This window comes from Engraulis encrasicolus, chromosome 13 (assembly GCF_034702125.1).
Source record: "Engraulis encrasicolus isolate BLACKSEA-1 chromosome 13, IST_EnEncr_1.0, whole genome shotgun sequence".
In the NCBI taxonomy this organism is placed as follows: Eukaryota; Metazoa; Chordata; class Actinopteri; order Clupeiformes; family Engraulidae; genus Engraulis; species Engraulis encrasicolus.
Window position 1 is genome coordinate 14966216 of NC_085869.1, and position 288358 is coordinate 15254573.

Below are 288358 nucleotides of genomic sequence, written 5' to 3' on the forward strand. Positions count from 1 at the left end.
GGTGGGTGGGAAGGTGCCTTCTCCTGGAATCTGCACCCATGGTGTCTGTGTCATTCCCTGCAGGGTGATGATCACCTCTCTCTCTCTCTCTCTCTCTCTCTCTCTCTCTCTCTCTCTCTCTCTCTCTCTCTCTCTCTCTCCCCAGAGAATCCCCAGAGTCGTGCTCTCACCTTCACCCCTCACCAACTCGCTCCAGTCACTTTCCTTTTTTTTGTCTTAACCTACCAGAGATTAACACCCCGGAGCTGATTATCAAGGCAGTGCGAGAGCGTGTCTCAGCAGGGCACCTCAAACAGACGAGTCCCACTGAGGTTGTCCACGGTGACAGACGAGGGTATATAAACAACACAAAACAAAACAGTCGTTTGTTACATTCTTCGAAGTGGAGATGGGTGGGGGGCAGGGGCAGGGGCAGGGGGCTGGGGGACAGGAGGGGGTTGTTGGGGGGCTAGAGGCTGCAGAGGGAGGAGAGGGCTTGGCATTCTGGCCCACCCAGAGACGCATTTATCACCAGTTTCCCCCCGATGAACTCTGCTTGACTTTTGGTCACCATGGCCTTTTTCATGACGTTTCGGTCACCATGGTGTCACTTGGTCTGAATTTTTTGGACAAGAATTTTGCTTCTTTAACTGAAAAAAAAATACACAAATATTCACATTAATAAATACCCAGCCACAGTCTTATTTACGGGAAGAGAACGTTTTTTGAGAAGTTTGTACTGTATGGGTGAAAGTACAATGCCCATGCAGCTCATTTTTTTATTCCGGTCGTAAAAAAGCAGAAGTACTAATGAAAAGGTAGAGCTAGAGGGATAGGCGGCGGATAAATACCTCACAGATTACGCAGCCAGGTTTTTAAGACCTCGAGTAAAAATCGGTTGTGCGTGGCTCCGAGTGGGGAAATGATTTGCACCTAGTGGGAAATGTTAGCTATACAGGGAGCTCAGAGGAGCTCTGGGTCCCTGCACATGAGCAGGGCCGGGCTGGGGGAGAAATAGGGCCCGGGCACTTTTGGCTTAAAGGGGCCCCCTCATAATTAGCGGCACAGAACTGACTCACCAATGGGCCCCGCACCCTTGTGGGCCCCTATTTTCAGAGATGGTTTTTTTCATCTCTGTAAATATAGGGGCCCACAAGGGTACAGGGCCCACCGGGAAATGCTCGCTATGCCAGATGGCCAGTCCAGCCGTGCACATGACTCACTGCTGAGTTATCTGCCATGGATGGGATGGGATGGGATGGGAGGGATGGGGGATGGGGGAGTCCTGCTTGCAGAATATGTTGGACGGGCCCAGGGCGGGCTGGGACGGGCGGCACGGGAGAGTTTTGTTTACTTTGCAGCTCCAGAGTGTAGCTAAGGGGGCTCCATGCAGGAGGGAGGGAGGGAGGGAAGGGGAAATGTATACGAGAGGGAGAGAGAAAGAGAAAGAGAAAGAAACATGACTTTTTTTTTTTACTTGTTGTGGTACCGCAGTCCGCAAACGCTGAAACGGAACACAGAGGTGAGGTCAGAGGTCAGGCCTCTACAGATATGGTCGTTTGGAGGAGGTGGTGGTGGGGGTTGAACGAAGCAATAAAACCCAGCAGCAAGAAAACATCTGTCTTTTCTCTTTCAACTCTGTCAGCTTTAAATGTCGTCATTGCATCACGGATGAAAGATATCTTGAAACATTCAGTGCAGGGGTAGTTTCTTACATATGCATACAGGGTACTGTCATCTATACAATAATTATGAAGGAAAGACGAGTAGAGAAAATGGTTATTTTCAGTTTGAAGCTGTATAATCAACTTGAGTTTAACAAACACCATGTATTTCGCAAAGATAACATCAGTATTTGACATCATGATGGTTACATTTTACTATTTTACTCTTTCCTTGATGTGCATGCAAGTAATGAAGCACAGAGAGAGAGAGAGAGAGAGAGAGAGAGAGAGAGAGAGAGAGAGAGAGAGAGAGAGAGAGAGAGAGAGAGAGAGAGAGAGAGAGAGAGAAAGAGAGAAAGAGGGAGACAGATTTCAGCACAACATCTTGAATGAGTTCATAAGGACACATACTAGCTCACACTGTGTACTCTATCCAGAATATGATGATGAATGAGGTATGCAGTGCACTCTGCTGCTGCATCAGAGAGCAAAGCATGCAAGAGAGTGAGCTGCACATTTGTCTTCAGTACACAAGCGAGCATATGTTTCTCAGGGTTAAACCAGTGGGTGGATCTCATCTTGATGCTGTTCCATTTATGCCTTACAGGCAAGCGCTGATGCTGTCAAAGATTTTGGCAATTGGCACAGGTTTCACTTGGCAACTTGAAAGGGCAACACTGCTTGAACACGAACAACGGCTCCGGTTTATTTTATCAAGCTGATCTGACAGCCTGCCTACCAGGGAGACACTGTCAAGGAGGCATAGAAACGAGATACTGTTGTTTGTCCACTGGAGAGACTTGTGACATATTTGTGTAGAGAACACCTGAGGGGGCCCCATTTCCAGATCTATATTTTTGAGGGGGGGGAGTAGGGGTTCTGAGCAGTGTTGCCAGATTGGGCGGTTACCTGCCCAATTGGGCTGCTTGGGATGGCCGTCTGTGGGTGAAAATGGGAAAACTCGTCCATTTGCCGTTTTTTTTCTGCAGTTCTATGCCCACAGAAGTCAATGCAATTTGATGAAATTGGGCGGAACTTAGCGTCTCTTAGCATTTTTTTGGGGGGTGGGATTTGATCAGACTCATCTGGCAAAACTGGTTCTGAGTTGGTCCTCTTTTGAAAAGTCACTGCAGAGTCACAGCAATGCTATTGTGTTTCCTTTTGTTTTTCTTTTGTTTCCTCTTCTCTGTTTGGATGCTGCTTCATCTCACTCATTTTGCCCAGAGGCTCATCTTGTCACCACGCTAGGCAGGCAGCTGCTTGGGGCCGCAAAGCCTCTAGATGGTGAATTCATCGCAGCAAATATATTAGTGCCGATTTCGTTTAAAAGGTTCATTTCTTTTGACTTTTCACTTGGGGTCCCATGCAGCTGACTTTAGAAGCGCAGCAGTCAGAAATTATGCCTCTGCATATTTACAACCAGCGTTGGAGGTTGCAGACAGTGTTGATTCAAGACTTAACGAGTCAAATTCAGCACTCTTCTAGCTGGCTCTACTCCCCAAGTGCTGAACCACCACTGCCAAGCTGTATGCACTCTGTGGAAAGAGCTGCCAGAGAAGGTGGGAGAGAACAGGAGAAGGGGAGAGGGTGGGTGGGGTTTGGTGGGGGGAGCGCAAGCGATGGCACCAGAATACAGCACACGTATACTGTTTCAGTGGCTTTTCATCTCAGAGAGATTGTGCAAACCTGTTGCAGCAAGGCACCGTTTGACGCTGTCTTGACCTTCCTGGCTCTTCCATCAGTGTATTCCCTTCAGTGTTCTTGCAGTCGCCTCTCTCTCCCCCTCTCTCCCTCTCTCTCTCTTTCTCTCTCTCTCTCTCAAACGCTCGCTCAACCCAACGTGCCAGAAGCATGTCTCTACAAAGACAGTTAATGCATTCAAAAATGTGTTGATTTAAAGTGGTGCTTCTTTGCCTCTTTTCTTTATGCAGCTGATTGATGGATAATGGGAGAGAGACAGAGAGAAAAGAACGCGCACAGAGGGAGAGAGAGAGAGAGAGAGAGAGAGAGAGAGAGAGAGAGAGAGAGAGAGAGAGAGAGAGAGAGAGAGAGAGAGAGAGAGAGAGAGAGAGAGAGAAGGGGAGAGACAGCCCCAAGCAGCCTATCTTGCAAATAACTTGTGAGTGAGTAATGACAGTCAGGCATAGGATTATTTATACAGCCCGGCTCGGTCACTGTTCATACAAGTTTTACTTGTTGGCTGTTCCGTACCCCCCCCTCCTCTCTCTCTCTCTCTCTCTCTCTCTCTCTCTCTCTCTCTCTCTCTCTCCGAGGCTGCAGGGATCATTTCTTGGTCGTCATCGTTTGCTGTGGCAGTAGAGCAAGCACAGTTATATGTTCCTCTCTCTCTCTCTCTCTCTCTCTCTCTCACACACACACACACACACACACACACACACACACACACACACACACACACACACACACAAACACAAACACACACACACACACACACACACACACACACACACACACACACACACACACACATACACACACTCGCCCCCCTCTCTCTTTCTTCAAGGCTGTAGGGATCATTTATTGGTCGTCATCTTCCTCTGTGGCAGTAGAGCAAGCACAGTTATATGTGCTTAATTTACCATGGTTGCACACAGGCCCGGTTCTAGTCTATTTGGTGCCCTAGTCAAGCACCTGTCTTTCCTCAGCTGTAAACCTGATGTCATCCATCTGATTGAGCACTGCTGATCTAGTACCAACATGTGACCCGAGTGCCCATGAATAGCCATTGTCATTGTAAAGTTTAATGGAGTATGCCACTATTTTGGGGCTTAATACAGTTAAAATCGTTGGCCAGGGTTTATATAGGTGGTAAAGTGTCTTATTTTTCATGTAAGCCGTTGTCTTGTTTTAAGACAAGTTAAAAGAGGGAGCATGTCGCTAAGCTAGTGAAAGTCAATGGATCCGTGTAGTATGTAGCAATGCTACATGGATGCATTGACTTTCACTAGCTTAGCGACATACTCCCTCTTTTAACTTGTCTTAAAGCAAGACAACGCTTCACATGAAAAATAAGACACTTTACCACCTTTATAAACCCCAGCCAACGATTTTAACTGTATTAAGCCCCAAAATAGTGGCATACCCCTTTAATGCTTTATTTCGCTCATTATTGTAGATGTAGATGTATCTGTCAACACTGGTCATGTTAAGACTGTCTACCTTAACTGACAGAGTATGTTTTCTGCACATGGTCTATCCCAACACACAGAATGTCTTTTTGCACAATTACCTTTTTACATTTTTTACATTTTTTACATATTACTTTTTCACATTCTCTATCTTTACTATTTTTATTTTTATTTTCCCCTCCCTGACTATTCCTGTGTTATTTGTGTCTTGAAATGTCCATGTGGGCATTCGTTTATTTGTGTATTTATGTAACCTACTGGATACCTGAATTTCCCCCTGGGGATTAATAGTTACTCTACTCTACTCTACTCTACTCTACTCTAATTCTATGGAAATTAGCGCCCCCAAGACATTTGGTGCCCTAGGCGGCTGCCTTGTTTGCCTATGCCTAGTGCCGGCCCTGGTTGCACAATTGTTACAACTCTTTCCCTTTCGGTAATGTTCATGATGTTCCCAGCTTTGATTTTGTTTGGAACTCCTGACAGCGGAATATTGGCGAGCTCTGGAATTGTTTTAGGATTCTGACATTGGACTTCGAATGTCCGTCATTGTAAGCAGCAGTCCTGTCTCGTTTGAGAGAGAGAAAACACTTCAGTCTTATCTCCAAAAGGCATAAATATATACAGCCAGGAATAATATCTGAAGGTTGAGGACGTCCACATGGTTCCAGTTCCCCGTTCATACTGCCTCTGCGTCGTCCACATGCAGTGTTGCCAGATGAGGCTGATGATTTCCAGCCCAAAAAATGCTCAAAACCCGCCTAGAAGCACAAAATCCCGCCCAATTCTATTGATCTCTATGGCAAAAATTGGGCGGGTTTTTCTGCTAAATGCCATTTTTACCCGTACACGGCCATCCTAAGCAGCCCAATTGGGCAGGAAACAGCCCAATCTGGCAACACTGTCCACATGTGCCCTTTGGATCCTTCATGAGTGTTTTATACTGCTCTCCAAATATTCCCTGTACATCCTGTAGCAGTATTTCACAATGCTTGTCTCTTAACATAATACAAAAGATCCATAAGATTTCCCTTTGCGTTGAGGTATTTTTTTGTCCTTGACCAGTAATGGATTGAATTTCAAAGGGGGTCCACTGTGAGTAGATGATGAGCCATTGATGCTGCTCACATTTTTTCCCCTCTGCCGAGCAGCAAAGCAGAGGAGTATTTTCCCCCTCTGCTCTTAATCACTGGTGACTACGCAAGCCTCCCTCCCCTGCATGCGGGCAGACCAGGCTCCCTTACGGCCGCAGACGGACTTGAGTCACTCTGGGATGTAGTGCAGTGCAGGGGGGGTTGGCTGACGTGGGAGCTGGTGGGGTTGCAGAGGAGGCATTGGGATGGAGTGTATTGTAGTGCAAGGGGGAGGCTGATGTGGGATCTGGGAGGTGTGTGTGTGTTGGGGTGGGGGGGGTTTGACATACTGAGGGGAAATGGAGATGGAGCATGGGGTTTATGCATTTGGATGGAGTGTAGTGCAGTGTGTGTGTGTGTGTGGGTGGGGGTGGGTGACTGACATGGATGCTAGAAGCAGGAAGCAGTGGAGGGTGGTGAGGGTGGGAGCAGGGTGTGTTTTGGGGGGGCGGTGGGTACTTCCGCCAAAGGATTGGCTCCACTACTGTAGTCAGGCCGTGCTTCTCTGTGGAGTGCCTGGAGCAGTAGAATTTTGATCGCAACGCCGCCCCCCCCACCCCCCAGAAAACAGCCAATAATCGAATACGCCCCCACGGGGGAGGACGCTCGTGACAATGACGTACACATCTGCGCCAGAGCCATTGGTGCTATGTTGTTGTTGAGTAACTGCCAGCGATTGGGTGAGAGGTGTCCAATAATTTCAAACCATGACTGAGTGCAATCTTCCTGCTTCCTACAATCGCTTCAGAGCAAACAAATGCCAGACCATGAATACGAAATGAAATGGTAGTATTACGGGATGGTCAGGACCAGGCTATACAGAGGAGGCATTGGGATGGAGTGTAGGGCTGGGGGGTGGGAGAGGTGGGTGGGTGACACGACACGGGGATGGAATGTAGTGCAGTGTGCATATGTGTACAGTGGGGGACGGGATGGAGTGTCGAGCAGGGTAAGGGGTGGCGGACGATGAATGGGCAGGGAGCAATGGGTGCAGTGGCTCATTCTTTTGAAACTCAGTTGTCAGTAGACCAGAGTTCATTCTCCCGACATCCGTTGTAAATGCGTTCCATTGGAAAAGTTGGGGACAATACAAATGTCTGAAAACATTCATGTTTAACTAACTCGGAGTACACCGAACGTCTCCCAGTTTGTGTGTTTGGAACTCCGATCTGAGTACCCGTTGGTTCTATTGTACTTTCCCGAGGCGGTGGTCGTTGGGGTTTCCGACTACAGAGTTTCAAAAGAATGAGCCATAATGGCCCGTGTACATCAGGCGCTACCTACGCGACCCAGGTAGCTGGGGTAGTTGAAGAAGTTTCGCCATGAGTTCGTTTTATTCGCTCTGGACGCTGCACTGACATGTTTGATTCAGCTAATCACATAACGGCTCTGTCTTGACAGCCTGGGACATTCCTCGATATGAACATTCCAATTGTTTTTTGCCGAACCGCGTCATAGCGAATTCGCTTAAGATTAGCTTGAGTTTAATCGTCAAAATTCGCCCTGGTCGCTCAAGAAGATTCGCTCCTGGCGAATTCGCTCTGGTAGCTTTATTCGCCTTCCCTCCATAGAGAAACAATGACTTCCGCTGTGCAGGTCGCTTAGTTCGCCTTCGATGTACACGGGGCATAATAAGGGCCAGAAGCTGTGGTGTAGTTCAGGGGGTGGCTGAGGTAGACTGGGACAGGGAAAGGGAGCACTGCTGGGGTAGAGGGTATAGGGGCTACACTGGAGGCCTTGGGATGGTGTGTGGATGCAGGGGATGGCTGATGGGTGAGTAGGGAGCAGTAGGGGAATGGAGATGGGGCATACTGGGGTCCGGAGGGTACAGTAGGGGAATGGAGATGGGGCATACTGGGGTCCGGAGGGTACAGTAGGGGAATGGAGATGGGGGTGGGGGGTGGGAGGGTACAGTAGGGGAATGGAGATGGGGCATACTGGGGTCCGGAGGGTACAGTAGGGGAATGGAGATGGGGCATACTGGGGTCCGGAGGGTACAGTAGGGGAATGGAGATGGGGCATACTGGGGTCCGGAGGGTACAGTAGGGGAATGGAGATGGGGCATACTGGGGTCCGGAGGGTACAGTAGGGGAATGGAGATGGGGCATACTGGGGTCCGGAGGGTGGATGAGGAGGGAGCTGGGATGAAGGAGGAGCGAGTGTTCTGTGGTGAGCTCAGGGGCGGAGCACTGGTATTGGGACAGGGGGTGCGGGAGATGTGTCAGAGACGTTGGGCCCACGAAATATCGTAGAATGGGGCCCCTACAAGATGTTTGGCAATCGAAAGCCACTGGCGGGAGGCCCCCCTGAGTGGTGAGGCCGGGGGTTCCTGGCCCCCCCTCTGCTCCGCCCCTGGGTGAGCTGCTTTAGTCATGGCCTGGAGTTGGAGGAGGGATGTGGGAGCATGGGGAGGGAGGGAGGGAGCAGGAGGAGGAGGACTGGGAGGGAGAGGGAGCCAGTGGCAGTTAGGACTGCTGTGGTGAGCTGCTGTAGTCATGGCCTGGAGTTGGGAGTTACGCGGAGGAGGGATATGGGAGGACGGGGAGAGTGTGGGGGCTGCTGTGGTGGGTGAGCTGGGAGCACACGGGTGGGAGCACGGGAGCAGGAGGAGGAGAGGGAGGGAGAGGGAGATGGAGAGGAAGAGGGATGTGGTGCTGCTGTAGTCAGGGTCTGGACTTGGGAGTTTGGTGAAGGAGGGATGTGGGTGGACGGGGAGGGTGTCAGCTGTATAGGGGAGGAGGGTGGAAGGGAGCAGGGGGAGGAAGATGGGGGTTGATATCGTGAGCTGCTGTACTGGGGGCCTGGGCTTCGAGGGAGGGTTGTATTGCGGGGAAGGGGTGGCGGGGAGGGTGAGGGAACAGAGAGTATAGGGGAAAGGGATGTAATGATGTGGTGGTGTGGGGGCCATGCAGGGATCGAGGCCCGGTGCTGAGTTAGCGGTGCTGAGCTGAGCTGAGCTGAGCGGAGCTGAGGGGCCAAGAGAGAGACGGGACGGGAGAGTTTAGTCAAGAAAGGGAAATGCTATGGCGATGATGAATGGATGCCGATGACCTCAGCTCCGAGATCTGTTTGCCACATTGGGCCGTAGACGTGGGGGCTAATTAAACTGTTTCCTGGAAGGAATGGGGCTTCGGTGAGCAGTAGAGGGGTCTTGGAGGGAGGGGGTAAGGAGGGGAGAGGGAAGGGATGGGGAGGGCCTAGTGAGCTAATGGGTGCAGGGTTGCCATATGAGACTGATGATTTCCAGTCCCAAAAAATGTTCAAAACCCACCAGGAAGTACTAAACTCTGCCCAGTTTGAACTAAATACTATTGATTTCTACGGGCATAACTTTGCCATAACTTTGCAGAAATGACCCTTTTTACCCATTTTAGCCCGCAGACAGCCATCCTAATTAGGCCCAGCCCAATTGGGCGGCCGCGGGAAAACAGCACAATCTGGCAACAGTGAAAGGGTGGTGCTTGAAAATGTAGTCACTGCACATATGTTTTTCACATCAGAAAAAAAGGTTAAAGAGGAGGAGCCGGTCTCATTTGTATGTATGGAAATGAAACAGTTGGACCGCTGCTTTTATCCGGGACGCTATTTGGTCGGGGTCGTTTTCATTTTCTGAGACACATGAGAGCCTGGCAGCATGTTGTTGTAAGCCGAGCTGCCTAAAACCCACTGTTAAATAACATCACAAAGAGGGTCGTTGCTCAACTCAACAGAGAGGATTGTGCAAAAAGCTTGTAATGGATTACAGTTGTTGTGTGTGGTGGAAAAAAAAACCTGAGATACTTAATGCAAACCACATTCAAACTCAAATCCTTCTATTCCTTTATTTGTGGCTCAGACAGACTGCAGTCATGTCCAGTACATCAAACAGCACCAAACCGCAAATTATTGCAACACATCAGTGGGAGGGCTTCAGTTGCAAGCATACTTTTCATAAATAACAAAAACCCTTGTTGTGAAGATACTTAAGACATGATTTGGTGTATGAGGCTTCGTGACTTCTTTGACTTGATTACTTACATACTTACATTACTTTAAGGCCCTGTGTTATGTCATAGTAGTGTAGTACTATGGTAGTTAACTTTTTTTAAAGTTTTTTTTAAACTTTATTCATGATAGTACAGTGCAGATGGAGACAGGAAGTCAGTTGGGAGGGAGAAGACTCGGCAAAGGACCTGGGCCGGGAATTGAACCCGGGTCCGCCGCAGAGCAAACGAGTGCCCCACCAATTTGCCACGGTAGGGCCTATGGTAATTAACTTCTGGATGACTATTACAGCGTTCCGCTGGTGGAACTCTGTGCAATATGGGGCTATATATCATGTGTTGCATAATTCCAATCACTGTCACAGGATGAGAGATTTCCACTAAAGTTGACTTTATTGGCTGCCTTTTGGAGCTCGTGCAATTTCCTATCCTTCTTTTCCCCAAGAGCAGATATAAGACAATGATGACACACATCTCCTTGATTGACGCTATAGCACTATTGACATGACTGACTGACCGCTCCTTGACAAAGACCACTTTACCTCGCTAATGTTTCATCGAGGGTAATTTCTCTGCCGAGCTCTGGGCAAGCCTTCACTCACTTTTCCTGGCGCGGAGTCGGGGTGGGTAAGAGCAGTGTTGAAAGCTGCCCAGGCATTGGGTTACAGAGTGGAGTGGAGCAGAGCAGACTGGGGGTGCTGATACGGTCAGGTGAGTCATCGCTCATCATGCTCTGCTCTCCCCACAGAAAGGTGAGTGGGCATACACACACACATATGGTGTACACCCCACGCACTCACACAGCGCACACACCTTCACACACACACACACACACACACACACACACACACACACACACACACACACACACACACACACACACACACACACACACACACACACACGGTGTACTACACACCACGCACCACACGGTGTACACAACTTTACACACATACACACACGTATATGCACGCATGCACACACACGCACACACACACACACACACACACACACACACACACACACACACACACACACACACACACACACACACACACACACACACACACACACACACACACAGATACACATCGTGTACACATCTTCAGATACACACACATGCTTTAAACACAGTGCGCATACACACCCACCTACAAACACACAAGCGGACGCATGCACACATGCATGCACGTACACACAGACACACAAATGCAGTGATGTACGTACACCACAAACACACACACAGAGTACTCACTTTACCACACGATGTACAGGCTGGCCAGCCAGAGGATGCACTCTGTGCGGGGGTGGAAGACGGAAGAGGGACGAGGGATGCCTCCTGTGGCTCCTTAATGGAGTGAGTGAGGGAAGGACATTTTTTTTGTGAGGAATATTTTTGTGGGGGCCGTCTGCCATGATCATCTTGTAAAGAGGTAAAGCTATTCACCAGCACAGCGGCTATAGGGAGTCGCCAATAGATGTTGCCTGAGATGTTGCATGTACATATATGTACATTATGTATGTCCATGAAAACCAGGACAAATAGACTGAAAAACGTCTTTTACCAAGCGGCCATTACTGCACTAAATTCTGTTTCCAAAGCATAGTTTTTATATCTATAAGCACTTTTTTCGTCTTAAAAAAAAAACAAAACAAGGATTGCTCAATTTCGCTGTACGTGTTACAATGACAAATAAAAACATATTCTGATATACCTGACCTGGCATATCATTGCTGTGAGGGACAAGGAAGGGTTCAAAAGAGCTGACCATGATGGCACTTCATAGCAACAGAGATGCTTTATTCATCTCAAAGGAAATGGTATACTTCTCTTCACTGTCTTTTCTCAACCCGATGTGAAATGTGATCCTTGAGACATGACGGGTGTCTAAAAGAGAATGCAAACAGAGGCAAAGTTCAGCAAGGTCTGCTATATATCTGTTTTAGCAAACCACAGATTATGTTTGAGGTTTCAGTTTTTTTGCCGCACATTTAAGGTAATCCAAGAGGTGCATTTTGGTCTCAGACACAAACTCATCTAAGTGCTTTGTTTAACATTAAAACTGGCACGCTGGCAGGCATGTGATGCGTGGACGTAGACCACGGGCCGGTCCGCTGAGAGCGCTGGAAAATGTCTGGGGGTCCGATGACTCATCGTTTTTAAAACTCTGGGCTCTCAGGAAAGATGGAGAGAGAGAGAGAGAGGGAGAGAGAGAGAGAGAGAGAGAGAGAGAGAGAGAGAGAGAGAGAGAGAGGAGCGCACAGCGCGGTGGCCAAAGAAAACCGACCTGAGTTCACGGTCCAAAATTACAGGCTCTGGCTACCGGTACACCATTTTTTCCCTCCCTTTTTTAGGTGAGTTTTCCCAGCATAGTTTGTGTCCACTCATTCTCTAGACGGACAGGGTCGATGCCAAAGGAAACAGAGGGCAGCAAAGAGTGACCACGGCTAAGCTATCCTGTGGCAAAGCGTTCCTCCTCCGATGGCGATGCTCTCCTTCTGGACGTCGCGTTGCCATCATCACTAAGCCACAGGTTCTGCCGAAATGGATACAATCATGATAATAAAAAAACTTTTTTTTCCTGAAGCAGTGGTTCCCAACTAGGGACACATGTAGCACCAGTCATACACAAGCACATTGCAGGGAGTATGATGAATCATATAATGATAACAAATACAGTATATGGAATATACTACACTGGGATACATGATCTATAGCATGCCAAAGAGGCTTAGGGGGTACGCACAGAGCCAAATTAACGCACAGGCTAGATATGGCTGCAGCCTAGGGGCCCCCACCTGCCAGGGGGGTCCTGATTGGACAAAGTGGGGTAAAAAAAAAAAACAGTAATTGTAGAATTGTGACGAGATGCAGAATTGAAAAGCTAGTCTGCTGTTGAGTTTGAGTTTTCAATTATATTATTATGACGCCATATACTTAATTTTAATGCAGAATTTGTCTTTTGCTGGGGCCTAATAGCAACCTTTAAAGTCTAAGCGCCCCATGCCATTTTAATCCGGCCCTCGGTACGCAAGGCAAAAAGGTCTTGATACACTGTTCTTCACAGTATGGCTGTTCTGCAAATGGACTCTGAAGAGATCCAGCCATGTCCTATTATTGTAGACTTTTTAAAACGGTGCCCAAAGGAAACATTTTTCACAATGATGGGGTCTCTTGTGGAAGAGTCGTGTCATATCCGCCCAATTGACTTCCAGACAAAAACAGTGGGGATGCCAGAGCATGTCAACGTGCATTGACAAGGAGAGGAAGCAAGATTAAAATAAAAATAAACAAAAACCCCTCTCTATTGTCGCCACTGTATCTAAAAAGTGGATGATTTTTTTTTTCTAACAATGGCCCGCTGTATTATTTGTTATAAGAGCCAAACAGGAATTATTTGCTCTTAACACCGCATGTCTTGCACAGAAATCATTTTAACCATGTCAGTAAATACCGCATTTCATTTTTTGCATCATGTTCATTGCTTTACATGGTATATGGTACTGGATTTATGTACATATAATAAATGTACTTAAATTTATATGATCAGTGTGGTAAACCACCCATTTCAGTGTCCAGTGACAGAAAATAGTTCCTCATTTGCACTTGAGTGTCCACAATAATAGAACCACATAAATTATTCCAAACTATTCTAAACTCTCTAAATAACCAGTAACCAGAGCTCATAGTAATCTGAAATACAAACAGGGGTTTCAGCCATTGTAGGGCAAACTTCTGTAGACTTTACTTTGGTCCCGTCATCATGCCTTTCTCTGTATCCTTCCCCCAGCCATGTAAACAGGCCTGCGGACGTGTTTACACAGGAGACGGGTCTTTATAGCGTCTGTCCAATAAAAAGCAAGGACCTGTCAGGGCAGAATGAAGGCCTTGATATATGGATGACATCTGACAAAATAAATCCTTGGATAGGTGTCTGGACTAATAGGCACCTATTCTCTCTCCGAGTAAAACAAACAAAGAATAAAAGAAGCATTTTTTCAAAAGGTGTTGTTTACGGAAGGCTGTCTTTCAGAGAAGCATTTCAGATAATTCCTGTGTATTGTTTTTTTTTTTAACATCAGCCGTCGGATCAGCCATCATAATTTGCCGTACATAACATTCAGTTATGGATGGTAGTACACTTTATTTGTTGACTAACAATGTTTGACAAAGCGCTGGGGTTTGCCAAGACATCCTGTGGTTTGACGTCTGTCACCACGGTTGGTTGGACGAACCCAGCAACAGGCCTCAGGGGGTAACCGACCGAACGAGCTCCTCACTGGCTTTCCGAAGAAGCAGCAGACCCCTCAGGTTGAGTTCTGCTGTGCTGTGCCGTGGAGTCAGTAACAGAACAATTGCACACCGGGCCCCAGGGCAAAACACTGATAGGGGTCCCCATACCCCCACCACCAATATGGGAGGGCCCAAGGGCACATGTCCTGTTTGCCCTCCCCCACCCCCCGCCCCTACAGCTCCGCCCCTGTGTGGAGTCAACTACTGATGTTGTTTACGCTGCTGGGGCTCGATGCTGCGGTCCGTCTGCTGCCCAAGTCTCGTGCTCATTGCGGATTACACTCCTCCCCCTCCACCCCACCCTCCATCTTCTCCGACTGGAACATTTTGAGACTTCTAGTGATGTGGTTTTCCGCGGCTATTGTTCCAAGACTTCTTCAGTGTTTGAAGAGATCTTTCGTAGAAAGGCTCAATTACACTGTGGTCTTTATGCAGAGTTTATCTGTGAATTGGAAGGTAGACTTTCTTCATGTGTAATGACTTGTTTCTCTCTTTCTCTCTCTCTCTCTCTCTTTCTCTGTTTAAGCCTGCGAGCAGCTGCTCAACTCTCACTCCCCCCCATCTCCCTGTTTGGTCTGTGTTGAGGGGGGAAAAAGACACTCTCCTGATGGAGACTTAATGTCTGTAACACCACAGCTATAAACTAAGGCGTGTTGTAAGTAACTCTGCAGACATTTTTCCACGTTTTTTGACTTTTGTTGTTGTTATTTTGTGTTGCTTTACTATTCCACCAGCCTTCTGTATGATGGAACAGCAAACAAAAATGGATTGTTTGTTTGTTTTGCGTATCCCTGTATTTACTCTGCCCGAAAACACTGAGAAAATGTTTATCACAGAAGGTTGCGATAAAGTTTACAGCTCCAACTCCATGTTTTTCAGCATCTGACTTTGTCCTCACCATTTTTTTGTATGAAGGAGGTTGGCCTTGGACTCAGGAGCTGTTTTTGAGAATACACATGCACACGTGCAGCAGGAGCCTAGCCTTGGAGGTCTCTCACTACATCTGCACAGTCAATTATGCCGCGTCAAGTCAACACTTAGACTTAGAGCAATGTTTCTCAAACTGTTTTGAACAAACGCCCCATAAGCCTTCCAACGCCCCCTTGACCTCATCATAAGACTGCCAATGCCCCCCTCCCCCTTTGTGTTAATAAATAAAATGGACTAATGCCCCACAATGGCAATTAAGCACCTCCCCCTCTTAGATGTCTTCTCAATGCCCCTCGAGGGCTCCCTAACGCCCCCTGGAGGACCGCAGAGCCCCCGCTGAGAAACACTAACTTAGTCGAATTTAACGCTCACAGTACTGGTCCTACTACTCAATAAATTGTGGAGTTAACACTGCACAATATGGTGTATGATGAGGCTCAGCTCTTTGGAAATAAAGGATTATGATTTTCATTATAAGAACATGTATATTATTAGGGGGGAAAAAACAAGAAAAATATGTACATTGGTTGGAATGGACCCTGTTCGGTCACACACCCTGGTGAGTATCGTAGGACCAACACGTTGGTCATTTTCCTAATGCATCAGCCCATTAATTAAGAACCTCTCGACTGTTTTAAATCCACTTGAGAGCTTGCACCTGGGACCTTTTGATTTGTTGCAATGGTTGGAATCGATAGCATCTTGCATGACATTCAAACCAATCCAAATTTGAATGGCTATACATGGGTTCCCTGTGTTTGTAAACACAATGTTAAGAGGAGGGAAAAGACACTGGCAGCCAACCACGTGAGCTAATTTTTTGACCGACAGCTGTTTCCAACAATCAGAGGTTGAGTTGTGCGCAGATAGGTTTGCGCAGTCAGGTTAAAACAAGCATTTCGAACCCATGTATTCTTCAGCCCTAATTCAACAATCCAACACTCAACATTGTCTCTCTGAATGTTGGATCAACACTGAACATTTTTAGTGTGTTGGAGATTAGAGTGTGTTCATAGCAGGGGTGGGGAACCGTTTTCATTCGAGGGCCACTTAAAATTGTATTAAGTCAAGGGCTGTTCTACGAACACAAACCAGGACTTCCCCCTGCACTTTAGGCCTTTATTGAAGGTGGCTACCTTAACAAAAGAGCCCACCTTCACTGGACCCCCTGAAAAAAACGTAATTGTATTGCAAATGTAATTTCACATATTTCATGTGAAACTGCATAACATTGAAATTATATCGGCTGCCAGATAAGACGACCTCAGGTTCCCCACCCCTGGTTTGTAGTGTGTTAGGGCAGCCATGGTGTAGGAACTAGGGAGTTGCCCTGTAGATCACAGGGTTGCAGGTTCAATCCTCACCCTTACCACCACTCCCTTTCTCCCTCCATGGTTGAAGTGCCCCTTGAGCAAGGCACTTATTCCCACACTGCTCCAGGGACCGTAACCAATACCCTGTGAATAACTAAGTTAGTTTGGATATTAAAAAAAAACGTCAGCTAAATGTCATGCAATGTAATTAGAAAGACATCTACAATGGTGGGAATGGGTCGTGTCACAGAAGACATTCAAACTAACCCAAATATGGAAGTCTATATTTAGCTAAGCAGAAGAAGCTGAACTGAACAGAAGAATTCCGCTGTAGGCTACAATGGGCGCATTTCACAAGATAACAAAGGCACACTGTGATGCGCCCCACACTCGACGCATTCTGTGGGTTTGACTCTTTTTTTTCTGACACTTCCTGCCATGCAAAGTCCTATGAGAGACTCTACGACCCCAATGAGATTTCTCAAAAAGATAACTCAAAGTATAATGGACGTTTAGGAATTAACCCAGACCAGCTAAATCAAAGTAAGCCGTGGACTTCGTCAGTGAAGAGCTAAATGCTTTGTGTTACTAGGACAGTAAAACCATAAGACCCCTCATTTAGGAGATTTACCACACACTCTAGGTTTACACGTCCAGGTGTGACTCAATGTCTCCCTGCACTTAACGCTCACTGGGTTATTTAAACTGCACAATTTAGTCACAGAAGTCTTTGAAAGTAAGTAAGTAAACAAAGTTAGTAAAAAAAAAGTTAATACCCCGATGGAAAGGGTTAAGTTTACAAGAAACGCATATGTGGTGACCTTTCTATTAGCGTGTACCGCTGGCTCTCACATTGGTTTAGCATCATGTACACCTTGCCTTGTCTTGTCCAGTGATACTTTAAGATTTTTTTTATTTCGGAAATCATTTGTTTTGCTGTGTGTCTCAGCCCCTCCTCCTCCACCAAGGGCTCGCTAGCTGTCAAGCTGCAGTGTGCACAATCTCCTTATTTTGAAGAAAACTAACCGATTAAATGAAAAAAGTGGCCCATGGGTCATCCAGAGTTGTCAAAAGTAAGGGTAGAAGTGAATTCTTGGTGTAAGTACAACACTACCACATGCCATCACATAGTACACCAGTTATTCCACTATACCCAATGAGGCAGATAGACTGCTGTTACTGAAAAAACACAAAAACCTAAAACAGAAAATCTGCCACAAAGTTCATCCAACTAACACAGAATCAGCTGTTGGTCTACACAGTAACTGTAGATCAGCTATTCTGTTAGTTATACTTAAAAGTGGAAGGGTTTGTTTTTTCTTTTAATTTTGACATCTCTAACGTCATCTGAATCAACCATCTGATTGGACGCAGTCCTGTCCAGCAGTGGACAGAGGGCTATGCCTTCACGGGCTCGGAACCTCTCGAGACAGCTGACGACACTGCTCACGTGACAACCGAGTTCTGGACTTTGGCGCATGAACGACACAGGTCCCGGAACAATTGGGAATCATGACTGTTTTGTTTTGGTCCTCTTTTCTTTTTTTCACCTCCACTTGAGCCTCCACATCCACGACATATAATTTTAGCTTCAGTAGGCTAAATTAAACAGTCAGAGACCAGCATTACTGACATGTGCATCTGCAATTGAATGACATTAACTGGTGTTGTTGATAGTGATTACAAGATGATATTTTAGCATTTATGATACTGTTTACATGCCAGTTGCATGCATGGGCGCCATGTTGATGATGCGTGTGTCGTCACACAAAACATTAACTTGTTATATACTTCCGCCTGAGATCAACCTCGAGAATTATCGATCTGACATTGCGTCACCAAATGTTCACGCCCACTTTCCCCGAGTTTTAGGTCGGCTTTCTTGGGAATCTCAACATTTTGAACGAGCCATTTGACAGGCAGGTGACCCCGCCTCTGAGCTCTTTCTGTGAATAGGTTTGCCAGACGTGCTGTCTACATCTACAGCATCACAGGCATAGAGCCAGGCCAATCTAATAACATCAGCCAGGCCAAACTGATAACAACTTTTTGAAAGTAAGAGTTAACTTACACACACACACACACACACACACACACACACACACACACACACACACACACACACACACACACACACACACACACACACACACACACACACACACACACACACACATGTTGACACAGTTGCTGCTACTTCATGCCTGTTACTTGAATGACTGTACTGGAAAACTAGCTACCAACTAGTTGTAAATACTGCACATTACAAATTGCTTACTTTATATTTATTATTATTCAAATGCTTCTATCACCATACCAGAATCGTCACAATGGGACATAGGCCTAACTGGAATGCAAAACACTACCTCTTTTTAATATATGTTCTATGTATGTCTGCTGTTGCTCAGTCTTGCACTTTATATGTCTGTATGGGTATTGTACAGGTACTCTGGGTGTAACGTATGTAGGCTATACTGTCTATGTCTAATTGTCTAGTTCCACACCTAGAGTATAGAGTCTATGTCTGTCTGCATGGGAAAATAAGAAAAGTAATTTCAATTATTTGTATGACCAGCGCATGTAAAGAAATTGACAATAAAACTGACTTGACTTGACTTGACTTGACTTAACTGTACACTGGACATTCTGTGGTACATACCGTAGCGTAGTAGACAACATGTATTGAGGGGCTTCATTTTGTGGTTAAAAAAAATATTATGTGACATCTACGCTGTCGCCGTAGTTCACCCATACCTGCACCTTCACCAACAGCCGCCCTTTGAAATTGGGGCCCACACCACGCACGGCCCCAGGGGTTGCTAAACAGCCGCAGCTTGATAACTAGCAAGCCCATGGTGGAGGGGGAGTGTCTGAGACACGCTGCAAAACAAATGACTTCCGTCTCTCTTTGCACTCTTGCCCTGGTGGTCTCGTAGCAGTGTTAATTTCGTCAACCATGACTATGACTAAAATATTTCGTCAAAGCCCTTTTTTGATTTTCGTCATTTAGACTAAGACTAAGACTAAATTGGGAAGGCAATGACTAAAATATGACTAAGACTAAAATTGATTTTCGTCATTGTGACTAAGACTAAGACTTAAGTTTAAAACTGCTGACTAAATTAACACTGGTGTCATATAAAATGGAGAAAAAGAGAACCAGTGTGTGAAGACGTTTCATTCTGCACAGTGTGATATATGTTAAAAAGAGAAGCAGTGTGCGGAGAAGGTTTATGCTGTACAGTCAATGATATATGTTAAAAAGAGAAGCCGTGTGTGGAGAAGTTCTATTATGTACAGTGTTGACTAAAATGACTAAAATGACAAAAAATTGACTAAGACTAAAATTGATTTTCGTCATTTAGACAAAAATTAAGACTAAATTGGGAAGGCAATGACTAAAATATGACTAAGACTAAAATTGATTTTCGTCATTGTGACTAAGACTAAGACTAAATAAAAAAAAGCTGACAAAATTAACACTGTCTCGTAGCAGCAGACACTCATGAGTAGTGTTTCTCAACGGGGGCTCTACAGACCCCCAGGGGACGTTGGGGAGACCTTGAGGGGCGTTGAGAGGGATACATTTGAAGGGGGGCGGTCGTGCATAGTGGCCATTTGGGAGCATTAGTCAATTTTACTATTTTAATACAAAGGGGGGCATTGTCAGGTTTAAGATGAGGTCCAGGGGGCGTTTGCTCAACAAAAAAAGTTGAGAACTGCTGCTGTTGAGACTAGAGCCCTTTAATCTCCTGAGACCCCCAGTTCCGAGTTCAGCATGGCCCCGCCCTGGGGGCTACACACCATGCCATCTCACATTCTAGCCCAGACAGTGTTTACATCCCAGAGGACAGATGACATAGGCCAGCTGAAGCGCAGAGGGAAACACGTAGTAGCCTACATGTATAGGGCTGGTCCAGAAAAAAAAGCCCTGATCTCATACAGTAACGCTGCCTTGCCTGTATTACATTACATTACATTACATTGCATTGCATTTGGCGGACGCTTTATAACCAAAGCGACTTTCAAAAGAGGACATAATCATAGCCACCATCACAAGCAAATATAAAGTGCCTGTATGCTTTGTATTTACCCTCGGGTTGTATACGGCTGATTATGTCTCAATTTTTAAGTTGCTTTGGATAAAAATGTCTGCTAAATGTAATGTAATCCAATAATGTAATGAACGTGTGCCACCAGTAGATTACCTTTGGATTTGGAATTCAGAAAGTTGCTTGCTGTATGATACCACAACTTGTTCACATTTGGTTGGTTTGTGGAGAATAGGAAAACTGTGCTTATGGGAAGGATTGTGGTTTAAAAGACAAGATTCTTAGTCTGACCTTTCTACAAACTAAAGTCAATTGTTCAACAGTACACATATGTTTTTCCTGTAATGTGACTTACTCGTCCCATTTGGCTCATTTGGTTTTTCTTTTCTAAAACTTGGCAGCCCTTTAGTGTAAGTCATGTCACCAGGGACCCTGTAACCTTGGAAACTTGGATTAATATACTCCAGCATGAGCACTTTTCATGCGATACACAATCCAAATATATAATAACAAGTAGGCTAAAGGCAGCAAAGCAACTCTGATTTATTGTTATGACAGAATAAACTACTATAGCAAATGTATTATTTGTATGTTTACTGCTACGGGTCTGTTTTGTCAATGCACTATAGTAAAATAAAGCTGATACAAGTCACTTATGTGGTGCTATTACCAAAATGGGCAGAATAAAAACAAGTATTTCATCAGACAAATGAAGTACCTATATGGAAAGTTGTAAGTAGAACCCAGCTCTAATTCTCTTTCTTCACAAACTCAAGTCATGTCCCTTCCGTGGTTACTTTTTGACTTTACATTTGTGGCACAACAGCGCCACCCGCTGGCTCTCTTGTGTACTGCACATAGAGTAACCTAACCAATGTAGGGGTTGGTGGGGGACGTGGGACGGTGTCAAGTTTATGTTTAAAATTGTATTTCCGTAGCAATAATACAACGCTCGAGCCCTGTCATTAAATTAACCCAAATGTAGAAGGAAATAAGGTTCTCAAACTGTTTGGTAATATTTTGTTAGACTTGTGTTTATCACATTTGTGAAATGCATAAAATACACCGATCGGTCATAATATTTTTGAGCAATTTTTCACACCGTGTAGAACCAACTTAAGAAAAATCTGTTTTGCAGTATTTCTTGAATCCGATTATGCTTGGAGATGGAGAGTGGGGCTTTCTTGCTGGAATCTTTCGCAACAGCTGCTGTCAAACATGGCCACATGGAGAGAGGAGAGGTTGCAGAGGAAATCTCAAGGATTCTTGTGGGTGGTCATCGGGCTGGGGCCAAATGGAGGGCTGCCCAGGTCTCTCAAAACCCTGACAGGGGTGTCGGAGTTCAGGCCTTCAGGCCTTCAGGCCTTGGCTCACTTACTTCTAAATTCAGCCGGTGAAGCTTGTAAACAACAGGCCTGAGAACAGTGACACTGCTATTACGGAACTAGTGAGAAGTACACTTTGTAACTGACTTTACTTTAGTTTCCGGCAATGTCGCACATACTAAATTTGCTAAAGAACATTTTTTTTGCACCATTCAGTTTTGGACGGGTGCGCTGGTAGTAACTACTTATAAGTTCATGGTTCAAAGTAGTAACCAGAAGTCAATAACCATTAGGCCTACAAATGCATTTTATTAACTCACAACATTTCAGACCTTCAGACCTTATTCAGGTGAGTTTCCCCAGAATAATGTTGGATCTGCTGGTCTTCTGTGGAAAATTATGTCAAATCTGACCCCTAGGGTATTTGGCCTTTGCTCAGATTTCAGCAGCACCATTTGCTCATGCAGTCAACCATGATAAATCAGCACTGACGTAAATATAATGGCCACGTTGCAATAAATGCAGGTGCAGAGCTGTAGGGTTCACGGTCTCCATGAACTTCTTAAGCTCTCTACTGCAATCCAAGAATACATTTCTCAAAAGCGTTGTTGTTAGCCAGTTAGCAACTTCTGTAGTTGCCAATGGGAAATTGCACTGCAAACAACAAAGTGGCTAATGTAATGAGCAAATATGGTTTCGAGAAATGCACCCCAGACTCCATAGCACTGAAACCCCTAAACAAACAACGAAAATGAATGATGAGATGAAAGATGGGATATTCCCATGAGTGTGCATATTCAGGCAGGGACTTGAATAGGGTTTAAGGATGAGTATGATCTAAATAAATACAGCTGCTGGCAAATGTTCTCAGAGAAAAAGAGCATGGCATAAAGATGACCATTAAAAAATGTTGAAAGCAGAAAGCACACTCACAATTTAAGTGTGTGTGTGTGTGTGTGTGTGTGTGTGTGTGTGTGTGTGTGTGTGTGTGTGTGTGTGTGTGTGTGCAAGCAATGAGAGAGAGAGAGAGAGAGAGAGAGAGAGAGAGAGAGAGAGAGAGAGAGAGAGAGAGAGAGAGAGAGAGAGAGAGAGATATGAATAGAATAGATGCCAGGCTTTATGCTATTGGAGATTATGTTGTACTGTTATGACATTGCTATTATACAGCCAATTGAAATCATTTAAATACAGCTGTTGGAACTGAACTTTATAATCTACACATTGTGTGTGTGTGTGTGTGTGTGTGTGTGTGTGTGTGTGTGTGTGTGTGTGTGTGTGTGTGTGTGTGAATTGATGTCTCTTTTTTTGTAATTTGGGGACTAAGAGGAATGTTTTGTGAGGTGGATGAGGATGACAAGTTTGTGTTGAGGTTGTGATAGGGAACAGTTCTTTGTCTTTTTTTTCTCCTTGGCAACAATGATGTACTGACGGCTCTGTAATAATTTGACACTTGGTCCAATAAAGGACTTTTTAAACCTCTTCGGATGCTAGAGAAAATGAGAAAAAATACAAAGAGGCCCAAATAAGTTGTACAACGAAAAGTGGTATTCTGGTTGTGAATCTGTGCAATTATGACATTGGCAACAACAAAAAAAGAACAAAACAAAACTAGAGTGTTCTCATTCGAATAGCTGTTATAGCTCATCATGTCCATAGACGTTGTACTCTTTCACAGACAGCGCTCCATCTTTGTCCTTATCGTCCCTGCGCAACACGTCCTTGGCCACTCCATCATAGAAGATCTCCTCTTTAGTCTTGCCTGTGTTCTTCAAATCTTGTGACTTCAGGTAGGCTTTGATCTGCAGCAATAAACAAGAAAGGGAAAAAAACAAACATATTACATGTGTATAGGGATGCGGTCCATGTACTTTTTCGTTCATTCATAATTCCATTTTGGAATGAAACAAAATCAAAATCATCTTGTTTTGTTTAGGTGTAAAGCAATACAAGCAGCAATGGCTGTATTTTCTCTTCTGAATGTGTTACTTCATACCATAATAGCATTATAAAAAAATGACAACATTTTTGATCGTTTTTCAATTTGTGATATTTGGCTATTCATTTATTGAATTTCATTTGACTGACCCCTCCCCCTCTGTTTACCCGGAAGGAAAGTTTGCCGCATCAGAAAAGGTCTAGCTACCAAACGACACACAGAACAGTAGCTGGAGCCAGAGACACAACAGAAAAATAATAGAATGATGAAAAACATTTTTGCGATGTACAGGCTAGTAGGCCTATGCGCAGCACGCGTGATGGTTAGGCCTGTATTGGAGCATGCGTCCGCCTTATAAAATAGAGATGAAGTTCCCTTTATGTTATGGACTCAACTTTATAGCCTAAATAAAGGCTAAAGTCTCTGGAATCAATAACCTATTATACCCTTTCACATGTAGTAATATGCATTAGGGAGCAAACGGTCCAAAGCAGTGTTCTCACGCAAACTGTTGCGTATTCTGGCAAGTGTAATGAGCTGAAGCGCGCACTCTCCATACCAAGTTTTACGCATGTTGAATACACATTTCGCTTTGGTGTATTTGGAACATTAGTGATATTGTTGGAAAGCAATATGTCCGGATAGATAGCCTACACCTAAAGGCTTGAGATGAACTGTGAAACTGATGCTGATCGTAAGAACTGTCAATGTTCTCGATGACAGTTGGTCTACCCCTTCCCATCGAAGATATCTGTCCCAGTCGCACAGCTGCACTTCTGTTGGATTAGGACGCTATAATAGGCTATATGGCCAAATACAATCAAGTGTTAAGACCAGGCCTAAGCACATGAAATGTTGTTTCGAAAGTTAAATTGGTTGATAAGTTTAAGTAAAAAAAATAGACAGTAAATCATTCTTCTACCCCCCTCTAGGACGCCCTACTCAATGGTGGTGACGCGTATGCACATGCTTGTGGCGCTTGCTTGATATGGATAGCCTACGCAACCATCTCATGACACAAATTCCTCGCACAGTCATCACAGATCGACCACATCGTTGAAGTGTAGCAACGTTCTGTATATTGCATCAACAATGCCTGCAAAGTCCGTTTGCCTCCAAAGAAACCATGTAATGAAGGCTAAACCAGCCTTCCAGGATTTACTCTCAGGTCACCCGAATTCTGAATAAACAAAAGACGCAATTCAGAAGGACGTTTTTCTTTATTGCTTTTCTCTCTTTTCTAAGATTCAGCATTTCATTTTCAGTACCTACAAAATAGCAAAATATGGCGTTTGGTTCTATTTCATAAGTGATGTTCAAGCGTAAATCATCATAAACGAGTCCTTATTCCTTTCTCGTGTGATATCCAAAATAGAATAGTGAATGAACGAAAATATACACGGACCGGATGCAAACGATTAATCGATTAATCGACTTTAACCAATCAATGCATTAATCGATTAAAGAACATTAATCGCAATTAATCGACAATTTAACTGGCAAGAGACCCAGGTGAAATGGGCATGTGAAGAGTGTGTGTGAAGAGGGGTGTGAATACTGGGAATATTTAAATCACCTTTGGATTAAATAGTTGAAATAGAATTAATGTAAATGTGGTATTTTATCTCAGTTTTTAAATAACATTTTTAGATTTAGTGTTTTTTTTCCCGAGAAACATTGTGATTTCGGTGGGGAAACGGCGCTTATCAATTAATCGTAAGTCAATCGATAAGACTATGAACTAATGATTAATGAATTAATCGATAATTTGCATCCCTACATGTGTACATTACATATCACATGCCTGAGCGAACCTAATGATGCACAGAGGTCAAACGCGTTGTTCGCTCTGAATAAACGGGCATAAAGACAAGAAAGTGTGCGATAAACTTCTTTCCTTTGATGTATTGAGCACTCCTGCGATTACCAGCACCTCGAAGCTGTGCATGGATCTTTGAACGGTTGCATATTAGCCTACATGTGCATTAAATTAATGCTTGTATACTATCTACTAAGAAAAGTACTGATGAACTGATTCGCAAAATATTTTGCCATCACAGGTCATTAATAAAAAGCCTAAAAATACAGCCTAGGTATATACTCCTCACTCGGTATTCATATGTTGAGCTACAATCTATGGTTGTGAATAATATATTGTATGGAATATCTATGTAATAAAAACCTGGGTCAGCAATCTACACTATTGCTGATATAATGTTAACCATTATGCATCGATTACCTCCTCTTCTGTGAGGGTCTTGTCTTGGTCGAGGTCCATTTCCCTGAAGGCCTCCAAGCTGCGTGGGCCTCGAGACACAGAGAAGAGCTCCACTTCGAAGATGACAGTTGCATTAGGTGGCACAGGAGCTGCCCAAGAAACAAAAGAGATTACATGTGAGTAAATACTGTATGTACATAGTAATAACGGCCGGCCATACTATGTATGAAACTAGGACATGTGCATTCTAATCAAAATCCTGTCTCTAACTCAAAGCAGTATCCTGTGAAGACTGTTAGGACACCATAATGCCAATTTGGGAAGACAGAGTGAGAAGAAACTGAGCACCACAAGAAAAAAAATCGCTATGCTTGGCATGCTACTGCTTGACTATGGATCGCTGTTGATAAACCATTATACATCTTATAAATAAAGCTTTAGAGAAAAGCAAAAAAGTAGGCTATCCCTGCACATGAATGTGTGAAGGTTTATGATGGGTTAACACAGGAGCAACATGCCTCGTCATGCACAAGCTCACCACGTGTCTTGAAATACTCCAGCAAGAGATGTTCGGTAGAAGAAGTAGTAGAGGTGTCTGTGTAGGCCTGCAGGATGAGACGCTCCAGAGACGTGCGTGCAGCATGCATGCCATGCCCCGTGCCCTCCGCTTGGACTCCTCTTTCCCAAATCCCAATGCACGGTGGGGGTATTCTCATGCAGATAGCCATGCGCTAAACTTATGCAGTGTGAAGTACTCTACCTTTTCCTTTAGCCCCAAATGCTAATGAGGGTGGAACTGTGAGTTTTCGCTTCTCCCCGGGGCACATCCCCAGCACTCCAGCGTCAAGGCCCTTTAATACTTGCCCAACACCCACGACAAACCACTGAGGATTCCCATCCTTTATTGACCGGCTGAAAAGTAACGCAAGTAAGTGAGTTAAGTGGATGCTTGGAACGGGATGTTCACTAGCCTACAGCGCCCGTGCACTAGTCACCGTACCGTATATGGTCAAAATCACAAACAATAAGGTGACACGATACAATTTCCCTACTAATAAAAAGTTTGCATACCTGCAGTAAAACTTTGATCCGTCTGAGGCAAGGTATCCATCGTAGTGTGCGTTTACCAAATCTCCCTTTCCACATTTCTGCATACAGTTCTCTGGCATGTACAAAACTTCCGTTTTCACCTCATCGTCTACATCTGCTGCTACCGCGAAATAGCGGTGCACAGATTCGAGATACAGTGCAAGGAAAAGGTAAGTAAATAAACCAGAAGTCATGATGCGCTGTTTGTGTGCGTGCGTGGCAGGGCTTGACAGACAGATGACGCGTCAGCAGCAGCGCCAGCCCAGCCCACACCAGGCGTCTTCCGCTTTCCTAAAAGTTTTCCTCCACCTCTTCCTCGTTCAGGGCAGGCTGTGCAATACTCACATACTCTGTGCAATAGCCTGCACATCCAAGTGCATGGATCCAAGTCCAAATATCACAGTCTAGGCTACTTCTTCAGTAAAAAAAAAAACTCCACAGTTAAGCATTTTCGTATAATAATGGTAACAACACTAATAGCAATAATACTACTACTAATAATAATACTAACAATAATACAATTATAATAACAAATCAACAGCAATAATAACAATAATAGTCATGTTAAACTGTGATGTAGCCTACCACCTAGTAGCCCACTCTGTGTAGTAGCCTACCATAGTAGGATATTTACTAAGCCTACAGTAAAATGTGTTAAGTAGGCCTATTTCTTTCCCTGGGTGACTACCTGATCAGAGAGTAGTCGTAAATGCGTAGTGGTGCGGGGAGGAATAAACATGGCACTTTCCTTAATTAAATTTCTCAGCAACATTTGTATCTGTTGTTTGGTAGCATTAAGCAAAGTCCATAGATATTGATTGATTGACATTGATTGACATATTCATTGGCATTCTTAAGTTGAATTGGTTAAGATATTGATTACATGGCTAAACCACACACACACACACACACACACACACACACACACACACACACACACACACACACACACACACACACACACACACACACAGTAATCGGATAGATTAGACACAAAGCAGGCTCCACATTCAACAATGACATGGCAACAGTTTATTGCACCAAGCACAGTCCTTGAAACAAGTGTGGTGCTCGGTTTTCACAGTATTTCAGCAAAAAGCAAGCACTCTCTCTCTCTCTCTCTCTCTCTCTCTCTCTCTCTCTCTCTCTCTCTCTCTCTCTCTCTCTCACACACACACACACACACACACACACACACACACACACACACACACACACACACACACACACACACACACACACACACACACACACACACACACGTGTTCTGTATGATTAATGTGTGGTTAATGCTTTGCAGCAATACAGCATGCTATTGTAGCTATTGAGAGGGTGAGGTAGCCATTCTGCAGGGTGTAGCTTATTTTCTCTTGTAGAACTGGACAGCAAATGTGCCTTTCCTGTTGTCGCATGTGCTTGACAATGAATTAGTGGAGGTTTGGTTTATAAGGTCTCCTTTGGTTTTGGTAGCACCTGTGGGTAAAGAAATTTCTGGTCAGAAATACTATGTAACGGAGGCTAACTAGCACAGAGTTGGCGTGGAACGTTGGTAAACCTCCCTCCGATAGCCTCATACAGTCTCGTGCCGTTGGGCCGAGAGACTAGTCTCTTGGCCCAGCGGTATCGTACTGTGTCTCCCATTGCCGAACCGTTGTAGTTGACAAGGTCGCACGTTCGATCCCCGAGGGGGGTGAACAGGTGCAAGATGACCTCCGCCACATATAGCATTGGTCAAGATGTACAGTAGGCCTATGTGTTGATCAGAATACCCATCATGCATACTAGCCACCTACAAAAAAAGTTATCGTCAAAGTCTACCTTCAAAAGAATCAGTGAACAATGGCCAGGCATAGGGGACGAGGGTAGGGTTTAGGGCTGCACAATATATCGAAAATGTATAAAAAATTGCGATATCAAGAGTGGCGATATGTATATTATCGATATCAAGTAAAAATGTTCGGTGCTGTCCAATCGCTAGCTGAATGTCAACAAATGCATGAGAAGCCTGCCACGACCAAAGCCATGCCCCCCACACAGGCCGACAAATTAGTGACAAGAAAAACACTCGGCTGTATTTCTAAATATCGTTAACATATTGTTGTCGAGGTATTGGATGCCGTTATCGGATATCAAATGTTTTTCTGATATCGTGCAGCCCTAGTAGGGTTATCTCAGGGTTATTTATTCAGAGGCATATCTTTAAAATATTACATGTTCTGGCTTAACTCTGAATACATAAAAAAAACAAGTCTTGTCATCACATTTCGGAGGATTGATGTTAACAAAAGAAGGGCTTACCCGAATGGTTTTCCATTTAGAATCGCTGAAGATGAATAATGTCCGGAGGTCCCTCCTCAAGACCATAGCGTTCTCTGACTGTAAATCTGACATTTCCTTTTCATCCGCTGCAATATAAATTTGCTGGAGGGACAAAAGCAAATACACAAGATATGGATTGTCATTCACTGTTGCTGAAAAAAGTGTGGTCATCGTTTGCCAACATTAGATGAATTGCTTTGAAAGGGGGAAAAAAACAGAAACATTTTTTTTTGGAACGGTATGTTCCTATTAACATATTGATTGTTGTTTGGCATCTATATTAGTGCACAGACAGTACTGAGTAGAGTTCGTACAGATACAACTCCTGTAGACTGTGGCAGTTGTGGAAATGGCTGCTCCGATGTGTGGACCCCGGAGCAGTTACACGGTGCATCAATCCCATCCACACCCTGATCCCCTTCGGGCCCAGGTATCCATTGTACTGAAAAGCACAATTTGGCATAACATGAACTGTATACGGTATATACGTATGCATAGATGTCTTTCATTATTCTACACTGTAATTGCGTTGTAGTCTACATTGTAATTGTACAACCATTGTATATTTACTTGCATTGACTTTGGACAACATTGAGTGCGTTTATATGCAGTTCAGTATCCCGAATATGAGGCATATCCAGGTTATGATCATATTCGGGATAAGGTGTTTATATGAGCACAGAACGTTATATCCCGGTCTAAATTCTTGGCCGTTATAGAGTTCTCTTCAAATGCGTGTAGCCTGGATACCAGCAACAGCGTTCTATGGGAAGTCCCTGTATTCGGGAGAAGGTGTGTACATGCGTCAGTATCCCGGGTTCTTTCGGAATACTCCACCTAGCATATCCCGATTTCTCAGTATCCCGAATAAGGGCTTATTCGGGATACTGAAGTGTTTATATGCTCAAACACAAATTCGGGATACTTAATATCCCGATCATATTCGGGATACTGAACTGCATGTATACGCACTCAATGTCAAGTGTCAGCGAACTGAACACTGATAGGATCAGTAAGGGGCAAAATATAATCCAGTGCCACATATTCCACATCACCTTATTTTACCTGTCCAAGTCAACCAGGTGATCATTCAACCAGCCAATCACCTGGCTGAATTGGACAGGTAAAACGGGTAAAAGTCATTGGGCAGTATGTGGAACTATTTTGTAACTATTGAATCCCTTTTGCCCATCACTGGGTATAGTAAATAAGCAAGTAAGTTTAATTTATATAGCACATTTAAAAAGCAAGTACTGACCAAAGTGCTGTATTATGTCAAACTAAAATACTAAAATTAAACAATTAAAATGGGATTAAAAGCAAGACAAAGTCAAACAGCAAGAATAAAACACATACGATACAGAAGGCATTCCACAGTGAAATAAAAAGGCAAGATAGAAGAATATGTATTAAATAAAAAAGAAGAAAAAGAGAATAAAAGGTGAAACTAAGAAGCAGAGTCCAATGTGTAGAAGTGTGTTTTGAGTCTGGATTTAAAAGTAAGTGTGGTTATGGGGGCATGAGGGGTTGTATGATGTACTGCACCTCTTCCTGGTTCTCCATGGAGCCCCATCATCCCCGGTCTGCCCACGATGCCAGTGTGTCCATGCCTGCCAGGGGGCCCTTGGTCACCTTTAATACCCTGGGGCACACATTCAAATGTTCACTTGAGGAGAGACCTGGATCGTACAGATGCTTGAAGTTTAACCACTAATTTGATGCAAACACAATACTGATATTTCAATGTTAACAACACCTTCAGAGTCAAATGTTTAGTTTCGTTAGGAGTGCCAACCCCAGATTCAGAAAGTTAAGAACATGGCCATACGTAGGCCTATACGTATTTCCACCAAACGCTGATGACTTCACTGTGTAGCATACAGTGAGTCCAATAAGTATTTGATCCCTTGCTGATTTTGTTGGTTTGCCTATTAACAAATACATGATCAGTCAATAAATGTTATGATAATATGTATTCTAATATGGAGAGACAGAATATCAAAAAGAAAATCCAGAAATTAATTTAAGAGAATATATATTAATTTATTTCCATTTCATCGAGCGAAATAAGTATTTGATCCCCTGCCAACTGATTACAGTTCCGGGCCCACAGACCAGATGGGCACTTCCGATCAACTTGTCATCTGAATGAAAGACACCTGTACATACTAACATGCATAAAAGACACATTGAATCAGCAGAATCAGTCCATAGTATGAGTGAATCAGTCACACTCCAACCTCACCATCATGGGGAAAGACCAAAGAGCGGTCAAACGATATCAGGGACAAGATTTTAGACCTGAACAAAGATTAAATGGGCTGCAAAGCCACAAGAAAGAGACTGGGTATTAATGACCTAGCTATTGATGCATTTCTTCCAAAATGTGAGGAATACGAAATGACTATCCATCAGCCTGTCTGGGGTTCTATACAAGATTTGACCTTTTGTAGGGATTATATAACCATGACAACAGAAAAGAAAGCACCCTAGACCTGTACGGGATGAACTAGGCAATGATATCAAAGCTACTGGGACCAAAATCACTGAGAAAACTACTGGTAGAATGTAATGCCACAGGGGTTTAAAATCCTGTAGTGCACACATGGTACCTCTACTTCAGAAGGAACCTGTGCAGTCCCACCTGAGGTTTGCCAACGGACATCAGACTGGTTTAGGATATGATAAGGAGGTGCTGTAGTCAGATGAAACCAAAATCAAGCTGTTTGGCATTAACACAATTCAATGTGTTTTGAGAAAGAGTACTGCTGTCTATGATCCCAAGAACACCCTCCTCACCATCATGCATGAAAGTGGTATCATTATGGTTTGAGGGTGATTGTCTGGCCAAGGCACAGGACAACTTCACATCGTCAACAAATGTATGGAGGGAGACATGTAATGTGCAATCCTGAGTGCAAACGTCCTTCCCTCCATCACTACACTGAAGGGTGGGCCATTTTTGGATATCCCAACATGACAATAATACACAACATACAATCAAAGCAACGAAGGAGTGGCTCAATAAGAAGCATATTAAAGTCGTGAAGTGGCCTAGACAGTCCCCAAATATTAACCCTATAGTAATTCCATGGAGAGAACTGAACCTCCCATTTGCCAAGCTACAGCCACAAACTATTAATGTTTTGGAGATAATCTGCAAAGAAAAATGGGCAAAAATATTTTCTACTATATGCACAAACATTGTCATCAACTAAAAGAAGCATCTGACCTCAGTGCTAGACAACTAGGGCTTTGCCACAAAGCGCTTTATCTTCTTTAGCTAGAGGGGTCAAATACTTATTAGCCTAAATTAAATACAAATAAATTACAATATATTATTTTAAGTTATTTTCTGGAATTTCTTTTTGATATTCTGTCTCTCCATGTTTGAATACATATTATCATAAATTTATAGACTGATCATGTCTTTATTATTGGGCAAACGGGCAAAATCAGCAAGGGATCAAATACATATTGGACTCACTGTAGCTACCAGTCTTGAGTGTTCATTTTGGTCAGTGGTGTTATTTGCTGATCATATCACATTTATTGCAGGGTTTTTATTATTTTATTAAATCTGAATGGACAACTCTGTGTTTTAATATAAAAAGAAACTGGCCATAATCATACATGATCATCGTGCTATAGGGAAGAAGCCGACAAACAAATGAATTGTGCGTTGGCATTGACATTAATAATAATCACATATGAGCTTAACTGTTCGACCTCGTTTCCCAGCAACTCCCCTTGGTCCGTTCAGGCCTTGTAATCCAGTGTATCCTTTCAGCCCCATGTCACCCTGTGATGGGAAATATCAATTGTTACTTTACTTTATTATTACTATAAATGTATTATTGTACTTTATAATATACTTTATGAATTTATATGGGGGGAGGGGGGGCGTGGGTGGCGTCCAAGAACTTTTGACTACTAGCCTACTTTTGGCTACTACAAGTACTAGGCCTATACTTGAAACTACGCAGTGTTGTTGCTCCACCCACAATCTTGTTGCCTTCAATGACAATGACAATGGCAAAAAATGTCTAACACATTTGTTATGTTCCTCGTTAAGAGGGACTTCTTGACTGTTAACTCTCTGTATCGCTCTCATTCAGACTTCTGTCAAGAGCAAGATAGGTGTGTGCCAGAAGTTTCACAAAGTAAGTATTTCCACATACAAAGCAGACACCCCCACACTGTTCTCATACACAGTTGAAACTCAGTCATGATGTACAATGTGTGCAGCAGGCGTCTGCTTTGTAACACTGACCTAAACTTTTTCTGACAGTAGGGGGAGGCACAACATCAAAGTGGTGTGCCTCATAAAACATTATACTATACTATATATTTTAACATCTCTGTGGTTTGGCACACTGACAGTATCCACTCACAGTATCAGGAACTTATTGCCAAGTTGCAACAGTGTTCATATTTAGTTAAAAAAAAAAAAAAAAAACCACTCTCGGGTGTAATTCCTGCAGTTTCAGCCTTCAGCGTCTTTCTTTCTTTCTTTCTTTCTTTCTTTCTTTCTTTCTTTTTCACTAAATATGAACTCTGCTATTTTCTCGCACCCGAAGACATTGTAAGAAATAGTTGGGAGTTGAGCGCACTTTCTAAAAAAAAAAGGTGCAACAGTGTCTCAGGCTTTGCTGATGGATCTAATGTTTACCTTGTGCCCTTTGCCTCCTTTTCTCCCAGTGTTACCCTGTGGACAAACAGACGAATATGACGGAAATGTAACAAACAGAAATACGCACATACTGTGTGGATGGATGACAAATAACCCTATACATTTACAACCATATAGTACATATATTTTAAAGGTAATTTTCAGTGGTTCACTTGCCTTTTGACCAGGCATGCCTCGGTCACTCTTCCATCCCTTCTCTCCCTGTTTGGGATTGCATGTCATAACATAAAATGTTTAACTTAAAGCCGCAAGCTAAACATTCAACACCTTAAGGGATACGTAGGTAATCCTTGCCTTGGAGCCTGGTCGTCCTCTTCTTCCCTTAAAAAACAAACAAAAACAAAAAACAAAAAACATTGAAAAAAAAAAGGAAAACCAGAGAGTGAAGTATTATAGGGTAATTATTAACCCATTTAAGCCTGCATAATGCCTAAGCCCTTATAAATATCTCAGCCTCCTAAGCATAAAAACATTTTGCTTTTAAAAGCTAGCTACGTGCATTTAAAAGCTGGGATCCTCATCTAGCATTAGAATGTGTTCATTCAGCGCTAACATTCCCACATTTTTTATTAAAAACCTAAAATCTCAAGAGCCTGAATGCAGCGTCCATGCAGCTCCAGGAGCCTATAGGTCAAACAGCGTATACGCAGCATCAGGCTAAAATGGGTTACTTGATGACCACACCCGACCCCTGTGTGGCATACTACTTACCTCCTCTCTTCCAGGCTCTCCATCCTCCCCTGACATGCCGATCCACCCCCTCTCCCCCTCGTCTCCCTGAATGGTGAGGATAAAATTGTATGCGCTGATAAAAAAAGGGCGTAGAAAAGACATAGACTTCTCTTACCATTAATTATTTTTCAAAGACCATTGAAGGGATGAGTTCTTGACCTTAGTCTGTGGTGAATAGTGAAATTACAGCACAGTGAAATTAGCTACACATGTTACTGTATACAAGATGTACATATTAGTTTACCTTCACTCCCTGTGGCCCAATATGACCAGGGAAACCTGCATACCCCGGTGGTCCCATCTCCCCTGTTACCCCCTGGCACAGAACATTTACAAGCATTGTCATTCATAAACATTTTTAAATGCTCAAATGTGTCTTGTTTGTTATTTTTTTTGGTATCAATTTAATTAATTACAATTTGACTTGACTTTTCATTTAAAGAAACCTTTTCATTTACCTTCTCTCCCCTTCGTCCTTTGCTTCCCTGTCATAATGATTGAAAATGGTAAGTTGATATGTTTTAAGAATATTAATTTTAACCCTATTGATTCTAAGAGCTTTTTTTTTCTAGTATCCCCTACCTTTTCACCCGGCAATCCTGTTATTTCCTCAGTTATATCAATCTGAAAAAAGGCATAAATTAAACCAATTTCCAAATTAATTTGTTAACAAAAAATCTAAATGTCAAAGTGTGTCACCAAATAATCATGTTTTATGCCTGAATGAAATGAGTGAAATGTATAATCACCGTCAGTAAAGACACAAGTGATTCTGGAGGAAACGGTGGTGGTGGTGGTGGAGGCAAATTGAAGGAGGAGCCAGAATCTGATATCCTGCCTCTGCAGTTGTAGTCTGAGTAGAGTCACAGAGTAAGTCATTACTCCACTAACTGACTTTCACAGCCGCACACAATTAACCAGGTTGCTGACGGCATTGAACATACCAAACGATATACTGGTGTTCTGGGAGAAAGAGAAGCTGTGGAAACATATTTGTAGCCCCACGTCTCATTTTTTCTTTCTAATTTCTCCTTTCTATTTCTTTCTTTCTTTCTTTCTTTCTTTCTTTCTCTCTGATAGTAATTTACGGCAAGCATGAGAGCAGTGTGAGGCCGCTGGCGTTTTGCTGACAAAGATAGTTTGGACCAGCCAGCTTCTACACACTTTATTGCTTTCGTTGGCAGGCTGAGTCTGTGCAACAGTTTTAAGTGATTAGAATGGATGGAAGAGGCTAAGCCTCCCGGTCTTCACCATCACTCTGCATTATATTATTTTTCGTACTCATAACATAGCTGACATCATCATCCTACATGTATATACAACAACCTAATATAAAACAAGTTCCCCATGCAAGCAAATAACAAAAATGACAAAAAATATACATGTGTGCATTCTGCATGTGAAACAGAAACCATTTTTACCTACCAAAAGCCGATATCTTATCTGTGATACTCAATGTGCACACTATGGCAATCTGAGGCAGAAGATGGACCAAATTACCCATATTGTGACATCTATATCTGTGTGGATGAGATGACGACAAATCAGTGCACAGATTACAAAGAATATCAAAGGTAATGTCCTTCACAAACTACAGTATTTTCACACATTCTTAGCAGAGTAAATGCTCAAGCCCAAATCTACAGTATTTTCACCTTTTTTTTTTTTGTTGGTTCCTAAAATGATCCATAATATTATCACCTACCTGCCTGAAGATGTGTGCTCCTCTCCTCGCTACAGAGAGAGATGCGGTCTGATCTGATCTGGTCTGGTCTGGGAGTGAGAGTGAGAGTGGGTCCTCCACACAGTCAGTCGATGTAAGAGCATGAGCTCGCCAGCAGGAACCACTTAGCCCTATGCTATCTCACTAATGACAGAACTGCAAACTAGGCAAACCAGCAAAGAGGTCTGCCAGAGAGCCTATGCCAGGTTATGGCAAGGGTAAAAAAAACCTTCAACCTTGCTAAGTGGTGATATTTAATCAAGCTATTGAAGTAAAGCCTTGGCAGTGCTTTGAGAAAAAAATATTTTATATAAAATAAATATATATATTAAAATCATGGGCTGTCTGACTCCAGATAACCATGACATAAGCTTCATGTGAGCCTGAAGAGAATCAGTAATGTTCACAAACAAGATTGAAAATGTACTATACAAAATTAATTTAAAAAAAAATGTTCACAACACTAAATCCAAACATTGCTTTGGTCTTGTTTGATTTATGTAATTGTACTTTCTAATATTGTGAAAGCCGAGGTTGAGAAATGATGTTGCTATTCTTGTAGACTGGTGGAGAATGTGGTGAAGTCTGTCATTTAAATTGTATAATGATTTAATAACTTGTGCTGGTTGTAGAAAGCTGCAACGCTGTATAAACAGTGTAGTTGTGAATAAAATAAGACACAGGCATCAGGAATATTATGGTGCTGCAATCATGCTTTATTAAATCAGTAATCATAAAACTCAAGGAGGTTGAATATATTAAGTACTACATAAATAAGTTCAATCAAAGTGCAGGGTATTACGTACATGTTTCAATTCATGTTTTCTTTAAGCACAGCAGATGGTGTCACTGTGGCACACTTGCTTATTTGTTCACCCTGACTACTGACAATGTGAGGTACTAATACTAACACACACTAACACAAAACACACAAAATTACCTAGCAATCCTCCAAGAGGTGGCACTGATTCTGCAAAGAAGCACCTGAATTGAATTTAAAAAAAATGAAATGGCCAGGTGATGTTACTTTCTTTGAAAATCCAATTCAGACGGTCCCATGCCAGAATCCGTGCACATTAAAAAAAAAAAGCCCAGAGTGTAGGCCGCTTACACTCTGAGCATGTCATTAAAATGGTGGTATGACATAATCAGTCTGAACACAAGGCGTAGTTGTCCTGCTTACATGAGGGTAATATGCAAACAGCACTCAAGGTCTTATGATCATAGATTTTTTTTTAAAATCATATGTGTGTTGATATATCAAATGCACGGATGAACAGTGCATCGTATTGTGTCTTGTTTTCGTTAAACGTCAACAGGGAGCCTCTCTACCTGTTGAGGCAATCTTAAGACTTCAACTTATTGTTGAGGCACATAGTTTCGTTTCTAGCTTTTCAGGGTATTCGTTTCATGCGAGACTTTCTCCTGATAAACATTCAGTTCCTTAGTTTCAGTTATTGTCATAAATAACAATGCATACATTTTCCATAACCGGTAAATTCGGCTATATACATTATGTACATGTCACAGAAAAATGGTTCAAAAATCCTAGTCATAATTATCCAATATGGCACATTTTATAACAACTTTAGACTTTAGTCTAGTGTGGCATAAATTAATGTCAAGTTTGGTATAAAAATAGTTCATATTTACAAGAGCAGAAATCCAGGTCTTTATCAAGTAATGAGTATTTCAACCCATCAAATAAATAAAAAGGCACTGAATAAGAAAGGAAATGGGACAGGGGTAGAATTTCTATTATGATTTTTCTTTTTTTTTATACATAGATCAAATGTTGATATTGACTGCTGCAGTGTCAGATCCAGGCTTCTTAAAACAGTGAGGGTGTTTAACTCCAGCATCTTTCTCCTTCACACAACGAGTGTAGTGAGATCGTGAGTGGTCTCAGTTTGGAAACTTTTTTTATACCCCTTCTCACTGGACAGTGATCCCTAGACGGGACAACTCGATGAAAGGTGCAGGCTCTCCAGAGAAATCACAAGGGAGTGTCGACATCTTTCCTTTTCCGATGCGGAAATCATCCAGGAGAGCCTCAAGTGTTTGTTGCACACCTAGACATCATGAATGGCAAGGGGGGTAAAACACAGAAACAATAGTAAGGCATCTACAGTTAACTTTTCCAAGTATAATTCTGTTAGTATCTTTCGGGAAGCAGGCGGTTTGGTTGGCGTCAGTGCTTGAAGTGGTGGGGAACTCAGGAGAACCCAGTTCCCCTTCCTCATAATTTTCATCATTAGTGTTCCGTCAGAACTTATCTCGTGCGCCGCATTTTACAAGTTAAAAACAAGTTTTTCAAAATGCGTGCAGGCAATAGACCTACAAAAACGTGACTTGTACTGATTTGGTACTGACGAGACTGTTGGAGTAGGGTTCCTGCACCTCTTTTTTCCACTTCAAGCACTGGTTGGCGTGTGAGTTTTGTTTTGTTGGTTTGCTTTGACAGCCTCACCTTTACTGGTGGGTGATGGACCCCTCCGTGTGTGAGTGAGTTGCGGACATTTCCGCTACACTGCTGGAGCTCACGACAGAGCTGCTGCTCATAACACTGCTGGAGCTCATCATAGAGCTAGCGCTCATGGCAACCATTGTTTCAGAAGTCATGGATGACATGCTAGCGGACATGCTTTCAAATTTAACTTTGGACATGCTGGAACTGCTGACGCTGGACGACTCCTGCATGGACGAAGAAGCCATTTGGACGGCCATGGCAGACATGCTGCCCTGCAAGCTCTCGGAAGCAATGGCTTGCTCCATTACAACCATTTTGGCGGGTTCCTCAACCAGAGCTGTGAAGTGAGCGAAGAAGCATCACAGTACAGTAAAGCAACACAGATGCCTGGGCTGTTGAGCTGTGAGTACTGATTTGCTGTCTGTTGTTTTAACTTCAGACCTTTACATACTGTCAATGGGCATATGACATAGTGTACATCCACATGTTTTAACATTACGTTAGAAGAAAGGATATGTAGCACCATATGGTAATGTAATATTGAAATTACATTTTTGAAGTTGAAACTTTGTGAGTAGTGAGTTGAGTTGGGTTGAGAGTTGATGAGTGAGAAAGGCGTTTTGTGAGTAGAGATGGGGTTGAATGTTGATGAGTCAGAGACATGATGCTTGAGTAGACACAGTATATGCAAGTACATTAACCTTACAGCTTTTGTCTGCATGAAGCAGCTGCATCACAAGTTTTTTTGTAAAAAAAAAACCAAAACCAAACTTGGAATAGCATGTTTCTGCTGTGGTTGAGTTAGTTCTGCAATGGTGGCACAGGTGACTTACCGAGAACATTTAAAGATGCTGTGATGGAGCACTGTCCATGCTCGTTCTTAGCCTTGACAGTGTATTTACCGCTGTCTGATACAGTGGCCTCCATAATCTCCAGAGTGTACACATTCTTTGAACGGCTCAGTTTCATGTTTGATGATACAGCAATCTGAGGATGGGAGAGAAAGGGTGTTATTAAACATATGCAGTACGATTGGGTATGATATTGGATGAATTCACAGTATAATATTGTGAAAACAAAAATGTCACAAATCACTACCAGGACTTACCAGAACATTGTCTTTGAGCCACTCAATGTCAGGAGTGGGATCTCCTGAAATTTCGCATTTGAATGTTACATTTTGTCCTGCGTTGACATTCTGGGATTTTGGCTGGCTGAGGAATGATGGTGCATTGGATTTCTTCTCGCTGATTGATGTGTCAAATTGACACTTCACAGCCCCCTGTTCCGTCTTGGCCTCGCATGTGATGATTCCCTGGTCCTGCTGAGAAATGCTCTTGATTGTCAAAGTGTGGTCATTTCCTGATACTCCATACCTATAGCTCTCTGAATTGGTGATTTCCACTCCATTCAGGATCCATTTGACATCCGAGGCTCCTGCGATATTTGCCTTCAGTGTGACTGACTGACCCAAGGTCATGGACATTTGAGTGTGAGATGCTTTTACTTCTGTGAAAGACTGGACTTCTTCATGGACAATTTCCCTTTTTGTGATCTGCTCAACAACTTCTCCCTTGGTCTCAAAGGTGGAGACAATTTCTCGTTCAGCCTTCACCTTGTCTGATGCTGTGAACAGACACAAAATATGGCATTGATATTTAAAAAGATCAGCCTCAAAGCCGTTTGTGTACAATCATGTTACACAGTTTGAGTACAATCGTGAAAAACGTATAATAAGGAACAAAATATAGTACCTTGAATTGTGACAGTGCAGCTTGAGGAGGATGAGCCAGAAGCATTGGTGGCTGTACATTTGTACATTCCACTATCAGAAGCTTCAGACTCATAGATCTCTAGATGAACTGATCCATGCTCCTCAAAGACTTCATATCTTCCACCATGGGAAAGAGCCTGGAATGATAATTGAATGTAAGTTATACTATTTCTGAAAGCAGTTTCAAGACAAGATATTCAGACAAAAAATTATGTCAATAGTGAATGTAAAATTTTTACCTTTCCGTCTTTTGTCCAAGAGATGGTGGGCTTCGGCTCTCCAGACACCTTTGCAGTCAGTTTCACAATGGAGTCTGAAGATGTTGTGATGTCTGCCAGACCCATAGTGAAGGAAGGCTTGTCCTTGGGAGTTGGTGACCTGGGAGATCTTGGAGATGTTGGTGATTTCACTCTCGGGGGTGACTTGATTCCAGGTTCAGGTGACTTCATTCTCCTTGGAGACTTGGCTCCATCTGGTGATTTCACACGTGGGGGTGAGACTGGTGACTTCATTCTGGGAGGTGAGGCAATAGCCGCCTCCTCAGCTCCTGGTTTGCGAATGGTGAGGCTGAACTCAGATTCCTGTCTGCCTTCAGAGTTTTCAACTACAAGTTTGTAGATGCCCTCATCAGAGAGCTCAACTGAGGAGATCTCAAATGTTGACTTGTACTGCATGGTGGTGACAAAGTGACGGTGTGAAGTCACAATAGTTTGTCCTTCACGGAGCCAAGTCACACTGGGTGCTGGTTCACCATCAACATCACATGAGAATCTGGCAGTTTCTCCCTCAGACACTGTTAGTGAGAGGGGCTTGATGAGAATTGTTGCAGGAAGAGTTGATTTCACTTTCTCAACAACTGTCTCCTGAACTGCTGTCTCCTCAACAACCATCTCCTTTACTGATCTCTCTTCAACAACAGTAACCGTGTCTACCCTTTCAGTCACTGAAGCTGTCACTTCAGTTTTGGAAGACATATGATAAACATCGGTTGCAGTCATTTCTGGGAGAATGTGAGAAGGAGCCTCCTCCTCTTGGCGGCGAGAGGCAAATGTGCTGAATCCGCCCTCAACCACCTCAAGAGTGGCATAATCTGAGGTCTCTCCCCTGGTATTCTTGCAGACAACACGGTAGGTACCGCAATCCTCTGTCTGACAGTCCATAATTTGGAGGGTAAGAACTCCGCTCATATTGGTCATACGGTACTTCCTGCTCTCTTTGATCTCCTGTCCATTGTGGAGCCATTTGATCTCAGCCTCAGGCTTGGACTGAATGCTCAGAGTGAATTTAGTGTTCTCTCCGAATGGCACACGATGAGAGCGCATTCTTATTGTAATGCGTGGGACATGGTCAAGGCTGAATGGTGCCTGTGTGAGAACTTCGACTTTCCTGTCAGATCTAAGTGCCCTCTTCTTTGCCTCATACCTAGACATGTAGTCAACCTTTTGTGACAAGTCAATGGAATCAACTTTGTCTTTGGAGGTAACACTGTATGCCTTCTCAGGGGCAGGTGCTGGCTTCTCTGGGGCAGGTGATGACTTTCTGGGCTCAGACACAGCTGCATGTGCCTTACGAGGTTTAACTGGAGATACCGGTCTTGGAACATAAGTCATACCACCCTCAGGCATTGGCATTGGGGCAGAGGTAGTGGTTCTCTCCTTCTTTGTTATTTTGGTTTTCTCCTCAAACTCCATACGTTTCAACTGACTCTTGTATGAGGAAAGTCTTGTTGTGGTTTTGGAAGAGCTGAGCAGCTCTTCTTCCTCCTTTTCTTCATATGCCTTCATCTGTTTGGGAGGTCTGTAGGTGGCCTTGTCATGGCGCTGGCGGAGGTCAATGTAGCTCGGGCCAGCTTCATGTTTGGATGGAATACGATAGGAGTCATATGTTGGGACCTCCTCTCCCTCTTCACCTTCCTCATATGCCCCTCTCTTTGGCGATGGATGACGAAGGGCAGCAAGTTCGAATCGCACAGGGCTCAAACTTGGTGGGGAAGCGGAGTATCCCAGCTCCAGTTCATCTTCAAGGCGAAGCCTCTCTTCCTCTGTTACCTTCATGGACAGATAGTCTTTGACTGGCAGCAGGAGTTCCTCATCAGAGAAATCACCAAGAGACCTCCTCCTGATTCTGTAGTAATTCTCCACTTCTGGGGAAGGTGTACGGTGGCGCGCTGGTCTTACAATTTCAAGATCATCTTGTGAAACTGGAAGGCGCCACTTTGGCTTATACTGGGTCTTGATTCTAGGAAGTGGCACTTCATAGAATTGCTCCCACCTTGAAAGGCGGATGCGTTTGAGTCTCTTCTGTGGAATCTTGTCCATTGGTTCAGGGAACTCATACTGGTCACGAAGTTTCTTATACCATTTCATGTCAGAGAATGGCACAAAGTGCTTGATTTCCATATCCTCCTCCAGGACCAATGGGTCGTGCTCACGAGGTTGTGGAACATCATAAGGCATTCTCAGCCTCTTCTCTTCTGCTCTCTTTTTGCGCTCTTCTTTCTCCCTGGCTGCTTCTTCCTCAGACTTACCCTTCTTGGGCACCACTGCTGGTTTGAACATGGCAGCAGCCTCCCTAACAGCCTGCTGTGCCAGTGGAGTAAGAGGAGTGACATCACCTCCAGCAAGAATCATTTGCAATCTTGCTTTCTTGTTGATGTCATCAAAATCAGTAGCTGCTTTCTTCTTTTTCTTGTCCTCCTCACCCTGGAAGTCTTTCTTGACATGTGTGACGCGTGCAACCTTCAGCGTAGCCTGGCAACTTGCAGAACCAGCAGAGTTTGTGGCAGTGACTCTGTAAGTTCCGGAATCTTCAGGGAGAGTGCCTCTAACATGGAGGATGAAGTAGTCCAAGCCCTCATGCACGACCTCGATCTGTGGACCGAATGCCAAGAGTTGGCCGTCCTTCTCCCATTTCAGCTCTGGTTTTCCTGAAACTCTCACTTCAAAGCGTGCGCTCTGGCCTTCCCTGCACTCAACATTAGCAAGCAGGCGTTTGAACATAGGCCTCAAAGTGTTGTCAGAAGGAGGAGGACGAGGATTTATAGTCAGGCGGGCTTTGCAAGAGTCCTCACCATGTCTGTTACGAGCCACCACACTGTACTCAGCATCGTCATCAGCATCAACGCTCAAAATGATAAGCTGATAAAGACCCTTATCAGTAATGAATTTGTACTTCTTGTCATCACAGCCAGGCAAGAGTTTCTGTCCAGTCTTCAACCAAATAATACGTGGTTCTGGATGTACAGTGACAGTGACAGCCAGACGAACATCCTCGCCAACATAAGCTGTGCGGTTCATCAAAGGCAATGTGAACTCAGGTGGTCTCTGGAGCATTCTTGCGGTGTCCACTCTACGTTTCACCTTTTTCACAACTCGTGAAGTGTAGAATTCACGGTGTTTTCTAACTCCGTTGACAAAGAGCTCACCATAGGAGGAATCCTCACCATACTCATTGACAACCTTGCACCTGTAGCATCCATCGTCTGCTCTCTTTACTCCCTTGATGGTAATAGTTGCCACTCCCTCTTCATCATCATAGGTGATTTCATACTTGGCACCCTCTTCAAGCTGTCTCACACCGCAGTACCAAGTTACCTCTGTGGAACTGTCAAAGTTGCTGATCAGGCAAGTGAACTTAATATCCTCACCTTCATTAGAGACAACGTGTCTAATGGGTCCTGCACAAGGGCCATGATCAAATGGTGCGATCTTGACTTTAGCCATGGTCGCACCTCTCTGACCTCTAATGGCTCCACCAGAGGCAACACGAGCTGCAGAAACAACTGTGCTCCACTCCTTTCTGACCATGGTCTGGTAGTATCTCTTATGTCTTGAGATCTTGATCATCTTAGAGCTTAATTGTTCAGTCTCCATTGTCATCCATGGGTGTTCCAGAGCTTGCGCAGCACTCATACGGTGTTTGCGGTCCTTGGTAAGCAGCCTGTCAATGAAATCTAATGCCTCGACACTGACTTCCTTGAAGCTCTCATCATCAAACATGTATTCAGCATTTGAAATGCTGTCAATCATTTGCTGGTTGGTTTCAGCTGAGAAGGGATTGAGTCCACTGATAAGCACATAGGCCAATACACCAATTGCCCACATGTCTGTAACAGTGCTCACCATTTCATTCTGGTGGATTTCAGGTGCAGCATATTCTGCTGTAGTGAACTGAACTTTAGTTTGGTCTCCAGGTGTAAGTTTTCTAGCCTGTCCTATCTCAATGATTTTGATGTTTGTGCTTTTCCTTGTGGTATACACAATGGTTTCTGGTCTGATGTCAAAGTGGCCATAATCCTTGCTGTGCACGAACTCAAGGGCTTCACATACCTGCCTGAGATAATTAACAATCACTCTCTCATTGAGCTCAAAGTCTGCTGTACCAAGACGCTCAAATATGTCCACACCAGAGATGAAGTCATAGATCATGACCAATTCCTCAGCACTGTCAAATGACTCATGGAGATTCAAGAAGTTCTTGTGTTTGAAAATGTTGAGTGCTGCCATTTCTTTCTTGACATAGGCCTGTTCTGCACCCCTTACTTTAATAAACTTAGCCATGAAGGTCTTTTCAGAGCTGATCTCGACGCAACGGTGGACAATACCAAACTGCCCACGTCCAAGCTCTTCTGCAATCATGTACTTGGTGTGCACATTCTTGGCATCAGAATGAGCAGCTTTGGCCCTAGAAACAGTCTGAGAGTCATCAACCTCTTCATCATAGTTAAGCATTCTTGATTTGTCCTCCTTGGTCACTACAGGTCCAGATGGTTCAGATGGTGAACTTGTGCCAAATTTGTTCTCTGCAATGACACGGAACTGGTAGCTTGTTCTTCCGAAGAGATTAGTAACGGTGTAATGGGTGTCGCGTGATTGTGCCACACGAATCCATCTCTCAGCAGTGGTGGCACATTTCTCTACAATGTAGTTGGTCACTCTGCTTCCACCATCACTGGCAGGTGCAACCCAGCCCAGGGTGACTGAATCTCTTGAGACATCACTTGCTTTGATGCCACGTGGAGGATCAGGCACATCAGCAACATCAAGCTCAACAGTTTGTTGGTCAATGCCAAATCTGTTCTTTGCACAGACCACATAGAAGCCGGCATCTTTCCTTTCCACACCGTTGGGGAAGACAAGGGATGTAAATGACCTTGTTACAATAACTTGGTAGTATCCATCATTGTCAATGAGATCTTGTCCCTTCTGCCATGTGATGACTGGATCAGGTTTGCCAGTGAATGGAATCTTGATGTTAACTACTTCGCCACGAAGGGCAGGGATTGCTTCTTTATCCTTCAGATTCTTTGGCAGATTGATCTTTGCAGGGACTGTAAAAACAAAGAAAACACAGTTAGTACTCATTGCATTACTAATTCAAAAGTATGATCTAAAAATATTGTTTATAATATTATTTTGTGAACCTACTTTCAACATCCAGGGAGACAGTTGCACAGATAGATCCACCCTGGTTTGTTGCCCTGATCTGATATACAGTGGAGTCTTCGTCATCTGCTGCTGTGATGACAAGCTGGTAATAGCCACCCTTGAACTCCTGCACTTTGAGCTTCTTGCCATCAGACTGGATCTCCTTGCCACGTCTGAACCATTTCACCACAGGCTTCGGTTGTCCTGTAATCTTGCAGACAAGTGTTGCGTTGCTCTTGTATCTGACACTCATGTTCCTGAGCTCCTCTTTGAAGGCAGGCGCACGAACATCAACAGCAGTCGTGGGGATTATTGTTGGAGACTCTGCACTCCATTCACTTACTCCTCCAAGATTTTCGCATTTGACACGGAAGTCATACTCAACGCCTTCTGTGAGACCCTTGACAGAGAATACGGTCTGGTGAATTTCATCGGATGTCACAGAGACCCATTCACCCGTCTTCTTATCTCGTTTCTCCAGGTAGTAGGTCTTGATCTTGGAACCTCCATCACTAAGAGGTGGTCTCCAAGATACAACACAAGAGTTCTTGGTTTCACTAGTGACAGCCACATTCTGTGGAGCACCAGGCTTTTCTGTAATACAAAGACATACAGTATATGTAAATAATCGTACATACATCTTTATTTTTCAATGAACACTGTTGTGGTTAAGCTAGTATCTGAGTTAACATACCAAGCTGACTCTGGATAAGAATTGGATTTGGCGTTTCCAGGGCATCGCTGTTGCCGTATCTGTTCTGGGCAGACACACGGAAGTGATAGCCAGCATTTTCAACCAGATTGGGAATGCGACAGGATGTTCCAGTGATAGATGATGACACCAGCTGCCACTCATCACCTTCCTTGTCCTCACGCCTCTCAACAATGTAGTTTGTGATCATTGAGCCGCCATCATCTTTTGGTGGTTTCCAGCTGATGATCACAGAGTTCTTCAACAGAGCCTCAAGCTTGATAGGACCTTCTGGCATGGCAGGTTTGTCTGAAAAGAGAACATAATATATTGACATATATTAATAAATCATTATGTTAATCAAGCAATTCAGCATTTTGTAGTTAATATGGTCGAGATGACAAAGGGCAAAATAGTAATTACCATAAATTTCAACTTGGAATGTAGTGTCGGCACTGCCAAAGTGATTGCTGATACGAATTCTGTATCTTCCTCCATTCACTCTGCGCTGAACATTCTTGAGAACTAAGTGAGTGTAATGCTCTGTGTTCTCAATGACAACATTCTCAGATGGCTCGATTTGTTTAGCACCAAAGAGCCACATGATCTTTGGCTCAGGACGTCCAATGTAGACAGCGTGGATCCTCAAGGTGGTGCCACGTTCGGCAAAGTACTTATCCTTCAGAAGATAATCAGGATGGAATCGAGGAGCGGCCTCCAAAACAAGGGCGCCAGTGGTTTCACATTCACCGGCCTCATTAATGGCTTTGCATGTGTACTCGCCCTCATCCTCCTGTTGGTCTGTGGTAATTACCAGTTGGTGGTTGCGTCCGTCAGAACTCATCTGGAACTTTCCATTCTCCTTGAGTTCCTTTCCAAATCTGAACCATTTGATTTGTGGGAGAGGGCGCCCAATAATCTGGCACTTCATGGTTACTGTTTGTCCAAGTTTGCATGTTTCCTCATCCATTTCCTTCCTAAGGCCTGGTGCAGTTCCAGCTGGCAGGAAAGAAATAATTGAATGTTATGCATCTCTATATCTGTAGTTTTTTTGAAACTGTAATTATGAAACTATGATGCTAATTCCATCTTGTAAACTTACATGCAAGTTTGGTTCTGATTCCTGTGGCTGTTCTGCGAGGCCTGCTCATTCCAGTTGCATTCTCAGCAAACACACGGAACTCGTACTCGTTACCCTCTTGCAGGGCAGGTATGGTGAATTCTTTGTCCTTAATGCGCTGCTTGTTGGATTTCTTCCAGGTGCTTTCAATAGACTTTCTATACTCAACCCAATAACCAAGAATCTCCTTGCCACCATCACATTCTGGAGCACCCCATTGAATGGTGATGTAATTATTGGTAACAGTCTTGACATCAATCTCACCTGGTTGGCTTGGCTTATCTAAAGAAAAAAATAAGTTTAAACCAAAAATTAGAAGAACTCCAATGATACAATGAAATCACTTCATATTGCTGATTGTGAATAGCCTGGTTCTCACTGACGGTGCTACACAAACTTCCGTCTGGTACACTGCCGTTTACATGCCAGTCTCAATTCAGAAAATAACCGGAGCATTTATTGCTTAAATATCAATGGCAGCTCGCATTGATGATTCACAGGACAGATTATATACTATATTGACTCTTTGGAGTTGAACAGAAAACATTTTTGGAGGAATTTGTTGGTGGTGAGTAGCAATATGCAGCATTTATTTTGTGACTCGAGAACAGCATGTTAACTGCAGTGCTACCAGACGGTAGTTTGTGTACACAAATGCACCGTCTGTGACAACCAGGCTAGATTGTGAAGAGGAGTGCTAGCTTACCGAATGGATCTTTGCACATCACAACATCTGAAGCAGGTCCAGGTTCACTCTGACCAATGCTGTTTTCAGCAACTACTCTGAACTGGTATTCAGCATCAGCAGTAAGACCAGTCAGGGTGTACATAGTAGAAGTGATCAACTTCTCATGACGCTCCCATTTTTCAGATGAGGAAAGCTTGTACTCAACATAGTATCCTGTGATTGCTGAGCCACCATCTCTAGGTTTAGTCCAAGCCAACCCAACTGAGCTCTTTGTGATGTCCATAATTTCTGGTGGATGAGTCCAGGTTTCAGGTACCACTGTTGATAAAGGACAAAAAAGAAAGCAATGTTGTTGAGTTTGTTTTCATTACTGACAACATAAACTGACAAAATAGACACTTTTTTAAAAACGTGTGTACTTACAGATAGGTGTCTTTGGAACAACAGGATCTTCGGACTTGAGAGATCCACTGATACCAAATTGATTTTCAGCTGTCACCTTGAAGTGGTACTCAGCTCCTTCCCTCAGTCCTTTGACCACCAGATGTGTGTCAACCACCCTGGAGTCCACTGTGTACCAGGCTGTCTTGGGAAGCTCTCGTCTCTCCACAATATAGCCACGGATGTCAGAGCCACCATCGTCTTTAGGTTTCTTCCAGCCTACTTTGACAGACTGTGCCTGAATTTCATCAAATGTAAGAGGACCTTCTGGTGCACTAGGACGACCAATCACTTTAACCTTGATGCGCAGGACCTTCTTACCACACTTGTTCTGGATGACAAGCTCATACAAACCAGAGTCACCTCTGTCTGCTTCTTTAATGACAAGCTCAGATACATCTGCATCAGACACAAACATGGCCCTTTCGGAGATATCACCACCATCCTTTGTCCACTTGCACGTAGGACTAGGTTTACCCTTGATAGGCACGGTGAGTTTAAGCACTCCACCTTGTCTGACAACATACAGCTCCTTGTATTTAGACTCAAGGTCATAGCTTGGAGCCTCTGAAATGAAAACAATGATTGGAATGATCAGCCCAATGTTCATTGCATCAACTGAAATATACAGCAGGTATCACTGTTGTAAAATAATTAAAAAATATATTAAGACAATATACTATATAACAAGGCAATAAACGGGTAACAACTATCTCACCTTGCATTTCTGTTATGGTGACTGTTCCTGGAACTTCAGCTCCCTCTCCTGGTCCACCAGCATTGCAAGCTAGGACACGGAACTTGAATTCCTCTCCAGCAGGCATCTGGGTCAGTGTGTACTCGCAGATCATTGATGGGGTTGTGTTGCACTTGGTCCAGGTTACTGAACCAGCCTTCTGCATTTCAATCAAATAGCCAGTGACCTTGGAGCCACCCTCCTCATCTGGAGGACTCCAGGCCAGAGACACTGAGGTCTTGGTTGTGTCTGTGATTCTTGGGTTCTGAGGTGCACCAGGTGGATCTGTTGGAGGAATGTGTACCTTTCTTAGCCATCACAGATTTTAACAATCTATCACTCAACTGTGGTATCATTCACTTTTCGCTTGACAAGTAGTACATCACTTACCAACAGGATCAGTTGCCACAGCACGTGGGGAGAGCAGACTTGGCTTGCCAACCCCTCTGGCATTGATGGCAATCACTCTATGCTCATACTCGAGACCCTCAATCAGGCCGGTGGATCTGTATCTGGTCATGGTCACAGGGTTCTTATTAGCACGCACCCATCTGTCAGATCTGACCTCTTTGCGCTCAATGATGTAGCCAGACACAGGAGCTCCGCCGTCCTCATCTGGTTCGTGCCAGGCAATGGTCATACCGTCACGAGAAGCATCGAACACAGTTGGTCTACCAGGTGGTCCAGGAATAGCTGTTACAAGATAAGAATCTTAGTTTAGTTTCCACACAGATGAATGCGTGACTTCAAATGTCTGATACATATGTTGAAACAACTCTTACTTGTTGAGCTCTTGCACAACGCAATCTCAGACTGCAAAAAGTCTCCAGTGCCGTAGCGGTTCACTGCTGCAGCGCGGAACACATATTCATCTCCTTCTGTCAGATTCTCAAACTTGAAGAGTGGTCTGCTGACAGAATCGCTGACAGGCACCCATCCAGGGCGATGAGCCTCACGCTGTTCAACAACATAGCCACTGACTGGGGCTCCCCCATCTCTAATAGGAGGATTCCAACTGATCAAGACAGAGGTAGCATCGATCTCCTCAAACTTGATGGGTCCTTGAGGCTCATCAGGTTTGGCTGTGTGGGGGGGAAATTGAGGGGGAAAATAATGTTACTGATATTATCATCTGACATTCTTCAAGTGAGAAAAGATGGAAGCATTATGGTAGATTCATTACATTAAATTGTCTTACATAGAACAGTTGCTTTGATTGTTTCTTGAATGGATCCATGAGAGTTGGTAACTTCAATCATGTAGTCTCCAGAATCATCAATGGTGGTGTCAAGTACAGTGAGGCTGGAGGACTTTCCTGTGCTCTTAATCTTCACACGGTCAGTTACCTTCAACTTGGTGTGATTAAAGTACCATGCACACTTTGGAGGAGGTCTGCCAATGAGTGGCAAGTTAATCTCAAGAGGTTTACCAGCAAGAACGCTGACAGACTTCTGAGGAAGTTCTGAGAAGTCGACCTCGGGCTCAACTGTGAATAGAAATGTTTAAGTAGTTATTTAATAAATAAATAATCCATAAAATCAATTAGTACAGTATAAATGTATACATTTTGGAATAACAATAAAAAATAAGAGTAAAGATAAAAAGAAAAGATAGCATACCAATTTGTTCTTGAACAGTTACAGCTGTCACCAGTTCTTTTGGCTCACTGGCTCCTCTGCTGTTCACAGCCTTGACTCTGAAGAAGAACTGATCATTTGTATTCAGAGAAGTCATAGTGAACTCAAAGTCACTGGTCTTCATGGTGGCAACCTTCATCCACTTGTCTGTTCCGAATTTGCAAGCCTCAACGATGTATGACACAAGTCTGCTTCCTCCATCGTGTTCTGGTTTCTCCCATCCAATTGTTACAGTGGTCTTGGTAACATCAAGAACATCAAGTTTATGTGGAGGCATTGGCACTTCACATGCCGTAACAAGATCACCTGTCTCGCTAGCCTCGCCAACACCATAAATGTTTTCTGGCAAGACTCTGAAGTAATAAAGCATTCCTTCAATCAATCCATCAATCTTGTAGGAGGTCTTGCTGCATTTAGACGTAACGGTCTTGTAAGCTCTCATTGACGCCTCTCTTCTCTCAATAACGTAATTATTGACAGGGGCACCACCATCAACAGTTGGAGCATCCCATGAGATGACAGCATACTCAGATGACAGTTCCTTGATTGTAACAGGACCTGGTGGTCCAGGAGTGTCTACAACAAGAAGGGAAAATTATGTTATGGACTGACCACAATCATATGTGCTAACATACTATACATTACTCATACTGTATATAGACATATACAGTACAGTACTGTATATAAAAGACTTGAGAAATCAATATGGAAAAATGTGGAGATCAGTCCTTACCATAAATCTTGACAAGGATAGCAGCTTCCTTTTTGCCAGCAGAGTTCTCAGCAGTAATTGTGTACTTTCCAGCATCATAGCGGTGCACCTTATCAATGATCAGAGAGGCAGTGTTTCTCGTAATTTCAATGAAACCACGGGTATGAAGATCTGTGCCAGGTTTGCTCCATTCAACGGTTGGCGTAGGTCTGCCAGTAACATGAACCACAAGGCGCAAACAACCTCCTGCCCTCAAGCAGACTGTCTTGGTGAGTTCCTCTGGAATCTCCAGGTCAGGAGTTTCTGAAGGGTAAACAATTTAAGTTAAATCATGTGAAGCAAAGCACAAAATAAACACGTAGTCTTCTGTAACATTGAAGCTGGACATTGATAAATGTCAGATCTTATATCAACTTATCTGATTACCTATTTAACACCCAGACAGTAACTGCAACTTTACATTTGAGCATGTCTACGCCTGCAACTTAATACAAAACTTACCAATTCTTTCAACAGGCTCTGTTGCAGCACAGCAATCACTAAATTCTCCCTCTCCATTGATATTGACAGCAGCAACTCTGAAGTAGTACTTCTTGCCAGTAACAAGACCAGTCACTGTGTACTCTGTGTTTCTTATGGTCTTTTCATGTGTTTTTTCCCAGACCTCTTCATCCTCAGCTCCATCCTCTTGCATTTCCACAACATATCCCATAATTTCAGCACCACCATCATCCACTGGACTTGTCCAAGCCAGACTGATGCTATCAGCATGGGTGTCAGTAATACGTGGAATAGAGGGCTCTCCAGGTTCACCTGTGTAACAGATCGATGTGCAAGTTTAGATTTTTGCATTTGCAAGTTAAGTGAAGTTTTTCTGCATTTAATATTCTGCATACAGTAACTTGGGTGTATACTTACATGTTGCTACTCTGCATTTAGCATACATGGAGATATCACTTGGCTCGCTCTCACCAGCAGCATTTATAGCTGTCACACGGAATTGGTAAATATTTCCTGTTGTTAGGCCAGAAATCTTGTAAGTTGTGTCCAAGAGGACAGAGTCTCTGTTGACCTTGATCCATCTAATGCTCTTCTTTTCCCGGCTCTCAATGAGGTAAGTTGTTACTGGACTTCCACCATCACTTTCTGGCTTCATCCATTCAATGGTAGCGAAGTCCGGTCCAACAACCAGAAGCTCAGGTGGTGAAGGAGATGAGGGCACAGCTACAATTACAAGAGAGATTAGGAGGGTCAGTAGGATTAAAAACTTTACACAAAATGTTCTGTAGATATAATGTTATATGTTTGATATAATGTTATTAAGAGAGAACAACACTCACTGAAGTAGTTCTTAGCAACAATGACGTTGGACTCCACTTTCACGCCTTCTCCAAACTTGTTCACGCCTCTGACACGGAACTTGTATTCACCGTTCTTGAACATTCTGGTAATATCGCATGTCAGACCCTTGCACTCTGCATCCATGACCACCCAGTTGAGCCTATTCATGTCCCTCCTCTCAACGACATAGTGAGAAACAGCATCACCACCATCCTCAATGGGGGGTTGCCAAGACAGGGTGCATTTATCCTCTGTAATATTGGTGATGGCAATGTCAACTGGGGGCCCAGGAGTGTCTATGAACAGAAAATGAAAACAGAAAGTGGTTACATCAGAGGTTATATTGCTATGCAAGGCTATACTTTTATTACTTTGGTATCATGTCAATATACAAGATACGTACCAAGTACTTTGACGTTGACCTCAGCATGCTTAATTCCACTGGCATTCTTCACTGTCAGAGTGTATTTGCCGGTGTCATTGCGGTCACAGAACTTGATGATTGCCAAGGCACGGGTAGCAGAGTACTGCAAGGCATACTTCTCACAGAGCTCCAGCTCTTTTCCTCCCTTGTCCCAGCAAACCTTTGGTTCAGGCCTGCCTCCAACAGCAGCATCAAGAACCAGGTCTGAGCCAGCTCTGACTGTCACAGTGTCCACCTGAAGTTTGCTGTCAAGCTCTGCCCTTGGAGGACCTGAGACAGAATAGACAGCAATTACAAATACAGTAGAAATAATTTAAATAAATTAGAATTCTACCATGAAGGAGATATCCCAAGGTGGTAAATCACTTACTGTAGCCTGCTTTGCATGCCACAGCTCCTGTTGTTTCAGATCCTGCACTGTGTACACAATTGGCATTCTTGGCAATAACTCGGAATTCATACACCTCACCCTCACCAAGAGCAGTAACCCTGAAGGTATTCTCTGTGATGTTGGTGTAATTGCACTTGAGCCAACGACCTTCACCAGTGGGGGAGTATGGCTTACGCTCAACAATGTAGCCTGTGATTGGACTTCCACCATCGTACAATGGTGTAGACCATTTCAGAGCTACCGATGATCTGGTTATATCTGTTACCTCTGGTTTGCCAGGAGGATCTAGTCAAGGTATAAAAAATGAGTTAGAGTTCATGAACTTATACAAAATGTGAGACACATCATCTAATTAATTTCAAAACTGCAGATGTTGCACTTACCAACTGGATTCTGGGCAGTGGCCCTCTTTGAAGCGTCACTAGCCTTGCTGAGTCCAGCACTGTTCATAGCATATACTCTGAACTGGTACTCAAGGCCTTCACAAAGGTCTTCAATTTTGTAATCACACTCAAAGCATGGGATCTTGTTCTCTCTGACCCAAAGGATGGTGTTACGTTCTTTCCTCTCGATCCAGTATCCTGTCACCTTGCTACCACCATCATGGTATGGCTCCTCCCAGCGAATGCTCATCATTGTAGCAGAAACACCAAAGACCTCTGGTCTTGTGGGTGGACCAGGTGGCACTAAGCAGGACAAAAAAGAAACTTAGTCATATAGTAACGACATGATCATGTATATGTTGTATTACACTTGCTGTGTTGTGTATTTTCTTTTCATTTTGACTTACCAAATGGATGCTCTGCAACAATGGTCTCAGATTCAGAGGATTTGCTCACACCAAATCTGTTCTCGGCACAGACACGGAAGGTGTACTGCATGTACTTGGTCAGGTTGTAAACGTGTAGGGTAGTGCGTTTCACACTGGAATTAATAAGGACCCAAGCTGTGGATCCGGATTCACGCTTTTCAACAATGTAGTTGGTAATTTCAGTGCCACCATCATCCTCAGGTTCTTGCCATGTAAGCACACACGATTCAGCAGTGATTGAGGAAACCTCAACTGGTCCATCGGGTGCACTAGGTCTGCCAATGACGTTGACATTAATGGTGAAGGTCTTTGATCCAGCAGCATTCTCAAGGGTAAGGAAGTATTTACCTGTGTCACCTCTCATGCTCTCCTTTACGGTTATGGTGGCCCTGTTAGCCGTTTTTACAATCGCTACCCTGTCTGTTGCTTTCAACCTCATTTCCTCCAATTTCCAGGAGGCCTTTGGAGCTGGCCTTCCACTGATTGGGACATCAATTACAAAGGTTTGACCTCCTTTGCATGTAATAAGCTGATTCTCAATACCACTGAGATCTGCAGCAGGTTCAACGAGAGGCTCTTTGATAACAACAGGGGCAAACAATTCTTTCGGTGGACTGAAACCTGCGTCATTCTTTGCCATGACACGGAATTCAAATTCTGAGCCCTTTGACAATTTATCAACAGTCAGGCTTAGAGACTTTGCTGATCCACAAACCATCCATTTGTCTGTATCCTTTGCTTTACCCTCAACAGTATAGCTGGTCACACGGCTGCCGCCATCATGTTCTGGCTTAGTCCAGCTAAGAGTAATAGATGTGTCTGTGGTGTCAACGACACTGAACTTCTTTGGAGCTGAGGGCGCTGCGTTGGCACTAACTGGATCTGGGATTTCATAGGGTTCTCCAAGGCCAAACTGATTCTCTGCCATAACTCTGAAGAAGTAAGGGACATTTTCCAGGAGCTCAGAAACACTCAGCTTAGTTTCGAAGCATTTTCCTGCTGCCTCTGTCCAAGTGCGGCGTGAAGCTTCCCGCTTCTCAACAATGTAGTGATGAATGCGTGCACCGCCATCATTAAGAGGGGCCTCCCATGCCAATGAAAGACCTCCTTTCAAAATCTCTGTATATCTTACATTCACTGGTGGTGCAGGTGTATCCATGACCTTAACGGTGAATGTAATGGACTTAGAACCACTGCTGTTCTCTAGTGTGGCAGTGTATTTTCCTGAGTCATTTCTTGTGCACTTCTCCAGTGTCAATGATGACGTGCCTTCAGTTGAAATAATTTCTGACAAGACTCCTAGTTCACCATCCTCCTTAACCCATGTCACAGCAGGAGCTGGTTTACCCCTGAAAGCAATGGCAAGGACGACAGATGCACCGCTCTTAATAATATGAGTCTGCTTAAAGCTTGCATCGATAAATATTTCTGGTTCCAGGAGTCTTTCAATAGCTTGGGTTGGCTCAGGAATCTCACAGGTCAATCCTTTTCCAACGCTGTTCTGAGCACTGACTCTGAACCTGTAGTCAATGCCACTTTCCAACCCAGTTGCAACGTACTTTGTAGCCGTGCACAGATCTTCGTTGACTCTTGTCCAGCCCTCCTCTTCTTCTTCTTCTTCTTCTTCTTCTTCACCCTCTTCCTCTCCCTCCGCTACTTCTGCTGCTGCTTTGGCTGCGCCTGTGTTCATCTCAATAATATAACCTTGGATTTCCATTCCACCATCCCATGGGGGCTTGGTCCATTCCAAGCTGACGGATGTGCTAGTGGAATCAAAGACATTGATAATGGAAGGAGCATCTGGGGTCTCTGTAGGTTCGGCACATTTAATTGCCATGGATGTGTTGCTAGGCGCTCCAACACCAGCCTCATTCACAGCCATCACATGGAACTCATACTCAACGTCTTCCGTCAGATTAGGACAACGGAGTGCACAGTCAGTGACAGGTTTCTTTGTGAAGACCTTTGTCCAGCGTCCTCCCTTCTTTTCACGCCTCTCAACAATGTAATGTTTCACTGGGCTTCCTCCATCATTAGTGGGAGGAGTCCAGCCAATTGTTATACTTTCTCCATCCACTGCTGTGGCATCTGGCGTACCAGGAGAATCAGGATAAGCTGTGTGATGGAGAAAACAACATATTTTACTGTCTGCATTTACTTACTTGAATGACACATATACACTACATTAAGTTAAATGTTGTCATGAATCAATAAATACAGTAAAAATCCACTTACTGTACTGCATCTGTGCAATAACAGGCACAGAGTCCACAGATCTACCAACACCAATCTTGTTGGCTGCTGAAACTCTGAATTGGTACTCATTGGTTTTGATCAGTTTTGTAGCGTCGAATGTACACTCAGTACACTCATCTGTGACAAGAGTCCATGAAATTTTAGATGTTTCACGCCTTTCAATAATATAGTGTGTGATATCAGAGCAGCCATCATTCTCAGGAGGTTCCCAAGACAGAGTGACTTTGCCCTCTGAGATGTTGGAGAAGGTGATGGGTCCAACTGGCTCTCCAGGCGTGTCTATATAACAAAGCAACATATGTCAGTCAGTCAGACAATCAATCAGATAGAAGCAACAAAGCAATGCTACATCAATTTATTTAACTCCATGGACAATGTGATTAATGTATTACATGTACCGGTAACATGTCTTTTCACAATAAAGTGGGTTTCATCCTAATTGTAAAGCATAATAATGAAATGTGTGTATAGCACATACCGAAGACCTGGACATTAATGTTCTCCTTCTTTGTTCCAGAGTGGTTTCTGGCTTCCACTGTATACAGGCCGCGATGGCTACGATCAGCGTCTCTGACAAAGATGGTACTTGATCCAGGGGCTGAGAGGATGTCCATCAGTCTCTTGGTGATTTCCACCCCATCTTTGTACCATGTAACTTTAGGTGTTGGGCGTCCAGTAATGTTAGCCTTGATCCTGATGTGATCACCAGCTTTCACGGCAACACCCTCAAAGAGCTCCTGGCTAAGTTCAATGTTTGGAGCAACTGCAAAGTAGATGATCCATGTAAATACATTTGTGCTTACAGAACATCTATGGTGTCAAATAGAGTAAATTATAGAGAATACATAGTATAACATAGTGTACTTACAGGCCTCATCCCTGACCACAATGTAGCCAGAAGAATTAGAAGGTGGGCTTACAGTTCCAATAGCATTTCGGGCAATAACTCTGAATTCATAACGTTCATTGCAGGCAAGTCCTTCAACAGTGAACTCGCAATCTGGAACATCTGAGAAATTGCACTTGAACCAACGGCCTTGTCCTTGTCTCTTCTCAACATTGTAGGCAACCACTTTGCTTCCTCCATCATGTTTGGGTGGATCCCACTTCAGAGCAACTGAGTTGCTGGTAATATCAGTGTAGTCTGGTTGGCCTGGAGGATCTGTCATTGGTGAACAGTAAATCATTGTTTTACACGTTCACAGTATACCACATTAGTTTTAACTACAGCACTTGAAATAAATGAACATAATGAAATGCATGTATGCAGTCATGTATTTTAATGTGAATTTGAGGTAAACTTACCAACTGGAGAAACAGCAGTGTTGAGATTGCTGACATCACTCGTGCGGCTATGCCCAGCATCATTCTGAGCATAGACTCTGAATTGGTACTGCAGACCCTCAATGAGTTCAATGACTCTAAATTCTGTATTCTTCACAAGAATTGTGTTGACCTTCTGCCACATAATACTGTTCTTCTCTTTCTTTTCAACATGGTAGCCAAGGACTGGGCAGCCTCCATCATACACTGGTTTCTCCCACTGGAGAGTCATGCCATCATTGGTGATATTGTACACAATGGGTTGGCCAGGTGGACCTGGTGGTCTGAATTCATGCTTGGCAATGACAGTTTGTGACAAAAGAGGTTCACTGACACCATACCTATTCTCAGCACATACTCTGAATTGGTACTGTACACCCTTGATGAGGTTTGGAACCTTGAATCGTGTTCCCAATACAGTTGAGCAAGCCATCTTCCAGTCATTCTGGGCCGTGTCACGCTTCTCTACACAATAGCATGTAACCTCTCCACCACCATCATCGTTGGGCTCTTCCCAAGATATACAGATGTGTTCTGCACGGACTTCATCCAAAAGAATGGGTCCAACAGGTCTTGATGGTGGTCCTAGAGTGATGACATGAATGTGGAATGAACTCCTCTTAAAGCCATTGTCAAGAGTGAGAGTGTATTTGCCACCATTTTCTTTAGTGACATTCTTGATCATTAGGGTTACTTTGGTTAATGTTCTCTTGAAGCGAATCTGTTCACTTTCCTTCAGTGGCAGATTGTCCTTCAACCACTCAACTCTGGGACGTGGTTTACCCTTGTATGGCAGTTCAATGTGGACATTATGTCCGAGGCGCACACTAATTTGTCCAGTTGGATATTCCTCTAGATTTGCCTCTGGGGCAATGATGTAATCCTTCACCACAATAGGCCCAACCTCAATGTATTCACTGTTGCCCTTCTCATTTTTAGAGCAAACCCTGAAGAACATTTCGGAGAGTTCCTTCAGTCCTTTAATTTCATGTTCAAGGTGTTTGCTGGTACCAGCACCTGCCCATTCTTCTTGGTCCTTAGCTCTCTTTTCAAGAATGTAATCACTAATAATGCTACCACCATCATAATCAGGCTTACTCCATTGTAGAGTGACAGAGGTCTTGGAGGAGTCTTTCATGCAAAGCTCCTTCACTGGTCCAGGAGTTTCAGTGGCTTTCACTGGCTCTGCGGTCTCACAAGGATCACCAATGCCATGCTCATTCTCAGCCAGGACACGGAAGTAGAATGAGGTCTTCTCTGAGACTTCCTCAATTGTGTAAGTTAACTCTTTGCATTTGCTTGTTACAGCGGAGTATGCCCGTTTGGAGGAATCCCTCTTTTCAACAATGTAGTTGGTGATTTCAGCACCGCCATCCAACAGAGGTGGTTCCCAAGTGAGAGTCACTTTTCCGCGCGTGACCTCTTTGATTGTCAGGTTTGTACAGGCTGATGGTGTGTCCTGAACTTTAACAGACAACATGAGAGATTTGGGCTCACCAACACCATTGCTAATCTTCACAATGTATTTGCCAGTGTCTTTTCTTGTGACTTCACGAATCACTATAGATGACGCAGACTCTGTGGTGTGAATTTGATAGCTTGGATCTTTGTCAATGTTTACGTCTTCTTTCATCCAGGAAGCACTTGGAGAAGGTCTACCCTTAAGAGGTACAACAATTTCCACATCCTTTCCGGCTTTCACAGTGTAGTGAGTTCTCATGGCTACATCTGGATCAACCATGGCTTCCTCTGAAAATATAGAACATATAAAGTATGTTACAAAATAATTATTGATTTCTTAATGTCATGTTGAAAAAATGTCTTTCAGTGCCATGAGAAGCGCTATACAAAACATAGGCATTATTATTATTACTATTATTACTATAGGCAGAATAAAATGTGTCAACATACCAAGAATATCCTTGGCTTGAACTGGCTCCTTCATTGTTATTGGATCTCCACGTCCAGCACAGTTGACTCCAGATACACGGAAGTAGTAATCGGTGTCTGGTTTAAGGCCAGATGCCACATACTCGGTTGTTCTCACTTCACCCTTTTGACTAATAACAGTCCATTCATATTCGTCTTCTTCTTCTTCTTCTTCTTCTTCTTCTTCTCCTTCTTCTTCTTCTTCCACTTCCTTTTCTCCTCCCTCCTTCTCTATTCCTCCAATCCTCATCTCAACAACATAGCTGAGAATTTCACTTCCTCCATCAAACTCTGGTTTGGTCCAACCAAGAGTAATGGATGAACTGGTAGAGTCAACAACCTTAAGCTTGGAAGGTTCGAATGGTGTTTCTGAAAGGCAGAAATAAGTTAATAAATACTTGCAAAACAAACATCTTTCATTTGGTTGACAATTGTGGGAGGGTGTGAAACTTACCAACTGGATCAGCTGCCTTGTAGAAGTCAGAGACCTCAGAGAATGGACCTTCACCAGCTTTGTTAATCGCACAAACACGATATTGATATTCATTGTTTTCTGTGAGATGGTAAACCTTGAGTGAAGTTTCAGTAATTGGGTCTTTGAAGATCCTCTTCCAACGAAGGCTCTTTTTGTTTCTTCTCTCAATGAGATATCCTGATACTTTACTGCCACCATCAATACCTGGCTTTTCCCATACAACCTGCATGGATGTCTTGGATGTTTCAGTAACCTCTGGTGTAGAAGGCTGTCCAGGGGTAACTGAAAAAAGAGGAACTCATTTTACTGACTGCCATCATTTACATGCAACTGTGCAAATTACTTGCTGAATAAGTTCATTCTTACCGAAGGCATTCTTGGCAACAACGGCTTCTGATTCCAGAGTCTCACCAAGGCCAAACTTGTTAACACCACGGACACGGAAGACATACTCTGCACCTCTGATCAGTTTTCCAACAGAGACAGTGCAGTCACGCAGCTCTTCTGAAATGGTTGCCCAGACAACGCGGCTTGTTTCTCTTCTCTCAGCAATATAATGGGTAACTTCAGCTCCACCATTGTCAGCGACTGGCTCCCATGCAATTGTGATTTTGTCAGCTGTGACAGACTTGAAGTCAATGTTTCCAGTTGGTGGACCTGGTTTATCTGTTAAAGGAAGACAACAATGTTAAAGCTTTAGTCATTGCACTTATATACTGTACAGACCCAGGTGAAAAAGTGGTTCAATTTAGTACAATAAAAGCACGACTGAAGTGTACTTAGCATGTTAAAAGCGCACTCACACTTTTTGTGCTAAGAAAAAGTATGTTTACAATATGCTTATTTAAAGTGTACTTAAAATTAGATGTAATTAAGTTGCTCTCAAAGAAAGTACACTTTGCGAACCATACATAAAGTGCACTTAGAAGATGTTTGGCTAAAGTGTATTTAGAGGAATATACTAATAGTGTTCTAATAGTGAACTTACTAAAAGTGTATTTTTTTATAACATATTGCAATTGCACTTTTTTTAAGTGCACTTTGATTATACTTCACCCAAGTGACTTCGAAGTGTGATTTTCTATAGTGCGCTTTAAAGTAAATCACTTTAACATATTGGAAGTATACTTTTTCTAAGTGCACCATGATTGTGCTTCATCCAAATATATTCAAAGTGTGCTTACACAAAGTGCATTTACCCATCATGCATCATCATGCATGTACCATCATGCAATGCACTTCTTGGAGCTAAATTTCTCAAACAGAAATCCATTTACCTCTAAGGAATATCTTTGGTTTGCATGAAAATATTACTCATTGTTATATTCTGCATTTATTGTAGGAGTTTTAACATTTTAAAGTGGTACACAAAAAATGGCCATGTTCCCACCGTCATTATGATGGTCACGTATATGTTCTGGTATATATAGACTCACACTTCCCATGATATCATGGTGAGAGGTAAGTTGGAACTAGTTGTTCAAACAAAGAATCAAGGGTCACCATTGGTGATCAATTCAAATGATCAACTACAGGGAGGTGGAACAAAAATGAAATAAAGTGAAATGTGTATCTGAAATCTCTGTAACAATGCAATGATTGTAAATGTCAGTCGTGTTAGGCATGTATACTATATCACTACTGTGACATGTGGCTATGTGTAATGTACAAGCTCTGAGAACCAGCATGGATTGTAGTATTACATGTATATTATTCGTTGTACTTGGGAGTGTACTGTAAATATACTTCAAGCATACCTGTTATATATTTACAATACTTAATATGATATACTTTTTACATACTTAAAATGTTCCAATGTAGTCCAAAGAAGCATGAAGTTAATATACTTTTATTGTACTTCTAGTAACAATAAAATGTTATAGAAGTGTACTCGAGCACACTATTAATGCCATACGAATGCATGAAAAGCGTGTTTGGAGCATACTTTCAAAAGTATGCTTGTATTGCACTTAAAGTTGTCCAAAAGCGGTGCCAATTTAGCATCCTCAGTGTGCTGCAAGTGTGCTGAAGTACTGCTTTAGTAGTGCTTCAGCGCACTAATAGTGCAATGAAGCGCACTTTAAATCGCCGAAAATAGTACACTTTGTACTAAGTACGGTCAAAAAAAGTACACTTTAAGTATATGGGTTTTTCACCTGGGTATACACAACAATGCAGATACAATACAGGGATAATTCCATGTGCTTCCATTTTGTCTTCTGGTGCATTGATGGGAGACAGACAGGACATTTTAACAGGAGAGAAGACAAAAGAGCAGCGCAGATGCTATACTTTTCTTCTTTTAATTAAGTGCAAAACATAGGGTCCCATTGGGTCATACTGAACATTTAATTAAAAGACAAAAAGAATTGTACCGGTGCTACTCCAGTGTCTTCTCTTCAGTTAATGCAGATATAGTAGAAATACTTAAAATAATAATACTTACCAAGAATCTGAATTCTAACTTGTGCAGTTGCTGTGCCCTGCACATTCTTGATGTTAATTTCATATGTTCCTGTGTTTAGACGTGTTGCATCCTTGATAAGAACAGCTGATGAGTCAGTGGAGTTTTCAATTGAAAGCATAGAAGTTTGGACTAACTCCTTGCCATCCTTGAGCCACTCAATTGTTGGCAAAGGCTTAGCAAATATTCCAACTTTAATCTTGACAGAGACACCAGCTTTGTACTGCACGACATCCAGATACTCTGGTGGAAGGTCAATGACTGGGGCACCTTTAGAAAAACAAAATTTAGTTTTACACACTGTGATTGTACACTGTAATTAGCATAGATCATGCCCTCATTTGTAAGTGTCTGCTAAATGTAACATAATGAGAGAGTAATGACTGGTAAAGTACTGTATGTTAACAGGTTTAGCACAGCTTACCACTTATATCGACACAGGTTGCTGGTCCAGCAACGAGTGATGGGTTACTGACAGAGCCAATTGCATTCTTGGCAAACACTCTGAATTCATAGGCTTCACCAATAGACAAGCCAGACACGGTAAACTTCTTATCAATAATATTGGTGAAGTTAGCCTTTGTCCATCTGCCATTGGGTGCGTCTCTCCTCTCAACCATGTAGCCAGTGATCTTGCTGCCCCCATCATAGGGGGGCTTCTGCCAGACGAGGGTGACGGAGTTCTTTGTGATCTCAGTGACTTTAACATTTGCAGGAGGTTCTGAAATGCAATATAAGATTTATATTTCAGTTAGATACAGTTAATCACAAATAATGAATCCTAATACAGAATGAATTACCTGTGGTGGAAATAAAGTGTGAAAAATGAGAAAGGGGAAAAGTTTTCCAACTTACCACATGCATCAATTGCAAGCATCTCCTCGGATGTTTTGCTTATTTTTCCAATACCAGCAGCATTTTCCGCTGCTACCTTAAATTCATAGATCATGCCAGGGCAGATATTTGTAATGCGGATCTGGTTAGCAGCCACAGCTGTCTTGTTGACCTTCTGCCACAGGATGCTGCTTCTCTCTTTCATCTGGACATGGTAACCAATCACTGGGTTTCCACCATCTGAAACTGGCTCGTGCCAGCACACAGTGATAGTCTCCCTTGAGATGAACCCAGCCCATGGTGTTGACGGTGGTCCAGGGAAGGCTAAAAGAGAAAAGGACATTCATTTACGTTATGTAGTTGCACAAAAAAAGAACACAGCTATGGTAATGGTAAGTGCGCCTTTATATGTGTTGTTTGGAGTAGAAACTGTAAGTTACTGTGTTATGATATTATGTAATGTCAATATGTACTATAGATCTACTTACTGTATGGAAGTTTCACAGTGACTGACTGTGAGTCGATGTGGTCACTGATTCCAAAGCGATTTTCTGCCTTGATTCTGAACTGGTATTCCTCCCCCTTTGTCAGTTTGGCTACTTTTATGGAGGGTCGAGCCACCTGAGAAGACACTTCTGTCCAAGCAGGTGTACTGGTTTCCCTCCTTAGCACAACATAGTTGGTCACTGGGCTGCCACCCTCATATACAGGTGGAAGCCATTTCAGGCACACAGTTGATTCACCAACTTCACCAATTTCCACTGGGCCGGTCGGTGGGCCAGGTCTATCCAGAACCAAAATGTTCACATGCATCTTGGTTGTTCCGCTGGAATTTGAGGCTGTGATGTCATATCTGCCAGCATCGGTTGCAATGCTTTCCTTCAGATTGATCAGAAGGCTTTCAGGTGTGACCTCAAAACTGAACCTTTTTCCAGTCTTGGCGGCAACATTGTTTCTTGCCATCGTAACCTTTGGCATTGGCTTTCCAGTCAGAGGCAATTCAAACTTCAAGTTGGATCCTGCTCTTACATAAACAGTGTTCTTCGGGTAGTTCTTCATGTCAAACTCTGGTGCCTCTGAAGAATAGAAAGCAAGACAGGAATTTAACAAAATATATAATGTCACATTTAAGGACCATATTGATCGTGAGCATAATTTAAGTCCTTTTTTTATAGTAACTACTTTGGTACAATTACATTTTAAAACTTACCAAGTTGATCTTTCACCATGACAGGAATGATCATTTCTTTGAAGTCACCAACTCCAGCATGGTTTTCTCCTGCAACTCTGAAGAGGTATTCAGCACCTTCTTTTAAGCCTTTAATTGTATGTGCAAGTGTGGGCACTGATGTGCATTTCACCCATTTAGTTTGTCCTTTCTCAACTGCTTCAATGAGATATTTGGTCACTCTGCTGCCTCCATCGTGTTCAGGTCTTGACCATGCCAGGGAGACGCTGTCCTTGGTCACACCAGATACACCCAACTTCGCAGGTGCACTTGGTTTTTCAGTAATCTTTGTTCCATCTCTCAATTCTCCAGGAACACCCAGGCCATATTCATTTTCTCCAATAACTCTGAAGTAATAAACTGCACCCTCCTGTAAGTCCTCAACAGTGTAGGACATCTCATGGCAACTGCTTGTAACACAGACCCATGCCTTTTTGCTAGCTTCACGTTTTTCAACATGGTATGCCTTAACAGGGTCTCCTCCATCATTTTCTGGAGCCTCCCATGCAATAGTAGCAGAATCTTTTGTGACATTCATTGCCTTGACATGCACTGGCGGTCCGGGAGAGTCAAGAACTTTGACATTCATTGGCAGTGTAGCCGTTCCAATTCCATTGTCAATTGTAACAACATACTGTCCGGAGTCATTTCTTGTTGCATTCTCAATTGTGAGAGAGCTGCTGATGACAGATGTCTCCACACTAGCTCTGACCTTAAGATCAACCTCCTCCTTAGCCCAAACTGCCGATGGAGCTGGTCTTCCCCTAAATGGTGCTGTAAGAGTGAATGCATGGCCATGTGTAACAATGAGCACCTTGCGTGTGTCTGCTTCAACATCAAACACTGGCTCCTCGACTCTTTCTTTAGCTACTGTTGGCTCAGAGCTTTCAGATGGGTCACTTTCACCAACTTTGTTAATAGCTTTGACTGCAAACTCGTACTCTGCATCAGTCTCAAGACTGGAGACAGTGAATTCAGTGTTCATGGTCAAGGGAATAGCCACTGTCCATTCCTCATCTGCTGTCTTCTTGTACTCTACGCTGTATCCAAGGATTGGAGCTCCGCCATCGTCCTGTGGCTTTCTCCATGTAATCGTGATAGAAGTCTTACTGTATTCGACAACCTTGGGTTTGCCTGGTGCTTCTGGAATGTCTGGTTCTTCTTCTGCTCTGGCAGGTGCTGATGCATCACTAGTAGGACTAGCTCCGGCTGCATTTTCAGCATAAACACGGAATTCATATTCACCACCTCTGCGGAGTTTAGACACTACTGCTGTCTCCTCTGTGATAAGTTTTCTATTATAACGAACCCAACGATTGCCTGATTTCTCACGCCTTTCAATTACATATCCAGTTATTTCAGTGCCTCCATCACTAACAGGTTTTACCCAGGTCAGTGTCATCTGGTCACTTTGAATTTCAGTGACCTCAACACTTGATGGTGCAGTTGGTGGTGTAAATGGATCAGATGCTTTAATAGGATCAGACTGAAGTGGTTCACCAAGTCCAAATTTGTTGACAGCCAAAACTCTGAACATGTACTCGTTGTCCTGAAGGAGCTTTGTGACCTTCCAATAAGTCTTTTTAACTTCTCCATGCACAAGAGTCCATGCAAGGCGGCTCGTTTCTCGTCTTTCAACTACATAGTGTGTAATTTCTGCACCACCTTCTTCTTGAGGAGGTCCCCATGCCAATGTGCATTCCTCTGCAGTGATGCCAGTGATAGCCAGGGGACCAGCAGATGGGCCTGGTTTGTCAAGAATTGAAACATTGAAGGGCATTGTGACTGTTCCGCCAATATTCTGCAATGTGAGAAGATACTGACCAGAATCAGCTCTTACACAATCCTTCACAGTTATAGAGGTAGCGTCGTCTGTAGCAAGGATTTGAATTCTGGCTCTTGGCTCAATTTCATGACCATCTTTGGTCCATGATGCGACTGGAAGAGGTCGACCAGCAATTTCAGCATTGATTCTCAAGGTCTCTCCAGCTTTGATTGCGACAAGATCTCTGAACTTAACATCAACCATTATACGTGGTGGCTCCACATCATCCTGGACTGTAATTGGTCCTGTGTTGTAGGATGGCTGACTAAATGAACCAACAGCATTCTTTGCAGTAACACGGAAGTCATACTGCTGACCTGTTGTGAGACCTGTGGCATCATAGTAGGTCTCTACCACATTGGTGAAGTTGCATCTCATCCAACGGCCATCAGGAAGATCCTTGCGCTCAATGATGTATCCTGTTACTTTGGCTCCACCATCATACTCAGGCTTTGTCCAGGAGAGTGAAACAGCTGTTCTTGTGATGCTGAGAACAGTAGGCTGACCGGGAGGATCACATGGATCCCTTGCAGCTACAGGCTCACAGACTTTGCTGACCTTTCCAATTCCAGCAATATTTTCAGCAAAGACACGGAATTCATAAAGTGTGCCACCCTCAATACCAGTGACTTTGTATTCTGTGTCCTTGATGAGGCTCCTGTTCATTTTTGTCCACAAAATGCTACTTCGTTCCTTTCTCTCCAAATGGTACCCAATTACAGTGCTTCCACCATCATTGACTGGCTCATTCCAGGTAACGATCATGTGAGCCTTCGAAGCATATGCAACTACTGGAGTAGAGGGAGGTCCAGGTGCTTTACACATGTACTGTGCTGTGATTGCAGGAGAATCTTTGCCGGGACTCTTTCCATAACGATTAACAGCATAGATCCTAAACTGGTACTCAGCACCCCGAGTCAAGCCAGTGGCTTTGACACATTGTCTTGCCACATTAGTAGAAACTATCTTCCACTCTTGTGAGTTGGTGTCTCTCTTCTCAACAATATAGTTGCTGATAGAGCACCCACCGTCATATTCTGGTGGGCCCCATGACAAACTAATACTGTCATTGGTGACAGCATCAGATTTTACAGCAGTGGGTGCCGATGGTTTATCCAGAACAATGATATTCATGCCAAATGATTTGGTACCTGCAGTATTTGCGAGAGTGATTTCATACTTTCCTACATGCTCAATAGAGGCTTCTTTGATGACAATCTTTGTTGATGTCTTGGTGTTCAGAATTGTGGTGGAGGTTGTTCCTTTCAGAGGAAGGTTGTCTTTCTTCCATGAAACGACAGGCTTAGGTCTACCTCTGATTGGAATCTCAACTGTGAGATCCTTTCCAGCCAGAACAGAGTGAGTGTTAAAGAGCATGCTGACTGAGGGCTCAATCTCAATGTCTTTAGCTGAAACGGGAACTCCAAGCTCTTTTGGCTCACTCTTACCCTTTTCATTCAGAGCAATAACTCTAAATGAATATGTTTCATTTGGTGTCAAGTTGTTCACAGTTGCTTCCAAGCCTACCTTGACTGTTGTTGCAACTCCCCATTTATCAGTACCCTTTGGCAACATCTCAACATTGTACATTAGAATTTTGCTGCCTCCATCATGTGCAGGCTTATCCCATGCTAGAGTTGCACTTGTTTTGGTGACATCAACCAGGGTTAATTTTCCTGGAGCCATTGGGGGTTGAGCAACCTTCACTGGATTTTTTGTTTCTGCCATAACACCCATACCAAACTCATTCAAGGCACAAACACGGAAGTAGAAAATACCACCTTCTGGCAGTTCGTCAATCTTGAGTGAATTCTGGGTGCAGTTGCTTGAGACTGTTGTGTAGGCTTTGCGCACAGATTCTCGCTTTTCTATAATGTAGTATGTTATTTTAGATCCACCATCTGTCAGAGGAGCCTCCCAGTGAAGAGTGACAGAGTCTTTCTTGACATCCTTCACTTCAAAGTTCTGAGGAGCACTTGGAGTATCCAAAATCCTCACATTGACAAAGGCAGATTTAGTGCCAGAGGCATTCTCAAGGTTCAAGATATATTTTCCACTATCAAATCTGTTTACACTGTCAATAACCAGCATTGTGTATGAGCTTGTGGATTCAATCTGTGCACGGTCAGTCAGGGTAGCCCCTTCTTTTTCCCATGTAACAGAAGGCGTAGGTCTTCCTCTAATAGTTACAAATAAGCGAAGTGATCCACCAGCATGGACAGACACAACTTTCCTAAGTTCAGCATCCAATTCAATCTCTGGGGCCTCAACCTTTTCTGTAGTAACAACTGGGCCATGGAAATCAGCTGGCTCTCCAACTCCTTCACCGTTAAAGGCACAAACACGGAAGTCATACTGTCCATTTTCCTTCAGATTTCCCACTGTTAGCTTTGTTGTCTGAATGCCAGCTGGAGGTGTGCAGGCGGTCCACACTTCTTCTTCTTCTTCAACTTCTTCTTCTTCACCTTCTTTTGGTTCAACAACTTCTTTTGGTTCAACAACTTCTTTCATTTCAACAACTTCTTTCATTTCAACAATATATCCCTTGATGTAGGCGCCACCATCAGTGGCAGGTTTAGCCCAGGAGAGGGACACTGTCGATTTTGAGTAATCTGTAACTCTGGGATGCAGTGGTGGGCTAGGTGGGGTTATATCATTAATGGCTCTGCAGAAATGTGATAGGTCACTTAATTCTCCCACACCGGCTTCATTTTCTGCAGCAACACGGAACTCATAGAAGTGACCATCTTGAAGTCCTTTCACTCTGTAGAAAACATCTGTCACCTTCTTGCGGTTACATTTTGTCCATCGTACACCATCTTTGTCACGTTTTTCAATGTGATAGCATTCAATTTGTGCACCTCCATCAGATTCTGGTGCAGTCCATGTGAGCAGCATAGAGTCCTTTGTGATTTCACTTGCCTCAGGTGCAGAGGGGGCACTGGGTGGCTTGTAAGGATCACGTGCAACAATGGGGTCAGACACAAGAGGTTCCCCTTTACCGTGTTTGTTGACAGCCCTGACTCTGAAGATGTATTCATCACCTGGTAGAAGCTTGGTCACATGGTAACTGACACCTTCGACATGTTCCTCTACCAAGCTCCAAGATAATCTGCTAGTTTCTCTCTTTTCTACAATATAATGAGATATATTTGATCCACCATCAAGAGCAGGCTCTGCCCAGAACAGTTTGCATGAATTATGCATTATTCCAGTGATACGCAGTGGCCCAGCAGGTGCACTAGGATTGTCAAGAACCTTTACAGTAATTGGTATTACTTTAGTTCCACCCTTGTTTGTGAGCGTGAGATCATAGTGTCCACTATCAAGTTTTGTGCAGTCCTTGATTGTTATGGATGCAGATTTCTCTGTAGTTTTCCTTTCAATTCTGAGTGCCACTTCCATCTCTTTTCCTTCTTTCAACCAATTAACAGTTGGCACTGGTTTGCCATGAATGTCTGCATCAAGGACCAAATTTTCTCCAGCATCAACAACAATGACATCCTTGTATTTTGGATCCATTGAGACAGATGGGGGCTCAATTTCATCGGTTGCTGTGATTGCACCACTGCTGTCAGATGCCATACTGACAACTCCAGCTGCATTTCTTGCAATTACTCTGAATTCATATTGGTTGTCCTGTGTCAAGCCAGTAATGTTAAATTCAGTCTCAATAATATTGGTGAAGTTCACTCTCATCCAGTGTCCTTCAGGCAATTCTCTCTTTTCCACAACATATCCAGTAACCTTGCTGCCACCATCATACAGTGGTTTTGTCCACTGAATGGTTATATGATCCTTTGAGATCGCAATGGCCTCTGGAGTACCTGGAGGATCGCATGGGTCACGGGCAACAAAGCTCTCAGAGACTTTGCTCGATCTACCAATACCAATAATATTTTCAGCAAACACCCTGTATTCATACCCGATGCCCTCTTCTAGATTTGTGATCTTGAACTCTTGGTCTTTAATGAGTGTCTTATTCAGTTTATTCCACATAATGCTACTTCTTTCTTTACTTTCAAGGTGGTAACCTACAACCGGGCTTCCACCATCATTGACTGGCTCATTCCATTCAATGATCATCTGCTCTTTAGTGGCAGATTTCACAGAAGGAGTACCAGGTGGTCCAGGGACTTTGTAAGGATACTGTACAACTATGGCTTTAGAGTCCAGAGGAGATCCCTTTCCATATCTGTTTTCAGCACAAATCCTAAACTGATACTCAGCACCCTTTTTCAGCTTAGTTACCTTCATTGTGGTTCTTGCCATATTGTTTGAAACACCTTGCCAGGTAGTTGTGGTTGTGTCTCTCTTCTCAATAATGTAATGCTTGATCTGGCAACCGCCTGTATACTCGGGGGGCTCCCATGAAAGTATGAGGGAGCTGTTAGTCACCTCAGCCACTTTCACAGGTCCTCCAGGGCTTCCAGGCTTGTCAAGTATTACGAGTCCAATTTCCTCTGTTGCTTTACCAGCTGTATTTGTGGCTGTTACAGCATACTTTCCTAGGTCCTCTTTGCAGGCCTCAGTAATTGAAAGTGTAGTTGATGTAAGTGTGTTTTCAATGCTCAGTCTGCTAGATATTTTCACACCTTGTCCATCCTTTGCCCAGCTTACCCTTGGTTTAGGACGACCAAATACTGCAACTACCAATTTAAAGTCTGTACCAGCTTTCACATTGTAAGTGTTAAACATGGACTTCAAACTTGGCTCAATATTCATATCATTAGCAGTCACTGAAGTTGTAAGTGGTGTTGGCTCGCCTTTGCCCTTCTCGTTGTAGGCCAAAACCCTGAAATTATATTCCTGACCTGTTGAGAGTCCCTGGACAGTTCCTTCACAGGCACCTCCTTTGATTGTCGTTGCAACTCCCCATTTTTCTGTGCCTTTCGGTAGCATTTCAATTATGTACCCAGTGATTCTGCTTCCACCGTCATGCTCTGGTTTCCCCCATGCCAAAGAGGCACTAACTTTGGTGACATCGGTCAAGAAGACCTTTCCAACTGCCCACGGCACCTCAGAGGCCTTTGAAGCAGTCTTTGTCTCCACAGGTACACCAATTCCATATTCATTTTCAGCCATAACTCTGAAGTAATACATTGCACCCTCTGTAAGATTTTCCACTTTGAAGGTTGTTTTGGTGCATTTTGCTGAAACACCTGCATATGCTTTACGAGTAGATTCCCGCTTTTCAACGACATAATGTTTAATCCTTGCACCGCCATCAACAAGTGGAGGTTCCCAGCTCAGTACAACTGATTCCCTCTTGATTTCAGAGACTTGGAGGTTCTGAGGAGCACTTGGGATGTCCAGGACCTTTACAGTAACAAACTCAGACACAGTGCCACTACTATTTGTAAGTGTCAGTGTATATTTTCCAGAGTCTCTTCTGTCACAAGAATCAACTGTGACCTGGGTGTGGTTCAGACCTTTCTCTACAACTGCCCTCTCACTTAGGTCTTCTTCATCTTTAGTCCACTTAATTTCTGGTGTCGGCCTTCCCTTGAAAGGTACATTGATTTTCACCGATCCACCAGCACGGACAACAATTCCCTTTCTTAGCTCAGAATCAAGTAGGATTTCAGGAGCTTCGAGTCTTTCATGAGGTCTGACAGCCCCAGGAACTTCAGCAGCTTCACCAACACCCAGTTTGTTGATTGCACATACTCTTATCTTATATTCTTGGTCAACAAGCTTGGTGATTACAAATTTGTTGACTCTCAATCCATGTGGTGGTGTGACCATTGTCCATTCCTCTTCCTTAGCTTCAGCCTCGGGTTCAGCCTTAGCTTCAGCCTCGGGTTCAGTCTTAGCTTCAGCCTCAGGTTCAGCCACAGCTTCAGCCACAGTAACAGCTTCAGCCTCAGCTTTGCATATCTCAACAATGTAGCCCTGAATTGCAGCGCCCCCATCAGTGAGTGGTTTTCCCCAAGCAATAGTGAGTGAACTGCTCGTTGAGTCAATGACATGAGCATGTGTTGGTGGGCCAGGTTTATACTTTGGATCACAAGCCTTGTAGTATGAAGTTGGCAGACTTGGCTCTCCTACTCCAGCTGCATTTTCTGCTGCCAATCTGAATTCATACTCGTGATCATCAGTGAGTCCTGTCACTCTGAAGCACAGATCTGTCACCTTACACCTGTTACACTTTGTCCATTTGACACCTAATCTATCTTTCTTCTCAATGATGTAGCTGGTAATTTCACTTCCACCATCACTTTCTGGAGCAGTCCAGGAAAGAGTCATGCCATCCTTTGCTATGTTAGTTACATCCACAATATGAGGTGTACCAGGGGGCACAAATGGATCTTTCATGATCACAGATGCTGAATTAAGTGGTTCACCTGAACCGTAACAGTTGACTGCTTTGACACGGAACATGTACTCATTGTTTTCAAGAAGCTTAGTAATTTTGTATACAGTTGTTGTACAGTCAGTTGAGACAACTGTCCAAGCAAGGCGGCTAGTTTCTCGTCTCTCAATGATGTAATGAGTTATTGGGTTTCCACCATCATGAGCTGGTGCCTTCCAAGCTAGAGTCAGTCGATCAGATGCAAGACCTGTGATATGAAGAGGCCCTTCACATTGTCCTGGTTTGTCCAGTACCTTCACTGTGAATGTAACGGTTTGAGAACCACCTGGATTTGTCAGCTGAAGAATGTATTCTCCACTATCCTGTCTGGCAGCGTCTTTCACAACTATCATTGCTGTGGTTTCTGTATTCTTCACATCACATCTTATGGTATTTTCCACTGTTTTCTCACCCCTAAGCCACTGAATGGTGGGAGCTGGCTTTCCATGAACATCAGCATCAAGTTTAAACGTTTCTCCAGCATCAACCACAAGAGTTTTAGTGAACTGAGGATCAATTGAGAATTTAGGTGGTTCAACTTCATCCAGGGCAGTAATGGCTCCACTGTTGTACGATGGTTTGCTGAACGTACCAACTGCATTCTTTGCTATTACTCTGAAGTCATATTTCTCTCCCTCAGTTAACCCAGTGATTGTAAAGTTAGTTTCAATAATGTTTGTAAAGTTAACTTTTACCCAGCGTCCATCTGGGAGATCACGCTTTTCAACAACGTAACCAGTTATCACACTGCCTCCATCATATTCAGGCTTTGTCCATGCAATTGATATTGTGTTATTGCTAATACGGGTTGCCTCTGGCATGCCAGGTGGGTCACACTGATCACGGGCCACATATCCCTCAGAGAGCTTGCTGCATCTACCAATGCCAACAATGTTTTCAGCATAGACTCTGAACTCATACTCAATACCTTCTTCCAGTGGACTTGTTTTAAATGAAGTGTCTTGAATGAGTGTTTTATTGACTTTGGTCCAGAGAATGCTGTTTCTTTCTTTGCGTTCAATGTGATAACCAAGAACAGCACTACCTCCATCAGATACAGGCATATTCCACTCAACAATCATGTGGTCCTTTGACAAATGTGAGACAAATGGCGTACCAGGTGGACCTGGTTCTTTGTAAGGATACTGAGCTACCACTGCCTTTGATTCCAAAGCATAACTCTTGCCATAACGATTCTGAGCAATAATCCTGAACTGATATTCAGATCCAGTTTTGAGCCTAGGTACTTTAATAGATGTCCTCGCAACTGATACAGCAACATTGTCCCATGTGGCTGTGGTTGTGTCTCTCTTTTGCACAATATAGTTTGAAACAGAGCAACCTCCAGTGAACTTGGGTGGATCCCAAGATAGTGTTACACTTTGTGTGGTTACTTCATCAAACCTAACAGGTCCTGTTGGTGGACCCGGTTTGTCAAGAGCAATTACTTCAAGAGTTGCTTCTTTTTGTCCAGCAGTGTTGGAGACTTTAATAGTGTACATGCCACCATCCTCTCTTGCTGCTTCCTTAATGCTAAGAGTTGTGCAGCCTGCTGTGTTGATGATGTTTACTCTTGAGGTTACTTTCATGCTCTCGCCATCCTTTGTCCAAGATACTTTTGGATTAGGTCGTCCAGAAATAGGAATATCAACATTCAGGTCTTTGCCAACCAGAACTTTATAGCTATTGAATACAGGCTTGACATCAGGTTCAAATACAAGGTCCTCAGCTTGAACAGCAACAGCAAGTGTTCGTGGGTCACTCTTTCCTTTTTCATTGCAAGCCACGACTCTGAATAGGTATTCATCTCCTGGATTCAGATTTTTGACAGTAGCCTCCAAGGCCTTCACATTAGCACAACCAGACCACTTGTCTGGATTTGCTTTAAGTGCCATTTCAACTACATATTGTGTAACTCTGCTGCCACCGTCATGCACTGGTCTGTCCCATCCAAGTGAGACACTTGTCTTGGTCACATCAACAACATTAATTTTACCAGGCATTTGTGGAACTTCTGAAATCTTCAGAGGGTCTAGAGTTTCAACAGGTACACCGACACCATGTTCATTTTCAGCCATAACTCTGAAGTAGTAGCAACATCCTTCTTGGAGAGGCTCAATTTTATAGGACAGTTGGTGGCAGTTTGTGGCAACAGCCGCATAAGTTTTTCTTGTACTTTCACGCTTCTCAATGACATAGTTTTTAATTTTCACACCACCATCCAAAAGTGGGGGATCCCATGCAAGAGTTATGGATTCCTTTGTAATTTTCTTGATCTTCATATTTGCCGGTGCCCCAGGGGTATCCAGTACTCTCACAAGAATAATAGCAGAGCTTGTGCCAATAGAATTCTCAGCAGTGACACTGTACTTTCCACTGTCAGATCTGTTAACTTTGTCAATTACAAGGGAAGTGTATGTGCTTGCGATTTCCACCTGAGCTGTTTCTTTCAATGGAGCCTCATCTTTCTGCCATGTAACAGCTGGAGTGGGGCGTCCTTTGATTGGAATGAACAATCTGAGTGATGTTCCAGCTTTGATGTTCATAATCTTTCTATACTCTGCATCAATATCAAGATCTGGTTCTTCTGTCTTGTCTTCAGGTACTATTGGCTCAGGAACATCTGCTTGTTCACCAACACCAACCTTATTGATTGCACAAATTCGGAATCTGTATGCTTGTTTTTCTTTCAGATTTACAACAGTGAATTTTCTACCCTTCACTCCAATTGGAGGTGTGCACATGATCCACTCTACTGGCTTTTCTTCAGCCTTTTCAGCAGGTGTCTCTTCGCCTTCGGCAGGTTTCTCAGGAGATTTCTCGACAACTTCCTCGACAACTTCTTCGGTTGTTTCGGGCTCCACTGTGACTTCACATGCCTCTACAATGTAACCCTGAATTTCACAACCACCATCATAGATAGGCTGGCTCCATGCAAGATTGACAGAGGAACTGGTCATATCAGTTACTCTAGGATTACTTGGAGGACCAGGTTTGAAAATAGGGTCCACTGCCTTAAAGAACACAGAAGGAGCGCTTGGCTCACCAACACCAACACCATTTTCGGCAGCAACTCTGAATTCATAGCTGTGACTTTCAAGAAGTCCAGTGACACGGAAGGTAAGATCTGTAACAGTTGAACGGTTGCATCTAGTCCATCTAACTCCTTCTTTGTCATGTTTCTCAATTATGTATCCCTTGAGAGGAGAACCACCATCACTTCCTGGTGCTTCCCAGGTTATTACCATAGAGTCCTTCTTGATATTTGAAATTTCAATTCTACTTGGTGCATCAGGAGTTAAATATGGATCTCTGATTATTACAGCACTTGAAAGAAGAGGCTCACTCACACCAAATGAGTTAACTGACATCACTCTGAAAACATACTCGTTTCCTTCAAGTAGTTTTGTAATTTTCAGGGAAGTGTCTGTTGCCTTAGCTTCAACAACAGTCCAAATAAGTCGGCTTGTTTCTCTTCTCTCAACAACATAGTGTGAGATTGCACTTCCACCATCTACAAGTGGTGCTTTCCATGTGAGGCAACAACGGTCACACATGACACCTGAGACAACAATTGGGCCTTCCGCAGGACCGGGTTTGTCCAGCACAGAGACATTAATATTAAATGATTTCTCACCACCTGCATTTCGAAGCAAGAGGGTGTATTGGCCTCCATCAGAAAGCTTGGCATCCTTTACAGAAATGAAAGCTTTAGTTTCTGTGTTCTTAATTTCCCTGTATATGGTATTTCCAAGTTCTACCTCTCCCCTCATCCAGTGAATAGATGGTGATGGTTTACCATGGACATCTGCATCAATTTTAAAGGAATCACCTGCCTTTACCACAACAGTCTGGGTGTACTCTGGGTCTATGCTGAGGCGTGGTGGCTCAATTTCATCCTTTGCAGTGATGGGTCCAGTGCTGTATGAAGGAGGACTGAAAACTCCAGCAGCATTTCGTGCAATAACACGGAACTCATATTGTTGATCCTCCACCAGTCCAGTGTTAACATATTCAGTTTCAATAACATTCGTAAAGTTAGCCTTCAACCAACGTCCTTCTGGCAATTCTTTCTTCTCAACAATGTAACCAGTAACCTTGCTGCCGCCATCATATTCTGGTTTAGTCCAGACGATTTTCACAGTCTCTTTTGTAATTTTAACTGCCTCTGGCTGACCAGGGGGATCACATGGGTCTCTGGCAATGCAACCCTCTGAAACCTTGCTGACCTTTCCAATGCCAACAATGTTCTCTGCATAAACTCTGTATTCATATTCCATGCCTGCTTCAAGGCCAGTTGTCTTGTATGATGTGTCCGTGATGATGGACTTGTTGAGCTTAATCCAGAGAATACTATTTCTTTCCTTTCTTTCAAGGTGATATCCAATAACTGAGCTGCCGCCATCATTGACAGGTTCATTCCAAACAACAACCATAGTATCTCTAGTTGCTGCCTGAACAGATGGTGTACCAGGGTTTCCTGGAGCTTTGTATGGATACTGAGCAACAACACATTCGGAGAGGAGTGGGGCACTCTTTCCATATCTGTTCTCAGCAGTTACTCTGAACTGGTATTCTGTTCCCGTCTTTAACCTTGCAGCTTTGACCTTTAATCTTGCCAGGTTCATTGCAACAACAAGCCAGTTTTGTGTGGCTGTTTCTCTTTTCTCAACCATATAGTTATTGACAGTGCAACCACCATCATATTCTGGAACACCCCAGGAGATTGTTACACTATCAGAGGTAACATCCTGGATTTTCACTGGGCCAGATGGTGGGCCAGGTCTGTCAAGAACAACTACTCCAATGTCTGCTGTTGTCTCACCAGCTGTGTTTGTAAGTTTGATATTGTACTGGCCAACATCCTCACGGCAAGCCTCTGTAATTGAGAGGTTCAGCATTGTTTCGGTGGCAGAGTAGTTCACCCTGCTGGTTCGTTTCATAGGAACTCCATCCTTAATCCATGAAATTGCTGCCTTAGGACGAGCAATATATGGCACATCAATGGTCAAGTCTTCTCCCGCGAGAACACTGAATGTAGTAAATTGCAGTTTTGCAGATGGAGCGATCACAAGGTCTTTAGCAATAACTGGTACACCAATAACACGAGGGTCGCTACATCCTTTCTCATTCTTTGCTGACACACGGAACATGTATTCATCACCAGGGTTAAGGTTTTTAATGACAGCCTCACAGGTTTGAGCAACTGCTATTTGTCCCCATTTGTCATTACCTTTGCATTGCATCTCAACAATATAAGCACCCACTCTGCTTCCACCATCATGTTCAGGCTTTTCCCATGACAGAGTAACAGTAGTCTTTGTTACATCCACAAGTGTGATCTTTCCAGGTGGAAGTGGCTTTTCAGACACTTTAATTGATTCTGGAGTCTCAACTGGCAGACCAATGCCATATTCATTTTCTGCCAAGACTCTGAAATAGTAGTTACATCCCTCTTGCAGTTGGTCTAGGGTCCATGATGTTTTGTGACAGTTAGCATTAACAGTAGCATATGCCTTTCTTGTTGCTTCACGTTTTTCAACAACATAATTCTTGACCTTTGTACCACCATCATTGAGTGGAGGTTCCCATTCAAGTGTCACAGATTCCTTTGTCACATTGGCAATTTTAAGATTTGATGGTGCTCCTGGTGTATCAAGAATCTTGACTTTCACTGTGACTGTTTTTGACCCTGAACCATTTTCAACAGTTAAATTGTAATTACCACTATCGAATCGGTTGACATTTCCAACAATTAGAGAGGTGAAAGACTCAGTGCTCTCAATTGTGGCTCTTTCAAGAGACTCTTCATTGTCTCTTGTCCATGTAGCTGTAGGTGCTGGCCGTCCTCTGATGGGCACAAAGAGTCTAAGTGTGCAGCAGGCTCTAAGAGTGACGGTTGTGCGAAGCTCAGCATCTAAATCACACTCAGGTGGAATTAACCTGTCTTCTGCTTTGGGGGGGCCGGGGACAGCGGCAGCTTCTCCAATTCCTTCACTATTCATTGCAGAAATATTAATCTTTAACTCTTCATTTTCTTTCAAGTTTGTTAACGTGAAGGATGTTCCCACAAGTCCATCTGGGGGAGATACAACAGCCCACTCTTCTTCCTCTAGACTGGCAGGGCATGTTTCTATTAGATATCCAGTGATTGCAGAACCACCATCATAAACTGGCTTATTCCAAGCAATTGTAATAGAGGACTTTGTTGTGTCCAAAACCCTTGGGTTTCCAGGAGGTCCAGGCTCATACAGAGTATCAGTGGCCTTATTGAATGGACTTGAGGCACTAGGTAGACTAATGCCTGCAGCATTTGTAGCAAAGATTCTGAACTCATACTCGTGTGTGTTGACAAGTCCTGTAACCCTGAACTGTAACTCAGTCACAGGTCGCTTGTTGCATTTGACCCACCGCAGACCGATTTTATCTCTTCTTTCAACGCTGTAGCTTGTTATTGGACTGCCTCCATCGCTCTTTGGTGCAGCCCAGAACAGTACCATTGAATCTTTGGTAATTACTGATATTTCAGGAGTTCCTGGAGCATCTGGTGGAACATATGGGTTGTCTGCAATGACTGGAGCAGAGTCAAGAGGTTCTCCAACTCCATACTTGTTCACTGCCATGACCCTGAAAATGTATTCATTTCCTTTCAATAATTTGGTTACTTTGAATGTGGTTTCCTTTAAGTCAGAAGCAGCATGTGTCCAAGCAAGCCTGCTTGACTCGCGTTTCTCGACAACATAATGGTCAATATCAGCTCCTCCGTCATCTGTGGGTGGAGTCCACGTTACGACACAGTTGTCAGCTGTCACATCCGAAACAGCAAGGGGTCCTCCAGGTGGACCTGGCCTATCCAGAACTTTAACTTTGAAAATGTGCGTGGCAAATCCACCAACATTGCTGGCAGTCAGAACAAACTCGCCACCATCTGTTCTGACAGAGTCTTTGTTTATCAGTGCTGTTGTGAGGTCAGTCATTCTAATGTCCAGTTTGGAAGATCTTTCAATGTCTTTCTCATCTTTAGTCCATCTCATGGATGGTAATGGCTGACCTGAAACATCGGCATCCAGTTTGAAGTTTTCTCCAGCTCTCACGCAAAGAAGGCTCTTGAAGATAGCATCAGTCATGATTCTCGGTTCCTCTACATCATCTGTGCAGACAATGGGATCTGATATTTCAGAAGGCTCACTGACAGCACCAGCTGCATTTCTTGCAGATACACGGAATTCATAAGAGGCATCCTGTGTCAGTCCACTGACAGTGAAGGTTGTTTCAATGATATTTGTGAAATTAGCTCTCATCCAGCGGCCATTTGGTAGGTCTCTCTTTTCCACTGTGTATCCTACTATCTTGAATCCACCATCATACTCGGGCTTTGTCCACTGAATTGTAATAACATTCTTGGATATATAGATTGGAACTGGCTGACCTGGTGGGTCCACAGGGTCAAGTGCCAGCATGGCTTCGGAGGCGTGGCTTGGCTTTCCGATACCGGCCAAATTTTCAGCCATTACACGGAATTCATATGCAGTGCCATCTTCCAATCCACTTGATTTGAACAAGTTTCCTTTAACCAAAGCTTTGCTTATTTTGTGCCACACAATACCACTTCTTGACTTCCTTTCAACATGGTACCCAAGGACTTCACTTCCTCCATCATTGACAGGTTCATTCCATCCAATTGTCATTGTGTCTTTGGTAAACGCAACAACCTTAGGAGTTCCTGGTGGTCCAGGCACCTTGAATGGATATGCTGCCACAACTGCCTCTGATGTAATTGGGGGTCCAACACCATATCTGTTTTTGGCTTTGACACGGAACTGATATTCTGTGCCGGTTTTCAAACGGGCGGCTTTGAATGTTGTTCTGATGATTGAATTGGACAACTCTTCCCAAGTCTGTTGTGTTGTGTCCCTGATTTCCACAATATAATTATTAATTGGTACTCCACCATCATCTTCTGGTGAATCCCAAGAAAATTCAATGAATGTGAGGGAAATCTTTTCCAACTTGATTGGTCCCTTTGGCGGCCCTGGAATATCTTCGACCTTGATTCTAAAGGTCTCTGACACAACACCAGCTATGTTCTTTCCTGTAACAGTGTATGGTCCACTGTCCCCTCTGACACATTCATTGACGCTCAAGATAGTAGATACAGCTGTATTTTCAACATTTAATCTCTGAGTCTGCTTTAGGGCTTGATCATCTTTCTGCCATGAAACTGTAGGTTTGGGACGTCCGAAGATTGGTATCTCCACTTTAATGTCATCTCCAGCCTTGGCGACAATCAACTTCTGACAGATGCCACGCAGATCAAATTCTGGTCCTGAAGTCTGTTCCTTAACAACAACAGGTTTACTTTGGCGCGGTTTACTGCGACCAGAGCTGTTTGCTGCCATGACACGGAATACATATTCTTCATTTTCATTCAGATTTTTCACTGTGTAATCAAAGGTCTTTACTGCTGTCACATGTGCCCATTGATCACCTCCTTTCTTCTGCGCTTCAATAACATATCCTGTTATCCTGCTTCCTCCATCGTGCTTTGGTTTGGTCCATGCCAAAGTCACAGAACTCTTTGTGACATCTGTGACCGCAACCGTTTGTGGAGGGGAGGGTGCCTGGGATGCTCTGACTGGATCAAGAGTCTCAACAGCTTCACCAATGCCATATTCATTCTCAGCAGAGACTCTGAAGTAATATTCACATCCTTCTCCCAGGTCTGAGATTTTGACAGTGCATTCCTCACAATTTGCAACTGCGGTTGCGTATGCTTTGCGAGTAGACTCTCGTTTCTCAATTACATAATTTGTGATTTTGGAACCTCCATCAATTAGAGGCATTTCCCATTTAAGTGTAATGCTTTCTTTGTCAATGGCTGTAGGTGTCAGGTTAATAGGAGGCCCTGGTGAATCTAAGACCCTAACATTCACATGAGCTGTCTTCTTTCCAGCCTCATTCTCCAAAGTCAATTCATATCTTCCAGCATCACGCCGATTGCAGTCAGGGATTACCAGAAGTGTGTAAGAGTCTGTGACATCAATGATGGCTCTGTGTTTAACGGAGGCTTCATCTTTTGTCCAAGTAACTGTAGGGGTCGGTCTGCCTTTAATTGGAACAAATATGCGGATAGACGTTCCAGCCCTCCGAACAAGTGTTCTTCTCAGTTCTACATCAAGCTCCAGGTCTGGAATTTCTTGGCGCTCGAGAACTTCAATGAGTTCTTCAATTTGTGTGGGCTCTCCTACCCCGACGACATTTGTTGCACTCACTCTGAAGTGATACTTTGCACCAGCTTCCAGGTTTGGAACAACAAATTCTGAAATCCTGAGGACACCTTCAGTTGTGGCCTTTACCCATTCTTCTGCTCCCTCTTTTCTATGCTCAACTATGTATCCAATTATGTCACGTCCACCATCATCAAGTGGTTTGCCCCAGCGCAATTCAGCAGTGGTCTTTGTGGTGTCACTGACTCTTGGATTCACAGGTGGCCCTGGAACATCTGTTATCACAAGAAATACAATTTTAATTATAACAAATGCATAATAAATAGATATGTACTGAAAGACAAATGGTTATGGACAAGCAAGATAAATGTTACTCCTATGATAACTACTTTAAAAAAATCTTACCACAAACACCCTTGGTCATAACAGGTACAGAGGGTTCACTTGGCTCTCCAAGGCCGGCCTGATTCTCAGCTGTGACACGGAATTCATATTCAACTTCCTCGGCCAGGCCTTGAATTTCAAGAGTAAGGTCAGTTACAGTCTTAGCCTTAGTTGCCCTGATCCAACGAGCACCCTTCTTTTCTTTCTTCTCCACAAGGTAGCCTATGATATCACTTCCGCCATCATTAGCTGGTCTCTTCCAGTTAATTGTTACATCAGTTCCACTCACACTTTCAATTTCTGGCTTCAAAGGTGGACCAGGAGGACCTAGAAAAAAAGTTCAACATTAGTACACTGTGATTGTAAAATACCAAACTGTGGTGTATTGTTATTTCAAATGAGTATTGTGTTGTATATAACTGTCATGAGTCTATGGATTGCTCACCAAAGGCATCAACGATCTTAACAGGCCCAGAGTGTGAGGGGTCTCCAGCACCGGTTTGATTCACAGCTTTGACACGGAAGATGTATTCATTGCCTTGGACGAGTTTTGTGGCAACATAATGAGTTTCAAGGACATTTTCTGCCAGAATGGTCCAGAGGAGACGGCTTGTTTCCCTCTTTTCTATGTTGTAATACTTAATTGCAGATCCACCATCTTCTGTTGGTGCAGTCCAGGTTAAGGTGACTTTCTCTGAGGAAACTCCACTGTCTTTGACAGGTCCAGGGGGTCCAGGAACATCCAATACCGTTACCTTAACATTCTCCTCCTTAACACCAAATGCATTGCTTGCAGCTATGGTGTACTCCCCAGAGTCACTTCTGCTTGCATATTTAAGGGAGAGAGTAGATGATGTTTTAGTAGACTCAATCTGGCATATATCAGACAGCTTGAAGACCTTTCCTCCTTTAGACCAAGAAGAGGTTGGAGTGGGTTTGCCCTGGATACTTGTGGCAGTTATTACAATGGTGTCACCAGCCTTCACAGTAAGCCCTTCCAACATAGTAGAGTCAATGATGATGGTTGGTGAAGCTGTTAATAAATAAAAACATGGCAACATTACAGATGTGATGTGAAGTGAAATGAAAAACAACATTGTGTATGTAAAGTAATATTAATTCAAACACACAAACTCATATATATGAACTTGTATACATGTATATATAGACAGAGATAGTTGATTCAATTACCATATTCATCTGAACACACGATGGTGTCTGTTTGCTCAGATGGTGGGCTGATTGCTCCTGCAGAGTTCTTTGCGCGTATTCTGAATTCATACTTGCATCCCTCTTGCAACTCTTTAACAGTGTATGCAGTGTCAACTACATTCATAGTATTGGCCTTCACCCACACTTTGGAAGGCAGGTCCCGTCTCTCAACAATGTACCCAGTGAGTCTGTGTCCACCATCGGACTCTGGCTCAGTCCACTGAAGTGTAACAGTACTCCTAGAAATGCTGATGACGTCAGGTTTACCAGGAGGATCTAGACACCAAAAGCAACATAATAGTGTTAACAATGTTAACATATAAATTGATATCTTAAACAAAACTAAAACATCTACAATGTCTTAACGTACCGATTGGATCCAAGGCAACCATTGGTTCGGTTGGTGCACTAGGTCGGCCAGTTCCAGCCAGATTACAGGCCATTACGCGGAATTCATACTCCAGACCCTCTGTGAAGCCGGTCACCTTGAAATCTCTCATTTTTATCTCGGATTGGTTGGCTCTCTTCCATAACATGCTGTTTCTCTCCTTGAATTCAATATGGTAGCCTAAGATGACATTAGGTTTTTGGAAGTTAATATAAAACATTGCTTGACAAATGCGTCACCTGAATTTCATATTTAAAGTGCCGCCATTGTGACAAAAACATACCAGTGATGGGAGAGCCACCAGTCTTTCTAGGATCAGACCAAGCCAGGTAAGCACAATCATGACGCATAGCCATGACCTGAGGAGGAGGTGGTGCATCAGGAACATCTAGAGAAGAAGCATCATATGTTAAATATTTGACAAACATGTTATGTGTTTTCATAATACAGGGATACGTCACTATTATTTCAAACTACTTACTGAATGGATGCTTGGCCACTAATGGGTCCGACTTAAGACCCTCACTAACTCCAAGCTTGTTTTCTGCGCTCACTCTGAAGATGTATTCAGTTCCCTCATGAAGTCCAGTCACTCTGAACATGGGCTCGTCAATATTTGAGGCAACAGTAACCCACATGTTTGTGACAGAATCTCTCTTTTCCAGGATGTAGTTAGTGATTGGAGAGCCACCATCATCCTTGGGTGCAATCCACTTCAAAGTCGCACCATCAGCTGTGACCTCTTTGAACTTAATAGGTCCACCTGGAACCCCTGGTTTGCCTACCACTCTGATGAAAATGGTTGACTCTTTTGATCCAAAGCTGTTTCTCAGAGTGATAGTGTACTTGGAGGCATCACTTCTCTGACAGTCACGGATGAGCAGCGTGGTATTCACTAATGTGGATTCAGCACTGACCCTTCCTGTGTCAGTGATAGCTTCATCCTCACCCTTTACCCATTTTACTGTTGGGGGAGGTTTGCCAATAATGGGGATCTTCAGACGGACCATGCTTCCCTCCTTAGCAATATAGCATAGGTTGGGCAGCTCGCGCAAGTCACAGGTAGGTGGAACTAAAACAGAAGATTTTAAATGAATGGTCAGGTTATATATACGCTTATTAGTTCCATTAATGTTTGTGTAGAGTCAAAGGTTAGCCATTACAAACTCACCAATAGTGTCCTTTGCCACAAATTCCAGTTCCTTTTCTGGGCCATCTCCGGAATCATTTGTAGCCTTAACTCTGAACTTGTACTCTTTGCCCTCAATAAGGTCTTTGCCACTGTACTGCATATTCTTTGACCTCATGAGCTCCTTCCATTTGTCCTCACCATTGAGAACCTCAACAACGTATGCAATAATGCGACTGCCTCCATCACTCATTGGCTTCTTCCAAGTAAGAGTGCATGAATCTCTTGTTACTAAAATAGTCTTAAAGTCCAGAACTGCTCCAGGTTGTTCTGAAAAAGATACATTGTTTTGTTAGCGCTAGCCAAGAATTGCAAACACTTACTTGACTTTGTTTTAATTGAACTTTCAAATTTTTTTATTATTTTTTATTAATTTGTGAAAATGCAAACGTAGCTTACCAGAGGCTCTCACAGCATCAGCAGTCTCACATGCTTCTCCAACACCCAATTCATTCACTGCCTTGACTCTGAAGCTATATGATCTGCCTGCCTCTAAACCATCCACTTTGAATGATGTCTTGTCGACCTCACTTGCAACCAGTGACCAGGCCTTTCTTTCTGCATCACGTTTTTCAATAATGTAACTTAATACAGGGCTTCCACCATCAATTAGGGGCTCGTCCCAGAGAATGGATGCACTATCTTTTGTGGTCTCCTTGACCATAAGATTAAGAGGTGGTCCTGGGGTGTCTGCGAAGGAGAAGGAAATATCCTTGAATTCCTTAGTATTCATTACAATTTCAAGAGCAGCACACACCACATTTACCTGATAGACCTTGGGACTTACCTAGAACCTTCACAACAACTGTGTACATCTTCATTCCACTGGTGCTTTCAAGGTTCAGAATGTATTTGCCTGCATCATATCTGTTCACTTTTTCAACAACCACCATGGTGTCAGTCTCTGTTGACTTGATTACGATTCCTGCTCTGTCCTTTATGTTGGTGTTCATCTTAGCCCAAATAACTTTAGGAGCGGGGCGGCCCTTGATTGTGGCATGAAGTTTCATGACAGAACCGGCCTTCAGCACCAGTACCTCCTTCAGCTCTGCATCAAGCACTGCTTCGGGAGCAACTGTAGTGGAAACAAGAGTGGTGTGATAATTGGTTGAAAAGAAATAAAATCCAAAGGGTCTACTTTTGTGAAAGTTAATAGAACAGTATTACAATACATACCCAAAATATCTTTCACAATAGGCTTGTCTGCGAGCTCTGCTGGCTCACTGAAACCGACTTTGTTAACAGCTGTCACACGCACTTGGTACTGTGAACCGGTCAAGAGTCCGCTGATAACATAATGGGTGTCCTGGAGATTCTTGGGGACATTGCATCTAATCCAGTCTTTTATGTCTGTTCTCTTGCACTCTACAAGGTAACCTAAGATTGGTGCCCCGCCATCGGTTGCTGGGACTGTCCAGGACAGGCTAATAGTGCTCTGTGTTGTGTCTGTTGCCACTGGTGAAACAGGAGGACCAGGGGGGACTGGAGGGGAAAATATATATAAAAGCAAGTTAACATTTGATACCATAACGTTTCGATATTTTACTGCCATGTGAGTGCATTGGCTTGAGTACTTACAGATAGGATCTACTGCCAAGACACCAACAGATGCTTCACTGGGTTTGCCGGGACCAGCTATGTTGACAGCTATGACTCTGTACTCATATTCAACTCCCTCAGTGATACCACCAACCTCGAGGGTGCGCTCTGTGATTGGCTTTCTGTTAAGTTTCGACCAGTTCATCTGTTTGGTTTCTTTTCTCTCAACCAAGAACCCAGTGATAGGAGATCTTCCATCATCTTCAGGTTCTTTCCAGCTCACAGTCATCTTTTCTTTTGTTACGTTAGTGATCACTGGAGGATCGCAAGGTCCTGGAGCAGCTGTAGATACATCAATAAAGTTTATCAGTAGGGATTCATGAATTATCACCAATTACAGATACCAAAGACAAAATTGCTGTATATGCAAATATAACTTACTGTATGGATATCTGGCAACCACCGGATCTGAGATAATAGGATCTCCAGCCCCAAATCTGTTTGCAGCACGGACACGGAACTGATACTCACGTCCCTCAATCAGTTTCAGTGCTGTGCATTCAGTGACTGTTGCAGCTATTTTAGATGAGACCTGGGCCCATTCAGCTCTGCTGGTTTCACGCTTATCAACAATGTAGTTAGTGATAGGTGCCCCACCATCTGCCTTGGGAGGTTCCCAGCTCAGTTTGATGCTTTCTGCACCCACTGTGTCATACTTCACGGAAACTGGTGGTCCAGGAACGTCTGCAGATGACAAGGTTATGTTGTAACTTGCAGCACAGCATAATGCACATGTGTACAGAGAAGTACAAGTGTTGGAGTACTGTTATAATTCACCTTTCGCAAAATCTCCCCCCCTAGTTATTGTTGCTACGTCCGTCAAAAACTTAGAATCAGGCACACGTTTTGGCTGCGTTTCATAGGCAATGGGTGCACACTTATTGTGTGCACACGCTGACTACTAGAAGCTACAGTATATTCAACTTTGAAGTTCAACAACTTGATGATGGCGATGTAAATGTCTGTAACCAGGCCATTTTTATAGTGCTTGGTGTAAACTGGGACATTGCAGGGGTCCGCCAAGACCTTTGACGGGCTTTGGGCACACTGCACTGCACTGCACTTGGGCAGTCACACTGGGCGTCTCTCTTATGTTCACTAATGGTTTTAGTTGACAGTTCATGTCTTCATAACAAGCTTGGAAAAAGCGCAGCCCCATTTCAGTGTAACTTTTTTGTTTGTTTTGCTGTCATACACAACGCATACACACAGACACACACCGTGAAGGAGAGAGGGTGGGGGCTGCTCCCTGGGCTGTGCATTTGGTGCATATGACTTAGCCTATTTAACAACGCAAGTAGTAGTTTCCCAATAAAAATTGAATCATACTGCCATGAATCCAATGCTATAATGTCATACAATATTGTCCTTAAATCTGAGCGATGCATTGATTTTTTTGTTTAGGGTACGTTTTCTGCCAGCTAAATGCAAGGGGGAAGGGGGCTATATTAGCAAACAAGACGATTGCACAGTTAGCCTGCTCCTTTTAAATATGACCACCTAGGGCTAATAGCCCTCCGCATGGCTTAATCCATTCCTGTTGTAAGTCCACTTGAGGTTTTGGCTTCGGAAAAGTGAAAGAACGAGGTCCCTATCAACTTCAGATGGTGTCGGACTTTACTGTGCCATAGGCACACGTTTTATGTCTCCCTGAAATCGCAAGTTTTTGATGGACCTCCGTCAAATTCTATACTCCGTTGCTGAGCTCGGATTGGTTGGCGGCCGTTTGTGGTAGGGGTTTTGCGAAAGGCTAATTTATACATACACACAATTATTACACTCACCAAGGACAGTAACTGTGATTTCCTCTGTCTTGGTACCACTTGCATTTTCAGCAAGGATGGCGTACACTCCCGTTTGCAGTTTACTCACTGAAGTCATTTCCACACCAAAAAGATTGCGTGCCTGTGTAAGCTTCAGATCCAAGCTTGGTTTCAAGGCTTCACCATCCTTAGTCCATGAAACCTTTGGTAGCGGTTTACCAAAGACTTCGGCTTCAAGACGGACATTTCTTCCAGCCTTAACTGGCTGCATCTTTTTCATCTGAATTTGGAGCTCTATTCTTGGAGGTACTGTGATTGGGGGGGAAAGAGTAGCATTTAAAGAAGAGTACTTTGGTCACATTCTTACTCACAGTACAATAGAAATGTGTTGTTCTTACCATTCTCAGTAGATACAAGGATGGGTTCAGACATCTCTGATGGTCTGCTTATATTCACAGCTGTTTTTGCAGTAACCCTGAAGTGGTATGTGACATCCTCATCCAGTCCTGTAACCCTGTACTCCTCTCTTGGTGCCTGTTGGCTGCTGGTGTTGCAGCGCACCCAGGTCTTTCCAGGCAATCTCATGGCTTCAACATAGTAGCCAATAATCTTGCTTCCACCATCATGCTTTGGCTTGGTCCAGACCAATGTAACAGTATTCTTGGTGATATCAAGAGGTTCTGGTTTGCCTGGTGAATCTGTGAGCAGCAAATACAGTATTTAGAGTGGCTGTTTCCAATATTGGCATGATTGGTAACACAGATATAATAAAATTAAAACCGCCACTTACCAACAGGTGTTCTGGCCGTGACAAAGTCAGACTTTTTGCTTGGTTTGCCTTGTCCAGCACGATTCATAGCAGACACCCTGAAGTTATATTCTAGGCCTTCAATGAGACCAGCACAGGGGTACTCTGTTGTGCGAACAACAGAGTCATTAGCCTTAACCCAAAGCAGGCTGTTCCTCTCTTTGCGTTCAATGTAGTAGCCAGTAATTGGGCTGCCACCATCAGTCTCTGGTACATCCCAAGCCACAAACATACAATCCTTGTTGATTTTGGTGATACGGCAGTTCAGAGGTTCACTAGGCACACCTAAAAAAGACAAACATGTCAGCAATTTACAGGGGGAAAAATCCTATATTTTCTTCCAGACAGTTATTGTTGCCTCCGCCAAGGAGGTTATGTTTTCGGTCGCATTGGTTTGTCTGTCTGTTTGCTTGCCTATTTGTCTGTTTGTATGTCTGTTTGTTTACCAGCAGGATAACTCAAAAAACTTATGAACTGATTTGGCTGAAACTTTGTGGAGTTGTTGGAAATGACCAAAGATACAAGTGATTATTTTGGTGATGATCCGGAACCAGGATTTAAAAAAAAAAGATTCTTCACCATTGCTAGCTTACAAATCTAGACAAATCTTGACTGCAAATTGAATTGCGGGACAGGGAGAACTCCACAAAAAGAAGGCAGGAACACTTAAAATAAAAATAGGGTGTAACATAGTCAAATGTTTTAACAAACAGCTTCCTTGGCGGAGGTCTGTGCTATCTGAGTGCATTTCTAGTTTTAAATGATTTACTTACTGAAGGGGAACTTGGCAATCACTCTGTCTGATGTAAGAGGATCAGAGACACCGAAGCGATTTTCAGCACGGGCACGGAAAACATACTCCCTGCCAGGGATAAGCTTGCCAAGTCTGCAGCCAGTCTTGTTGACGCCAGAATCTGCTGTAACCCAGTCACCTCTGCTGAGGTCACACTTCTCAACCACATAGTTTGTGATTTTGCTTCCACCATCCTCTAGAGGTGCATTCCAGGCCAATGTACAGGCATCAGCATCAATGTCACTGACCTCAAATGGAGGCTCAGGTGGTCCAGGAATATCTGAGTAAGAAACATAAATGTGTGACTGAATGTTATTGAAGAAGTTTTAAGTAATCCTTAGCGCTGCACACATTACAAACTATTTTCATTATCAGAATATTACACACACTAAAAGCAGTTTACAAATAGCCCTATCTTAAAGATGGATATAGTGGCTACTAACCCAAGATGACTATTTTGACGGTTTGTTCCACTTTGGCACAGCTGTTTTCTGCAACAAGGGTGTACTCTCCACTGTCTGTTCGGGAGACATCCTTGATGATCAGCACACAAACGTTCTGAGATTTGTGGACAGCAAGACGGCTAGATGACACAACGGCCTCCTCCCCACGTCTCCATTTGTATTCTGGTGCTGGCTTGCCAGAGACGACAGCTTCAACTCTCAGTTTGGCTCCAGCCTTGGCAGTAAGTTTGTCAGCCATGACAATCTTGGGCTCCACTGAACAAATCCAGAGGAAAACACATATTTAATTTTCCAAATACAGCATACACTTAATGTCACACGTATTTAAAGCAAAAAACCAAGAGAACTTACTCTTTAGTTCCTTGACCTCATATGCCTCTCTTGTCTCTGTTGGGAGACTGCAACCCATGATGTTTCTGGCAGCAACACGGAACCTGTAGAACTTGCCCAGCTTAAGCCCAGACACATTGATGCTGAGGGTCTTGACAGTGGTGTACGCCATCCAAGGCAACTCCTTTGGCTTGCCGTCCTCATCTTCTTCCTCTTCTTCAGCCTCCGGTTCTGATGCAGATGGTGCAGCCTCCGGTGCTGGCTCAGGGGCTGGAGCTGCCTCACCCTCAGCTGGTGCTCCCTCTGCTTGATCTTTAGCTTCAGCTTCACCTTCAGGGGCAGCAGGGGCTTCGCCCTCAGCCGGTTTAGGCTTTCTTGGTGGTTTAACCTCCAGGTACTCAATCACATACCCGTCGATCTTTGCCCCTCCATCGCACATTGGCTTCACCCAACCAATAGTTGCACTGTTTTTGGTAACTTCCAGAACGTCAATCTTCTCTGGTGGGTCTGGCTTGCCTTGAGAAAATAAGGATAAAGATGTTATAGTTATGGGGGATTATATTATAACAGTGATTGGCATAGGCATTTTTTGCACATTTAGTATTCTGTTCGTATATTACAGGGGAATTGTGGACTGTGGTTACGTGGTTCTGGGTAATACTTACTGACTGGATTGGATGCCAGGTAGGACTGTGCAGATATTTTTGGGACACCAGGTCCATACTCATTGACAGCTGTCACTCTGAAGTAATACTCTGTGCCTGGTGAGAGGTTGCCAACCTTCAGGCTTGCCTTCTCTCTGTCCACATTGCTGTTAACCATAGCCCAGGTCTTCTTATCAATAGGACGCTTCTCCACAATGTAATGCAACACTTCACTGCCGCCATCATTTTCGGGAGGATCCCATTTAAGCTTAACAGAATTAATTGTGACATCTGTGCCCTCAATATCCAAAACAGGTCCAGGGGTATCTATGATAAGGAACACAAGTACAATTTAAAGATGAAATTTAATTGCAGTTAATAGTAAATGCACATTATGTTATACATATGTATATGATGTTATTTATTGCAAAGTCAAATTTTCTTACCCAGGACTTTGACATTCACGAACAAAGCCTTCTCTCCAGCAGCACTGCTTACTTTCAGTGAGTACTTTCCTGTGTCATCTCTATTAGTTTCAGAGATAACAAGGAATGTCATGGAGTCAATGATATCCACGCGACCTTTTCTGGCAACATTGTCAATACCCATCCTCCTCCACAAGACTGTAGGCGGAGGTCTGCCTCTGACTGTGGCCACAAGTCTGATCGGGCATCCAGCTCTGATAGTCAGGCCCTTCTTCAGATCAGCATCCAAGTCAATCTCGGGAGTTTCTGTGAGCGGATATTAAAAAAGTGTTTAAAACATTTTAATACATTTTGGACCATCTACTGTAAATAACAAGAAATAGATTAAAAAAACGTACCAAGAATTTCCTTGGGGACAACCGCTCCCTCAAGATTGGTAGCTGGACCCAAACCAATCTGGTTCTGGCAGGAGACACGGAATTCATATTGAAGCCTGGCATCCAGGCTCGACACTGTGAATTCAGTCACAATCAACTGGGCAGCAACATTGCACCTCCTCCAGCCTTCATCCTTCTTGGCACCCCTCACTCTCGTTTCAACTACATAGCCAATAATGGGTGCTCCACCATCATCAGTGGGCTTGGACCATCCAAGTGAAATGGATGATTGTGTGCTGTCTGTCACCTTCAAGTTACCAACAGGGCCAGGGGGACCTGCAAAGAACAAAAACATCATTTCAGTGTAATGTACGCTTTACAGATAATGTACGTTAATGTATGCATTACAGATAAGAAGCTAGAGCTCATGACTGATATACATACCAAGAGCATCCCTTGCAACAAGAGATCTGGATGGTTTGCTTGCATTGCCAACTCCAATTTCATTTATGGCCTTGACTCTGAACTGGTACTCGTGGAGGGGCAACAGGTTGCCAGCAGTCACTGACAATGCAGTTGTATCTTTTGCAACTGGTACCCATCGCACGGTATGTTGTTCCCTCCTCTCCAGGATGTATCCCGTGATTGGTTTGCCGCCATCATCCTTTGGAGCGCACCACGTAACTGTCATCTCATTCTTCGTTATTTTGCTCACCTCTGGTGCATCTGGTGCGCCAGGCCTGTTGAACTGTGTCCTTGCAATAATGGGATCAGTTGCAACTGCAGGACCTGCTCCCATTTTGTTTTCTGCACGCACTCTGAAAATGTACTCACTTCCTTCATTGAGACGAGTGACTTTAGCAGAGTTGGTGATAACAGCGGATGAATAGACAGACCAAACGGTCCTCTGTGTATCACACTTCTCAACAATGTAATTGTAAATCTCACAACCACCGTCATCCTCTGGAACATCCCAAGTCAATGTGCATCTATCCACAGAAATTCCAGACACCTTGAGGTCTCTGACCTCGCCAGGCTTGTCAAGAACATTCAATACTGCAGTGGCACTTGCAGAGCCACCCGAATTAGTAGCAGTGATGACAAACTTTCCAGTGTCAGTACGTCTTGAGTTTGTAAGAAGGAAATTGGAGAAGTTAGCTCCGCCTTCAATTTGAATCCTGGGGCTCCTGTGCAAATCAATAGTGGAGTCCTCCTTGGTCCACCTGCTGTCAGGGGCTGGCGTTCCCTTGACTTCAGCCTCAATAGCAATAGAGTCACCGGCTTTAACACTGAGGGCACCATCGACCTTCAGCTTCACGCTTGGTTCAACAATAATTTCTTTGATGAGTGTTTCTGGAGTATACACCCAGTCACTCTCACCTGCCTCGTTCTTAGTTTGAACTCTGAATTCATATATGATATTTTCAACGCACCTATCAGCCATGAAGAATGTGTCCTTGATGGCACCTCTGTGCGCTCTGTCCCAAGCATCTGAATCTTTGGGCTTCTTTTCCACATGGTATCCAAGGTTTTTGCTGCCACCATCATTATCTGGCTTCTTCCATTTGAGGAACGCAAATGTTTTACCAACTTCTGCAACCTGCAGGTTTTCTGGTGGACCTGGCCTGTCAACAGGATCTTTGGCAAGGACTGGATTTTTAGTCTCAGTTGGTGGTCCAGCACCGATCTTATTTACAGCTCTGACTCTGAAGAAGTACTCGCAGCCTTCTGTGAGAGGAGCCTTCATAAGACGTTTTGTGCAGTCATTTGAGACCAAGCCCCAGTTTCTCTGGGAAGGCTGGCGAGACTCAATTATGTAATGTGTGATTTCAGTGCCTCCATTGTCTTCTGGGTTCTCCCAAGACACCATACAGGAAGTTCTAGTGATGTATGCGACTTTAATGTTCTGACATGCTGTAGGAGCGTCTAGCACATTGACGATAATAGTGGCCTGTGCATTGCCACTGCTGTTCTTAGCTTGGATGGCATATTTGCCATAATCTCCTCTGACAGCATCTGTAATGACTAACTCTGCCAAGGGTAGGCTGGTGTTAATGTCAATGCGCTTCTCTCCAATGCCAATTACCTTTGCATCCCTTGTCCAGATTATGTCTGGGTCAGGTCTACCCTTAACACGGGTAACCAGGCTGATAATCTGTCCAGCTCTGACAGTCAAATTGTCACGGCAAGACACATCAACAACAACCTCAGGAGGCACAAGGATATCCTTGGCAATCAACGCCTGAGAAAGCTCTCTTGGTTCACCTTCTCCAATCTTGTTCGCTGCTCTGATGCGGAACTTGTACTCCATGCCCTCAGCAAGACCTGGGCATCTGAATGCGCATATGGGAATCAAGTCTTTGTTGACTCTGTCCCACTGAGCACTGCTTGTTTTCTGAATCTCAACAATGTATCCCAGGACTGGGCTGCCACCATCTCTTGAGGGTTTGGTCCAGACGAGGTCAGCATATGACTTGCTCCAATCTTTGAGTTTGGGGTTTGTGGGAGGGCCAGGGCGACCGAGAGGTCTTTTAGCCTTCATGGTATCAGATGGGAGGGAAGGCCCGCTCACCCCAGCAACGTTCTCAGCAAAGACTCTGAACTCATAGCTGTTGCCTTCAAAGAGGCCAGATGTTCTGTACCTCAGATCCAGAACAGGGGTCTTGTTGACTCTGATCCATTTACCTGTGAGTTCCCTGCGCTCAACAACGTAGCCACTGATTGGGCTGCCGCCATCAGAGTCAGGTGCTTCCCAGGTCAATGTCACAGCATTCTCAGTGATGTCAGAGCAAGTTGGTTGGCCTGGAGCACTCGGAGGGTCAAACATGTGTTTGGCTATTGTTGGTGGGCTTTCCAGTCCAGCACCAATGCCAATCCTGTTCTCTGCACGAATGCGCACAATGTACTCGCGGCCCTTCTCAAGGCGAGGAACCTTGGCTTTCAGGGCCATGCTTCCAGAGCTGACAACTGACCATGGTTCCCATGGCTTCTTGACATCCTTCTTCTCAACGACGTAGCTCGTCAAAGGAGTTCCTCCATCGTCTTTTGGTGCACGCCAACTGATGACCATATGGTCAGGAGTAACCTCAAGGATTGAAATTGGGCCTATGGGTGGACCAGGAACGTCAAGTACGGTTGCATGCACAGCAACTGATTTACTTCCTGCTGGATTTGATACATTGAGAATGTACTCTCCACTATCTGTACGGACAGTGTCAGTAATGCTAAGAACAGTTGTTGCTAACGCAGTGTCAACTATGTATTTTCCCTCAGTCTTCAGTTCATTTCCATCACTTGTCCACTTGGCGGTGGGAGTTGGGATTCCTTTCATGACTGCTGGGAAGACAAGTGTGCTGCCTGCTTTGACCACGAGACCCTCAATAAGCTTCACATCAATTTCAATTGCAGGTGGCACTGAAAAAGGTCAAACACAAACACAACATAGTCAGGTGAGATACTAAGTTAGAAAAGTATGTAACAAACACAAATTGTGCTTTATGACACATGACTGATATGGATAACATAATGGTATAAATAGTTTTTGTATGTTGTATCTTACCAAGTTTTTCTTGACAGGTTACCGGAACACTGGTGTCTGGTTGGCTAATGCCAATGGCATTCTTTGCCATGACTCTGAATCTGTAGGTCTTGCCCTCTTCCAAACCAGTCACGTGGCTCTTTGCATCACTAACTGTCTTGAAGGGAACCCAGTCAGTCTTGCCGTCCTCTTGGTGTTCAACAATAAAACCTGTGACCTCGCTTCCACCAGTGCGCTCAGGCCACTCCCACTGAAGCCAAACCTCAGTCTTGTCAACATCAGTATGATGCAAGTTCTTGGGTGGACCAGGTGGATCTACAAATGGTTGTTTGAGGATGATCACAAGTAACATACAGTTATTGCAATGTTACAATGTTGTTAAATAATACAGTAGACAGTGCAGATTCATCACATAATTTGTATTATACTCACACAGAGGATCAAGAGCCTTGATAGGTTGCTTGGTTTCAACAAATGCACTTCTGCCAAACTGGTTCTCAGCAGCGACCCTGAACAAATACTGAATGCCCTCCATCAGATACAAGGCCATGAGGCTAAGTTTCTTGCAGGAGGCATTGACAGGGACCCATGAGTCAGATGCAACATCCTTCTTTTGGACGACATAGTGAGCGATCACTGCTCCACCAGTGTCCTCTGGAGCCTTCCACTGAAGATAGGCAGACTCGCTTGTGACCTCAGAAATTGTCAGGTTGGTAGGAGGATCAGGTATTTCTGTGTGACGGAGAAATAAGAAATATTGTTGACGTTGGTTACTCAACACTACGCACAACACAACACATCACATACAGTAGCCTGTGCTTTAAGAATATATTTATACATACTCAGAGTGAGGACAGTGCAAGTGGCAGTCTTCTTGCCGGCTGCATTTTCCACAGTGATGCTGTAGTCACCACTGTCAGCACGGACACACTTGGGGATTTCACACTTGGTTCCACTTTCTGTGGTTCCAACAATGCACTTGGCTGGGAGATCCTCGCCATTCTTCTTCCATGTAATGGTTGGAACAGGCATGCCCTTGACTACAGCACTGAGCAAGATGTCAGTGCCCACCATGGCAAGATGGTCACGAGACATGTTGCCATCCAGATACAACTCTGGTTCCTCTGTGGAGGCAAAAGGAATATGCTGGTTGTATTAATCTGTGACATACTACAATGTTTCATAACTAATTTCAAAGACATATCAAGGATTAACTAACCAAGTCTGTCGTGGACTTTAACATCTTGTTTGATGAGTGCAGGCTCGGAGGCTCCAGCTACATTCACAGACATGATCCTGAATCTGTATTCTTCTCCATCAACAAGATTTTGCACAACATAGTTTGTGTCCGGGCAGTCTTCAGGTTTCTCGTTGGCCTTTACCCATTCAACAGCACCAGGCTTCTGATATTCCACAAGGTAACCAAGGAGTTTGCCTTTGCCATCATGACGAGGCACACGCCATCTCAGACTCACTGTATCCTTGGTCTTGTCAATAGCCTCTGGCAGGACTGGAGGACTTGGAAGGACTATTAAAAAATATTGTGTCATTTTAGAATGGCTCACTGTCTATCACTGCAGTTAAAATACAACATTTTTTTAAACATACATACCAACTGGATCTTTAGCCAGAATTGGCTGGGTTGGTGGACTTGGGTCACCGATGCCAATCTCATTCTCAGCTGTGACACGGAATTCATACTGGCAGCCCTCAATAAGATCCATTATCCTGAACTGGGTGTTTGGATAGATAAGCTCCTTTGTGGCACGACTCCATCTCTTTGCAGATGGCTCCTTCTTCTCAAGGATGTACCTGGTAATAGGTTTTCCACCATCACGTGGCCTGGACCAAAGTACCAGGACTGAGTCATGGTACACTTCCCTTAAAATGGGTACGTCAGGTGCCTCAGGCACTCCTAAAAAGATGGCAGGGATGTGTCAAAATCTGTCATGATTAGCTAAAATACATTTTGTTCAATAGTATAATTCCATTCAAAGAGTTAATCAATTTATTACGCACTGTAACGGTCTTTGGCTCTCATCTCCTCAGACTCAAGTGGGTCACTGATGCCGTACATGTTTTCAGCAGAGATTCTCAGGATGTATTCACGTCCCTCCTCCAGTTTGGGGATTTTGCAGAAGGTCTTTGTTGTGGCAGATGTAACTGTAGTCCACATGTCTCTGTTGGTGTCTCTCTTCTCAACAACATAGTTGGAAATTTCAGAGCCACCATCATCAAGAGGAGGCTTCCATGAGATGACCATATGGTCCCTGTGAACCTCATCAAAGATGACTGGACCCACTGGAGGCAATGGGCGGTCTGTAAAGAAGTAATTGAATTTGAAGTTGAATTACATGGAAATGGCACAAAATAAACATTTTTTCCATGACACTATCTTGGAGAAAATGCCAAGTAAATACCAACTGCAATAATTGTTTGACCACTTACCAACAACGGTGACATTGCAAACGCCTTTACGGGCTCCGGTGCAGTTCTCCACAGTCACACAGTACCTGCCACTGTGTTCACGCTTAGCCTTCATGAGACCAAGGCACATGGTGGTCAGAGTATTCTTAAATTTGACATGATCATCAGCCTTCAGCTCCTCGTCATCTCTCGTCCAGGTGACAGATGGAGCAGGCTTTCCAGTGTAACGACCCTGAAGAGCAAAGCTCTCACCAACGCGGATGATAATCTTATCGCGGAAATCAAGCTCAATGGTTGGGGGCTCTAAAAAATCACAACAAAACACAACCAGTAGTGTTAGTACTTCGATGCTACATATACCCTGGAAAATTTTGATTTAGGAAGAAGTAAAGGAAGACAGTCTTACCAAGTTCATCCTTGCATGTGACTGCTTTAGAGCTGAATGATGGTTTGCCAGCACCAACTTCATTCACTGCGCTGACACGGAATTCATATGTGTCACCCTCCCGTAGGCCATCATATGTGTACCTTCGGTCCAATAGTTTCTCTTTGGTTAGTCTGACGAACTTGTCTTTGCCAATCATTCGGACCTCCAAGATGTAGGAAATAACTTCAGAACCACCGTCATTCTGTGGTGGACACCAAGTGACACTGATGTGATCTTTGGTGACGGCTGTCACTTGAAGGTCCTCTGGGCGGTCTGGAACAGCTGTTTGAAAAGTGAATAAATATAAAGATGATCAGAGAGAATTCCATATACCAAAATTCTAAAATATTCCAATTCAGCTGGGGTGCATTTCTCAAAAGAGAAGTTGTTAGCCTGTTAGCTTTTCCAATGGGAAAATGCATTGAATGTAGTAATAATGTACTAATGTAGCAACTTTGGTTTCGAGAAATGCACCCCAGGTTTGGAGCCATCAAATGTGTATGATATTCTAACTATATGATAATGTTTTTTTATTACAGGACTAACTACATTATCACAGACTTACTTATTGGTTCCTTGACAATTATTTCACTAGTAGTTTCAGCAAATGGACCAACTCCAATAGCATTTTCAGCAGCAACTCGGAAGAAGTAGGCCTTTCCGCAGATCAGGTTATTAGCCACAGCACTGTGTCTGGCAAGGGAATAAGAGACGCTGGTCCAAGCCTTGCGCTCAGCTTCACGTTTCTCAATCACATAGTTGGTGATGGCAGAGCCACCATCATTCTCTGGGAATCCCCAGTTCAGCTTGCATGAGTCAGCTGTGAGATTATCAGCTGTGAATGGAATACCAACCAGGCCAGGGACATCTGGGGATACAAAGCAAGCATTTAATAAAATGTACAATGAGATATACATATACGATTTGTTGCTGACAGATTTGTACATGTAACACAGATATACTTTAAAGTTACTCACCCAGAACATCAACCAGGATGGCTCTCTTCACCTCACCACCTTCATTTTGCACCGTGATGGAGTAGGTGCCCTGGTGCTTCCTTTCACATGGTTTGATTACCAGGGAGGAGCTGATGGAAGTGGTCTCAACAACGGCTTCCACTGGCAGAGCACCATCATTCCTGTTCCATGTTACTGTGGGTGGAGGCTGACCAGTGACATAGGCCAAGATACGGATGACACCTCCCGCATGAACAACCATTCTCTCCTTCACTGATAAGTCAAGTTCGAGTCCAGGAGCAACTGTTGGGTGAAATACATCATTAGTGATATGACGGTTGAAAGTTATTTGTCATTGTGCTTTATGCACCATTGTTACACTATGTACATACTTGTCCTGTCCTTAAGAGCCAGGGCCTCAGGAATCTCGCCAGGCTCTCCAAGTCCGGCAATGTTAAATGCCACAACTCTGAATTTGTAAGTGGCTTCCTTCAGTCCAGTGATAACAAATCTAGTTCCTCTCACTTCCTTTTCTTTGGCCTTGTAATGAAAAGAGAATCATTAATGCAAAATATGTAGCAATCACGTCAATATAGGTAACATGAAGCACAAATGAAAACTGCAGCTAGTGTAGAAAAAAAACAATTGTAGAAAACTAGTACCTTCACCCATGCCTCAGTTCCATCCTCTTTGTACTCAACCCAGTAACCCAGGATCTTTGATCCACCATCCTTCAGAGGTGGAATCCATTCCAAGTCCACAGTAGATTTGGTCCAGTCAACAACCTTGGGGGTTGGAGGACCAGGAGGAGCTGGGAAGGAAATTACAAATGAAAGTGAATTAATCCGAAGCTTAAATACTCTTCAACACATTTACTTGCACTTACAGTGTACTACAGTAGAGAAACCTACCAACAGGATCACGAGCAAAGGTCGGGTCAGTAGGAACACTTGCTGGTCCCATTCCAGCCGCATTAATGGCTGTCACACGGAAGAGGTACTCAGATCCCTCAATGAGATCAGTCACAGTGTGCGAAATACCAAGAGGCATCGGTTTGATGGGATCACGAGTGACTCTGACCCAGCGCTTAGAGGTGGTCTCCTTGCGCTCAAGCCAGTAGCCTGTGATAGGGGAGCCTCCATCAGACTCTGGCTCCTCCCAGTTCACTGTCATTGAGTCCATTCCAACACTTGATAGGGTTGGCTTCTCACACTGCCCAGGGGGCACTTATGAAGGGAAACAACAACAAAAACACATTAGCATCATTGGGAGTTATGACTAACAGTACTGTACTGCAGTATGTAGCCATCAGATGACTACAAAGTTCGGTTTGCCAGTCATCTTTGCTAATACTTACAGGAAATATTTCTTGCTTTTTCTGGTTCACTGTCCAGTGGGTCACCAACTCCATATTTGTTCTGTGCCCGGACACGGAAAATGTATTCATGTCCCTCCATTAGCCCCTCCACAGTCCAGATGCGCTCCTTGGGCTCACTGGTGACAGGGATCCACGTCTGGCGATTTGATACGCGCCTCTCAATCACATAGTTGGTGATCTTTGAGCCACCATCATCTTTTGGAGGCAGCCAAGACAGGGTGATCTGTTCAGCCTTGACATCCTCAAATTTGATGGGTGCAGATGGGACCCCGGGACGTCCTAAAAAACAGCAATTGTTTTTTTGTGATTAACCTTTTATTCGATTTTTAGAAAACACAAGAACAAAAAAAACAAAAACAAAAAAAAACTGTCAAGATAAGGGAGTAGAAGAAAAAAAGGGGGGAGATCACTCAATAGGGCAGTAGCAAAAGAAAATTGTACAAGGAGGGTTGTAACATAATTGAAGAGTCTCCAAAAAGCTCAGACAGTTAAAAAGAAGCAATTTGTTAACATTTTCAACCGTCATGGTGCTCTATGACATTTTTTAAACTTTCAGCTTACACTTTAAAACAAAACATGAAGAGTTTTAGGGAAGACTTACCAAGGACATTGAGTCTCATCTCTTTGGAGGCCTTGCCCATACTGTTAGTGGCTACAATGGTGTACAGTCCAGTGTCTTCCCTCTTGCCTTTCTGGATAAGAAGGGTACAGCTTTCGTCTGTCACAATCTTGTTGACGTGCTCATCATACTCCACCTCAACCTTAGCATCGGATTTGTGAGCTGGAGCCTTGAACCAAGTAAGGGTGGGGAAAGGACACCCTCTGATTTTAGCCACAATGCTAACGTCATTTCCTTGTTCAACCTCAAGAAATTCTTCAAGGATAATGGATGGTGCCTCTGAAATAGAAGATGGAAGAGAGAAATGTCAACACAGACAACAATGGGATTGTTTACATGTGTTTTGACACAAATCATGTTGACGCAAATTTTAGGTGTTGGGGTATACAAACTTGTCTGGTCTTTAACAATGATGGGCCCTGCAGTGGAGGATGGTCTGCTAGCTCCAACTTCGTTCCAAGCCTTGATACGGAACTCATACTCTCCGCCATCCACAAGATCTTCAACTCTGAATGTAAGTTCTTCAATGTCACGCCTGTTGACTTGTCTCCAGGCTCCTGACGGGTCCGTATCACATGTATCCCACCAGAGCTTTTCGACACTGTAGTGAGTGACAGGTGCACCTCCATCGTTTCTGGGTGGCTTCCAGGTCAGTAGGACTGTGCCTTTGTGCACCTCTCTTATTTTAACCCTTGTGGGAGGATCAGGAGGATCTGTAGACAGTAGTGAGTACAACTTATTTTTTAAAAGACACCCCTGTGAAAATGTTATTCTAACAGTGTTATTCTGAATCAGAAGTGCTACTTACGAATTGGATCCCTGGCTTTGGTGCTTTCAGGGGTCTCATAGAATGGTCCGAAACCAATACGGTTCTCTGCCTTAATTCTGAACAGGTAGTCTTGTCTATTGCTGAGATCTTGAACAACACAAGACTGGCTGGTACATGCTGTGTTGACCTTGGTCCAGGCTTTGCCATCCACGGTTTTCCTCTCAATCCAGTAGCTCTTGATTCTGTCTCCTCCGTCATTCTCTGGTGGTTTCCAGGACAGCTTGCATGTCCCACGGGTGATATCAGTTATCTTAAGATCTCTGATTATGCCTGGCAGATCTGTCAAAAGAAGAGGATCAACAGTTATCTTAAAACATTTGAATATGATCACATACAGTACTTTAAAACATACATACACATCACATAGATTACATCAGAAATGTAAACTGTCTGTACTTACCGAGGACAGCCACGCGGACCTTCACATTCTTATGTCCAGCAGCATTTTCAGCGGAGATGATGTACCGTCCTGTATGTACCTGTTTACTCTCTGGGATAATTATGACTGATGTGTTTTCACCATCATAAGCCTGTGAACGCAAGTGCATTAAGTAACATTATTATTTGGTATGGCACTGTACGCTAATCAACTGAAGAGAATGCCATAGATTACCGGTCTGTTGCTGTAGAGAGATAACCTAGGTGTCTGTTTACCTCTGCATCCACTGGAAGTGTATGTGCATTCTTCTGCTCAGTCTCAGAAGCACCCTCATATGTCCATGTCCACTTAGGCTGGGGGCGTCCATTGATAGTGGCTGGAATTTTGATGCCGGTTTCACCAGCACGGAGGGACACAAGCTCTTGTACGTCGACATTCACTGTAATAGTAGGCTCCACTAAAAGGACAAAAAACAATCATTAAGTAGTTATTATGCACACATAATGACAGTAGCATAATTTCTCCGTAAATGTGATTACACTCAGTAAGAGACATACACAGGATATCCTGCACCATGGTTTCAGCGCTTCTTTGACTTGGCTCTGATTCGCCTGCACCATTCACTGCAATGACTCTGAAGCGACACTTCCTATTCTCCTTCAGATCTGGAACTGTGAACCTAGGCAGTGGAATCAGCTTGTCTGGCTGATTGGCTCTCTTCCACTCCAGGTCACCCTCCTCCTGGTATTCAACAATGTATCCCTTGACGGGACTTCCGCCATCTTTGTCTGGTGGGTTCCAGGTGAGAGTAACGCTGTTCTTTGTCTTGTCCTCGACCTCTGGTGCACCAGGTGGACCAGGGGGCTCTGTAAATGAACAAGAATTTGTGTTCAAGTGGCACTTAATATAACAACCAATTATCTGTGCTTGGGATGAGAAATATTAGACACACATACAAAAAAAGTATAGCTAAGGTTCTTACGCTTAGCATCTTGGGCGATTCTGCTGTCAGATGCCTCACTGGGGGGTCCAACACCAGCAGCATTGACAGCCATCACACGGAACTGGTACTCTGAACCTTCATTAAGTTTGAGGATAGTGTGCTGCAGTCCCTTAACAGCTGGCTTTGTGACGGGAGCTCTGTTCACACGACCCCAGTACACAGCGCCCCTCTCTCTCTTCTCTAGCCAGTAGCCCTGAATGGTAGATCCACCATTATCTGTAGGAGGATTCCAGGTAAGGGTCATGGTTGTAGCAGTGGCTGCAATAATCTTGGGGTTCCTAGGAGGTCCAGGAAGGCCGAATGGATCCTTAAGCTCGACCTTGTCAGATTCACAGCCATCACTGATTCCAAATTTGTTCTCAGCCATGATTCTAAATTGGTAGGTACCATAGGGATTCATCTTGTACACCTAAAAGGGGACAGAAGTGGTATATTAGAGGACCATATGACTTGGCATATATTTTCCACTGTGAAAGAAAAATTGTCCAAAACTTACTCCGAATCTCCTGTCAACAACGCAGGAAGTCAGCTGCTCCCACTCAGTCTTCTTCTTACTGGCATCTCTCCTTTCAATTATGTAGTTCACGATATCACTTCCACCATTGTCATCTGGAGCACTCCAGGTGAGGTAGCAGGATTCAGATTTAATGTCAGAAATAACAATATCCCTTGGTGGTGCAGGGCGATCTGCGGAGGAAAAAGAAAAAGACATAATACTACAACAAAGGAAACAGAACAAATTACAATGACTTATTTAATGACTTAGTTTTAAATATACAAATAAAAGTCTTACCCAAGACCTCCACTTTGATTTTGGGTTCAGCTTTTCCGTGGCAGTTTCTTGCTGTCAATGTGAACGCACCATGATCTGCTCTGACAGTCTTAGGGATGCTAATTTTGGTGCGGATTGTTGTTCTGTTAACTTCTTCATCTTCAATTGTAATTTCTTCTGGGAGCTTGTCCTTCGCAGGGAAAACGACTCCATCCTTGGACCATTCAAAGGTTGGCAGTGGCAGACCCACAATTTCAGCTGGGATCTCAATTGCTGCTCCCACCCTGACAGTGATGGAATCTCTCTTGAAATACTTGAGCCATGTGACAGTTGGGGCAACTGGTGAAAACACAGACATACATAAGTCATTACTAGTAAATGTATATCCTCTTCTTCTGAAGAACTTATATTGAAAACTGTTGTCTAATGTGTCACCAGCAAACTCTTTCAAACATGTAACGTTAAAGGGATGAACTCACCCTCATCGTCCTTGATGGCGGCAGTGATGGGCCTTGAGGGCTCACCCTCTCCAACCTCATTTACAGCCTTGACACGGAACTGGAATGTGGCATTCTCATTCAGATTCTCTAGGGTAATGGTGCAGTCCTTGCAGATTGAACGATGGGCAGGGTCGAATTCATCAGAGTCAGACCTCATCTTCTCAACAAGGTAGCCCAGGAGGGGACTACCTCCATCAGTGCGAGGAGGCTCCCAGGCCAGAGTAATGGTTGTCTTGCTTCTCTCAGTAAAGTGCAGTTTCTCTGGGGCAGAGGGTACACCTGAAGAACAATATTGAGCCATGGTTATAGTATGTGCTTAATCATGCAATGGTAAGACAACCTTTTGCGAATGTTTTAATAATGAATTTCGTCCTTTACCCAGTGGATCAGCAGCAAGAATAGGACCCAGTTCAACTGGTGCTCCAAGGCCATACTTGTTTCTTGCTGTAACTTGGAACTTGTATTCGTCTCCAGAGAGAAGACCAACAATGTCACATTTGCAAGCAGCTACCTCCAAGGGCTGTCTATATATGTGCATGTTGGCATCCTTTCTCTCCACAACGTATCCCATGATATCGCTACCGCCGTTGTCGATTGGATCGGACCATGCCAAGGAAATAACCCTCTTGTTAACTTGAGTTGTCTTAAGATCAACAACAGGTCCAGGTACATCTGAATGGAAAAGAGAAAATTGGTATGATGAACATACAGAAAATGAATACGTCACAAAATTTCAGTTTTGTAATCATCACAAATGAGATCAGATCATACCCATAACATCCACTTTAAGAGATGCAGACTTGGATCCGCTAGCGTTCTTTCCAGTGATCTGGTAGGTGCCATAGTCCGTTCTCACAGCATGCTTGATGAAAACAACACTGCTCAGGATATTCTTTCCCTCAGTCTCAATGACAACGCGTTCCTTATCGGGTTCCTTGTCATCCTTGGTCCATGTGATCTCTGGCTGAGGTCTACCCTTAACAGTTGCTGGCAGCCTCAGGCTCTCACCAGCCTTGATGATGACGCCATTCCTCACAGCAATATCGAAGTCAACCACTGGAGCCACTGCAATGTTCAAAACAATTGAGTGATGAGTCTGAGCATGAGAAAGTATTTATCAAAGGGACATGAAGATGGTCGATGCAAAATACAGAAAACTGCAACAATAAGGTGACAGTTGCTTTCTTGTAAGTCTTAACTTCAATATTGTGAATCTTTGATTTCTCACTTTGATTTTCAGCTACATTGCACAAGTTAAAATATACCAACCCTATGTTTTTGTCCATCTGTTAAAGCACACAGGACCACATAATTTTACTGTATGAAATTATCTATACAAAAACAGTTATTACCTTCAGGTTCCTTCACCAGGACCTGCTCTGTCACTCCAGGTGGTCCATTGCCAGCGTCATTGACCGCGAAGACACGGATGATAATATCAGTGCCCTCTGTCAGTCCAGTTAGGGTGTACTTGCACTCCTTGCACCTGAACTCTGTGCAGCGGACCCAGTCCTTCTCGCCAACCACACAGCGTTCAACATGGTAGCCAAGGATGTCGCCACCACCGTTGTACAGTGGAGGTTTCCAGACTATGTCAACAGTTGTGTTGGTGGTGTCAACGATTCTTGGAACAGGAGGTCCAGGCAACACTGAAACAAGGTTAAGTTTGCATTAAAGAATAGTGTTAAATATAATGCATTACATGATAATAAAATATTTTTGTTAACGTATATTTCAAACAAAAGGAAACAAGCTTAAACTTACGGATTGCGTCCATTGCAATTGTAGGATCAGTCGGTGGACTGAACTCGCCAGGACCAGCGAGATTCTCAGCACAAACTCTGAAAATGTATGTTAGGCCTTCCATGAGTCCCTGTGCCTTGGTGGACAGAGAGTTAAGGAGAACATGGTTCACCCTGTTCCAGTATTTGCCATTGATTTCTCGTCTCTCCACCCAGTAGCCCAGGATGGGGCTGCCATTATCTTTAGGCTCATGCCATGAGAGAGCAACGGTGCTTGCAGTAACTTCCAAAATTCTTGGCACATTTGGTGCATCAGGTGGATCTGTATAGTAAGATATACATTTTGTAAATTTCAGAAAAGATAGGGAAAAATATCATACATGTACATTAAAAAATAAAGAAACATTGCCGAAAAAACCCATCAAACAGTGTCTTACCAAACTGGTTCTTAGCAATGAGTGGCTCTGTGATATATGGAGGTCCACATCCAAACTTGTTCTCTGCAGTTATACGGAAAATGTATTCTTTCCCTTCAATGAGTTTTGTCACTGGGCAACTGAGTCCCTTCAGGGTTGATGTGACGGTAACCCATCCAATCTCCTCATTCTTGTTGTCTTTCTTCTCCACAATGTAATTCAGAATCTCACTGCCACCATCATCCAGAGGAGGCTCCCACTTGAGTCCCACAGAGTTGCTCCTGATCTCTTCAAATTCAAGGTTAACGATTCTACCGGGTTTATCTGCAGATAAAAACACAAAAAAATGTCAAACCTGTGTGCAATACTGAAAAGAAAGAAGAATAGGTGTTGTGAACTTTTTTTCAAAATACTGTTCACTTACCTTGGACATTGACATCACAAGATGCTTTGGCGACGCCATGAGGATTCTCAACCACAATGGTGTACTTTCCATAGTCCTTACGAACTGAGTCACGCACCATCAGTGCATTTTCACCTCTCTTGCTCTGGTCGAAAGACAGACGCTCGGTCAGAGGAGGTCCGAAGTCTTCAGGCTCGGGCTCTTGCTCCTGCTTGCCCTTCTTCTTCTTCTTCTTTATGACAGGAATAAGAGGTTGCTTCTTGACAGGAATTTGCTTCACATTCTCATCATTTCTCAGCCATGTCACAGTTGGGTAAGGGGAACCCGAGATGAAGGCATCTATTCTGAACTCCTCACCCTTCTTGAGAGCAAGACCAGCGACGACACGAGGATGCAGAGTGACTTTGGGTGGATCTGAAATTTGACAGGGGCATGGTTTCCATTAATTCCTTTATGACTCTCACCAATCAAAATGACATTTTACAGAAGAAAATTCGGTAAGACTTTATAATAATGGATGCATAAAAGGCATTATAAAGACTTAGTAAATAATTAACTAATGATAAACAAAACATTAACAAATGTTTGTATTATTTACAAAATTGCAATAATGCTTTATGAAGTATCTGCAAATTACATGTTCAAGATTTTGCAAACCTTTCAACAGAGTATTTTTTATTCATTTACAACTAAAAAGTAAATGTTTGATAAATAAATATATTAACATAACATTTACTACTCATTTACAAACATTTACTACTCATTTACAAACATTTGTTAATATTATGTTCATAAATGGTTAATTATTTACTAAGTCTTTCTTGTCTATCATGCTTTTTTGCATCCATTATTATAAAGTGTTACGGAAAATTCCTATATTCTAAAGATATCAGTAATATTTCTTACCAACAGGGTCCGCTGCCTTAGTCATGGGAGTACTGCGAGATGGATCGCTCTGGCCAGCTGCATTTTCAGCACGCACGCGGAACATATATTCCATGCCCTCCGTCAGACCCTTGACAGTGTAGGTGAGGCCTGGCTCCAGAGTATCAGAGCATGGCTCGTACTTACTACCGTCCTTCTCCATCTTCTCCACAATGTAGCCCTTAATCGGCAGACCACCATCGTTTTCTGGTGCGTTCCAAGTGACAGTGATGGACTGAGAAGTTGGATTGACAGCCTGGACATTGAATGGTGGGTCTGGGCGCTCTGTAATATTTGAGTACATACTAGTAAGTACAACAAAGACATTTGAGCAGTATACTTTTTAGTGAATACAGTTTGATTTGCTTTCACCAAATATGGAACTTTCACTTACGCTTCTGGTCCTGGGTGCAAACTGGGTTGCGAAGTTCAATGTACTCTCCAGCGCCGACCTTGTTGACCGCCTTGACACGGAAGTAGTATTCTGCGTTCACGAAAAGATCCTTGACTTTGAATTCAACAACATTCTCGCCGAACATCACAGGCATGAATGTCTTCTTTGATGCCTCTCTTCTCTCCAGGACGTAGTGGACGATGGGAGAGCCACCGTCATTCTCTGGAGGCTCCCATGTGATCTTGCAGGAGTTCTTGGTGACTTCACAGGAATCAATGTTCTTGCACTGTCCGGGCAGGCCTGCGCATTTGTGCAAATCATACTGTGACTTTTCTCATCTCCACCAACAATGATACACTTAAATTTGCTGTGTTCTGATGTCATTAACTTACCAATCACTTTAACTTTGACGGTGCCAGTGATAGAGCCGAGAGGGTTTTCCAGTTTGACAGTGTAGACTCCAGCATCGGCGTGCACAACTTTGGGAACAAGCTCCAAATACACACTTTTCATCTCACAGGTCAAGGTCATCCTGTCATCGGTCTTCAGCTCAGTCTCATCCTTCTTCCAAACCATAGTTGGCTTGGGGATTGCTCTGTATGGAAGCTTAAGGTGCATTTTCTCACCCTCAACAAGAACCAATTCTTCAGCCTCAACCTCCATTGTTGGTGCACCTTGTATAGCAGATTCAAAAAAAAAGCATGGTAAGAAAAAAGAAACAGGTTAACAATCAATTGCACAACTCAAGTGCTTGCTCAAATACATTCTTTACAAACAAATTGACACTTACAATCGGGATCCTTGGCAAAGACCTTGTCAGAAATTTCAGAAGGATCACTGACACCATGGACATTGATGGCACGAACTCTGAGCACGTATTGCTTTTCTGGAATAATGCCGTCCTCTGCCTTGTATTGCAGCTCCTTGATTGGACGAGTGTTGATTCTCAACCACTTCTCAGTGCCAGCCTCTGCAATCTCAACATGGTAACCAGTGACACGACTTCCTCCATCCTTCAGTGGTGGCTTCCACTCGATATTGATATGCTCTCTGCTTGCGTCAAGAATTTTGACCTCAATCGGAGGTGAAGGTGGGCCTTTAAAAAAAAGAAAATGACAATGATGATTGACACAATATTTGAAATGCATCTACAAAGTCAATGGGTGATAGGTGTTGGTTGATTTTACAATGCGCCATTGAGAAAACGTACTTGTTGGGTCTTCAATCGTCATGAACTGAGTTGGTTCACATGGGCTGCCAACACCAGCCTCATTCTCAGCACGGACTTGGAACTGCACCTCACTTCCCTCATCGACATCAGTAGCCTTGTACTTGCACTCGGCTCCAGCAGTCTTTCCAACTTTAACCCAGCGTGATCCCAACTTTTCTTTCTTTTCAATGACATACCTAGAGAAGAACATGAGACATTATTTCTGTTTCCTGAAAACAAAGTGTGACGAATAACAGCTTGAGGTGAACAGCATGCATCACCAGAAACAACTGTATGCCTGATTTATTCACATACTTTGTAATTGGTCTACCACCATCACTCTTGGGAGGCTCCCACTTCAAGTCAACGTGTCTCTTTGACACCTCAACCACAGTCAGAGCGTAAGGAGGTCCAGGAGTAGCTGAATGTGAAATGCAAAACTTGTTACAAAATGTTCATTTCGGTAACACTTTTATTTTATATTCCCAATGTGCCTTTTTAGTGAATTTACATGCATCAACATCATATTTATCAACATTGTAGTTGTATTATCACAATCATGACCCAACTTACTAAAGGTGTCCTTTGCCAGCACAGAATCCTCAAGCTCACAGAAGTCACTCTGGCCTATAGCGTTCTCAGCTGCCACACGGAACACATACAATGAGCCTTCATTCAGAGGAGTGACAGTGTATGTGCATTCCTTCACAGTGGTGTCCACAGTTTGCCAGGTCTTGCGCCTGACATCTCTCTTCTCAACAACGTAGTTGGTGATTGGAGAGCCACCGTCAGAGTCTGGTTCCATCCACTTCAGGTCAGCTGAGAGCTTAGTGATGTTGGTGACCTCAATCCAGCGTGGAGGTGATGGAGGGACTGTTAAAACAGGTTAAACAATGTTATATTGTTGCTTAGTCAATACTCTACTTCTATCATTACATGTGATTAAAGATTGTGTGATACAAAGTTCACTCACAAAGTCTCTCCTTGATGACAATTGGATCGCTTGGCTCACTAGGTTCACTCTGGCCAGCGACATTAACAGCCTTTACTCTGAATTGATACTCCTGATTCGCCATGAGTCCCCTCAGACAGAACTCTGTGGTGGGCACGTCCTCGGCTCCTTGAATCCAGTCCTCGGTTCCTGTCTTTTTGAATTCAATGATGTAACCCTCGATCTTAGCACCTCCATCATGTTCAGGCCTTGTCCAGTGAAGGGTGACATTGGTCTTACCAATATCTTTCATAACTGGCTTGCCAGGAGCCCATGGTGCATCTAGATGTGGGAGGAACGTGATAGTGCATTTTATTAAGATGTCTTGGCATGAAAGCTATTAATCTTTACTTTACTTTTTTTCAAAAGAAAAAAAGCATACCAATGGGATCCTTAATCAGGATTGGATCTGTCTCAGTGCTTGGCTTTCCTGGTCCAGCAAGATTTTCAGCCAGGACACGGAACTTGTACTTCTTCTTGGTTGGCAGTCCCTTAACCCTAAAATATAAATGGTCATCATGTCATTTAGTTTAAAGACATTCTGAGGTATTTTACATTTTTGTTGCCATAAAAACCAAGACTGTGGAACTTGTAATGACATATTTGTTATAGTTATTACTAGGGCTGTCACTTAATTGATTACTCTGCAAATTACTGTGTTGTAAAAAATTAACACACCATGGCTGTGTTCGCTATTTTCCAGAAGTTGTGCTACCACAGCCAAAATCGTGTGAAAAATAACTAGACATGCTCATTTTGTTAAAAACATTTCCCACCAAAATCATGTGAATAATAAGTAGCCATGTGCTCCTTTTGTTTACAAAGTTTGCTAAGTAGAGAATAGAGTCGGATTGAACTGCTGCTGTAGTTTGCAATGCTGTAAAATGCAAATTCTGCTGTCTGATAATACATTTACTACGTTGTGAAGAAATCTATGGTGAGGAGAAATCCTGTGTGTGTGTGTGTGTGTGTGTGTGTGTGTGTGTGTGTGTGTGTGTGTGTGTGTGTGTGTGTGTGTGTGTGTGTGTGTGTGTGTGTGTGTGTGTGTGTGTGTGTGTGCGTGAGTGCGAGAGAGAGATTAAATGTGATGTAAAAGATTAATTATTTAGTTTGATTGCCTAACAACACTAGTTATTACCTGAATGTGGTGTCCTTGATTGGCAACTTGTTGCATCTAATCCATTTGTCAGTCTCTGGGTCAAACTTCTCCACCCAGTAACCAGTGATGGGGCTACCGCCATCCTCATCAGGCTCAAACCATGTCAGAGTCACAGCATCTCTTGCAATATCAGAGGGTGTCACCCTAGTTGGTGCACCAGGAGAATCTGAAGGAGAATAAAAAACAATATTTGTAGTAGTAACACTATAAAATCACATTGTTATGTCAGGCTTTGACTGTCAAGCTCAATTGGCCAATGTTGGGACATAGAAAACTACTTTCCAATTCTGGTGTACATACAGTGTATTTACATACCAAATGCATATTTGGCCACAATGGGCACATGTTCAGCTGGGGGTCCAATGCCATACTGGTTCTCAGCAGACACCCTGAAGACGTACTCCTTCATAGCGGTAAGTTTCATTGCGTTGAAAGTGGTTGCTTTGATGGTGGCGGACAGTTTCTTCCACTCCTCTTTGTCTGTGGGTCTCAGCTCCACAATGTAGTTAGTGATTGGAGAGCCACCATCGTCCCTAGGTGGATTCCAGGCCAGGGCGCAAGAGTGGTTGGTGATGTCGGAGATGTCAAAAGCAGCTGGTGGGCCAGGTTTGTCTGTGTATCGTAGGTAGAGTACAATAAACCAATATATTAAAACCCCAATGTAATGTAGCATCATACTAGTCATTCCATTATTACTCTATTACTTAGTGTTGTCAGCAATAATCGATTCGGCGATGCAATGCAATGCGGGGCATGGACGATCCAATTGAATGCGGGAAGTTCCAGAATCGATGCGGCAATTTTTTTTAAGTTTCAATTACTTCCGTGGATATTTCGGGAACAAATTAATGTTAAATTAAATAAAAGCACTTCAAAGCATTGAAAACTGCAAGACTGATACAGAAAACAGCCAATAAATTATTGCTCAGTATCTGACTACTTGTATTGCCTCATCATGACTGATGAAACATTTGCTTTGCTTTCAGTAGAAATGTAATGCATTGCAATTCATTGTAGAATTTAATCGAATCGAATCGAATCGAATAGAATCGAATCGCTACCTCCCGAATCGTAATTGAATCGAATCGTGAGGACAGTGCCAAGGCACACCACTACTATTACTTTCAATGCATTGTATGTATTTAAAAAAAGAAAAACAAATACAATTTGATGAACACTAAATAAAAGAGTGCATGTGATATAAAATACACGTTGGTGATTTGTAAATCATTACACAGAAGCAATAGAAAAGCACGTACCAAGAATGTTAACATCAATTGTTGCAGTGGCACGACCGCAGGCGTTCACTGCCTCGATGATGTAGGTGGCGGTGTCAGTTCTGGTTGTCTTGGCAATACCCAGTGTGGAATGTCCAGGCTTGGTATCAATTGTAATCCTGTCATCAGCTTTCAGGACAAGGTCAGCCTTGGTCCATTTGACCTTAGGGTCTGGCTTGCCAAGCACATCAGCAGGAAGCTCAATCTTGGTTCCTGCCTTTGCCGTCAGACCAGCCAGAAGCTTAACATCCAGCTGAATCTCAGGTGGTTCTGTTGAGTGAAACAAAGGAGTCAGTGATCTTGATGACACCACATACAGTACTGTGCAATGAAAACAGTTTGCTTCTTAAGAGGGTGAAGTAAAGTCGAGTGAATAAAATAAAACCTTTTGGATCAACAGCCTGGATTTCATCTGTGGCACGGCAAGGTCTGCTGGCTCCCAGCTTGTTCACAGCTCTCACACGGTAAGCATACCACTGTCCTTCAATAAGGCCGGTTACTTGATACCTATTACAAAATTATGTGGTGAGTTCAAAGCGATATCACAACACAACCCTGTGCTCTATTCAACCCGTCATCCCTCGATGGGCAATGATATGATGATATGAAGGACACAATTTGTGCTTAATACTCACTTCAGCTCAGCGATGGGTTCAGGGACGCAGGCTTCCCACTTGTCAGTTCCACGCTGGCACTTGTCCACAATGTAGCCCTTGAGTGGGGCACCACCGTCGTATCTTGGTGGCTCCCAGGTGAGGAAAATGCCCTTGGCACTCTTGTCTCTCCATTTCAGGTGCTCAGGTGGATCAGGAACAGCTGAAATTCAATCAAACATGAGAAAAGGTCAGTCTCGTCATCCGCCAAAAGATTATTTAAGATAATCTAAAATGGCTCGGTGACGCCATGACTATGATGGCCGAAACGTACTGGCTGGTGAGGAAACATTGACTGGATCATCAATGTAGGCTGGTTCTCCAGGTCCACACTTGTTGATAGCAGTGACGCTGAACAAGTACTCTTTGCCCTCAATGACATCAGTCACAGTGTACTCCAGATCCTGCACTCCAGAGATGACCTGCACACAGAGAGCAAAAAAAGTTAGCACACACTTCATTGAAAAGGCATACACATACTTCAAATATAATTTGGCTGTACTAACTTACATTTTTGGGTAGCAACAACAACTGATGACAGCGGTTTCTACCATAATTCTGCGTTTAATGTTTGGCATGTTCAAAATCTAGCCTGAGCAGAATTCAGTGGTGACCGTCTTCCAACTCCGATCACTTAATTTCAGGTCACTTCAGTATTTCTTTTATTGTTTGTTATTCTTTTACCCTGTTGTGCTAATTTCGATTCAAATCTGAGTTCTGACTTTACCCATGCAGTAACTGATCAGTTAGGTCATTACTCTGGAAATGGTTAAATATCTTTGGGCAGAAAGTGGAAAGGGGAAGAGGTCAGGGCGAGTTTGTAATCAGAATGTCGCAAAATTAAAAATGCATCTCTCCCATGCAGACATTTCGGGACATGCGTCATTACAATGTTGTTTATGATAATTTGACTCTGTATTCATTTTCTTTACTGGTTAAAAGTTTAAGCATACACACTCTGTTTGGAGAGGATGCCCATTGACGACTTGAATAGTGGAGAAATAATTAACAATCATCACGTATAAGTTAGGGGACAGGTGGAATTAGACCCCTTGGCTATAGAACATCAGGGGGCAATGGTTTTGTGTCCATGATTTCTTTAGAGAGCAACAGCAAAGCCAGCACAAAAACTAACCTTAACCCAGGTCTTTCTGGATGTTTCACGTTTCTCAATCTGGTAGCCAATGACAGGGCTGCCTCCATCATGTTCAGGAGCCTCCCATGAGAGGTGCACATGATGTCTGGTGACCTCAGGGACCTTGAAGTCTCTTGGGGCACTTGGAGATGCTGCACATCAAAACATAAAACAAATTCACATATTTTTTTTACAATAACTAGTTAATCTGAGTGAATGGGGAACAATGTGAGAAATATGAACAAAGGGAGGTGACCTACCAATGACATTGACGTCAATCTCTCCTGACACGGAAGTGACATCATTCTCAAGGTGCAAAGTGTATGTTCCTTTGTCTGGGCGAACGCTTGGAGTGACGACCAGTTCAGTGTAGTTCTGCTTAGTTGTCATGGTAACACGATCATCTCCGTGCTTCAGCTCCTTATCACCAAAGTGCCATTTTGGTTTGGGTGTAGGGTAGCCAGTGATGGGCACGCGGATGGTGAGAGGGTGAGGAACCATAACCTCGAGGCCATCTCTGAAGCCACTGAGATCCATGGTTGGTCCAACTGAGAAACCATATAAAAAAAAGGCATTAGCAAATGTTTCATGCTCACCATTTTAGTGCTTTAGAAACTTACTGTTAGTACAAAGCTAACAAATTACATCATTATTACTGTCCATCACCTGCATACAATGTACCCATGTACTTTTGTAGTTCAGTAGTGAAAGACTTACTGTGTGGGTCATCTGCCATGAGAGGTCCCAAGGTGTTAGCAGGGTCAGAAACACCGGCGGCATTCTCTGCAAATACTCTGTAGAGATACTTCTGTCCAAACTTCAGTCCAGAAACCTGTGCAGAAAGTGGGTAATAGGGGGTTTGTTTTCTTAAAGCAAATCAGAATCACAAATCATTAAGAAAAACTAAAAATGCACTCAGAGTGCAGACCTGTTTGATAGCTGTTTGATAGAATATGTTACATTGTTACACGCTAATTTTTTCAGAGTTAGAAAACTGGAATGTCAAATTCGCCCTATCCCGCAATGGTGAAAAATCGTTTCTTCCTTCCTAGTTTCAACAACTCCCAACAACAAAATTACAGCAAAATACATTCATAACTTTTTGAGTTATCCTGCTGACAGACAGACAGACAAACAAACCAACGCTACCGAAAACATAATCTTCTTGGCAGAGGTAATAACTAAGAATTACGCAGGAGGTAATACTAAGTAACTCAGTATTAGGTTATGCGTTAGATTATGTACCTTGTAGCAAAGGTCCTGGCAGAGTCTGGCGTTGCATCTCAGCCATTTGTCTGAACCCTCCTCAGACTTTTCAACGATGTAGCCGGTGATCATGCTACCTCCGTTGGATAAGGGGGTTTCCCATTCCAACTGAACTGAGTTCTTCATTTGATGACTGTAGTTGAAGTTCTGTGGTGGACTTGGCCTCTCTGTAATGACACAGATTTTTTAGACATTATTGTGAAATGTCACCTATACGTTAGTATTTCATCTCAATTCAGGCTTTGACATGTGAGAGCTACAGTTAATTTTAACAGGACCAGGAAGAAAATCACAATAGTAAGTTTTCTAATAGCTGCACACACTTGAGTGTAATTATGTGCATGTACAATGCATGCATGTAATAGTAGCATAATGCAATGTAAACTGACCAATGGGGTCCATGATCTTCACTGGATCGGTGGCACCACTTGGCTGGCCAACACCAGCCTTGTTCTCTGCTCTGACGCGGAAGATGTATTCCTTGTACTCCACAACATCAGTAAGCGTTGCACTGCGGTCAGAAGCCTTGGTCACCATGGCTGCTTCCCACTTCACAGATGTCCTGTCGCGTTGCTCAATGACGTAGTTGGTGATCTCAGATCCTCCATCAGAGAGAGGAGGTTCCCAGGATACGGTGGCCCCATACCTGTTAACATTTCCAACGGCAACGTTCTGGGGTGCATCGGGAACATCTGAAACACAATGATTTTGAAATGGTGAGTATTATTTTCATCGTGCAATCCAGCATGGGTTAAGATTAGGCTGGCTTAGGTTGGATTCAGACTTTGGCCCCAAAAAACTGTATCTTACCAAACATGTTCTTTGCCTGAACTGCTTTGTCTGTAGCAACAGTCTCTCCAGGTCCAACTCTGTTGCGAGCACAGACACGGAAGAGATAGAAGTTGTCCCTGTTCAGTCCACCAACGCAATACTCGAGAGAGTCTGCGCGGTCGGTGGCCACCGTCCAAGTCTTGCGCTTCACATCACGTCTCTCCACAACATAGGCAATGATCTTGCTGCCACCATCATTCTCAGGCTCATCCCAAGCAAGGCTGACCTCACCATCAGAGGTGTCAACCACATGCAGGTTCTTAACAGGTCCAGGGACATCTGGAGAGAAAAATCGTCCATTAAAGGAGGTGAACATCTGTTGGTACCTTAGCCAGTAAGATCATATTTTGTAGTACATTTTCGCATAGAAGTGTTCCAGAATACAGTTACAACTGTCTCAAAATACAGTTACACTCACCAATGACATCCAAATTGATGAAAGCCTCTCCCTTTCCATGTTTGTTCTTAATTGTGATCTTGTAACGACCCTGGTCTGCCTTCCTGGGATCCTTCAGTCTGTAATCAGTTCTCTCTGCAGAGGTGTCAACATTCTGGAATGGCAAGCTGGAGCCATCGAAGACCCATTCAGCCTCAGCACGGGGATAGGCAGTGTAGGGGACAGACATGACGAAAGGCTTTCCAGCGTCAGTCACCAGGTTCTGATCAGTAGTCTTGATTTTTGGCACAGCTGTTGAATCATAGAATAGTAGAACATGTTAATAGTCTGTATTGTAATAATGGGTGTGAAGAACTTCTATCAACCTGTTGAAGGTGGGTGATGCACTAAAACAAGGGAAATAATGCAATGGATAAAACAGATTGGGGAACAAGTCCATTTATACACACCTGCCAGCTCAAGCTTGGCTCTGGCATCCTTGTCTTTGGCGACAACCCTGTACTCTCCCTGGTCACGAGGCCTGATCTCGCAGACCTGGAGTCTGTGAACTTTGCCCTCGCTCAGCATCTGGTATTTGTCGCCCTGGACGATGATCATGTTGTTCCTCATCCATTTCACCTCGACCCTGTCCTTGTTCAGTTCGGCCTCAAACACAATATCAGAGCCAGGAGGCTCGAACACATCCTGAGGTGGCTTGACGATCTCCACAGGGGTCTCTGTTGAACAATACAAATGTATAAAGTGTTTTTGAACTTCACATTCACACATTTTGACAGAAGATTAAGTGACAGCTTTAAGGTCAAGGTGTTGATGCCTCTGTGTTTAAATGTGTAAAACTCAATAAAACAATTGAAATACATAAAATGTTCTTCTCTTACCTTCAACAAAGAGTCTTGCCCTGGTTCTTCTGTCCTCCACACCACAGGCGTATTCACATTCATCATCGGGTCTGCAGTTCTTGATGTAAAGAGTGCAGGTTCTTCCTTCCCTCTCAAATTTATACCTGACAAAATTGAAATAACTTGTTAATACATAATTTCTGTTGTATTGCTTTGCCTGATCTTCTATAAACAGATGAAGCATACTAACAGTAATGACTATATCATAGGGAATGGTTAGACCAATTGCCTTACCTTTTTCCTTGACGGATCTCTCTGCCATCTCTGTACCACTTGACGTTTGCCTTCTCTTTGGACAACTTGCACACGAACATGGCCTCCTCGAACTCAGTGACAGTCTGGTCCTTGAGCGGTCCGGTGAAGTCAGTGGGTGCCTCGCTGATGATCAGTTCGGCTGTTGACTTATCATTTCCAGCCACGACTGTGTATTCACCCTCATCGTCCATGATGCACTCCTTGATGGTGAGCGTGTGCTTCCTGCTGTCCACCCTGTACTGGATACGCTTGCTGAAGGTGATCTCCTGACCAGCCTTCATCCATTTCACGGTCACATTTGGCTTGTTCACCTTGCAGCTGAAGGTGACAGGCTTCTTCTCCTGTGTCTCGTAGTCCTCAAGAGGCTCAATGATTTTGAGTTGCTCCTCTGTGGGAATAGAATGAAATGGAGAAGGTGATTATAAAGATAGCCTTCTTTTACTGTGTATAATATAAAATTGAATTTCACACCATGCTATTTATTCTTACAGAATACAAATGACATTTTTACCTTCTACGGAGACTTTGCATTTGCTCTCGGCATGCTCGCCACGATTGTTGGACAGCATAACTGTGTACTCAGCTTCATCGGCCTTCTCAGCATCCTTGATTCTCAGGGAGAAAACTGTGTCCCTGGAACCCATGATGTACTTGCCGCTCTCAAAGATGGTCTCGTTATTGCGCAGCCATTTTGCCTTGGCACCCTCAGAGTTGACCTCACAGTTGAGAGAGATCTCCATTCCCTCCTTCATTGGGGTGTCCCTGAGAGGTGTGATGATTCTGAGTTTTTCTGTGAGGAGATAGAAAGTAGCATTTTGCTGTGTTAAGGCTGCATTAGTTGTTTCTTTATATTATTATTATTATTATTATTATTATTATTATTATCATCATTATTATTATTATTATCATCATTATTATTATTAATCGGATCAATGCATAAATACTTACCAAGCACAGTCAGGTCAGCTGATGCCTTGACAGTTCCAATCATAACTTTGTAGGCTCCCTCATCCTGACGATCACAGTTCATGATGATGAGCTTCCTTCTCTTGCCATCGGTGACAAAGCTGTACTTGTCACCACTGTGAAGTTCCTGGTCACCTCTGAACCATTTCACCTCATATGTGTCCTTGGAGACGGAGCATACAAACTCTGCCTTCTCACCTTCAACCACTTCCTTGGGCTGTGGCTTGGAGATAAACTCAGCAGCCAGTTCTGGGAAAAACGGAAATTTACAGAGGCTTTGTCAATATTCCCACAAAAGTGGGAAAGAGCAATAACTATACTTCTCAAAATAATGAAGTGAACAGCAGTGCAACACGATACAGCTCCAAGTCAATCACAATTTTGTGTAATCATCCCGTTAAATAATACTCCACTGCCATTACTGTAATACAGGTTTTCAACTGGAACATTAAACTATTTCATATCAGTTATGTAATATTTCAGTCCCCATTTACTTCTGAGTAGTATATTGTAAGGAAATTAATGCTATAACCTCCTAAAATAAACCCTACACTACTCTTTCCTAACTCTATGAATGTGTGCATCAGATGTGGTAGTCAGGCCTCCCATTCGGATGGCGCCCTTTCTGTCTCTTGCCAAGTGCCTCTTAAAGGGACACAAGGTAGGATTAAAAGGTCCTACTGTCCTTACTGTCCTGAGTAAGTTGATGCTTAATTGAGTCATTAGTAAGTGAATTGTGACTCTCCAAACCACTTTCTCTGTCCGCTGTCAGAACTCCCCACATGTAACTTTTGGCTGACAGAGCCGAATGAGCGCCACAGGAAAAGGCTTCTCATAACAAAAACTGACTTTTACATGCTGCTGGAGACATATTCACATTAGCATTGTACTGTTGGTACTCTGGGATGAAAAAACATTCAGGGATGCATTTTTTCCCTGATTGTTTAAATTTTGAGAGAGGCATTCCACGGGCACCACTCAAACTCACAATCACTGCAGAGGGCGACTTTAAAGGCCCAGAGCCCCAAAAGGTAGTCAGTGCCCCTGTGTGGTAAGGATGTGTTAGTGTGCGGTCTATTTCCAAATGCATCTAACTACCTGCCTCTCAACAATATACAGTATACGGTATAGTAGTACAGTGCTCAATTGAAGCACTGTACTACTATACACTGTTTTAAGATAGATAGATAGATAGATAGATAGATAGATAGATAGATAGATAGATAGATAGATAGATAGATAGATAGATAGATAGATAGATAGATAGATAGATAGATAGATAGATAGATAGATAGATAGATAGATAGATAGATAAAAACACTTACCAACAAGCTTCAGGTTGGCTGATGTTTTGGCATTGGGAAGTCTGCAGTTGTACTCTCCGCCGTCATCCATGCGCAGATCTTGAATAATGAGGATCCTCTTGCGGCCGTCCACGACCTGCTCGTATCTGCCACCTTCTGGCACCTCGTCGTCACCCTTATACCAGGAGACCTCGGCGCTGGCCTTGGACACTTCGCAAATCAATTTCACGCTGTCTGTCTCAGATCCTTCAACGTTGCTGAGATTCTTTGTGAATCTAGCCTCCTCCTCTGTTGGGAAGCAAATCGCAATGGCATAAGTTTATATGTTATTGAAGTTTTAGTACTATTTAAGTATTAATGTGCAAATTCACAAGACAGTATAACTAAGTTCAACCCACCGATAACAGTCAGCATTCCAGATGACTTGGAGGTTCTTGCGTCACATTCATATTCAGCTTCATCATCAAACACAGACTTGTGGATAATAAGAGTGCGCTTTACACCCTTGGCAATTATTTCATATTTCTTGCTCTTTCTGATCTCATTGCCGTCCTTGAACCAGCGCACCTAAAACCAAGAACATTTCAATTGAGACACAGAGATGCGTTTTGTTAAAGGTAAAGATTTTGACTGTAGAAAAATGTTAACACATGTGATTAAGTGGTAACACCTCAGAATAATGGTCCATTAAAAACTTTGATACAGCTTTATTAACATTTAGTAATGAAGTATTAATAAAAAAAATATTTACAAATGTTTTTGAAAGAGTAAGAAACAATTTGGCTGCACAGTAGATTGGGAATCCAGTCCTCCTGGATGAATTGAATGTTGAATGAGTTGAATTTGCCTGTCGGACATTTCTATAAACAGTGGTTTCATCTGTTTTGCCCTTTGGAGGACAAACTTCTGATGTGTTCACCCTTTTTTTGAGGGTCTTTTTGGCTTTATTTATGATAGTATAGTGAAGATGGTGACAAGAAGCGAGTTTGGGAGAGAGAGATGGGGAAGGACTGGCAAAGGACCCAGGCCGGGAATCGAGCCCAGGTCGGCTGCATAGTGGAGGAGTGCCCTACTGCTAGGCCATGGTAGGGCCATGTGTTAACCCTTTTTATTATATGGTTGTGACGTCATCTGTCGAATGCTCCATTCATTTCAACGGGGCTCCCCAACGTTCGGACGTCTGTTATTTTTCGATAACGGACGGGTTGGTCTATAACAGACCGCTGTCAATGGCAACAAGACTTTTCACTGCTAAAGCGACTTTTCATCAAGACTCTAATCAGCTGCTGTGATAGACAGCACCCGTTGTCCTGGCTACCGCTGTCAATGGCAACAAGACGTTCACTGCTAAAGCCACTGGCTTGTATACAAGTCAGTGGCTAAAGCGAATGTTTCATATCACTCCGCAGGGGGTCCGGTCTTTTGTCACTCTAATCAGCTGCTGTGATAGACAACACCTGTTGTCCTGGCTAGCCTACCTAGCTGTTGCCTAGCGGTGTTCCACAACGGCACTGTTTTGTTCTCCGCTCCGCGTCGGGGTCTAAAGATTCTCTCTGTCGTGCTGCTATTCCACGGTAGCGACCTTCTCGCCGAACGTTAACCCTTACATAGGGCATATAAATCTCAGCTCCCGAGGGGGAAAAGTTTGACAGGCTCCAGGCCACTGCTGATTGGTCAAATGTCATGATGTCACTATCTGTGTGAAAGCCTGATTTTCCATGATCAAATATAGTCCCTTGCCTTATAAAGGATTAACATGATATTTCTTACACATTTACAGACATTTGTAAATGTTTTGTTGACCAATACTTACAAAGTATTTATAAAGCTTTAAAGGGACCACTAATCTAAACTGTCCCATAGTAAGTTTGTAACATGAATTCATTAGATTCATCACATTTCTAGACTTACCTTAGCGTTCTCACGAGAGACTTCACACTCAAACTTGGCGGATTCCTTCTCTTTGACCTCCACATCATGAAGAGGCATGCCGAACTCAACATGGGGTGCTAAAAATCATTCAGAAAATACGTTCATGAGCACACTCATATTCTTTGTAGCACATACCTTACATTACAATATACTTAGTTGATGCTTTTATTCGAAGTGGAACACCTTCAGGGCCAACAGTTGGAGCCCCCAGATGCCGCACACATACGCTACAGCAGTGTTTCTCAAACTTTTCATGTCATTCCCCCCTTCAGAGGAAGGGTGTCTGTCTGCGCCCCCCACGAGCAAAATTGTTACGAAAATACAATTCAATAGGCCTTCTTAAAGTTTATTAGAGGCTAAAATAAACGTATATGGCCTATGATGTTCTCTAAATATTAGTGAATAAATTAATGAAAATATTGTGATTGTAAAGTGAATGTGTTGACTTAATGGCAAAACAGAAAAGTATTAAAAAAGAAAAACCTTCTGAGTTCACGCGCCCCACCTCCAATACCTCCGCACCCCCCTAGGGGGGCTTCCGCCCCACTTTGAGAAACACTACACTACAGTATGTATTTCATATGATACAAAAAAACACATTTTCTCTTACGCTCAACGTAGAGGGAGGCGGAAGTCTTGAATTCCTTGGCGTCACATGTGAATGTCTTGGCATCATCAGGAGTACAATCCTTGATGATGAGTCTCCTGATGCGTCCATGAGCCTCCATGTCATACTTCTTGGTTTTGCGGATCTCCTGGCCCTCCCTGAGCCATTTGACCTCTGCGTTGTCCCTGGAGACTTCGCACTCAAATGTGGCACTGGCCTCTTCCTCAACCGTCTGGTCTTCCAGGGGTTTGGTGAACTCAACTGCTGGTTCTGTGATCAAATAGATTTAGAGATTTTTAATAAGATGTGTTGCGCCTTTTCTTCTCTGCTTTTATTGCGTGTATTATAATTTCTTATTCAAACATATTGTAAATGCGCAGGTCTACGCATTCAAATGTGTTGCAGGGTAATTGAAATTAATAAATGAATACAATTGTAACAATGATCTGACATACCATTCACTGTAAGCTTGGCTTTGGTCTTGAAATCCTTCGCGGTCAGTGTTACCTCTCCGGCCTCAGACAGTTTCACATCTCTCAGTTTGAGTGTGTGCAGTTTGCCCTCTGACCTCATGACAACCTGTTGAAAAATATTAAGTCCAGATTAATCATCAGGGTTTTATACCGTATGATTGTTTTTGAACATGAATGAACGTGATTGTTGTTGTCTTTGACAACATTAACATACATTTGACTAATAACTTGACATGATTCTCCTGTTTTAGGCATTCACTCAACCACACACACACACACACACACACACACACACACACACACACACACACACACACACACACACACACACACACACACACACACACACACACACACACACACACACACACACACACACACACACACACACACACACACACACACTTAAGCAGATAAAAATAACCACAGGCACACTGGAAGGGCAGCACAGCTCAGTCTTATCAGAAAAGCCTGTAGCATCAACACTCATCCAGCAGCCTAGAGGCAGCCCTTATATGCAGAAAATAACACTGCTAAGCCAAAAGCATTATGGAACAATAGTAATAATAATAATAGTAATAATAATAATAATAATAATAATAATAATAATAACAATAATAATACATCGGTTTTATATAGTTCTTTTCTTGGTCGCAATCATTACAATGCTTTACTGATGTACAGACATCAAATACATATTATTATATACGTATTGTTGATTCAAATGCGTTATTGGGTCAGCAATGTGTAGAATACAATGACATTTTCAAGATCAGAAATGCAACTTTACAGTAAGTACAGCAGTATAACTTTCAAAACTTTATGGACTGAATTCACTTACTCTGTCGCTAGCCTCAAGTTTCTGTCCAGCAAGGAACCATTCCACAGCAATTCCCTCAAAGGAGAGATCACAATCAAAGGTTGCGGTCTCCCCAGCAGTGACTGTAACATCCTTCATTGGTCTTGTAACGCTGATCACACGTGCTGCAGATTGTACAAACGACATTTTTAAGTCAACTGATGGTTGTTCCCTGTTCTTGTCAATAGCTGAGACCCCTGATGTGCATCAGCTGGCAATAACCAGCCATTGCTTTCAAGTTTCACAGCATCAAGAATAACGTGGAGATTCCACAGACTTATCACAGTGGGTGTCTTCTGAATTTGCATATTCATCCGTCTTAAAATGTATATGGTCAGCTTGAATGGTGGAACATGCTGGTCAGTCGGCCAATCAGGTTCCAGCCACTCTAGATAAGAGATGGTGGTGCCTCCAAAATAACCCTGGAACCCGATTGGCTACTGGCTATTGTCAGTGCTATCTGTGTTGCCGTCACTCAACATTCGCAGGAATTCCAGGAAAAAGGGAGAGGGACGAGAACATTTCCTACAGCATTTGCTATCGGTACTATTTAATATTTAATGAAGTGTGATTCACTGTTACAGTTTGACTTGTTAACTCTGTGCCTGTGTAGGTATCTATGTGTGTGCTTGGGGGTTGGTATGTGTTGCAGAATGCTCACCTTTGACTCTCAGCTGTGCGCTGGACTTGGCATTAGCAGCGGAGAAATCTACTGCACCAGCCATGTCCATGCGCACATTGTAGAGAATGAGCATGTGCTTTGTGCCCTCCTCCTTCTTTTCAACATCCTGAGGAAATAGAGCAAACCAAAAACTCAACTTCAACTTTTGCCATGTGTATAGCAAAAAAAGGACAACAGGTTATAAAAGCTTTGAAAAACATTTGGCTTCATATACAAAAAACATTTAAAAGAAAAAATCTGTTGGGACCTTAGATAAAGTAGATTAGATTAGATTAGATTCTTTAATGTCCCATAGGGATATTTGGTTTAACATCAGACTGTTCAGTTCCATCAGGTTATATCTTGTAGTACACATCTCACTTGCTATACATATAGACACCATTTTCACACATAGACACATAAACATCCTCAGACATTCACATACAATACATATACACACATCTATTCATATACGATCCAATATACACTCCTCTACATTACGAAGTAACAAGCTAGAAACTCACAGCAGACTGATGAAGAACTTCTCCCTTCAGCTTCCAGTTACCGTGAACATCTGCCTCAGAGATCTCAGTCTCAAAGCGGGCAGTCTCTGTCTCTGTTACCTCAACGCTGTACAGGGGGCGTACAACCTTGATGTCACGCTCTGTGGGGGGAAAAAATACACATGAGGAATTCCTGAATTAACAAAGAACTAGCAAAACACACACACACACACAAACAACAGCAAAAAAACACACATAAAACATATATCAAATCAACCAGTCTATTACCTTCAATGTTCAGCCTGGCTGTGGTTTTGTCTGATCCACAGTCACAGGTGTATTCACCAATGTTGGCCTTCTCAGCTTTCCTGATTGTAAGCATTCTCTTCTTTCCGTCAGATTTGATGAGGATACTCTTTGAGGGCACAAGCTCTTGGCCGTCCTTGAACCATTTAACGTCGGCAGATGACTTGCTAACTTCACACTGAAGGATGACTTCATCCTTCTCAACTGCAGTGTAATCTTGCAGCTTGGTGGTGAAGTAAATATCTCCCTCTGAAATAAAAGCAGTCATAGAAACAGTATAGTATTTTTTTTTAAATGTGTACTAGTTACCTGCACAATTCACTGTAAGTGCAGCTTACAATATATAACCCATTTACAAAAAAAGCAGTATATTTTGCAGCGTTATTTCAACGCTTAGATGATTAAACAGAGTGTATTTGGTCCCAGAGTGCTCTTTAAGTGTTGAATTAACACTGAATTTTTTAATCTGTACAATATGTATTCAAATAGTAAAAAAATTATATTTCAGAAGTACTTCAAGATTCATTACCGAGAACTGTGAGCATGGCCTCCGAGGTCTTGCCGAGGGCCTCTACTTTGATCATGGCAGTGTCATCAACAGACACTTCCTTGAAGGACAGGGTGTGCACCTTGCCCGCCTCGGACATGTGAACCAGCTTGCTAGGGTGCAGGCGCTTGTCGTTCTTGTACCAGGCCACCTGAATCTTGTCATGGGAAAGTTCAATCTTGAACTGTGCTGTCTCACGCTCCTTCACGGTCACATCCTTGATGGGCTTGACAAACTCAAGACGAATGCCTGGCAAGGAAGCAATTCAATGATGTTAATTCTGAAAGATAAACTGTCATATATCAAAACCATATACATATTCTACATACACATCTATATGCCATTTGGCTGTCATGTCACCACATCAATAACCTCCTACCTTGGATGATGAGTTTTCCGGTGGTTCTTTTGTCCTCAGCCTCAAAGATGTACTTGGCCTCGTCTTCATAAGCTGCACCCTTCACCACCAGAGTGTAAACCTTGCCCTCCTGGATCATCTCGAACTTATCGTCAGCCTGCAGTTCTTGGGAGCCCTTGACCCAGCGGAAAGTTTTGGGTACCCTGGACACCTCGATTTCGAACCTTGCTTCATCTTTCTCATACACATTCACATCACTCAGAGGAGTAATGAAAGTAATGGGAAGTTCTGAAAAAGTTGAAGAGAAAAAAATAAACGTGAATTGTGTGTGATTGGGGTTTTTAATTGTCAGATTGTAACACATAATCAGTACAGTAAGAAAATAAAGTGGTACCTTTAACTTTCAAGTTGGCAGCACACTTGGCGTTGGCTCCCTGGAAGCTAACCTCTCCGGTTTGGTCGACCATACAGTTATACAGTGTCAGAGTGTGTTTTGTACCCTCCTCAATAATTTCCACGTCCTGGTGAAGAAAGAGTGAGAAATAAAGAATTGGTCACTCTCATGGCAATGTTTTGATTCATACAGGGTTGTGTGGAAAACTAGGCAGGGGTGAAACATGCAAATGTGCTGTACTTACAGCAGAAGGGGAGAGGGCTACTCCCTTCAGTTTCCATTGGGCATGGACCTCAGTATCTGAGACTTCAACCTCAAACTTGGCTGTCTCTCCAGCGAAGAGCTCCACACCATACATGGGCTTGACCACTTTGATATCACGTGCTGCAATCGATTAGATGTTGTTCGAAATGATTAGATCACTGTTACAGCAGGTCATTATGAACTCACATTTGTGGCACACATACATTTAGATAACGTGCTTACCTTCAATGTTTATGTTGCAACTTGTCCTATCTGTTTCACAGTCACAAGTGTACTCTCCCTTATCTTTTTCTTCCACTTTCTTAATAACCAGAATCCTTCGTTTGCCGTCAGATTTCATCTGAACCATCTTGGAGGCCTTCAGCTCGGTCGCTTTGAAGTACCATCTCACTGGGACGTCTTTGGTCAACTCACAGTCAAGGGTGACCTCGTCCTTCTCAGTGGCGGTGTAATCTTGAAGTTTGACACAGAACTTGGCAGAGCCCTCTGTAAAACACACCATGTTACAGTTAGAAAACAATCATGATTGTCTTCTGTTGCTCATTTCGAGGGCCACTGCCATTTGGCTGCCAAAATATTACATGGCAGCAGTGAAATTACACTGTTACAGAGACAGACAACAAGAAAGAAAGAAAGAAAGAAAGAAAGAAAGAAAGAAAGAAAGAAAGAAAGAAAGAAAGAAAGAAAGAAAGAAAGAAAGAACGAAAGAAACAAAGAACGAAAGAAAGAACGAAAGAAAGACAGAAAGTAGAGAACAAAAATGAGTGAAACCAGGGTTACCTAAAACCTTCAGGTTTGCAGTTGAGGAGAGTCCTTTAGCCTCTTTGGCCTCTGCCGTAATTTGGCAGGTATCATCTAGAGTGACCTCCTTTATTTCTAAACTGTGTTTGTTTCCATCGACACGGATTAACACCGTTCGGGTCGGATGCAATTTTATTTCATTCTTGTACCACGTAATGGGTACATTCTCATGAGATAGTTCAAGCTCAAACCGAGCAGTTTCAGTTTCTTTCACAGTTTGATCCGACAATGGCGAGATGAACTTGAGCCGCATGCCTATAATGTATTAGTCCAGGGCATAACACATACATTAAGCTTCACTACTTCTAACAAAATGTCATCACAAATCTACAGTGGAACTAAGAAGCAAAACATTACATTACATAAACGTTAAATACACAAGTACAAATCTGATATTTTTTACGTACAATGTACCATCCTTTTTTACTTTTAAACCATACAGTATGAAATAAGTACCAACTGAGAGACCATCAAAGAACTCACCCTCTACGACCAGAGTGGCAGTTGACCTTTTGCCCATCACCTCAATTGTATATGTGTCCTCATCCTCAAACTCACACTGGTTTACAACCAACATATGTTTATATCCATCATCAATTATTTCAAATTTAGTGGAAGAAGTTATGATTTCCGAGCTTCTAAACCACATGACCTTAGTCACTTCCTTATTGATGACACATTCAAACTTTGCCTGTTTCTTTTCATGCACAGACACGTTGGTCAGAGGCACTTCGAAGTCGATTTCCAGCTCTGAGAGATGTGGATAAAAACAGCCCTCGAGGTTATTGAAGAACGTGATGAGAGCTTTGTTCCAACCTGTGAATGACATTGTACATGTATACATATACATATTTATCTAGTGGGACAACAAACTTACCTTTAACATTAAGCATTGCGCTTGTAATGGCATTGAGAGCCTGGTAAGACACTTCACCAGCTTGGTCAAGCTGGACATTTTTCAGAGTGAGGAATCTCTTTGCTCCCTCCATTTTGATATCACAAGTCTGATAAGCAAACAAACAGAACATGATGTTAGAAACAGAAATGTTGTGATTTAGAATGAGAGGTGAAAAGATTTATGCCAGCATTCAAGAAAAGAAAAATGAAACATTACCGGTGATCTAGTAAGAACTTGTCCCCCAAGCTTCCATTCTCCAGGAATATCATCCTCAGAGATTTCAGTCTCAAAGGAAGCCTCATCTTTCTCAACGATTTCCACACTTGCGAGAGGCTTCAAGACCTCAGCCTCACGTTCTGTGAACAGGAAATAAATAGAACCTTTAAAATTCATTGTCATTTCTAAATGACACACAGCCTGGAATAATTAAGTGTTTTGTTCAATTCTGATTGTGGAGATGACAGGCCATCGATAGCGATGAGGTGGTTTTCTACTGTTCTACCACTTCTTCAACACCTTCATTGTTATCATTACTGCATTTCTTAATTTTAAAACTTGCAACTTTGGAAAAAAAAGCACCAGTAACAGATGCACACAAACCTCCAAGTGTAAGCTTGGCTGCGTATCTACGTCCTTCCACTTCAATGGAATACTCCCCAACATCGTCAGGAGCCGCATTCTTGACGGTCAACGCAAGCTCTTTGCCATCCTTCTTGATCTCAGTTTTGTCTGTGGGTTCAACTGGAATTTCATCGTCACCCTTGAACCACTTGAAGTTGGGAGTGTCCTTGTAGAGCTCACACTTGAAAGTTGCGGCCGTCTTGGGTTTGACGTGCTGATCCCTCAGAGGCTTCACAATCCAATCCTTGATGATTTCTGTCAGGAAACATTTTCATAATATGCTTCAGGGTGTAGCGTATAGGCAGGTGCATTTATTATGTAAACAATATTATTATTACATTACGATGTAATACTAGTCTTTGAAAGTCATGTTCTTACCAATTACTTTGACTGTGGACTTGGTGTCGATGATGTCGCCAGATGCGGTCGCCACTTCACAAGTGTAAAGACCAGCATCACTCTCATCACTGTTCTGAATGGTTATTGCGTGTTGCATTCCAATTACATTGATGTTCAGCTTTCCAGGAATACTCTTCAGTACTTGGCCATCCCTCTTCCAGACGACATCCCTCTCTTTGTTCAACTCACAAGTCAGGTACAAATGTTGACCCTTCATGGCAGATGTCTCCTCATCAAGAGGCTTGGTGAATTTCACTGGCAACTCTACAAACACAAAAAGCAAACAAATAAAACTTGTTCCAAGTATATGGTTTAATAACACATAATATTAAAAAAGTACTAAATAATATGGCTTAGATAAAAAAGACGTACCTTCAACAATTAGCTTGGCAACTGATGTTGCCTCCTTGCCTGCATTCTTGGCAACACAAGTGTATTCACCAGCATCAGAAAGCTGGACATCAATGATCATCAACTTGCGATCCTTGCCGTCAGACGTGAACTTGTGCTTGGGGCCCTCCCTCAAGTTGCTGCCGTCTTTCATCCAGGTGGTCACAGCCGTGGAAGGTGTGATTTCACACTCAAACAGAGCAGAGGCACCAACATCTGACTCAGCCTCCTGTATTGTGATGTCCTTCAGAGGTTTGGTAAACTTCAGAGGCACAGCCTTCAGTTTGAAGCCAGCAAATGGTGGCTCCTCTCCAGGTGGCTTGCCTCCAGCCTTGCCCCTGCCTCTGCCAGCTTCACCAGGGGAAGGTGTTTGTTTCGCTGAAAGTAAAATTAAGCAGTTTTATACGTTTTTTTGCTATTGCTGCTTAATTTGTTTTTAAAAAATGTAACTTTCCTTACTCACCTTTAAGTCCTCTGCCTCTGCCTGCACCTCCTGCTTCATCTTTTGGTGTTCCCTCTATTGAAACAAAAAATAATTTATAATATGTCTGATTCACAACAAGGTTCTAATTTCCTCAATGTCCGTGAGAAAAAGGAGACAATGTGACTTTACTTACCACCATGTACGCTAGCACAGAGTTTTGCTATTGATATAATGCATTATATGGAAATGAACAAAGATGGCCGATGTTTTGTATGAACGGATTGCAGAATACTTACCACCTCATTAGCAAGCATGAAGTTTTGTAATGACCATTAAAGCGTCATAATGAAAATGAAAAACAAAAAACAAATGACTGAAGTTTTGTATGAACAGAATGCCGAATGATGGACAACACGTGAAATAATGGAAAAAAAGGATGGTGTCTATGTCAATGGATTGTGGAATGAGGACCAGTAGACAGACACAACACAATACAAACATTGACACAATGCACATACACACACACAACATACACATAACCATTAACACAATACACATACACTAAAGCAGGGCTATTCAAATGGCGGCCCTGGGGCCAGATGCGGCCCTTGGACAGCAAGGTTCTGGCCCCCCACAAGACCCTTCAAATACAGAATTTCGTTAAAAGTATGGGCGCCGTTATCATGCTGAAACGGGACACGGGATGTTAAAATGCAGGAAATTACATCTAAGAAATGCTAAATTGTCTGGGGGAGGACCCCCAGACCCTCCACTTCAATGAAGTCTCCCATATTTTTTTCATTTACAGCCGGCAACCATAATACATACGTATAGTTCGGCCCCTTTACTGGGAGGAAATGGGAAAAATGGCCCTCGTTGAAATATAATTGAATACCCCTGCACTGAAGCAATGTAACATAAAAGTGACAGCATGAGACAGACAACACAATAACACAGTCATGGTTAAAAAAGGATGGGGACATGGAAAAATGGAAAATGTAAGAACTGAGATGAATGAGTATTATTGGCGATGAAATGCGTCCATTGAGAGCGATGAGGTTGCGATGAGGAGCGATGAGGAGTCAGCACACTTTCTCAGCCAAATTCTCACCTCGTCTAGGACCAAATCCTCCTGGAGTCTCAACTGCTCCCTCCTCAGGTTCACCTTCCCAGTCCTCATCAGGAACAAGTTCCCATCCCCAGGAGTCTTCTTCTCCCTCCAGCACCTCAGTCTGTAACTCTTCCACCTCTTCTTCAAACTGAGTAGAAATTTTCCTCATTTGGACAACTTGAGGTGATACCACTTTCGAAGCAGACAGCTTATCTTTCGTGGTGTGCTTTGCTTCTTCTGGCCCTGGTTTTTCAGGTGGTGAGGGTTTTGTTACTTTTTTCAGAGTGACAGACTCAACTGAGTCCTTGGGTGAAACCTTTTTAGGTAGTCTTTTGACATCAGTACTTGGTTTCCTCTCCATAGAAATCGTTGATTCACCAGCTTTAGGTTTTAGTTTCTCAACCTGTGGTGAGGGTGTCTTTTTCATCTCAATGCTCTTGGTTATCTCGACTGCCTTGGGTGTAGGTGAAGGTGTCTTTTTCATTTCAATGCCTTTGGTGAGCTCAACTGCCTTGGGTGTAGGTGTCTTTTTCATCTCAATGCTCTTGGTGAGCTCAACTGGCTTGAGAGTAATGTCTTTATCCTTTTGGTCCTCTGGCTTCTGCCCAATCTTTTTCTGCACTGCAGGCTTGTCTTCTGCTTTTGGACTAGGTTCTGTTTTCTTGATAGGGCTGAGCTTTTTGGGACTTGGTTTCTGCTCATCTTCATATGGAGCTTCTTCCTTTGCGGTAACCTTAGGCTCTTTGTCTGGCGTTGCATGTTTCTTAACTTTTATAGGTTCCTCTTCAGACTTTCTCAATGTGTCATCTTTCGCAGGTCGGTCACCCTTCTGGAAAGTAATCTGCTCACGACCCTTTTCTACATCTTTCTTTTCTGGTGGCAATTCACCAGCCTCTGGTTTGCCAGGCTTATCAGTTGCCCGTAATTTAACCATCTCCTGCTCTTTTTCAATTGATGGTAATTTTGAGATTTTCTTTGGTGCTAATCCAGAGACCTCAGGCCCTTCATCTTTTGTTATTTCACCCTTTTTAATTGGCGTCTTTTCGTTTACTTCCCTGTCATCATGCACTTTATCTGCCGTTTCAGGGACTTCATCTTTAGGTGTCTCTGATTGCATTTGGTCAGACACAGATTCTTTAGGGCTATCGTGTTTTTTCGGTCTCTCATCTTTTGATGGTCTTTCGATCGCCTTTAAGGACGTAGGTTCTTTTTGTTTAGAATCTTTAATACTATCTTTTCTTTCTTTTTCATCTTCCTGTTTAATAGGTTTTTCAAATGGCTTAAATTTTACAACATCTTTTTCTTTCTCTCCTGATGGCAGCTTTGACACTTTCTTTTTCGCTAAACCAGGAGGTTGAATTTCCTCATCTTTTGGTGTCTTTATTTTATGTTCTGGTTCTTTTATCTTTTTCATATCTGGCTTTTCGACTGCTGTTTCCAGCTGCTCAGTAACTGACGGTGTATCAGGAACATCCGCTTTGGGTAATTGTGATGGTTCAGACACAATATCTTTATGAGTTCCATCTTGTAATGGTCGTTCTGCCCGCTCCGGGATAGTAATCTCTGATTTCTCTCTGCTATCGGCTAATCTGTCTTTTACTGGCTTTTCACTTTCTTTATCAGTCTTGGGTTTTTCAAATGGCTTTAATTTAACAGTCTCCTGTTCTTTTTCATCTGATGGCAATCTTGATACTTTTTTCTTAGCTAAAGCAGGGGCCTTGGGTTCTTCATCTTTTGAGGTCTTTGTTTTCTTGGCATCTGTCTTGTCCTCAGCCTTTTCATGTTGTTTGGCTACTGGAAGTTTTTCAGTAACATCCTCTTTGGGTGACATTGATGGTTCAGAGACAGGCTCTTTAAAGCTCTCATCCTTTGTTGGCCTATCAGATTCTGGGAAAGTATTTGGCTTTCTCTCTGTGTGTTCCACATCTTTTAAAGGTTTTTCAGCTTCTTTAGTAGGCTTCTCAAAGGGTTTCAACTTAACAGTCTCCTGTTCTTTCTCATCTGAAGGTAACCTTGATATTTTCTTTTTACCTACTGATGGAGCTTTGGGTTCTTCATCCTTTGGTGTCCTTGTCTTCTTGGGGCCTGTCTTTTCATCAACCTTTTCATGTTTTTCAGCAATGGAAGGTTTTTCAATTGTATCATCTTTCTGTAATTTTGATGGTTCAGTGACAGCTTCTTTGAAACCCTCATCCTTTGATGGCCTGTCAGATTTTGGGAAAGTAGTTGGCTTTCTCTCCCTGTCATCAACTGCACTATCTTTAACAGGTTTCTCCATTTCTTTAGTAGGCTTCTCAAATGGCTTTAACTTAACACTCTCCTGTTCTTTCTCGTCTGATGGTAGCCTTGATATTTTTTTCTTAACTAAACCAGGAGCTTTGGTTTCTTCATCTTTTGGTGTCTTGTCTGTCTTTATACCTCCCTTTTCTGGAACCTTTTCATCTTCAGGGACGACAGGCTCTTTTGTGCTACTTTCAATCTCTACGTCTTTTTCTTTTGCTGTAAACTGGTCAGATATTTCTGTGGCTGGCCTATCTGTTAAAGTTTTATCACCTCTTTGGAAAGTGTAAGGTTCTCTATCTTCATCTCTTGTTGTCTTTGCAATCTCATCTCTCTCTGGCTTAGTAGGTTTTTCAAATGGTTTTAGCTTAACTGTCTCCTGTTCTTGGTCTTTCTGAGGTAGTTTAGTCACTTTCTTTTTCGTTAAGATTGGGGCTGCAGGTTCAGGCTGGTCTTGCTTGACAGTCTTCTTCGGGACTTTCTTGATCTCGGGTTTCCTCTCACCCTCCTCATCTTTAGTTGGAGTTTTAGTCACCATGTCAGTAAATTCATCAGTGTCAGTCTTACGTATATGTTCTGCAGGTTTTTTCGCTTGTACTTGTTCAGTTTTGTTTTCCTGAACATCTGTTCTAATCTCAGTTCTTCCTTCCTCAAATGGCAGAATACTCCTCTCATATTCATGCCGACTTGTCTCTGTGACTTCGGATGAGGTCTTAGAGTAAACTGTTATCTTTTGTTCAGCGGTATCAGTTATTCCGACTGTCCTTAGCAGTATTCCAACCTGTTGGGGCTCCTCATCCTTCGGAGGCTTGATCATTTTTCGGAGTTTAATGACCTCATGCTCCTCTTGGTCCTTGGACAGGACTTTAGTAACTTTCTTTAATGTTGGGAGTGTGAATGTCTCCTCCTCCTCAATGCGAACTGTACGCTTTTGTTTTGCTTTGTCTGAGACAATTGTACACAAAAATGACACAACAGTTGAACACAGACCAAACAGAACAGTTACGTCAAAGACACAACACAAACTAAATACATTTCACCATAATGACGAACAACCTACTTCAGTAAACAAACTAGACAAAAACTTGACAAACAACACACATATGGCACACTTACAATATTCTAATGCATGTGAAAAGTTAAGTGCAAATTTCAAGAAAATCACATTTATGCATATGCAACTTTAAAACTCATATACACATGTAAGAGTTTGTATTCGAAAGGAAAATATCTTCATACCTTTCCTAGCGGGTCCAGGGGCCTGTACTCCCTCTCCTGCAAATTAGAGAAAGTTTAACTATTTCATACACACGTCAATTTGAAAGTGTCACTTACTGCTTAAGAATCCTTTGTGAAGCTTGGTACACATTAGGTTAGTTTAAATTAGTGCAGCAAAAGAAATGCCAAATGCCTCAGCTCTTTGGCATCAACTACAACTAGGGTAAAGATGATCATTTGTCATCTTAAAAAGGTTAATTGTGTAGATTTCAAGAATTACTGAAAGACTAGTGAAGATTTGTTAAACTAGTGAAACTAGTGAAAGAGTAGTGGTGATTTGTTAAAAAAAACAAAAAAACAAGACAGACATTGCAGTTTGTAAAATGGCAACCAAGATAAAGTTATACATGTAGTAAGAGACATTAGAATACAATTAGTTAGACATATTTTTAAAGTCATACATTAGACACACACATATGGTACTACACATTAGAACATACAACCAAGAATAAAGAAAACCTTTATACCTTCTGAAGGGGAAAACTTCTCTTGCACGGGAGATGGTGTTTTCTTAGGGGAAAGTTTCTTCTCCATAGGAGTCACTTTAAAAATAAGTATGCCAAGAAATAATGGGTATGTGAAGGACATGACTGCGTTGTCAAGACTGGTTAGGAAGCTTACACACAGTACATTATAACAATACATACACACACACATACACACAGCAATGTATGAATACATCACATTAGAATAAGATGGAAAACAACAACAAATATGGTAGGTAAAAAGAACTGCCCTTTATGTTTGGTATACCTTGTTCAACTGTGTCAGAAACTGGAGTTTCTTCAGCAGGTGCACGGTGGTCTAAGAAGAGTTACCATTTGTTTTAATAACAATTCAAAAAGAGGATTCAGGACAAAGATTCAAGAACAACAGTATCAAGAGAAGACACACAGACAACAATTATTCAAAACAATAAGGACAGACAGACAGACAATGAAGAAGACAATCATGTGTAAGACAATTAAGAGTTAAGAAAAGAGAATGGAATGGTGAGGATGATGATGATGATCATAAAATGGAAAAAGAAATGAAGAAGAGAAAAGAAGAGTGCTATTAGTCTCGGCAAAACAATTGCCTGCACAAATACCTTTCATAGGAGCAGTTTGTTCTTGAGTTATTTTAGTCTCTTCAACTTCTGCTCTCCCTTTGACGCTCCCTATCTCATCATGTGGAGCTTTTGGAAGAGCTTTATCTTTGGGAGACTCACCCTTACGGGCAACTTCTGAAGGGGTGGGCCGAGCCTCAGGAGTTTCCCTTTCTACTTCTTCTTTTCCAGAGACAGGTGGCTCTGGTTTATAGGCAACATGCTCTTTTGGAGAAACTTTTTTCTTTGTTTCTTTGTCTTCTTTCTTCTTGGGTGACTCTTTGGCTTGGACATGTCTTTTCTGGTAGTCACTGTCTGATATTGTCTTTTTAGGTACTGTCTGTTCCCTCTGTTTTTCAATAGGTGCGTGTTTATCTATTTTTGCTGTCTGTTCACCGCCATCAAACCTCCCCTTTTCAGGCGCTTCAACTGTTTCTTTTGGATACTCTACTGTTTCATGCGTAGCTTCTTGAGGCTGTCTCCGTACCTCCCTTTTCTCTTGTACTATTTCTTGAGACTTGACTTCATATCTGGACTCTTCTCTGGGCTCAGCCTTGTATTCTGTTTGGTATTCTCTTGTTTTCTGAGTAAATTCTTGCTGAACTACTCCCTGCTTAGGTGGTTCTGGTTTGGAATCAACTCTAACTGTTGCCTTAGGTTCATCCTTGTAGAACTGCTCTGGGTGCTGCAATGTCTCCTGTCTCCCTGCCTGCCTTACTTGAGCCACAGTCTCAGATTTTATTTCTGTCTTCAGCTCAGCCTTTTTATGTTGTTGTGTGTACTCTTTGTCTTTAATGTATTCCTGGGGTTTTGGAGAATCTGTTTCAAAGACAGCTTCTTGCTTTGTGATAGTTTTTTGAGCCCTATCCTCGACTTTATATTCTGTCTTCGCCTCAACCTTGGTCTCAACTTTATATTCTGCCTTGGGTATCTCCCTTTTCTCTAAGACCATTTCTTGCGCCTTGATTCCATATCTTTCTTCCCTAGGTTCTGGTGTGTACTCGGCTTGTTGTCCTATCACTTTGTGGACATCTCCTGGCTCTAAAACACTTCTTTGCACTTTGTCATCACCCTTAACTTCTGCTTTCATTTCAACCTCATGGTATTGCTTGGGGTATTGTACTGTTTCTTGACTGACCTCATGTTTAAAGACTATTTCTTGAGCCATAGATTTTGACTTCATTTCTGACTCAAGCATGGGGCCTTGATGCTCTCTGGGGTACTGAGGTCTATCTAAGATGGCTTCCCTAGGCTTCACCTCATACATACCTTGTTCTGACTTAGGTTCAGTCCTGTACTCTGTCTTTTGCTGTACTGTTTGGTAAAAGGTTTCTGGCTCTAAAACTGTCTTTTGAGCTTCATGGACAACTTCTTGTTTGAAAGCCACTTGGGTTACTGACATTTCTTTTGAAGCAGACACTACTGTTCTGCCAAATGGTACATCTTCATATGATTCTCTTAGTTCCATCTTCTCAGCCCTGACCGACTGTGTCACAGTCTTAGGGACGTCTTCTGTCCTTGTATAAGTTGTCATTACTTTGTTGAGGCAAGAAACGCAAGATTTCACCATGAAGCGGTGACAAGTGGACAGACAACACAAAGGGACAGCACAGGAATTACTCAGACAAGTAGACACAAAAACTTTGAAGATGTTTAAATCAAGACTAACACTAATACAGTACATTAAACATCGTAGCAGTTTAATAATCTTTGGTATTAACTCTGAACACCTTCTGGATGAATTCAATCAATAAGTTGATTGAATTCAAGTCACTTTATTTCCAGATGGATTTAACTTTTAACTAAATTAACAAAAATGTACATCTGGAAACCATATCAATGTCCTCAAGCCTACCTGTGGTGGGAGTAAACTCCTCGTCCTTTTTAGGTTTAGTTACAGCTATTTTCTCAGGCGGTGCTTCTGGCTTTTTAACGTCAACAGCTTAAAGACAGACAGACAGACAATCAACATGACATAGTAGGGACAAAATAAACGTGAGAAAGATGCAAAAGATTTAAAAGATTCAAATGCAAAACACTATGCACAAGTTCATAAAGACAAGAGAAGAAATGTTTAAAAAGAACAAAGAAACATACAACTGTGCTTTTTAAGATAAGACAAGTTGGCACTAAACGCGCCTAAGCACACAGTATTCATGCAAAAGAAGATGTTAAGATCAATAAGATAGCTAGAATAAGAAAATATACCTGTTGGCTTGGAAACCTCTTTTGGAGAAACCGTTTTAGGTGTTTTTGGTTTCTCTGTTTTTGGTTCTACTTTAAGTTCCTCTGGCCTTCCCTTTGCCATTTCTTCCTTTTCAGGAGGAGAAGGCATCACACGTTGTGTTGGTTCTACTTTCTTACTAGGAACATGAGGAATGTCTTGTTGTTTAATTGGTTCAGCTTGTTTCTGAACAGATTCAGGAACCACTGCTTTTGGTGGTTCCACCTTTGGTTGTTCTTGGGTCACTGGTTCTGCCTTTTTGGTGGCAACAGGGGTATGGGGTTTAGATGGTTCCGATTTTCCTGGTTCCACCTTTGCTTTTTCAACCGGAGGAGGAACAGGCTCTACCCTCTTTGTTTCAACAGGAGATGTAGTGGCTGGTTTTGCTGGTTCCATCTTGGGTTTTTCAGCCACTGATTTTGGCTTCTCCACCAATTCAGGAGTATGTGCTGTTTCAACTGGGGTGGGGAAAACCTCTTTTTGTTTTGGTGTCTTGACGCCCTTCACATCCGTTGCAACTTTAAAAGAAATGTTTACTGAGTAGTTTCCTTTTCACCTCAAAACATAGGCTTACCTAGTCTAACTAGCAAGATTGAAGAATTAACTGAATATCAATATCACAAGCATACATGTACAAGGCAAGAAAAGAATCAAAGACAGCACAAAAGAGGTCACTTGTCGTGAAGAGAACCAGACAACAACACAAAGTCATACATAAGAAGAAACACACTACAAGACATACATCACAACACTACTGCTACTAAGACAATACCTTGAGTAGAAGGAATATCTTTTGTGGGAGGGGAAACCGGCTCTCTTGTGGGAGGGGCAACCGGCTCTCTTGTGGGAGTGGCAACCGGCTCTCTTGTGGGAGGGGCAACCGGCTCTCTTGTGGGAACCTGAACCGGCTCTCTTGTGGGAGGGGAAACCGGCTCTCTTGTGGGAGGGGCAACCGGCTCTCTTGTGGGAGGAGCAACCGGCTCTCTTGTGGGAGGGGCAACCGCTTCTCTTTTCGGAGGGGAAACTGCCTCTCTTTTAGTATCTATAGATGGCTGTCTGGGAGCTTCTTCTCTCTTGGGTGCTTCAGGTACTTTAGAAGAATATATGCAAGAGGCAGTGCAAGCACATACATATAATATACATTAAAGAGTGAACACAGAACATTTATCATGACATACTGTACAGATACATGCACATGTCCTTTACATAAAAAGATTGTAAAGAGACCGAAAAGAATGTTGACCTCACTTTCATGAGTTCAACATCATACATACAACAAGCACAAGATAAGTTAATAGCAAACTTCAGATGAGGCAGAAAGACAAGAAAACACATAGACAAATAGTACAGAAAACACAAATAACACACGTGAAACTTTACAACAATACCTTTGGCAGAGGGCGCCTCAGCAGTTTTAGCGATTGGAGCCATAGGTTCGACTTTAGGTGCAGTCATGGGTGCACCTTTAGGGGATGCCGTGGGCTCGGCTCTAGGTGCCGCCCCCTTGGGGGCAGCTGTCTGCTCAGCCCAGGGTTCAGTCTTTGGAGAAACCTTTTGCTCTCCCTTAGGTTCAGTCTTTGGAGCAGCTTTTTGCTCTGCCTTGGGCTCAGCTGCAGGTTCTTCTTTGTACTGTACACCTGGCTCATGTGGTGGTTTATATTCCGTGGCTGGTAATACAAAAGGTCATTAGTAACTGAAACACTAACAGAAAGACAAGAGAGCAAATGGCAAGATTTAGAAGTAAGAGAGTGACAACAATTAAGGACATTAATCAGTCCCAAGACAAGTACAACAAACAGTAACACTCAAAGATTGAAACAAGTCAGCTATCTGTTGACAGCATACATGTATATGTACTGTTTACATAACCACATTTACCACATACAGTACAACAAACACACTTGACATACGGAATGAACAATTGGAAGAAGTTGATAGAAAACTGACATGACAAATAAAGAGACCAGATAAATCTGAATACACATGTGAGAAAATGTTACAGAAACAAAAGACAGACGCAACAAGTACCTTACATTACAACACAAAGACAATACCTTTGGTTGATGGTTTCTCTTTTTGATCAGGTGTTTTTACAGCAGTCACTGTTTCGTCCACAGGCCTCCTGCTTCCTTCGGGTACTTAAAGATATGACAATGTATTTTTATTCTGATTGTCAAATATGAACAGTTAAAAGGAGCACACAAGAGAAGATCTGCCACATACTCATAAGTAACATTGATGAACACAGATTAACACAAGTTCAACAAAACTGTACAAAAGACATTCTTTAATACCTTTGCCTGCCTTTGCAGCTTCGTCTGAAATTCCTGTTTTAGGTTTCTGTTCTTCTCCTCTCTTCTCAGGAACTTAAAAGACATTTGCGTTGTTAGACCACAACCACAACAGCTTACTCTTCAGTTAGTATTTAAGCACAGATTTCAAGGTTAAGAAAATATGAAGGGACACACTGAAAGACGCTGATAAATACACTCACTCTCACATACACACACAATAACAATGACAACAGAATAGTGAACAACAAGAAAAGGTACACACCCACACCCATCCAAAAACACAAACACGCATACACATACATACATCAAATCAAGGTTAAGAAAATGTAAAGGGACGAAATAAATTGAAACACATTGACAAATACACTCACTCTCACATACACACACAATAACAACGACAACAGAATAGTGAACAACAAGAAAAGGTACACAGCCACACCCATCCAAAGACACACAAACACGCATACACATACATACAACAATATCATGGTTAACATCAAGAAAACGCACAAAGACAAAATGAGTAGTAACACAAACAAGATTAAAAGAGGACAAATAAGCACTCATGGACAGATATGGCATATGACATAACAACAAGAAAGTAAATGTGACAAAAAAAGTATGAGAAGACAGAATAGAGACAGGTGGGTTAGCATTGGCCAGTGCTGCCAGCATAAATTTAAACAAGGTGTCATTAAGCTGTGCTCAGCGTAAGCAGTTCTCTTTGCTCGCGATACCTTTCTTAGGCGCTTCTTCTCTCATCCCCATTGCTGTTTTGCCAACAGTTTCATCTACTGGTTTTCTTGTGTCTGACAAAAAAATGAATGTCAACTTAGACATGTGGACACATGAACAACATAAGAACAGTTACTGAAATGTTAATCACATGTACAATAGTGATGTGATGGTACCTGTTGAGGGAAACAGACAGACACAATAACACACACTACAAAGCAGTAGCCTTCAAATGACATGGTGTAGACTAGAACTTACACCAAGTGTATATGTTACCAGAATAAAGCACAAAACAGCTGTTAGAGAATTTTGAATCATGGGACATGTGAGGGACAGAAAACGGGAAAAAGTGAACAAAGAGACTGTGACAAAAACAGAGTGACATGTTTACAACAACACAGAGAAAGGAATTACAACAAAGAAAAGTTACACACAGTACATAAAATGACAGACAACACATAACAACATGACAACCTTTTAAGAAGCGTTCCACCAGTGTTGGTGAGTAAATAGAGGTATAAACTATGCAAGAATCCTCATGTACCTTGGGTCACTGAAGAGCGCTCAAACACGATTTCTTCTTCGACAGTCCAACTTTCAACAGCTAATATTGGACGTTGAATAAAGATTGGCGACACAAAAATTGAGACGTTAGCTGTATGGTTTTTGACCATAAAGAAAAAGTTATTAACAGACTAACTTTACAGTCAAGAAAAAACACAAGTTGGTTATGGTCTTGTTTTCTGGTTAAAATGAATAACTTCACTCAAATCCAAGGGATTAAACTGTTGTTTAGGCGAAGTTAAGCGATTAGTTAAAAACACAAAAGAAGCCTCAGTTAAAATGGCTTTGGTAAAAGATGGCAGGTGGGGTTAATGAAGATGATGGTAATAAAGAAGAAGGTAATGATGGTGATGGCAATGATGACGGAAGCCATGGTGATGAAACGCAAATTTCTATTATCAGTGAAATCAACTCCAAACTGAATACAGGAACAATGCTTGTTAGGAAATGTACCTTTTATTTCTGTCTTTTGTTCATAGTGATAGAACTCTGATGTTTCTTCTTAAATTAGAAAGTAACAAATACTGGTATTATTAAAAGAGAATATAACTGCCAAGAGTGAATGTTAGGAAGTCAAATCAAACGTCCCCCTCTTACCTTTGAAACTAATTACTGAGGATACTTCAGGAACTTGAATTGATGTATCAGGAACATCTAAACATGTTGAATACAGTAATTACATTCTAAGTAAATTTTGTCAGCTTCTATTTTAAATTTTTGTTGTTATTGGTCTATTTCATTATTTGTGTTAGATGAAAAGTGATTTCACTGCAATGACTAGGAGCTTGGAAAATGCAAGAGTGTGCAATACTCACCTTGCGGAACCCTTCCTAATTTAACTTCTGTAAGAAGAGGGCAACATATACGATTACTATTGTGTCATTACTGAAGCGAGATAAAAAAAATGATAAAATACCTAGAACCTGGTAACTTTACAGACCTTTGCCTGACAGATAAAGCTCAGCTGTGCTCTTAGTTTCGCCAACAGGTTCCAATCGTGCAATCACTGAGTACACTCCTAAAAAAGTTATGAGTGAAGATATCACAAGCGTCAGCATTATTAATTCAAATAGAGGCCTGTAATTTCAGTATATTGCAAGATTGGCACCAATTTTTCTGTCTACAAACCTTCGTCTTCAGCGGTTACATTGCGGATGATCATAAAATGGCGCCTTCCCTCACACCTGAAGGTATACTTTGGACTCTCTTTGAGTTCCCATGAGTCTTTGTACCAGGTAACGATGGCGTTGTCGAAGGATAGTTCACATTCAAAGGTTGCAGACTGGCGTTCTTTCACCACAATATTCTGGATGCGTTTGGTGAACTGAATTTGATCAGCTAAAATTAAATAATAATAATGCTTAGGATTATCCTTCTCCATATAACCTTTCATGAAATATATGTAACCTTTTGTGTCTTCACAGTTTAAACAAGACGTGTCGAAACAACATCAAGAGCAACAAACGACATACATTTAACACAGACAACAGGAAAGAGGTTAGTCACGCCAGACAAAGACTCTTAGAAATCCAAATCTCTTAGAATTTGGAGTTAAGCAGGTGAGCTGTTGCTGACTGGTTGAGATATAATTTAAGTCAAACAATCCTGTCATGAGGGCAAATATGATTAGAAATGCAAAACTAAAATAGGCACTATATTAGTCTTTAAAACCTCCTTACCCGAATATGGCATCTGATCTTTTGAGTCTGCATAGATAAATGTTGCGTACATTTACTATTTTTGACTGCTTCAAAGTCAGTGAACAATTTCCAAAGCGGAAACAAAGAAGATGAATATTAAATCAAGACAACACTTACCTGTGACGGTCAACTTTGCACTCGAAATGTGAGGTCCACACACTACGCGGTAATTTCCCTGGTCTGAGGACTGGCAGTCTTTGATCTTCAGAGTGTGATGATCGCCTGACACTTTAACTTCATACTTGCTGTCGGTGGACAGCTTCTTTGTGTCTTTGTACCACGTGAGGGAAATCTCTGGGTAGTTGATCTTGATCACACATTCAAATGTAGCTTCCTTACTTGCCTGTGTGGTTTTATCTGAAATATCTGACACCAGGGTGACAGGCTGCAATAAAACAGTATATGAGTTATTTAAAAACAAAAAAACAAAAGACCATACGGATGCATGTGCTTAGGGGTACGGGTTAAACATCACAATCTATTATGCGAGAGTGGTAATGACCTCCTCATCCGCTTTGCTCTGAAGGTCAGACATGAAGTCGCCATAGTCCTCGTCGGAGACAACTTCACCGGCCTGCAAAGTCAACAGAACATGATCAGGTTTCAGATCCAAACTTCTCCTACATTCTCCGCATGGACAAAGATAAACTTCTCATACTCTTCTGAAGGACACTTACAGCTTCTCTTTCTCTCTTCAACTGCTCAATGGCCTGAAGGATACCACGGTAGTCTGTGATTCCATACATGCGAGCGTACTTCTCGTACTCCTTGGGGTTGACGTTCCTCAGCAGCTCAACAATATCAATCACTTGGCCTTCCTTTGGACTCTTCTGCTTTGATGGTGTCCTGCTCATACAACACAACACACAGACAAGAGCAATCAGAGGAGGCTCACACTAGTTGCACATGATATCCATCTTGAATCTTATACAGCTCTAGTGATGTTGTGTGTTTGGCGCCACCTGAAGACAACTATAGACATTGCGGGTTATCAAACAAACACAGACAGACAGACAAACAGACAGGGTCATTGCAAAAGCCCAACCCCCTCTGGGATGGGGGCAGCTAATAATGCCACAGATGAACAAACATTTCCTGGAAGGTTAACAAGTTTCACAGGCCTACGTCGCACACAAACGATGTGTCAGACTGACGACTGGGCAGACCAATAAAGTGAAATATACAGTCACTGCACATGTATAAGCATAACAAAACATTTTAGGCCACTTACTTCTTCAGTTTCACGGTCTCAGGACCACTGTCCTTCCTCTCTTGAACGTTGAGGTCAGTGCTGCACTCAATCTCTCCGTGCGTGTTTGATGCAACACATCTGTACTGTCCGGAGTCGGACTTAGTGGTGTCTTTGATTTCGAGCTTGGCCTCTTGGCCCTTCTGCTCAATGGTGATGCGACCACCGCTGGTGATCTGCCTCCACTTGCCCTTCATCCATTTCACGTTGGGGATGGGATCACCGCCAACTTTAGCGATGAAGGTTGCAGTGCCCTCTGTGAGTTTAAGTAAACAAACAAGCAAAAGATTGTGACGGATGCATTGCCGGCATTAAAAGGCCTGCAAGTATGTGTTTGAATCATTACACTTGAAAGGCACTCACTCTCAACTACAGTATATGGGCCCTCAAAGCAAAATATTGTGATGGATGCATTGTGGCATTTAAAAACCTTCATGTAGTACTTGAAACCATTACACTTGAAAGGTACTCACTCTCAACTATTTGGGCACTCCTTGGTTCTTCGATGAAGAACAAGTTATCCAATTTCTTTGGCGGGACATGAGCAGGAGCGGGAGCAGCTGGAGCAGCTTCAGGTTTAGGAGAGGGTGTTTTGTCTGAATGCGTAATAATTACAATTACAAATAATAATTACAAATCATTAAGTTGCATTGAAAGTTACATTACATCAAGTTACATGTAAAGGTTGTATACGTACAGTATACTGTATGTACGAAGGAAGATACATCATTAGCTTGCGTATGTTGAGGAAAAGAAAATGTTACTGACAAACAAATTAACTTTCAACGCACATACACACATTAAAAAAAGATAACACAAACAAAATAGCACAAACTTCATGCCAATTACAGAATTTTATGTAACTGAACACGCACGTATGCACAGCACACATGTACATGTCTCCAAACTGCCAGTCCCCCCAGGTTTTAGCTTTGTCATCTGATGTGTTCTTTATGGTTGACAAGAATAAAATGTTTCCTTGGTTTTAGAAAACGCACACCGTGTGAGGTGCGCACAGCGGTCAATAGTAAACTTTATGAAAACAATGGCCGTTGCACATTCAGAACTTCATGCAGTACATTTAATGAGACCGTTTTGGCTTATGCCTTCATCAAGGTCATCTGTGAAGTTCTGAGTGTGCAACAACCATTGTTTTCGTAGCCCCTTTATGAGCGCCGTACCTCCAGTGGCACGGTGTAATACTCATTGAAATGTACCTACCATAGCACTACAATACTATGACACAACACAAGCCCTTTAGTAATGCACCACGACTTGGTCATTACCATACTGGTAACAACAAATGTATAAAGTCGCGTCTTAAGGGGATAAAGAATAAAATGCTTAAATTCATTACAATATATGAAGCAGAACCTACCCCTTATGGTTACTTTGCACTTGGTGAATTCACTGCCAGCGTCATTGGTGGCCTTGCACAGGTAGTCGCCTCCATCGTTCTTGGCTGTGCGGAGGATCTGCAGCTGGGCTGTTCCATCTGAAAAGCTGATCTTTGTGCTGGCTGAGGATGCAAGGTCACGTCTGTCCTTCATCCACTGGACCTTAATTGGAGCGGTGCCATGGACACGGCAGCTCAGGGACAGGCTGTCGCCCTCGTTGATAGACACTGACTTCAGGGGCACGTTGAAGACTGGAGGAGTCTTTTCAGCTGTGGGTTACATAGCATTATCACCCAGTGAGCAGACGGAACTATGTTGTTAAGATTGTTCTATGGTGTTATGATTGGCTGAGCAGGTGTCCATTATTTCCCGAGAACAGGACACCTATGAAGTCATGCATTTCAAACTTAGGCGCAGGCGTCTAACATTGAATCTTTGTTTGGAATCTTGACAATATTTAAGTGAAAACCCTCAGAATATAACGTGGGTTACATAGCAGGAAATAACACATATCTTACATTTGATAGGGTAGCTCTCTCTCTCTCTCTCTCTCTCTCTCTCACACACACACACACTGATACAAACACCCACACACTGGTAGCGCCTCCCCCCCTACACTGCATCGTGATTGCACACTATACTTGCACTAACTCAAAACACACACACACACACATTACACAGACTCAAAAAGCATACGCACACACACACACACACACACACACACACACACACACACACACACACACACACACACACACACACACACACACACACACACACACACACACACAATGAACTGACTCAAAAGCACACACACACACACACACATGTTGCTGCTGCTTCCTGCCTGTTACTTGAATGACTGTACTGGAAAACTAGCTACCATTGCACATTACAATTGCTTACTTTATATTTATTATTATTTCACAATGCTACTATCGTATAGGTACTCTAGGTGTAATGTATGTGTACTGTCTATGTCTAATTGTCTATGTCCACACCTAAAGTCTATCTCTATGTCTGCATGGGAAAGTAAGACACATAATTTCAATTCTTTGTATGACCAGTGCATGTAAAGAAATTGACAATAAAACTGACTTGACTTGACTTGTATCAGGGCTACAGGAGGGGAGGGAAATCTCTCTCTCTCTCTCTCTCTCTCTCTCTCTCTCTCTCTCTCTCTCTCTCTCTCTCTCTCTCTCAAACACACACACTCACATACACACATTCACAAAAAAACATTTTATCTAAAATGACTACCTTATATTATAAGGAAAACATAAATCATAAGTTTACCTTCCTTCCTGTCTCTCTCTCTCTCACACACACACACACACACACACACACACACACACACACACACACACACACACACACACCTGACAATTTGTATAGTTTGTAAAACCGTAACTGTCTTTACCTGTGATGCTGACAGACACCTGGCAGCTGGCCCTGCCTGCCTCGTTGATGGCCTCGCAGGTGTAGTTGCCAGAGTCAGAGCCGCTGGAGGACTTGATGGTCAGCACGGCCACGTTGTTCTTGAAGGTGATGTCGTATGTGCCATTGCTGAAGACCTCCTTGTTGTCCTTGCGCCAGTGGATGGTAATGGGTGCCGAACCGGCCAGACGGGCCTCAAGCTTCACCACCTTACCTTCTGTGTCACTAATGTCAGACGCAGGCTTCTTGGTGAAGCTTGGTGGGATTTTGCGCTCTGCAAAAGACAGTTTGAACGGACACGATCGTTAGTCATGTTTTGCATGGCAGATGAGATAACAATCAACCGCAAACAGGGACAAAACGTTTCAAAACATTTATCCAATTCAAAGTTTATCCGAGGAAGAAACCTTTTTATCGCCATCACTAGCAAGGCAAGACTGTATCCCCCGAGTCTGACAGATGGGCCTGGTTGTTGACCACACGGAAGACTTTGCGTTTGTTTATCCGTATCACTTAAGTCAGTAAAGATCCAGAGATGAATAACTTGAATATATCAAGAGGGTCTCCATATTGACTAAAAGTTGATTTGTCCATTATCCTTAGGCTTAGGCATTATCCTTAAGATCCTCAATTTTCAAGCAGAGTGTGTGAATTATTTTCGGTATGGAAGATCCAACGGTCAAACGCTTAGCTTAGCAAGATTACTGATTATATTTGTTCATATTTTCGAGCGATGTAAGAAAATGCGCAGAGTGTTAAGAAGTCATGAAGCACTGACCTGCAGCCACTGCTGATACTTGTGTTCTGGACACCTTGTCTGAAAATGTAATCAGTACACAAAGGAATTATGCTATGTACCGCAATGACAGAGTGACTGAAATGACAGTTTGCCAAATGTATGCAATGAATGTGGTTGATGACCAGGGTTGCCAGATGAGGCTGATGATTTCCAACCCAAAAATGAATCAAAACCCGCCTGGAAGCACTAAATCCGGACCAATTCTATTGATTTCTATGGCCAAACAATCTGGCAACACTGTTGATGACACAACCCTTTGCATCTACTGCTCAAATGCACTGTATGGTATGTTCTGTCAAAGAAAACCACTACTGACCTTCTACTACTGGTGCTCTCCTCACATCTGTGTAATACACAGAGAAATTAACTATGAGTGATGAATATTGGGGATGGAACAACACAACAGTTTTGTCATTCTTAATACTGTACTGTATATTTTTTGTTTTAACTGGTGAGACTTGTACTGACCTGTTTTTACTGGTGCTTTCTTCACAGCTGCGTAATTAACCAAAATAATTCACTATTAATAGTCATATAATAATCGAGACACTTCATCAAGTCACTTCACGTCAGCCGATTTTGACCTCCCTTCTGTTCTGATGTTATCTTTAACCTTACACTTGTCTCGTGGGCTTAAAGTTGTACAAGGGTGCAAAGCTAGGCAACTTTGAAATCAATACTATGTCTGTGTTTAATGCCAATGAGAGGACTTCAACCAAACTGCAAAAAAATGTCCTTTAAGGAACTTCAATTCCATCATGCGCTTACACTTTCCAAAAAAAGTTCTGAGAAGACCCGCCACGGGCTATTACACACCTGTGCCACAGCCGATGTCCGCATGGCAGATATCATGTCCGTGGGAATTGCTAATTTCACAGGAGTACCTTCCGGTGGTATTCGAGTCACTTCCGTACAGACCCTCCAAGATGCAGGAGTTACCGACAAGTTTTGTGTTGTATCTGTAAGAGGCATAGAGCTGCATGCCATCCTTGTACCAGGTGACAAACATCTTTTCTGCCCCTGTGAATGTGCACTCAAAACGCAGCTTCTCTCCCAGTTTCACACTGCGGCTGGTTAGGCTCTTGACAAATCTAGGGGAATCTGAGGTAGACGACATCAGGGAAGAGGAAAGTTACATAACGAACTAGTTCTGGGACATGCCAAACAGTGACATGCAATGTTGCAGTAAAAGACAACATTGGAGTCGCATCATTCAGAATCCAATCCTGACACTGCCCACGACAGTGGAAATGTTACTATTAAAAGCACCATTTCAAAGTACGTGTCATGCCATCATGCGGAAAACAGTTGTCCATGTGACTAACCTGATGCTGTTTTGACCACTGCATGGCAGATAGAATTTCCATAAGAATTGCTAACTTCACAAGAGTAAATTCCAGCAGTGTCCTTGTTGCAATGGTGTAGGGCCTCCAAGATGCACTTATTCCCAATGACCTTTGTGTTGTGCCTGTACGAAGCATAGAGCTGCTTTCCGTCCTTGTACCAAGTCACAAACATCTTGGGAGCGCCAGTGAAAGTGCACTCAAGTCTCAACTTTTCACTCATGGCGACAGCGACGTCCTGCATTTTCTTCACAAAGCGAGCAGGTTCTAAGGCAGACAGTGTTGTGAAGAATAATTAGTACTGCAACTATAACTTTTTACTATTAATAAAAAATTGAAAATAGTTATCTTCTATAGTATCAGTAAGAAACTGTAATTAATGAGTTTTGCATAATTAAGTGCTTGCAATATAATTCCAAATTCTTGAAGGCATCACACTGGACAACCAACCTGTCACTGCAGTAATCTCGGCATGGCAAATATCTGAGCCATAGGAATTGCTGACTTCACAAGAATATCTTCCGGTGGTCTCTTTGCTACACTCATAAAGTCCTTCCAAGAGGCAAGTGGTTTTGGTGACTTTAGTGTTGTATCTGTAAGAAGCGTAGAGCTGCTTGCCATCCTTATACCAAGTGACAAACAACTTTGGAGCTCCGGTGAATGTGCAGTGTAGCTTCAGCTTGTCAGTCATGGGGACGGAGAGGTTTTTCAACTTTGTCACAAATCGAGCAGGTTCTATGAGGGAAAGCATATGACCACATGATACATCTGAATGTTCTTTAAATGCTACCAATTTTATATAGAATTCATGCTGAACTGATGTCTATGGGTATAATACATGTAGTTTTACTAACCGGTAACTGTTTTAATTTGCGCGTGGCAGATATCACTTCCATATTTGTTGGAAACCTCACAAGAGTACTTTCCAGGAGTATCCTTGTTGCACTGGTGTAAGCACTCAAGAACACAGGTGTTTCCAATCATTTTTGTATTGTATCTGTATGAAGCATAAAGTTGCTTGCCATCCTTATACCAAGTGACAAACATTTTAGGGGGTCCAGTGAATGTACACTGGAGTCTCAATTTTTTGCTCATTGGAATGGTTTGGTCCTCCAGTCTTGTGACAAACCGAGCAGGTTCTAAGAAGAAACAATAGTTTAAAATTAATGAATGTGCTTGGACTTTCCTTCCATTCACGTGCATTGAAGAGCAATTCCAAACGTCCATGCATAGTCATTGGACAGATGACATGTACAAAAATAACATGAAATGCAGGCTTCTTCACAAAACGAATGGCTATAGGACGCCAACTGTTACATGTAAAGCAGGCAGAACGAATACAAAGACCAGTCACATACAGTGCTTTAACCGTCCTTTAAGACATTCATGCATCCTTTTGTCCTTAACATTCGTGCAGTCTTGTCATTCCAGGAGACAAAAGACAAGTTACACACCTGCCACTGTAGTAATCTGGGCATGACAGATGTCACTTCCGAAAGAGTTGGATACTTCACAGGAGTACCTTCCAGGTGTGTCCTTGCTACATTCACGAAGACACTCCACAACACAGGTGTTTCCAATGACCTTTGTGTTGTATTTGTAGTTGGCGTAGAGCTGCTTTCCGTCCTTATACCATGTGACAAACAACTTTGGCGCTCCCTTGAATGTGCACTCCAGTCTGAGTTTCTTACTCAGAGGGAAGCTCACATCCTTCAACTTCTTGACAAAGCGAGCCGGTTCTAAGAGCAAGACAGTACCATATTATTTTCAATGGAACCGCTAATTTTCTTGTACAATAGAAGAAATACATTGAGTCTACCGAGGATATATTTGGCTCTGCTATACTTATATGGTAAAAGACATTAAACATTTTCCTTTGAGGTCTGCATACCTGTTACTGGAATGACTTGAGCGTGACAGATCTCTGTTCCAAAGGAATTGGAAATTTCACAAGAGTACCTTCCAGCTGTCTCCTTATTGCAAGAATGAAGAGCCTCAAGGACGCATGAGTGCTCCGTGACCTTTGTGTTGTATTTGTATGATGCATACAGCTGTTTGCCATCCTTGTACCAAGTGATAAAGAGCTTGGGGGCTCCCTGGAATTTGCACTCGAGTCTAAGTTTGTGGCTCATTGGAATTGAGATATTCTCAAGCTTCTTGACAAAGACAGGAGGCTCTGAGAGAAACAAGATAACATGGTTTTAAATCAATGTTATCCATCACAGGACATGACTATTCAAAAAAGATTGCAAATATAAGTAATATAATTACAATATTATGACTGTAGAAGAATGTGCTTCCAACAAACCTGATTCGGCTGTGATTTGAGCATGACAGATAGCTTTTCCATAGGTGTTGCTGAGTTCACAGGAATAGAGTCCAGTTGTTTCTTTACTGGCTCTATGCAAACATTCCAACACACACGAGTTGGTGGAAGCTTTCATGTTGTATTTATCAGAGGTTAATTGTTTGCCATCCTTGTACCAAGTGACAGACAACTTCTGGGCTCCCGTAAAGCCACATTCCAGTCTCAACTTTTTGCTCAGTGAAATACTCATTGGTTGCAACTTCTTCCAGAAGTGTGGAGCGTCTAAAGAAACAAGACAATCAGGTAATTGGTCCTGGTATTCAGTTTTTTAAGAATTTTAAGAGGATGAAACACTACAGTATAAGCTATTAAAGATTATGTCCATAATTATAAATAATGACATTTTGTGAAATAAAATAAACTTAATCTAACATAACTAATATTCTACACGGTCCATGTTTAAGTATTGGACGAACCTGTTCCCACAGTGATGTCTGCATGGCAGATAGCTGATCCTTGAGAATTGCTTATTTCACATGAGTATCTTCCAGCGGTTTCTGCCTTGCTTCCATAAAGGCACTCCAAGATACATGTGTTGCCAACGAGCTTTGTGTTGTAGCGGTAAGAGGCATAGAGCTGCTTTCCGTTCTTATACCAAGTTACAAACATTTGGGGGGCTCCAGTGAATGTGCACTGCATGGTCATTTTTTCTCCAACATAGACCTGGAAGTTGTGCAGCTTCTTCACAAAGCATGGGGCATCTGAGCAGACATTTGAAATAAAATTGAATTATTTTAAGTTGGTGTAAAGGAAGATTCTCAAATGTAAATAGATGCTCTAAATTATAATTACAAAGTATAGTATAATGGAATGTTGAAAATTCAACAACTAGCATCAGATCGGTTGGTCAGAGGTTGCTGACCAATAAAAGTGGTTGCTGAGGCATACACACCTGCCACAACTGTGACCTGAGCCTGACATTTCTCAGCTCCATACTTGTTTGAGACCTGACAGGAGTACGTTCCAGCAGTATCTTTGCTGCTGGTCTGCAAACACTCCAAGAGACAGGTGTTTCCAACCACGTTAGTGCTGAAACTATGTGAAGCGTGCAGCTGCCTGTCATTCTTGTACCAAGTGACAGATATGTCAGGGGCCCCAGTGAAAGTGCATTCAAGTTTCAGTTTCTCGCTCGTTGAAATGGAGACGTCCTTCATCTTCTTCACAAAACGTGCTGGGTCTGAGAGAGGATGGGCATTATAATTAATAACATATTGCTGGTACAGTCCTTTAATTAAGACTGGGTACTCTGTGTGCAAAGTTATTTCCTGATACTGACCTTCCACTGCAGTGATTTGAGCATAGCAAATATCTTTGCCATATTTGTTGGTGATTTCACAGGCATATCTTCCAGTGGTTTGTGCGTTGCACTCATGGAGACCCTCTAGAACACATGTGCTCATAGTGGCCTTTTGACTGTATGTTTTATCGGAAGTAGACAATTGTTTGCCATCCTTATACCACATGACAGTCATTTTTTGAGCGCCCTTGAAGGTACAATCAAGTCTCAACTTCTTGTTCAGTGGAATAGTCATATCCTTAATCTTTGTTACAAACAGAGGAGGTTCTGAGAGAGAAAATAGGAAGATATTAGAAAGCGGTCCAAGATCCAGACAACTGCCATCTTGCAACAGGTAACGACAGAAGCTATTTTACCAAAATATGTAGAGGTTTTACAGTTCTGGAACAAGATAATCTTCTGGGATGTTTTAATGCTTGACTTCAAGACTTCAGAAGTAATTTACAAACCTGTTATGGCAATAACATGTGCATGGCAAATGTCTGTTCCATATGCATTGCTGACTTCACAAGAGTACATAGCAGTGGTTTCTTCGGTGCAGGGATGAAGAGCCTCTAGGATGCACGAGGTCTTGGTGACTTTTGTGTTGTATCTGTATGAAGCATACAGCTGCTTTCCATTCTTGTACCAAGTGATGAACAATTTTGGAGCTCCGGTAAACGTGCACTCCAGCACCAACTTCTTACTCATAGAGATAGTTTGATCCTTAAGTTTTGTGACAAAACGAGCTGGGTCTGTGAATGATAATATCAGGATATACTTGTGTCAAATATTCATTTGGTAATCAAGCTTGCCAATGTTAACAGTTATATCATTTTTAGCTTAGAGTAGTATTACTTGGATGATGTTTTTATATTTCTGTGAGACTACACTAACCTGTTGCTACAGCAATCTCAGCATGGCAAATATCAGTTCCAGATGAATTGCTGACTTCACATGAGTATCTCCCTGCGGCATCTGGCTTGATCTCATAAAGACCTTCCAAGATGCACTTATTGCCTGTGACCTTTGTGTTGTATCTGTAAGAGGCGTACAGCTGTTTGCCATTTTTGTACCAAGTTACAAACATCTTAGGTGCTCCCTTAAATTCACACTCAAGCCTCAATTTCTTTCCCAAAGCAAAGGAACAGTCCTTCAGCTTCTTCACAAAGCGAGCAGGTTCTGAGAAGAACAGAAACATTATGTAAGCATTTTAAAAAGGAAGAAGAGCAAGACTCAGGCCGAATCCAATCAGGCATGCCATTCTCCCATCCTGATTTTAACCTTACAAGGAGTCTTCATGGATGATCCAATAATGCATGCTAACACTAACAATTGTCCTCCATGCGTCCATGCTGTTCTTAAACCACTGGGGTGACATTGCAAGCAAGATTGTATTGTGTGTATATCTTAACCTTACGGATGATTGCAAAATTTTACACTGACTTCACACATACTCCAACAACGCATGCAAGACAGTGCTCTAGGGACAGAATAAGTAATTCAATCCAATGCATCCATGCATTCTCCATACTTGTGGTTGGATCATGGTCAATACTCTCAGGGGGGAAATCAAGCAGATGGGTGGTTCAAGACATTCCCAAAGAAATCCTTTCTTGACACTCCATTCCGGAAAAAGCAAGACACTAACCCAAATGCAAGACTGACCTGTTATCACCGAGACATTTGCATAGCAGATCTCTGTTCCGTAAGCATTGCTGACTTCACAGGCATACACTCCAGGAGTGTCTTTGTTGCACTCATAAAGACAGTCAATGCTGCAAGTGTTTCCTGTGACTTTTGTGTTATATCTGTATGAGGCATACAGCTGCTTTCCATCTTTGTACCAAGTGACAAACATTTTGGGTGCTCCCTTAAAGGTGCACTGAAGGTGCAATTTCTGCCTCATGGGAATGGAGATGTTCTTCAGCTTGGTCACGAAACGGGCAGGTTCTAAGAGGAACAATACCTTGATTAATTCCACTATTTTTCAAAAGTCTGTTTTTAATTATATGATCCAAGTGACTTCTAAACTACTAAAACCCTTTTTCCAAAAGAAAAGCCATTAACTTAACATTACTTCATCCATTGGGTTTCAAACACATAAGTAGTGTGAAATTGTACCAACCTGTCACTACACTGACTTTAGCGTGGCAAACGTCCGTGCCCCAGGCATTGCTAACTTCACAGGAGTACTTTCCAGGAGTGTCTTTGTTGCATTCATAAAGAGCCTCCAGGATGCAGGCATTATGAGTGACCTTAGTGTTGTATCTGTAGGAAGCGTAGAGCTGTTTGCCATCCTTGTACCAAGTGACAAACTGTTTAGGAGATCCAGTGAATCGGCATTCCAGTCTCAGCTTATTGCGCATTGGAATGGACACGTCTCCCATCTTCATCACCAAACGGGCAGGCTTTCCAGAAACAGGCTCTAAAAGGAATAATAACCAAATGTATAGGCATGACATGTGCGTCTGCGGATTACATGAAGATACTGCATCTTTCATGTTCATGCTTTTGGACAAAACTTGTACTCAGTACTCAGCACTTCCAGAATTCGTCTGATCAGAATCAAGAAGAAGAATTATTGAAATTCAAAAGATTCCTTCGAATTTGAATCACATTAGAGAAATAGTAAAATGCCAGTTCTCCGTGTTATATACAAACCTCTATGATAAGTGGTTGTAGTGGTGGAAAAGGTGACTTGCTTGTGGTGGGTTGCTTGACGATTATCATCTCTACCATCACCACGTGCATCTAAAGAGCGATCATGTGGAATCTGTTTAGCTTTTTCACGCTGAACTTCCAAGACTGTGACGTCTGCGTAACAAATGTCTGTTCCACAGGAACTACGGATTTCACAAGAATATTGTCCAGTTGTTTCTTTGTTGCTTTCTTGAAGACTTTCCAAGACACACATGCTCGGGGTGACCTTCATACTGTATTTGTCAGAAGAAGGGAGTGGTCTACTATCTTTATACCATGTGGCAGATATCTTTGGAGTGCCAGTGAATGTACATTCAAGTCTCAATTTCTTTCCCTCTGGGATGCAAAGGTCCTTCATTTTTGTCACAAAGTGTGGCGGTTCTATAAGAAACAAGACAATATTTGATGACACCAGATTTGTGGCAAACACCATGCATGAAAGCAGCTTGTCATGCAAGTATTTTTTAGAACCACAAAGAATAAGACAAAGAGCAAAGAGACATTGACATCACCTTTCACATTTAAGTCGCAGCTACAAGAGGCAGATCCAATGTGGTTTTCAGCAGTGCATGTATATTCACCAGAGTTTGATTTTGTTGCTTTTGATATTTTCAAATAAGCAATGCCATTGGTGTACTCTGTTTTGCACAAGGCAGAGGGATGTACTTTGCTGTCTCCTTTAAACCAGGATACTTTCATTTCCTTTGTTCCTCCGATGTGACAACTGAGGGAAACGGCATCTCCTTCTTTGACATCCATTGAAGCCAGTGGTTGAATAAAATATGGTGGTGCTAAAATGTAAAATCAAGGCAAGGATATCAGGGATATGATTACAGTTTCAACTACAATGGATTATTACAATCTAAAACACATCTGTGTAGAAGGGCATAGTACACACCTAGAATAGTGATCTGAGCGTGACAGGTGTCAGTCGCGGCACCATTGCTAATTTCGCAAGAGTAATTTCCAGATGTCTCGTAGTTGCTTTCAAAGAGGCACTCCAAGATACATGAATTCCCAATCACTTTTGTATTATATCTATTAGAAGCATGTATTGGCACGCCATCCTTCTTCCATGTCACAACCATCTCTGGGCTTCCCACAAAGGTACAATCAAGTATTAAATGCTTTCCCTTTTCAATAGAAATGTCCTTTAATCTTTTCACAAAACGAGCTGGTTCTAAGAAGGAGGAAGAAAAGAGAGAAGGGTCAAGAATGATTTCTTGGCCGACAGTGAAACTTTGGAAATTCTGTATGCCACACTGCATACAAGGACATGCACACTGACCTTTCACCATCAAGTTGACCTGGCAACTCTCCTCACCAGCATCATTACTGATCTGGCATAAGTATTCCCCAGCATGGGATTTATCAACGTTGAGTAATTTTAATGTTGCTGCGTTTTCTCGTAAGGATATTTCACAGCTCTTTCCAGGTAGGAGCTCTCTAGATTCCTTGAACCACTTCAATCTAAGTGGTGGGCTTCCCTTAACAGTGGCTGTAAATGTGACATTTGAGCCAGGTAGTGCTTCCTGCTGATGTGGTTTCACCACAAATGTTGGAGATTCTACAGATAAGAGAAGCAAATCAATGCAAAGGTCCATCTCAATAAGAAAGGATTTCAAAACAATGTGATACATGTGATGCTTAGTTCATTGCACATCACTGACCTTTTATAACTAAAGAGGCACTGGTTTCACTGGTTCCAGCTGAGTTAACAGCACGGCATTTATATGTGCCACTATCTGACAAGCTGAGCTTCAAGATTTTCAGTGTGCAAGTGTTGTCAGCTTGTTGAATCTCGTAGTTTTGTCCAGCTGTAATTTCTTTTCCATTGTGATACCAAGATATTTTAATGGGTGAAGTTCCGGTGACTTTAAGGTTCATCTCCATGGATTTACCCACAATGGCATGTGAGTCTCTCAGCTTCCGCGTAAAGGTAGGTGCAACCATTTTGTCTGTGGGTAAAAATGTAACATGTATTTCTAGCATATATACAGTATGTATCTGTATTGTGTCTTTCAACTACTAAGACTTTCTATCTTTGAAGTAAAAAAAATGTACTAACCCTGAACAGTCAGCTGAGCTTTGCTCACTGCTTTTCCAACACTGTTTTTAACTTCAAATGTGTATTCTCCACTGTCACTCATATTTGTCGATAGAACTTTAAGACTTGAGGTCATATTAGAAAATGTTATCTTGTACTTCTTGCCAGAAGACAGCTCTCCTCCATTTTTGAACCACTTTGCTGTTAATTCTGGTGTTCCGGATACGGTGCATTCTAGTGTTGCTGTCTCACCAGCAGTTACACTGAATGGCTCTGGTTTGTCCACAATGGTCGCTGGTTCTATAAATAAGACAGGGATATCGTCTGTAAAAAATTGCATAGCCTTACATATGTGTAAAGACTGATTTAAATGAAAGATTAAGAGATTTCAACGAACCCAGCACAGTAACTGTGGCAAAATTTTCTGCAGAACCAGCATCATTTTTGAGAAGGCAACAGTATTTCCCAGATGTGGACGGATGGGCCTTTAGGATTTTGAGGGTGGCCTGATTGTTCTCAAATGATATCTTGATAATGTCATTGTTAACAATGGGAGCTTTATCTTTAACCCAAGACAAGGACATTGGCTCTGCACCTCTAACGCTGGCTTTCAAAGTGACTTCTTCACCATGTTTGGCTGTAACATCTGCCAGTTTCTTAACAAAGACTGGAGGCTCTATATCACAAGAAAGAGACAAGAGGGTTAGTTATCATTGATTGCTGGTTCATGTGATGTTAAAATACCTGTCTGTAAAGGTACAGGACTAACCTCTCAGAGTAACCAAGGCATTGCACGTCACAGTTCCTACTTGATTGACTGCTTTACATGTATATTCACCACAATCAGATTTCTCAAGTCCGAGAATGAAGAGAGTGGCTGACTTCTCCTCAGTGGCCATTATATACCGTTTACTTTCTGAGAGCTTTTTATTTCCCTTAAACCAGCTAATTTCCAATGGTCCTGTGCCATTGAATTCACACTGAAACCGGGCATCTTTGCCTTCAATTCCTTCAACTGGTTTAGGTGCGTGAAGAATAGATGGAGGTTCTAAAATGTAAGAAGAAGAAAATCAGTTATGTGCACCACAAAATTACATCTAGCAGGCATATTGCAAGCTGTATGAAACGTCCAAAGAGAAGGGAAAAGACAGATAAGAATGTATGCAAACTGCATACATTACTTTAAGAGGTGGCATGGTATTTTCCATACCATGTGCCGCACACAGGCTCAAGATCACCTTTAAAGCAACACGTTTAAAGGTGTTGGTTTCATGCTGCGTTGAAAATGGCCATACTGCTATACTGCCATGGAGCCAGTATAGCACACATTGCACTGCATAAGAATATAAATAAGAACTTAATCCTGCCATCAGCCGTACGCAAGACGTCAAAGCACTCGCATTCATTTCTGACCTTTAACGACTACGGTGCAGCTGCAGCTGTCACTTCCTGCATCATTGAGTGCTTCACAAGTAAAGATGCCGCCATCTTCAAGTCTGGGCTTCTTAAATTCGAGGACTGCTACAGAGTCCACGAAAGATATGTTGTATTGTCCAGAGGCAGTGATTTTGTTGTCATATTTATACCAGTTCACTGTTAAGGAAGGTGTGTGGGTAACTCTGCACTCAAGACGCAGTGAGTCATGGGGCTTAACGAATTGTGAGCTTGGCATTTTCATTGTGAATCGTGGTGGCTCTGGAAGTGAAGATAATATATGAAAGGTGAGGTCAAAAAAATACATTTCATAATGGCAATAAAATGATTGAAAGGTCAGCATTGTCCATTCAATAGCCAAGATTTTGTCAGTGTCATAGTCAAACGGTGTGGAGAAATAAATAATTTGGGAAATGATAGTCCCATGACAAAATAAGATAAAGGGGTTTAGCTCGGGCACATATGTGTATATATAAGTAAAGTGAATGAAATGTCACAAGACGTGTATTTAAGAACACACTCAAACAACACACTTCGAATTTTTAAATAGCAGGCTGTTCGTACTTTCATCAATGTGCTCGTTGTTAAGTATCATTTTACAAATCAACCCAAGAAAACACACCCTAAACACAACCAAGGATATGGTCCATTAAAATTCAAAATCCACATCTGAACTCCACTGATCATAAACAAATATATAAATATACAAATTCCCCTATAATCCATCTCACCTCAAATTACAAGCAATCAGCTGTTAAATCTTAACAGCAGTATAATATTCTGTGCATTATCATTACCATCTGTGGTCAGAGTTATGTACTATACTTTCACAACAAAGAAATTCTTCCAGAAAAGTCAATCCATCAATATACATTTTAATCAAAGGCAATTGGCTACATGTTAAAATCTGAATTGCAACTTTCTATGTATAGCTCTGCCATCACCACAAAATACACTTAAAACCATTATTATATGAAGCCATTTACATCTTTTACTCTAACAAAAAACATCGCAAAAGGGTAGAGGATAGCAACCACGTCCAATAAATCAACGTATCCAAAGTCCTCACTACTGGAATATTCACACAATTCACCATATAATACACTACTAAGGAATATGCAAATTCTAAATGTCCTGTGTGACTGGTGCTGAAATGTATGGGGTGGTAACATATTTTATTGTGTATTGTCCATCCATGTGCAGCTTTCTTTTTAAGAGCATCAGTACTCTACTTATCACATTTAACACAGCAGAAATCATCGGTACAGTTGTGTGCGAAGAACGACATTGCACTTACCTTGGACTAGAACCACGCAAGAGTATTCTGAACTTCCAGCTTCATTAGTTGCTGTGCAAAGATATTTCCCAGAGTCTTTATGGTTTGCCTTCATAATATTAAGACTGGCCATCTTGTCTTCAAAAGAAAGTTTACAGTCCACAGTGTTGTGAAGCTTCTTTCCGTCTTTTGTCCAATTGACAGTCACATCAGTGTCTTCATCCACTTGACTCTCAAGGTGTAGTGGGTTACCCAGTGCTACATAAACGGTGTCAGAATGTCTCACGAAGTTCGGTTTGTCAATAACTGTAACTTCTGTGGTGCACATGGATGTGCCATTAGTATTTGAAGCTTTGCACACGTATACACCACTATCAGTTGGCTTGAGCTTTAAGATTTGAAGAGTGATCTTGTTCTTTTCATAAGATGCTTTGTAGTTAGTGTTGTCTGAAATAGCTGTGTTGTTTTTTAGCCAGACAACATCCATTGGGGTGGATCCTTTAACCAAGAGTTGAATTCTCGCTTGTTTCCCAACGAAAGCAGTCATAGGATTGGGCTTAGTGACAAAAGTGGGTGCGAAGGATTCTACAAAAGATCAAAGCATAGGTCAATGAAATGTATATCAACCTTGCTGAAAATCTGTTCAATTGCATATTTTGACCCGTGTGTGTAGACGACCACCCGTTTCAGTACAGTACATCTGAGATGACTCGCAACAAGAAAATTCAGGTAAAAAAAGTCTACGCAAGTTTAACCACATAAACAGAATTGTCAACATAACTGGACAACCACGGTGTCCACCCAACCAAAAACGGCAAGCACGGCAGCTCGCAAAAATAAATTAAACATTGACTTACGAGACACGGTGAGGTAGGCGGAGCATTTCTCACTGCCGTGTTGATTGGTGGCCTTGCAGGAGAATTCAGCGCTGTCTCCACTGCCAGTGTTCATGACCTCCATCGATGAGCTGTGGTGGTGGCTGATGATCCTGTACTTCTCACTCTGACGGATCTCTGTGCCAGACTTGAACCACTTGAAGTTGACGTTCTGTGCATCTTCTTCAATCTCACACTCAAACTTGGCAGGCTCCCCAACGTTGATTTCCAAAGGCTGGATCTTGTACCTAAATACTGGTGGCACTGTTTTGTGCAAAAGGAGAAAAAATATACAGAATTAATGAGGTGATAATGCAAAAGCTGAGATCCTGTAAAGCGGGGTGAAGGATGAAAACACACACTAGTAATCCAGGGTGAACTGTGGAAAGAAGGGATGTGATTGGGAGGGAAGGAATAAAATGGTGAGTTGGTGAAGAATGATGAAATTATGGGAAACCTTAGAGCATGCTAAAAGGGATGAGTGAAAGAAAGTGATTCAAGAAGGTGGGAGAGAATGAAGGTTGTTGTTGGTGAGGGTGGTGGTGAATACCTAGGAGTGAAGAAAATAGCTGGGGGAAAATGGCATGAATTCAAGGTAAGAGGAATGTGAACGTGATATGAATGTTGGTCCAAAAATTAGTGATGATATCACGGTAAACACTAGGGATTAAAGTTAGGTCTTCAGAAAACTATGAGATGAAAAATCTCCATAATCCAACCTCTTGATTTAATTGTGAGCCTTGAGGATGTTGATGTCTTGCCAGCTTCATTCTCTGCCTCACAGACATATTCTCCTTGGTGCTTGTCCCTCTTAACTTTGTCAATCACTAATGTGTATGTGTCTCGAGATTTTGAACATTTGAACTCTGAGCCAGATTTAATGATGTTTCCATTAATAAGCCAATTAACATTCTTAACACATTTTATATTCACAGAAAATGTAACTTTGCTGCCATCCTCTACACAGGTGTCAGTCAATGGTTTCTCAATGACAGGGTAATTTTTAATGTGTTCTTCTACTTGTCTACTTTCTTTCTTGGTTATTGTAATTTCCTCAGAGAGAAATTCCTCTCTCAACTCTCTGTGTACAAAGATGTCTGTGCTTTGTTCAGTGGGCATAGATGCAGTGGGAACAGTTGTAGTTATATCTGCTGCACCCGCATCTCTCTCACGGCCATTTACTGTCATTAAACTGATTTCTGGTTTAGTTATCTGCGTGGCTACCTGGACTAAAGGTTTTTCCTGAGCAATGATAGTTTCAAAAGAAGTTTTGGCTTCCGTCTTCACAGAAGCTGACTGCTTTCTTGCCGCCTTGATACCAGACACGGTCTCTGCAGTCTGCACGGTGTCCACAACAGATGTAAGCATCTCCTTCTTGGAAGTGCTCTTGACCTGTAGCCGTTGGGCTTTGTCGATTCCCAAAGCTCCAGGCTGTTCTGACGTAAGAATGTGTTGTTCCTTGTAAACTATTGAATGTAATGCTGCCTGAAGCTCACTCTTCAGATCCGCAGTCTGTGGGTAGTGACCCTCAAATGCAATGCATATTTCTATAGGTATGCTTGTGGTTGTGATGACATATGTAAACATGGTAAATTTGGGCTCCTTGCGTACTGTTGGCTCTTTAACCTCCACAACATCTACACTTTGCACAACGTCGGCCAAAATTAGCTGTTGATCCCGAGCCACGGCAGACTGAAGAGCGGTCTTCAGTTGATGGCGACTGTTCAAGCTCTGAGGCTTAGGTGCAGGAAGTATGAAAGTCAGTTCCTTGGGAAGAGTTTTACTGTCTCTGGACTCGGTCAGTAACATGGGTCTCTCAGGCTGTAAAGTGGATTGCACTGTCATTGACTTGGACTTAGTAATGTTCTCTGACATCTCACCCCTCATCACACGTTTCTCCTCCATCAGCACTGACTGCCTAACTGATTGTCCCTCTTGAATCTGAATAGCGTAATCCTGATCTGCCGACTCAAGAGCAACACTGCTTTCTGTGGAAACAGCCTTTTCTTCTATATGCAAGGGCTGCGTTGGCATCTTGGGCTCCACTCCCATCTCACAAGTTAATTTTTCGGCAGCCTTTACACTGTCTGTATGGCCCTCCTCAAGAACCCGACTTTCTGAGACTGAAGGCACATGCACAATGTTCCACCGATCTTCCTTGTGGACTAAAGCTTTCTTCTGTTCAACATCACTGACCAATGGAGACTCCTTTGAGAACTCTATAGATTCCGAAACTACTTGAAGAAGATTTTGAGGTTTGGGTTCCTTTTTGTAGTTAGACTCAATACCTTGCAATGATCCGTCAAATGGTTTGACATGATCTGCTGTAACCTCCCTTCTTTCTTCTGTGGTTGCGGCTACTGTGCAAGCTTTTTCTTGACTTTGTTTTGCAGAGTGCTCCTCTGGTTTTTCAGGTGTAAGAATGACCTCTTTGGTTAAAGTACACTCTGCTTCAATAGACTGAAGATGTAAGGTTGTGAAAGGTTCTTTCTGGGCCTGCAAAGAAAAGGTGGTGTTGTCCGATGAAAACTGTGTGGAGTCCTCACAAGTGACTGTTCTCTGCTCATCTGTAGATGCAGCCTGCAGTACATTATGAATCTTCCTAAGTTCTGCCAGCTCCTCAGTTGGTTTCTCACAGGTAAATCTACCTTCCAAAGGCAGAGCCTTCTGATCACTAATCACCTGCAAACATAACAGCTGTTCTTTCTCCTTCTGTGGGTTAACTGACTCTGCACTGTCTATGCCTGGTATTTTGGCAATAGGCTCAGCTTTAAGTTGCAGCTTCTCCTCTGACATTAAAGCTGACAGACATACTTTGTCCTTAGAGAGGGAAGCAGTCTGTTCTTCTGCCCGGTGCACCTCAAATTCCTCCTCCTTAGCTAAAGTATGTTTCACCTCACTGATACCTGCCAGGGCTGAGTTCCTCATTTCCTTCCCAAGTGTGCATTTAGTGGCACCTGAGACAGTCAGCTTAGATGTATGGCCCTCAGAAATCTGCAAGTTTTCAGAGGAAGTAGCAGAGTATAAGACTTTGACCCCCTCAGCAACTCTGAAGCCTTTCTCCTGCTCTGGCATTGAAGCACTCTCAACCTGCTCTTTCAATATGGGGAATTTGGTTTCTACCTGGTAACCACTCAGAGGGTATTTCGGTTCAGCTGTTGTTTTTGTTTGCTCCCCTTTCCTGTCACTAAAAGATTCAGCTTTCACAATGGAAAATGCTGCAATGTTCTCAGAGGTGGCAGCCAACTTCTTTGAAGGTGTTTCCCTCTCATATTCTAATTCAATAATTTCAGGGCTCTTAATACGTTCGGAGTGTTGTTCTACAAAGCCCTGGGTTTCCTCAACGGCAGCGGAGGTGAGTGCAGCAGTGTGTAACTGTCTACCAGGAACAGCAACAGCTGATTCAGGGAGAGTTGCACCAATTTTAACCCTCTCTTGCACCTGCTGAGACTGTAACAAAGCTGCCTGGCGGGTCACTTGCTCTTTATGAACGGTGGCCGCGGAAATATCAACTTCTGCCAAAGTGTCCACCTGTTCAGTGGGCTGTGCCTTTTCAGTGACAGTGGTGCTGGTCATCTGACGTCTTTCCTGCTGACTCTCTCTGCTCAGCTCAGCTGAGATGCTGGCTGTGTGCTGACGAGACTCTGTAATATGTTCGCTCATTGAAACCTTGAATGATTTCTTTTGCGTTTGAGTGACGACTTTTTCTTGGCAATGTGCTACTGCGGTTATTTCCCCCAAGACGGCTAGCTCTGCACTGCATGAGGCCTCTCCATGAGGGTTGACTGCCTTGCAGGTGTAGACTCCAGTGTTTTCCTGCTGTAGGCCGGTCATTTTCATAGAACCAGTGCCATCTGGGTTGTTGATAATCACACAGACCCTGCTAGGGTGAATTTGATATGCACCTTTAAACCACTGAATTTCAGGCATTGGTGTGCCTGTTACGGTGTACTGGAAACACGCTTGGCTTCCGACATTACACTGCACTGACTCGATTTCTTTTGTAAAGCAGGGGGGTTGTCCTTTGGGTTTCTCCAGCTGCCTCACGTCCTTTACCCTCACGTGTAAGTACGACGAACATTTTGACTCGCCATATTCATTACGTAGAACGCAAGAGTACTCTCCTTCAGTTTCTTCCTGGACTTTAGCTATTATCAATGTGTACTCATCTCTCTCTTCGACAAATTTATAAACAGATGAAGACACAATTGTCTGACCATTGTGCTGCCACTCAACACTTGGTTTTGGGAAACCAGATACAATGACAGTAAATTTGGCAGTGTCCCCAACAGGAATAATTCTATTCGACAGCTTTGTCACAAAAACTGGCTTCTCAATTTGTTGGGAAAGTGTACTAGTAAATCGTTTTTCCTCTGACTCATGTTCAAATGTTGTGCGTTTCTCTTTCATGCTGAAGCTAGTGATGTGGTCGTGTTTTTCTTCTTTCGTAGAAACTGCTGTGCTGGAAAAGGCTGGGCAAAGAATTTTTGTTGCAGTCATTATTCACAAAATGAAGCAACAGTACATACTCATATCAGTCATGCAATCACAGAATGTTCGAAATAATAAACATTGCTTCAAATATAACATGCATAACATAGCAATCATAATATAACAATAAATGTGTACTATATCACAGTGTATAATAACATGATAATATCTGAAACATGAATTATCTGGCATGAAATAAAGCACCATAACCATCCACTATGACGTTTCTGGCAAATAAAAGAAGAATAAGAATACAAACATTCCACATTAATGCAATATTCCCTCACTGCCCTACAACTACCTGTACACATCTACATTCACACTCACAATATTCAAAATGCAGACAATTAGTTTATGTTTTATGGAATATAATTACCTCTGGCTTCTGCAAACTCTTCTGCTGGGGCAGCTGTGAAGGACAAAAAAACACAGAAGTTTCAGCAAAAACATACAAAACATTCATGTCACCTACATCTCAATGTAAGCTACCTCTGACCTGTTAGAGTGAAATTTGTCTACGAAAAAAAAGAAATATGTAATTTAAAAGAGAGCAACTGCAAGAGTGTTCCTATGTGAACTACATAAAGACAGTGTGGGCTTTGTGTGTGGGTTTAGGTCCAAGAGTTGTCACTACCAAAGAGGATGGGATGTGCATGGTACAGAAATCTAGTGGGTGTCCACGTTCAGAAATCTACTGGTAAGGACCAAAGCATGCAATTGCCAACCTGTCTTCAGTCTGAGGGGTGTGCTGCACGCACAGTCTCCTGCTGCATTGATAATTTGGCAAGTGTATGTCCCCCATTCAGCAAGGCCCCCACATTTAACATTTAAGCAGCTGACAGAGCCATCGTGTTTCACAGAAAGTGAAGTAGTAGGCTCTCCGACAATTAACTGATCGTGGAGCCAAAGAACGAGGGGAGATGGCGCTGCTTTTACAACATAAAGAGACACATCCTCTTTTTGTTTGACGAGAGTTTCAGGGGCATGCTTTAGAAGGAGTTCTGGTTGAGTGCCACCATGCACAGGTACGCCCCTCTCTTCATGGGGGACAACATCGGGGAAATAATGGCTTTTTATCTGCCACTGGGAGAAGGGTGGAAGAGGTCCAAGATTCTGTATGGACTCCTGATTGCCTTGCTGAGAGGTCTGTATTGTGGACACTCTTAGGTCACTTTTAGGTCCCTTACTTTGAGAATCACAAGGGATGGGAGTTTCTGCATTGGGGTTTGCTTCTTTAGCTGGGTGAGAATAAAGTTAGGGAAATTTATTAGGGATTAAATCCATCAGTGAGAGGGTATTTTAGCACTGAACAAAGAGTTAGTGTGATGGAACGATGATGTTAAGCCAGGCTTGAGATGGATGAACCTAAATAAAATTAAATTGGTTATTACATTAAGAAAATATTACAGTTGGTTATAGTTGCTGTACAAATTATTATAACACCAGCAGGAAGCATGATGAGATGGAATGGACCACAAATGTGTAAAATATGAAAATATCCACCTTGCACACTGAGCTGTGCTGACGTTCGGTTTTCGCCGATATTATTTTTTACAGAGCACCGATAGCTCCCCACATCAGTGAGTTGGACATTGTGAATGGTAAGAGACAGCAAATCTCCACGCTGGGAACAGTTCACCCTTTCGGTGACTGTGACCGTTCGTCCATTATGATCCCACACAATATCAGAGAATGGCTGGCCGTCAAAGGAACAGCTGAACTGTGCCAGGTTGCCAGCGTATACTCTGACATCTCTCATTTTCAGAGTCAAGGTCGGATATCCAGGAACATCCGCCGGACGTTCCATAAGAGAGCTTCCAGTGCTCGACATATAATGCCTATCTAGAGTTTTGACATCTGAGCGGTGGAAAAAATGAAATTAGGCACTTCATTTTAAAAACCATTTGAGTGAGTTTGTGATTGGAGAGATTTGATGAGAAGGAGTTCGTGAATGAAGATAGAAGATGCATTGTGGAATCAAATCTGGTTGGTGTTGTTGTTGCAGTGGTTGTCAAAGATTATGTCACAACATCAAATCAGTTATAAGCAAACAGATTTGACTGTAATGTTGTGATGTCAATGCATTTTCAAATCCAATAGGAACTGAACTAAAATCCAAACATTGTTAATGAGTAATAATATACAATTCAAGAAGATATCCAAGATGTTTAAGATTCCAAAAAAAGAAGTCCTGTTGACGACGTGTTAATCTGACCACACCTCCTGATTAACTACTATGTTTCACGCAAGAGTACAAAGTTTCTTCCGGAAAAAAAAACCCTGAGATGCGTTTCCTTGCAAGCATGCTCAGAAAAAAAAGCAATGATTAGTGCAGCAGTGCTTGTCATCTTATCGAAATAAAAGACAACAGCCTTTTTTCTTTTTCTTTAGCAGCATACATCCATATTTAGCAATCAGAGTACATCAGAAGGGAATCAGGCCACTTCCCCGCCAGGCATCAGGCAGCTTGACATCGCTAAATGACAGCCACCAGTTAGCCCCTTCCTGCCTATCAACGTGCTATGCAGGCAGACTTTGTGACTCATGCAGTATTTCAGACAGTTGCAGGTCAGTAGTGTTGTTGACGTGTGAAGATGTCTGCCGTTGGAAAGGTGCATTGGCTGTACTGCTGAAAAAGTGAACTGTGAAGGTGCAATACATTGTTGTACTGGTGTTTTTTCACAGCTAAAAGATATCATGCACATTCTTCTACCCTCTGGGAAGAGAAGGATCTGCCTGTCGAGGCATACATGAAAAGAGAAAAAAACCCTGTGTACATGAGCCATTTAAAAATTTCTCCAAGTTCAAATTGTGAGGTACTCACCGTGCACCTTCAGCCTAGCAGTGCTTGTCAAGCTTCCAGCAGAGTTACGAGCCACGCACGTGTACTCTCCCTCATCGGCAGGGAAAACTCTGACAATCTCCAGCTGGCAATAATCATCATACTGAGTCATTTTGAAGGAGTTTGACCTCTGGATCTCCTGGTCATTGAACAGCCAGATGATGATCAGGTCTGTAGGAAAGAAGGAAATACAGTAAAGTCAGTAGATGATATAAACACCGAAGATGCTTTGCTACAAGCAGAGACTGCAGGAGCAACTAAGATATGGAAGTTGAAGCTCAAGTCGGTGGACTGTACCTGTTGATACAGTCCACCTGTTCCTGTTGGTACAGTCCGCCGTCTTGAGTAACTTTTAGCTTTCCAAACATTTTGACAATCATTACAAACTATATTAATTTTGTGTTTCATTGTGTCTTACCGTCTCCAGTGAAACTGCACTTGAATTTCACATTCTCTCCCTCATTGACAGTCATGTCGGAAAGTGGGAAACCAAGTCTGGGAGGGCTCACAGGTGTAATCACATCTGGCACTGAAAATTGACCAAAAAAAAAGATTGTTATTCAATTCATATAGCACTAAATGTATGTATTATTTAATGGTTGTGAACAGCTGATCTGATTATGGGTGAAGAAAATGTGACAACTGGGGGCGTAACAGAGCCCTTGGGGGCATTGAGAAGGAGACAGCAGGTGGGATGGGGGGGTTATCATTTGCAAATGGGGATGGGAGTGGGGCTTGGGCAATAATCTTTTTATTTTGTAATATAATACTAGGCGGGGGGCATTGGCAGACTTATGAAAAGGTCAAGGGGGCGTTGGGAGGCTTATGATTAGGTCAAGTGGGAGCTTGTTCCAAAAAGCTTGCGATCCACTGTTGTAACGCATATCATACATGATCAGCTCAATGTGCTTCAGAAACAGGGCATTTCATTAACGCACCTTGAACAAACAAATTAGCTCACCTTCCACGTGAAGAGCAGCAGAGCTGGTAACCTCGCCAGCGTCATTCCTTGCCACACAGCTGTAGACAGCTGCGTCCTCTGCGTAGACCTGGCTGAGCATGAGTGTGTGTTCTCCGCCATCTTTGAAAATGCTGCACTCAACCCCTGAGTACATCTGCTGTGAGCCCTTGAACCAGGTCACCTGGGGGTCTGGAACACCCTTGACCTCCACAGAGAACCGTGCCATCCTGCCCGCCGTCGCATTCACGGGGTGCATCTGCCTTACAATCTTGGGAGGCTCGGGGACTGGGCAAAAGGATATTTCAAATGGAGAAATTAGGAGATGAAGAAATAGGCAACCTCACTCACATATTGCAAGTATTAATCAAACAAAAATGGCTGCGGGCTCATGCTTTGTAATAACACTCATAACACTTTGTCATAACACAACAAAATTCTAGACATATTACAGCAAGCTTGTCACAGGACTTACTCATGACATGGAGCTTGATATAACTGCTGTTCTTGCCAGCAATGAAGGTATACTCCCCAGCGTCAGTTCTGAAGGTTTCACCGATTGTCAAGCGATGAGTCTTCTTGATGACGACGTAGTGGAACCTTTCGTCTGTCGTCTTGATCTCAACTCCGCTCCTCATCCAGCGGCCCTCAATATCCTCCTCATTGACCTCAAACTCCAGTGTGGCTCTGTGCTTTTCAACAACCTGGAAAACACATCAAGGTGTTAAGACGACAAAGAATAGAGAAGAAACCCTGGACTACTGTATTAAAAAAACATAATAGAAATTTTGTGTGAGGTGTGAGGTAAGGAAGTTATTACTGTGACGTCTCTCTCAGCGGGTTCCTTGATCTCAACATCACGTCCCTCCACACTGAGACGTCCCTTTGACATGCTTGCGCCAGCAACCACACTGTACTCGCCAGCATCAGACATGCGCACTGACTGAATTGTCAGGGAGTGCTGGGTCACATCGCTGGCTGACCTGAACCTACATAATTGCAAATAATCAAGGTTATACTGTACACTTATACATTTTTTTATACAGTTATAGTACATCAGTATCCTCAAACCTGATTAGGTTGGGAATACAAACTATCAATATAATGTGTGATAAGGTCAGTGAAAGTCTAAAAGAAACATTCAGTACATTTAGGACAATAGAATATTTTATGTGTTGTGATGTATTGCATCATAATACCTGTCAGACATTTCCACTTCCATTCCATCTTTCATCCAAACAACTTGAACGTTTGGCTCAGACACTTCACATTCAAAGACAGCCCTCTTCTTCTCTGTAATCTTGAGGTCCTTGATGTGTTTTGTGAACTCAATCACACGAGCTAAGAAACAACAGAAAAACACACAAACACATTTGGAATATGCCCTACAACTTTAAAAAGAAATTAGTTTATAAGTGCCATTTTTTTTTTTTCAATGCTTTAAACGTTTTTAAAAAGTTGAACAAGTTTTTAAAAATATACATTACCTTCAACATAGAGTTTTGCAGTTGTTTGAGCAGAACCAGCAGCAAACTTGTATTCTGCAGTGTCACCAAAGTGCGTATTGCGAATGGTGAGACTGTGGGTGAGTTGCTTGCTTCGAGTCTGGCATCTGTCAGTGGAGCGAATTTCCACCCCATTCTTGAACCATTTGTAAGTAATGTCCTCATAGTTGACATTGACCTCAAAAGTAATAGTGTCCCTCTCCTGAGCGTTGAGATCTTGAAGCATGGTAGTGATAAGAATGGCTGAAAAGGAAAGGAGAAGGGAGGATTTAATTATTTTTTTTAACATTACATTACATTACATTACATTACACTTAACTGATTATTTTATCCAAAGCGACTTAGTTATCTACAGGAGATTGGTTACAGTCTCTGCAGCAATTTAGGGTTATGTGCCTTGCTCAAGGGCACTTCAGCCATTGTCAATTAGTTAGGGTGGGATTTGAACCGTAATGACTACCAATAACATCATATTATTTATGTATTAGGGGTTATAATATATATAAATATTGTAAAAGGATTTTGGACCAATAACGCATTTGCATGAAACATTTAAAGCACAAAACATTTTGCCCGCTATTACATCATTGGCCTTACACTATCAAGGTGTTCACAATGTAATACCTGGTGCCAATAATATAACAAATTGTATTTTACCTTTTTTTTCTTACATTCTGGATACAAAGTGTCACTTTGTCATACTATTGCCTCTTACAAAGAAGCCTGACCAAACCATCTGTCAGCTTGCCTCAAACCTTGCCTCAGACCTGGCCTTAAACAGTACCTGTTATAGTTTATAGTGCTAAAAGCATAGTGTATTGCCCTCCCCCTTTGATTGGTTCACACCATTTAAAACTTAAAAGTGAGAGGAAGGAGGGTATTCCCTCTACTTTGTCATCCTTGTTGGATTTTCTTAAGTAAATCAGACTCCTTTTACTTTCACAATTTTCACTCGAAAGAATACAAACTCAAAGTTAAGTATTATATTTCATTAGTTTTTTATTAGTTGCGTGGAATCACCCAAAAAGTAATACAAACAGGTCTGCACATCTCAGTCAAACAATTTACGTTATGCTGACTGGAGTTGAACTGACAATGATGGCACGACTACTGCTTTTTATCCTTAAATCTTAAGTGTCCATGTTTATACTTATCCGTGGACCAGAAGGTGATGCCACCTCTGCCCAGTGCAACATCTTTGTATTTTGCATACAGTTCCTAAACTTCTCTACCATCACACACAACTGGCCGAAGAAAAAAAAATAGGAGCTGACTTGAAGAACTGTGGAGAGAATACACTAAATCACCCTGTGTTACATTATTGGCTTCAGTTATTACATATTGAAATACAAGGGCAATAATGTAATAACCAGCCATAATAATGTGAGCAGACAGCAGGTTTCAAGCTTGTGCTTTGTAAGAGGCAATATTAAGACTAAGCTATTAAGACACTTTCACTAACGTAACTATTTGTTACGTTATCGGCACCACTTATCAGAGTGCATGAAATAACATGCACTTCAGTATCCCAAATGTGATCAGGATATGAAAGGGGATTCAGTCAAATTTCAAAAATGCAGTTGTATTGCTCACACTACACTTGACTTGCCATTACCCTACCATGCAGCAATTTTTGTTCAGCCCTATTCGAGGCTCTCTGATGGTGGCTGAACAAAACATGACGCGTGTTGGTGGCTGACAAGTCAGGGGGAGCACGAGCAGTACAACAACTGCATGTTGAAATTCTCATCCCAATGTTGCGTTTGAACATATAAACACCATTTCCCGACTTCAGTATCCCAAATACAGTAAGACCTTCAACCGGTTTATATACTAGATTAAGTACTCTCAATAAAAACAGTGACATTGTATTGAGGCACGTTAATAACTTGTACTGAATATAGAATATCATCTTAGAATGATGTTGCAGGGAACCAGGTCACACACATAAAGAGAGACTTCTATAATGACCAGATATCAGAATACAATTTATACTAAATACTAAAATAGGGAAATTCTCTGTTTATATGAAACTCTGTTCATATAAACACCTTATCCCAAGTTTTACCAAAACATCAAAAGATATATTAGGGATCAGTGTTGGGGAGAAACTGATTACATGTATAATAATGAATAAGTAATTTAATTACAAACAAAATGTAACTGTAATAAGGTACAGTTACAACAAGAAAATGAATACGTCAATTACAATTACTTATGGAAATATTAAGACTTACAATTTTAGCTACATTTAAATATTCTAAGCAAGCCCTTTATAGTGTATTAACTTATATTGGGCTATATTTTTTGCATGTTCTTATTTAACAAAACATATCCTTTGGCATTTCTCACCACAACTTAAAGTGGTGTGTGCAATAGTGAAGTTTTGTTTCAGTTCAGACTTGCAAGCAATAATGCCAGGTGCATACCATATCTGAACAACTTTTCAGATACTGAATATAAATTAAAGTAATTAAAAAGTAATCAAAGGTAATTGGTTACATTATGTTCATATATTATTTGAAATAGCTACACTACATTAGATAGATAGATTAGATTAGATATTAAACTGGGTAGCTTGTAACTACATTACGAATTACATTTTTAGAGTAACCTTCCCAACACTGTTCGGGATACTGAAGTGCATGTACATGTTCTCTCTACTGTTAATTGACCATCATTCCACTCATTCACAACTATTAGCTACTTCTACTCAACTATAGCAATTCACTATTCATTTCTATTCAACCATTTCACTGTTCAGTCACTTAAACTGCCAGTTGTCTCCAAGCATCTACTTAACATCCACTGAACACAATATCATAGAGCAACTACAGTATTTGTTTCAAAGTCCACAACATCTACCAAGCACACAATATCATAGTGCAGCTTCAGTATTAGTTACGAAGTCCACAACATGCATCATGCAGTTTGAATTTTCATGCACTTGCAATTCCTTGGAATTACTTTCAAAACCTTTTGTTAGTGCAATGCCAATAACGTAATAGCCAGTCAATAATGTTTACCTCCGCCAAGGAGGTTATGTTTTCGGTCGGGTTGGTTTGTCTGTTTGTCTGTCTGTCTGTCTGTTTGTTTGTTTGTCTGTTAGCAGATTAACTCAAAAAGTTATTAACGGATTTGGATGAAACTTTGTGGAGTTGTTGGAAATGTGCACAAGTGATAAAATTTTGATGGTGACTCGGATCACGAACCGGAACCAGGATTTTGAAAAAGATTCTTCATAATTGCTTGCCTAGAAGTCTAGACGCCCCTAGTTACCGCAAATTGAATTGCTGGACAGGGCGATCACTATTACTAGCTTAAAAATCTAGATGCCCCTAGTGACCGCAAATTGGCGAATTTTGACATTGAAGTTTACAACTCCACAAAAAGAGGGCAGAAAGACTTAAAATAAAAAAATAAGGTGTAACATAGTCAAATGTTCTATCAAACAGCTTCCTTGGCGGAGGTCTGCACTCTCTGAGTGCATTTCCAGTTTAAATTGTGTTGGCCAAATTTCATTACTTCATTGGCTGTAAAATGTTATCATATTATTGGCAGACTATGGCGTTATTGGCTTTATTAGAATACAAGATTAGTTATAATTTTATAGCCAGTTACAACATTATTCCCTGCTGCAGTCTTAACCAACTTCCTAAACAATAGGCCACTGCTTATCCAAACATCATCTATAATTGTCCTCGCTGCCACACCACTCGGAACTTACGGCTGACAGTGAGAGTGGCAGAGACTCTGTCATTTCCACAGACGAACGTGTACTCAGCGGCATCTTCGCTGCTGGTGTTCATGATCTTCAGCTGATGGAGCTTGCCCTGCACCACAATCCTGAACTTCTCACTCATCTCGATCTCCACGCCGTTCTTCAGCCAGGTGGATGGGACATTGAAGTGGGACACCTCACACTCGAAGGTAGCAGCCTGAGTCTCAGGAACCTCCGTGTTCTTTATGGGCTTGGTCACCCTCAAAGCTGGAGAAATTATACATAGTAAGTAATCTATCCATCCATGGCAATGATAATAACACTTAATCAAAACGTGATTTTTTTTCTCAATGACTTACATTCAACTTGGAGGCTTGCACTGCACTGCAATTTTCCAGCTACAACAACGTACTCTCCAGCATTCTTGTTGGACACATTCTGTATTACCAGTTTGTGGGATTTTCTCTCTGCAAATATTTGATAGTCGGCACTGGGTGTGATCTCAGTGTTGTTGAACATCCATTTTACTGGGATGTTATCGTGGGACAGGCTCATCTCAAAGGAGGCAGTTCCGCCCAAGAGAGAGTTCACATCTTTGGGCTTCTTCACAAACTTGATTGCTGAGGGGAAAAGGACAAGAACAGGTTAACAACAATAAACTGTTGGATACAGTATATGATAGATAGGAGTATGGATACAGTATATAATATACACATTGTGTGAGGCTTTAATGTTATGGTTTGATATATGTGCGACAAAAGTAGCAAGTAGCACACACTGCTGCTGGTGTACTTGATAGACCTATTTTAATATTTATTTTTCTTCAAAATGCTACTATTACTATGTCAGAATGCTATAAAGGACTTTTAGGAAAAGCACAACAACTACCTCCTCTTAATGTATGTTCTCTACAAGTCTTCTGTTGTCCAGTCTTGCACTTGCACTTTAAATGTCTGTATGAGCACTGTCTATGTCCACACTGTCTTATGTCCATGTATAAGTACTGTCTATTTCTATACTGTCTATGTCCTTACCTAGATTAGTCTATGTCTGCATGGGAAAGCAAGAAATGTAATTTCAAATTCTTTGTATGACCAGTGCATGTAAAGAAATTGACAATAAAACCTACTTGACTTGACTTGATTTCACATAAATAAAAATACACAACGTGTTTACACTTACTGTCAACATTCAGTCTAGCATTCGCAGAAAGTTTTCCCAATTTGAAGGCGTAGACAGATTCATCTTGGGTGGTGCAGTTTTTGATCTTCAGGGTATGCACCATGCCGTCCATAGTAATTTCAAACTTGTCACTGGGAATAATTTCCACACCATTCTTGGTCCACTGGGAGCCCCTCACATTCTTATGGGTGAGCTCCAGGGTGAACTCTGCTTCTTGGGTCTCTGTCACAGTCACATTCTTCATCGTCTTCTTCACTTTCACAGCTGTAGAGAGGTGGGAGAAGTGGACACATGAGAAAGGTGTCATCGATGGAGTCACAATAACGGTGAACAGTGTTGGCCCAGTAATCATGCAAAAATGGTGTCGGGGCTCTGGCGCAAATTGTGGGCTCAATTTAAAGGAAAGGCCACACCTTGTACTATGTAGAGCTTTTATTGCACTGGAATGGAAAATTCTAGTTAAGCTACTATTGAGTCAAGGTGAATGCTTTGTCAGAACGTACCTTCTACTTTCAGGTGTGCACTTGTCTTGGAGTTGGCCACTTGGTAGGTGTATTCACCGACATCCTGTGCCCTGGTGATCACGATCATGAGACGCCTCACAGCTCCTATGTCTTCACTGCGGACGTTGTCACTGAAGTCAACCTCCTGGCCGTCCTTCAGCCATTTGCCTTTAGCGCTGGCGTTGGCGACCTCGCACTCAAACTCAGCACCCTGGGATTCTGCCACAGTCATGTCTTGGAGGGGCCTCTTGATGGCGCCACCTGCGTAATTTGAAGAATGTCAATCATCAGTATGTAATGTCATTTTTTTATGGAAAAAAAATCGGAACCAGCAACAAAATTGACCAGCAAGCAAGCAATTCAATGCACCAGTCAAACACACCTGACACAACAAGCTTTGCACTGGACGTCTGTGATCCAGCAGCGAAGGAATATTCTCCTTCCTCATCCTTCATGGTATCGATGATTGTAAGGCTGTAGATTTTTCCCTTGGACTCAACCTTGTATTTAGGACCGGCCTTGAGTGGCTGGTTCCTCAGGGTCCACCAGGCATCAATACCAGGGTGAGACAACTCCACCTCAAAAGTCACATTCTGGGTCTCCGTGCAGACACGGTCTTCCATATGCTTCACAATGGAAACCTCTGCGAAGAGGCAACATCACACAGTAAATTACCCCAGACTTATCATGACTATTTCAGGTATGTGAAAAAAAAACACAAATAATGAGAACATACTTTCAACTGTCAGGCTGCAGCTGGTGTCAACTCTGCCAATACACAATTTGTAGTGTCCTTCATCAGATGCATGTGCCCTATTGAGCACCAAACGTTGCTTGGTTCCTTTAGCCACCATTTGGACTCTTTCAGACTGAGTCAACTGTGAATCGTTGTGGAACCACTTCATGGAGGCGACATCCTGAGCAGAAATCTTGGTCTCAAGAACAGCTTTGGTACCCTCAACCACCTTTACGTCCTTAAGCGGAGCCAAAATTCCAATGACTGCAAAAGAAAATAAATAATAAATAGCAACAAGTACAGTACATAAGCAACCATATGTGAAAATAGTTGAAGAGTTACAGTCACGTTATTAAAGCAGTTAAGTATTCTGAAAGGTAAGCCACCTTGAACGTTGAGTTTTCCAGAAGTAGAAATGTTGTGAGCTGGGACAACAAATGAATACATTCCAGCATCGTCTTTGTGTGCATCTTCAATCAGCAGCTTGTGAACAAGCTTGTCAACGACAATGTGGATTTTTCCAGAGGCTGTAATAGGTTGTCCATTCTTATTCCATGTTCCCTCAACATTCTCTTGGGAGAAGCGCACCTCCAGCTGGGCAATATCACCATCACAAACGGTGAGGTCAGTGAGACCTTGCATCATTGTAATAGGACGCACTAGAAGAAAGAAAAACAAATGAACAAAACAAATGAAACATTATATGAAGAGTTCAGATGCAAAAACCCCTAAGTGCCTTTTCAGAAAATAATCTTAATTCATTTTTATTCACTACAAAGCTATAAAAATTGCATATTTTTTTTATTTTATTTATGTAATATAACTATTTACATGTATTATCAAGCACATGAATGTAAACCGAACCAACAACGGGGTTCTCTAAAAATATAGAAGTGCAAGTCTTCAGAAATGGAGTTATGGGGTTTTGCATCTGAACTCTTCATATTTTAATTATTGACATGATATCAAGAATAATGTAATTAATGTATTTAACAAAAACATTCAAAAATAGGTTTAACTCACATTTCATCTTCAGGGAAGCACTGGTGCTCAAATCTCCTGTTTTGAAGTAGTATTTTCCTTGATCCTCCTTCTTGACATCTTTGACAGACAAAGAATGCCTTCCACGGCGGGAGGAGACAACGTATTTCATGCTGGGAATGATCTCCTTGTTCTCAAAGTACCAAGTTCCCTCAACATCTTCACGGGACAGCTCACACTCAAACTCTCCAGAATATGTTTCTGGCACTTCAGTACTTTCCAATTGTTTCACCATCGTAAGTTCAGCACCTGCAATATAAAATGGTGATCATTACCTGCCATGTTTTCTTGTTGTTATTTTGTTGATTTGTATTTTTAAAATGAAATTACTCTTATGACGTAACATTACAAAATGTTCCGATAATGTTTGAAAACACATTTTAGTAGAGACATGTAGAAATCACAAAAATAAACCAGAAATGCAGTCAGAGAATGCAGAACTCCGCCAAGGAAGACTATAGACTATGTTACACCCTATTTTTTGTTTTTTTGAAGTCTTTCTGCCTTCTTTTTTGTGGAGTTAGAAACTGGAATGTCAAAATTCGCCTTGTCCCTCAATTCAATTTAGATTTCTAGGCTAGCAATGGTGAACAATCTTTTTAAAAATCCTGGTTCCGGATCATGATCCGTATCACCACCAAAGTTTAATCACTTGTTCCTTTTGTCATTTCCAACAACTCCACAGAGTTTCATCCAAATCCGTTCATAACTTTTTGAGTTATCCTGCTGACAGACAGACAGACAAACAAACAGACCAACAGACAGATAGACAGACAGACAAACCAATGCGACCACAAACATAACTTGCTTGGCGGAGGTAAGTACAATTTAACATTCTAAATAAAAGATTTCCGTGACTAACCTTCCACATTCAGTCTTGCAGTAGTCCTCACATGTTCATCGTCAATAACAACACAGGAATATTCATCATCGTCTTTCATGGTGATCATACAGACAGACAGGAAGTGTACTTTTCTGTCGGAGTGCATCCTGTATTTGTCGCCTGCAAAAATCTGGGCATTGTTCTTCATCCATTTCACTTTCACAAAAGGCTCATTTGTTTCACATTCAAAGGTCACAACGGTGTCCTTCTCATTGGCATAAGTATCTTCAAGCTCTTGAGTGAACTCAACAACTTGCTTTCCTGTAACAAGGAAAATAGAAGAAAGTTTTAGATATGCATTAATTTGCATATAACAAAAAAATGACTAATGATTACAATTCATTTATCATTAAAAAATTTGCTTGTTACCTTGTACCAAAAGGAAGGCATGGCTTGAGGCCTCTCCAGCAATGTTGATGGCTTTGACCATGATGCTAGCAGAGTCTTCTGCACATACATCTTTGATCACAAGTTCACATAAATGGTCTTCAGGCCAGTACCAGTAAACCCTGTCGGTTTTTTCAATCAGCACACCGTTCTTGAACCACTGGCACTCTGGATCTGGCCTTCCCACAACCCTGAGGCGGAAATGCACCTCCTCACCCTGGGCGACTGTCGCGCTCTGGATGCGTTCCTGGATCTTGGGTGCTTCCATGCTGGGGGAGAGGGCAATCCTCTCAGGTCTGATAGCTTGGGTTTTGAGTTTGTCTTCCTCTTCCTTCTTCTTCTCAGCTTCTGATAATTCCTTGGTATGATGAAGAAGCTCTTCCTTCCTCTTTCTCAACATGCCCTCATAGGATTCATCCTTCCTTCGTGCCTTCAGCTCGACGGCTGTGATGGCTTCAAAGTACCCCTCCTGTGTCCTACGCTTGAACTTGCTTCTCAGCTCATCGGACTCCTCTGTTGATTTCTCGTGCACCACTCTTTCAACCTTCTTCAGTTGCACAACCTCCTTTTTCTCTGCTCCGGCTGCAGCTGGCTTCTCAACCTTAACAACGTCAAAAGACACTCTGCCATGCTCTGCGGAGGGAGCTGCAGCTGCTGGCTTGATCTCAGGAGCACGCCTCAGGACAGTTCTGAAGTCCTCCTTCTGCTTTATCTCCAGCTTCACACTGTGCTCAGCTGAACCCTCAGGGTTTTCTGCCACAACCTTGACCTCACCTGCATCATAGGACTTGATGTCTGTGACCTCCAGGTAGTAGATACCATCATAACGAAGTCTGTATCTCTTGCTCTTGCGAATGAGCTGATTGTTGATGTACCAGTTCACCTTTGGAGTGGGGTAGCCAATCACCCTGCAACGGAACCTGGCAGTTTCACCCTCCAGGACTCTTGCTGGCTCGGGAAGAAGCACGATCTCTGGTTTTGACTTCTCAGTGTAGTCGTCACCGGAGACACCTGCAGGTCCACCTTCATGGGCCATGCGTTCCATCTCATCCATTCTGGGTCCCCTCCTGCCGTCAGGCAATTGAGTCTCCTCAACAAGGCCCTTCTCTTCCTTGACAATGAGTGTGCCTGAGGTCTGGTCAACACCGTACTTGTTGGTGGCCCGGCAAGTGATCACACCACTGTCTCTCGGATAGGCGACCTCATAGTCAAGGCTGCAGTAGCCAAATTCATTAACCATGCGCAGCCTGTTGGCAGCAGCAAGAGGTTTGCCGTCATGTAGCCACTCAACTACCATGGATGGGTCACCAATAGGGGTCAGTCTGCACTCAAAGTGCACTGGTCCAACGCGCTTCATTCTTACGGAGGTCAGCTTCTTCTTGAAGTGAGGCTTCTGCTGCTTCTCCTTGTCGTAAAGGTCTCCATCTTCCCACTGCTCTTGGCCATAACGGAGATGCAGAGGCTCCAACTCTGGAGCAGCGATCTCCTTGGCCTTGTAGGTTCCCTTTGGAATAACAAGCCTTCTTGTGTCTGCTGGGGCTTCGGTAAACTCAACCTCAACATTGACTCTGCAACGGGTGGTGTCTCTGCCAGCTTTGTTAATGGCTGTGGCAGTGTACCAGGCACTGTCTGCGCCGGCTCCTGCGGGGATCTGGAAGCGAGACTCTCCTTTGGTGCCCTCGATCCTAAAAGTGACAATGTGACATTCAATTATTTCACTTTTTTGTTTCAAATTGTATTCTTTCTTTCTTATTATTCACTGATGACAGTGTGTTTTCCTACAATACAGTACTAGATTGTAGCACTTACTTAATGTTTGGATGCTTGTGAGGAGAAATGATGTCACTGTTTTTCAGCCAGACAATATCAGGAAGGGGGTTTCCGATGGCTTTGACAGCAAGCTGAACTAAGGTGCCCTCCTTGACAGTGATGTTCCTCAGCTTCTCCATAAACTGAGGCTTTATCAGGTGTTCCTTGGCTGTTGTCAATCAAATTTAGCACACCCATGGTATATATATATATTTAGCAAATATAGCACATTGCCATACATACTCTAAAAGTGAAATGATTATTTTTAATAAAATAACATGAAATAAAATGATTATACCATACAATAAAAACCATTCAAATGTTTGACTTTGAATGAATAAAACTGCAATATTAACGTAATATTAGGTGGAGCAATGTGAAAATATCAATAGTAATTGCCACAAAACCTACCGTCAACTGTAAGTGTCGTGGTGATGGATGTCTTTCCAGCCCTGTTCTGGGCAACCACAGTCCATTCGCCTGCGTCAGCTGGCATGGCTGGGACCACAATCAAAGACTGGATTCCATCCTCCTTAACCACAATCTTGTGGGTGTAATCACTGACCACTTGTTGTCCTGTGTTTAAAGGAAAACAGCATAGATAAGCACACAATTGTATCACAATTGAAACATGGCTAAAACCTTACTGAAGAGTTCACATGAATGATGTCGGTGTTGTTAATTGTTTTCTCTTACCATTGTGGAACCAGTATGTCTCTGGCATGGGTCTGCCAACAACTTTAAGGTCAAATCTTGCTGTCTGTCCCTCAGAGCACTTGAAGGGTGCTGGCTTCATGACAAACACAGGTTTGTAGAGTCTCTCAAGCTGGCTCTCGTCAGTCTCGTCAAGTCTGCGAGCTGGGGAACGGCCAGGAGAACGGGCAGGGGAACGGCTAAGTGAGCGAGGTGATGTAGACCTATGAAAAAAAGAAGAAAAATAGAATAATTTAGCAATTCATAATACAATATCCATTGCTTTGATACATTTCTTCATTTAATGTGATTATCATCTTTTTAAAAAGCTCACCTAATTCTTTGCATTGCCGGCGTGGGGTACGCTGGCTGAGCGCCAGCGGCAGCGGGCTCAATGTACAGTTTTCCAGAGCTGAGGGCAGTGCCCTTCATGTTGCAAGCATAAGCGGTGTAGACGCCCTCATCCTCGGGCAGCACCACGGGCAGACGCAGGCTGGCACGTCCATCCTGGAGGAACTCCATCTGATAGCGGCCTCCGTGCCTGATGCGGTTTCCATCTTTGAACCAGGCAATCTATGGTAATGATATTGATTATATGTTAGAACAAGATTAACAAAACATTATTATCAATATCTACTCAACAGTAAAATTCTGGTATGATATAGGATTATACAAATCAAAGGCTTTTCCTGCATTCAGATTATTCACAATGTTTTTTGTCAACTGGATTAAGTTGGAAACACTAAGAAAAATAGCTACTTCACATGCCACAACTCATCCCAAGCCACTCCACATCTCACTCTTTCTCTCTCTCTCTCTCTCTCTCTCTCTCAACCACACACACACACACACACACACACACGCACACACACACACACACACGTGCGTGCACATGTACACACTCGCTCGCGCACACACACACACACACACACACACACACACACACACACACACACACACACACACACACACACACACACACTAACACACACAGCACTGGCCGAATTGAATATTATTGTTTTTGTTTATTAGTTGTTTTTTTAAATGGACCTTGGGGAGGGGTGCTCCGGCCATTTTGCAATGGAAAGTGACGCCCATTCCTTCCATGATTCTGTAGCTTTTCACGGGTGTGTCAAATGCTGGTTGTGTAGCCTGTGCTTCGTCAATTGTAACCATCTCTTCACCATCTTCAGTGACAATCATTTGATAAGTAATCCTCAAAATGCGGACTTCAATCTCCTGGATTATTTTCTGCTCAAAGGCAGATATTTGGAATTCCTGAAAAATAAAAGTCACACGAACGGCAACAACAAATTCATTTTAAGTTAATGTTAATTAAATTTATATTTCCACTTCAATCCTAGTGAGTGGTAGAAAAACTGCTTACCTGTCCAGTAACGAAGGTCATTGTCTGTGTTTTCTTCTGCATCATCATCTCAAATTCAGCAGCATCACCAACTTGGGGCTCTTGCACCACGGCTGTGGTGACTGTTGTCACTTCCATTTTCTTCATGTACATTTCATATTCCTCTGCAAAAGTGGAATCAGGTATTAGCAGCCGGACAGAACTGTGTGAATCCATTTTTCTAATTTTGATTCTTATTGTTTACTTATATAGCTTAAAGAGCAAGTAGGACCAAAGTGCTTTGCAGTAATATAAAAAGAAAAATACAATAACATTGATAATGGGTTAATAGAATGAATACAACATGCTAAAAAAATCCCTAAAACAACATTTAAAACAACAACAACAATGATGATACTACTAATAATAATGATAAAAATAATACACAGAAAATTAATAAAAAAGAACTAAAATAGACAAACAATGAACAACAACAATAACTATCTAAATGAAAACCATGCATCTTTGAAGGGCTACGTACTCATAGATGGTTGTGCCAGTGTGTCACACTAACCTTCAGAGTAAAGCTGGGCAGAGGCAGACACCTCGCCGAGCTGATTCTTGGCAATGATTGTGTACTCTCCAGCATCATCAGCAAACGTCATGGAGATCTCCAGCTTGCATTCTCCAGTCTCCTTATTGTAGGCCACCCTGTATCTGTAAACCACAAAATGCAACATACTATTTAGACAGTGTTGAAACCTACCTACAATTTTGCATCCTTTATTGTATCTGTAATTCACAACACAATTTCTATTGTATTTTACAATATTTAGAGAATGTTAAAACCTTCCTATAAATCTGTATCTGTAATTGCATCTCTATCTGTAATCCTTGAAATCAACATATTTATAAAATGTCAAAACATGCACAAACATGAAAGTGGCATCTACTTGTTTCTGACAAGTACCTGTATCCAGTAGTCAGGGGCACGCCACTCTTCTTCCAGTAAATGTGGGGTTTCGGACTGCCACCAATCTGGCACTCAAACACAACGCTTCCACCCTCCACGAGTTTCTGTACAGTGGGTGTCTTGATAAAGAATGGGGCCACAGCTGCTGCGGCTTCAACAGTCTCAGAGAAGCCACTGGCCACGGACATAGTCTCTTCTTTTGCCTCCATTACAGTAATCCTGAAAACATACAAATCCGGTTTAAGACTCTTGTCTTGAAACGCACTGTGGAGATGAAAGGGAGGCATAACTTCAAGTGGCAGTCACAGTAGGGAAAGAAATAGTCAGGCAAACATATCCACTTACTGTTTCTCAACTGTCACCTCCTGCTGAACAACCTCCTCTCTGCTTTCAATCTCTTCAGACACTAAAAAAAAAGATTGGGCTTAACTTCATTGAAGAAGCACAACAAAGCTTTAACAGACTATCTGGGGAGTCGATTCTATGGTATACTCTTTACTTTACTATTTATAGTGTATATGTTTTTTTTTACCTTTCACGAGCAGGTAGCAAGATGTGCTGATGGTTCCAGCCTCATTGGTGGCAGTGCAGGTGAAGCGGCCGCTGTCTTCAGCAAAGGCCTCACGGATCACCAGACGCGCATAACCACCCTCGTAGGTGATTTGGAAATCAATGGAACTCTCAATTCTGTAGTCCTCCCTGAACCACATGATTCCAGGGGTTGGGTGGCCAGAAATCTGGCACTCCAGTGTCACAGATTCTCCCTCAGTGACATTCATATTGCTCAGTCCCTGTAATTATATACATATTTTTAAATCAATTTTGTCAACGTCAGTCATAAACCTTGTTGAAAACTGTCCAGCTTTAACCCATACTAGTACACCAACATTACCGTATATTGTATATTACATAAAGTATATTACCAATAAACTGTATTAAAATGTACTTACAGCCACAAGTGTAGGAGGAACTGTAGGCTCTGCGGCTGGTGAAGGAACTGCCACTGCCACCTCAACAACCTGAGAGAAAGTTAAAAAAAAGAAGTTATTTTCATTAAAATGTAGTAGTGCAAACTCTGAATTGTGTTGTCTTCTAGCAATTCACAGGCGTGGAAGAGTGATGACAGAGGTTAAGATGGAGCTTCTGAAAGATTAGAAAGTGGAATGGAAAAGCATAGAAAAAAGTATGAAAGAGGTGATCGGTGATCAGAAGAAGAAGAAGACAGGCAGACATGTATCCAAGGTGAAGCGATGGTGAGCACGTTAGGCTGGAGGAGGGTCAGGTAAGATTCGCTAAGGTGTGATTAGAACGATATACTTAAGGTATACCAGGAACGATCCCATGTCCAGACAAAGACAAACCTGTGTGTCCCATTCGCTGTACTTTTGATCCATGCCACCTGTCAGAGAAGTGCCTATCTCTCTTTGTAACTGGGACTCAAATCTGGTCTGATATCTGTCATCAAGGTCTTTAAATGGCGAAGAGACAGGCTGGGGAGTCAGCTGAGCCACCACGATGCTATGAGAAGGTGACTTGACATGTCTGATGATTGTTTGAGGAGTGGGAGAAGACGACAACTCTTTCTGGAGAGAAGCAATTGCCGACCCTGCAATTGAGACCTAACCAACCCAAGAAGAATAGCATTACCATGACGGAGCAACATAGAGACTAGATTAGTTTGATTATGCTGTCCGACGGGTGTTAGTTGAGTTAAAACTTCTACTGCAACTGCTAAGTAGATTCACGGTATTAAGATATTAGTCCTACCACAGTTATATTTGTTATACACTAAATAATTATTGTTATTCATATTATGGGAAAACTATTGTTTGTAATAGCAACATTACTATGTTAAATGCCAACTATATTAGATATATTTTTGCTATTTTTCTCGAATATATTAAAAAAAACAATACAGTGATTGAAAAGGTTGTATGTCAGGCAAGCAGTAGGGTACACTGGGAGTGTTCTCCACATTCTATAATAAGATCGTCACATGGTATGTGGTCACTCTAAATCAGGAGTCTGGCATTTGCACCCTTCGCTCCTGCAGCCTCTTATGAAATCAGAGAACACTTTATGAACAATTTACTTGCTCTGTTATCCATTAAGTCATACATTTGGTAAAGTAATAATATACTTCAATGTTTATTTGTAATTATTATTTTGGCAGCAGACAAATACTCTGATATAAAACATTTATTTAACTGTTCACAATGTTGGTATGACTTGCTGAGAGGACTACTTGATGCTGGGCTGTTCCATTGAAAGTTTGGCGTCCACTTAAGATGGTGGGTTTGGATTTTATCACCTGTGGGTTTGATAAGCCCTTCCTCTTTTGGTTTCACAGAGTCAATATACAGTATATATATATCATACTATAACAATATATGTGATAAATGAATTCCTGCTTGCCTGATTTTACCTATGCTTACCTCATAGCTAGGCTCTGGTTTAGGAACAGTAACTTTTGAAACTGTGAACTGTGGAACTGGAGACGGTGCAAGGCCAGTGTCCACATGGGTGGAAACTCTTTGCATCTAAATCAACAGAATCAAAGTTGTTGTTGTTGGACATCCCAGGGTCAAACAACACACAATTTATGACTTATTATATATTTATATTTTAAGCAGCTGAGCAAGGTACTGAAAATCTGATTCGTTTTCTTCTAACCTGGGAGACATGAAAAGCGGGTTCGGCGGGAGTAACGTGCACTGCGGTGGGCATTGCCACAGCCTCGGTTGCTGAGGTTCTGAAGTGTTGCTCAGTGATATACGTGGCTTCTGGTTGTAACTCAAGTTCTAGGGCTTCCTCTTCCTCAGTAAGGCCTTCGTCAGAGTACATAGGCTTTCGAATACGTGCTTGATCAACTGCAGCTAGTACTTTAGCGACAGCTGCTCGTTTCCCAACCTCATCCTGAAGACAACAAGCAGGTAACTGTCATTTTATTGTGCCCATAAAACTGCAATTAACCCAGGAACGATACAAACACACAGTGATAGAAACTGATGGATGACAGCAACTTTTCACATGTGGTTTTCTGCAAAATGATAATGGCAAGTTAAGCATTTTGTTCTGGGCGCATGAGTTCAATAGTGCCAGCAAAATAGTGCTTTGTTCTTTGTATCGCCAGTGAAGCACAGTTCTCCATGTGCGATGACGTGATACTTTCCTGTGGTATGGAGCTGTGTCGAGAGTGATGATGATGAACCATGCAGATATGATAAGATACGTAGTGGCACACAGGCGTGTTTGTTGACAACACTGTGACTTTTTTTTTTAAATCTCTACCTCTTCCTCTCCAGCCTCCTCACTTGCAGTAGGTGCATCGACAGGCATGACTGTATTGTCTATGAGAGCACTATCAGACTTAACCTCTGCCAACTCTGTGTCCTTGTCCTCTGATGAGGCCTATGTTGTTCCATTAAACATTGAAAAGGATGTGGGGAGCAAAAATTCACAATTTTAAATCAATTTAGGATGTATTAATTTGTGATATAATGTCATATCTTCATAAAGATTTATATTTGTAGATAATGGTCCTTTCAGACTGAACAAATTAAAATAATTTCACATTACTATCATGTCATTTTAATATAAGCAATGCAAGCACATGGAGGTTCTACTCATGTTTGATATAATTATATTATATCACATTATATTGTATTATATTATGTTATATAAAAACACCACCACTAACTGTAGGCTATACCTCACTTAGAAGCTCTTCATCATCTTTTGAGTCAATGGGGCTGTCCTCATATATGCATTCAGTACTGGATGCATTAGATGATGGACATGCAATTTCATCTTCTGAATGCATGCCATCCTCACGTTCCATGACCAGTGTTACTGAGTTATCTGTCAAATCCATTTCCTGAGAGTGTGTAGTAGGTCATGTCAAAACATCACAAAGAAGCATGTATATGAAACAAACCCGAAACAAACGCTTTAAGGGAAATGAAAGATTGAAAGAAAAAAAGATAAGGCAATGATGCCATTTGACTTAAACAGATTGCTTTGACTACCTGCTCTGGCACCGTTTCTATTGCTGTTGGTTTGTTGTTGGGCTCTGCAACAAACTCCTGATCAGAGTCATCTTGTCCTTCACAGCTGAGGGTTTGGTCAATTGTTTCTACACAAGTAGCATCTGCCACTGTATTCTCATCAGCAGCATGCAGCTCCTATCATCGGTTCCACCATACAAGTGATCAGAGGCATTGCATAATACAGTAGGCATGTACAAAACACAATCACGTCACAACACCTACACGGCCAACACATGAACACACACACTTGGACAGAGCCAGTAAGTAGAACGAATACATGGTAAATAGATCACTGAGTAGAGTAACCGTCAATACACACACACTGGGTGCATTCTAATATGCAGACTCCTGTCCTCCCTTGCTCACTTCCCTCCTTGTGGCCTCGTGATGACGTCACCGACAACAGAATTGTATTTCAATATCTCACAAAAGGTCAATTCTAATGTCATTTTCTCATTAGCCACCTCGGTGTCGAATGAAGAATAGTCCCCCAAAAGTTGTTGTGGCTAGACTGAATGCGGGGAAACTTTATTGTTTTCTCCACGGGGTGTCAGTGAAACGCAAGGCCATAAGGCACAAGCACAGATTGGAAGCACAGATTGGAATCCACCCACTGTAATGTGCACTGTATAAAATACACCAATTCCCAAACTTGCCACTAGGTGACACTGCTGTTTAAGTTGAGAGAGGAGACTAGACAGCTGAGCGCGGTCGGTGTTGGCTGACTCAACTCACCTCTTGGACAGCAGCAGCAGCAGCAGCACTAGCACTAGCACTAGCCTCGGCGGTGACCTGCTGTCCTGCTGCGAAGGAGGCCTCCCAATGCTGCTCCATGTGCACCTGTGTGCTGGAGCTGGTCTGGATGTGGCTGTGTGCTGCGCTGGTCACGGCAGTGTAGCTGGCCTCGGACACGAAGCCTGCCTGCTTCCAGGGGGGGAGCACGTCCGCTCCCTGGACCAGATGCCTGCGGGCGGTGACGGGAGACTTCACTGGTCTGATCGGGGACACAGAGAGTCTTGATGAGGGGGACGCAGGCCTGGTGGGGATGGAGAGAAGACAACGTTGAAATAAGAGTACATTGAGAGTACTGTACAGTAAAACCATTATTCAAGGTTCAAGATTGTTTATTGGTCCCGCAGAAAATAACAGCACAACACATAACAGAAGACACAATAGATACAATGATGCAATAGATACAATAGATAGAAGGAGACAACGAATTAGTGTACGAGTGACACCAAGTTGCTAGATTGTCGAGATGAAAGCCAGTTTACCTGGGGGCGCCACATTTGGACTTACATTGCCCACGGGGACCCCAGTTCAAATCCGGCCGGAGTCATTTCCCGACCCTTCCCCATCTCTCTCTCCCAGTCATTTCCTGTCTACTCTCACACTGTCCTACAATAATAAAGGCCAAAAAGCCCCAAAAAATTACTTTTAAAAAAAAAAGGCAGTTTACCTGACTGGGGTAGGTGTTGGTGCTTTGACGTGTCTGACTGGAGAGGGGGACTGGTGGCGAGTGGCTGACACTCTGGACAGCATTGATGGAGGCGACTTAGAGGTTGGCTTTGGTGGCACGCGTGGAGGGGTCTTGTGGGTCAGCTGTTGCACCACCTCTCCTCCCTCCACGTGCATCTGCATGGTGGACGACTCAAAGTGAGCCTCCATTCTCTGGAGATGGGGAAGATCAAGGCAAGACTAGTCAATACCTGGTTTTGTATCTAAAAGCATTCAACTGGTAGCATCACTGGAACATTGTAATAGTCACTGCAAAAAGTTAACTACCAAAGTACTACCCCACTTTGACTAATGAGTAATACATTACGACTTGGTCATTGCCATTCTGGTAACAGCTAATTTATAATAGGGGCTGTGTCTTGAGGGGTTAAATAAGTTACGTCCAGATAGGTTACCTTTACCATAATACATGTACATGCAAATAGGATTTTAAGACATTGAATTTAATTTAAATATTGGCAGTATTTTATTACTATAATCTGCGCTGGCCACTGTATGTTTTTCAGACTTGTGTTTGTGTACAGTAGTAATTTGTCTCTATGTCTCTAAGCGTTTGCTCCGTGGCTCCTAAATGCAAGACAAATTTCCTTCGGGGGAATTAAGGTTTTCATTCTTTTAATTAATTCATTCATTAATTCATTCATTCGCATGTTGAAACCTTTCTTCTACTCTTTTCTTTTACATTCTTGTTTGCACTGCTACGTATGTTGCTTTTCTGTTGTACTGTAGTTCTATTGCTATTTTACATGCTGTATGTATATATAATTAACGTTGCACATACACTGTAATATCTGCATAGTTAAGACTGTACAGTACATGTGTAGATCAATGACAACAAAAGGCATTCAGTTCCATCCTGTTGAGCCTGAGGTCAGATTGTCCATTACCTTTTCCACTCTGGTCTGGCGAGTCTGGGAGGACGAGATCTGTGAAGTTGACACGACTGTCTTGGTCTTCTTAGCAGGCACTGCAACCTCCTCACCTGATAATTGAAAAATAGATTTCATCAAACATTATTAAAATACAATACAAAATAGTTTCAATGACTGCAAAATAGTTGCATCATAGATCCGCAGAATAATGGAGGCTAAAATTGAAAGACAATTCAACTTGCTTGCAGTTCACCATCAACTTACCCTGAACGAGCAGTTCAGCGGTTGAGGTGGCACGGCCACTGCTGTTGGAGGCACTGACAGAGTAAGTTCCAGAATCCTCTGGGAAAGCTTCAGCAATCAACAAGCTGTAAAGATCTCCCTCTTGCACGATCTGAAAGTCTGCGGAGCTCTGAATCTCAGCTCCCTCTCTGAAGAACTTAACCACAGGTGTAGGGATTCCTGTCACGCGAACATCCAGTCTCACTTGGCTTCCTTGTCTTACGGTCACACTTTGAAGTCTCTGAATAAAGTTTGGTGGCGCGGTCTCAGCTACACCCAAACAAGAACACACAAAGACAAAGCACACATTTAGAATTCAGATTTACACAAATAACTTATTTCAACTCAAAAATCTGTCACTGTATGTGTTTACATTTGCTTGCAACAGTACAGAGATTTAAGTCTTGTATCATTTTCACCTGTAACAAGAAGTTCAGCAGTGCTAGTGGCTTGTCCAGCGCCATTGGTGGCTCTCACTGAAAATCTTCCACTGTGTGCGGCTGTCACGGCAGGGATCATCAGAACAGCGCGGCCATTGCTGAACGAGATCTGTGCGCCGGGCAGAGCGGCAGCGGAAAGAACCTGGCCATCACGAAACCAGCTCACCTCAGGAACTGGATTACCTGTAAAGATTGATAAAATGGGTCATTCACTCTTAAAAAGCAGTACTTTCCTTCTATTTTGAATTGTTTTGTATGGATTATATTGTGTAGAGAATGTAGAGAAAATGTAAAGAATGCAGAGATAATTCATAACATTTTATAATACATAAATACCTTTTAAAATAGGTCAATATTTTACATCAAATGTAATCACAATTAAAATTGGGATGTGATTTTGCATCAAATTAGCTTTGCAATACTACTACACATTTTTTTTTCAATCCAGGAAAATTCTCTGTGATGGGCAGTTGCAATGTGATATATGTGTGGACACCCCTGAGGCCTTCTACTTACCACTAACTTGAGCCTCGAACGTTGCGGCACTACCCTCAAGTGCCACAACGCTCTGTAGCGGCTGTGTAAATGTTGGCGCCTGTGTTGACATGTTGGTAGGCACCCTGGCAAAAAACAAGGGAAAATGTCACCCAAAAGACAACACTCACACCACCACCAACAACAACAATTACAACCAACAACTACGCTATCACGGACATTTTTGGTGGGCCAGCCTAACAATGAGGCCATAAGTGGCCTAAAAATAACTGGAGGGGGGAATTAAACTGACTAATCACTTGTGTAACGCCCCAAGCACCTGGTCTTTGGAAGCCTGTCATCCGAGAGACCTGTGGCTCCATGGGGTCTAAGTGTTAGAACAAGCACCAATTGACAGTTTATAGACGTGTTGGAAGCAACTGGAAAGTGCAACCCCCGATGTTTGGGAACAAATCAAATATCCATATGGACCAGGTACAGTCCACAAATGGGACTCATTTTGAACCCAGTTGCTGGATAGTGTATAAAATAGATTTTAGTAACTTGAACATGTAGCAGCTGGCTAGTATTGCCCAGAGCTGGCGCTCAGTGTTTTTGTAATGTATAAACCTTCTTTGGCAATTTTTACATACAGAAATACATTTCTGATCTCTCAACTGTCAACTCTGATTTCTCAATTTCTTATCTCTCAACACACATCCAACAGTTTGGAGACCTGTTTTACACATATATGTTAGCTAGTTTTTAATTCACTTGTCATCCATATTTTACCAAAATGTTGCGCTGACCCTACATTTGCAATACAAATATTTATAGTATAATGCGAAGACCAAAATGTATGGTTTTCTACTGTTTTTAAACTTTCCCCCCCACACCAAATAACTTAAAATACACAACTTTCCAACTGTAACATTCTGTATTAATGGCCACTGCAGAAAGTTGTTTATGCATGCAAACTCTTAATATATCTAGGGGGAAAGCCAATAGCTGCTGAGACGCGCTGAGCTTATTGGGTAACAAAGTAGATCAGATGTACTCCTCTGAGATGGCAATGCTTGTCTTTTCACACATACCGGTATGCAGCTTTTAGGGCAGGTAATTAATTCACAGAGACAAAACACCAAAGCATCCTCATAACCATAAACAATTACTGACCAAACAATAACCCAATAACCATAAACCATAATTGCCAAAAGAATACTGAATTGTAAAACTCTCTCTCTCTCTCTCTCTCTCTCTCACCGTGTCTCTGCCCTATATGACTTGTGACATTTACTCATTACACAAAAAGATTTCATTTTGAATCAGAATCGCCACAGCCACCTTAGATAGCCACCAGTGAAGTAGCCTCTTAGTGCAGATGGGGTCGCCGACGGGCCTATTAACTATTTACTGAAAATACTCAACTACATCATAACAACATTGCTATAACATTACAGAGAGCCTTACATAAAATATTAAGACATAGCCATTACAATTTTGGTGACAGTAAGGTTATAACATAGGCTCTGGGCTAAGGGGTTAAGAAGAAGAAGAAGCAAGGCCATGTCTGGCACAGCCTGCCCTGGGAAGTTATAATTAACCCCAGAGCAATGCTGGAGAAAATGCTGTCCAGCACGGCTAGGCCTTTTATCTAGGAGGCCCCAGCATGGCACATCAGAAGGGGGGAAAAGTGTTTTTGATTTGGCCTACATCCTTTCTGCACGGTTAAAAACACTTTTCCCCCCATTCATCTATGTTGACTTACAAGCTGTCACAAGACTGTGTCATGAAACATCATGACATTTACATTGCATATATGTGATAATTAATAACTATTCCTCAGAAAAAGATATATCACACCAAAATAACATTCATTTCAAGAAATAAACACACCATGCCAACTAGACCTTCTGAACTAGTAATTAATTACTTCCTGGTTCATAAAATGTTACAGCAAATCTCTATTCAAATCTGTCTTAATTGACCCAAACCTAATTATAAACTATGGTTTTATGCCACTGGATGGACAAATACCAAGCCAACATGTGTTCAAAACCATCAGAAGCCCATCTGGGAAACAGGAACATGCCAAGTCTAATAAAACACATCTGACCGAGTTAAAATTTAAAATTGCCTGTGTCAAATGTCACAAGGTCAACATATTCCTTCACCTCTATTTTTTTAATCATATCCAGAATTTTCAGAACTATATGTGTAAAGTCATTATTAAAATGTACAAAGTCAACAGTAAAAACAGATTCTATGGCCCAAGAGCCATATTCACAATGACAGAAATGGCAGTCTCCAAAAATAAGTAGTCCCTCACTTGATTGACAGTCACCATGTGGCACATAGCTGGAGGTGCAACTGATAGCCCTACCGCTGATTCCCTTAAAAAGACATTGCGGCCCAGCTGGGACACCACTCTAATGCTATCAGGGTCTATTCTTGGCTTTTCTGAATCATTGCACCAAATAATAACCTTGAAAGTTCAAAATCTGAGACACCTCTTTGATTGTGATTATCATCTATATCATCTCTGGATGAATGCGTGTATTCAACATGTTTCCCACATTTGCACATGCAACAGTTCGGCGAACTGCACTGGCATTCCCATAAAGCTTAGGAGGATGAAGCAATGAACTTAAATTTAACAGTTCTCTCGACATTGTGGATTAAAAGCCACTTACTTGTGTCACAAGGATGCCTGTCACTGATGGGACTTTGCCCAGAAGCCTATAACTTCCGAAACAATCTCCTTATCCAAAAGTGTTTCCAGAAATCCAAGGTGAGAACGGTTGAGCCTCGAAATATCCCCAAAAACAAAACTACACAGGGTCTTTGCCGTGTAGTTTTGCTTTTACCTTGCAATCCCTACACCCGAGGCAAGGCTGGGAATGCTCCAACTGCTCAGAAGTGCTAACATGGTTGTTTTACTTTTTATACTCCAGGAGAAAGCAGCATCACAGCTGCCCTGCCCTTCCCTATTGGTGGCCCTCACAGATGCATCCTGGGAAATAGATGCTTTTTTATGCAACCCCACACCTGTTACCAGCACCACTTACTTTCATGTAGGCACTGTTTATAGTTGCTTGATATGCCCCGAGCACCTCCCACTGTGCCAATTGTGTTCGGCTGAGGAACAGCCCCATGCCTCTGACTCCCCCAATATTTTGACCAACTATTAAGTGTTTTAAAACACTTAGACAAGGAAGCGTTTGGTAACTTGTGAATGACCAAAAGAAGAACATGGCTGTCCTTGTCAGTCAAAGCCAAGGCAACCCCCCACACTCCCTGGATGTGACAGATGCGATGGTTACCAAACGGCATGGGCCATGCTTGTTTTGTGCTAATTGTCATTATTCTTAAATTAGAGTAAAACGTTAAAGATGCACAATACTTGGACGTTAAGTATAAATAGGTTGTGTGTTTTGGTAGTGATAGAAAATCTTTTAGATTGTTTTAAAACACATTTCCTAGTTTCACAACACTGTTATAACACCGCCTGGGAAGAAAGCTGACCTGTCTTTTTTGTGCTAATTGTCTTAAATTTGAGTAAAACATTAAAAACGCAGAATATGTGGACGTTAAGTATAAATGAGTTGTGGTTTACTCATTGTTTTGGTAGTAATAGAAAATCGCTCAGATTGTTTGGGACACATTTCCTAGTTTCACAACGTTGTTATAACACAGCCTGGGAAGAAAGCTGACCTGTCTTGACACTTAGTGTGTCATTCCACAGACATCCAAGGGGCAGCATGGTCATTTCCAGATAGGCGTTACTCTGATTACACGTGAAGATTTGACGTTAAGGCTAAGTTTATAATATTTCAGTTTGTATAATATGTAGGACAAGACTTAAAACTATTCAACACAAGTGCGTATGTCTATTATCCTGCACTGTTTACCAAGCAGGTTCATGAGACAAGACCTCTTTTTTTTCCTTTATATCAAGGTACACTAATGTTAACTATTTTGATTGGTAAAAGTAACGCATGCACATCTAAATACACTGCCTGTTTTTGTTTACCATATTGGTTTTGCTTTCTTACTTGTTTACTTTGCAATGTGACATACCCATAGTTATGCATATGGTGTCAGCAGGAGTAGGCTATTACATATTTTTTGTGAACATGAGGTAAACAGTAAACATTAATAATAATGTTTCAATGATCTTTCAATAATAATACAACTTCAGATAACGACAACAAAAAATAACACAAATACTGTAAAATGATACATGCTACTGTTAAATTTAATTTTAGCATAGCTCTTCCTTTCATATCTCTCATGGCTCTGACTGACCCCCATTCATCTCCTCCATCAACAGAGGAGCCATCATTTAAGAGTTGCACAAGTGCTCACTTCCTAAGGGATGGGGGGAGGGGGAGGGGTGTGGAGTGCTGAAGCAGAACTGTCTGTCAGCAGACTGGCCTGATTCATATTCTCAGTTGTGAATTATTCTCCCCTTGTGCCAAATCAATGGTTCACAGGACTTCTTTAATTAGTCAGATAGATCAAGGAAGCATGGTCCTCAAATCCCAGTGTGCACTACACTACATGATAGAATTTATTAATCCCATGGTTCTAATATTTGAGAAGGATGAAATGGTAATGAAGAGAATGATGAATGAGAGAATCAGAATTATATTTGCTGCTCCAAAGCTGGCCAGCAACATTAAGAGGCAAGATGTAATTTAAAAGTTATACCAATCGGGTCGGTGTAGTTTGATCATGTCGCATCCTGTTTAAAAACATTTCGAATTTTGAAGTCCGTAAATATTTCGAAATGTGCTTTTCCACAAGACATGACAGACAGTGCCCACTGATTTACAACAGTGTGTGTGTGTGTGTGTCTGTGTGGTGGGGGGGGGGGGGGGTAAAGGATATGTAAACCGTTTCTTTGAGCATTATGACAGTAACTTTTGTGTGAGATAAATGAAATTCTGCACATTTTCAATGAAGACTTGTTTAAGAAATAAAATGTCTGCTGAAGCTTGGTTTCAGAAATGACACCTCTGGACACCTCTGAACAGCTCAGATAATACACTCATGAAAAATACTGATTGTAGTTAAGAGGCGGCCTATAACAGGAAAACTGAAAATTTGCAGGACTGTCCAAAACCCTGCATTGTGCATTAACCCGTTAAGAAGCGGCGTTATAAATGTGCTGTTACCAGAATGGCAATGACCAAGTCATAGTGCATTACCAAAGGCCCTGTGTTATGTCATAGTAGTGTAGTACAATAGTAGTTTAACTTTTCAATGACTATACAGCAGGGCTATTCAATTGGAGGCCCGAGGGCCACATGCGGCCCAGATGCAGTCCACATGCGGCCCAGGCATGGCCCCCAACTGAGGCAGTACACATTTCAGTTTTGTTACTGCAGTACAACACATTATTGCTTGTGAATCTTCTGCTGTCTTACACATTCACATTTAATGTGGTTAAGTTTTAGGTTAGAGGAACATGTTTAAAATTTGTTTGTGGACTACTGATTTTAAGTGTCATTTCAGTGATGTCTGAAAATGTGTGGCCCAACTGCAGTTCTTGGTTTCGAAATGTGGCCCAGATGAAATTCTAATTGAATAGCCCTGCTATACAGGGTGCCACAAGAGGTACGGCGTGCATTATGGGGCTATGTGTATCATATTTGTAGTATGCTGTGTTCTCGTCTCCAAGTGTTGATACCGCAGTACAATGTAAGATTTTTCTTTTCATAATGGACAAATCTGTTGACTGCAGTGTCTGCACGAAGTTAGTATGAGGATATGGTAAAAGGAGGCTAGCTAAGAAATGGCTGGAGTACCAATAATCCATTTGGGTTTAGGTGTTTTCCTCAGACAGTGTGCTCAGTGCTCTGTGTAGCTTTATAGTTTGTGATTTGATTTCTGGAAGTTGACTTGAAGGCAGGCAGTCTAAACCAGGCGTGGGTATTTGCAGATTTCAGGCTAAGGTCCACATTGGGTTTAGATTAGAATATTGACCAAAGGGCCAGACGTTGCAGACCACTTGAGAAATGATAAAGTGAAGTGAAAGCCCAACTCCCACTGTCATTGTGACACAGCACTTCACGGCACACAAGTGCACTCTGCACACAACAAAATTGCATTTATGCCTCACCCGTGCAAGGGGGCAGCCCCCACTGGCGCCCGAAAGGGGGTAGTGCGGCGGGGTGGTACCATGCTCAGGGTACCTCAGTCATGGAGGAGGATGGGGGAGAGCAGTGGTTAATTACTACCCCCACTAACCTGGCAGGTCGGGAGTCGAACCAGCAACCATGGGCTACAAGTCTGACACCCGAACCGCTTACCCATGATGTATGCTAACATACTGTAACTTGTTGGCTATTTCATTTCAACATATTGTAATAAAATGTAGATGAATACAGTAGCTTTGGATAATCTCATCCTGCAACACCACTTTCTTGGGTTTCCATTTTAAGAATGTTGGGTGAGAGTATCACTTTGGATTTTTAAGTTGTCATTCTTTTAAAGGCTCTGTGGGCCAAATAAAATGTGCCCACATTTTTCTATACCTACAAACTGGAAACAAGGTTCCCTATGTTATAACCTTCTACTGTCAACAAAATTGTAATGGCTATGTCTTAATCTGATACTTAAAGCTCTCAGTAATATAGCAATGTTGTTATGATGTAGTTGGGTATTTTCAGCAAATAGTGAATAGGCCCGCAGGCAACCCCATCTGCACTTAGGGCACATTCAGGCCGACTGAGAACTGTGCCGGTGCCTGTACCCGCACCTAATCGCGAACCGGCCGTCGTGTTCACGGCACAGAAATTAGTGTTCACGAACCAGAAAGTTGGTTTGCAATCCGAACTGCAAAATACTTGTTTTTTCTCCGTGACGACAACGTGGCCATCAGGTTCATCCAGGTAACACAGTCACGTGCGGAAAAAGTTCAGAGCCCGGTATGAACACGGGCGGTTCGCAGGGGTGCGTTCCAATATGTGACCTTGCGTCCGTCCTCCACTTGTGCTTGTGGCCTCGTACCAGGAAGTAATACGTTGTGATGACATCACTGACAACAGCATTATATCTCGTAATATATATATAATATCTCGCAAAAGCTCAATTGTTAAAGCAAGGATTCGATTATTTTCGATACCTAAGAATTTCCCACGATATGACACGATTCGAGTCAATTTTTTCCAATTACTTTTCCACTTCTATTATGTTATGGAGCTAGGGCATTGGACTGGGGCCAAGATTCGATTCATTTCCATCCTTGAGAATGCGACGATACAATACGATTCGACTTGATCGTCGGCCGATACATCGATGCATATCGATAATTATTTACACCCCTAGTAGGTGCTAGCACCAGTTACGTTTTGCACTAAAGTGCTTGTGTGCATTCTAATATGCTACCTTGTGTCCTCCACTTGTGCTTGTGGCCTCGCCCCGCCTTCTGGCCCCTCCTCCATGGGGAAAACAATAAAGTTTCCCCGCTGTCAGCCTAGTTAAAACAATTTTTGAGAGACTATTGTTCATTCACAATCCAGTTTGCAAATGAAAAAATGACTTTAAAAAAATCGATACTTTATAGTACCGTAATGGAGGTTGTGATTTACACCCCTAGCACCGGCTCCGGCTCCGTTCTGGTCGGCCTGAAAGCCCTATTAGTGGCTAAGGAGTAATTTTCAAACAGTAACTCAGTGGTTGCCAAACTTTTAATGCTGAGACCAATTTAGGACCGAAGGATATTTTTTGCGACCCCTGTACCCTGTCATATTCCAAACGGTCTGGGCCGGATTAATGCACAGGCTATATGGCTGCAGCCTAGGGCCCCCAACATGCTATCCCCCAAGATCCAATTTGGCAGTAGGCAACCCAGTTTCAATGAGCAGCATAGTTGCAGTACCCATTCTGGCCACATTCTACACATTACATTACATTGCATTTAGCAGAAGCTTTATAACATAATCATAGCCAACATCACTAGCAAATATACATAACAACAAGTGCAGATGCAAAGAAGGGTTAGTACGTTTTTTTTGTTTGTTTGTTTGTTTTTTTAAAGTAGCCTAGAGCAGTGTTTCCCAACCGGGGATCCGTGTACTCCTAGTGGTCCGTGGAGGTACTGCAGGGGGTACGCAAAGCACTGAGAGATTTTTTTTAAAATTATTTCTATTTAAAAAAAAATAAAAAAATTGGCTACAGCACAATGAAGCAAGCCCGTTTGCAACGACACCAGAGCACTAAGAACCTATTTCCAATCATTGAAGTTTATTTTGTTAATCATGTCATGCAAACATTTCTGTAGCAGCTTAAAAGTTACCATTAGTCCTGTACTTCCTTGTTTGAGGAAGCAGAGTGAAAGTTCCACTGTGCGTAAATAGTGTGGGGTGCCCACGGGGAAGTGGGGCAAACTATTTTAGAGGGGGGATGGGGGGTTTGCCGTTTGATACACTGTAAATATTGGCACTTTTAGAAAAATTGTTCCCAGATCTGGCAAAGGTGATAAAAGACAAACAATCCAAAGTGTCTCACTTAAGAGATTTATACTAACTACAGGTTTATGGACCTGTTTATGAAGGACACACTGAAGGTTTGTGATTAACAGGTATTAGGCCTATGAGTTATGTTAATGTAAATGTGGTCCTTTTAAAAAAAAAAAAAGAAAAAAGAAAAATATTAGCCTTCTTGTTCAAGTTAGATATAGGCTAACAAAAGGAAGGTTAACAAATTTCACATTTTGTTAAATACATTTAGGTTTAATTTATTTATATTCCAAGAAAATATTCTTTATTCTCAGGGGTTTAAAAAGAGAGCGAGAGCCCCTTTATATATATATTTATGTTCCTTTTATGTTCAAGATAAAAAAAGATCTCGAAAATGTTTTTCGTGTAGGGCCCAATACTCATTGTGTTATGCTCTACTTTTGGAGAATCATCAATGTGTATGTGTGAGGGGTAATCATGGTGTGACAAGAAGGCTCAGGGGGTACTTGGGCCAAAAAAGGTTGGGAAACACTGGGCTAGAGTAGGCCTACTGGCTTCTACAAACACTGCAGGAAGAAGATGGTAGAATCAATGACAGACTAAAATGCCTACCTACTACACACTGTCACTGCCCAGTCACTAATTTCAGATCTTTCCTGAATATGTAACCTACAAAGTAAATAAACTAACTTTTAGGTATTGCTACATGGTCTGACCAGATCAGGCTGGTAGTCTAAGAGTAAACCATATTTATGAATACGACTTTGGAAGCATACTTTGTAGAAATAAATGGCTGAAAACAAAAATCACACACTGGATCTTCACAATTAAACCTACTCTTGTCTACTGATCAAGCACTGTAGGTCTAGGCCTACTTGGAATTCGAGCTCCACGCAAAAGGTATGAGAACGTCCTCTTCATTAGAACTAGAACTCAATGATACAGAGATAGAACTACTTACAGTAGGCGGCCGAGTCGACCCCCCCAGGGTGCTCTTTAGGAAGTGAAGCGATAATGGACAGCTTGAGGTGAAACGAAATCTTTGGCAGGTAAGTTATGGCTATCTTAGTTAGTTATAGTCTGTAAATGTTTGTATTCAGAAGATATTTTTCTCCTCTTAAACGTTGGACATTCGCGTGATGCTGCTGGTTAACATTTGCCCAGGCAGAGCAAGCAGAAGGTGGTGCTAACAAGCTAACTTTGACAACCTTCCTGATCAAGTTACATCCACAACTGATACATTTCATTTATCGGGTTATAAAGCTAGTGAAGAATTAAAAAGTCTCAACTCTGGCGCTATGCACAACATGCCACAGAACCATATTTTCTTCAGGCAGATGATGATCTGATTTACTCTCAATGGATAAGATGCATCGGAATTACCGCGTTTTCCCAGTGAGACACTGCTCACTGCTAACCCTAAATAACCATTTCCATATCAAACCCGATGATGCGCTGTCATACTACACGACCCGTGTCTACCTACTTGACCACTTTCTCATGATGTCGTTTCGATGTCGAAGTAATTACCTGGCAATTGGTAAACCATCAACTAACTTATGCCCCTGGGATTTGGTTACACATGTGGACGTGAAGCATATCTGTTGAACTCGTGTCTTTCTTGGGAGTGTTTTACAGCCTACATCCTAACTGCAAGTCTGTCAGGAACTAACTGAGCATAAACTAAAGAGTAGGCCTAGTCGTGGCGCGTGATGTTTTATTTATTTAAATAAAATCTTTCGAGATCGGCCACAGACCCGCTTTAACAGAGCTCGCGACGAAGTACAGACAGCACTGTTTTTTTTTTGTCAACCTGTGCCCACTGCCCAAGACAAGCCGCGCACCCCCACCCCAAAACCTTCTACACGTGTATGCGCACTAGAACATGATTTAAGTGATAAATGACAATGATTCTTGCTTGAGACATTAATTAATACCTTAATGACTTTACATGGGGACCAGAACATGGTTTAATTTGGTTTTGATTTGCCCTAATTATAATGATCACTGACAGAATTTTGGTCACAACCTCCACACAAACAAAATTCTGTGCACCCCCTGAAATTTCTGGCGCACCCCAGGTTAAGAACGACTGTGATAGGGTACAGTGTAGTGGGGACTCTCCCTGTGCCCAGGAAACCATGGACTGGCCATCTGGCATAGCGGGCATTTTCCGGTGGGCCCCGCACCCTTGTGGACCCCTGTTTTCAGAAATGTGAAAAAAGAAAAAGAGAAAGGTTGTTGTTCATTGACCATTAGGGGTGTATCATTTGGTGTTTTTGGTGTACGTATTTATTTTTAACATTTTTTTTTACATCTATGAAAACAGGGGCCCACTAGGGTGCATGGTCCACCAGTGAGTCAGTTCTGCGCCACTTATGAGGGGCCCCATTAAGTCAAAAGGAACAGTGTCTTCCTTGATAAATTGTATATTGGCGGTTGGTAAACTCTGATGACACGCGACAACCGTCATTTCCGTGAAGTGTATCAGACAGAACGTGAATTGGACCTGCACTTCACCCTCAAATTTAGTTGAGGGTGGAAAGTGCACTGTATCACAGTACACAGTGCACAGTGTGGAGAATGGAACACGCTCCTGTTTCTCCCGCAGATCAGCCCTGCCTTTGTTCCCCCATGTTGGCTCCCGTGCATCCAACTAATATATCCATGTCAAATGTCAGACTGCATTTGGAATTCAGTTGTGATTATAATTGTAAAAGCACCAACTTTTTTGCTTGTTTTAATTGGCAGAATCAACACCAGCACTGCATGCATTTAATTAGATGACATTATTGGGTTTCTCAATCACAGTAGGCCTACAGTAGGCTAGTGCTATTAAGTATAGGCATACATATTCAAAGAATTTAAAATATGTGCTGGTAAAATAGTTTAAAGGTTAAATACAAAATTGCTTTACATTACATTTGGCAGATGCTTTTATACAAATTGACTTACAACCGAGGACATAATCATAGCATACAACAACAAAGTGCTCAGTGTGTATGGAGAACAATAATAGCAAATGCTTTATTGTGATGGATTATGGATTATGGATGGAAATTGATTATTTTTTTATATATATTTTTTTTATTCATGTATAATTAAAAGTACATTAACATAGGATTAAGTAGAGAACACACACTCACAAAACATTTAGAGTCTACCCCAGCACCACAACAAGTGGTGTAGTGCCAGAAGTGTGAATGTAAACAATTTCATGAGATAAATGAATTATGGTAGGTAAAAAGTGACAGTTGTAGAGTGTGTAAATAGTAGCAACACAAGTACAAGACTACCGATTAGAGATAAGAGAGGTTGGGAAGGGATTGCTGCGCAGGAGAGAGCAGCGCTGCTAGGAGTTCAGTGGTGTCACGCCTAGTGGCGCAACGGATCATCATTGATCCGTGGTCCGTTCGGACCAATCATTTCGGTTCGGCACACACATGGTCCGCGGGTCGATTTATGAAATTGTGCGCATGTTCAATCTAGTCGTTTGGGACGTCTACCTCACGCACTGCATGGAACACAAACAACAACACAAACTGTTCCCGAAATCTTGCCTGTGCCATAGTTGCAAAACATTCCGTGTGATAGCCTACTGTAAATGCATTTTGAAGACTGACTGTCAAATTCAAACTGTCAATGTCTAGAACTACTCTCGCTAAATGTTTGTGTTGCGATCGGTTGAGTTCAGCGCATTTGCGACGCAGAACGCGATAGTCGCGTGTGATATAAAACTTTGGCAAACTTCATTCATTTCGTGTTGTGACTCCTCTGACATTTTGAGGACAGCGAGCAGGTTAAATCATCTGGTTAGACATTCTGTGCGCTCTGATGTCCCTGCAGAGTCTCCGCCTTCTTAAAGCAGCCGCTGCCTTTTTTAACAGTCAATGCCAATTCTCTCTCTCTCTCTCTCTCTCTCTCTCTCTCTCTCTCTCTCTCTCTCTCTCTCTCTCTCTCTCTCTCTCTCTCTCTCTCAAATGCTGAACCGCTGAGGCAATTGTGTTTCAATAAAAGATTGATGCATTTATCTGCATTTGCATGTACAATTAAGGACATGAGCTCTGGTCTATGCGCCATCTGTCAGTAAGTCACTTTAAAGTCATCTGTCAAGTAAGACTTTAAGCTATTATTTTGGTAGTGTCCATATTCTGAATTAGACATTTTGATATAGATTAATCTAGATTAATTTCTTAATTGCAATGAGATTAATCTACATTCAAAAAATTATCTATGCCCACTAGGGATGGTACCGTTCACAAAATTCACGGTTCGGTTCATATCACGGTGTCAAGGTCACGGTTTTCGGTTCTCTACGGTTCTTTTTTTTTAGTTCATGATAAATGGTGCACTGGCTAATAGAATTGGACTTATCATTAAATATCCTACATATGGTTTGTATAGGCTTATAATGTGAAAATGGTGTGATTTTAATTGTGTCATCCTCTGACTTGGTCTTATACGCTAATGTTTTAATCAGAGAGACTGGATAAGATACTCCTAGAATCTCTGTTTTACATATTTTTCTGGGCAGTGCATGAATTGCGGTTTGCGATGGATTGCACGGTTCGGTTCGGTATGTGTGTGAATTGTACGGTTTCGGTTTTCGGTGCGGTTTGTGCCATCCCTAATGCCCACCCCTAATTAAGACACAGCTTATGTTTATTTGTCTTATCGATTAAAAAAATAATAATAATGAGATTATTATTATTATTATTATTTTTTTTATTATTTTTTTTTGCTGATCCGAAAAATGATCCGATCCGTGGGCTCTGATCCGAGGAACGATCCGAACCGTGAGATTTCTGATCCGTTGCACCCCTAGTCACGACGAGGAGGAGGCGTTGTGGTCTGGAATTGCCATCTGTAAGCTTCCCTACGCCAGGGGTTCCCAACTTGTCCAATTTGGGGCCCACTAAATTTTCACAAATGATTTCAAGGCAATATTATACAATGAATATAGTTACACGTACAATAAGTTATAGCACTCTGAAATAGCACACAAAATGCCACACTGAAATGGCAATGGGCAAGTTTATTGCTATAATGATAAGCTTAAATGTAATTGTCATTGAGTGAATGAATGAATGAATGAAAATGAAATGAAATGAGGGAAACCATGTAAACTTGGAAAAATGAACAGTGTGATAAGTTTCTAAGCAGAGGGAAATGTAATGGTATTTTTACATTCAGTTCGCTAATTTCTTCAACCCAATGTTTCAAAATGTTTCAAAACTTTCAAGTCTGACAAGACAAATTAAGTGCATGGCGATAACACAGCCAGCACCAATACCAACACCTTTACTTGGTAATTTGATGTTGCTCTGAGGTTATGGGTTTGAACCTGGGCATGAATCAGGGCTTGACATTGCAGGGTGTATGCAGGGTTTTAAAAAGTATTAAAAGGTGATAAATTAAAAAGCCAAAATGTAATGGCCTTAAAAGTCGTAAATTTGCTCAAAAGGTATTATTTTTTGAAAAATTCTTTATTATTGTTTTTTAGTTGTACCATTTTGACACAAAAATGATTCTGTATCTGAGGGCAGAATGAGGGCAGTCAAGGGTACGCGCTTAGGGCGTCAGGTTGCCAACCTGCCAGGTTGGTGGGGGGGGTTAAATCAACCAGTGCTCTCCCCCATCCTCCTCCATGACCGAGGTATCCTGAGCATGGTGCCGTCCCGCCGCACTGTTCCCTCTCGGTCGTATTTTTGCAAAAAAAAACGAAAGTGTAATGTAATGTTAAGGAGGTAGAAATTACTAAAGATGTCTTGTTAATACTCACATCGGAGTGTTGTGATGGTTGTAAAAAAAAAAAATCTAAAGGTAGTGAAAAAGGGTAAGGTAAGCGTACCCATTAAGCCCACCAAAATCTAAATTTCTTTATTTTTCAGTCATCTTCACATAATTTTTTTGTGAAATGATTTGTTAAATAGTAAGATTTACCTCTCTTCTCAATGTTCGTCACTGAGTTGATGAATATTTCAAAGTACAACATGGAGATTTTTTAGTAGAAAAGTGAAAAGTCTGAGTGGGCTTAAAGGGTACCATTGGTACCCTTTAAGCCCACTTGTGTTCCAAATAAGCTCATATAGTTATTTCTCTATCAAAATACCTGGTGAGGTGTGTAAGTTGTGTGTAAGTGTGCAGTGTTCACTTGTGTGCTGTGGAGTGCTGTGTCACAATGACAATGGGAGTTGGAGTTTAAGTTGAGTTTAAACAGTGTAGCCTACATGGCATGAATGGTTTCAGACCAAATTGTTCTTCCAAAACGTAAGATTTGCTCAAAAAACAATGCAGAAAACCTAATTAAATATTACGGCATCTCTTACTTCATATACTTCATAAAATACTTAATCCAAACAGAGAAATTATTTTTTTGTTATTGATTATTGTTGGTTCATTACATTACGCCTTTTTAACCTACAAATTGAGATTGTACAGCACTTTTTAATGTTCCTCAAAGGCCTTTTTGGTTAGCATGCATGCCAGTTTGCATGCATTTCAATAGGGTGTACCATTTAAGCCCACCTAGTACCCATTAAGCCCGCCAATACAAAAAGCTATTTTATGGAAATAATCAGCTCCCCAAAACATTTCATGATGCATTTCTTTAAAGATCAATGCCAAACAAACTGGCATATGCTTAGAATTCATACCTAACCACTTTAAGTCTTACGGTAGAGTAAGATAAAGATGGTGTGTGGTTGTATCAAGAGAATAGCGGAGTTTGCTCGCTCATAAAACACATCTTTCCATTTGAAGGGAATTGCTATAATTTAGCAAAACACTGCATGTATATATATAAAAAGCATTACATTTACCTCTTAGTTAACTAAATATGAAAGTATTTTCAAAACATTTGACTGAAACTAGCTGAAATTCTATGATTTCTGACATGTCCCAAAACAGCGAAGTTTTGAAGCGACTTCTTGTGAGTAGTCCTGAGACTGGATTCACTTGGACGGGGATAACTCACCGATAAAAAATGTGATTTGCTTGCAATAAAAACATTTTGTCAGTTACTAAACCCTTTAATTGGATAGGGTGATGAACAACAAAATCCAACTTTTCCCTTTCTTTAAATTGACCTCAAAGTTGAAAGTGGGCTTAAAGGGTACATGGGCTTATTGGGTACACTTACCTTATTAAATGGTAGTAAATTTGACTTCAAGATTGGTGTATATACCCTGCATTGGGTCTGCCAACCGACCAAATACTGGTAAATCATGGCTGTGGCTAGTAGTACTGTTCTTTCAGTGTCACTTGCCAATTTGACTAGCAGTTCCTTGTATGATATCCTTGTAGCCTATAATTCTATTGTATTTAAGAAAAAGATCAGTAACTCAGTTTCTATTTGCTTGATACTGTATATTTCCATGTAGAAAGCTATACACTCATCTTGCTTTAGCACCTCATCTTCTGAGATTATACACTATCATGATAAAGAAAAAAAAACAATATAAAATCTGTGGCAAGTGGAATATCTTAATGGCTAGTGACTCGGGGAAAACACTAGCCACAGTGGCCGGTGGGTGAAAAAGTTAATGCCAAGCCCTGGGGTGGATGTGCAGGAGTAATGGCTAATTCTTTTGAAACTCTGTTACGGTAGACCCAAGTTCATTCTACTGTTGTCTGTTGTGAATAGGGCTGGGTATCGCAGCCATGTTCCTGTATCGATTCGATTTCGATTCTTAGGGCTTTGAATCGATTAATCACGATTCAATTCGATTCATTCCGAATCGATTCAATCCGTTCCCTTCTTGGTGCCAGGATTTCCCCCAAAAGATGCTGTTGCCTATTTTTATATAAAAATGTCAAAGGGCTGTGGCTTGACAGTGTTAACAGATTGCTAATTTGTAATAAGTAGGCCTAGGCGTAGTTGATTACCTACTGGGTATTTTCCATAGACCTAAATTAAACAAAAAGAACAAAAAGAAAAAGAACCAAAAAATGGATTTTGTGCCCTGTGAATCGATTATGTGAATTTTAGATTTAATCGATCGATTATCGATTAAATCTTTTATTTTACCCAGCCCTAGTTGTGAATGTGCTTTATTGCAAGAGTTGGGGACAATACAAATGTCTGAAGACACTAATGTTTAACGAACTCAGAATCCTACACCAAACTTCTCAGAGTTTGTGTTTGGGAACCCAGATCAGAGTACCCGTTCTTTTGCACTTTCCTGAGGTGGCGGTCGGGGTTTCTGTCTACCAAGTTTCAAAAGAATGAACCATTACACACAGAGAGAATAGCTCTAGGAGTCGGTGTAATAGTGTGCCCATCACTAGGCTTGTCGGTGCGCTCTGCCCATCTTGGCAGCAAACAGGGGTCTTTGGTACAGTGGTCCGGCCCCCAGTTTGGTGCCTCCGATGGCTCAGGCCTGGGTGGGGCAACTTTACTCCCCTTTGTTCTGCAGAAGAAATAAAGTTTTTCCAATTATCTTGTGAATCCTCACAGGGCAAAATCTGCAGGTCTGCTGAGAAGGACAGAGGAAAAACAAGCGGATGTTTGAGGTAAGTAAAATCATTTAAATAGAATGTTCTGTTACAGAAAGTGAAAAAAGTCACAAGATCTGTATGCTGACTGAAAGGACATTTGGAATGTTGAATTTAATAAGATTATTGAAATGGCGTTGATTATTAATGTACATCAGGGCTCTAAATTAACACCAGCCAAACGGCCAAATGCTGGAGAAATTTCAGTTTGACCAGTAGAAAAGACCAACCTACTGGGCACTTTGACCCCTTGTGGGTGTGTGTTTGACTATTAAGATTACATTTACAAGCCATTTTGGCTTGTGATGAAAAAAGTTAATGTAGGTGTTTATTTTTTAATTGCTTGTAGACAGTCTACTGAGTAAGTACTGGCTACTGTTTGTTTTCATACAAGAATATTAATCATTATATCATTGCCTAAAATGGGTAAAATGATCTATTACAAAATTATCTTATTTTAGGTTGAATGCATTGGTACTTACAGCAGTGGTTGACCCACATAGGCTACTAAAAAAACAAGGCTGAATTTACTTGTTGTTATCCACTCTACCCTCCTGCCAGTTATGGCAAACACACATACAGTACATGGCTCTCCACTGCTCCCCAGCCAAGTGTTATTGATTCACGGCCCTTGGAGCTTTGGGTTTGTTATGCTAATTATGCTACATGGTTAGCAGAGAGTCATAGCCCAGTGTGTCGTCATGTTCTGATCATCAGCTTCATAATATACAGATGCTTCAGAATCTGCTGAAAAACGGACTAATTGACTTCTGCGTATTAGCACATAATGTAAACTGTATCTTCTATATTGACAATTTATTTCAAATGTTCAATGGCAGGATATTTAACAGGAATTTGGTCACACTACATTACAAATGCCCAATTTTCCCTCAAAGGGAACCTGGCACCTCTAGAATCATTGGCATTGCTTACATTGTATTTTTCAATACTGAGACTTCTGGTCAAGGAGTTTAATGTATTTGAAAAGGCATTTTGTTGCACACTTCTAGGACTAGCATACATATTTAGATATGAACTTTTAGCATCATTAGACACAATACAAGTGTACATATCCAACACACTGCACATTGATGTGCCACGGTTCATTAAATTAATGCAAATGGTACAATTCTGTAGCTCAAAACGGAACATTTAAAATCTTAAAATGTACTTGTACTGTATGTGAAAATATCAATAAACACAATCATGGATAATAAAAACAATAATAATAATACTGGTAATATAATAATAATAATAATAAACAGCTTAATAATAATAATAATCATTAGTTAAACAAGGTCCAAATTATAAGTTAACTTGTGTGATGCACTCTGTATTTTCATTCCCTGTGACTGAACCTTGGGTAACCAACCACTGAACATCATAAAGTGACTCACAGGTGTTTAAAACCGCATGGGGCATTAGGAAGCACAGGCTGAGCTGCATGGGAGGGGCTGACAGAGCCGTTTTTATTTTTTTAAATCATGTTAAAAGTATGCGGACAATATAAAAGCAAGTTGTATAGAGATGTGTAATTACAGTTTGGCACTAATACCAAGCTATCATGTAGTTCACTTTACAGTCTGAGCCAAAGTCCAAATTTGATACACAGAAAATTGATAAGCTTTAGTGGTGCCATCGATTTAAAGCACTGTGTTGCTTCTCTGACAGCCACATTTACATGACGCTAGGTTATTTTGGGTAGACTGGCAGTGGAGAGCTTGAGCAGGGTGATTTATACTGGTGGGCCATTTCTGTCTCGCTAGCCGGGGACTTTGCAATGGTGTAGAGTCTCTTAAGGGGGGGGTGGCTCATGTGTCACCCAGGGACAGCTGCTGGTCACTAAATCCAGGTCTGGGAAGCCCATAACAGCCACCCCCACAGAAAGATACAGCCTGGGCTCGGACAGTCAAGAGCCATAAAGGAGGACTAAGAAACAACCAAATTTACCACAGGGCAATGTGACAATCAACTGGAATTTAGGTATTTAGGTTTAGTTATCTGAAGCAATGCCACAGTGTCTTCTAGTTTGGCTGGCAGAGTGGTGGCTATCAGGGACTGATAAATCAGTTAAAGCAGTTACAGTACTTTCAAAGTCATTAAAATTATTATTAACATGACATTAGATGTACAATGATAAAAGCGTGACATCTGAATAATTCGCAGAACTATTTCAAAGTCTTTCTTACGTGAAAGGCTATGATCGTTTGTTTGTATACTTTCTTAATGGAAAATATACATGACAGTCCCCACATAGCCGACTGACAGGCAGCAGCAACTGCACCTCCCTAGATGTCAGCATGTTTACTCATGAATATTCAACAGGTGATTGAAGGGGCATTCAGGCAAGCTGAGCTCAGTGTTGCCAGATTGGGCGGTTACCCGCCTAATTGGGCTGCTTAGCATGGCCGTCTGCGTAAACAGGAAAAATTGGCCATTTGGCGTTTTTTTCTGCAGTTTTATGCCCATAGAAATCAATGCAATTTGTTTAAATTGGGCGGAATTTAGCGCCTCTTGGCGGTTTTTAGCACCTTTTGGTCAGGATTTGATCAGACACATCTGGCAACACTGGCTGGGGTTGGCCATTTCATGCATGACAAGTCAAACAGTTCTAAGCACGTGCCACCACTGAGACTGTTGAACTCTTGAGGGGGAAAAAAAGAAAGGATGACAAAATGAAAAGAAAGAGGAAAAAAATAGAGGCTGTTAAACCTGTCGTTCATATGACAGATTCATATGTCTTGCTATATCTTTAGGGGCTAACCATGTGTCTAACCCACTGCATATCGAAAGGTATGATTGAGAATCCTGAATGCTGTACCTCAGCAGTGACATGACAGAAGTATGGTACTAGGTAAACTACAAAATTGAATTATGTGTCACAGTTCTGTAAGTGGTCTCGCCATGAATTGTGTTTAGATGCCGTTAAGAAGCCTTTTTATATTTGTTAGGAGGTTATATTTTTCCTGCAATTAACTGAGTCAAAATGTAGGCTATGACTATAGTTTAAAAAAGTATGTTATCTGTCACTAAGCAATACATATTAAATGCATCCAGCCATTGTGAACAAAATTACACAAACTACCTACCAAAATGTTCAATGCCATTGAATTGTATGTCTCAGCCTATGAGATGTCTTTTCAAAGCTCAAACAAGCAAGCAAACCTGTTTTTTGCTGGTCCATGGCTTCCAGATAGGTCATAACTCCTTCATCTTTCTAAGGGGGGGCTCTAGTTTTACCACAGTCCACCACCACCATCTGCTGGCACTACAAAGACACTGTATACGGCTCCCACCAGGCTATCCCAGAGCTCCACAGAAATTCCTGGTGAAGGCCTGGCTTATTGGCTTATTGGCTAGGTGGTGGAAGAGCATGCGCTGGAATTACAAAGAAGTGCCCATCAGCGCTATTGTTTCCAGTGAATGCTATTAAATTCTGAATATTTTCAGGAATACATCTGCGAGGTCTTTTCTTGCGTTTGTCGGTAAGGTCTTCACGGCCTGTTATTATGGCCACCCTGTTATTTTTTTATACAAGGATAATGTAAAATTAGTCCATAAATGAACAGGTGGATGTCCAACTGAGTATAGGCTGCAGGTTATACATGTGGCGTATGGGCATGCATGCATCATTTTTCACGTTTTATACCCGACAAACAAGTGTGTTTCTCTGCCCAGCCTTTGGCATCTTCCCTCGCAAAGTGTGTGGTTTTGATGTACATTCCGTTGTAAATATGATCATGTGGGAATACATATGCATTGTACAGCAGTATCAAATGTCAATTTTTTTAACTTATGTTCACACATTTAAGCAATAAGCATCGAGAGGCCATGGGTTATGCTCGATTGATAACGGCCAAGGGGAGTGGGGCACGACGCGAAGCAGGCTTGTTGCTTATCTAACACTGTTACACTTAATCACCGACCAAATTTCTTTTAAAATGCTTTAATAACAATTAATTTGATTCGCGACAAGTTGAGGAAGTGATTGTGATTACCCCGGCAACTAGGGATGCACGATGCGAAAAATTTCGGCTGATACCGATATCCGATATTGATATTGCGGTTTTGGCCGATAACCGATATTAACCGATACCGATGTTTTTTTTTTTGTTTTTTTTTAAAGAGATAACATTTAATACAGACTGACAATGATGCAAACAAACTGAATTTTTGAATGTCCTCTTATTTCCAAAAACAATTTTTAACTCCCTGTGCTAAAATTAGATAAAAAATAGAGACAAACTAGAAGACAAACAATGAAAGTCACCGTCAAGTCTAATCTTTTATAACCGTAACATACTAAAAAAACATTGATGTTAACATCGGCCCAGTTTGACCGATGTCCGATGTGTTGAGAAATGTCAAATATCGTCCGACACCGTTACATCTGGCCGATACATCGTGCATCCCTACCGGCAAAGTTACTCGGCGTGCGTGCGTCGTCGCGCTGCCAGACACACATTTCTTTACAAAAACTCAGTCTTTGCAATCACACTGATTTCCCAACCACAGATGGTGCAAAGATATGCTCTTCTTGCAGACTCCCTACCCCAACTGCAACATATTCTCATTACCGACGTAGATGCGCTTGGTCTAACTTAAACGCGCATAGAATCTTTAGTTGGAAGGTGTAGGTTTATGCTCAATTGACCACAGCTATCAGCCAATCAGAATCGAGAACCGGACCGCACAGTGTTAGATTACAATATTACCAACTGCAAGACACACCAAAATAATTTAGCTATTGTAGATTTTTTTTCCCCTTTTATTATGACCACCTCCTTAAAGGGACACTGTGTGAGATTTTTAGTTATTAATTTCCAGAATTCATGCTGCCCATTCACTAATGTTACCTTTTTCATGAATACTTACCACCACCATCAAATTCTAAGTATTCATTATGACTGGAAAAATTGCACTTCTCATACATGAAAAGGGGGATCTTCTCCATGGTCCACCATTTTGAATTTCCAGAAATAGCCATTTTTAGCTGCAAAAATGACTCAACTTGGACCATACTAGAAATATTTGTTTATTACTTAGTAAACTTTAAGGTAAGCGTACCCATTAAGCCCACCAAAATCTAAATTTCTTTATTTTTCAATCATCTTCACACAATTTTTCTGTGAAATGATTTCTTAAATAGTAAGATTTACCTCTCTTCTCAATGTTTATCACTGAATTGATGAATATTTCAAAGTACAATATGAAGATTTTTTACGAGAAAAGTGAGAAGTCTGAAGTGTGCCAAATAAGCTCATATAGTTATTTCTCTATCAAAATACCTGGTGAGGTGTGTGAGTTGAGTTTAAACAGTGTAGCCTACATGGCATAAATGGTTTCAGATCAAAATATTCTTCCAAAATGTAAGATTTGCTAAAAAAATAATGCATAAAACCTAATTAAACATTACAGCATCTCTTACATCATATACTTCATAAAATTCTTCATCCAAACAGATAAATTTATTTTTTCTTATTGATTATTGTTAGTTCATTACATTACGCCTTTTTGACCTACAACTTGAGATTGTACAGCACTTTTTATGTCCCTCAAAGGCATTTTTCATTAGCATGCATGCCAACTTGCATGCATTTCAATGGGGTGTACCATTTAAGACCACCTAGTACCCATTAAGCCCGCCTATACAAAAAGCTATTTTATGGAAATAATCAACTCCACAAAAACATTTCATGATGCATTTCTTTAAAGATCAATGCCAAACAAACTGGAATATGCTTAGAATTCATACCTAACCACTTTAAGCCTTACGGTAGAGTAATATAAAGATGGTGTGTGGATGTATGAAGAGAATATCGGCGTTTGCTCGCTCAGAAAACACATCTTTCCATTTGAAGGGAAATGCTATAAATTAGTAAAACACTGCATGTATATATATAAAAATCATTACATTTACCTCTTAGTTCACTAAATATGAAAGTATTTTCAAAATATTTGACTTAAACTAGCTGAAATTCTATGATTTCTGACATGTCCCAAAACAGCAAAGTTTTGAGGCAACTTCTTGTCAGTAGTCCTGAGACTGGGTTCACTTGGACGGGGATAACTCGACGATAAAAAAATTGATTTGTTTGCAATAAAAAACATTTTGTCAGTTACTAAACCCTTTAATTGGATAGGGTGATGAACAACAAAATTCACATTTTCCCTTTCTTTAAATTGACCTCAAAGTTGAAAGTGGGCTTAAAGGGTATATGGGCTTAATGGGTACGCTTACCTTAAAGATCAAATTTGGCAATAGGCAACCCAGTTTCAATGAGCAGCATAGCTGCAGTACCTTTTTTGACCATTTCCTGCACAGTGTACCCAGAGAATGGTATAAGAAGGAGATACCCTGAACTCCGCCCACACAATGTAAATGGATGTGCTCAAGTTTGGGTCTCCTAAGGGGGCGTTGTCCCCCCTTCTTCTTCTCTTACTGTTGCGTTTGGTGGCAACTGACAAGGGTTGCGTATTACCGCCATCCAAAGGGCTGAGGTGGGATTCGTAGTCTATGAAGAGGCGTGGCGGAGACGGATGGGATGGGACGCGTCGCTCATGGTAACTGTCTGCCCTATAGTAATCCCAGTTGACATTCACGTTGTTTTCATTGTACATTTATTGTAATATCCTGTCATATATATATATAGGCCTAGTATTTATTTATTTGTGCATGGAAGTCCTTGTATTGTGCACAACCCTTCCAGGTGCAAGGCAGAAAAACTTGACCAATACGAAAAGTTCATTAAACATCGCACACTGGATACTTCTTTTGTATTTTTTCCCCTGAGCGAGCAACGCGTTTCGCACAGTGCGTCTTCAGATTAGCTCTTATCCCAGTGCGTCTTCGGGAACCTGAAGACGCACTGGGCGAAACGCGTGCTTTGAAGAGGGGGGGAGAACAGTAGGGCCTAGGCCTACACTGTGTGCGGTGTTTAATGCACTTTTCGTATTTTGGTTTATGCAACTCCAGGTAGATATCAGTTGCTGCTTGCAGTAAGTTACTGTTGCAGTTGTCAGTGAAGCCACATTAGTTGTCCCCTTTTTTGGCTAGGCAGTGAGGAAATAGGCCTATTCGCGAGAAGTCTGTAACACTTTACATGGGACACCATATGTGTATGAAATAGCCTACTAAAGAGATGTCAAGGCTATAACCTAGGCCTACAATTTGAAACGGTGATGACATGTAAAACCGAGTCAAACGGCCATAGACAGCATTGTAATGAAGGGTGTCGTAACGGCAGCTGGAAAGAGATGGAACTTTAATTTCACGACGACATTCTGGCTTCAAACTCGCCCTGGCCGCTTCCCTATTTAACTTTAGGACTAAAATTATTCAACCGTTTCCACAGCAACGACCAAACTAATCACAGTTCCTGCAGCAGTAAAGCCAGGACTGCAAGTGTGAGCGAAATCAGCACAACAGTAGGCCTATAAAGGAATAATAAACAGTAACGGAAATACCGTGACCTGAAAAGTGCGCGGAATTGGGAGCCTTTTGTCGGTGAATTGCGCTGAAGCTAGCCTACATTATGCTGGACGTTATCGCCAAATTACGATAGAAAGAGCAACCAACGTTATGTAATATTTATATTCTAATTACCTCATCTACACAGTTGCTGCTACCCAAAAATATACGATGGCATAATTAAATAGGCCTATGTGAAACACACCTGTGTTCCGTCTTTGGATGATGTGCAATGAATAAGACCCACAACACAAACCTATTTCACCCCTTTGTTTTATTTCAAGGTGGAAGTGTCGAGGAGGACACACGTCAATTTGCTTTTTGACATCCGAAATCTGAACTGTCATCCAAGGATTCAATCCCACAAATGCACTCTAGAGGCGTAATTCACTCTCAAACTCGGATGGTCTCCTAAAGGGGCGTTCACCTGGCGTCAACGGGATACCGGAAAACAACGAGCCTGACTTATCTCCTTCTTATACCATTTCTGGTGTACCTTTAACAGTGCATTCACAGAAAGCTTTCCCTGCTTCCCCCCTTGGTCCATACTTTCAACTTGTGTTGCACTGATACCGATACCAGTATCGGCGGGGGCCCGATACTGCACTAAAATGGTGGTATCGGTATCGGCGAGTACCAAGAAATAGGACACCGATACCATTTACAGATGCTCACATGTCACTTGATCTTAGTTATTTTATATTAGAGGTATTTAAAAAGTATTAAAAGTTCTACTGGATTCACTTTGTACAATATTAGTCTTTCACAAAGGTAATCAGCAGCCTGACAAAGCCATGATAGCAATGATGTTACATCCAAGTAGTAGCCTATGCAGCTCTTCATATATGTACTGACATTTCAAACAGAGTAGTATCGGTATGGTATCGGTATCGGCCGATACTGCACAGTCGGGTATTGGGTATCGGTATCGGGGCCAAAAAATGGTATCGTGCAACACTACTTTCAACAAATGGGGACATATGAATGGGCCTGTTTACTAATTAGAATATTCATGTGGAATAATTAAGGGAGGGGGCAAAGTGGAGATTTGGGATCACATGTGCTCGTGCATGTGCACAGGTTTTCACGTGAAAACCTGTTTATGCACATTTTTTGTACGTACCCATCTTTCCAGATTTTCACATCCACACTTTTTTTGTAGGAAATCCACAGACTTCTTAGTACACTAGTCCCCAGGTCACAGGATATGCTACTGTCACTGACACCTTGTGGCCAAAGCATTGCTGTCTGTTAATTTGGCAGAACACATGGTGGTGTGATAATGTGGGTTTGTTTTTATAACATTTAAAATTCAAACAGATTTAATAAATACAGATGCTATTATTATTATTATTATACAATTTTGCTCAGTGTATTAAATGGTAACGTAACCCCACCCTCAGCTATTGAAAACAATGGAAAGAAGTTCTGTGAAAGTTGTGCGCTATTGACTATTTGTGTTTGATGACTTGAACATCTCCTGGAGCACTTCCACCCCCAACCCACCCAACACATACTACAGATTAGATTATTTTTCATGGTCGATGAAGCCAGATCAATTACCAATTTGTTAAGGTGTTAAGTTTAGATTTTGTCTGCATGATATTTGCTCCTTACGTTTCCTCTCCTTCCCTTGTTTTTTGTTTTTGTTTTGTTTTTTTTGGTTGGTTTGGTTTGATTTGGGCATTTTCTCCCAAATGTTACCTTGGTTTAAAAACCTCATACAGATTATTGGCCACAAATCTGAGACGTATGAGTCATCCTCACCTGGTTGTCTCCTTCTTCCCCTTCCCACGAAGATCTTCCCTTTGCCACTCCCAAAATCAAGTTTATATTACATTAATTAATCAATGCCATTTGTCTTTCGGAATTGTTTTACTTCTTAAAATGAAGTCCAAAGTGATTCAAAACTGTGTTAAAACCTGGATTCAATATTGTATTATTTTTGTGAGGAAGCATTTAGGCAAACCCCTAAGACAAGAGTTCAATTATTACTTTTCACCAGTACCTACGATAACAACCTCTCACAATAACAATGGGATATTAACTGGGATATTAAATGATGGCACAGAAATGGATCAGAATATAACAATTTATTGGAAGGAAAAATTAGTAAAAGACAAAATAAATCAATACACAAACACTGACCTATAAAGGCTATAAATTAAATAAAACATGGGGAATATGTCATTGCTGGGCGGTTAAAGGGCTGCTGTGCTCTGTCTTTAAAATTATATGAAGACAATGAGACAATAGCTGCAACATTTGGCTGCATCAGTAGGGCAGATACAGTATTACTTTCAGCTGAATGTATAAACCTTACATTGTTCTGTCAGGCATTATTCACAACACACAAAGTTAAAAATAGACCCATCATTACACTGCATTTACAGTATATTGCGAGAGTAAAAACACATTTACTGTTAATAATCCTATTTTTTCTAATCTTCTTGGTTTGCATGGGAATTACAGGTCTGTTTTAAGCTTCCAGGAAGTCCTATGACAAACAAGAGTAGTTAATATAGATATATATAAAAAATAATATTTTGAGCTCATGTGACCCTCAGTCATAGTGCAAATTCGATCTAAGCCCACATATTAGTGAGTTTGTGTACAAGGACAGCCATGCCATAGTGCACAAAAGGCTGTATTAGTTGAGAAACATTGATACTTTGCATAGGCAGTCTTTCTTTTAACTAGAATGACAAAGAGTGATCCTGACCAGACAAAGTATGAATAGTAATCACCATAATCCCCCCCCAACTGGTTGTGTATTGTTGTCTCGTCCATAATCGATTTTGCCATCACAGATGCAAATGGATTGTGGGTGCTGTTGCATACAGACTTGCTGCTGCCATTCAGTCCTGTTTCTGAATGAATCATTGAATCCTGTTTCTGTATTATTTTGGTTGTCTCCAGTGTATTTTACTGTGGAATTCATAATGGTCCTGGAATTATATGACATCCATTATTGTCTTATTCTTTCAATGCTGAGGATGTGGACAGTGTGATGAGTTGCTGTTTGTGAACATCTGAGACTATTTTGGTTCTCAGGATGATTTTCAATATTCTGAAAATGATCGCTTGGGTGTTCCATCACCACCAGCTATTGTTGACGCTGAGGCTGATTTTGATACCATGACTCTGTGTTCTCAGAAGACATTCTGAATGTCTGTGTTGTATATTTAAATGGAGGCCTAGCGTGCCATGTGTTCTGGTGCAAGGGTACAGTGACTATCAGCTTAGCAGAAACACATTTGACAAGGCACGCAACACATGATCAACGGTTGAATTAGTATCAGAAATCTTAAATCATTTGCTTGCAATCACAGACTCCACAGGCCCCAGAGTCACTTATAACTACAGTGGCAGCCAGAAGTCTTGGCTCACTTGTTCCTTTGTCATTGAAAGCTGAAACTCTGAATTGGTATTCACCAGCACTGAGGTCAGAAACTGCGCCATCACAACACTTAGTGGTGGCTGCCATAATCCATTCTTCTGACCCGTCACATTGCCATTCAATGTAGTATCCCTGGATCCTGCTTCCACCATCACAGTCTGGTTTTTCCCATGACAGTAAGACTGAATTCATCATAACATCAATTAAGGAGACCTTGCCCACAGACAAAGGGACCTCTGCAGTCTTGATGGGCTCTTCTGTTTCTGCAGCCACGCCAACTCCAAATTCATTCTCAGCCATTACTCTGAAATAATAAAAGACACCTTCGTCAAGATCTCTGATGCGTATAGAGGAACTGGTGCACTCATTGGTAACATTGGTATATGACTGTCTGGTTGATTCACGCTTGTCCACAATATAGCGCTTTATACTTGCACCGCCGTCAACAGCTGGGGGCTCCCAAGACAATGTTACAGAATTCTTTGCTATGTCCTTCACTGTCAGGTTTAGTGGGGGTCCGGGAGTGTCAAGCACTTTGACATGCACAAATGCCGTCCTGATTCCACTGCTGTTTATCAACTCTAGTGTGTATTTCCCGGAATCTTCTCTGTCACAGCTGTCAATTGATAACACTGTGTAATCAGAGCCATTCTCAACATGAGCTTTTTTAGGAAGGTCTCCATTATCTTTGGCCCAGTCGACTTCTGGGATAGGGACTCCTTTGAAGGGTATCCAAAGTTTCAGATATCCGCCGGCACGAACAACAACACCCTTTCTCAGAGCTGGGTCAAGCTCTATTTCTGGAGCGAGCATGTAATCTACAGCCTTAATTGGTCCAGGTAGCACAACTGGTTCCCCAGCACCTTCTTTGTTGATGGCACGAACCCGAATGTGATATTCTTGGTGTTCTTTGAGGTTGGGAATAGTACATACTGTGGCATCCAGTCCACCTAGTGGTGAGCAGGTGCTCCATTCCTCTTCATGCACTTTGGTAATTTCCACTTTATATCCCTGAATTTCACATCCACCATCATATATTGGTCTACCCCATGCCAATGTGATGGAATTGTTGGTGGTGTCAAGAACATGAGCGTGAATGGGCGGGCCAGGTTTAAATGTGGGGTCACAGGCTTTGAAAAAAGCAGTTGGAGGGCTTGGTTCTCCAGGTCCGGCTGCATTTTCTGCTGAAACCCTAAACTCATATTCATGGTCTTCTGTAAGTCCTGTCACTCGGAAACGTAGCTCTGTTATATCATGTTTATTGCATCTTGTCCATCTGACTCCTGCTTTGTCCCTCTTCTCTACAAAGTACCCAGTGATTTCACTGCCACCGTCATTCTCTGATCGGCTCCAGCATAAGGTCATGGAATCACTTGAGATGTTGGTGATTTCTATTTCCTTAGGTGGATCAGGAGCGACATATGGGTCTTTTATGGCTACTGGTAGAGACTCCAGAGGTTCTCCAGTGCCATGCACATTGACAGCCATTACACGGAAAATGTATTCATTTCCTTTAACGAGCTTAGTCACTTTGAATACAGTTGTTTCACACTCATTGGCAACTATAGTCCATGAAAGATGGCTTGTTTCTCTCTTTTGGATCGCATAGTGAGACACACGGCTGCCACCATCTTGCTCAGGAGGTAGCCAAGACAGTGCACATTTTTCACATGTCACGCCAGTAACAAGTAGTGGTCCTTTAGGGGGTCCGGGTCTGTCAAGAACTTTAACATTGTAGGAAGCGGTTTTGGTTCCGCCTACATTTGTAAGGTGCAAAGTGTATTGCCCACTATCTATTCTCACTGCATCCCTAACAATGAGCACAACTTTAAAGTCTGTTTTCTTTAGCTCATATTTGTGTGACATTTCAATTTCTACATCCCCCTTGAACCACTGAATATTGGGCACTGGCTTACCTTGCACTGTAGCCTCAAGTCTAAAGGATTCGCCTGCCTTTAAGACTAAGATCTGGCTGAATTTGGGATCAATTTCACATGTTGGTGGTTCAACGTCAATCTTTGCTGTAATAGGCCCTGTCGTCTCAGATGGTTTACTGATAGCACCAGCTGCATTCCTCGCGATAACTTTAAAGTCATATGCCACACCTTCCTCGAGCCCTTCAACAGAAAATTCGTTGTCTGTGATGTTTGTGAAATTTGCCTTCATCCAGCGGCCATCTGGAAGTTCTCTTTTCTCTACAACATACCCTGTGACCACACTGTTGCCATTGTATTCTGGAGAAGTCCAGCGCAATGTGACCGAGTGTCTGGTGACAATGAGAGCCACAGGTTTACCGGGTGGGTTGCAAGGGTCTCGTGCCACACAGCCCTCAGAGACTTTGCTGCATTTACCAATGCCAACAATGTTCTCTGCAGAGACTCTGAACTCGTATTCAATGCCCTCTTCCAGCTGGGTTGTTTTGAATCTAGTGTCACGGATGAGGGATTTGTTTATCTTTGTCCAGAGAATACTGTTTTTCTCCTTCCTCTCAAGGTGATAGCCAAGAACAGGGCTGCCACCGTCTGAGACCGGTTCATTCCATTCCACTACCATAGATTCTTTTGTATATGCAGTCACATAAGGTGTACTTGGGTATCCAGGCTCTTTGAATGGATACTGGGCAACCACTGGTTCAGAATCAAGAGCAGTACTTCTTCCATATCTGTTTTCAGCAAAGACTCTGAATTGATACTCAGTACCAGTTCTCAAACTTGGTATCTTCAGAGTTGTTCTTGCGACTGTGGCAGACACTGTAATCCAGTTGGTGGTTGTTGTGTCTTTCTTCTCAACAATGTAATTAGAAATTTGGCAACCTCCAATATATCTGGGTGGGTCCCAAGAGAGGGTAACACTTTCAGGGCTAATATCATCAAGCCTCACTGGCCCTGTTGGTGGGCCAGGTTTGTCAAGTGTAATGACTTCAATGTTGGCGTCAGTCCGTCCCAAACTGTTGGCCACTGATATGTTATATGTGCCACCATCATCCCTTGTAGCCTCTGTAAGGGTCAAAATAGTGTGATCTTCGGTGTGTATGACATTTAACCTTGTTGTCTGTCTCAGACGGGCCCCATCTTTAGTCCATGTGATTGTTGGTTTTGGCTGTCCAGCTATTGGAACTTCTATTTGTAAATTAGATCCAACCGCTACACTGTAACTGCTGAATCTTGGATTGACAGCAGGCAGAACAATCTGGTCCTTCAGTTGAACAAAACTGCCAAGGTTTTTGGGGTCACTTTTGCCTTTATCATTGACGGCAAAGACTCTAAATGTGTATTCTTGACCCTGAGCCAAATTAGCAATAACAGTTTCCAGTGTCTTTACTTGTGCACACTGCAACCATTTGTCTTCTACTTGCATCTCAACTTCATAGTGACTTATTCTGGTACCTCCATCATCATCAGGTTTCTCCCAAGCAAGTTTAATTGTGTTTTTAGTAACGTCGACAACAGTCATTCGCCCAGGTGGTTGTGGGACTTCCGCAATTTTGATAGGCTCAGGACTTTCCGCCGGTAATCCAATACCATACTCATTTTCTGCCAGAACTCTGAAAAAATAGTTGCAACCTTCTTGGAGCTCTTCTATCTTCCATAACATCTTATTGCAAGTAGCAACTGTAGAGTAAGCCTTTCTTATACTCTCCCTCTTCTCTACAATGTAATGCTTAATTGCTAGTCCACTATCTAAAGCGGGTGGCTCCCAAGTAAGAGTAATGGAATCTTTAGTGATGTCTTTCACTGTGAAATTCTGTGGTTCACTAGGAGTGTCAAGCACTCTCACACTGATGAAGGCAGATTTCACTCCACCTGCATTTATTGCAGTCACAGTATATTTGCCAGTGTCAAATCTATCAACACTTTCAATCATAAGTGAAGTGTAGCTGCTTGTTGTGTTGATTGAAGCTGTGTCTTTAATGTCACCTTCAGATTTTCCCCACCTGACCTCAGGGGCAGGCCGTCCTCTGATTGGAATTGATAACTTCAGGGTGCTTCCAGCTTTGATACTTATTATTTTTCTTTGTTCAGCATTGAGATCAAGATCTGGTGCCTCCAGTTTTTCCTCAAGAAGGACAGAGCCAGGTAGATTGGCATGTTCACCAACTCCCATTTTATTTTTGGCAAATATTCTGAATTTATATTTGTGGTTTTCAAGAAGCTTGCACACTTTGAAACTTGTCTCTGTTATTCCTGTAGGTGGAGTACACATAATCCATTCATCATCAGTGGTTTCACGCATCTCCACAACATATGCTTGAATCTCACAACCCCCATCATATATAGGTTTGCCCCATGATAGGGCTACAGATGATCTTGAAACATCGGTTACTTTTGGATTATTAGGTGGGCCTGGTTTGAATGTGGGATCAAGTGCCCTCTCATAGATGGTTTCGATGCTAGGTTCTCCTACACCAGCTTCATTTTCAGCTGACACTCTGAATTCATAGCTATGGCCCTCAATCAGCCCTGTAACTCTCAAGCGAAGTTCACTGACAGCATGCTTGTTGCATCTTGTCCAACGTACTCCATCCTTGTCTCGCTTTTCAACAATATACCCGGTTATGCTGCTGCCCCCATCATCAGATGGTCTTTCCCAAGTGACAACCATAGAATCCTTAGAGACATTCGACACTTCAACAGTTGTTGGTGCACCTGGTTCGACAAACGGATTAGCAGCAATTACTGGATTGGATTCAAGTGCCTCACCAACTCCATACTTGTTTACAGGAATCACTCTGAATATGTACTCATTTCCAGGGAAAAGTTTTGTGATCTTCTGAGTGAGAGCTTTTGCTTCAGATTCCACTCTAGTCCACACTAATCTGCTTGTTTCTCTTCGCTCAATGACGTAGTGGGATATGTCAGCACCTCCATCTTCCTTTGGTGGTTTCCAAGAAATGCTACATTTTTCATTTGTTACTCCGTATATTTTTATTGGACCCTCCGGTGGGCCTGGTCTATCTAGAACCTTAACATTGATATTTACAGATTTCTCTCCACCAGTATTTTGCACTAGAAGGGTGTATTGGCCTCCATCAACACGGATGGCTTCCCTGACATTCAGGGAAGCTGATAACTGAGTGTTTTTAATCTCGAGACGTGCTGAGTTTGTCAACTCTTGACCACCCTTAAGCCAGCAGGCCGTGGGCACGGGTTTGCCTTGAATATCTGCATCAATCCTGAAAGATTCACCAGCATTTATCATTAGACACCCAGTGTATTTGGAGTCAATGCCTATAGAAGGTGGGTCAACTTCATCCTTAGCCGTGATTTTTCCAGTGCTTTCTGATGGCAGACTGAATACTCCAGCTGCATTTTTTGCAGTGACACGGAACTCATATTTTTGCTCTCTGTCTAGGCCTGTGACCTCAAATTCAGTTTCCATGATGTTGGTAAAATTGACTCTCATCCAGCGGCCATCTGGTAATTCCCTCTTTTCAAGCAAATAGCCAGTGATTTTGCTACCACCATTATATGCAGGTTTGGCCCATCTGAGGGAAACAGCACTTCCAGTAACAATAATTGCCTCTGGCTTGCCTGGAGGGTCACAGGGATCTCTGGCAAGGTATGATTCTGAAACTTTGCTGGCTTTGCTGAGACCAACGATATTTTCACAAAACACCCTGAATTCATATTCTATGCCTTCATCAAGGCCAGAGACTTTGAACTTTGTTTCAGGAATTATGAATTTGTTTTGTTTCACCCAAAGTATGCTATTTCTCTCTTTACTTTCAAGATGATATCCAAGAATCTTGCTTCCGCCATCACTGATTGGTTCATTCCATTCAACAAGCATGCTCTCTTTCGTTGCATACTGTATAGTAGGAGTACTAGGGGCACCTGGAAGATCAAATGGATACTGGGCAACTATTGCTTCAGACACCAGTGCTGAACTTTGTCCATACCGGTTTTCTGCAGCAATTCGGAATTGATACTCACAGTCAGTCTTAAGCCTTGCTGCTTTAATCGTAGTTCTTGCTACAGTTGCAGATACATTCTGCCAGTCTGTTGTTGAGGTGTCTCTCTTTTCAACAATGTAGTTATTGATAGTGCAGCCGCCGTCATACTCTGGAGGTTGCCACGTCAGTGTAACGCTGTCTGCTGTGACTTCGTCAAAGATTATGGGACCAATTGGTGGACCAGGTTTGTCCAGAACAACAACAGAAATATCTTCTGAGGCCTCACCGGCTCTGTTTGTAAGTTTAATAGTGTAACTACCAACATCATCCCTTGTGGCCTCCCTGATTACAAGATACAAATGCCTGTCAGTGACTTCTGTATTGACTCTTGTGGTTTGTTTCAGGGCAACACCGTCTTTGAGCCAGGTGACAGAGGCCTGTGGTTCAGCTGAATATGGCACGTCAATTTTAAGGTCATTGCCAGCTAAAGCACTGAATGTGCTGATCAAAAGCTTGAATGTTGGTGGGATGGCAGAGTCTTTAGGTACTACAGGGACACCTAATAGGCGAGGGTCACTCGTGCCTTTCTCATTGACTGCTGAAATTCGGAAACTGTACTCCTTCCCTTGTGTTAGTCCAGATATAACAGCTTCTGTACCTCTAACAGTTGAGCACTCAGCCCATTCTCGACTGCCTTTCTCTTGCATCTCAACAATGTATCCTGTTACACGGCTGCCTCCATCATGATCAGGTTTCTCCCACGTTAAGGTAACACCTCTGTTTGTGACTTCCTTCACAGTGACTTTACCTGGTGGAAGTGCTGTTTCAGAGACTTTGACAGAATCAGCAGTTTCCGCTGGTATGCCAACACCAAATTCATTTTCTGCCATTACTCTGAAGAAGTAGCTACATCCCTCTGTCAGATCTCCAATTCTCAAGCTTGTTTTAGGGCAGGAGTCATCTACTGTACAGTATGCTCTTCTTGTACATTCACGTTTTTCCACAACATAGTGTTTTGTTTTAGAGCCTCCATCAATAATGGGAGGGTCCCATGTAAGAAAGGCGGAATCTTTTGTGACCTCCTTAACAGTGAGATTTTGAGGAGCACCTGGTGAGTCAAGGACTCTGACGGTTATGAATGCAGTTTTGACTCCAGAGTTGTTCTCTACAGTTAAATTGTATCTCCCACTGTCAAAACGGTCAACACGATCAATCAGGAGTGATGTAAACGACGCTGTGGTCTCAATGTTGGCCCTTCCAATTGTTTCACCATTCTCCCTTGTCCATTTGACATTAGGAGTTGGTCTTCCACTAATGGGAACACATAGTCTAAGTGTGGCACAAGAACGAAGAGAAATAATCTTTCTCAGCTCTGCATCAAGCTCAATTTCAGGAGCAATTGACAGCTCTTCAGCTTTTGGTCTCCCTGGCACTGCTGTAGGTTCACCAACCCCTTCAATGTTAAGTGCTGAAATGTTAATTTTGTATTCCTGATGCTCCTTAAGGCCAGTAATTGTGAATGACGTTGCAGTTAATCCATTAATTGGAGAGACAATTTTCCATTCCTCTGCCCTGGGTAAGCAGGTTTCCACTTGGTATCCTGTGATTTCAGAGCCACCATCGTAGACAGGTTTACTCCAAGCGACTGTAATAGAGGACTTGGTTGTGTCCAGCACTTTTGGATTGCCAATTGGACCAGGTGGGAATGCTTTGTCGCATGCCTTGTAGAAAACACTTTCTGGACTTGGCGAGCTTAAGCCTGCTGCATTCTCTGCTAGAACTCTGAACTCATATTCATGACCCTCAGTAAGCCCAGAGACTTTGAATCGTAGATCGGTCACATTCCTCTTGTTGCATTTGATCCAACGAACACCAGTCTTGTCCCTTCTTTCAACTACATAAGAGGAGATTTCACTCCCACCATTGCTTATTGGGTGTCCCCAGCATACAACCATGGAATCTCTAGTAATAGTCGTCACTTCAGGTTGTTGTGGAGGATCAGAGGGTACATATGGATCTGTAATAACTGTTGGCTCTGATTCAGTTGGTTCTCCAATTCCATATTTATTAACAGCCATGACTCTGAAAATATACTCGTTGCCTTTTCGCATGTTTTTAGTGACTTTATAGCGATTCACCTCAAGATCAGATGCTACACTAGTCCATGTAATTCTGCTTGTTTCACGCTTCTCAATTACATAATGCTCTATCTTGGCTCCGCCGTCATGTGAAGGTGGCAACCAATTCACGGCACATTTCTCTGCTGTCACATCAGACACTGTGACACTATCTGGAGGTCCTGGTCTATCAAGAACCTTAACATTGAACGCTTGGCTTGCAACACCTCCAGCATTACTGGCTGTGAGAACAAACATGCCACCATCTCGTCTCACTGAGTCTTTATTAATTAGTTTTGTGGTGAGGTCTGAGACTTTGATTTCCATTTTTGATGTGTATTCAAGCTGTTTTCCCTCTTTCGTCCAGACCAAGGATGGTATGGGTTTTCCGGTGACTGTGGCAGCAAGAGTGAAGGCTTCTCCTGCTTTCGCAACAATTCCATGTTTAAAAACGAGGTCAACATCAATTTTAGGCTTTTCTATGTCCTCTCGACAGGTGATGACCTCAGATGGTTGAGATGGCTTACTGACGGTCCCAGTGGAATTTTTGGCCAGAATACGGAATTCATATGATGCGTCCTCTGTGAGCGCAGAGACAGTGAATGTTGTATCTAAAATATTACCGAAATTGGCTTTCAGCCAGCGGCCATCAGGTAACTCTTTTTTCTCTACTGTGTAACCAGTGATTGGGAAACCCCCATCGAATTCAGGTTTGTCCCAGCTCAGAGTCACTTCATGTCTGGTAATGTTAATAGCTTGTGGCTGTTTTGGAGGATCTACAGGGTCAACAGCATATGCTGTCTCTGACGGCGAGCTTGGTTTGCTCCAGCCAGCTACATTCTCAGCGATCACACGGAACTCGTAGGATATTCCATGTATAAGGCCTGGTGATTTGTAGCTGTTTCCAATCACAAGGGTTTTGCTGACTTTTTGCCACAGGATGCTGTTTTTCTCTTTCCGTTCGATATGATAACCCAAAACTGGGCTTCCACCATCTGAAGCGGGGTCATCCCAGGTAATGGTCATGACATCTTTTGTAAATGCAACAACCTGAGGTGTTCCTGGCTTTCCTGGGACATCAAATGGATATGCTGCCACCACAGGTTCGGATTTTATGCAGGGGCCAATACCATACCTGTTCTGGGCTCTAACACGAAATTGATATTCAGTCCCTGTTGTCAGTCGAACAACTTTGTATGCTGTGCGGACGAGTGTTGCTGTCAGCTCCACCCATGATTTCCCAATAGTTTCTCTCATTTCAACGATGTAGTTAGTAACAGGAACTCCACCGTCAATTTCTGGGGGCTCCCAGGAAATCAGAATGCGATCACAGGACACGTCATTCACCATAACCGGTCCCGTTGGGGGTCCAGGAACATCATGTACTTTTACAGTGATCGTCTCAGTGACTGTTCCCATGTTATTTTTTCCAACCATAGTGTACTCTCCGCCGTCTTCCCACTTGATGTCTCTTTTACTGAAGATGGTTAAATCTGCTGTGTTTTCAATATTAATTCCATCTTTCTGCTGAAGTTCTCTGTCTCCTCTCTTCCACAAGACTGAGGGCCTTGGATGGCCAAGCACAGGGATTTCAACTTTTAAGTTTTCTCCTGCCTTGACGACTACTGTCTTCTGATAGACTGCACTGAGGTCAAACTGAGGTGCTGCAGTTTGATCCTTAACTATTTTATTCATTGGCATGATTCTGAACACACACTCTTAATGTGTAAATGAGTTAAAAATGTTGGCTTTCGGTGTCAGTAGTTTGAATCTTGATCAGCTCTGCAGATTTAGGTGGTTTTGCTGTCTGACCAATACCATATTAATTGACAGACATACTGAAGAACCACTCATGCTCTTTTTTAGGATCTGTGCACTTAAAGGACAGTCCCCTCATTAGGAAATGAGGATTAATTTAAGGCCACAAGTCCTCTGAAGCGTCCAGTCTTCAAGTCCTTCCTTTTCGTTTTTATCAAGGTATCAATGAGTAGAAAGATTTTCCCCACTTGCGTGGCTGCGCTCTTTTTGTATGTGGAATTCCCAATTTGGATTGGATATGTCCAGGGCAACCTAAAAAACAAGATAACATAAACAACAGTTTTTATTTATCTAGGTAAAGACCATTGAAAAGCACAGTAATAAAAAAGTGTGTTGACATGCTTTATTATTAAATATACAGTCCCAGCAATTATCTTTTTTTCTGATATTATGCTCTATGTTTTTTTAGTACAGCATATGCATTTTATTATCCTGTCTGATTTTCTGATTCATAAAAGGCCTTGGACTTCATAACAAAGGCCAGAATATCTTATCTCGTGGCAAGTATTCATGCGCCACACAAAGCAGCTGTCCCAAGCCAAGGATCTGTCTCGCGTCTGACACGGATTGTGTGGTTATAAATAAACACAAAAAGATGCCATGACAAATATTTTCCAGTGCGGTTGGGCTTTTGTCTGGGACGCTACTGTGTAAACAAACAGAGTGAAACGTGTTTTTTTTACAGCATCTAGTTGGAATGTAACAACAACAGGTCAGATATTGTTGTTACACTCACACTAATTTGTTGTTGGACCACCTTTAGCCTTGATTACAGCACACATTATTTGTTTAATAAACTTCTGCAATACGCAGATTTATTTCCATCTGGTGTTGTATTAATTTTTCATCAAGATCTTGTATTGATTGTGGTACAGTTTGAACCTGTCAAAGATTCTCATTAAGATTTAGGTCTGGACTCTGTGGTGACCAATCCGTGTGGAAAAATGATGTGTTATGCTCCCTGAACGCTGCTGGTGCAGTGGGTTGCTTCTCATTAAACAACCATGTTGTTATTGAAGATTTATTATTCCAAGATGGTTCAGGGAGCATGAAACATCCTCTTTATACATGGATTAGCAACCAGACTTAAATCTCAGTGTGAAGGCTTTTAACATTCAGGCGCTACCATCATCAAAACAATACCTTGGAGAAACCTTAACACAACCCTGACTGCTGAGAAATAAATCCAGACAGGGCAGAAGTGAAACAGAATGAAACAGTAACACCTCAAATGTGTGCCATTATCAAGAGCTGAAGAAGGTCCAGCAACCTACCATTAGTGAGTGTGCCTTTTTTTTTGGTGGGGACCTTTTTTGGTGAGGCTGTCTATAATGGGTTCTACATATTGTCTTATGTTTTGACTCAGTAACTACAATTCAACTTGGTGACAACCGTTCCTTGATGCTAAATGACCGAATTTTAAGTCAGGACAGAAATATTCCACTCCTGATAATCTAGAACTTTCCTAGTGTAGTAAAATTTGACCCAGATCCTATTTAAAGGTTTTTGTATCAGGTAGCAGGGCTGGGCAAATCCCTCAACCAAGAGTATGTCATAAGAGCAAAGTATAAAGCATGTTCAAAATCACAACACTTGAATAATTTAGGTATATGACTAAATGGACAAACTAAATGGTATAGTAAATTCAAAGGATAGTGTCAACATTCAACAAATGTATGTCCCCAAAAATAAGAGAGCCATTGCGACTTGATTGACAGTGACCAAGTGGCACATAGCTGAGGGTGTTACTGATAGCCCTATTGCTGGTCCCCTGGAAAGACACCAAGGCCCAGCTGGGAAAGTGCTCTGCGTTTATCATGGTCTATTGTTGGCTTTGCTGCGTCATTACTGCAAATAATAACCTAATAACGTTTTTAAATATGAATTATCCTTTTGGTATGCATTTAATTCTGTGGGTTATTTGTGGATGATTCTGTTTTTGTAATGAAGCTTTTATGAAGTTTCTTCAATCAAGTTGTTACAAAGCTATGCAACCGCTAAGAAATGTTCCACTATTATTCATTTTTATATCCTATGTTTCAACATCCTATGTGAAGGTATTCTGATACATCCCAGGATACAGATAACTATTAAGAAAAATAGATAATAAACAAATCCACTTACTTGTGTCACAATGATCTCTATCCAAGGTGGGAAGAGACTTTTTTAATTGTAGAAACAAGCACTATATCCAAAGAAGTGTCCAGAAATCCGTAACGAGAACAGTTGAACCTCAAGATATGCCCAAGAAACAAATCCACACAGAGTGTGGCTTTACTTTTCTCTTGCAATCCCCTACTCCTGAGGCAGACTGGGAATGCTCTAGCGTCTCATTAGCGCCAACATGTTTTACTTTTTATATCCCTCAAGGGGGGCGGCCTTTACTGCCACCCCGACCTCCCTTATTGGTGGCTCAGCCAGATGAATCATGGGAAAGGGTTTTTTTTAGCCAATCTCACACCTGCTCCTTACTAAAGTTACGTTGAAGCACTCACTGAAAATAGCACCCTGATACATCTAGCATACATCCTAAATGTGTCAAATGTGTTTTGTATGAATAAATATTTATTACGGGTTTTTTTTCATTGTGAAAATTTAAAATGCTGTAATCTGCTTCTATATATTATCTACAATCGTTCATTCAACTCAAATGTCATACATCACAAAAACACATTTTATGGTTGATGACTAAGTATGCAGAACATGTGAAATGCACAGTAACATACACAATCAGATTTTTAAAAAAAAATGAAAGTCAGACAACCAGTATGTATGTGCTGAATTCATGCTTTATTGAATCAATAATAATAAAACTCAAGGAGGTTGCGTATATAAGTAATTCTACAATACTAAATATAATCAAACCAAAGTGTAGGGCATAGAGTTACTTTTGTTAATTCTTCTTTGCACAGCAGGTGTTGTTACTGTGGTACAATTTCTTGGTTGTTGCCCGACGACTGACTGGGTGAAATTCTAAAGCTAACACACAAACACACATGATGCACAAAGGCAATCCTCCAAGAGAAGGCTCTGCTTCTGCAAAGAAGTACAAGACATACCCTATATTTTATGGCCAGGTGATGTTCTTTTAGAGAGTATCATCAAGCAGTCCTTTGCCAGAAACAGAGCACATTAAAAAAAAATTGCTCAAAAAGTGCAGGCCGCTCGCACTTTGAGCATGTCATTAAAATGGTGGTATGACAAAGTCAGTCTGAACACAAGGCCTAGTTGTCCTGCTTACATGAGGGTAATATGCAAACAGCACTCAAGGTCTTATGGTCAAGTAACATTTCATAAGAGTACGGTAATATCACTGCATGTGTGACCATGCAGGGAATATTATGTTGTCTCTCAGATTTAGTAAATCATCAACAGGGAGCCTCTCTACCTGTTGAGGCAATCTTAAGACTTCAACTTTTTGTTGAGGCACAGATTTTAGTTTCAGGTTTAACAGGGTATTCGTTCCATGCGAAACTTTCTCCTGTTAAACAATTAGTTCCTTTTGTTTCAGTTAATATTGTCATAAATAACAATGCATACATTTCCCATAACCGTTAAATTCGGCTATATACATTATGTACATGTCACAGAAAAATGGATCCAAAAATCCTAAGTCATAATTATCCAATATGGCACATTTTATAACAACTTTAGACTTCAGTCTAGTGTGGCATAAATTAATGTCAAGTTTGGTATAAAAATAGTTCATATTTACAGGAACAGTAATCCAGGTATTTATCAAGTAAAGATTTTTTCCTCATTAAATAAATAAAAAGGCACTTAAAGAGGGAGGGGGATTAGAAATAATCGTAATGATTTTACGCTGATCGAATACTAATGGCGACAGTTGCTGTGTCAGATCCATGCTCGTTGGAAAGCTTGAGGGTATATGCGCCAGCATCACTCTCCTTGACACCAGTGATGATGAGTGTGGTGAGGTCTTCTGTGGTCTCAATGTGGAATCTGCCACTTTCTTCCTCACCAGGCAGTTTCTTCCCTGAACGGAACCACTCAATGTGAGGGGTGGGTTCTCCAGAGAAAGCACATGCTACCGTGAGAACCTTCCCTGTTTCGATGCTGATATCCTCAGGGAGGGCTTCAATTCTTGGTGCCGAACCTAGGTAAGTGAAAATTAAACAGTATGTTTAAATTAGCAAATGATACTGTATCAGAGTTTTTCCACATGGATTGGCCAACACAGAGTCCAGACCTCAATCTTAATGAGAATCTTTGACAAGTGCTGGAAAAGGCTTTGCAGAATGTTCAAACTGTACCACAATCAATACAAGATCTTGATGCAAATTTAATGCAACACTAGAAGGAAATAAATCCACACATTGCAGAACTAAACTGAGGTTTGTGGGTTGAGTGAGCAGGTTTACTGGGAAAGCCAGGAGCAGAAAATAGATATTTGAACATTAATCAGACACACAGTCAGACTAATATGTACTGTCACAACCATAGTATTCCGTAACACACACACACACTAGGGTGACCAGCTGTCCGGACTTCGGCCGGACAACCCCGCCCCTTCACTTTCTAACCTAGCGTCCTCGCGCGCACCCATTGCTTCGACTTGCCGAATCCCCGCCTCCGTGGAGAAAATTGTGAAGTTGGCATTCTAAACTGTAGGCAGAAATCAGGGAACAGCGCTGCCATCTTACCTCAGACAACTCAGCTGCCAACAACAGTTTTACTTGTAAAACAATATTTTTGGGGGGAAGGATTTTCGCATTGCATTACCTCACTCCGATAAAGGAGTCATCACCACTAACTTAATATTGTATCAGACGGCAGGTTACGATAGACAAATCCTTCCGTTGTTGTCTGTGTAGGCTATTTCATTTTTTTTTTTTTTTTTAATGTATTTTGGGTAGTCGTGCATTCGTAGGCCTAATAGCCAACCATTAATTTGATTTAGCCTACTTTATTCAAAGTTGGTCAGAAGTATTATCAGCGGTGTTTTAAGGGAGGCAAACCGCTTTTGTCAACCTTTTTTTCATGCAGACGCTGGATAACCAACAACACGAGCTCAAAATACAGACAGCGCCCGTGCAGAAAGACGTTTCTTTGCCCTGTTTGTAAAGTTGTGAGAACCCTCGTATCGTTGTAAAGGCATTTAGCGGACAAACTTAATTGCACTAGGCCAATGCGTTGCCAACAGTGCAGGAAAAAATAGGAAACAGACAGTAGGCAATAATATAGTTGCCTTATTTAACTTTCATACAGTCAGTTAATGAACTTCATATATGTCTATTGCACAGAGATTTCCCCGACACAAGGCGACAGCAATACAGTTAATTCGCTGGGCGAGAGGTTATATCTGGAGTAACATGGCGGCTGCAGATATCGGAAACGCGACCGACTATCAAGGTCTAGTTTGCGTCGATGACGTTGCCTCGCAGCTCGAGGCCATAAGCAAAAGGCTAGGAGGAAAGGAAAGACAAAGAGAGGGACACACGGATGTCGTGAACAGGTCGTAAAAACGGACCGATGGCCACCCTAACACACACACACACACACACACACACACACACACACACACACACACACACACACACACACACACACACACACACACATACACACACACACACACACACACAAGCAGCTTCATCAGTCCTCATGAATCAATTGTTGTGATGAATAGTCTCACCTTGACCACTGTGCTGCAAGGCTCTCATGGAGGTCCCCTCTACAAGTGAACTTGACATCAGACTGCTTGAACTCATGGCGTAAACTGATTCGGATGTCATCGAGGACATGCTCGACTGAGACATTGTTTCAAATTTCATTTCGGCCATGCTAGCCATGCTAGCCATGCTGGAACTGCTGAATGAAGTCTCCTGCATGGAGCTCTCCATGTGCATAGACTTGGATGAGAAAGCAGAACTTTCTTTCATGACCATCATTTCAGATGTTTCTTGGAATCCATGACTCATGACCTCAGATGACTTCACAGATTCTGAAATATGAAAATAAAACAAAAAATAATGAGATATATTGTGCAATTGCTTACGGATCTATGTGTATGCAAATGACAAACTACAAGCAGTTATTTCTGAGAACTATTAATGATAAAAAACTTACGCTGAATTGCCATGTGTGATGCTACGAAAGCTGTCACTTTGGAGTATATGCTCTGGAAGACTTGGCCAGTGAAGGAGAATGAGGTTTTGGACAGTCCTGCTTCTGTAGTTATCTCACAGGTGTATTCACCTTGGTCGCTCTCTGAGACATCATAGATGAACATACAGCAGGTTCCATCAGACGATGTTTGAATTTGATAGTGACTCCCTTGCGTCAACTTCTTGCCCTCTTTGTACCACACCACTTCCTTCACCATGCTCTCAGCAGCACAGTACATTTTCACCTTGTCCTCACAAGCCTCGGCTCTAAGCTGCTGAATAATCTTTGCTGCACCTTGCTTCAGTGGTGTTGGGGATTTAACTCCTCTTGTTGGGGACTTCATTCTTGGTGGAGAAGCAATTGGTACTGGGGACTTGATCCTTGGAGGTGACACAATTGGCTCTGGGGATTTCACTGGTGTTGGAGATTTCAATTTCAGAGGCGAGGCCGCAGGTTCTGGTGATTTGATAGGTGTTGGAGATTTCAACCTTGACGGTGAAGCCACTGGCTCTGGTGATTTGATTGGTGTTGGGGATTTGAGCTTTGAAGCCAGAGGCTCTGGTGACTTGATCGGTGTTGGGGATTTTAACTTAGGTGAAGTTGGTGGCTCTGGAGATTTGATCGGTGTTGGGGACTTGAGCTTGGGTGAAGTTGGTGGCTCTGGAGATTTGATTGGTGTTGGGGATTTGAGCTTGGGTGAAGTTGGTGGCTCTGGAGATTTGATTGGTGTTGGAGACTTGAGTTTAGGGGAAGTAGGTGGCTCTGGTGATTTGATTGGTGTTGGGGACTTGAGCTTAGGTGAAGTTGGTGGCTCTGGAGATTTGACTGGTGTTGGGGATTTGTGCCTAGGCTCTGGTGTCTTGACTGGAGTTGGTGATGGAGAATCCATCCTCTCCTGTTCAAGGCTCAGCTGGCTCACAGCCTCAGGTTCCGGTGATGATACGGGTGAGGCTACCTCAGTGATCGGTGCATGTGTTACCTCAGGCTCAGGGGACTTAACTTTTGGTGGTGGGGCAGCAACCTCCTGTTTTGGGGGTGGTTTACGAATGGTCAACGTAAATCTTGCCTCTTGTTTGCCCACTGAATTCTCCACTATCACTGTGTAGGAGCCCTCATCATAAAGCTCAACAGAGGAGATTTCAAATGTAGACTTGTACTGTGTTGTAGTCACTTTGTAACGGTGCGAGAACACAATAATTTGTCCTTCATGCAACCATGTTACGGTTGGTGCAGGCTCGCCATCAATATCACAAGTGAATCTTGCAGTCTCCCCAAGAGACACAGTCACTGACTGTGGCTTTGAGAGTATTTTTGCAGAAAAAGTGGGCTTCACCTTTTTCCTTGACGCAGTTGCAGCTGAATACGATGCAGAAGACAAGTATTCTGTGGAGGCATATCTAATTGGTGATGATGCCAACCTTTCTGCAGCAGCAATTTCCAATGCTGAGGCCTCATGTCTTTCTGTGTACTTTGTTGAGGTTTCTTTGATCTCAAGATGAGTTCTTGATGCGGAGGAGGCTCTAATTGATGACGAATGGTAGTGATCAGTTTTTGTGATTTCTGGCACAAATTTCACAGGGGCCTCTTCATCTTTACGGCGAGAAGAATATGTGGTAAATGCACCACCTGAAACGTCAAGTGTGGCATAGTCAGATGCCTCTCCCTTTGAATTGGCACAGACAACACGGTAGGTTCCACTGTCCTCAGCAGTGCACTCAAGGACCTTCAGAGATAAAACTCCACCCATGTTTGAGAACTCATATTTGCTGCCCTCTTGAATTTCTTGTCCATTGTGGTACCATTTGATTTCTGCCTCTGGCTTGGATTGGACATTCAGTGTGAACTTAGTATCCTGGCCACATGGCACACGATGAGAACGCATTCTCACAGTGATGCGCGGAACATGGTCAAGGCTGAAGGGTGTCTGGGTGACAACCTGGTATTTCCTTTCAGATTTTATAGCTGCTTTCTTTGATTCATATCGTGACATGATGTCAAATCGGGCAGATCTCTCAAATCTGGAGGATGACCTGGAGGCTGACCGTTCAGTGGAAACTGGACTAGGAGAGCGAGGACGTGTCCTCTCAGGGGTGGGTGATCGTCTGTCAACAGCTTCACCCTCAACGTCCACAGGAGGGCGAGCACGAGAAGGTCTTATCAATTCAGATACTGGACGCATAAGCTCAATGTATGTTGGTGACAATGACCTTCTTCTTCTTAAGAACTGTTCAACAGTTTTGCGTTCTTTCTTCTCTACCTTCACCTCAGCCATTGCTGCAACCCTTGGGGATGCACGACGAAGTGAGGACAGTTCAAAGCGTACTGGACTACCACTTGGTGGTGAAGCAGAAAAGCCGAGTTCAAGTTCTTCCTCAAGCATCTCCTGTTCTTCCGTTCTCTTTGATTCCACAAGTTCATCATCAGACAAGTCTCCAAGGGACCTTCTTCTCTGTTTGAAGGATGCCACTGATTCAGGGGAAGGTGACCTTCTTGCTGGTCTAACAGTTTCAAGGTCGTCAAGCGTGAATTGAGGTATGCGGAACCTTGGCCGGTACTGGTCTGTTATTCTTGGAAGTGGCATCACATAGAACTGCTCCCATCTGGAAAGACGGATGCGACGCTGTCTCTTCTGCACAATTCTCTCCATACGCTCAGGAATTTCATATTGATCCCGAAGCTTCTTGTACCATTTCATTTCAGACAAGGGGACAAAGTGTTTGATACCCATGTCTTCCTCAAGACCTGTTGGATCATGAACCACAGGATCTGGAATTTCATAAGGCATACGGATCCTCTTCACCTCTTGTACTATTGTCTTGGCTTTCTTCTCCACTCTAATGTCGAACTCACCCTGGACATTCTTTGTGCTGAATGCTGGTGGGTATCGTTCTACAACATCTTTCAAAGCGTCTTGTGCAGCAATATTGAGTGTTGTCTCCATTTCTGTGGCTGAGAAGCGCTGTGCCATTTTCAGTGTCTTTTCAATTTGGTTCTGGACATATTTCTGTCTCTCATCTTCACTCTTGAATTCTCTTCTGGTGTAGGTAAGACGGTCGACCTTAAGGTTTGCCTGGCAGCTTATTGAGCCTGACGAGTTGGTTGCAGTGACTCTGTATATGCCAGAGTCCTCAGTTAGAGTTTCACGAATGTGCAGAACATGATGCTCCACATCTTCTTGAACAACTGCAACCTGGGGTCTGAATTCAAGTGGCTTGCCATCCTTTTCCCACTTCAGGGTTGGTGCTGGAATTCCAGACACTCTCAAGTCAAAGCGAACACTATCACCCTCAGTACATTCCAGATTTGCCAAAAGGCGCTTGAACATGGGCCTCATTGTCTCCTCCACAACAGGGTGATGTGTTACTGTAAGCTTGGCCTTACAGCTGTCCTCACCAAATTTGTTGTGAGCCATGACAGTGTACTCAGCATCATCATCAAGTCCAACATTGTGGATAAGCAACTGATAGAGACCTTTGTCACTTGTGAAGGTGTAATGGCTGTCATCATGCTTGATTCTGTGTCCATTCTTCAACCAAGTGACCTGTGGCTCTGGGTGGACTGTGATTGTAACTCCAAATCGTACATCTTCTCCAATATATGCTGTGCGATTGTACAAAGGCAGAGTAAACTCTGGAGGACGCTGAAGAAGTTTGGTTTTGTCAACCCTCCTCCTGAGCTTCTTAACTGTGCGTCCAAGGTAATATTCACGAATGGATCTTATATTCTCCACAAATATCTCTGCATAGGAATTCTCCTCTCTCTCCGCACTAACAACCTTACATCTGTAGAGGCCATCATCCGATTCTTCAATATCCTTCACATAGATGCTGGCAAAACCATTTGAGTAGTTGATTTCATACTTATGGCTTGCAACGAGTTTGCGAGAGCCATGGTACCATGTCACTTCTGTGTTTCTGTCATAGTTTTGAATAGTGCATGTGAATCTCACAATGGCACCTTCTTCAGCAGAGCCATGCATGACAGGTCCTGGTCTCAATCCTTCCTCAGGAACTCCAACCTTTACCCTTTCAACTGTAAGACCTTTCTGGCTTCTGTAGGCACCTCCATAGGCCATGCGGGCTTGTGCAACCACAGTGCTCCATTCTTTCTTCACCAATGACTGATAGTATCTTCTGTGTCTCAGAGTTTTAATCACTGTTTTACTGACATTCTCAATTTTCATCTTGAGCCAAGGATGTTCAAGTGCCTCATGGGCAGTCATACGGTTTCTCCTTTCTTTGATAAGCAGTCTGTCAACAAAGTCCATAGCTTCAATGCTAGTGCGTTTGAATGCGTCATTGTCAAAGATATATTCTACACTTGTGATATTTTCAACCATCTTGTGCTGGGACTCAGCAGCAAATGGATTGAGGCCACTGAGCAGCACGTATGCCAGGACACCAACAGACCACATGTCCGTTGCAGTGGTAACAAGGTCATGCTTGTGGACTTCAGGTGCGTAATACTCAGGTGCAGTGAAATGGATTCTAAGATTTTCTCCTGGGATCAAATGTCTAGCTTGACCCATTTCAATGATCTTAACAGTTGAGCTCTTCTTTGTGGCATAGATTATGTTTTCAGGTCTAAGGTCAAAGTGTCCATAGCTGTGACTATGCAAGAAATCAACAGCTGAGCACACCTGTCTCAAGTAACGGACAATTTCCTGCTCAGATAGTTCAAAGCTACCAATGCCTAGTCGCTCAAATATGTCTACGCCCGACAAAAACTCAACCATTATGACATATTCCTCAAGGCTGTCATAGGACGCATGGAGTTGGACAATATTTTTGTGTCTTGCCAGGTTGAGTGTTTCAACCTCTCTAACTACCAGCTCACGGTCTGCACCTTTGACTTTGATAAATTTGCCCAGGAATGTCTTCTTGGAGCTGAACTCAACACAGCGATGGACAACGCCAAAGTGTCCGCTGCGAGCAAGGTCCTCAGCAATGTTGTAAAGGGTTGGAACAAGTGTCACCTTGGCATGAACAGCTTCTTCTTTGCTGATTTCTCTCATCTCATCCACTTCATCATCATAATTTCTGAGGATTGATTTTTCTTCCTTTGTTGTCACAGGCTCTGTTGGTTTAGATGGTTCACTGAAGCCGAATGTATTTTCAGCAGTTACACGGAACTGGTACTTGGTCTTGCCAAAGAGATTGATTACAGTTGTTGTAGGTTCAAGGGATGTGGCAACACGGATCCATCTTTCACCTCCCACAGGGCATTTCTCAAGGATGTAATTGATTATTGGTGCACCACCATCATCTTCTGGAGGAGCCCATGCGAATGTCAAAGAATCTCTTGTTACATCAGTGACAATCAAATCTTTGGGTGATTTGGGTTTATCAGCAATATCCAGCTCAACTGTTTGCTTGTCCGTGCCAAATCTGTTCTTTGCTGTAATAATGTAGTAGCCTGCATTCTTTCTTTGGACTCCCTTGGGGAATGTAAGAGAGGTGAATGATCTTGTGGAAATCACTTGAGTGTATGCCGTAGTGTCAATGATATCCTTTCCTTTCTGCCATGTGACTGCAGGCTCAGGTTTGCCACTGATTGGAATCTTGATTGTGACAACTTCACCACAAACAGCATGGACAGCTCCAAAGCCTTGAAGGTGTTTAGGTAGGTAAATCTTTGCAGGAACTGCAAGAGAACAATAATAAAAAAACACATTAATTTTTAATTCATAAAACATGCAACATCTAGAAATGTAATGTGTGATTGCGAACTGTGGACAGATGTTGTAATGTATAATGTATATATCTTACTTTCAACATCCAACTTCACAGTTGTTGAAATTGATCCTTTCTGGTTTGTTGCTCTGATCTGGTAAGTGGTAGCATCAGTCTCATCAGCACTGTTGACAACAAGTTGGTAATATCCTCCCTTGAATTCTTGTACCTTGATCTTTACTCCATCTGGCAGAATCTCCTTACCACCCTTGTACCATTTGATAACTGGTTTAGGATGACCAACAACCTTTGTAACAAAGGTGGCATGGGATTTATATTTGACATTCATGTCTCTCAGTTCTTCCTTGAACATTGGAGCACGAGGTTTCTGATCTGACTTCGGAATAACTGCCTCTGAAATCTCACTCCAGTCACTTTCGCCTCCAATGTTTTCACATTTGACGCGGAATTCGTATTCGAAGCCTTCAATGAGACCCGTAGCCTCATAATGTGTCTCGTGAATCTCTTCAGTTGTAACAGCAATCCATTTGTTCTGTTTCTTCTCCCTCTTTTCAAGGAAGTAATTCTTAACCTTGGCACCACCATCGTTGGTTGGAGCCTTCCAAGTCACAAGACAAGAGTCCCTTGTGACCTCAGAAACAACAGGTGTTTGGGGAATTCCAGGTTTCTCTGTAAAACATAAACAAAACACAATTACTTATCAGGACGTAAATGCAAACAATAAACGAAACATGATGTGTAATATAAAACCGTGAACAGGGCACAGATGAAACGTGTAGTTAAAATTAAATTAGGAAAAGTGCAATCGAAAAATGTGACGTACCATATGGACTCTTGAGGATGAGGACTGATGGAATCTCAAGTGACTCACTGATACCATACTGGTTTTGTGCAGACACACGGAAGTAATAACCAGCACTCTCAACCAGATTTGGAACACGGCAAAATGTTCCTGAAATTGAGGATGACACAAGGTGCCACAGCTCTCCCTCTTTGGCCTCACGCTTCTCTACAATATAATTTGTAACGAAAGAACCACCATCATCCTTTGGTGGTTTCCAGCTGATGACCACAGAGTTCTTTTTCATGGAATCCACAACAATTGGGCCTTCAGGTATTTCTGGTTTATCTGAAATGGAAAGCCACATCAATGTATAAAACCTCTACTAATATTTTGCTGTATTGAATTTGATAAATCAGGTAGTATCATCTAAGTCTTACCTTGGATCTCAACACGTAGAACAGTATCAACTGTGCCAAATGTGTTGCTCAGCTGCACCTTGTATCTTCCAGCATGTGTCTTACGTTGGACATTTCTCACCACAACATGGGAATAGCTCTCGGTGTTCTCAATGACAACAGTGTCTGAGGGATTCAGGGGCTTCTTGCCATACCACCACATAATCTTTGGTATAGGACGTCCAATGTAGACAACGTGAAGGCGAAGGCTTGTGCCAGATCCAGCATAGTACTTCTCTTTGAGAGGGAAGCCAGGGTGGAATTGAGGTGCAGCCTGCAAACGAAGCTTACCACTGGACTCCATTTCACCTGCTTCATTAAGAGCTCTGCAAGTGTACAGACCCTCATCTTCCTGTTCATCTGTGACGACCGTCAGGGAGTGGTTGCGGCCATCACTGCTCATCTTGTATTTGCGGCTCTGGATCAGTTCCTTTCCAAATCTGTACCATTTGATGTCAGGAAGTGGTCTGCCAATAATCTGGCAGGTCAGTGTGCCTGGTTCTCCAAGATCAGTTGTGACATCCTGTATGGCCTCTTTCAGAACTGGAGCCTCTCCAACTGTAACAGATTACCACCATGCAAATTAAACATAAAGCTGTGAAGAAAAGATTCATAATGCACAACGTTAGACAGCATGTGAACCTACCACTCAATTTGGTCTTTATTCCCATGGCAGTTCTTCGTGGTCTGCTCATACCAGTTTCATTTTGAGCAAATATTCTGAACTCATATTCTGTTGCCTCCTCAAGACCACCCATAGTAAACTGACGGTCCTTGGAGCGTTCCTTTGCACATTTCTTCCAGGCGCTTTCACCTGCCTGTCTATATTCAACCCAGTATCCTTGAATCTCCTTGCCACCATGAGATTCTGGGCGCTGCCAGTGAATAGTGATGCTGTCTTTGGTAATAGAGACAATATCAATTTCTCCTGGTTGGCTTGGTGCATCTGTTTTGGAAAAAAATGAAATAAATAATTAATATTAGTCTGTAGTATGTATTCATACCCGAGTACAGTGAATTTAATGAAATGCTTGATGTACATACCGAATGGATCTTTGCACAAAACAGATTCAGAAACAGGTCCAGGTTCACTCTGACCAATGTCGTTTTGGGCAACCACTCGGAAGACATACTCTGCGTCAGGGATAAGTCCTGTCAGGGTGTACATTGTTGTGGTTATGTGAGTCTTATTATGACGCACCCACTTCTCAGTAGATACCTCTCTTCTCTCAACATAGTATCCTGTCACATGAGAGCCACCATCGTCTTTGGGCTTTGCCCAAGAGAGGCTAATGGAAGTTTTTGTGACATCCATGATCTCTGGAGGGAAGTAGGGGGGCTCTGGTGGACCTGTTTATGGGAAGAAGTACAATGGTCATTAGCTCCTCAACTCAACTTGTGCTGGTGAAATAGTTTTACAGAGTTAGTGACAACAAATGTACTTACTGAGGGGTGTTTTCGGTGTGACAGTTTCATCTGATTTCAAAGATTTGCTGACACCAAATTGATTCTCAGCATACACTCTGAAGTGATACTCAACATTTTCCTTCAGTCCTTTAACCACAAAGGATGTGTCGGTCACTCTTGAGTCCACCGTGTACCAGGCAGCTTTTGAAACTTCACGTCTCTCCAAAATGTATCCAAGAATATCAGAGCCACCATCATTGGAAGGAGCTCGCCAGCTCACCCTCACAGAGCGTGCTTGGATGTCATCGAACTCCAGAGGACCCTCGGGTGCATCTGGGCGTCCAATGACTTTAACGTTGATGTAAACGGCCTTCTTGCCACATTTGTTCTCCAGGAGCAGGTCGTAAGTACCAGAGTCATCTCTGTGAGCATCTTTAATAACAAGCTCAGTGCGTTCTTCACCAGTTGCAATCATTGCCCTGTGAGAAATGTCACGGCCTTCCTTTGTCCACTTGCATGTTGGCAAAGGTTTGCCTTTGATTGGTACAGACAGACTGACAACTCCACCCTGTCTGACAATGTATCCCTCTTGGTACATTGTGGCAAGTTCATAGTCAGGATATTCTGAAAGTGCAGAGATAAAATATGAATATAGCATCTCCACACTGTACAAAGTAGTGCTAACAAAGTAGTATTGAGTCACAAACAGTATTTGAACAAATGTGCATTCTTACCAAGCATTTCTGTGACCTTGACAATTCCAGGTACTTCCACAGGCTCTCCGGCACCACCAGCATTGCATGCCATCACACGGAATTTGTATTCAGCGCCTTGTGGCATGTGTGTCAGTGTGTACTCGCAGACCTTTATTGGTGTGGTGTTGCACTTTGTCCATTCAACCTGGTCAACCTTCTGCATCTCAATCAGGTATCCGGTGACCACAGAGCCACCCTCTTCCTCAGGATGAAGCCAGGCAAGAGACACAGATGTCCTGGTGGTATCTGTGACCTTTGGACTCACTGGTGGTCCAGGTGGTGCTGAGAGAAAACAATAGAGGGTGACATTCATGAGTGATTTTAAGAACTTGACATTATTGTTATTCATTCATGTGAAAGGGCAAACTGTCACAGTACTTACTGATAGGATCCATTGCAATGTGAGGCTTAGAACATCCACTAGGTTTGCTGTTGCCTCTGGAGTTGATAGCAATTATCCTGTATTCATACTCATTGCCTTCAACCAAACCAGTAGATCTGTATCGGGTCATGGTCACTGGATTCTTATTGATGCGCATCCACCTGTCTGATCTGGTCTCTTTACGCTCAATGATATAACCAGCAATTGAGGACCCGCCATCATTTTCTGGTGCTTGCCAGGTCACAGTCATACCCTCATGGTTCACATCCACCACTTCTGGTATGCTTGGTGGGCTAGATACGGCTAAACAAAATGAAAACAAAAAAAACGTTTCTTAAGCAACAGTTGTACTATACAGTAAAATTATGTGAGCCATGTTGTTCATCGCAGCAAATTCTTGAAGACAATTTAAGTACTTACTCTTGGGACTCTTGCACTCAATAACATCTGACTGCAAGTAAGCTCCCATGCCAAATCGGTTGGCTGCAGCAACGCGGAACACATACTCTGTTTCTTCAAGCAGTTTGGTAAATTTAAATGTGGTTCTTGTGACTGACTCAGAAACTGTGGTCCATCCTGGTACGTGAGCCTCGCGCTGCTCAACAGTGTAACCACTGATATTGGCACCTCCATCCTTCTCTGGTGGTTCCCAGCTGACGGTGACGGATACACCATCAGTCTCATCGAGTCTAAGAGGACCAACGGGTATGCCAGGCTTGTCTGTTGTGGACAACAATAATTCAATTTATTTGAGAATATAGCACATTGAGAAAGAAATCCTATAAACCTCCAATCTAATTAAAAGTGGAAGTTAACTGTTACAACTTACCGAGAATAATGACTTTGATAGTCTCTCTTGCCATTCCCAAGTCATTCTTCACCTGAAGTGTGTAATTGCCAGTGTCTGCAATTGTGGTTTCACGAACGTCAAGTTTGGTGTATGTAGCAGTGGATTCAATCTTGATGCGATCGAGCTTAGGTTTCATCTGGATACCAGCAAAGAACCATGCGCAATCAGGAAGGGGTTTTCCTTTGATGGGAAGTGTGAGCACAATTGGTTTGCCAGCATGCACATTGACAATCTTCGATGGAATGCCAGAGATATCGATCTTGGGAATAACTGTGAAAAAGAAAGAAACAATGACCAAAACATACCAACATTTCAATAAACACAGCAAATTCTTTCAAAATAATTTGCACTCCAGCACAACATGTAAATATTAGGATCACATAAACCATGGCTTACTTTTCACATCGTCGATTGTCACAGGAGTTGTGATTTCCCTTGGCTCACTTGAGCCTCGGATGTTCATTGCTCTCACCCTGAACATATACTCCTCCTTTTCAGTTAGAGAATCGACAGTGCAGTGAAGAACAGAAGATTTCAAAGAAGCACATGTTGACCAGCGGTTGGTTCCCACTTTACAGGCTTCAAGGAGATAACCAGTAATTCTGCTGCCGCCATCGTGGAGTGGCTTCTCCCAACGAAGACTAACAGAGGCCTTGTTAACGTCAACAACCTGAAGATCAACTGGAATGGAAGGAACTTCACAGACTAGGACTGGTTCACTGCTTTCACAAGGTTCACCAACGCCATACATATTCTCTGGCAGTACTCTGAAGAAGTAATGTACTCCTTCCTCTAGACCTGTGATTCTGTACAAAGTCTTCCTGCACTCGGTGGTTACAGTCTTGTATGATTTCATGGAGGCTTCACGTTTCTCAACAATGTAATTATTAATGTGAGCACCACCATCAATAGTGGGAACATCCCATGTGATGACAACAGATTCCTTTGTGTAGTCCTTCACTTTGACAGCACCAGGAGGTCCAGGAGTGTCTGAAAACAAACATTGATGTGTTAAAAAAAATACTGTATGTACCATTCTAATGATTAGGTGTCAATGTAAATTAAAATATCTATTTAAATGTCTGTCTTTTGATTTTTTCTTACCATAGACCTTGACCATAATGGTAGATTTCTTGGTGCCAGATGGATTCTCAGCTTCAAGAGTGTATTTGCCAGCATCATAACGATTTACTTTTTCAATTGTTAGACTTGTAGTTGTTTCAGTCGTGTCAATGTATCCACGGCTTGTAAGCTCTACTCCAGGTTTTCTCCAAGTGACCACAGGTGTTGGTCTACCAAGTATTTTCACGTACAGACGTAGAGTACTTCCAGCTCTCAGGCAGACAGTCTTCTTGAGATCATCAGGAAGCTCAAAGTCAGGCATTTCTGAGAAGAGAAACAGTCACCGTTGATATTTAAACCATCTTATCTGTGTGTTTGGCAATGAAGTGCAGTTTTTTTTAAACAAATTATCAAAACAAAAATTGATTTACTCATTTACTCATATGACAACTCACCAACTCTCTCTGAGGGTGATGATTCCACACTGCCATCACTGTACTCTCCAACACCCAATGCATTAGCAGCTGCCACTCTGAAGCGGTATGTCTTGTTGCTCGATAGGCCTCCTGCAGTGAAACTTGTTGTTGTCAGGAGTTTTTGTGTTGCCCTGTACCACTGCTCTGTTCCTTCCTCAAGGATCTCCACCATGTATCCAGTAACGTCGGAGCCACCATCATACATGGGCCTGGTCCACTTCATGGTGATACTGTGCTTGGTAGTATCAGTGATGCGTGGAGTGGATGGTGGTGCCGGAGTATCTACAATGACAGAAAGCAAACCAAAACAAATTCACTCAATGGCGTACAAATGGATGCTGAAACGATGAGCATCAAATATCTGCATATTAATAAAGCACATCAAAAGTTTCAGCTGAAACTTACAAGTTGGATCCTTGCAAAGGACATATGGGCAAGCATCACTTGGGAGACTGGGTCCAGCAGCGTTCTCAGCAGTCACACGGAACTGGTATTCACTACCCTCCATGAGTCCGGAAATCTTCAGTCTTGTATCATAGATGGTGAATGTCCTGTTCACTCTTGTCCACCTGACACTGCTCTTCTCTCTCCTTTCCACAATGTAGTTCTTGATCTCACTACCACCATCATTTTCTGGCTTCATCCATTCAATAATCACATGCTCCCTTCCAACAGCAGTAATCTCTGGAGTTCCAGGTGGTGATGTCATAGCTGGGATAAGAACGAGGGATAAGACAGTTAGAAACCTGAAGATGTTTGCAAAAACTACCTGTATAATTGTAAAAAGGAATAGATGTTTACTTACTGTAGGCGTTTCTTGCAATGACGGGGTCAGACTCAAGAGCCACACCAGGTCCATACTTGTTCACACCTCTCACCCTGAAGATGTACTCATTGTTCTTAATGAGTTTACTGCTGACGCATGACAGAGTCTTACATTCTGGCTCCACAAGAACCCAGTTGAGTCTGCTGGTTTCCCGCCTCTCAATAATGTAGTGGGTTACTGCGTCGCCACCATCCTCCAGAGGTAGCCTCCAAGCAAGGGAGCATTTCTCCTCAGTCACCCTGCTGATTGTGACGATGCCCTCGGGTGGTCCAGGAGTATCTGATACAAGTAATAAAGCATATGTTAGTTTCACACTCACATACATGAGTCATTTTGAAATGAATATCATGCTCTTCCTAACATTAATATTGCTTACCAAGTACTTTGACAGTAACTGAGGCAGTCTTGGTGCCACTAGCATTCTTAACTGTCAGCACGTATTTTCCTGTGTCATCTCTGTCACAGCTCTTAATGATGGCCATAGCCCTGGTAGTAGTGTATGTCAGAGAATGCTTTTCACCGGGCTCCAGTTCAGATTCTCCCTTGGACCAGAAGACCTTGGGGTCAGGTTTGCCACCAACAGCTGCATCAAGTACAAGGTCAGATCCAGCCATGACAGTGACAGTTTCTCCAACAAGTTTACTGTCAAGCTCAGCCTTTGGTGGAGCTGAAGAGAGGGGAGAAGAACACATAAAATATTATACTGTGTGTTACAGTGTGTTGTGTTAATGTGAATTGTAGTCTCTAATACTTAACAATATATTAAAATTAACAGTAATAAATAATCCATGCTGTGAAGCAAATCCTTACAGAATTCATCCCGACATGTGACTGGTCCAGTAGTTTCAGATGGTGCGCTGTGGACGCCAGCGCCATTTCTGGCAATCACACGGAACTCATACACCTCTCCCTCAGTAAGAGAAGGAACTGTGAAGCAGTTCTCGGTGATAGTAGTGTAGTTACACTTCAACCACTTCACATCTTCAGGGTATTCATTTTCATCGAATGTCTTGCGCTCAACAACGTATCCCACAATCTTGCTGCCACCATCATTGAGTGGAGTAGACCACTGGATGGAAACAGACGATCTTGTGACGTCGTAGACTTCTGGTTTACCAGGAGGATCTGTGGGTGGAATGGAATATGGATTTTAAGTGAGATTATGGTTCACACAACTACAGACCAATTATGCATTATTCACATCATACATGGTCACTCACCAACTGGATTCAGAGCCAGCACGGGTCTGGATGCCTCACTGGCTTTGCTGAGACCGGCGATGTTCATGGCATATACCCTGAACTGGTACTCAAGACCTTCAATGAGATTGGACACCTTATAGCGGCCCTCAAGGCAAGGAAGCTTGTTCTCCCTAACCCACAGGATGGTGTTCCTCTCTTTCTTCTCAATCCAGTATCCTGTGACTGGGCTTCCACCATCTGAATAGGGCACATCCCACTTGATGCCGATGACAGCAGCAGACACTGATACCACATCAGGTCGGCCAGGGGAACTTGGTGGAACTGTGAAATGAAATCAAATGTTTAACTTATTGTCACCTAAAAAAGACATGAACATATTTAAATTACCTTTGTGCTCAATGTCACAACTGTTACTTACCGAATGGATGTTCAGCAATCATGGGTTGAGATTCAATGGACTTGCTGGCACCAAACTTGTTCTCAGCACAGACACGGAATGTGTACTCCATGTATTTAGTCAGGTGAGAGACTTTGATTGTGGTGCGTTTACAGCTGGAATTCACCACCTGCCAAGATGTATTGCCAGACTCCCGTTTCTCAACAATGTAATTTGAAATGTCACTTCCACCATCATCAGCAGGTTCTGCCCATGTCAGCGTGCAAGACTCAGATGTGATTTCTGTAATTTCAAGAGGTCCAGTAGGTGGAGTGGGTCTTCCAGTGACAATCACATTAACAGTGAAGGTCTTGGTTCCAGCAGCATTGTCCAGAACAAGGTAGTACTTGCCACTGTCTGCTCTCTTACTGTCTCTCACCACCAGAGTGGTCCTCTCCTGAGAGCTCCTGATTATTATTCTGTCTGTTTCTTTGAGCTTCATCTCCTCAAGTTTCCATGTCGCTTTTGGAGCTGGTCTGCCACTAATTGGAATATCAATAGTGAATGCATTTCCCGCTTTGCACAAAATAAGCTGTTTGGTAATGCCACTGAGATCTGCTGTTGGCTCAATGCGAGGCTCTTTAACTACAACAGAAGTCAGAGCATCTCTTGGGTAGCTTATACCAGAGTCATTCTGGGCTTTGACACGGAACTGATATTCTGTGTTCTCTGTCAAGCCTTCAACCACCATTTTAAGAGATTTGGTTTGGCCAGCAACCAGCCAGTTGGGTGTGCCCTTCACTCTAAATTCAACAATATAGCCTGTAACGCGACTTCCACCATCATGCTCAGGTTTTAGCCATGCCAAGTAGGCAGTTGTGGCAGTGGTGTCAATGACATCAAGTCTATTGGGTGGAGCAGGCTCTTCTGTAGCAACCACTGGCTCTGTCATTTCGTAAGGCTCACCTTGACCATACTGATTTACAGCGATGATTCTGAAAAGGTATGGCAAACCAACTTCAAGGCCGATGACTCTAAACATCTGGCGAGTGACCCTCTCAGTGCACTCCTGCCAGGCCATGCGACTAGCTTCACGTTTTTCTACTCTGTAGTGAGTGATCCGAGAGCCTCCGTCATTGTGTGGAGCATCCCACATGATGGTAAGTGCTCCTCTTGTCACATCCTTGAATGCGACCGGTCCAGGTGGTCCAGGAGAGTCCAGTACCTTGACAGTGAATGTCATCGATTTGCGGCCACTATTGTTCTCCAGAGAAAGTGTGTACTTTCCAGCATCATACCTAGTGACGTTCTCCATTGTCAGGGTGCTGAAGGTTTCAGTCGTGTGGATGTCAACCATCACACCAATTTCACCATCGGCCCTTGTCCAGGTGGCAAGTGGTGCAGGTTTTCCACGGAAAGCAACATGAAGACAAACTGTGCCTCCATTTTTGACAATGTGTGTCTGTTTGAAGTCTGCGCCAATGTCCATTTCTGGGGATGTAAGTCTGTCAACAGCTCTCACAGCGTTGGGGATTTCACAAGGTTCTCCCTTTCCTGCTCCATTCAGAGCAGACACGCGGAACTTGTACTCCTCACCTGGTTCTAAGTCCTTAATGGTGTATGTAGTTTTGATGCAAGCATCAGTGTTGACCCTATGCCACTCCTCAAGACTTGCCTTGCACATCTCAATGACATAGCCAATGATTTCCATTCCACCGTCAAAGACAGGCTTCATCCATTCCAACGTGACAGATGACTTTGTGGAGTCTGTCACCTTGACAACAGATGGTGCACTTGGAGAGCTTGTTGGTTCTCTGCACTTGAAGAGTCTTGAAGTGCTGCTTGGTGGTCCAACGCCAGCTGTATTTTCAGCCATCACACGGAACTCATACTCATATCCTTCTACCAAATGTGTGACCCTGTGTCTAAGCTCAGTGATATCCCTTTTGGCTGAGACCTTCACCCACTGTAAGCTCTTCTTTTCACGTCTCTCAAGTATGTATCGCTTAATTTCATTTCCTCCATCTGATCTTGGTCTTGCCCAGACAAGTGTAATACTGTCTCCTGTGACATGAGTACAGTCAGGAGTTCCAGGTGCTTCAGGAACAGCTGAAATAAAATAAAAAAATAAAAGTTAGATCTAAGTAACAAAAAACGTTGGTATTTGACAGAGCATTGGGGTAATGTGGGACACTTACAGAATTGCATCTTGGCAACAATGGGCTCAGATTCCAGAGGTTTGCCAACACCAAATTTGTTGACAGCAGAGACACGGAACTGATATTCATTGCCCTTGATCAATTTTGTGGCATTGAATGAGCAAGCTTCACACATGGATGTGGCAAGAGCCCAAGAAATTCTTGAGGTTTCTCTCTTCTCAACCACGTAGTGTGTAATAGCAGCACACCCATCATTCTCTGGTGGGCTCCACCACAGTGTAGCCTTCTCAGCACCAATATTGGTGAACCTCAGAGGACCTTCCGGAGCTCCGGGAGTGTCTGAATGAAAGAGTAATTAATTATTGTATCATGTACATAAGAAAATCTCCACAGCAATAAATAGAGGTAATAATAAAAACATTTATTGTACTAACCTTGTACCCTAACAAGAACATCCTCCTTTACTGTGCCAGAGCTGTTCTTAGCCTCAACAGTGTAAATGCCACGATCGTTACGATCAGCATCTCTAATAAAGAGGCTGGTTGATCCGACAATGGTGGTAATGTCAACCAGCATTTTGTCCAGTTCCTTTCCATCTTTGTGCCATGTAACCTGAGGCAAGGGCCGTCCACTAATCTTGCAATGGAGTTTGATGTTTTCTCCAGCTTTGATGCTGAGGGTCTTCTCAGCTTCGAAGATGATTTCGGGAATGACTAAAATGCAAGAAAACCATTAATTCTCAAGTTATACAATTATGCAAAAACCTTTCAATATACTGCCGTAATAATAATAAATATTACCAACATATTATTTATACATACCACTTTCGTCTCTGGTCTGGATGTAGCCAGAAGACTGAGAGGGTGGACTGACTGTACCAACAGCATTTCTTGCAAATACTCGGAATTCAAAGCGGTCTCCAGATGAGAGTGCAGTGACAGTGAACTGGCATTCACTGATGTCAATGAAATTGCACCTCAGCCATTTGTTTCTTCCTTGGCGCCTCTCAACACTGTATGCTACAATTTTACTGCCACCATCACGCTTGGGTGGTGCCCACTGGAGTGTGACAGAGTCTCTTGTAACATCAATGCAATTAGGTGTACCAGGGGGATCTGTAAGCAAAGCACAATTCAAACTTTAGATCACCACTTCTGCTGATTGAATATAAAACTTTTAAAAAAAAATTGTGTCATTACTCACCGACTGGGGAGATGGCCAGTCTATGTTTGCTCTGCTCGCTGGCAGGACTGAGGCCGGCGTTGTTCTCAGCATAGACTCTGAAGGAGTATTCCAGACCCTCAATGAGACCAATGGCTCTATATTCTCTCTTTGAGATGACAGTAGAGTTCACCTTCATCCACAACAGGCTATTTCTGTCCTTCTTCTCAAGGTGGTAGCCAGTGATCGGAGAGCCACCATCAAAGGCTGGTGCATCCCACTGTACAGTCATACCATCACTTGTCACATTGAGTACAACAGGTTTGGCTGGTGCACCTGGTGGTTTGTACTGGTGCTGGGCAACCACTTCCTCTGAATTCAGTGCGTCACTAATGCCAAACTTGTTTTCTGCTCGTACTCTGAACTGGTATTGTGTACCCTTTACCAAGTTTGGTATTTTAAATGAGGTCCTCACAACACTAGAGCAAACCATCTTCCATTCGGCATGGGACGTTTCACGTTTCTCAACGCTGTAACAAGTAACCTCTCCTCCTCCATCTTCCTTTGGCTCATCCCAAGAGATGATTATACTCTGAGCTTTGACTTCATCAAATCTTATGGGTCCCACGGGTGCTGTAGGTGCTCCTTGAGTTGATACTTTGATGTCAAAGAAATTCTTGACTTGTTTGTTGTCCAGAACAAGGGTGTATGTTCCAGCATGTTCCTTTCTTGCACCTCTCACAGTCAGGTTAACCCTATCTTCAGACTCTCTGAAGCGAATTTGATCACTTTCTTTGAGAGGATTATTATCTTTCATCCATGAAACAACTGGCTTTGGTTTACCCTTGAATGGCAAGTCAATGACAATATTTTGTCCAATGCGAACAAACAGTTCACCTGAAGGATAGTCTATAAGGTTTGCCTCAGGTGCAATGACAAAGTCTTTGACGGTGATAGGCCCAATTATTGAGAAGTCACTGAGACCCTTCTCGTTCTTTGCAAACACTCTGAATTCCAAGACTGAAAGTGTTTTCAGTTGGGTGACCTCGCACTTGCAACGTTTAGAGATTGCAGCATGTGACCAAGTGGCCTCTTCCTGGGATCTCTTCTCAATGACATACTCTGAGATATGACTGCCACCATTATGTTCAGGCTTGGTCCATGCCAGAGACACAGATGTGTTGGTGGAATCGGTTATAACTAGATCTTTGACTGGGCCAGGTGTTTCAGTAGCTCTAACTGGATATTCTGATTCACAAGTATCACCAGCTCCAAGCTCATTCTCTGCAGAAACACGGAAGAAGTAGGCGATATCCTCTTCAAGACCATCAACCTTGCATGTTGTGTTGGGACATTCAGTGGTGATAACAGTAAATGCTTTCAAAGTGGCATCTTTCTTTTCCACAATGTAGTTGGTGATTCGAGAGCCACCATCGATATTGGGAGGCTCCCAGCTCAGTGTAACCTTACCGCGAGTGACATTCTTAACAATAAGCTTACTGCAAGCTGATGGAGAGTCTAGTACCTTGACTGAGATGGGTTGTATTTTGGGCTCACCGACACCATTTTCAATTTCAAGAAGATATTTGCCACAGTCGTCTCTAGTAACTGCAGGTACCAACAGTGTTGTTGAGTAGTCTGTGCCCCTAATGGTGTATCTTTTGTCTCCACCAAGGTTTTTGTCCCCTTTCCTCCAGGTGACATTTGGCACTGGTCTACCCTTGAGAGGAATCTTAATTTCCAAATCTCTGCCTGCCTTAACAGTAAACTGAGTTGTCATTGCGATGTCAAGGTTCACATCAGCTTCCTCTGTTGGAAAAAAAGTTGAGGAAAATTGAGTTGAGAAATAAATGTCTAATAATATATCTGGCAATGGTAATTAGATAAATGTTGCACAGTTTCTCTTACCAAGGATATCCTTTGCCTGAACTGGTTGTACCATCTCAATTGGACGACCAGAACCAACACAGTTCACTGCCGCCACACGGAAGAAGTACCAAATTCCTGGTTTCAGGTGAGAGGCCACAAACTCTGTTGTCCTCACTTCACCCTTGGAGCTAATGACCCCCCATTCCCTTTCCTGGGAGTCCATTTGTTCAACTACATAGCTGGTGATTTCACTGCCACCATCGTACACAGGCTTCACCCATCCCAATGTAATGGATGTTTTGGTGGAGTCAACAACCGTGAGCTTGGTTGGCTCACTTGGTGGGTCTGAAATTATGAAGATAATAATAAATAATAATTATTATTATCATTTTACTGATTAACATATGCAGAAACAAGTAGTATCAACAGTAGCAACAGAGTAAGCAAGTACATTTGATAATAATTGGTACTTACCAATTGGATCATAGGCTTTGTAGAAGGTAGACACCTCAGAGTAGGCTCCCGCTCCAGCTTTGTTGATAGCACAGACGCGATACTGGTATTCATTTCCTGGAGTAAGGTGGCTGACCTTTTGTCTGGTATCACGAATCTGGTCTTTAATGACCTTGAACCACTGCAAACTCTTAATCTCACGTTTCTCCAGGTAGTATCCGTCTATGTCACTGCCACCATCAACAGCAGGCCTCTCCCATATCACAGTCATTGTTGATTTGGTAATCATTGTGACCAGAGGTTTAGATGGCTGACTAGGTGGAACTGCAAATGTGGAAGAAAAATGTTGAAACATGGTCTGACTTTCAGTCATTTATATGTTTTGAGGGGTTGGGTTTTTTTTGGGGTGGGGCAAAAATGTACTTACCAAACGTGTTTCGTGCAATGACAGGCTCAGATTCCAGAGGATCTCCAATTCCATACTTGTTAACACCTCTGACACGGAATATGTACTCGTTGCCTTTGATCAATCTCTGCACATTTACAATGCATTCCTCCAGTTTTTCAGATATGATTGACCACATGATTCTGCTTGTCTCCCGTTTTTCCACAATGTAATGGGTGACCAAAGCACTACCATCATCCTCTGGTGGATCCCACATTATGGTTATGGCACCAGCAGTAACTTTTTTGATCTGAATCTCTCCTGCTGGAGGTCCAGGTTTGTCTGTAGTGGAAGAAATTTTGCTATTGCTTTATTTTTCTTTAATTTATTGTCATGTATAATATGAAAGAACTAGGTATATATGCAATGTTATGCATTTGCAGTATGTAGATACATGTATACATCAGTTTTTATGTAAGTTTAATGGACAATAGTCTAAGTAAGTCTAAGTCTAAGTTCTTCAGCAATATTTTCACAAATTTTACACTTTCATCTCTTTAGTGTGTTACTTTTCAGGCATTGGCAATCAATGAATAGTGGGTGGCATACTGCAGTTAATATTATTACCTTGAATCTGCACTCTGATGGAAGCATATGCTGTTCCCAGAGAATTCTTTATCTTGAGATCATATGTTCCAGCATTATGGCGAGTCACATCCCTCATGATGAGACTTGTTGACTCGAAAGTGTGCTTCATTGTTATTTGGGCACTGGCTTCCAGTTCTTTGCCATCTTTGAACCATTCAATTGTTGGCTGAGGCTTTGCAATAATGCCAACCTTAAGCTCTACAGTGGCTCCTGCCCTTTGTTTCACTACTTCCATATATTCTTGGGGCAATTCGATTTCAGGAGCACCTAGATAATGAATGTATGAAAACAATTCAACAATAAATTAGAGGTTTGTAACAGTGTTAACAGAAATGTTATATTATAGTATACACAATTAATAAAATATAATATTGAAATCAGTCTTACCAAATGTGTCGATACATGTAACTGGCCCAACAACACCTGAGGGATTGCTGATTGAACCAACTGCATTCTTGGCCATGACTCTGAATTCGTAGGACTCATCCTGAGTTAGGCCTTGGACAGTGAACTTGCAACTCGATACATTTGCCAAGTTTGCTTTAGTCCATCTAGTGCTTTGTGCATCTCTCTTTTCAACAATGTACCCAGTAATCTTGCTGCCACCATCATAAGAAGGCTTATGCCAAGCCACAGTTATGGAGCTCTTTGTTATGTCTGTAACACGGACGTCAGTTGGTGGCTCTGAGGAAAAAAAGTCATAAAACACATCAGCACAGTGCTTAGTAAGTTGAATTTGGTATTAATTGCCCATTAACATTTCATACGTTGTACGCTAAAAAAATAAGGTACATGTTAGTCAAATAATATTTACCACAAGCGTCAATTGCCAAAACAGCGTCTGATATCTTGCTGAATTCACCAATGCCGGCCGCATTTTCAGCAGCAACCTTGAACTCATAGATTAGGCCAGGGTTGATGTTGGTAACCTTGAAGTGATTGGCACGGATAACAGTGTTGTTGACCCTCAGCCACAAAATGCTGTTCTTGTCCTTCATCTGAAGGTGGTATCCGAACACATGGCTTCCTCCATCAGATGCAGGCTGTTTCCAGGTAACGGTAATAGTCTCTCTTGTGACATGTGAAATGATAGGGGCAGCAGGTGCTTCAGGAAGAGCTGTAAAACAGATGACAGGCGGTTAGGAAAAAGCAGCTTTGCAACATTTTGTATTCTATATTCAAGCATCAATAAAAAGGTTGACACCAAAGCACTACTTACTGTAAGGCAGATTCACAGTGATAGGAGGAGAGTCAAGGTGTTCACTGATGCCAAGTCGGTTCTCAGCTCGGACTCTGAACTGATACTCAATTCCACTTTTCAGTTTCATGATCTTAATTGTGCATCTTGCAACTGCGGATGACACGTCAACCCAATTAGCAGTGGTTGTCTCACGTTTTTGAACAATGTAGTTTGTGATTGGGCTGCCGCCATCATAAGTAGGTTGAAGCCATTTCAGGCTAACGCTGTCTTCTGTGGCATCAAAGAACTCAATAGGTCCAAGTGGAATGCTTGGCCTGTCAAGGACCACAATATTGACAAAGGACTTTGTGGTTCCACTTGAGTTTGAAGCAGTGATGTTGTATCTTCCTGCATCACGGGCAATACTGTCCCGCAGTGTGATGAGGAGGCTATCTGTAGTAACTTCATAATTGAATCTCATAGTTGATTTTAGCACAACATCATCCTTGGTAAGGGTCACCTTTGGCGCTGGTTTACCAGTCAGTGGGATCTCAACCTTGAGGTTTGATCTAGCCTTGACATAAACCGTATTGTGTGGGAAGTCCTTCATGTTGATCTCTGGGGCCTCTGTGTATAAAACAGAAAAGAATGAACATTATTCGTACAAATACGAGTTGTTTGCATACAATAATGAAACGTATATTATAAAGATATGCTTTGAATATAATCCTTTGTATCATTACTAACCCAGCTGATCTTTCACAAGGACAGGCTGGAACATATCCTTTGCATCGCTCATGCCAGCCTGGTTTTGTGCACGGACTCTGAAGAAGTACTCAGTACCTTCTCTGAGACCACTTACGACGAGATGGGCAGCTTTGGTAACACCACATCTGACCCATTTCCCATTTCCCTTTTCCAGTGTCTCTACAATGTATCCAGTGATTCGACTTCCTCCATCGTGTTCTGATTTGACCCATGCAAGGGCAACGCTGTCCTTGGTGACTTCAGTGACCCCAAGTTTTGGTGGTGGGCTTGGTTTTTCTAGTTATAGATTAAAAACATAAATCAATACAATATATCTGGTATTTGTTTTGGTTAGGCTTGTATTAATGTAAGAGAAATTAATAAAACATTTTTGTTTTTAAACGTACAAATAAGTGCCTTACCAGACATTTTAGCTCCATCCTTGGTCTCAGATGGTACTCCAGCGCCATACTCATTTTCACCAATGATTCTGAAATAGTAGATATTTCCCTCTTGCAGTCCAGCCACCTTGTGTGTCATTCTTGGGCAATTGTCTGTGAGTCTAGTCCATCCCTTCTTGCTGGCCTCTCTGATATCAACGAGGTAGTTCTTCACAGGACCGCCACCTTCATTGTCAGGTGTGTCCCATGTAACAGTTAGAGAGTTTTTGGTAATGTCTTTGAATTCAATGTTCTTTGGTGGGCCAGGGGAGTCAAGAACTTTAACATTCAGGTTCAGTGTTGCTGATCCTGCCACATTTTGTAGTGTCACCATATATTTTCCAGAATCATTTCTTGTTGCTTGTTCAACTGTGATAGATGTGCATGTGTCTGTGGTATCAATGCTTGCACGAACTCTAAGGTCAACATCTGTCTTGGTCCACATCACATGAGGGACTGGTTTGCCTTTGAATGGTACTCTTAGTGTAAATGAGCTACCGTCTTTCACAACCAATGTTTTCCTCATTTCATTACCAATGAGGAAAATAGGTTCATCCTCTTTCTCTCTAGCAATTGTTGGATCTGTTGGTTGGCTCTGCTCGCTCAATCCAATCTTGTTAATGGACCTAACTACGAAAATGTACTCAACTCCAAAGGTAAGTCCCACAACAGTAAACTCTGTGTTCTGTGTGTTTGAAACACCAATAGTCCAGTCATCTTCATTGTGTGTTGATGTTGGCTGGTATTCAACACGGTAGCCTGTGATTGGAGATCCACCATCAAACAATGGCTTGTTCCAGGCAAGAGTCATTGTAGTTTTGGTTGAGTCAATAATTTTGGGTTTAGCTGGAGGAGATGGATTGAACAATGGATCCTCTGCTTTAATCAGTGGGCAGGGTATGCTTGGGAGACTCAAGCCTGCAGCATTCTCAGCAGAGACACGATACTCATATTCTGCGCCTGCGCGTAGATTGGCTGCTTTGACTCTTAAGTCATACACTTGTTTTTTGTTCACACGAACCCAGCGCAAGCCGGTTTTCTCACGTCTCTCAATCACATAGCCAGAAATACTGCTTCCTCCATCTTCCTCTGGTCTCTCCCAGCAAATTGTCATGGCTCCACTTGTGACACTTGTCACTTGAACATTCGTTGGTGAACTTGCCACTGTGAATGGATCCCTTGCCTTGGCAGCGTCACTTTCCAAAGCCTCACCATCTCCATACTTGTTTACGCCTCTGACTCTGAAGATATACTCATTTCCTTTCAATAATTTTGTTACTTTACATGTTAGAGCTTTCAGGTCTGAGTAAACCAATGTCCAAGCCAGACGACTTGTTTCACGTTTCTCCACAATGAAATGTTTCACTTCTGCACCACCATTTTCTTGAGGAAGCCCCCATGTAAGTGTGCATTTCTCTGCAGTCATGCCAGTAACAGCCAATGGTCCTGCACATGGGCCAGGGCGATCAAGTACCTTACAGTTTATTGCTATGGATCTAGTGCCAGCAACATTCTGTAGGGTCAGGAGATATTGTCCAGAATCCCTTCTGATACTCTCTGAAACGACCAATTTTGTTGAACAATGTGTTGAGGAAATCTCAAATCTAGCCTTAGCTTCGATTTCTTTTCCATCCTTTGCCCATGATATGACTGGGATGGGGCGACCGGTGAAACTGGCTTCAAGTTGCAGAGTTTCTCCTGCTTTCACAACCATCAGTGACCTATATTTCTCGTCAAGTTCGATGCATGGTGCGTCAACGTCATCTTTAGCAGTGATAGATCCAGTGCCCTTAGATGGCTCACTGAGTATCCCTGCAGCATTCCTGGCAATTACATGGAAGTCATAGCTCACGTCCTCTGTAAGGCCTGTCACATCGAAGTATGTGTCTTGGAGATTTGTGAAATTGCATTTGAGCCAGCGTCCGTCTGGCAATTCCCTGCGCTCCACAATGTAACCAGTCACCATAGCCCCACCATTGTACTCAGGTGGTGTCCATGACAGGGACACAGATGTTCTTGTGATGTTGATGACCTCAGGCTGACTTGGTGGATCACATGGGTCTCTAGCAGCAACAGGCTCACAGGGTTTAGTGGAAGGACCAATGCCGGCAGCATTCTCAGCGTAGACACGGTACTGGTATGACAAACCTTCTTCAATACCAGTCACCTTAAACTGACGTTCAGCAATGAGACCTCTGCTCAATTTTGTCCATAGAATACTGCTATGCTCTTTGCCTTCCAAGTGATATCCAATAATGTGACTACCACCATCGCTTGCAGGTGCACCCCATGTGACTAACATGCCTGACTTGGTTGCATGAGCAACTTCGACATTGGTTGGAGGACCAGGTGCTGTAAAGGGATATTGTGCTACAACAGATGTAGAATCCACTGCATGACTCTTGCCATAACGATTTTCTGCAGCAACACGGAACTGATATTCGTTTCCTTGTGTCAAACGGGGCACCTTTATTGAATTTCTGGCCACGGTGGCTGATACTATTTGCCAGTTTGTAGTAGTAGTATCTCTCTTTTCAACAACATAGTTGTTAATCTGGCAACCACCGGTATATGTTGGTGGGTCCCATGAGAGTAACACAAAGTCAGCACTGATTTCATCAAATTTGATTTCACCAGGTGGACCTGGTTTATCCAGGATAACGACTGAAATATTAGCTGACTTGCTGCCAATGGCATTTGTCAGTGTGATTTCATATCTTCCTTTGTCCTCTTTTGTGGCCTCTTTGATTGTTATTTTGGATGATGTGGCAGATGATATAACATTCACACGGGTTGTCTGTTTGAGTGCTTGGCCATCCTTTTTCCATGAGACCTCTGGCTGGGGTCTGCCTCTAAATGGTACATCAATTTTGAGGTCATCACCAGCCTTAACACTGAAAGTGTTGAAAAGCAGGTTTATGGTTGGGACAGCTGTAATGTCCTTTGCAACCACAGGAGCACCAAGGGGTTTGGGATCACTCTTGCCTTTGTCATTTACAGCTGTGATTTTGAATGAATACTCCTCTCCTGCAGTTAGTCCTTCAATTACTGCCTCCAGTGCTTTCACTGTGGCAACTACAGTCCAACTATCTGCTCCAGTGGGAAGCATTTCAATAACATAGCCTGTAACTTTACTGCCTCCATCATGGTCTGGTTTTTCCCATGCCAGAGTTGCAGTGTGACGAGTGATATCAACAAGTGTGACCTTGCCGGGAGGCATGGGTGCTTGTGAGACTTTGATTGGCTCAGGGGTTACTGCTGCTAAGCCAACACCAAGCTCGTTCACAGCCACAACACGGAAGAAGTAAAGACCTCCCTGCTGAAGATCAGAGACGAGGACAGAATTTCTTACACAGTTATTTGTTACACTTGTAAATGTCATCCTTGAAGATTCCTTCTTCTCTACCATGTAATGGGTAATCTTGGCTCCACCATCAATGAGAGGTGGGTCCCAGCAGAGTTGCACAGAATCTCTCTTGATATCTTTGACCATAAAGTTTTCAGGTGCACTGGGTGAATCCAGTACTCTCACATTGATGAAGGCTGATTTTGAACCGCTGTTGTTTACAAGAGTAAGGACATATTTACCAGTGTCAAATCTGTCAACATTGTCAATGACAAGCATGGTGTAGGAGCTGGTAACTTCAATTTGAGCACGTTCTGTCAGTTTGCCATCAGCCTTGCTCCACTTGACCTCAGGTTCAGGTTTTCCCCTGATGGTGACAAACAGCCTCAATGATGCACTTGCACGGACATTGATCATCTTTCTAAGGTCTGCATCCAATTCAATTTCAGGGGCCTCAAGTTTTTCTGCTGCAACCACAGGAGCAGGAAGTTCAATGGCCTCTCCCACTCCTTCAATATTCATAGCAGAGATACGGAAATTGTACTCTGCATTCTCTCTTAGTTTCTTTACTGTATATTTAGGTGCTGGAGCACCTGAGGGTGGGGTGGAAATATTCCATTCATCCTCAGATACTTCTTTATATTCAACCATGTATCCAGAAACTGATGCACCACCATCATAAATAGGCCTGCTCCATGCCAGGGACACAGAGCTGCTTGAGTGGTCAGTTACCTTGGGGTTGCTTGGAGCAGCTGGTGGGTAAGTTGCATCAATGGCTTTGAAATATTCTGATGGCTTACTTGGTGTACCAACACCAGCTGCATTCTCAGCAGATACTCTGAATTCATAGGAATGTCCTTCATTTAATCCAGCGACCCTGAAACGCAGATCTGTTAGTCGCTTACGGTTGCACTTCGTCCAGCGGACACCTTCCTTGTCACGTTTTTCCAGGACAAAGCCATCAATCTTTGAACCTCCATCATCCTCTGGGCGTTCCCATGTCACGACTATTGTATCCCTTGTTATAGAACTTGCCTCAGGTGTTGAAGGTGCACCAGGCGTCTTGAATGGGTTGCGTGCAAGCACAGGATCAGATTCCAATGGCTCTCCAACTCCATATTTGTTCACTCCTGTCACTCTGAAGATGTACTCATTGCCAGGCAGGAGTTTTGTCACTTTGAAACTGATGGCTTCTATTCTTGGCTCCACAACGGTCCAAGACAAGCGACTGGTCTCTCTCTTCTCAATAATGTAATGAGAAACACTTGCACCACCATCGTGTGGTGGATGGTCCCAGTGGAGATAACACTTCTCTGCTGTGACACCCGTTACTCTTAGAGGACCCAGAGGAGGTCCAGGTCTGTCGAGGACTTTAACATTGACTGGAACAGATTTTGTGCCTCCAACATTAGTGAGCTTCAGCTCAAAGTGTCCACCATCTACTCTAATGCACTCCTTAACTGTGAGAATACTGCGTTGTAAAGTTGTACTGATTTCCACTCTTGGTGTAGCATTATCTACCTCCTTGTCATCTCTTGTCCAAGTGACTTCTGGAACAGGTTTTCCAGTAATTTCAGCATCAAGTGAAAATGTATCCCCAGCATGGACAACTATTGGAGTTGTATCTATTGTTATGGTGGGTGCCTCAATTTCATCTGTAGCTGTGATGGGTCCAGTGCTTTCTGATGGTTTGCTAAGAGTGCCAGCTGCATTTCTCGCTATTACTCTGAATTCATACACAGCCTCTGCTGTGGCAGACGAGTATGTGAACTGAGTGTCAGAAACATTAGCGAAACTTGCCTTCATCCAGCGATGGTCAGGTTCCTTCTTCCTCTCAACAATGTATCCAGTGATTACACTACCACCATCATATTGTGGCCTTGTCCACTTGAGTGTGATATGCTTTCTTGTAATATCAATAGCTTCGGGTGCACCAGGGGGATCACAAGGATCACGAGCAACTGTGATCTCAGAGATTTTGCTGGCGGCACTAAGTCCAGCAATATTTTCAGCATAAACCCTATATTCATACTCAATGCCTTCCTCAAGACCATCACTCCTCAGTCTTGTATCGGGGATCAAAAGTTTGTTCAACTTGGTCCACAGAATGCTGTTTTTCTCTTTGCGTTCCAGATGATACCCAAGAACCGGGCTACCTCCGTTGTTAGCAGGGGGCTTCCATTCAATAACCATGTGGTCCCTTGTGACTGATGTGATTACTGGAGCATTAGGAGGTGATGGCTCAGTGAAGGGGTATTGTACAAGAACAGTGCTTGAATCTATGGCATGACTCTTTCCATATCTGTTTTCAGAAGAAACTCTAAACTGATACTCGGTACCTGTTTTCAGCTTGGTTACTTTAATTGTTGTACGTGCAATAGTTGCAGATACAATCTGCCAGTTGGTGGTGGTTGTGTCACGTTTTTCCACAATGTAATTATTGATTTGACAACCACCTGTGTATAAAGGAGGCTCCCAAGACAGGTCGACAAAAGTAGCACTGACATCCTCAATTTTTATTGGTCCAACGGGGGGATCAGGCTTATCAAGAATTATTATTCCCAGTTCCTCTGTAACTGTTCCTACTGTGTTAGCAGCTGTGACCGTGTATTTACCAGAGTCGTCTCTGGTAGCATCTTTGAGGTGAAGGACAGTAGCCGTTGCCGAGGAGTCGACATTTAGTCTGGTTGTTTCTTTAAGTGTGTGTCCATCTTTAGCCCATGTGATAGTTGCAACTGGACGGCCAGACACTGGTATTTCAATCTTCAAATCCTGACCAACCAGAACACTGAACGTGTTCTGAGCCATCTTGAGGAAGGGTGCTACAGTGATATCCTTAATTACCACAGGAGCAAGTAATGGTCTTGGATCACTTCTTCCTTTCTCATTGAAGGCTACAACTCTGAAGAGGTATTCCTGGCCTGTTTGTAGGCCAGTGAGTGTTCCTTCACAAGATTTGGTTGTGACTGCCACAATCCATTCTTCAGATCCAGTGGGTTGCATTTCAATGTGGTATCCTTGAATCCTACTGCCACCATCATAATCAGGTTTTTCCCACGATAGTGAGGCTGTAGTCTTTGTGACATCTCTAAGGGTGACTTTGCCAACAGGCAGAGGGATGTCTGCTGTCTTGACGGCATCTTCTGTTTCAGCAGGCAGGCCAACTCCAAATTCATTCTCAGCCCTTACTCTGAAATAGTAAATACCACCCGCAACAAGATCCCCAATTCGAATACTGGTCTTGCTGCACTTGGTGGTGATGTTAGTATAACCCGGTTGGGTTGAGTCACGTTTGTCAATAACATAATTTTTTATTTTCGCGCCACCATCAATTGCTGGGGGCTCCCATGTAAGGGTGAGATAGTTTCTTGTTACATCCTTCATACCAAGATTCATTGGTGGTCCTGGAGTGTCCAGAACTTTAACATTTATGAATGCAGACTTGGTACCACTATTATTTTCCAGATTTAATGTATACTTTCCAGCATCATTTCTGTCAACGAGGTCAAGGGACACAACTGTGTAATCATGAGCTTTTTCAACTGTTGCCCTTTCAGGAAGGTCCCCTTCATCTTTGGTCCAGTTAATTTCTGGCGCAGGACGTCCTTTGAAGGGTACCGTGAATTTCAGAGATCCTCCAGCACGAACAACGATGCCCTTCCTTAGATCTCCATCGAGCTCAATTTCTGGTGCATGCATGTTGTCCATAGGCTTGACTGTTCCAGGTAGGTCAACTGGTTCACCAACTCCTTCTTTGTTAATAGCACATACCCTGACCTTATATTCCTGGTGTTCAATGAGCTTTGTAATGGTAAATTTAGTGGCACTCAATCCCATTGGTGGTGTACAGATGACCCATTCCTCCTCATCTACTTTGCAGATCTCCACGGAATATCCCTGGATGTCACAGCCACCATCATAGATTGGCCTGCCCCATGCCAAGGATACAGAATTTTTGGTAGTATCAAGAACACAAAGATTTGTGGGAGGACCAGAATTAAACGTTGGGTCACAGGCCTTGTAATAACAAGTTGCAGGGCTTGGTTTCCCAGGTCCAGCTGCATTTTCTGATGAGAGCCTAAATTCATACTCATGATCTTCTGTAAGTCCTGTCACTCTGAAACGCAGATCTGTTACCCTACGTTTATTGCATTTTGTCCACCTGACTCCAGCTCTGTCTCTCTTCTCAACGATATACCCAGAGATTTCACTGCCACCATTATTCTCTGAACGGCTCCAGCACACAGTCATCGAATCTCTTGAGATGTTAGTGATTTCAATATCCGTAGGTGGATCAGGAGCAACAAATGGATTCCTCATAATAACCGGATCAGATTCAAGAGGCTCACCTTCACCATACTTGTTCACAGCCATGACACGGAAAATGTATTCATTTCCTTGGAGAAGCTTTGTAACTTTGAACATAGTTGCACCACATTCAGCATTCACTACAGTCCATGCAAGGCGGCTGGTTTCTCTCTTTTGGATGACATAGTGTGAAATGCTTGCGCCACCATCATGGGCTGGAGGAAGCCAAGACAGTGAACATTTTTCACAGGTCACACCAGAGACAGTCAGGGGTCCTTTAGAAGGCCCTGGTCTGTCTAGCACTTTCACATTGAATGAAGCAGATGTGGTTCCAGCAACATTGGTGAGAAGAAGAGTGTATTGTCCACCATCTATTCTAATGACATCCTTGACAATGAGCACTGCCTTGAAGTCTGTGTTCTTGGTTTCACATCTAGCTGACATTTCAACTTCCACACCATCCTTGAACCACTGAACTGTTGGCAGTGGCTTTCCTTGTATATCAGCCTCGAGTGTAAACACTTCACCTGCATTTACAACCAAAATTTGAGCAAATTTGTTGTCCATTTCATATGTTGGTGGTTCCACTTCATCCTTTGCTGTGATAGACCCAGTGCTCTCTGATGGTTTGCTGACAGCACCAGCTGCATTTCTGGCAATGACCCTGAAGTCATACTTCGAGTCTTCCTGCAGCCCTTCAACAGAGAACTCTAAGTCTGTCACATTTGCGAAACTTGCCTTCATCCAGCGACCATCTGGAAGATTTCGTTTCTCCACTGTGTACCCAGTGATCCTGATGCCAGCATCATATTCTGGAGGAGTCCAGCGTAATCTCACGGTGTGCCTAGTTACGACTATTGCTGCAGGTTTACCTGGTGGATCACATGGGTCACGTGCTACACAGCCCTCTGAAACTTTGCTGCATTGACCAATACCAACAAGGTTCTCAGCATATACTCTGTATTCATATTCAATTCCCTCTTCCAAAGGTGATGTTTTGTATCTGGTATCTTGGATGAGAGTCTTGTTTACCTTTGTCCACAAAATGCTGTTCTTTTCCTTTCTTTCAAGATGATAGCCAAGAATAACACTACCACCATCTGAGATTGGCTTGTGCCACTCCACAGCCATTGATTCCTTTGTGTGTGCAGACACATATGGGGTTCCTGGAGGTCCAGGCTCCTTGAATGGGTACTGGGCAACGACAGGCTCAGAATCAATAGCATGACTCTTACCATATCTGTTTTCAGAATAGATTCTGAACTGATATTCAGCACCAGTTTTCAGATTTCCTACTTTAAGTGTTGTTCTTGCAACAGTGGCAGACACTGTAACCCAGTTTACAGTTGTTGTATCTCTCTTTTCAACGACATAGTTAGAAATTTGACAACCTCCAGTGTACTCTGGTGGTTCCCATGATAAGGTCATACTTTCAGCACTGACATCCTCTATCTTTACTGGACCTGTTGGTGGACCAGGTTTGTCAAGTGTAATAACTTCAATACTGGCCTCAGCCTTTCCAAGATTATTTTCCACAGCAATGCTGTACATGCCGCCATCATCTCTGGTTGCATCCTTAAGGGTGAAAGTGGTTTGGCGTGCAGTGTCTGCAACATTGACTCTTGTGGTTTGTTTTAGAACTGCTCCATCTTTAGTCCAAGTGATGGTTGGTTTGGGGTGACCAGCAATTGGAACTTCTACCTTCAGATCATAACCAACTTGTACACTGTAGGTGCTGAATCTAGGACGAACTGTGGGAAGAATAGCCAAATCCTTTGCTTCAACAAAACTACCAAGGACTCTGGGATCACTCTTTCCTTTGTCGTTAACGGCAATGACTCTGAATGTATATGATTGCCCATGGGCTAAATTACTAACTACAGTTTCAAGTGCCTTTACTTGTGCACACGAGGACCATTTTTCATCATCCTTAACTTGCATCTCAACTTCATAGTGGCTTATCTTGCTACCTCCATCATGATCTGGTTTTTCCCAAGCAAGGGAAATAGTCTTTCTTGTCACATCCAAAACTGTCATGCGACCAGGTGGCTGTGGGACTTCTGAGATCTTGATAGGCTCTGCAGTTTCAGCCGCTATTCCAAGGCCATGCTCATTTTCAGCAAGAACTCTGAAGAAGAAGAGACCACCCTCTCTGAGCTGATCAATTCTCCATGTCATCTTATTGCAAGTTACAACTGGTGAGTAGGCCTTTCTTGTGGTCTCCTTCATCTCCACGTGGTAATTCTTAATCTTAGCACCACCATCCAAAGAAGGAGGCTCCCAAGTAAGAGTAATGGAATTTCTGGTAATCTCTTTTATAGTGAAGTTCTGTGGAGCACTAGGTGTGTCAAGCACTCTCACACTTATAAAGGCAGATTTTACTCCACTTGCATTCTCAGCTGTTACTGTGTATTTTCCACTGTCAAATCTACCAACCCCTTCAATCACAAGTGAAGTGTAGCTGCTTGTTGTATCGATTTGAGCTGAGTCGTTCAGGTCACCATCAGCTTTTCCCCATTTGACTTCAGGGGCAGGACGTCCTCTGATTGGAACAAACAATCTCAGGGTGCTTCCAGCTCTGATATTTATCATTTTCCTGAGGTCAGCATCAATATCAAGATCTGGTGCCTCTAGTTTTTCCTCCAAGAGGACAGGTGCTGGAAGATCAGCAGGTTCACCAATACCCATTTTATTAATAGCACAAATTCTGAATTTGTACTCATGTTTTTCCAGAAGTTTCTTCACTGTAAAGCTAGTGGTAGTAACCCCTGTTGGTGGAGTGCATATTGTCCATTCATCGTGAGCCGAGCAGTCCACAGCTTCCACAATGTATGCTTGAACATCACAACCACCATCATAGATAGGTTTGCCCCATGAAAGAGTAACAGTTGATCTTGAAGTATCACTTACTTTGGGATTATTTGGAGGGCCTGGTTTGAAAATGGGATCCAGTGCCTTTTCATAAGGAGTTGGTTTACTAGGTTCTCCAACACCGGCTGCATTTTCAGCGGAAACCCTGAATTCATAGCTACGGCTCTCAGTCAGATTCGCTACTCTGAAGCGGAGTTCACTAATAACACGCTTGTTGCATCTTGTCCAGCGCACTCCTTCCTTATCTCGTTTTTCAATGACAAATCCACTTATTGGATTGCCACCATCAATAGTTGGCCTTTCCCAGGTGATTACCATAGAGTCTTTTGTGACAGTTGAAACTTCAACATCTGTTGGTGCACCTGGCTTAACAAATGGATTGGTTGCAATCACTGGTTCTGATTCAAGGGGCTCACCGACTCCATACTTGTTTACTGGAATCACTCTGAATATGTATTCATTTCCAGGGAGAAGCTTTGTAATCTTCAGATTAAGGGTTTGGACTTTAGATTCCACTCTGGTCCAGACTAATCTGCTTGTCTCTCTTCTCTCAACCATGTAGTGTGATATATCAGCACCTCCATCTTGCAGTGGGGATTTCCAAGCAATGCAACATTTTTCACTTGTCACTCCATAGATTGAAATTGGTCCATCAGGTGGGCCAGGTCTATCTAAGACTTTAACATTGATGTTCACAGCTTTCTCTCCACCAACATTCTTCAGGAGGAGTGTGTACTGTCCTCCATCGACACGAATGGCTTCCTTTCCACTCAGAGAAGCTGTTAATGCAGTGTTCTTAATCTCAAGACGTGCAGCATCTTTGATCTCTTCACCACCCTTCAGCCAGTGAATTGAGGGCACAGGTTTGCCTTTAACACCAGCATCAATTCTGAAACATTCTCCAGCATTAACCACAAGAACACTGGAGTATTTAGAGTCAATGTCTATCTCAGGTGGTTCAACTTCATCCTTAGCAGTAATTTCTCCTGTGCTTGCAGAGGGCACACTGGACACTCCAGCAGCATTTCTTGCAATAACACGGAATTCATAAACTTGGTCCTCAACAAGCCCTGTCACCACAAACTCTGTTTCAATGATGTTTGTGAAGCTGGCTTTCATCCAGCGGCCACTAGGACACTCTCTCTTCTCAACTAAGTATCCAGTGATTCTGCTACCACCATCAAGTTCTGGCTTAGTCCATCTGAGGGTGATGGCACCTCTGGTCACAATTACTGCCTCGGGCTTGCCAGGGGGGTCACAAGGATCTCTGGCAACTTGTAATTCTGACACTTTGCTGACTTTGCTGACTCCAGCCATATTTTCTGCATACACCCTGAATTCATATTCAATGCCCTCTTCTAGGCCTGCAACTTTGAGTTTGGTTTCAGGAATTACTAGTTTGTTTTGTTTGGCCCAAAGGATGCTGTTTCTTTCCTTAAGCTCAAGATGATAGCCAAGAATCTTGCTTCCTCCATCACTAGCTGGTTTGTCCCATACAACAAGCATGCTTTCCTTTGTTGCTGCCTGTACAGTGGGAGTGCCAGGGGCATTTGGTACATCAAATGGATATTGTGCTATCACTGCCTCAGAAGGAAGTGAGGAGCTCTTTCCGTACCTGTTCTCTGAAGCAATTCTAAATTGATATTCACATCCAGTCTTAAGCCTAGCTGCTTTAATTGTAGTTCTTGCTACAGTTGCAGACACAATCTGCCAATTGGTTGTTGATGTGTCCCTCTTTTCAACAATGTAATTATTGATTGAGCAGCCACCGTCATACTCTGGAGGTTCCCATGTCAATGTCATGCTGTCAGCTGTGATTTCATCAATCTTGATGGGTCCAGTTGGAGGACCAGGTTTGTCAAGAATAAGAACAGAAATATCTTGTGAGGCCTCTCCAGCTGTGTTTACAAGTTTGACTGTGTAACTGCCAACATCATCTCTTGTGGCCTCCTTGATAACAAGATATAAGTGTCCGCTAGTAATGTCTGAATTAACTCTTGTAGTTTCCTTCAGAGCAACACCATCTTTGAACCAGGCGACAGATGCCTTTGGTTGAGCTGCATATGGTACATCAACTTTAAGGTCATCGCCAGCCAACACACTGAATGTGCTGAATGAAAGCTTGAATGTTGGTGGTATGATGGTATCTTTTGCTACTACAGGGACACCGAGCATGCGAGCATCACTTGTTCCTTTCTCATTGGTTGCTGAAACACGGAAAGAGTACTCTTCCCCCTGGGTTAATCCCTCCACAACAGCGTGTGTTACTTTAACAATTGTGCACTGTGACCATGTTTCACTGCCCTTTCCTTGCATCTCAACAATGTATCCTGTTATGCGGCTACCTCCGTCATGATCAGGCTTTTCCCAAGATAAGGCTACAGTGCTGCCTGTTACCTCTTTGAGTGTTACTTTGCCGGGTGGCAGTGGTTTTTCAGAGATCTTTATAGACTCCGGAGTTTCTGCAGGTAGACCAACACCGTATTCATTTTCTGCCAGAACTCTGAAGAAATAGTGGCAACCCTCCGTCAGCTCTCCAACTCTAAAACTAGTCTTGGGGCAGCCTGAAGCTACTGTAGAGTATGCTTTCCTTGTTGACTCACGCTTTTCCACAATGTAGTGTCTAGTTCTGGATCCACCATCAATAATGGGAGGGTCCCATATAAGGGAGACGGAATCCTTTGTGATCTCCTTAATTGCAAAGTTTTGAGGGGGACCAGGCGTATCCAGCACTCTGACATTCACATATGCTGTTTTGACCCCACCAGCATTCTCCACCGTTAACATGTATTTTCCACTGTCAAAACGGTCAACATTTTCAACCATAACTGATGTAAATGATGGTGCGGTTTCAATATTGGCTCTTTCCAATGGCTCACCATTCTCTCTTGACCACCTGATCTCAGGTGCTGGTCTACCTCTAATAGGAACAAACAGTCTGAGTGTTCCACAGGCACGGATGCAAACAATCTTTCTGAGCTCAGCCCCAAGCTCAATTTCAGGAGCAATCAAGCGGTCTTCTGCTTTTGGTGTTCCTGGCACCGATGCAGGCTCACCAACTCCCTCATTGTTAAGTGCTGCGATATTGATTTTATATTCCTGGTTTTCCTTAAGGCCAGTAATTGTAAATGACGTAGCAGTTAATCCTTTTCGTGGAGTGACAATTGTCCATTCATCTTCCTCAGGTAAGCAGGTCTCCACCGTGTATCCTGTAATGTCTGAGCCACCATCATAGACCGGTTTATTCCATGCAAGTGTTATAGAAGACTTTGTTGTGTCCAATACTCTTGGATTACCGACAGGTCCAGGTGAGAAAACTGTATCACATGCCAAATAGAAAGGACTTTCTGGACTTGGCAAACTCAAACCTGCAGCATTCTCTGCCAAAACTCTGAACTCATATTCATGGCCCGGAGTAAGTCCAGAGACCTTGAATCGTAGGTCACTCACAGTCCTCTTGTTGCATTTGACCCAACGAAGACCAGTCTTGTCTCTTCTTTCAACAACATAGGTAGAAATGCTACTTCCACCATTATGTTCTGGGTGCCCCCAGCAGACAACCATTGAGTCTCTGGTAATGGTGGTCACTTCTGGTTGTTGTGGAGGATCAGATGGCACATATGGATTGGTTGCGAGCGTTGGAACTGATTCAATGGGTTCTCCGACTCCGTGCTTGTTGACAGCCATGACTCTGAAAATGTACTCATTGCCTTTTAGAAGTTTCAGCACCTTGAAACGATTCACCTTCAGATCTGATGCCACATTTGTCCATGCAAGTCTACTGGTTTCACGTTTCTCAATTATGTAGTGCTCTATCTTGGCACCCCCATCATGTGAAGGTGGTGACCAGGTCAAGACACATTTATCAATGGTTACATGACTAACTTCAAGGCTATCAGGAGGCCCTGGTCTGTCGAGAACTTTCACATTGAACACCTGCTTTGCAAACCCACCAGGGTTACTGGCGGTGAGGACAAATGTGCCTCCATCTCTTCTCAAAGAGTCTTTACTTATCAGTGTTGTGGCAAAATCTGTGCTCTTTATTTCTATTTTTGCTGTGTCTTCCAACTCTTTCCCATCTTTGCTCCAGGCTAAGGATGGTATGGGTCTGCCTGTTACAGTGGCAGGGAGTGTGAAAACGTCTCCTGCTCTTACAACAATCAAATTACTATAAATAGCGTCAACATCAATTTTAGGCTCTTCAATGTCATCTCTACAGATGATGACCTCAGATGTTGGAGATGGCTTGCTGACTGCTCCAGCAGAATTTCTAGCCATAACACGGAATTCATAAGATGCATCTTCTATGAGCCCACTGACAGTGAATGTTGTTTCCAAAATGTTGCTGAAATTGGCTTTTAGCCAGCGGCCATCTGGCAATTGTTTCTTTTCTACTATGTAGCCAGTGATCGAGAAACCACCATCTCCTTCTGGTCTTCCCCAGCGAAGAGTTACTTCATGCCTGGTAACATTAATAGCCAGTGGTTGACTTGGAGGATCAACTGGATCAAGGGCATAGGTCATGTCTGATGGTCTACTTGGTTTACTCAGACCAGCCTGGTTCTCAGCTATTACACGGAACTCATATGGAATTCCATCCACAAGACCTGATGATTTATAGATATTTCCTACAAAAAGAGCCTTGCTGACTCTCTGCCAGAGGATACTGTTTTTCTCCTTTCTCTCAATGTGATAACCCAAAATTGGGCTTCCACCATTAGATTGTGGCTCATTCCAGCTAATAGTCATTGCGTCTTTAGTAAATGCAGTAATCTCAGGTCTTCCTGGCTGTCCTGGAACATCAAATGGATAGGCTGCAACCACCGCCTCTGACACTAAGTAGGGGCCAACACCATACCTGTTTTGAGCTTTGATACGGAATTGGTATTCAATTCCTGTAGTAAGACGGGCAGCTTTAAATGTTGTACGAATTACTGTTGCGGCCACCTCCTTCCATGACGTTCCTGTTGTCTCTCTTTGTTCAACAATGTAGTTGTTTATGGGAACTCCACCATCAATTTCTGGAGCGTCCCAGGAGAATATAGCGTAATCACAAGAAACTTCTTCTATTTTAACTGGTCCTGTTGGGGCTCCAGGAATGTCATGAACTTGTACTGCGATCGTCTCAGTGACTGTTCCAATAATGTTCTTTCCTGTCATGGAGTACTCTCCGCCATCTCTCCTCTTTATCTCTCTGATATTCAAGATCGTTGAAGTTGCTGTGTTGTCAATGTTAATTCTCTGTGTCTGCTTGATTTCATGACCTTCCTTTGTCCATACAACTGCAGGTTTTGGACGGCCAAGCACAGGAATTTCAACCTTCAAGTTATCTCCTGCCCTGATGACCACTGTCTTGTGGTGGACTGATTTCAGGTCAAACTGAGGAGCTGCAGTTTGCTCCTTTATTACAGTTGGACGACTTTCACATGGGTCACTCCTGCCAGACTTGTTGACAGCCATGATTCTGAATGTATATTCTGTGTTTTCAATCAAATCCGTTACTACATAATCAAGAGCTTTGATTGTTGTCACGTGTGTCCATTGATCACCTTCCTTCTGATCAGCCCTCTGAGACTCGATGACGTAGCCAGTTATGATGTTTCCTCCATCTAATTTTGGCTTTGTCCAGGCAAGAGTTGCTGTTTCATTTGTGACATCAGTAACGATCAGGTTGTCTGGAGCAGATGGTGCCTGAGAGGCTCTAAGAGGTTCGGGTGTTTCTGCTGGCTCACCAACACCATATTCATTTTCAGCAGACACTCTGAAGTAGTAGCAGTTTCCTTCTTCAAGACCTGTGTACTTGTAAGCACACTTTTGCCATTCACCAGTGACCAGTGTATAGGCCTTCTTTGTAGCGTCACGCTTCTCAATAATGTAATTTGTAATTTTTGAGCCACCATCAATTATAGGAATCTCCCACTGAAGTGTGATGCTAGTTTTAGTAATTTGTCTTGGCATGAGGTTGACTGGAGGACCAGGAGTATCAATAACTCTGACATTCACAAATCCTGTCTTCTTGCCAGCAACATTTTCCAAAGTTAAGACGTACTTTCCTGCATCATATCTTGTGCAGTCAGGGACTACAACAAGAGTGTATGACTCAGTTGTATCAATGTGTGCTCTTCCTTTAAGGGGCTTATCATCCTTGGTCCAAACCACTTCAGGAGTTGGACGGCCCTTAATTGGTACAAATATGCGGATGGAGCCTCTTGATCGAACCACAAGTGTTTTCCTGAGCTCTGCATCAAGTTCAAAGTCTGGAAGAGACTCACGGTCGACAAGCTCAATCACATCTTCAACTTCACCTGCCTCACCAGTTCCTTCTGAGTTTGTTGCCTTCACTCTGAATTGGTATTTTCCACCAGAAATCAGGTTTGAGACAACAAATTCATTGATCTTCAAGCCTGATACATCTTCAATCCAATCTTCATCTCCTTCACGCCTATGCTCAACAATGTATCCTGTCACATCCAAGCCACCATCATAGAAAGGCCTTCCCCATTTGAATGTTGCTGTATTTTTGGTTGTATCAGCAATTCTTGGGTTTGATGGAGGTCCAGGGGGATCTAAAATAAAATGTAAGAAACCAGATGAGATACAGCCAAATGTAGGGCTTCATTCCATATCTTTTCCCATAGCCATTTATATGGAATTATAAAAGTTGGTCTGATTTTCATCGATTCATCGATGCAATCGATTGCATCGATTCATCGATGCAATAATGCTAAGAGAGTTTTCTTAACCAAATTTAACAACAAAACTGTGCTTGTGCAGATATTAACAACAATATAAAAATGTAAAATTGTGAAATGTGAAATTCCTGATAATCTCTTATGAAAGTAATACTTACAGACAATATCCTTTGGCGTCACATACTGTGAAGGCTCACTTGGCTCTCCAAAGCCAGCCCTGTTCTCAGCAGTGACACGGAACTCATACTCGACGCCCTCTGTCAGGCCCTGAACCTTGTATCGAAGGTCAGACACTGTTTTCTTGCTAGCTCTGACCCATCTCATTCCTTTCTTCTCCTTCCTCTGCACACTGTATCCTCTGATGTCACTTCCACCATCATTAACTGGTCTCTTCCAGGAAATGGTGACAGCGCTCCTACTCACATTATCAATTTCTGGCTTTGATGGTGGGCCTGGAGGTTCTGTTGAAATATAGAATGTAGAAAATCATTGCACATCATTTTAAATGCTATGCGTTTCTGCAATACATTTTAAGTGTTTTATGTTAGTTGTGAGAGATATTGTGAACTTACTGAAGCTGTCAACCATTTTGACGGAGGGAGACAGTGATGAATCACCAGTGCCATACTGATTAACTGCCGATACACGGAAGATGTATTCATTTCCTTTGACAAGTTTACTTGCAACAAATCGGCAGTCCATGACCTCTTCTGCAAGTTTTGTCCAGAGCAGACGGCTAGTTTCTCTCTTCTCCAGTACGTAATGCTTGATTGTAACACCTCCATCCTCCTCAGGTGGTAGCCAAGTCAACGTACACTTTTCTGCAGATACACTGCTCACCTCAATTAGACCTGGTGGTCCAGGGACATCCAGAACCTTGACCTTGACACGCTCCTCCTTAATGCCAAATGGATTGCTCGCTGTAACAACATACTCGCCAGTATTCTTTCTGTTGGCATATTTAATGGAAATTGTTGAGGTGGTTGGTGTGCTCTTGATTTGGACTGTGTCTGATGACTTGAATTCCCTGCCTCCCTTAGACCACACAGCAGTAGGTGGTGGTTTCCCAAGGATGCTTGAGGCAGTAAGTACAATTGTTTCTCCAGCTCTTACACTGACACCATCCTTCATGTCTGGATCAATCTCAATGGTAGGAGGTTCTGTTTGAAGAAATGCATCAAGACAATGACATACCATACAAACTAGACAGATCTGTGTTTAATTATATATTCAGAATTGTATAGTGTTATTATAATGTATACACTCACCATATTCATCTTTGCAGATGAGAGTATCAGTCTGCTCTGATGGAACGCTGATTGCACCTGCTGCATTCTTTGCTCTAATTCTGAATTCACACTTGCAGCCCTCTGCCAGATCAGTTACTGTGTAAGCACACTCCTGGATATTCACATGATTGGCTTTCATCCACGCCTTTCCTGGGTGTTCCAGTTTCTCAACAATATAGCCGGTCAGCTTGTGACCACCATCGTACTTAGGTCCTGTCCAGACCAATGTAACAGAGTTCCTTGTAACATTGATGACATCTGGTTTGCCAGGGGGATCTAGATGGGTAAAGGTAATTCTCAGATTACTATGCAAACTCAAAATAATATTTATAGATATTAAGACAAAATATATAAGACATGAAACTGCTCTGTTATTTGTAGTTGCTCACTTACCAATGGGGTCAAGTGCAACAACAGGTTCCGTAGTTTTGCTTGGCTTTCCAAGACCGGCTCTGTTCATTGCAATAACTCTGAATTCATACTCCAGGCCTTCAATTAAACCAGTCACTCTGCACTCTTTCACTCTAATGGGGGTCTTGCAGGCTCTCTTCCACATCAAACTGTTTCTTTCCTTGAACTCAACATGATATCCTGTTGACAGAATTACCACATTGTAAATAGGATACAGGCAACTCACACATTTTCGACTGACAATAACAGTAATTGAAAATCTATTTATAATAATATTGTCAAGAAATATGTGTATGCACCTGTAATTGGTGAGCCTCCTGTTTCCTTTGGATCTGACCAAGTCAGAATTGCTGACTCATGACGAATGCTTATGATTTCAGGTGGTGCTGGTGCATCAGGCACATCTGATGACAAAAAGGCAAACATATTAGTTTTAGCAGAGAGACAAGGTTGAACTGTTCAGTTTAACAAGGAAGACACTACTACAACAATTCAACTCACCAAATGGATGCTTGGCAGTAACTGGTTCAGACTTCAGCCAATCTCCAACTCCATACTTGTTTTCTGCAAACACTCTGAAGATGTACTCAGCGCCATCATGGAGTCTCATCACTCGCATGGTAGTCTTCTGTATAGCAGAGGCAACAGTAACCCATTTGTTGGATATGGTATGCCTCTTCTCCACGACGTAGTTGCTGACCTCTGAGCCACCATCATCCTTTGGAGGACCCCATTCAATTGTGATTGCCTCTGCTGTGATTTCGTCAAACGTAATGGGACCTGTAGGAATACCTGGCTTGCCAACAACCTTTACGTCAATTGCTGCCTCCTTGGTGCCAACATTGTTCCTCAAAACAATGACAAATTTATCTGCGTCATGACGGTTGATGTCACGGATAAGCAAAGTAGAGATACCAGGCTCAGGAGACTCAACACAAATCCTGCCACTGTCTCCCAGAGTAACACCACCCTTCTTCCAGAGAACAACTGGGGCAGGTTTGCCAATTACGGGAATGTTGATGCGCACGGTGTTACCCTCCTTTGCCACATAGGTACCATCTGGTACTCCGGTCAGGTCAACATCAGGCAGAACTGTAAAAGAATAATTACTTGTGTTAATAGATAGTATCTTTAGTTAATAAAGTGTACCACTTCAAGTTGTACCAAAATAATTGAAAAATAAAAGCTCTGATTCTTGAGAATGTGGCTGAAACACGTCCCACTCATAGAAAGTGCTAATTCTGTTGAAAATTAATTACATTTTCATCACCGCATACTTTCACACACACACACACCCCCCCCATAAAACCTGCTGTCCTACGCATGAACATACAGTAATCATTTCAATTGATTGGAAATGAAAAATTCACTGATGAAATTGTATAACATTGCCATTACATGGAAGAACATATTTAAATAGTTCTACAGCACTGCAAACAGTGAGTTTAGAACACTATTCACAACTGTCTTCTGATTGCCCAAAATGTGCCCCTACATATTCTTCACCACCCTCAGACACCTTTGAGACAATCCATGCAGGTCGCAACATTATTGAGGACCCCTTTTCAAACCTTCAGTTCTACTGAATGCTTCACCATCACTGAAGCTCCTGTGAGTTCACTATTTTCTCTGAAATTTGTAATTGGTTTGGACACTGCTTCTCTCACAACCATAGCATGTCAACACTTTCACTTGTGTATAAAATATTACATTAGATTATTACATTAATACATAATTTTGCTGTCCATGTGGCTTTTTAAAAACTTTTTAATTGTGTCTTACTGTGTTGACAAAAACAAGTAAGCCTATTTTATGAAAAAAGTAAAATATGGAGAGGTTGCTCAATACATTGCAGCACAACCAGGACCTTCTTCTGTGATAATATACTTAATATTGTGTCAGAAAAACACACACATCCGTCGAAAAAAGATTGCGTGCAGGACTAGCAAAGTCACAAGAAAACTGAAAATAAGATCGCTGCACTAAGCTCCCGTTTCTCTTACTTTAATATGACGTTTCGGGCAGCATGCCCTTCATCAGACACGATGATGAAGGGCATGCTGCCCGAAACGTCACATTTAAGTAAAGGAAACGTGAGCTTGGTGTCGCAACCTTAATTTTCAGTTTTCATGTTTTAGCCATATTGCTAAGAATCAGTGAAAGATCATTTTATGATTACTTACCCGTCTGATCTTTAGCAATTACAATGGCTTCAGTTGGAGGACCTTCTAAAGACTCATTAACAGCCTTGACTCTGAAAGTATATTCCTTTCCTTCCTCAAGGCTGCCGACAGTGAACTGGGTGAGCTTAGATTTCATCAATTCTTTCCATTTTTCCTCCCCTTCACTGATCTCCAAAATGTAGCCAATTATGTGACTTCCACCATTGCTGACTGGTTTCTTCCAGCCAAGTGTGACTGAATCCTTGGTGATTGCTGCAGGCTTGAAGTCCATTACAGGTCCAGGTTGTTCTGAAAAATATATATGTTTGATATTTAGATAACAGTGGAGGGTTTCCAAAGTTTGATAGAAGATCTCTGACCACATTGACTTACAAAAAGAATTAACAATTAGTGCGTTAATGTCAATGCCTCCTTTCGGAAATCTGTTTTATAAGAATATTACCTGAAGCCTTGACAGGTCCAGCAGTTTCACAACCTTCACCAACACCATAGACATTCTCAGCAGACACTCTGAAACAGTAAGCCTGGCCTTCCTCCAAATTTGTTACTCTGAATGATGTTTTGAGGTATTCTGGGGCAACACAGGTCCATGCCTTTCTCTCAGCAAGACGTTTCTCCACGACGTAACTCTTAACAGGGCTTCCACCATCAAGGTGTGGAGGTTCCCAAGAAATAGATGCATGGGTCTTTGACGTTTCCTTCACAATTAGATTAAGGGGAGGTCCAGGTGTGTCTATGTAAAATGAAATTATTAAAAACACAGTCATGTAATTGGCCATCACAAAACAATACCACAGATTAAACTTTATAGTGTTGGTGATGCAACTTACCCAAGACCTTGACAATAATTGAGTATGACTTAGAGCCACTGCTATTTTCAAGGGAGAGGATGTATTTTCCAGCATCATAGCGGTTGATATCCTCACATTGCACATATGTGTCCCACTCTGTTGTTTGAATGATGAGTCCGTCTCTCTCCTTGATATTGGCATTTGCTTTGCTCCAGGTGACTTTAGGTGCGGGGCGACCCCTCAGAGGCACGTACAGTCTCATTGTGACTCCAGCACGAAGCACCAGAGCCTTTCTGAGATCAGCATCAAGCTCACCCTCGGGAGCAACTGCAGGAGAGGTTAGTGAGAAAGTACATTATTAGAAAGGCGATGGAAGAAAATGGAGTCAGTTTTGATATTATCCAGACTTAATTTTTTTCACACATACTTAAGATGTCTTTGGGCATATGATTTCCAGGAACTTCACTAGGTTCACCGAATCCAATCTTGTTCACAGCAATTACATGGAATTGATATTCTGTGCTGTCCATAAGACCAGTCACCACAAACTTAGTGGCCTGGAGATCCTTTGGAACATTGCACCTGATCCAGTCTTCAGCATCTACTCTCTTGAACTCCACCTGGTAGCCTATAATTTCACATCCACCATCATATGCAGGTTTTGTCCAGGACAGGCTAATGCTGCTGTGTGTGGAGTCAACCACCTTGGGGAAAGCAGGGGGTCCAGGGGGATCTGTTACAGAAAAGATACATTTATTATTTAATGTTAAAGCATTTATCACAAATGTAACCATAACACTAACCACTACTACTTAAAATGTAGTACATACACAAAGGATCTGCTGCAAGTGCAGACGCTGATGGATCACTTGGTTTCCCAAGGCCTGCTTTGTTGAGAGCAGTTACTCTGAACTCATACTCTGTTCCCTCTGAGAGTCCTGTTATCTTGATGGTCCTGTCAATCACAGGTCTGCGGTTGACTTTAGCCCAGTTAACCTCTTCTGTCTCACGTTTTTCAACAATATATCCCAGGATAGGTGCACGACCATCATCCTTAGGTGGTTTCCATGCTACAGTCATCTGATTGCACATAATGTTGGTGATAATTGGAGCGTCACTGGGTCCGGGTGGGCCTATAGGTTTCAGGTGGAAAAAAAACTTCAATGAGTGCATATGGAAAGACTATATTATTGGAGGTATGGGGGAAAAAACCTTGAGAAATCTTACCGAATGGATTCTTTGCAATGACACCATCAGTGACAATGGGATCACCAACACCATACTTGTTTTCAGCACTTATACGGAACTCATACTCATGTCCCTCAATCAGTTTCTCCACTGAGCAGCTTGTGATCGCTCCATTAATATTAGCTGTGACCTGAGCCCAATTGGCTCTGCTTGTTTCACGTTTGTCCACAATATAGTTGGTTATTTCAGCACCACCATCAGCCAAAGGTGCCTCCCACCTAAGCTTAACACGGTCTGCAAAGATGTGGCTGACCTTAACTGAGGCTGGCGGTCCAGGTCGGTCTGTAATAACCAAAACAAGAAGTTTAGGAACAAGCTGGCATTATGTAATAATTTCTATACTGTACATGATCAGGAAAGCATAGTTCAGGTAATGTAGTTCACTTACCGAGAACCTTTACTTTGAAGTTGGCAGATTTCGATCCACTTGAGTTTTCAGCAACAATAGTATACTCTCCAGTTTCCTTTCTGGCTACAGAGAACAGTTCCAGGGTAAACAGGTGTCTGTTCTGTTTCATTTTCATTCCGTCAGTCTTCTTCATGGCTTCACCATTAAACTTCCAGGAAACTGTAGGGAATGGCTTTCCGTAAACCTCAGCTTCAAGTGTCACATTTGCACCCGCCTTCACCACAGCAAGGGCCTTCATTTCAGCACTGACCTCAACCCTGGGTGGAACTGAAAATGGAAAAAAGAGGTCTCCTTATTGAAATCAGAAATGAATGCCATCTATCACAACCTTGTGAACATAAAAAAATATATGTGAGTATAAGGTGTAACAGGGACAATAATTCTTACCATGTTCAGCTATCACAGCAATGGCGTCTGATTCTTCAGATGGCTGACTCTGATTGATGGCCGTCTTGGCGAATATTCTGAATTTGTATTGAGCACCTTCCTCAAGTCCATCAACAGTAAAGCTCTCAGTTTGCACATTCTGACAATTGGCATTGTGGCGTACCCACTTCTCTTCAGGCACTTTCTGTGATTCAACATAATATCCAATCAGCTTGCTGCCGCCGTCGTTCTCTGGACGGGACCAAACCAGGGCAACTGAACTCTTTGTGACATCAATAGCCTCTGGTTTGCCAGGTGGATCTATGAGGGGAAAATCACATGAATCGTCAATGGTCGGTCAACAATTTGGATAATTCAGCAGTATAAAAAATGTTTTTTTTTTCTTTCTTTATATACCGGTACGTATAAATATAAAATGTAACTCACCAACTGCTGTTCTTGCAGTGATGAAATCGGTCTGCTTGCTTAGTTTACCTTGACCTGCCTTGTTCAGAGCAGACACTCTGAAGCTGTACTCAAGACCTTCAAGCAAGCCGAAGCAAGTGTATTCTGTATTACGGACTAATACTTCATTACCCCTGACCCAGAGTATGCTGTTTCTGTCTTTGTATTCAACACAGTATCCAGTCAAAGGGCTACCACCATCATCTGCTGGTTTTTCCCAGGTGAGGACCACGTAGTCTTTGTTGATCTTCTTCAGGGCGAGATTTCTGGGCTCGCTAGGAGTTTCTGAAATCAAACAGTACATTCTATTAAGTCTCAGTTTACATACTACAGACATTTTGAAACAAAGAGGGTGTTACAGTGCATTCAAAACGACTTTGGAAGTGAAGTGAAGGGAATCTCACCAAATGGATGTCTTGCAATCATTTTCACAGAATAAATGGGCTCGCCAACGCCAAATCTGTTCTCTGCACGCACTCTGAATCCATACTCGTGTCCTTGTGTGAGTTTTCCAACCCTGCAGCTGGTCGTAGTGCAGGAGGCAGCGGCTGGAACCCAATCACCTCTGCTAACATCACATTTCTCCACAACATAGTTAGTGATGCTGCTTCCTCCATCCTCCTGTGGTTGATTCCATCCCAGACTGCAAGAATCAGTATCTATTTCCAAAATTTCCAGAGGACCCTCAGGTGGCCCGGGAATGTCTGCAACAAAGGAAATATAAATTGCTAATATGATTCTTGTTCTAATTGCCCACTGAGCCATGTGTAATTACTGTATGTTTATAATTTGAACTCACCCATAATGACGACTCTTACAATCTGGTTGATCTTTGCAACACTGTTGGCAACAGCAAGACTATAGTAGCCACTATCCTTCCTTGACACCTCTTTGACTGTGAGGCTGGTGAAGCCTGGAGCTCTTTGTATAGCCACTCTTTCTGATGTTACCACATCTTCATTGCTAATCTTCCATTTAGTAGTGGGAGCAGGTTTGCCAGCAACAAGTGCTTCAATTTTCAACTTGGTTCCAGCCCTACATGTGACTACATCTGGCAGGATGATCTTTGGTGCCACTGAAAGTAAAATGGTACATGTAAATGTGTTAAACAATTTAAATTAGTACAGAATGCTAAGAGAATAAATGGTTGAAAATTTGCTACTCACTAAGTTGCTCCTTAATCTCAAATATTCCTTCAGCTTCCCTTGCAAGACTGGTTCCAATTGCATTCCTTGCAGCAACTCTGAATTTGTACTTTGTGTTTTCTTTCAATCCAACAACCACAATGGACATATCTTTGACCACTGAATATGGTGTCCATTTAGCCTCAGGATCTCCATCTTCTAGGTAATCAACAAGATAGCCATTGATTTTGGCCCCACCATCTCTGAGTGGCTTCAACCATCCCAGAGTTGCACTGTTCTTTGTAATCTCCAGAACATCCATCTTCTTGGGAGGATCAGGTTCACCTGTTTGAGTACATCAGAAATGTATTCATATGGAAATGTAACAACATCCAAAAGAAAAGCACTGTTAACTCTGAGGATATTTACTTACTCATAGGATCAGCTGCCAGGTATGCCTTCGGAGAATCTTTAGGTACACCAATACCATACTTGTTCACTGCCATAACTCTGAAGTAGTAGTCAACCCCTGGAGCAAGATTTGTGACTTTGAAGCTTGTCTTCTTACTGTCATTACTGCAATTTGTCCAGGTTTTCCT

At 42.5% G+C, this 288358-nt stretch overlaps 5 protein-coding genes across 82 annotated transcripts in view; all 5 read right to left on the minus strand.

The window, feature by feature from the left end:
- Positions 1-23345: 23345 nt before the first annotated feature.
- fkbp7 (FKBP prolyl isomerase 7) lies at positions 23346-27345 on the minus strand. The gene is made up of 4 exons (XM_063213239.1): positions 27048-27345; positions 26737-26888; positions 25998-26125; positions 23346-23621 (listed from the first exon to the last, which is right to left on the minus strand). The coding sequence occupies exons 1-4, from the start codon at positions 27257-27259 to the stop codon at positions 23457-23459; spliced, it is 657 nt and encodes a 218-aa protein (XP_063069309.1). The 5' UTR covers positions 27260-27345; the 3' UTR covers positions 23346-23456.
- Positions 27346-28375: 1030 nt separating this feature from the next.
- On the minus strand, positions 28376-34824 carry LOC134460464 (acetylcholinesterase collagenic tail peptide-like). Its single transcript, XM_063212853.1, has 7 exons — positions 34789-34824; positions 34057-34092; positions 33106-33186; positions 30930-31026; positions 29699-29826; positions 29364-29486; positions 28376-28538 (listed from the first exon to the last, which is right to left on the minus strand). The coding sequence occupies exons 1-7, from the start codon at positions 34822-34824 to the stop codon at positions 28509-28511; spliced, it is 531 nt and encodes a 176-aa protein (XP_063068923.1). The 3' UTR covers positions 28376-28508.
- A 3472-nt stretch (positions 34825-38296) lies between these two features.
- On the minus strand, positions 38297-198063 carry ttn.1 (titin, tandem duplicate 1). 29 transcript variants are annotated; one of them, XM_063213113.1, is made up of 233 exons: positions 197848-198063; positions 195197-195300; positions 194660-194863; positions 194223-194510; positions 193974-194068; positions 193028-193239; positions 192304-192604; positions 190193-190435; positions 189955-190059; positions 188881-189138; positions 188470-188538; positions 188052-188310; positions 187865-187925; positions 187517-187738; positions 187121-187263; positions 186589-186731; positions 186252-186479; positions 185536-185774; positions 185205-185425; positions 184920-185084; positions 184509-184677; positions 182682-184384; positions 182292-182573; positions 181412-181678; positions 180775-181047; positions 180389-180652; positions 180035-180295; positions 179653-179913; positions 179150-179413; positions 178327-178587; positions 177974-178234; positions 174229-174489; positions 173941-174082; positions 173562-173730; positions 173217-173445; positions 172745-173029; positions 172202-172312; positions 171766-171954; positions 170445-170798; positions 169667-170179; positions 169318-169350; positions 165170-168922; positions 164433-164714; positions 163597-164160; positions 162279-162560; positions 161635-161913; positions 161263-161541; positions 160887-161165; positions 160489-160776; positions 160107-160385; positions 159717-159998; positions 159331-159609; positions 158780-159199; positions 158244-158543; positions 157784-158068; positions 157013-157297; positions 156586-156870; positions 155732-156403; positions 155256-155540; positions 154780-155061; positions 154363-154647; positions 153926-154210; positions 153326-153610; positions 152922-153206; positions 152454-152738; positions 151945-152229; positions 151597-151623; positions 151445-151471; positions 151108-151146; positions 150313-150603; positions 148874-149161; positions 147969-148091; positions 147478-147751; positions 146924-147092; positions 146749-146820; positions 146364-146631; positions 146226-146252; positions 145675-145884; positions 145487-145564; positions 145362-145388; positions 145144-145200; positions 145000-145047; positions 144527-144586; positions 143985-144056; positions 143248-143319; positions 143008-143091; positions 142342-142620; positions 141726-142043; positions 140938-141471; positions 140585-140671; positions 138733-140265; positions 138396-138446; positions 138110-138184; positions 137604-137639; positions 134085-137309; positions 133013-133066; positions 132532-132927; positions 132139-132423; positions 131740-132015; positions 131356-131495; positions 131119-131245; positions 130725-130991; positions 130221-130496; positions 129663-129926; positions 129421-129560; positions 129177-129303; positions 128804-129070; positions 128407-128673; positions 127860-128126; positions 127593-127732; positions 127069-127195; positions 126390-126532; positions 125531-125654; positions 125079-125345; positions 124448-124545; positions 122935-123103; positions 122558-122824; positions 121215-121481; positions 120778-121056; positions 120246-120654; positions 119991-120115; positions 119562-119828; positions 119134-119403; positions 118695-118994; positions 118274-118576; positions 117864-118051; positions 117336-117450; positions 116879-117166; positions 116619-116770; positions 115758-115905; positions 115466-115646; positions 115216-115337; positions 114813-115100; positions 113869-114165; positions 113533-113719; positions 112777-112892; positions 112377-112676; positions 111977-112276; positions 111719-111824; positions 111404-111600; positions 110984-111289; positions 110586-110867; positions 110194-110493; positions 109782-110084; positions 108897-109289; positions 108494-108796; positions 108079-108378; positions 107667-107963; positions 107086-107379; positions 106693-106986; positions 106294-106593; positions 105836-106153; positions 105539-105729; positions 105022-105451; positions 104597-104905; positions 104315-104496; positions 104061-104190; positions 103640-103939; positions 103224-103544; positions 102814-103110; positions 102192-102491; positions 101746-102060; positions 101497-101645; positions 101227-101374; positions 100856-101137; positions 100444-100746; positions 99858-100160; positions 99473-99754; positions 99044-99343; positions 98637-98939; positions 98244-98552; positions 97867-98148; positions 97457-97756; positions 97046-97339; positions 93931-96900; positions 93508-93822; positions 93131-93415; positions 92706-93011; positions 92062-92556; positions 91690-91965; positions 91227-91526; positions 90436-90738; positions 90044-90343; positions 89667-89954; positions 88264-88566; positions 87862-88164; positions 87460-87765; positions 87071-87358; positions 86683-86973; positions 86266-86553; positions 85576-86166; positions 85378-85482; positions 85077-85274; positions 84686-84982; positions 83940-84527; positions 83516-83821; positions 65686-83385; positions 64964-65551; positions 64497-64799; positions 64066-64362; positions 63624-63911; positions 61544-61843; positions 61157-61459; positions 60685-61071; positions 58756-60522; positions 58319-58612; positions 57929-58213; positions 57430-57729; positions 55174-57309; positions 54767-55069; positions 54363-54668; positions 53972-54262; positions 53568-53864; positions 53146-53451; positions 52729-53040; positions 52249-52530; positions 51498-52091; positions 51077-51364; positions 50661-50960; positions 50269-50571; positions 49861-50163; positions 49125-49709; positions 48720-49019; positions 47996-48295; positions 47317-47892; positions 46897-47202; positions 46203-46796; positions 41016-46105; positions 40757-40913; positions 40111-40628; positions 39836-39989; positions 39003-39339; positions 38515-38604 (listed from the first exon to the last, which is right to left on the minus strand). In XM_063213113.1, the coding sequence occupies exons 2-232, from the start codon at positions 195285-195287 to the stop codon at positions 39005-39007; spliced, it is 96783 nt and encodes a 32260-aa protein (XP_063069183.1). In that variant the 5' UTR covers positions 195288-195300; positions 197848-198063; the 3' UTR covers positions 38515-38604; positions 39003-39004. The 29 variants fall into 29 exon arrangements, with proteins under 29 accessions (XP_063069184.1, XP_063069183.1, XP_063069182.1 ...); XM_063213112.1 differs by having other exon boundaries at positions 155732-156016; positions 156116-156403; positions 159717-160385; XM_063213111.1 differs by having other exon boundaries at positions 159717-160385.
- A 23600-nt stretch (positions 198064-221663) lies between these two features.
- On the minus strand, positions 221664-235139 carry LOC134460717 (titin-like). The gene is made up of 2 exons (XM_063213219.1): positions 234942-235139; positions 221664-233069 (listed from the first exon to the last, which is right to left on the minus strand). Exon 2 carries the CDS (start codon positions 232698-232700, stop codon positions 222897-222899), a length of 9804 nt encoding a protein of 3267 aa, XP_063069289.1. The 5' UTR covers positions 232701-233069; positions 234942-235139; the 3' UTR covers positions 221664-222896.
- Positions 235140-235588: 449 nt separating this feature from the next.
- The window catches only part of ttn.2 (titin, tandem duplicate 2), a 178736-nt gene continuing 125966 nt past the window's right edge, over positions 235589-288358 (minus strand). For all 50 annotated transcript variants that reach the window (XM_063213163.1, XM_063213153.1, XM_063213196.1 and 47 more), the window contains 54 exons: positions 288193-288358; positions 287802-288104; positions 287435-287710; positions 287040-287339; positions 286618-286920; positions 286192-286491; positions 285784-286071; positions 285375-285677; positions 284978-285280; positions 284575-284880; positions 284187-284474; positions 283799-284089; positions 283357-283644; positions 281675-282265; positions 281473-281577; positions 281156-281353; positions 280742-281038; positions 280046-280633; positions 279632-279934; positions 262239-279347; positions 261817-262113; positions 261109-261696; positions 260704-261006; positions 260277-260573; positions 259869-260156; positions 259284-259583; positions 258878-259180; positions 258443-258748; positions 256577-258343; positions 256195-256488; positions 255808-256086; positions 255413-255712; positions 253257-255323; positions 252857-253159; positions 252447-252761; positions 252013-252303; positions 251616-251915; positions 251216-251521; positions 250790-251092; positions 250377-250658; positions 249669-250262; positions 249252-249542; positions 248843-249142; positions 248423-248725; positions 248020-248322; positions 247325-247909; positions 246923-247228; positions 246525-246824; positions 245861-246436; positions 245463-245768; positions 244715-245308; positions 238908-244589; positions 238474-238782; positions 235589-236934 (listed from right to left, as the gene is read on the minus strand). The exon at positions 288193-288358 is cut by the window's right edge and continues 134 nt beyond it. In XM_063213163.1, the coding sequence (XP_063069233.1) occupies positions 236636-236934; positions 238474-238782; positions 238908-244589; positions 244715-245308; positions 245463-245768; positions 245861-246436; positions 246525-246824; positions 246923-247228; positions 247325-247909; positions 248020-248322; positions 248423-248725; positions 248843-249142; positions 249252-249542; positions 249669-250262; positions 250377-250658; positions 250790-251092; positions 251216-251521; positions 251616-251915; positions 252013-252303; positions 252447-252761; positions 252857-253159; positions 253257-255323; positions 255413-255712; positions 255808-256086; positions 256195-256488; positions 256577-258343; positions 258443-258748; positions 258878-259180; positions 259284-259583; positions 259869-260156; positions 260277-260573; positions 260704-261006; positions 261109-261696; positions 261817-262113; positions 262239-279347; positions 279632-279934; positions 280046-280633; positions 280742-281038; positions 281156-281353; positions 281473-281577; positions 281675-282265; positions 283357-283644; positions 283799-284089; positions 284187-284474; positions 284575-284880; positions 284978-285280; positions 285375-285677; positions 285784-286071; positions 286192-286491; positions 286618-286920; positions 287040-287339; positions 287435-287710; positions 287802-288104; positions 288193-288358 (43143 nt within the window). In that variant the 3' untranslated portion in view covers positions 235589-236635. The remainder of the gene's footprint in view (positions 236935-238473; positions 238783-238907; positions 244590-244714; positions 245309-245462; positions 245769-245860; positions 246437-246524; positions 246825-246922; positions 247229-247324; positions 247910-248019; positions 248323-248422; positions 248726-248842; positions 249143-249251; positions 249543-249668; positions 250263-250376; positions 250659-250789; positions 251093-251215; positions 251522-251615; positions 251916-252012; positions 252304-252446; positions 252762-252856; positions 253160-253256; positions 255324-255412; positions 255713-255807; positions 256087-256194; positions 256489-256576; positions 258344-258442; positions 258749-258877; positions 259181-259283; positions 259584-259868; positions 260157-260276; positions 260574-260703; positions 261007-261108; positions 261697-261816; positions 262114-262238; positions 279348-279631; positions 279935-280045; positions 280634-280741; positions 281039-281155; positions 281354-281472; positions 281578-281674; positions 282266-283356; positions 283645-283798; positions 284090-284186; positions 284475-284574; positions 284881-284977; positions 285281-285374; positions 285678-285783; positions 286072-286191; positions 286492-286617; positions 286921-287039; positions 287340-287434; positions 287711-287801; positions 288105-288192) is intronic.

What these genes read in the sequence shown, in the direction of transcription:
- ttn.1 (XM_063213111.1), bottom strand. Translation starts at nt 195,287, where the DNA reads ATGTCAACACAGGCGCCAACATTTACACAGCCGCTACAGAGCGTTGTG. An exon ending in TGCCCAGCTTTACTCTGAAG is followed by an intron (nt 186,732 to 187,120) that starts GTTAGTGTGACA and finishes CCACTTTTGCAG; the next exon opens with AGGAATATGAAATGTACATG. An exon ending in CATCAATTTGGATGTCATTG is followed by an intron (nt 118,995 to 119,133) that starts GTGAGTGTAACT and finishes TTTTCTCTCCAG; the next exon opens with ATGTCCCTGGACCTGTTAAG.
- LOC134460464 (XM_063212853.1), bottom strand. Translation starts at nt 34,824, where the DNA reads ATGTCAGGGGAGGATGGAGAGCCTGGAAGAGAGGAG. An exon ending in CTGGGAAACGAGGTCGAACA is followed by an intron (nt 31,027 to 33,105) that starts GTTAAGCTCATA and finishes TGTGTGCCCCAG; the next exon opens with GGTATTAAAGGTGACCAAGG. An exon ending in CTAAATGGAAAACCATTCGG is followed by an intron (nt 28,539 to 29,363) that starts GTAAGCCCTTCT and finishes CTTTACCCACAG; the next exon opens with GTGCTACCAAAACCAAAGGA.
- LOC134460717 (XM_063213219.1), bottom strand. Translation starts at nt 232,700, where the DNA reads ATGCCAATGAATAAAATAGTTAAGGATCAAACTGCAGCACCTCAGTTT.
- fkbp7 (XM_063213239.1), bottom strand. Translation starts at nt 27,259, where the DNA reads ATGACTTCTGGTTTATTTACTTACCTTTTCCTTGCACTGTATCTCGAA. An exon ending in GGATCAAAGTTTTACTGCAG is followed by an intron (nt 26,889 to 27,047) that starts GTATGCAAACTT and finishes GTTACTTTTCAG; the next exon opens with CCGGTCAATAAAGGATGGGA. An exon ending in AGACCCTCACAGAAGAGGAG is followed by an intron (nt 23,622 to 25,997) that starts GTAATCGATGCA and finishes TTATTGCTGCAG; the next exon opens with ATCAAAGCCTACCTGAAGTC.